We start from the raw sequence: 247519 nt of genomic DNA, 5'->3' as shown, positions 1-247519 counted from the left end.
GGTGGAGTCCCCACCTTTAAAGAGATAACACAGCAAAGAGCCACATGGAGATACAGCATAGAAGCAGTAGTTAAAACCTGATGTAGGGGCTCCTGGGTGTCAGTCACTTAAGTGTCCAACTTGTGGTTTCAGCTCAGGTCATGATCTCACAGTTCGTGGGTTTGAGCCGTGCACTGGGCTCTGTGCTGACAGTGCAGAGCCTGCTTGTGATTCTCTCTCTCTCTCTCTCTCTCTCTCCTCCCTCCCTCCCTCTCTGCCCCTCCTGCATCTCTCTCTCAAAATAAATATAATTTAAAAAACAAAACAAAACACTTGAGGTATACAGGAAGATTCATTTACTAATCACTGAGCATGTGGTGGAGGGGCAGGGATCTTTGGGAACTTTCCCCAAGAACAAAAGAACTAGTAGGTGCCATTTCCCTCCCCTGCCCCACAGCCTAAATACAAAAACACCTTCAGGAACCAGCACGGAGCCATCACTCTCCACCTAGCTTGCTAACAGCACCCCTTTGCACTTCTGCAGGTCTACTCCCTCCAACCTGGCCAGCCTCAGAGAAGTAGTCCCAAGCAGATGCAGGTCCCTTGTGGACCTTGCTGGCACAGTGCACCCTGCGTTCATGTGGTCCTACAGACCTTCCCCCTTCAATATGTCCTTGGCAAGAGACCATCCAAAGTGGTGTCACGGGTCTGGCAGTGTATAAGCAGTCCCAACAGGGGCCAGTACCACTCCAAAGTGACTCCTGTCCCAGAGAGAGGGGAAGATAACTACATATACCAGTCCAACTGCAGCCCCAGCAGTGTACTGGGGGTAGACCTCAGGTCTGACTGCAGGCCCTGCCCACCTAAAAAAGCTTCACAGGGGACAACACAGGGAAATCACCCTGAAGTTCCATGCTACTGCATCTAGGCAAATACCTAGTCTGACTCAACTCAAGCCCAAGATGGCCCCAGACTGGCCCAATGACAACACAGGAACCAAACCCTGCCCACAACAGGCACAGAGAACCAAGGCAGATGACTGGACTGAAGGCACAAGCAGCATGGCAATAACAGCAGGGCACGTGCAACACACATAGAAGACACCTCTGAAGCAGCAGATTCTGGTGAACAGGAGATACTGCACTGCAGAGCACTACAGGACCTCTTCTTCATAAACCCAGTATCTTCAAGAACAGGAGACATAGTTGGCTTTCCTGACACATATAAGCAGACACAGAGAATTAGACAAAATGAGAAGACAGAGGAACATGTCTCAAATGAAAGAACAGGACAAAATCACAGCAAGAGACCTAAATGAAACAGAGATGAGTAATATATCTGATGGAGACTTCAGTGAGACCATTAACAAAGAGAGAAAACATAAAACAAACCAATCAGAGATGAAGTACTCAATAAAGGAAATAAACAATAAACTAGATGGAATAAATAGACTAGAGGAAGCACAAGAACAGATCAGTAAACTGGAGGACAGAGTAATGAAAGCAATCAGGCTGAAAAGGAGAGAAGGGAAAATAATAATAATAATAATAATAATAATAATAATAATAATAAATGAAATGAGACTTAGGGAACTCAGTAACACCATCAAGCATACTAACATTCTCATTATAGGGATCCCAGAAGAAGAAAAGAGAAAAAGGGGTGGAAAATTTATTTGAAGAAATAATGGCTGAAAACTTCCCAAATGTGAGGGAGGAACCAGAAATCCAGATCCAGGAGGCACAAAGAACCCTGAACAAAATCAACCGAGAAGGCCCACACCAAAACATAGTAATGAAAATGGTTAAAAGTGGTTATAAAGAGAGAATTTTAAAAGCAGCAAGAGAAATGAAAACAGTTACATACAAGGAAAACAAAGGCAAAAATAAACTATTGGAACTACATCAAAATAAAAACCTTCTGCACAGCAAAGGAAATAATCAACAAAACTAAGACAACCTATTTAATAGGAGAAGATATTTGAAAATGACATGTCTGATATGTATACAAAATATATAAAGACTTACAAAACTCAATGCCAAAAAAAACCAAAACAATTCAAAGCAGGCAGAAGACATGAACAGACATTTCTACAAAGACATACAGATGACCAACAGACACATGAAAAGATGCTCAACAGTACTCATCATCAAGGAAATGCAAATCAAAACCACAATGAGCTATCAACGCCATACCTGTCAGAATGGATAAAATAAAATAAAAAACATCAGCAACACGTGTTGGCAAGGATGTGGGGGAAAAGGAATCCTCATGCACTGTAGGTGGGAATGCAAACTGGTGCAGCCACTATGGAAAACATTACAGAAGTTCCTGATCCAGTGATTTCACTACTGGGTATTTACCCAGAGAAAACAAAACACTAATTTGATTTGATCAATAGATGAATGGAAAAGATATGGTGTGTGTGTGTGTGTGTGTGTGTGTGTGTGTGTGTGTGTGTGTGACTATACACACACACAGTGGAATATTACTCAGCCATAAAAAAAGAAATCTTGCCATTTGCAGCAACATGGATGGATCTAGTAAAGGGTATAATGTAAATGAAATAAATCAGTCAGAGGAAAAACACCATATGAAAAATTGATGTCTACCAGAGGAGAGGTGGGTAGGGGGAGAATGAGTGAAATAGGTGAAGGGTATTTAGAGTACACTTATCATGATGAGCACTGAGTAATGTATAGTATATATAAAAAAAAGATAAATAGGTAAAACATAGATGAGTCTTTAATATTATTAAAAGTTTTTGCACACCAAGTCAAATGAGGTTTAAAGCACAGAACTAACTAAAAAAGGACTCATTCATTTCAACTTAGTGAAATAGGTGAAGGGTATTTAGAGTACACTTATCATGATGAGCACTGAGTAATGTATAGAATTGTTGAATCACTATATTGTACACCTGAAAGCAATATAACAGTATATATTAACTACACTGGATTTAAATTAAAAAAAAGATAAATAGGTAAAACATAGATGAGTCTTTAATATTATTAAAAGTTTTTGCACACCAAGTCAAATGAGTTTAAAAGCACAGAACTAACTAAAAAAGGACTCATTCATTTCAACTTATCCTCCTCCAGTCTGGATAGTTTATTCTCTAGGAGTTCTGTAAAGCTGTCCCCCTGGATCTCCCTTCATGTTCAACATGAGGATTCCTTCACTTCTTTCCTCATTAAACTCCCCATTAACTATGTCCCACATCTTCCTCTTTGTTTTATATTCTAGTTTTGGTGGAGTACTTCCTCCAAAGGGATCCATGAGAGGCACAATTTTTAAGAACTTGAAAGCCAGAAAACACCTTTATTCTACCCATGCACTTAGAAGATAGCTTAACTGAATATAACATTCTTGAATGGGAATAATTTTATTTCCAATTTTTGAATATGTTATTTCCAGTGTTGTTGTTAAGTCTGATGCTATTCTGATTCTTGTTTTTTTGTTTGTTTGTTTTTATTTTTGTAAGTAGTCTGAAGAATTTTAGGACTTTCTCTTTGTCCTTGATATTATAAAATAGTATGACCATGTACCTTACATGGGTATATTTTCATCCATTGTCCTACACATGTGGGAGGCCCTTTCAGTTTGGAAACTCATGTCCTTCCATGGTAGAAAATTTTCTTAGATTATTGATTCAATGATTTTGTCCTCCTCTATTTTCTCTGTTCTGTCTTTTTGAAACTCCTGTTATTAGATATGGGAACACTAATACCTTTTCCCTCAAATTAATCTCTTTGTCCTTTAGTTCTTGAGGAATTTCCTTAACTTTGTCTCCCAGTGCTTCCATTCAGCTTTGAATTTTCATTATTGCTATTTTATTTTTTATTTTGTACATTGAAATTTTTCTTAATAGTATTTTCTTCTTGTTCCTTGGATGCAGTATTTTCCTCATCTGAGGGTATAAATTATTTTTTTTACAGTTTCATACTCTGCACAGTGAGTTTCTCCCAATTTGCTTTTTTCTATTTGTTTTTGTGTCTATTTTTAGAGACTGAAATTAGAGGCATTCTTTGGCTTTTTTCTCATATTTTAGGGACTCAAATATTTTTTGGAAATTATATGCAAGTGAGTTGGGCTTGTTGATGGTAGTCTTCTTGGCAGAATAATCTGATTGGGCCCATTTTTTGTGAAACACCACTGTCAGCATCTTGAGGTCTTTTCATCTAATCTATTTAGATTCCTCATATAATAAAAATCTTCCTATCTCCTGCCTGGAAGAAATGACCTTGATACCAACATTCTAAGAGCAATTATGGTACATTATGGAAGAGGGTATCACTTTCTGTGTGTATGTATTCTCTTATCCTCCCGTTTTTAGCAAAATCCGCTTTCAGTTGCACCTATAGTCCCCCCGTCAAAGACTATCAGACTACCCTCTCCAGAGAAATAACCTCTGATTTGCTGAAGTCAGGGAGGAGGAGTCACCTGGCTATGAGTAGGGCATCTTGGATTCTGAATGCTTCTTAAACAGGCTTTCAAGGGGCGCCTGGGTGGCTCAGTCGGTTAAGCGTCCGACTTTGGCTCAGGTCATTATCTCACAACTCGTGAGTTAGAGCCCCGCGTCGGGCTCTGTGCTGACAGCTCAGAGCCTGGAGCCTGTTTCGGATTCTGTGTCTCCCTCTCTCTCTCTGACCCTCCCCCGTTCATGCTCTGTCTCTCTCTGTCTCAAAAGTAAATAAACGTTAAAAAAAAAAAAAAACAGGCTTTCAATAATTCTGCCTCTAAGTCACACCTCTGATACACCAGAAACTCTGAAACAAATTTCTAAGCCTCTGGGAGTTCTGAGTTGCTTTCTGACTCCCCCCACTGCTGAGTTAGGCTTTACCTTTCTTTGATTTATTAGGTTAATCTTGGATTTATTAGGTTAATTGTCACTCCTTCTTTTGCTTCCAGCTTCCAAAATTGTTTTATGACCTCTACCATTCTCTTTTTTATTTCATGGTGTATACTTTTTATTTTTCTTTAAATATCTTTTTTTTCTTTAAATATCTTCAACATCATTTATAAGATTAAATTTGTTAATTTTCTCATTTTGTTTTAGATTTTTATGTTTTCACCGTCCTTCTTTTGTGTCTTTTTTTCTACAAATCAGATTTCATTTGCTTTTCTCTAATGTTTAGAAAATTAGTATTCTAACTCCCCCATGCAGTTAACACTATTTTCCCTAAAACATTTTTTACCTTATATTTCTCCAGTCCACAAGAATCCAATGTGTAATGACATCTTTTGAGTTTCCCCTATTGGAAATGAGAAATTAGCACACCTCTCTCTCCACCACTTTCCTCTTACCTTATGTCCTTTGTTTACTCCTCTCTCTGATACTGTTTAGATGTTTTGAGTGTTTGGATCCAGATTATCATTCAGAATTTTTACATGATATGTCTTCCCTTTTAAGAGTAATTTTGACTTTTGTTTTAGCCCAGTTCTCCAGAAAATAGAACCTAAGGCAAAGCTTGTGGAACTCATGTTTTATCAGAGGGTTCAATCCTAGGGAAGCAACAGTGAGGAAGAAAGTAAAGTAAAAAGGGAAGGAGGGAAGCAAATACAAGGAGGCAAGCTATGCTCAGCTTCATGAGAAATAGTTGCTTGCTTGGTCACACAGGACACCTTTGGAGAGGCTAATGGTGCTTCTGAATCTTAGAACAATAAGGGGGAAGAAGGGTGAAAATTTATGTGCTTGCTCTTCCCTATTTTCTCTTCATTGCACCATAGGAGTTAATTCCTCCATACTTACAGACTGTGACCTGGGCACCTATTGGCAGCTACTGGAGAAGCCAGGGCCTCCCTCCATGGATCTCATTGGGCCAATACAGCTTCCACTGTAGCATATATGATGGAGCCCATGCCAAAAATAGCCTTCCTGCCTGGGAAAGCTGATCCAGCTGGTGGTGTCAGAAGACAAAATCCAGTTGGAGGAATCAGGAGTTATTATTGTAGGAATGGCAAGAGCCTTTGAATGGGCTGCTTGGGCTGGGAAGCTGAGCAAATACTGAAACCAGGGAAACAAAGGGTCAAAAGGATCTGAAGAGGTGCATAAATTAATGCATTACATCTGTGTTTAGCTTTTGTGACTATATTAATAAGTCTTTATATGTATGTCTTCATTTAACCCATTTGAGTGCTCATTGCCTGTCCTTACCTCTCAGTTAGTTGAAAATAGCTTGTAATAATTATCTCTTATAATTTAGTATGGCAGCACAGAAGTCTGAAGTGAACGTGGTTTTCTTGTGCTTTCTAGGAAACATCTTTTATTTCCTTCACAGATCTTTGTAGATTTTTTTTCTGGAGCCTTGTAATTTAAAAACATTCTCAGGCTTGTCTAGATGTAGGTCTTTGTCATTTATTTTTGCCAAAAACATGGCTATTTCTTTCTGTCTGCATCTATGGGCTTTTTATTCTCATCAGGAAAGTGTCCTTCCCATCATATATTTGATTTTCTTCCACTTGTTTTAGTCTCTTCTTCATGAATACCAATTGTCTTTTCTGTTTCCCTACTTTTATCTGTTCCACCTACCTCTTATCTTTATCTGTTCACCAGGAGTGTCTCAAGTAACCCTCATTATTTATTCAATATTCTTGCAGAGTCAAGTCTTTCTTCATTGCCAGTGGGGATTTTAATTCTGTGGTTGCGTTATTTTTGTATAATTCCCTGTCCTTTATTTTATTCATAACATTTTCTTGAGTTCCCATTTAATCCTGTTTATATCTTTCTTCTCACACTTTATGGATGCATGTTTTTAGAACACACATGGCTTTTTGTACTCTATTAAGGATGCAAATAGTCTCTGGAAGCTTTCTTTTGGATAATGCAGTAGATCATTTTTATGCTTTTCCTTTCAGTCTTTATGGTGCCATTTCCTTTCCCTTGTTCTGAAATATGTTTTCATAGGTTCCATGTTGATTTTTTCTCTTCTTTTACTCACTTTTCTGTAAGACTCCTCAGACTTAAGTGTTTATCAACAGATAGAATTGTATGTTTCTTTTGGTCCTGTTCCCTTTCCACTTGTATATGTGTCAGATCTTATTTCAATTTCTATGTCTACTAATCATTGACCTATTGAACTTTCCCTGTACTGGCTGTTCTTATACTATTGTCTAATTTTCTGTTAGAAGATTTTGAAATGACAGAGTACATAAAAAACTACAAAATTCTCAGTTTGCACTGCTCTTGGGTCGTCTCTCTGCTCCTCCCTACAATGCTATATATTGGGACAATACACTTCCCAACATGCAGCCTGCTCCCTCCTTCCTGCTCAACTGTTTCCTTCTAGCTCTCTATGGATGTAGTACAAGAGAGAGATAGTAGAGGTAAAGGGAAGAAGAAATAAAGAGGTAATTAATATAACTCTGGCTATTTCCTAAGGCAAGGGGAATAAAAGCAAAAATAAACAATTGGGATTACATTAAACTAAAAAAATTTGGTGCAGTGAAAGAAACTACCAACAAAACAAAAAGGGAACCTACTGAATGGGAGAAGGTATTCGCAAATGATATATCTGACAAGGGGTTAATATCCAAAATATACATTGGGTCACCTGGGTGGCTCAGTCGGTTAAGCGTCTGACTTCAGCTCAGGTCATGATCTTGCAGTCTGTTGAGTTAGAGCCCCACGTCGGGCTCTGTGCTGACAGCTCAGAGCCTGGAGCCTGCTTTGGATTCTGTGTCCCGCCTCTCTCTGCCCCTTTCCCACTCGTGCTCTGTCTCTCAAAAATAAATAAATGTTAAAAAAACATCCAAAATATATAAAGAACCTATACAACTTAACACCAAAAAAAAAAAAAAAAAAAAAAAAAACCCAAAAAAAACAAAAAAACCCTAATTAAAAAATGAGCAGAAGAGCCGAATAGTCATTTTTCCACAAAAGATGTACAGGCGGCTAACAGACACATGAAATGCTGTTCAGTAGCACTTGCCATCAGGGAAATGAAAATCAAAACCACAATGAGTTATTCCCTCACACCAGTCAGAATGGCTAGTATCAAAAAGACAAGAAATAGAAAATGTTGGCAAGGATGTGGAGAAAAGGAAACCCTTATCCCCTGTTGGTGGGAATGTAAATTGGTACAGACACAATGGGAAAAAGTATGGGGGGTTCCTCAAAAAGATTAAAATAACAATCACATGATTCAGTAATTCTAATGGTGGGTATTTACCAGAAGAAAATGAAAACGCTAATTCAAAAAGATACATGCACCCCTAAGTTTATTGCAGTATTATTTATAATAGCCAAGATATGGAAGCACCCTAATTGTCCATCAAGAGAGACAAATGTCCACCATATATATATATATATATATATATATATATATATATATATATGAATATTACTCAGCCATAAAAAGAGTGAAATCTTGCCATTCACAATAACATGGATGGACCTAGAATATATTATGCTAGGTGAAATAAGTCAGACAGAAATAGATAAATAGCATAAGATTTCACTTATATGTGGAATCTAAAAAACAAATGAACAAACAAAAAGCCAGACTCAGAAACTCATAAATACAGGGAACAAACTCAAAGTGGTGGTTACCAGAGGAGAGAGGGTTGTGGGGATGGGTGAAATAGGTGAAGAAGAGTAAGACGTACAGGCTCCTAGTTATAAAATAAGTAAGTCACAGGGATGGGAAGTACAGCAATAGGAAATATAGTCAGTAATATCATAATAGCTTTGTATGGTGACAGATGATAATTATACTTATTGTGGTGAGCATTTCATAATGTATATAATTGTCGAATCACTATGTTGTAAACCTGAAATTAATATAATATTGCATTGTCAACTATACCTCAATTTAAAAAAAAGAGCTCTGGCTGCCTCAAAAAGCAGTGCATACCTGGTAAAAGTGGTAACCACAAAATTTATAATTGGCACATACACTTGATCTGATGCAGGGACAGAGATAGATATTATGTATTTTTTAAATCCCTTTTTATATGATAAAACTTGATTATGCTTTGAAGGGTAGGAATTTCTTTATCCAGTTCAAAATGCCTTAAATTCAGGAATTTTTATGTTCTCAGACGTAGTTTTTGCTGCTGTGTTGAATTTTCCTCTAGGTTGCTTTTATATTACGACTGAGAACTGAAAGCAATTTCCCTTGCCTAAAAACAAGAATCTGTCGAAGTGTCTAAACTTTGAGGAATTAACCATTAAATTACAGCTACACTCAATAATCACATTAAACCAACAGTAGCTACAACACAAGGGATTATCACTGACAGTTGAGAGCTCAGGAGAGATTTAAATCAGAGGATGAATAGAACCAGTGTGGTAGGAGTGCAAAAATTCTTTCTTAATGTCTGAATAAAGAACTGAATATATTTTGCTTTATCTAAACCATATACATACATGCCCAAACCTATTTTTAAAAAGCTTTTAAAGCCAAACCACCAGCTACTTTTATTTAAAAATGTTTTTGTAATGTTTATTTATTTTTGAGAGAGAGAGAGACAGAGTGCAAGCAGGGGAAGAACAGAGAGAGGGAGACACAGAATCCGAAGCAGGCTTCAGGCAATAAACTGTTCACATCCAGTCATTTAAAAATAGGAATTTATATACATGGTGAGTTTTGAGAATATAGTACTGTATCAGTTCCTGTATCAACGACAATTGGGGAAAGGCTAGATGTGAAAACAGCCACTTTTCTTTCATCAGATTTCCTCTACGTTCCCTTAGTCTTTGTGTATGTGTGTGTTTCCTTTTGACAGTTTAGAACATCAAGGTCAGAATGTCAGGAATGAAGCAGATAACAAAAAGAACATCCAGTAGAGCCTCAAAAGAAAATGCTTGTTCAATATTTGCAACTGACTAAAAGGGGAAAATATTGAAGTACATTGACTATCATAGATCTATCAAAGCATTCAAGCCACTAAGTAGATTAGAAGGTTTGCTGCTGCTTATGAAACTATGACATCTCACAAAAAACATTAAGCTATTCTTTGCACTGTCTCATAACAGCTTGTCATTCTACAACTAATGTGGAAATATGGCATTGCAAGGTTTATGAAATATATATATTTTTATTGATTCTATGCTTTCAAGTTCAAGCTTACATTTTCCATTCAGGAATAAATAATTTACAGAATTAATTTTTCATTATAACTTTCTCACAGCTGCTGAATTAGGGATGTTCTGAAACTAAACATGAATGTAAATTGAACATATTTCTGTGTAGGAATTCTAGGGAGTAGTGAATCATAGAGTTGAGCTGTTATAGAACTGCCAAATATATCTGTGTAGTCAGTTTCAATATATTTGGACCTGAATTGTGTAGATGACCTTTAAAAGCACAACTCAAACAGGCTTATTTATTCTGTTAATAAATGAATCACAATAATACATAAGACTCCCAAATGAAAACTTGTTAGCAGGGTTAGCTGCTGAACATTTATTTCAAGTAAACACCTCTCAGACAAATTAGCCTGAACCAGAAGACCAAAGCTTGAAATAAATTAGTTCAAGCCTAACAGTAATGAGGCTAAGAATCTTAATAAAAATAGAAGACCCTTTGGTACTGTTCATATTATGGCTACTAACATTCAATGAAGTCTGATATGTTACCACTGGGACACAAACTAGAAGGTGCTTTATATGTCAGGGTGAATGATACTTCAACATTTAACTAGATTTATTAGTGCTCATTAGGTACCAGACATTGTTCTAGGTGCTAGGGATTTATCAGCAAACAGACAAAAGTCCATGCTCTTGTGGAGTTTACATTCTAGTGAGAAAAGAAAGGCTATAAACAAACAAACAAAAAAACATAATATGTAATATGTTAGAAGGTAGCAAATGACATGAAAAACAAACAAACAAACCCAGCAGGTTAAGAGAGATCAGGAGTGATTCTAATTTTAAATGAGGAAGTCAAGGTGGGCTTTATTGGGAAGACGACAGTTGAGCTAAGTAAGATTTGAAGGAGGGGAAACAGAGAGTGAACTATGAATATATCTGGTTCAAAAGCCCTGAAGCAGAACCATGCCTAGATATGAGGACAGGAAGGTCTGAAACAGAATGTATCTGGGACAGAAAAAATAAGTTAGAAAAATAGTAGTAGAAGGGGTTTAGATAGGTAATAGGGTAACTGGCTGACTTAGGCCATTGTCAGTCATCAGAAGGACTTAAGCTTTAATTCTGACTTCTATTTTAATAAGATTACCCTGGCTGCTATGTTGAAAAAGGACTGTAAGGGGCAAGGCATAAATAGGAAGATCTGTTAGGAGGTGATAGCAATAATCCAGGTGATTGGTGATGGTGGTTCAGACTAGGGAGGTGGTGAGGATATGGATATATTTTGAAGGTTCAGGCCACAAGATATCCTGATGGATGAGGTGAGGCATATAAGAAACAAGCAAGGTATTTATATTTAACAACATGAAAGTGTGAGTTATTAGCTGTGATGGGGAAGACTAGGGGTGGTATAGGTTTGCAGAGGGAAATTAGTTCAGCTTTAGAAGTGTGAAATTTAAGATGTCTTTTAGTGGAAATATTAAATAGGAAGCTCCTTATACCAGCTGGAGTCCAGGGGAAAGGCTAAAGCTGAAGATACAAATTTGGGATTTGTCAGCATATGGATTATATCTAAAGCCATGAATTGATGAGATCACCAAGGGAGTGAATATAGCCAGAGAAGAAAAGAGGTCTAAGGACTGTATTGGGGGTTCTCCTGCAAGGTTGGGTATTGAAGAAAAAAAAAGTGGCCAGTGAGGTACAGGAAAACCATGGTATGGGGTAAGAAGTATTTCCAAGAGGAGAAAGGGGTCAACTGTGACAAATGGTTAAGTAAAATTGGTATTGAAAATTGCTGAATTTAACAATGACCATGACAAGAGCAATTTCTTTGGCATGGTGGAAATGAAAAAGGCAGCCTCCTTGTAGTAAATGTAAGAAAGAATTAGAGAAGAGGTATTAGAAACAGAAATTATAGACAATCCTTTTGAGTTTTACAATAAAAGAGAGTAGAAGAATGGATGGTTAGCTAGAATGCAAAGAGGGAACAAAAGATTTTAAGATGGGAGAAATAATGACATATTTATTTCCTAATGGGAATGGTCCAGTACAGACTAGAAAACTGATGTTGTAAGAGAGACAGGAGAAAATTGTTGGAACTATGTTCTTGAGTAAACAAGAAGAGATGAGATCTAGTGTCCATCTGCAGGGTTGACCTTATTTAAGAGCATGCACAGTTAATCTACCAAGACTGGGAGGAAAACAAAATCTGTGGGTAGAGATGATGATTGATGGGTAGATGTGCTCATGAGCCTCAGTGGAAAGTTCACTTTTGGATGCTTTGATTTCTCTCATTTAAATAGTAAGGAAGACCTTCAGCTGAAAGTAGGGATGAGGAAAAGGTGCTAGAGAATTAAGGAAAGGAGAAGGTATGAAACAGTTATGCAGGAGAGTGGGAGAAGGAATGGACTGGGCAGATACTGTACAGCTGCCAGATGACATTAAAGGAACATTTGAGTAACGATAGCATGTTAAACATATTGAGTGCTTGTTTTAGGCACTGCTTTAGAAGGTTTACATATATTGATCTATGAACTAGCACAATTATTATTCTTAGTTTAAGATAAGAAAACCGAGAGGGGTGCCTGGGTGGTTCACTTGGTTAAGCATCCAACTTCGGCTCAGGTCATGATCTCTCAGTCCATGAGTTCGAGCCCCACATAGGGCTCTGTGCTGACAGCTTGGAGCCTGAAGGCTGCTTCAGATCCTGTGTCTCCCTCTTTCTCTGCCCCTCCCCTTCTCTCTCTGTCCCTCCCCCACTCACACTGTCTCTTTCTCTCAAAAATGAATACATGTTAAAAGACATTTAAAAAAGAGATTGGTAAGGAAAATTTAAAAAAAGAAAAAAAATAAGAAAACCAAGAAGCTGTCATTTATCTGTGTTCACATAGCTAAGTTAATGGTGGAGGCATGATAGGAAGCCAGGCTGTTTGACTCCAGACACTAGGCTATTTTTCTTCACAATCAAATATTTGTTGATTGAAAAGATGAAGGATAAATTAAAGGAAGGAAGGATGAACTATCAACGCTATCTCCACAGTCTGTGGCTTTTTGCTAACTCATTTTTATACTTATGTAACCTAAATGACGTTTTCCAGATCTTATAACTGGATCTTTGTGCAGAGAAGGAACTGTAGTAGTAGGGATGTGGCCCAGACATCTGATAGATTTAGGTTTGAATTTCAGCTCTTTTTTTACTAGCTATATCACTTTGGCCAACTAAATCACTCTGAGCCCTAGCTCCCTCATCTTTAAAATGAGAATAACGTATACTTTATAGCATTTATGGAGAAGATTAATAGAATCATGTATGCAAAGTATCTGGTATAGTACTTGGTACAATGCAGGTTTTCAGTAAGATTAGTTTGCTTTTCCCTCTCTGTTCTGGTCAGTTGCCCAGAACTTCAGTATCCTCCCAGAATGGACCCTTCTTTGCACTTGCCAGTTTCACTACCAGAACTAGAGTCTCTGCTCTCATTCCAGCTAAATCTCCTTGTGGTATTACATGTAGAAAGGGAAGGCTATCCTGCACTTTTACTTGTTGGGAGCCTCGGCAGTTTACTCTTGGATGTCTCTCCTACCCCTTTACAATCAGCCAGCTAGAAACATGAGGGCCTTCCAAGAAGGGTCCTCTGGCAAGCTAACCTTCCTGCCCCCACCAGCAGCTGAGTCAATTCCTTGAGTGCCCAAATCCACAGGTGTGGCTGGAGTCAGGTCTTGATTAATCTGACCTGCCCTGTCCTGGCTTTAACAAACTGTCCAACAGGGGCAGCAAAAGAGTGCCCCTAATTTTAATAATATCAGATATACAAGTCAAAATTTACAAAATAGTTACTGTAGGGAATAATGAATCCGTATTATAAGTGTGCTCCAAAGGATTTTTTCTGGAGCACTATTTTTCTTCCCAGCAATACATATTTTACTAAGGAAGACATAAATAGTTTTGCATCCTAACCATTAAGCTCTAGACAAGTGGTGGCTTTTTCTTTTTCAATTTTTACAATTGTGAACACCAGCGCATAATAATTTGCTGAGTTTCAGTTAGGTTGAAAACAATGGATTCCAAAAGAGCAAACACACAGGCTTCTATATGTTACAGTTACAGCTACTAATGAAAAAGTGAGTATTTTTTCATAATTTGGATATACCTGAGGTCACTGTGACCTTATGTTGTCAATAATAAGAGTAAAAGAATTGAGCCTAAATTTAAAAAATTGTGAAAAATTAACTCCAGGCAAGTAAGTCAAACGCAAAAAACAACTGAAAAACAAACAAACAAACAAACAAACAAACAAACAAACTTACTTTCTCCTAACCACTTCCTGGCTCCTTCAAATCTTGCCATTTAATGATCAGAAAAGGCGGGGCCAAAGTTAGCAAGGTCTGCGGCTGCGCGGAAGCGCAGCAAGTGAAGAGCAAGTCCTGCGGCTGGGGCGGCCACGAAGACGCCTGTGCTTCTCTGCTCTGCGGCCGTACTTCCGCTACTCTTGGAACGTTCTGGAAGTTGGGGAGGTGAAGTGGCACCACGGACTTGCTGGTCGGGTAGGTGTGTTTACAGCCACTGCGGACCACGCTCTTCACGTTTTTTTTCATTCTCCTGCCAGGGTGTTTTTTTTCCTCAGACTTGCCGGGTCCAATCTTTACCTCAGAGATTTGGAGACGTGAGAGAGAATCCTCCCCACCATCCTTTCTTTTTGAGAGTCATATGGAACGGGGTTTCCTGAGGTTTTTTCCTATAGGGTTATAGAACCTTCCTTTTCGGAACCCTTGTAGTCAAGTCTGCGGATTTATATTTACTTCAGGTATTGTTTGTATCCTGGTAGGAAGACTCTTAAGAATGGAAGCCGCCGTGAAGATAGTTGTGGTCCAACCTCTCACTTGTCAGTTAACGAGACTGAGCGGGAACGCGATTTACAGGAGATTTTTGTGCAGTGTTAAGTTGATTTGAATTTGAAAACTTGGGGAAAACAAACGAAATCCTAATAGCCCAGAATCCTAGGGACTTGGAACGGGTAGTGCCATAAGAGCGTGTGAGCTTTTTATTTTCAGACGAGGAAGCAGGCCAAGTGGAGGTGAAGGGATTTGCCCGGAGTTGCGGAGCTCTGGAGTGGATGAGCCCCCGCGTGGCTGCTCGCCCGGGGGCGTTTCCCCAGAGATACTGAAGGAGCCTTACTGCTGCAGCCCTAGTTGTCTGCCTCATTTCTATTCGTTAATTGTACCCTCGTGGGGATCTGCGGACCCCAGTTCCTTTCTCACTTATTAGAAGTGCACAAAATTAACAAACCTCTCATAGCTTTACTTAAATTGTTTATAAAACCTACAATAACGGTGTGAAGAATTAAATGGCTATATATTATGTGTGTATTATCAGGAGGATGATCATTAGCTACACAGTGAATTGTATGGGAGGGGTAATAGAAGTTGCAGTCTTTCCTTTAACCAGCTAACCATTTACTCATCCAAAAACAAGTATTTTTTGAGTGTCTACTTCTGCCAGGTGCTGGAGATAAAGTACTATTCGTACAATAAATGAGGAAATTATAGAACATTTGGCTTCAACCCAGCAGGAAGACCTTTCTAATTATTAGAGTCATTCAAAAGTAGAATGAAACTGCCTTAGGAGATAACTAACTCACCGTAAACTGAAAGTGACTTTCATCTGGATTAGTTGGTTTCTAAATTTTGCTTTGAACTAATTTTATATTAAGTAACATGAAAAAGTAGATAATATGTTTATAAATAATTTTGTTGGACAAAATGTGATAGGTGCTCAACCGAGGTATTCTAAGGTGGATTCTGAGGAAGGAGAGGTCTCATTTAAGTTTGATGGGCCCAGGGATAGTTTCTTGCAGGAGACAGCATTTCTAATGGGCTTTGAAAGAGAAGTAGGTTTTTTGTTTGTTTGTTTGTTTGTTTTAATAGACTTCATTTTTTTACAATAGTTTTAGATTTACAGAGAAATTGAGGCTAAAGCCACAGTATTCCCACATACTGTTTTAGTTTCCCCTATTACTAACGTTTTATATTAGTATGGTACATTTGTCACAATTAATGAACCAATATTATTACATTATTATTAACTAAAGTTTATTCTGATTTCTGTAGTTTTAACTTAATGTCCTTTTTTTTCTGTTCTAGGATTCCTGTCACTATACCAAATCACATTTAATTTTAATGTTTTCTTAGGTTCCTCTTGGAGGTGACAGTTTCTCAGACTTTCTTTGTTTTTGATAACCTTGTTGACTTTGAGGAGTGCTGGTCAGGTGTTTTGTAGGTTGCTCAATTATTGGAATTTGGTGTGTTTCTCACTTTAGGACTAAGATTATAGATTATTGAGAAGAAGGTTACATTGTATCATTGGTACATACTATCAGTGTGATTTATAACTATTGGTGTAGACTTTGACCACCTGGCTGAGGTAGTACCTGTCATGTTTTTCCAATGTCTTCTACCTGTCATGTTTCTCCAATGTGTCTTGAAGACATTGTCAGGAGATTTGTCGCCTCTCCCCCATTTATTAATTTTTTAATTCATTTTTATCAGTATGGATGTGTGACTTTTTGTTTTATAGTTTGAAATATGATAAATGTTATGACTTTTATTAATATAATTTAATATTATTTTATTATAATTTTACTTATTTTGCTACTCAGATTGTTCCAGCTTTAGCCATAGGAATCTTTTTCAGGTGATTCCTCTCCTCTTTTTGACATACTTCTCTCAGTGTTAGTTTTTTCTTTGTTTTTTTAAATTTATTTCTGAGAGAGAGAAAAAGTGCGCATGCACATGAGATAGGGAGGGGGACAAAGGAAGAGAGAGAGAGTGAGAGGGAAAGAATCTTAAGCAGGCTCCGTACTCACTATGGAGCCCAATGTAGGGCTCAATCCTGTGACCGTGGGATCATGACCTGAGCCAAAATCAAAAGTCAGACACTCAACTGACTGAACCACCCAGGTGACCCACTTTGTTTTTGTTTTTAATCACTTCCTTCCTTTCTGGCACTACAAAATACCCTAGGCTCAGTTTGTATATTTCTTGTCCCACTTCTTTTCACCATTTCTCCCAGGGATCTCCAGTTCTTTTTATTAGAGAAAAGTATTAGAAACCAAAGTCTGAGGCACCTGGGTGACTCAGTCAGTTAGGCACCCGACTTTGACTTAGGTCATGATCTCACAGTTCATGAGTTTGAGCCCTACATCAGGCTCTATGCTCACAGCTGGGAGCCTGGAGCCTGCTTTGGATTCTATGTCTCCCTCACTCTGCCCCACCCCTGCTCAAGTTCTAGCTGTCTCCCTTAAAAATAAATAAACATTAAAAAAAAAAATTCTGGCTGCTAGGTGTGATTGTTTCTGAGAAGGTATCATTTATTTTAGGCCCCTCTCAGATAACAAAGCAAAGAGATATATACACATGTATGTACTAGTCTATCTATGTCCACCTATCTGTAAGTCTTTTTATATATGTTCAGTTGTATCTCTATTAAGCTAATAGTGATTTCATAAGAATGTTGCCAACACTAATCCATTACCACATGGATCATTCTAGCCTTGAAAGATTAAAAAAGAAATTTAAGCAAAAGTATGAGGAATGAACTTTTAAAATGCTGTTATGAACATTCTTGTACAAATCTTTTAATACATGTTGCATGCATTTCTTTTCAGGATAAACTTACAAATGCAATTGCTAGGTGTGTATCTTCCCACTTTAGTAGGTAATGCCTATCAAGAACTCTGAAAAGTCTGAAATTTTATCCTACTTGTAAGCTAACAAGTTGACCTGGTATTGTTTAATTGATGCTGGCAGAATATACATACATGATGCCTGGACGAGGAACAGGCTTTAAAAATCATGGCAAAAGTAGTAGCCAAAGATTTAGGTTCCTCATGGTTTTCCTTGGCTCCCAAATCCCAAAGTGGGTAGATGTGTTGGAAAAACAGAAGTGGACCTAGATGGACACATGCAATTGGTTACATTAACAAAGAGAACACTTATTAATAAGCGGTGACAAGCTTGCTTACTGCATTTCTCAGTGTTGCTCATTGCAAATGAAAAATGACCTGGATAGAGTCAGGGCCTTCTGTTGTTGGCATTTCAGAAAAAAACCTTCAGGGACACTGGGGGCCCATTGAAGACTACCCCAGCAATCTCTAATTGTTGATAAAGTACAGCATTCATGATAAAAACCCTCAGCAAAGTAGGTTTAGAGGGAACATAACTCAACATAATAAAGGCCATATATGAAAAACTTATAGCTAACATCATTCTCAATGGGGAAAAACTGAGAGCTTTTCTCCTAAGGCCAGGAACAAGAAGAAAAAATGTCTACTCTCACCACTTATATACAACATGGTACTGGACGTTCTAGCCACAGCAAGCAGACAAGAAAAAGAAAAGACATGTAAGTTGGTAAGGAAGAAATAAAACTTTCACATTTGCAGAAGACATGATACTCTTTATAAAATCTTTATGAAAGATTCCGTCAAAACCTGCTAGAATTGATAACCAAATTCAGTAAAATCACAGGATACAAAATCCGTATACAGAAATCTTGCATTTCTATACACCAATAATGAAGTAGTAGAAAAAGAAATTAAGAAAACAATCCCATTTACAATTTCACTAAAATAATAAGATACCTAGAAATAAACCTAACCGAGGAAATGAAAGATGTATACTCTGAAAACTATAAAACACTGATGAAAGAAATTGAAGACAACACAAAGAAATGGAAAGACATTCCATGCTCATGGATTGGAAGAACAAATATTGTTAACTCTTTTTAATTTTTTTTAATATGAAATTTATTGTCAAACTGGTTTCCATACAACACCCAGTGCTCCTCCCAACAGGTGCCCTCCACAGTGCCCATCACCCACTCTCCCCTTTCTCCCACTCATCAACCCTCAGTTTATTCTCAGTTTTTAAGAGTCTCTTATGGTTTGGCTCTCTCCCTCTCTAGCTTTTTTTTTTTTCTCCTTCCCCTCCCCCATGGTCTTCTTTTAAGTTTCTCAGGATCCACATAAGAGTGGAAATATATGGTATCTGTCTTTCTCTATATGACTTATTTCACTTAGCATAACACTCTGCAGTTCCATCCACGTTGCTACAAAAGGCCATATTTCATTCTTTCTCATTGCCACATAGTATTCCTTTGTGTATATAAACCACAATTTCTTTATCCACTCATCAGTTGATGGACATTTAGGCTCTTTCCATAATTTGGCTATTGTTGAAAGTGCTGCTGTAAACATTGGGGTACGAGTGCCCCTATGCACCAGCACTCCGTGTCCCTTGGGTAAATTCCTAGTACTGCAATTGCTGGGTTGTAGGGTAGTTCTATTTTTAATTTTTTGAGGAACCTCCACACTGTTTTCCAGAGCAGTTGCACCAGTTTGCATTCCCACCAGCAATGCAAGAGAGAACCTATTTCTCCACATGCTCGCCAGCATCTGTTGTTGCCTGAGTTGTTAATGTTAGCCATTCTGGCAGGTGTAAAGTGGTATCTCATTGTGGTTTTGATTTGTATTTCCCTGATGATGAGTGATGTTGAGCATTTTTTCATGTGCCTGTTGGCCATCTGGATGTCTTCTTTGGAGAAGTGTCTATTCATGTCTTTTGCCTATTTCTTTACTGGATTCTTTGTTTTTTGGGTGTTGTGTTTGATAATTTCTTCATAGATTTTGGATACTACCCCTTTATCTGATATGCCATTTGCAAATATCTTCTCCCATTCTGTCGGTTGCCTTTTAGTTTTGCTGATTGTTTCTTTCGCTGTGCAGAAGATTTTTATTTTGATGAGGTCCCAGTAGTTCATGTTTGCTTTTGTTTCCCTTGCCTCCAGAGGTTTTTGTTTCCCTTGCCTCCAGGTGAAAGAGGTTTTTGCCTGCTTTCTCCAGGATTTTGATGGCTTCCTGTCTTGTCTTTTATCCATTTTGAGTTTATTTTTGTGTATGGTGTAAGAAAGTGGTCCAGGTTCATTGTTCTGCATGTCATTTTTCCCATCACCACTTGCTGAAGAGACTGTCTTTATTCCATTAGATATTCTTTCCTGCTTTGTCAAAGATTAGTTGGCCATACGTTTGTGGGTCCATATCTGCGTTCTCTATTCTGTTCCATTGATCTGAGTGTCTGTTCTTGTGCTAGTACCGTACTGTCTTGATGATTACAGCTTTGCAGTATAGCTTGAAGTCTGGGATTGTGATGCCTCCTGCTTTGGTTTTCTTTGTCAAGATTGCTTTGGCTATTATGGGTCTTTTCTGGTTCCACACAAATTTTAGGATTATTTGTTCTAGCTCTGTAAAGAATGCTGGTGTTATTTTGATAGGGATTGCTTTGAATATGTAGATTGCTTTGGGTAGTATCGACGTTTTAACAATATTTGTTCTTCCTATCCAGGAGCATGGAATCTTTTTCCATTTTTTTGTGTCTTCTTCAATGTCTTTCATAAGCTTTCTATAGTTTTCAGTGTATAGGTTTTTCACCTCTTTGGTTACATTTATTCCTAGGTATTTTATGGTTTTTGGTGCAACTGTAAATGGGATTGATTCCTTGATTTCTCTTTCTTTCGCTTCATTGTTGGTGTATAAGAATGCAACTGATTTCTGTGCATTGATTTTATATCCTGCCACTTTGCTGAATTCATGAACCAATTCTAGCAGTTTTTTTGGTGGAATATTTTGGGTTTTCCGTATAGACAATCATGTCATCTGCGAAGAGTGAAAGTATGAACTCCTCCTGGCCAGTTCGGATGCCTTTTATTTCTTTGTGTTGTCTGATTGCAGAGGCTAAGACTTCCAATACTATGTTGAATAACAGTGGTGAGAGTGGACATCCCTGTCTTGTTCCTGACTTTAGGGGGAAAGTTCTGTTTTTCTCCATTGAGGATGATATTAGCATTGGGTCGTTCATATATGGCTTTTATGATCTCGAGGTGTGCTCCTTCTTTCCTATTCTTGATGTTTTTTATCAAGAAAGGATGCTGTATTTTGTCAAATGCTTTCTCTGCATCTGTTGAGAGGATCATATGGTTCTTGTCCTTTCTTTTATTGATGTGATGAATCGTGGTAATTGTTTTGCGAATATTGAACCAGCCCTGCATCCCAGGTATAAATCCCACTTGGTCGTGGTGAATAATTTTTTTAATGTATTGTTGGATCCAGTTGGCTACTATCTTGTTGAGGATTTTTGCCTCCGTATTCATCAGGGAAATTGGTCTATAGTTCTCCTTTTTAGTGCGGTCTCTGTCTGGTTTTGGAATCAGGGTAATGCTGGTTTCATAGAAAGAGTTTGGAAGTTTTCCTTCCATTTCTATTTTTTGGAACAGCTTCAAGAGAATAGGTGTTAACTCTTCCTTAAATGTTTGGTAGAATTCCTCTGGAAAGCCATATGGCCCTGGACTCTTGTTTTTTGGGAGATTTTTGATTACCAATTCGAATTCCTTACTGGTTTTAGGTCTGTTCACATTTTCTATTTCTTCCTGTTTAGTTTTGGTAGTGTATATGTTTCTAGGAATTTGTCCATTTCTTCCAGATTGCCCATTTTATTGGCATATAATTACTCATAATATTCTCTTACTGTTTTTATTTCTGCTGTGTGGGTTGTGATCGCTCCTTTTTCATTCTTGATTTTATGTATTCTGGTCCTTTCCTCTTTCTTTTTGATCAAACTGGCTAGTGGTTTATCAATTTTGTTCATTCTTTCAAAGAACCAGATTCTGGTTTCATTGATCTGTTTCGATAGCATTAATTTCTGCTCTAATCTTTATTATTTCCTGTCTTCTGCTGGTTTTGGGTTTTATTTGCTATTCTTTTTTCAGCTCCTTAAGGCATAAGGTTAGGTTGTATATCTGAGATCTTTCTCCCTTCTTTAGGAAGGCCTGGATTGCTATACACTTTCCTCTTGTGGACTGCCTTTGCTGTGTCCCAGAGGTTTTGGGTTGTGGTGTTATCATTTTCATTGACTTCCATATACTTTTTAATTTCCTTTTAACTGCTTGGTTAGCCCATTCATTCTTTAGTAGGATGTTCTTCAGTCTCCAAGTATTTGTTACCTTTCCAAATTTTTTCTTGTGGTTGATTTCGAGTTTCGTAGCATTGTGGTCTGAAAATATGCACAGTATGATCTCAGTCTTTTTGTACTTAGGGCTTATTTGTGTCCCAGTATATGGTCTATTCTGGAGAACGTTCCATGTGCACTGGAGAAGAATGTATATGCTGCTGCTTTAGGATGAAATGTTCTGAATATATCTGTTAAGTCCATCTGGTCCAGTGTGTCATTCAAAGCCATTGTTTCCTTGTTGATTTTTTGATTAGATGATCTGTCCATTGCTGTGAGTAGGGTGTTGAAGTCTCCTATTATGATATTACTATCAATGAGTTTCTTTATGTTTGTGATTGATTTATATATTTGGGTGCTTTCACATTTGGTGCATAAATATTTACAATTGTTAGGTCTTCTTGGTGGATAGAGCCCTTGATTATAATATAATGCCCTTCTGCATCTCTTGATACAGCCTTTATTTTAAAGTCTAGGTTGTCTGATATAAATATGGCTACTCCGGCTTTCTTTTGTTGACCATTAGCATCATATATGGTTCTCCATCCTCTTATTTTCAATCTGAAGGTGTCTTTAGGTCTAAAGTGGGTCTCTTGTAAACAGCATATAGATGGATTTTGTTTTCTTATCCATTCTGTTACCCTATGTCTTTTGATTGGAGCATTGAGTCCATTGACGTTTAGAGTGAGTACTGAAAGATATGAATTTATTGCCATTATGATGTTTGTAGAGTTGGAGTTTCTGGTGGTGTTCTCTGGTCCTTTATAATCTTTGTTGCTTTCGGTATTTATTTATTTATATATATATATTTTTCATCTTTTTCCCCCTCAAAGAGTTCCCCTTAAAATTTCTTGCAGGGCTAGTTTAGTGGTCACAAACTCCTTTAATTTTTGTTTGTCTGGGAAGCTTTTTATCTCTCCTTCTATTTTGAATGACAGTCTTGCTGGATAAAGAATTCTTGGCTGCATATTTTTCTGATTCAGTACACTGAATATATCCTGCCACTCCTTTCTGGCCCGCCAAGTTTCTGTGGATAGGTCTGCTGCAAACCTGATCTGTCTTCCCTTGTATGTTAGGGACTTTTTTTCCCTTGCTGCTTTCATGATTCTCTCCTTGACTGACTATTTTGTGAATTTGACTATGATATGCCTTGTTGATGGTTAGTTTTTGTTGAATCTAATGGGGGTCCTATGTGCTTCCTGGGTTTTGATATCTGTGTCTTTCCCCAGGTTAGGAAAGTTTTGTGCTATGATTTGCTCACATAACCCTTCTACCCCTATTTCTCTCTCTTCCTCTTCTGGGACCCCTATGATTCTGATGTTGTTCTTTTTTAATGAGTCACTGATATCTCTAATTCTTAAATCATGATTTTTTGCCTTAAGCTCCCTCTTTTTTTTCTGCTTCATTATTCTCTATAAGTTTGTCCTCTATATCACTGATTCTCTGTTCTGCCTTATCCGTCCTTGCTACCACTGCATCCATCCATGATTGCAGCTCAGTTATAGCATTTTGAGTTTCATTCTGGCTATTTTTTACTTCTTTTATCTCTGCAGAAAGGGATTCTAATCTATTTTTGACTCCAGCTAGGATTCTTATTATTGTGATTCTAAATTCTGGTTCAGACATCTTGCTTGTATCTGTGTTGGTTAAATCCCTGGCTGTCGTTTCTTTGTGCTCTTTCTTTTGGGGTGAATTCCTTTGTTTTGTCATTTTGAAGGGAGAAAAGGAATTAATGAGGTAGAAAAATAAAAACAAAAAATATTAAAATTAAAAAAATACTAAAATTTAAAAATTAAACACACACACACAAAAATTGAATAAATGATGCTAGATCCTAGGTGTGTTTTGGTGGGTGTTGAAAGTGGTTTGACAGATTAGAGGAAAAAAAGAGGGGTGGGAAAGGAAATCGTTTGAGAATTTGAAAAAATGAATACATTGAAGTAGACTAAAATGAGACGATGGGAGTAAAATAGAATTTGAAAAAAATTACACAAAAGTAAATATACTAGAAAAAAATTTAAAATATTTTTAATAAAAATTAAAAATAAATTTTTCTCTTTCTGTATTCAAGAAAAAGAAAAGAAACAAAAAGAAAAAAAGAAAAAATCGTTTGAAAATTTGAACAAGTGCATACACTGTAGTAGACTAAAATAAAATGATGCAAGTAATATAGAATTTGAAAAAATTTACATAAAAGCAAAAACTATAGTAAAAAAATTAAAGAAAAATATTTTTAATAGAAATTGAACATAAAAATGAGGTTTTTCTCTTTCTGCATTCAAGGAAAAGAAAAACAAAAAAGAAAAAAGAAAAAGAAAAAGAAATCGTTTGAAAATTTGAAAAGGTGAATACATTGAAGTAGACTAAAAGAAAATGATGGAAGTAGGATAGAATTTGAAAAAATTTACACAACAATAAAAAATAGAGTAAAAAAATTAAAAACATTTTTAATAAAAATTGAAGATAAAAATGAATTTTTTCTCTTTCTGCTGAATTCTGTGGTTCAGGTTGTGCAGATTGTTGTGTTAATCCTCCAGTCAGTTTTCTAGGTGTGTAGGATGGTTTAGTGTTGGTCTGGCTGTATTTCATGGACGCGAGACACACAAAAAACTTCTATGCTGTTCTGCCATCTTGGTTCCTCCTAGACTTTAGATTTGTTGTTACCATTGGGTTCATATTATAACTTCTTATGTTATAGCAGTCTATATCAATGTGATGGTTGCTTAAGTTTGAACACATTCTAAAAGCACTAAATTTTTACTCCCTACTCCATATTTTAGGTATATGTTGTCATATGCTACATCTTTTTATTTTGTGTATCCTTTGACCAATTTTTATCAGTATAATTGATTTTACTACTGTTGTGTTTTAATGTTGACATTGGCTTTATAAATTATTAATCTGCCTTTATGTTTGATTTTATCTATGAATTTATTTCCTTTCATAATTTTTTCCACTTATGGCCTTTTCTTTCTTCTTAAAGAATTATCTTAAAATTTTGTGTAAAGCTAATTTAATGGTGATGAACATCTTTAACTTTTGTCAGAGGATCTTACAACCTCTCCTTCTGTTCTGAGTGATAAACTTGCTGAGTAGAGTATTCTTCACATAGGTTTTTTTCCTTTCAGCACTTTGAATGTGTCCTGCCTCTCCAGTCTGGTCTGCAAAGTTTCTTCCAAAAATCAACTGATAGCTTTCTGGCATTTTCCTTGTATATAACTGTTTTCTTTTTTCTTGCTCCTTTTAAAATTCTCTATCATTAGTTTTGCTGTTCTGAATATGTGTATTGGTGTGGACTAACTTGGGTTTACCTTTATATAGGCTGGCTGTACTTCCTGGACTTGGATGGCTGTTTTCTTTTCCAGAGTAGGGAACTTTTCATCTGTTATTTTTTTTAGGTAAGTTTTCTGCCCCTTACTCTTTATCTGTTCCTTCCAGGATCTCTGTAATGGGAGTGTTACTGTACTTGATGATATTGCTGAGTTCCTGTAACCTATTTTCATTTGTTGTTACTCTTTTTGCTATTAAACTTGGTTGCTTTCCATTACTCTGTCTTCCAGATCATTGATCCTTTCTTCTGTATCCTCTAATCTGTTTGTCGATTCTCTCTAGTGTATTTTTTTTTATTTCAGTTACTGAATTTTTAAGTTCTGACTAGTTCTTTTTTATATTTTATGTCTCTTTGTTGAGGTTGTTAACTGAGATTGCTGTCTTTTTTCAAGTTGTATTTTTATGATCATTACTTTGAATTCTTTATCTCTGTTTCATTTAGTTCATTTACTATGATTTTGTCTTGTTCTTTCATTTGAGACATATCTTGTGTCTCCTTTTTGTCTAATGATCAGTTTTTGTTTCTATGTATTAAGTAAGTCACTTATGTCTCGTGGTCTTGAAAGAAGTAGCCTCATGTAGAAGATGTCCTATGGTGCCCTGTAGTGCAATCCCTCTGGGTCTCCAGAACCAGGCTCTCCAATGGTCTTGCTTGTGTCTGCTGTACTAAATGATAAATGTCATGTTTGTTCTGACTGTTCTGCCAACCAGCCATTCCCCACCATTCTCCCTTGGGTTTCTCTATTCCCTGAGGCACAACAATATTGAAATTAGGCCAGTCAGTAACCCTACAGTGGACTCTGAGTGTTCATGTGAAAGGAAGAGTCCACATACCTCACCTTAAATTGAAGGCTAGCAATAACTAAGCTTAGTGAGGAAGGCATGTCAAAAGGCCAAGATGGGCTGAAAGTTAGGCCTCTTGCAGTTAACCAGTTAGCCAGGTTATGAATGCAAACAGTTTGTGAAGGAAATTAAGAGTGCTATTCCAATCAACACACAAATGATAAGAAAGCAAAATAGCCTTTTTTACTGATAAGGAAAAAGTTTTAATGAGCTGAATAGATCAAACCAACTACTATAGTCCCTTAAATTCCTAATCCAGAGCAAGGCCCTAACTCTTTTCAATTCTGTGAAGACTAAGAAAAGCCAGGAGGCTGCAGAAGTAAAAATTTGAAGCTAGCAGAAGTTGGTTCATGAGATTTAAGAAAAGACCTCTCCATAAAAGTACAAGGTGGGGGTGCCTGGGTGGCTTACTTGATTAAGTGTCCAACTTCAGCTCAGGTCATGATCTTGCAGTTTGCGAGTTTGAGCCCCACATTGGGCTCTGTGCTGACAGCTTGGAGCCTGGAGCCTGCTTCAGATTCTGTGTCTCCCTCTCTCTCTGAGCACCCCCCCCCCGTCTCTCTCTCTCTTTCAAAAATAAATAAACATTAACAATTTTTTTTTAAGTAGAAGGTGAAGGAGCAGATGCTGATGTAGAAGCTGCAGCAAGTTATCTAGAAGATATAGCTAAGATAATTCATGAAGGTGGCTACATAAACAACAGAATGTAGATGTAACTAACAGCCTTGTATTGGAAGGAGATGCCATCTAGGACTTTCTTAGCTAGAGAGAAGTCAGTGGAAGTCAATACCTGGCTTCAAAGTGCCAAAGGATAGATAGGCTGACTTTCTTGTTAGGGGCTAATGCAGCTAATGATTTGAAGTTGAAGCCAGTGGTCATTGCCATTCTGAAAATCTTAGGGCCTTTAAGAATTGTGCTAAATCTGTGCTTGTGCTGTATAAATGGAACAACAGATCTGAGTGATGGCTCATCTGTTTATAGCATGGTTTACTGAATATTTCAAACCTACTTTTGAGATGTACCACTCGGAAAAAAAGTTTTTTTTAAAATATTACTGCTCATTGGCATTGCACCTGATCACCCAAGGGTTTTGAGATGTACAGTGAGATTAATGTTGTTTTCTTGACTACTGACACATCTGTTGTACAACTCATAGATCAAGGAGTAATTTCGACTTTCAAATCTTACTATGAGAAATGTGTTTCATAAGGCTACAGTTGCTGTAAATAGTGATTCTTCTGATGGATCTGGGCAAAGTTGGTTGAAAAACTTCTGGAAAGGAGTCACCATTCTAGGTCCCATTAAGAACATTCATGATTCATGGGAAGAGGTCAAAATATCAACATGAACCAGAGTTTGCAAGATGCTGATTCTTACCCTCATAGATAGTGGAGGGGTTCAGGACTTCATTGGAGGAAATAATTGCAGATATGGTGGAAATAGCAAGAGAAGTAGAATGAGAAGTAGAGCCTGAATATGTGACTCAATGGCTGCAATCAATGACTGAAAGACTTTCACTGGGGAGTTGCTTCTTTTATTTTTTAAGTTTATTTATTTTGAAAGAGGGAGCATGCAATCCGGGGGAAGGGCAGAGAGAGAGAAGAGAGAGAATCCCAAGCAGGATCCACGTCATCAGTGCAGAGCCTGACATGGGCTTCGACTCCACGAACCATGAGAATAAGACCTGAGCCGAAGTCAAGAGTCAAATGCTTAACTGACTGAGCCACCCAGGTGTTCTTGAGAACGTACTTCTTAAGGATGGGCACAGAAAGTGGTTTCCTGAGATGGAATCTACTCCTGGCGAAGTTGCTGTGCAGGTGGTTGAAATGACAACAGAGGATTTAGAATATTACATAAACTTAGTTGATAAAGCAGCAGCAGGGTTTGAAAGGACTGACTCCAATTTTGAAAGAAGATCTACTGTCAATAAAATGTTATCAGACAGCATCATGTGCTATAGGTGAATGGATTCTGAACACAAGAGTCAATCAGTATGGCAGACTTCCTTGTTGTCTTATTTTAAGAAATTGTCACAGCCAGACAAACTTTCAGCAGCCACTATCCTGGTAAGTCAACAGCCATCAACATTGAGGCAAGACCCTTCTCCAGCAAAAAGGTGACATTCACTGAAAGCTCAAGATTACGGTTAGCATTTTTAGCAAAAAAGTATTTTGTTTTTCTAATGTTTACTTATTTTTGAGAGAGAGAGAGACAGAGACAGAGCATGAGCAGGGGAGGGGCAGAGAGAGGAGACAGAATCTGAAGCAGACTCCAGGCTCTGAGCTGTCAGCACAGAACCCAACATGGGGCTGGAACTCAGGAGCTATGAGATCATGACCTGAGCTGAAGTCAGATGCTTAACTGACTGAGCCACCCAGGCAAGCCAAGAAAGTATTTTTTAATTAAGATACGTACATTTTTTAAGACATAATGTTGGGGCGCCTGGGTGGTCAGTTGATTAAGTGTCCAACTTCGGCTCAGGTCATGATGTTGGGGTTTGCGAGTTCGAGCCCCACATTGGGCTCTGTGCTGACAGTTCAGAGCCTGGAGCCTGCTTCCAGTTCTGTGTCTCCCTCTGTCTCTGCCCCTACCCCACTTGTGCTCTGTCTCTATCAAAAATAAATAAATGTAAACAAAAATTTTTTAAAAAGACATAATGCTATTGCACACCCAGCAGACTATAGTATAGTAGACAGAACTCTCTTTTTAAAGTTTATTGATTTATTTTGAGAGAGACAGAGACAGCACAAGTGGGGGAGGGGTAGAGAGAAAGAAATTGAGACAATTTCTCAATTGGGTGGGATGCCTGAGTGGCTCAGTCATTAAGCATTTGACTTCAGGTAATGTCACAGTTCATGAGCATGAACTCTGCTTTGGGTGAGCACGAGCCCTGTGTCAGGTAAGCACAAGCCCTGCTTCCCGCAAAAACATGAGTTCCACTTCTGGTGAGCCCAGCTTCTCTCTCTCTCCCTCTCTCCCTCTTTCTCTGTCTCCCTCCGTCTTCCTCTGTCTCCCTCTCTCTCTCTGCCCCTCACTCACTTGCTCTCTCCCTCAGTCTCTCTCACACACACACACACAGAAAAAAAAAAAAAAAGAAGAAGAAAGAAAAAATCCTAAGCATGCAAGCAGCCTGTGAGCTGCTAGTGCAGAGCCCAACTCAGGTCTCCTACTCTTGAAACCATGAGATTATGACTGAGCCAAAACGAAGAGTCAGATGCTTACCCTACTGAGCCACCCAGACGCCCAGTATAATATACATAACTTTTTTACTTTATTTCTATTATTATTATTATTTTTTAAATAGGCTCCATGCCTAGTGTGGAGCCCAAAGCAGGCCTTGGAACTCATGACCCTGAGATCACAACCTGAACTCAAGATCAAGAGTCGGACCCTTAACTGACTGAGCCACCCAGGTGCCCCAAGCATATGTAACTTTTATATGCACCAGGAAACCAAAAAATTCATTTAACTTGCATTATTGTGATATTTGCTTTACTGGGGGGGATCTAGAACCTAATTCACAATTTCTCTGAGATATACCTGTATTTAGATTTCTCTTTTCTTATTTCCATATCTTCACTATTGGAATTTTTGTCTTATTAGAACAGTGTCCATTTCATATAGGCATCAAATTTGCTGATACAGAGTTGTTAAAATCTTTATATTTTTAACTTCTGAAAGTTTGGCAGTGATATTCCTTCTTACATTCCAGATTTGGTAGTTTATATCTCCTCCCTCCCCACTTCTTTTTTCTGTTAGTTTAGCTAAATGTCAATTTTTTTCATCTTTTCAAAGAGCCAACTTTCTCTTTCATTAATTTTCATTAATTTTCTCTGGTGTTTTTCTGTATTCTATTTTATGGAATTCTGTTTTAATCTTTGTTACTTCTTTTTAATTGTTTTGGCTTTAATTTGTTCTTCTGGGTTTTTTTGTTTTTTTTTTTTTTTTAATGGAGTAAGGTACTAACTTGAAATCTTCTTTTTAAATTTAGTCTTTTAAAGCTATAAATTTCCCTGGATACTACTTTAGCCATATCCTATGAATTTTGATACATTTATATTTCTTCTCACTCAGCTCAAAATAATGTCTAATTTCCATTGTGATTCCTTTTTTGATGCATGCATTTCTCATGTATGTTTAGCTTCTTTATTTGAAGAAATTTGGTTTTATTTGTATTGATTTCTGATTTAATTCTCTTATGGTTAGAGGGCATGCTTTGTATGACTTTGTTTCATGTGTTTTGGGTCTCTGTTAGATGGGTCTCTGTTAGATGTTACGTTTACAGTTGTTACATATCCCTGATATATTGACTCTTTTATCATTTTAAAGTATCTCTCTTGGTCTCTAGTGATGTTTCTTACCCTCAAGTCTATTTTGTTTTTTATTAATACAGCCACTCCAGCTCTCTTATACTGTTTGCATGGTGTATCTTTTTCTTATGACTTTCAGTCTGTTTATATTCTTGAATCTATGACAGCGTATAGTGGATTTTGCTTTGGAACATTTTTCTGTTCATATTTGATGTAATTATTCAATATGGCTGGATTTATGCCTATTATTTAAAATTTGTAAGAGATATAATCCACATAACACAAAAATAACTTTTAAAGTGAATTAAAATGAATTTTTAAAGTGACTTAAAGTGAATTTTAAATTCAATGATTTTTAGTATATTCACTTTGCTGTACAACCATCACCACCATTAGATCTGCCATTTTGTCATTTATTCTTTATAGGTCTTTTGTTGTTATTCTTCTGTTATTTTTTTTACTACCATTTTTGTGATGTATGAATATTTTTTTAGTTTACAACTTTAATTCCTCTTTATTTTTTTACTTTTTGTTTTTTAGTTACTTTCTAAGTGTTTTTAGACTGTAATATGCATCTCATTATTATTTCCGATTAATACTTGGTACTATAAAGTGGATTCTCCCACTGAGAGATGTTAGAAGTTAAATATATATTTATTACAATTAAAATAGTTTCTTTCATTGCTAGAAGCCTACTGTTAATATTACCAGTGTATCTCATCACTAATATTATAGGAACATAATTCATTGATCAACTACTTAGTAAACCCCACTATGCTAAGTGTTAAGGGAATATAATAAGGAAGTAAATTCATATCTCAAACAAGTAGAGGGAAATTCTTCAATGGTATTAATTAGGGAAAGATAATATGGGATAATATTTGAGGTTTTGTACATAGAGATATGAGATTTATATTTTCAGAGATAAGAGGGGCATTTCATTGAGAAACCTGAGAAAATTTTGGAAGTTTAGAATATGGATGATGTATGTAAGTGACGGCAATTAATCAAAATACCACAGACTTCATGCTTAAAATGGCAGATTGACCCCATTTGTTTATCTTCTCTTTTTCTCCAAAGACTTTTGAAATGACAGTAAATATTTCTTTAAAAAGTTAACAAACACAAAGATATGAGGAATAAAATAGCAAATGAGAGATTTAAATGAGTAGGAGGAAGCTAGAAGACAGGAATGGTAATTGATTTGGTTATAAAAGAAAATTATCTATGTGTCTACAGAGGGAGAAATTAATGAGAAAAGAGGAGTTTTGCTTCATGGACCTCCTGAGAGGCTGAGTACTGTACTTAGAAGCATCAGGTATTGGTGCCATCAAGAGCAGAATGTGGAAGAAGGAAAGATTGTTGAAAGTTTATATGCAAATCTATTAGAAGCTCCCTGGGTTCTCTTCTCCATTCTGAACGTCCAAGCAAATTCACTCTACAGTTCTCCTATGGAGGAGGCTGGAGGTTTGTTTTCTGGAGTAGTTCAGCTGGGAAGATGGATTTGGGAATACCAGGCAAATGTCTTACCTTATAAGAGATGTCTTCTCTGACCATCCCAACATAAAATAACAGCCTCCAGCACTTACTCCCCATATACCCTGATTTATTTTTCTCCATGGCACATATTACTACCTTCCATCACTCTCTCCTTATCACCCATATTTGTCTTTTGTTTTTTAATTGCTGGAATCATCCCCCTAGAATGGAAGCTTCATGAGGGTAGAGATTTGTCTGTTTTTTTCACTGTTGTGCCCCAGTCCCTATAATAGTATCAGATATGTACATAAATATTTTTTAATTAATAAATACATAAATAAGAACAATTAAGGATCACTAGACATTTGAGGAAAACTTCCAACACGAAAACTAGATAAAATAATCAGAAAAAAAGAGACCTATAGAAAACAGACCATATGGACAACAGAAGAAAACTTTTTGAAGATGTAATTAATTACCTCAGGGAAATTACAGATTTTTGAGTTCATAAAATAAAGAGATGCCATAAAGGAGAATGATCAGAGAGTAAGAAAGAACCTCTAATAACTATATATATCATATATATGATATATATAATCATATGATATATGTGATATATATCATACATGATATATATATATCATATATATGTATATGTATCATATGTATATATGATAGTTTAAATTTTAAAAAACAAAACTCTTGGCTTCTGGTTGCCAGTCCAGCATGTAAAGAGCATGGAGCTAGTAACTCCATCCTATTAATAAGTTAAAAGCTGAACAAACTGAAAAATCAACAACTCTTCTTAAATCTGCCAGGGAAGTGAGATTACATGGCAAACTTCTGCACCCAAAATTTTAGAGGCAGAGAGATTGATACAAAGAATCACCTAATTGGAGCAGAAACCTCTGCAGGAACCAGTACTGGGATAGGAAAATCTAAAGTGTAATTGAAGAATTCCTGAAAGCACTGTGTCAATAAGTGCAGAGATCAAATCATTAGGGGACCCTGTCTTAGTTTGACCTGCCATAGCCATTCCCATAGACTGGGTGGCTTAAACAGCAGAGATTTATTTTCTTAACAGTTCTGGAGGCCAGAAATCTGAGGTCAGGGTGCCATCTTAGTGCGGTTCTGGTAGGAACTTGCTTCCTAGCTTGCAGATAGCCTTCTTGCTGTGTCCTTATATAGCAGGGAGAGAGAGACTGCACTAGCAAGCTCTAGCATCTCTTCTTATAAGGGCGCTGATCCCATCATGAGGGGCCCACACTCTTGATCTCATCTAAACCTAATTATCTCCCACAGACACTATTTCCAAATACCATCACATTGAGGATTGGGGCCTCATTATATGATTTTGGTGGAACATAATTCAGTCCATAGCAGGCCTCTGCACTTTGTGAGTTCTACCTCCAGGAGCTCTACCAGGTTCTCACAGTGAATATTGAAGAAAACTTCCTTTGTGCTTCTGGTTGGGGGCTGGGGGTGGGGGGTATTTTGAAATATGCAAGCATCCTCTTCTTTTTTTTAATATGAAATTTATTGTCAAGTTGGTTTCCATACAACACCTAGTGCTCCTCCCAACAGGTGCCCTCCTCAATACCCGTCACCCACCCTCCTCTCCCTCCCACCCCCATCAACCCTCAGTTCTCAGTTTTTAAGAGTCTCCTATGGTTTGGCTCCCTCCCTCTCTTACTTTTTTTTTTTTTTCTCCTTGCCCTTCCCCATGATCTTCTGTTAAATTTCTCAGGATCCACATAAGAGTGAAAACATATGGTATCTGTCTTTCTCTGTATGACTTATTTCACTTAGCATAACACTCTCCAGTTCCATCCACATTGATACAAAAGGCCATATTTCATTCTTTCTCATTGCCAAGCAGTATTCCATTGTGTATATAAACCACAATTTCTTTATCCGTTTATCAGTTGATGGACATTTAGGCTCTTTCAATAATTTGGCTATTGTTGAAAGTGCTGCTATAAACATTGGGGTACAAGTGCCCCTATGCACCAGCACTCCTGCATCCCTTAGGTAAATTCCTAGCAGTGCTATTGCTGGGTCATAGGGTAGGTCTATTTTTAATTTTTTGAGGAACCTCCACACTGTTCCAGAGCAGCTGCACCAGTTTGCATTCCCACCAACAGTGCAAGAGGGTTCCCGTTTCTCCACATCCTCTCCAGCATCTATAGTCTCCTGATTTGTTCATTTTAGCCACTCTGACTGGCGTGAGGTGGTATCTCATTGTGGTTTTGATTTGTATTTCTCTGATGAGGAGCGACATTGAGCACATAGACCAATGGAATAGAATAGAGACTCCAGAATTGGACCCACAAAAATATGGCCAACTAATCTTTGACAAAGCAGGAAAGAATATCCAATGGAAAAAAGACAGTCTCTTTAACAAATGGTGCTGGAAGAACTGGACAGCAACATGCAGAAGAATGAAACTAGACCACTTTCTTACACCATTCACAAAAATAAACTCAAAATGGATAAAGGACATGCATGTGAGGCAGGAAACCATCAAAACCCTAGAGGAGAAAGGAAAAAAACCTCTCTGACCTCAGCCGCAGCAATTTCTTACTTGAGACATCTCCAAAGGCAAGGGAATTAAAAACAAATATGAACTATTGGGATCTCATGAAGATAAAAAGCTTCTATACTGCAAAGGAAACAATCAACAAAACTAAAAGGCAACTGAAGGAATGGGAAAAGATATTTGCATATTACATATTGGACAAAGGGCTAGTATCCAAAATCTATAAAGAACTCCCCAAACTCCTCACCCAAAAAACAAATAATCCAGTGAAGAAATGGGCAGAAAACATGAATAGACACTTCTCTAAAGAAGACATCCAGATGGCCAACAGGCACATGAAGAGATGCTCAATGTTGCTCCTCATCAGGGAAATGCAAGCATCCTGTTCTTAAAAATTCTGCCCTCAAGAGAAACTACCAGAGCCTAATCCTGTTGGGCTTTTATCATAGCCTAGTCAACGTGGGAGAAGGGAAATACCCAGCTTTAGTCCCCTCCAGGCATCCTGTCTCACCTAACCAGAGGAAATAATGGACAAACACAAGTGAAATTCTCAGCTAAGGGGTGCAGGCTCCCAAAAAGACTGAGACCTAATAATAAGACTATGGAATGCTTCTCCTCCCTGTACACCTTACCACTGTCACCAAAGGCCTGTGTACCAGAGTTTCTTTTACCAAGTACGTCATGTTAGGCTTTAAACAAAAAATGATAAGGCATGCTAAAAGGCAGAAAACATAATTTGAAGAGACCATAAACATCAGAACCAGACACATCTAGTTGCAGCAGGAATGTTGTAATTATTAGACTAGGAATTTAAAACAACTATAATTTATATGTGGAGGCTCTAATGGAAAAAGTAAACAATATACAAGAACAGATGGATAATGTAAGCAGAGAGGTGGAAATTGTAAGAATCCGAAAAGAAATGTTGGAGATAAAAGACAATGTAACAGGAAGAATGCATTTGATGGGCTTATTAGTATAATTGACACAGTTGAGGAAAGAATCTCCGAGCTTGAGAATATGCTAATAGAAACTTCCAAATCTGAAAAGCAAAGAGAAAAAAAGTCAAAACAATTGAGCAAAATGTCCACCAGCTGTGGGACAATTAGAAGTGTAATATACGTGTAATGTGAATATCAAAAACAGAAGAAAGAGAAAGGAAGAGAAGAAATACTTGAAGCAGTGACTAAGAATTTCCATTTCCCCAAATTAACGCCAGACACCAAACCACAGATTGAGATATCTCAGGGAACGCCAAACAATGATAAATGCCAAAAAACTACCTAGGCATATTAGACTACAGAATATCAAAGATAAAATATCAAAGAAACCACCTTATCAGAGGAGCAAAGATACAAATTACGTTACACCAGATCTTGCTGGTGCTGTCACTCTCTCTGTGCCATGTGAGGATGCAGCAAAAGGTGGCCAACTGTCTGCAAGCTAGAAAGAATGTTCTCACCAGAACCCATCTAGGATGGCACCCTGGTCTTGGATGTAATTGGATGTAAACCATGCAAGCAAGAGTGTGGAGTGAAATATTTAAATTATTGAGAGAATAAAACCACCCACCTGGAATTTTGTGTCCTGCTGTCTTCCTTCAAAAGTGAGGGAGAAATACTTTTTTTCTCACATAGGCAGAAATTGAGAGATTTTCCTGCCAGTTGATTTGTTTTTCAGGAAATGCTAAGAATTTCTTGAGAGAACACTTTATGTTAACTAACTGGAATTAAAATAAAAACTTTAAAAAATGAAAATAAAAACATCGTACAACTTAAAACAATAAAAAAATTTCTTGAGAGAAGGAAAATGATAGTGTCAGGAACTCAGATCTATATAAAGAAAGGCAGAGCAATAGAGAAGGAATACATGAAAGTAAAATAAAAACTAACTTACCCTTAATTCATTTAATAGATATGTTTTTTTTCCCAAATAATAGTAACAACAGTGTATTTGATGGTTATAGCTGATGTTAAAGTGAAAAAAAATGACAGCAGTGACATAAGGGATGGGAGGGCGGATTTAGGAATGTTTTTTATTATAAGGTACTTGTACTATTTATGAAGTGGTATACTGTTATTTGAAAATAAGCTTGGCTTGGGGCGCCTGGGTGGCTCAGTTGGTTGAGCATCCGACTCCGGCTCAGGTCATGATCTCACAGCCTGTGAGTTTGAGCCCCACGTCAGGCTCTGTGCTGACAGCTTGAAGCCTGGAGCCTGCTTTGGATTCTGTGTCTCCCTCTGTTTCTGCCCCTAACCCACTCATATTCTGTCTCCGTCTCTCTCAAAAATAAATAAACATGAAAGAAAATTTAAAAAAAAGAAAATAACCTTGGCTTGGTTATAAATGTATATTGCACACTCTAGAGCAACCGCTGAAACATAGTAAAACAACAAAACAAAAAAGCCTTTAAGGTTGGTTGGGGAATAACCTGGAAAATGACAAGAAAAAAAAAATGAAAACAGGAAAAGACTAAGATCAAGCTGTGAGATCTAATACCCAACTGATAACAGTTGAAAAAAACAAAATGAAATACAAAAGAATATTAGGAATATTAAATATTTGATTCTGGTTTTCTAGGATTGAGGAACATGAGTATCCAGATTAAAAGAGCTCACTGAGTACTCAGTACAATTCAGGTAAAAAGATCTACCCAAAAACACATTGTTGTGAAATTTCAAAAGATTAGAGGTTAAGAAAGACCCAAAACATGAAGGTACCATAAAAGCTTTTGGAGAAAACAAATGAAAAATAAGTCACTTATACAGAAATAGGAATCAACATGGTATGTCCACAGCTACATTGGTTGTCTAGATGACAGTAGAGTAATATTTATAAAGTTCTTAAAGAAAACATATCTAATAAGATATATATATATATGTATATGTATATATACATACACACACAAGCATGTATATAAGTACAAACACATGCATATATACATATAAGTATCAAATATGGAGATAGAATAAAGACTTTCAGACATGCAAGTGCTCAAAATACATCTATATATTATCTGTTTGTTTTGCATCTTTTTAAGAGAACTACTAAAGAATGCTTCATAAACCACAATGAGATACCACCACACACCTGTCAGAATGGCTAAAATAAACAACTCAGGCAATTACAGATGTTGGCAAGGATGTCGAGAAAGAGGAGCCCTTTTGTATTGCTCGTAGGAATGCAAGCTGGTGCAGCCACTCTGGAAAACAGTATGGAGGTACCTCAAAAAATTAAAAACAGGACTATCCTATGACCCAGCAATTGCACTACTAGGTATTTATGCAGAGGATACAGGTGTGCTGTTTCAAAGGGACACATGCACCCCAATGTTTACAGCAGCAGTATCAACAATAGCCAAAGTATGCAAAGAGCCCAAATGTCCATCAATGGGGAATGGATAAAGAATATGTGGTATATATATATACAGTGGAGTATTACTCGGCAATCAAAAAGAATGAAATCTTGCCATTTGCAACTATGTGGTATTATGCTAACTAGAGGGTATTATGCTAAGAGAAATAAGTCAGTCAGAGACAAATATATGACTTCACTTGTGGAATTTAAGATACAAAACAGATGAACATAAGGGAAGGGAAGCAAAAATAATATAAAAACAGGGAGAAGGACAAAACATAAGAGACTCTTAAATACAGAGAACAAACAGAGTTGCTGGAGGGATTGTAGGTCAGGGGGATGGGATAGATGGGCAAGGGGCATTAAAGAAGACGCTTGTTGGGATGACCACTGGATGTTACATGTAGGGGATGAATCACTGGATTCTACTCCTGAAGTCATTATTGCACTATATGCTAACTAACTTGGATGTAAATTTAAGAAAAAATATATATATATTTAAAGTATATATAATATATAATATATTATAATAATATATAATATATATATATTTAAAAAATCTTTCAGCAAAACAAAAAATATATATAATATATAATATATTATAATAACATATAATTATATATATATATATATATTTAAAAAATCCTTCAGCAAAACAAAAGAATACATCAGGGAAAGGGAAACATGGCTCTAACACAGGAGAGAGGTGAAGGGAAATCCCAGGATGACAGCTAATGAATCGGGCCCAGGTAAATATCCACTTTATATCTGCAGGAAAGGGAAGGGAACTAGGGAGAAAAGTGTAACTAAGGGATTATTTGTGTTGGTTTGAAAAAAGTGCTGAAGGTCTTATAAAAATGGTTTATTGTTAGGTTTTTGTTGAAAGGTTTGACTAAAGTAAATAATTATGGTAATAATATATTTGTATTTTACTATGTATTATGTCATTTTATTTTTTTAACCACTCTGAGGGATATCAGCAAGCCAATATTATTCATCTCATAGTATGTAATTATATATATGTTAAAAATAGGCTTAAAGGCATTGAGTGATTACAGTGTTAGAGGTAAGAATAGAACCCTGGTCTAACTCCTGTTGTGTTTTTCCTATTATACAATCGATCTTCTACCAAAAGGTTTGAATGTATACCTTATGTTTGATATATTCCACGTACACTACACATCCTCACTGCATCATAAAAGCCATAAGCACCCATTTTGTCTTTTGTTTTTTTTTTTTTATTTTATTTTTTAATATATGAAATTTACTGTCAAATTGGTTTCCATACAACACCCAGTGCTCATCCCAAAAGGTGCCCTCCTCAATACCCATCACCCACCCTGCCCTCCCTCCCACCCTGCCCTCCCTCCTTAGAGGAGAAAGCAGGAAAAGACCTCTCTGACCTCAGCCGTAGCAATCTCTTACTCGGCACATCCCCAAAGGCAAGGGAATTAAAAGCAAAAGTGAATTACTGGGACCTTATGAAGATAAAAAGCTTCTGCAGAGCAAAGGAAACAACCAACAAAACTAAAAGGCAACCAACGGAATGGGAAAAGATATTTGCAAATGACACATCGGACAAAGGGCTAGTATCCAAAATCTATAAAGAGCTCATCAAACTCCATTTTGTCTTTTGTATTCTCCCCTCCCCCATCTGCCCTCCCCACCAGTATTTTAACATTCTTTCTTGTTCCTAACAATTTTTTTTTTTTTTTTTTTTTTTTAGTTTTTTACCTTTCACTGGACACTAAGGTGACACAAACCTTCATTCTGCCTCTAGAATTTGTCTTTATATTTGATCCTCCTGGCTTTTGAATTGTACCTTTCCCTTTTGTTTTCTTTTTTCTTTCCTTTTCTTTTCTTTCTTTCTTTCTTTCTTTCTTTCTTTCTTTCTCCTTCTTTCTTTCTGACAGAAAGAGAGCTTGAGCAGGGGAGGGATAGAGAAGGAGGGAGAGAATCCCAAGCAGGCTCTGGGCTGTCAGCATGGAGCCCAATGCCTAGCTTGAACCCATAACTGTGAGATCATGACCTGAGCTGAAACCAAGAGTCGGACACTTAACCAACTGAGCAACCCATGGGCCCCTGGGGAGAGAGAATCTTGAGCAGGCTCCACACCCAGCATGGAGGCCCATGTGATCTCACTACTGTGAGATGACCTGAGCTGAAATCAAGAGTCAGATGCCCAAGAAACTGAGCCACCCAAGCACCCCTATTTTTTTGTTTTGTTCGTTCTTTCTTTCTTTCTTTCTTTCTTTCTTTCTTTCTTTCTTTCTTTTTTTAATTTTAGAGAGCATGCGAGCAGGAGAGAGGGACAGAGGAAGAGAGAGAGAGAATCTTAAGCAGGCTCCATTCTCAGTGCAGAGCTGAATGTGGAGCTTGATCCCATGAACCTGGGATCATAGCCTGAACCAAAATCAAGAGTTGGATATTCAACTGAAAGAGCCAGTTGCCCCTATTTTCTTTTTTTTTCTTTCTTAAAATATCTATCTCTCTTTCTATTTATGATTTATTTATTTTTGAAAGAAAGGAGAGAGAGTGCACAGGGGAGGAGCAGACAGAGAGGGAGAGAGAGAATCCCAAGCAGGCCCCACACTATCAGCATGGAGCCTGATATGGGACTTGAACTCATTAACTGAGATCATGACCTGAGCCAAAATCAAGAGTCAGATTCTTAACCAACTGAGCCACTCAGATGCCTGTATTTTGTTCTTTTAAACATATTTGGAAATGAACTTTTATACATTTAACTATGGATGCAGTTTTTTTTCTTTTTTAAATTTTAAATTTTTAGAAAAATGTTTATTTTTGAGAGTGAGAGACAGAGCATGAGTGGGGGAGGGGCAGAGAGAGAGGGAGACACAGAATCTGAAGCAGGCTCAGGCTCTGAGTTATCAGCACTGAGCCCAACATGGGGCTTAAACCCACAAACCACAAGACCATGACCTGAGCCAAAGTCTAACCGATTGAGCCACCCAGATGCCCCATATTTTTTATTTATTTAAATTCAAGTTAGTTAACATACAGTGCAGTATTGGTTTCACGAGTAAAATCCATTAACTCATCACTTACATACAATACCCAGTGCTCATCCCAGCTAGTGCCCTCCTTAATCCCCATCACCCATTTAGCCTATCCTCCCACCCACCTCCCCTGTAGCAACCCCCAGTTTGTTCTCTGTATTTAAGAGTCTCTTATGTGGCACAAAAACAGACACTCAGATCAATGAAACAGAACAGAGAACCCATAAATGGACCCACAAACGTATGGCCAACTCGTCTTTGACAAAGCAGGAAAGAATATCCAATGGAATAAAGACAGTCTCTTCAGCAAGTGGTGCTGGGAAAACTGGACAGCAACATGCAGAAAAATGAACCTGGACCACTTTCTTACACCATACACAAAAATAAACTCAAAATGGATGAAAGACCTAAACAAAAGACAGGAAGCCATCCAAATCCCCGAGGGGAAAGCAGGCAAAAACCTCTTTGACCTTGGCCACAGCAACTTCTTACTCAACATGTCTCTGGAGGCAAGGGAAACAAAAACAAAAATGAACTGTTGGGACCTCATCAAAAATAAAAAACCTGCACAGTGAAGGAAACAATCACCAAAACTAAAAGGCAACTGATAGGATGGGAGATTTTTGCAAATCACCTATCAGATAAAGGGTTAGTATCCAAAATCTATAAAGAACTTATCAAACTCAACACCCAAAAAACAAATAGTCCAGTGAAGAAATGGGCAAAAGACACGAATAGACACTTCTCCAAAGAAGACATCCGGATGGCCAACAGGCACATGAAAAAGTGCTCAACATCACTCATCATCAGGGAAATACAAATCAAAACCACACTGAGATACCACCTTACACCTGCCAGAATGGCTAACATTAACAACTCAGGCAACAACAGATATTGGCGAGGATGTGGAGAAATAGGATCTCTCTTGCATTGCTGGTGGGAATGCAAGCTGGTGCAGCCACTCTGGAAAACAGTGTGGAGGTTCCTCAATAAATTAAAAATAGAACTACCCTACAACCCAGCAATTGCACTACTAGGCATTTATCCAAGGGATACAGGTATGCTGTTTCGAAGAGACACATGCATGCCAATGTTTATAGCAGCACGATCAACAATAGCCAAAGTATGGAAAGAGCCGAAATGTCCATCGGTGGATGAATGGATAAAGAAAATGTGGTATATATATACAATGGAGTATTACTCGGCAATCAAAAAGAGTGAAATCTTGCCATTTGCAGCTATGTGGATGAAACCAGAGGGTATTATGCTAAGCAAAATTAATAAGAGAAAGACAAATATGACCTCACTCATATGAGAACTTTAAGATACAAAACAGATGAACATAAGGGAAGGGAAGCAAAAATAATATAAAGGAGGGGGACAAAACATAAGAGACTCTTAAAGATGGAGAACAAATGGAGGGTTACTGGAGGGGTTGTGGGAGGGGTGATGGGCTAAATGGGTAAGGGGCATTAAGGAATCTACTCCTGAAATCATTGTTACACACTATGGTAACTAATTTGGATGTAAATTAAAAAAATAAAATTATTTAAAAAAAGAATCTCTTATGGTTTGCCTCTGTCTCTGTTTTTATTTTTCCTTCCCTTTTCCTATGTTCATCTGTTGTATTTTTTCAATTCTACATATGAGACTGAAATCTCTTTTATTCTTTTTTTTTTTTTTATGTTTTATTTTATATTTGAGAGACAGAAAGAGAGAGAGAGAGCATGAGCAGGGAAGGGGCATAGAGAGGAAGACACAGAATTCAAAGCAGGCTCCAGGCTCCAAGCTATCAGCACAGAGCCCAATGCGGGGCTCGAACTCACAAGCAGTGAGATGATGACCTGAGCCAAAGTCGGGCGCTTAACTGACTGAGCCACCCAGGCACCCCAAAATCTCTTTTGTTCTTGACTAGACTCTGCTGCAACTCATGGAACTCAATGCCATATACCTCTTTTAGTTTAAAACAACTTTGCATCCAGTTGGCCTTATTTTAGGCAAGAATAAGCATTTGGAAAATATTTCAAATTCTTCAGGGATGATCCTTATATAATGGAATACCAGGTACCTACTTCCCGAATGGCTGTTTGCTTCTGCCATATCGCCATCGTATCGGGTCATCCTCTTCAAAATATTTCTTGATATCCAACAAGATGTTTTGTAAGCATGTAATTCTATTTGAATATTTATTATGATCTATGACATGGTGCCCAGGGAAAAGTCCCAGAAGGTCATTTAATTCCTTTCTGACTACATATCATTCCACTTACTAAACGGACTTTCATCAGCATGAGATTTTCGTAATGGGAAAAGCTCTCACCAAGAAAACAGCTTCTGTAGAACCTAAGCTTATTCATTTACTACTTAAGAATTTAGGAATTCTTGGGGCACCTTGGTGGCTGACTCAGTTAAGTGTCCGACTTTAGCCCAGGTCATGATCTCACGGTTCATCAGTTTGAGCCCTGTGTCGGGGCAGGAGCCTGGAGTCTGCTTTGGATTCTGTGTCTCCCTCTCTTTCTGCCCCTCCCCTGCTCTCACTCTATCTCTTTCTCAAAAATAAACATTAAAAAAAAGAGGAATTTAGGAATTCTTCTGTTTACACAGGTTACTTTACCATTTGTACACTAACTGCAGATCTGGGTTCATAGCATGGTTTTTTAAAATTAATGTATTTAAATTCACATTAGATAACATACAATGTAGTATTGGTTTCAGGAGTGGAACTGATTCATCACTTACATATGACACCCAGTGCTCCTCCCAACAAGTGCCCTTCTTAATCCCCATCACCCACTTAGCCCATTTCCCCACCCACCTCCCCTCTAGCAACCCTCAGTATGTTCTCTGTATTTAAGAGTCTTTGACAGCTTGCCTGCCTCTCTGCTTTGATCTTATTTTTACTTCCCTTCCCATATGTTCATCTGTTGTGTTTCTTAAATTTCACATACAAGTAAAATCACATAATATTTGTCTTTCTGACTGACTTATTTCACATAGCATACTCTAGCTCCATCCACATTGTTGCAAATGGGAAGATTTCATTCTTTTTGATCACTGAGTAGTATGAGCCATCGTATATGTATACCACATCTTCTTTATCCATTCATTATTTGATGGACATGATGTGCTCTTTCCATACTTTGGCTATTGTCAGTAGCGCTGCTATATAAACATTGGGGTGCATGTGCCCCTTTGAATCAGCATTTTTGAATCCTTTGGATAAATAACTAGTAATACAGTTGCTGGGTCGTAGGGTAGTTCTATTTTTAATTTTTTGAGGAACCTCCATACTGTTTTCCACAGTGGCTGCACCAGTTTGCAGTTCCAACGGCAGTGCAAAAGTGTTCTCCTTTCTCTGCATCCTCACCAGCATCTGTTGTTTCTTGAGTGGTTAATTTTAACCATTCTGACATATGTGAGGTGGTATCTCATTGTGGTTTTGATTTGTATTTCCCTGATGATGAGTGATGTTGAGCATCTTCTATGTGTCTGTTAGCCATCTGGATGTCTTTGGAGAAGTGTCTATTCGTGTCTTCTGCCCAATTCTTCACTGGATTGTTTGGTTTTTGGGTGTTGATTTTGAGAAGTTCTTTATAGATTTTGGATACTAACCCTTTATGTGATAGGTCGTTTGGAAATATCTTCTCCCATTCCATCGGTTGCCTTCTTGTTTTGTTATTTTCTTTGCTGTGCAGAAGCTTTTCATCTTGATGAGGCCTCAATATTTCATTTATGCTTTTGTTTGCCTTGTCTCCAGAGACATGTCTAGTAAGAAGTTGTTGTGACCGAGGGGTGCCTGGGTGGCTTAGTTGGTTAAGCATCTGACTTGGCTCAGGTCATGATCTCGTGGTCCGTGAGTTCGAGCCCCATGTCAGACTGTGCTGACAACTCAGAGCCTGGAGCCTACTTCAGATTCTGTGACTCCCTCTCTGTCTGCCCCTTCCCCACTCACACTCTGTCTCTCGTTCTCAAAAATAAATAAACATTAAAAACAAAAAACAAAACAAAAAAAATGAAGTTGCTGTGGCTGAGGTCAAAGAGGTTGTTGCCTGTGTTCTCCTATAGGATTTTGATGGTTTCCAGTCTCACATTTAGGGTTTCATCCATTTTGAATTTATTTTTGTGTGTGGTTTAAGAAAATGGTCCAGTTTTATTCTTCTGCATGTTGCTGTCTGGTTTTCCCAGCACCATTTGCTGAAGAGACTCTCTTTTTTCCATTGGGCAGTCTTTCCTGCTTTGTCGAAGATTATGTGGCCAGACATTTGTGCATCCATTTATGGGCTCTCTGTTCTGTTCCACTGATCCGTGTGTCTATTTTTGTGCCAGTACCATACTGTCTTGAGGATTATAGCTTTGTAATACAGCTTAAAGTCAGGAATTGTGATCCCTCCAGCTTTGCTTTGTTTTTTCAACATTACTTTGGCTTTTAGGGTCTTTGTAATTTTATACAAATTTTAGGATTGTTTGTTCTAGCTCTGTAAAGAATTCTTGATAGGGATTGCATTGAATATGTAGATTGCATTCGGTAGTATAGACATTTTAACAGTATTTTCTAATCCATGAGCATGGATTGTTTTTCCATTTTGTTGTGTATTCTTCAATTTCTTTCGTAAGCTTTCTATAGTTTTCGGCCTACAGATTTTTACCTCCTTGGTTAGGTTTATTCCTAGGTATATTAAGGTTTTTGTTGCTCTTGTAAATGGGATAGATTCCTTGATTTCTCTTTCTGCTGCTTAATTTTTGGTGTATAGAAATGCAACCAATTTCTGTACGTTGAATTTATATCCCGCAACTTTGCTGAATTCATGTATTGATTGTAGCCATTTTTTGGTGGAGTCTTTGGGTTTTCTATGTAGAGTGTCATGTCATCTGTGAAGAGTTAAACTTCAATTAAAAAAAATTGACTTCTTTTTACCAATATGCATGCCATTTATTTTTTTCTTGTCTGATTGTGAGTCTAGGACTTCCTTCCAGTACTATGTTGAACAACAGTGGTAAAAGTGATCATCCCTGTCATGTTCTTGACCTTAGGTGAAATGCTCTCACTTTTTCCCCATTGAGGATGATATTAGCTGTGAGCCTTTCATATATGGCTTTTATGATGTTGAGGTATGTTCCTTCCTTCTCCCCTGCTTTCTCAAGGGTTTTTATCAGGAAAGGATATTGTATTTTGTCAAATGCTTTTTCTGCACCTATTAAAAGGATCATATACTCCTTACTCTTTCTCTTAATAATGTGGCATATCACATTGATTGATTTGAGAATATTGAACCAGCCCTGCACCTCAGGAATAAATCCCACTTGATCATGGTGAATAATTCTTTTTTTTTTTTAATATGAAATTTATTGTCAAATTGGTTTCCATACAACACCCAGTACTCATCCCAATAGGTGCCCTCCTCAATGCCCATCACCCACTTTCCCCTCCCTCCCACCTCCCATCAACCCTTAGTTTATTCTAAGTTTTTAAGAGTCTCTCCTGGTTTGCCTCCTTCCCTGTCTGTAACTTTTTTTTTTCCTTCCCCTCCCTCATGGTCTTCTGTTAAGTTTCTCAGGATCCACATAAGAGTGAAAACATAGGTATCTGTCTTTCTCTCTATGACTTATTTCACTTAGCATAACACTATCCAGTTCCATCCATGTTGCTACAAAAGGCCATATTTCATTCTTTCTCATTGCCAAGTAGTATTCCATTGTATATATAAACCACAACTTCTTTATCCATTCATCAGTTGATGGACATTTAGGCTCTTTCCATAATTTGGCTATTGTTGAAAGTGCTGCTATAAACATTGGGGTACAGGTGCCCCTATGCATCAGCACTGCTGTATCCCTTGGGTAAATTCCTAGCAGTGCTATTGCTGGGTCATAGGGTAGATATATTTCTAATTTTTTGAGGAACCTCCACACTGTTTTCCAGAGTGCCTCCACCAGTTTGCATTCCCACCAACAGTGCCAGAGGGTTCCTGTTTCTCCACATCCTCTCCAGCATCTTTAGTCTCCTGATTTATTCATTTTAGCCACTCTGACTGGCGTGAGGTGGTATCTCAGTGTGGTTTTGATTTGTATTTCCTTGATGAGGAGTGACTTTGAGCATCTTTTCATGTGCCTGTTGGCCATCTGGATGTCTTCTTTAGAGAAGTGTCTATTCATGTCTTCTGCCCATTTCTTCACTGGATTATTTGTTTTTCGGGTGTGGAGTTTAGGGAGTTCTTTATAGATTTTGGATACTAGCCCTTTGTCCAATATGTAATTTGCAAGTATCTTTTCCCATTCTGTCGGTTGCCTTTTAGTTTTATTGATTGTTTCCTTTGCAGTATAGAAGCTTTTTATCTTCATGAGGTCCCAATAGTTCATTTTTGTTTTTAATTCCCTTGCCTTTGGAGATGTGTCGAGTAAGAAATTGCTGTGGCTGAGGTCAGAGAGGTTTTTTCCTGCTTTCTCCTCTAGGGTTTTGATGGTTTCCTGTCTCATATTCACGTCCTTCATCCATTTTGAGTTTATTTTTGTGAATGGTGTAAGAAAGTGGTCTAGTTTCATTCTTCTGCATGTTGCTGTCCAGTTCTCCCAGCACCATTTGTTAGAGACTGTCTTTTTTTCCATTGGATATTCTTTCCTGCTTTGTCAAAGATGAGTTGGCCATACTTTTGTGGGTCCAGTTCTAGAGTCTTTATTCTATTCCATTGGTCTATGTGTCTGTTTTTGTGCCAATAGCATGCTGTCTTGATGATTACAGCTTTGTAGTAGACGCTAAAGTCTGGGATTGTGATGCCTCCCGCTTTGGTTTTCTTCTTCAATATTACTTTGGCTATTTGGCATCTTTTGTGGTTCCATACAAATTTTAGGATTGCTTGTTGTAGCTTCGAGAAGAATGCTGGTGTAATTTTGATTGGGATTGCGTTGTGTGTGTAGATTGCTTTGGGTAGTATTGACATTTTAACAATATTTATTCTTCCAATCCATGAGCATGGAATGTTTTTGCATTTGTTTGTATCTTCTTCAATTTCCTTCATAAGCTTTCTATAGTTTTCAGCATACAGATCTTTTACATCTTTGGTTAGGCTTATTCCTAGGTATTTAATGATTCTTGGTGCAATTGTGAATGGATCAGTTCTTTATTTGTCTTTCTGTTGCTTCATTATTAGTATATAAGAATGCAACTGATTTCTTTAAATTAATTTTGTATCCTGTGAATTTGCTGAATTAGTGTATCAGTTCTAGCAGACTTTTAGTGTAGTCTGTTGGGGTTTCCATGTATAATATCATGTCATCTGCAAAAAGTGAAAGCTGGACTTCATCTTTGCCAATTTTGATGCCTTTGATTTCCTTTTGTTGTCTGATTGCTGATGCTAGAACTTCCAGCACTATGTTAAACAACAGTGGTGAGAGTGGACATCCCTGTCGTGTTCCTGATCTCAGGGGGGAAGTTCTCAGTTTTTCCCCATTGAGGATGATATTAGCTGTGGGATTTTCATAAATGGCTTTTATGATGTTTAAGTATTTTCCTTCTATCCCAACTTTCTCGAGGGTTTTTATTAAGAAAGGATGCTGAATTTTGTCAAATGCTTTTTCTGCATTGATTGACAGTATCATATGGTTCTTTTCTTTTCTTTTATTAATGTGATGTTTCACATTGCTTTGCGACTATTGAACCAGCCCTGCAGCCCAGGAATGAATCCCACTTGATCATGGTAAATAATTCTTTTTATATGCTGTTGAGTTCGATTTGCTAGTGTCTTTTGCAACCATATTCATCAGGGATATTGGCCTGTAGTTCTCTTTTTTTGCTGGGTCTCTGTCTGGTTTGGGAAACAAAGTAATGCCGGCTTCATAGAATGAGTCTGGAAGTTTTCCTTCCCTTTCTATTTTTTGGAACAGCTTGAGAAGGATAAGTATTAGCTCTGTTTTAAATGTCTGGTAGAATTCCCCAGAGAAGCCATCTGGTCTTGGACTCTTATTTGTTGGGAGGTTTTTGATAACTGATTCAGTTTCTTCGCTGGTTATGGGTCTGTTCAAATTTTCTATTTCTTCCTGTTTGAGATTTGGAAGAGTGTGGGTGCTTAGGAATTTGTCCATTTCTTCCAGGTTGTCCAGTTTGTTGGCATATAATTTTTCATAGTATTCCCTGATAATTGCTTGCATTTCTGAGGGATTGGTTGTAATAATTCCATTTTCATTCATGATTTTATCTATTTGGGTCCTCTCCCTTTTCTTTTTGAGAAGCCTGGCTAGAGGTTTATCAATTTTATTTTTTCAAAAACCAATTCTTAATTTCATTCATCTGCTCTACTGTTTTTTTTTAGATTCTATATTGTTTATTTCTGCTCTGATCTTTATTATTTCTCTTCTTCTGCTGGGTTTGGGGTGTCTTTGCTGTTCTGCTTCTAGTTCCTTTAGGTGTGCTGTTAGATTTTGTATTTGGGATTTTTCTTGTTTCTTCAGATAGGCCTGGATTGCAATGTATTTTCCTCTCAGGACTGCCTTCGCTGCATCCCAAAGCGTTTGGATTGTTGTATTTTCATTTTCATTTGTTTCCATGTATTTTTTAATTTTTTCTCTAATTGCCTGGTTGACCCAGGCATACTATGGGGGGTTGACCCTCCATGCTTTTGGAGGTTTTCCAGACTTTTTTTTGTGGTTGATTTCAAGTTTCATAGCATTGTGGTCTGAAAGTGTGCATGGTATGATCTCAATTCTTTTATACTTATGAAGGGCTGTTTTGTGACCCAGTATGTGATCTATCTTGGAGAATGTTCCATGTGCACTCGAGAAGAAAGTATATTCTGTTGCTTTGGGATGCAGAGTTCTAAATATATCTGTCAAGTCCATCTGATCCAATGTATCATTCAGGGTCCTTGTTTCTTTATTGATCCTGTGTCTAGATGATCTATCCATTGTTGTAAGTGGATTATTAAAGTCCCCTGCAATTACCACATTCTCATCAATAAGGTTGTTTATGTTTGTGATTAATTGTTTTATATATTTGGGGGCTCCGGTATTTGGCTCATAGACATTTATATTTGTTAGCTCTTCCTGATGGATAGACCCTGTGATTATTATATAATGCCCTTCTTCATCTCTTGTTACAGCCTTTAATTTAAAGTCTAGTTTGCCTGATATACGTATGGCTACTCCAGCTTTCTTTTGACTTCCAGTAGCATGATAGATTGTTCTCCACCCCTCACTTTCAGTCTGAAGGTGTCCTCAGGTCTAAAATGAGTCTCTTGTAGATAGCAAATAGATGGGTCTTGTTTTTTTATCCATTCTTATACCCTGTGTCTTTTGGTTGGAGCATTTAGTCCATTTACATTCAGTGTTATTTGAAAGATATGGGTTTAGGGTCATTGTGATATCTGTAGGTTTCATGCTTGTAGTGATGTCTCTGGTACTTGTGGTCCTTGCAACGTTTCAGTCACATAGTGCCCCTTAGGATCTCTTGTAGGGCTGGTTTAGTGGTGATGAATTCCTTCAGTTTTTGTTTGGGAAGACCTTTATCTCTCCTTCTATTCTGAATGACAGACTTGCTGGATAAAGGATTCTTGGCTGCATATTTTTTTCTGTTGATCATATTGAAGATTTCCTGCCATTCCTTTCTGGCTTGCTAAATATCAGTAGATAGGTCTGCCACTAGGCTTATGGGTCTCCCTTTATAAGTTAGAGCCTGTTTATCCCTAGCTGCTTTAAGAATTGTCTCTTTATCCTTGTATTTTGCCAGTGTCACTATGATATGTCATGCAGAAGATTGATTCAAGTTATGTCTGAAGGGAGTTCTCTGTGCCTCTTGGATTTCAATGCCTGTTTCCTTCCCCAGATCAAGGAAGTTATCATCTATGATTTGTTCAAGTACACCTTCAGCTTCTTTCTCTGTCTCTTCTTCTGGAATTCCTATGATACGGATATTGTTCCGTTTGATTGCATCACTTAGTTCTCTAAATCTCCCCTCATACTCCTGGATTGTTTAATCTTTGTCTCAGCTTCCTCTTTTTCCGTAATTTTATCTTCTAATTCACCTATTCTCTCTTCTGCCTCTTCAATCCATGATATGGCCGCCTCCATTTTATTTTGTGCCTAATTTATAGCATTTTAAAATTCTTCATGATTATTTTTTAGTCCCTTGATCTCTGTAGCAATACATTCTCTGCTGTCCTCTGTGCTTTTTTCAAGCTCAGTGATTAATTTTATGACTATTATTCTAAATTCTTGTTCCATTTTATTGTTTAAATCGGTTTTGATCAATTCGTTAGGTATTGCTACTTCCTGGAGTTTCTTTTGAGGAGAATTCTTTCGTTTCATCATTTTGGCTAGTCCCTGCGGTGGCTCCAAACTGCAGGGCACTTCCCCTTTGCTCTCCAGAGAAACTCGTGTTGGTGGGCGGGGCTGCAGTCAGACCCGATGTGTGCCCCTAGCCCACTGCTGGGGCCACAGTTGGACTGGTGTGTACCTTATCTTCCCCTTTCCCAGGGGCAGGACTCACTGTGGAGTGCTGTGGCCCCTGTCTGGGCTGTTTGCATACTGCCAGGCACAATTGCGGTGCTGCTTTCTTTGATGGGATCTGGCCAAGGGTGTATTAGTGGGGTGGGTCTGCAAGGTGCACAGGGGCAGGAGGGCCAGGCTTAGCTAGCTTTGCCATAGGTGGTCCCCTGCGGGAAGGGCCCTGCAGCACCGGGAGGGAGGCAGGACCATTGGGGGGATGGATCCACAGAAGCACAGTGATGGGTGTTTGCACAGTGCCAGCAAGTTCGGTGAGGGAAACTGGTTCCCTTTGGAATTTCGGCTGGGGGATGGGAGAGGGAAATTATGCTTGCCAGCACCTTTGTTCCCCTGTGGAGCTCTGTCCTTCTGGGGCTCAACAACTCTCCTTCCCAGCATCCTCTCACCCTCCTCGCTCTCCGAGAGCAGAGCTGTTGACTTCTAACATTCCAGATGTTAAGTCCTGCTTGCTGTCAGAACTCACACAGTCCGGCGCCTCCACTTTTGCAAGCCAGACTTCGGAGGCTCTGCCTTGCCTGGTGGGCTGACCCTCCACCACCCGGCTCCCTCCTGTCAGTCCGTGTAGCATGCACTGCCTCTCTGCACTTCCTACTCTCTTCTGTGGGCCTCTTGTCTACGCTTGGCTCCAGAGAGTCCATTGTGCTAGTCTTCTGGTGGTTTTCTGGATTATTTAGGCTGATGTGGGTGGAATCTAAGGGATCAGCAGGACTAGGTGAGCCAAGCGTCCTCCTACATCGCCATCTTTGGCTATTTGGTGAATAATTCATTTAAGGTACTCTTTGGTTTGATTTGCTAGTATCTTTTTGAGAATTTTTGGATCCGTGTTCATCAGGGATTTTGGCCTGTAATTCTCCTTTTTAGCAGGGTCTTTGGTTTTGGAACCATGGTAATACTGGCCTTATAGTAGAGTTTGAAAGCTTTCCTTCCATTTCTATTTTTTTTTTTTTTTTTTGGAACAGTTTGAGAAGAATAGGTATTAACTCTTCTTTAAGTGTCTGGTAGAATTCCCCTGGGAAGCCATCTGGCCCAGGACTCTTATTTGTTGGGAGATTTTTGACGACAGATTCAATTTCTTTGCTAGTTATGGGGCTGTCAAATTTTCTATTTCTTCCTCTTAAGATTTGGTAGTGTGTGAGTGTTCAGGAATTGTCCATTTCTTTCATATTGTTCACTTTGTTGGTGTATAATTTTTCATAGTATTCTCTTATAATTTTTTGTATTTCTGTGGTGTTGGTTGTGATCTCTCCTCTTTAATTCATGATTTTATCTATTTTGGGTCCTCTCTTCTTTTTGTTAAGTCTGGCTGGGGGTTTATCAATTTTGTTTATTCTTTCAAAAAAACACCACCTTTTAGTTTCTTTGATCTGTTCTGTTTTTTGTTTGTTTGTTTCTAAATCATTTAGTTCTCTCTGAGTTTTATTATTTCCTTTCCACTGCTTTGGGCTTTATTTGCTTCTCCTTTCCTAGCTCCTTTAGGTGTAAGGTTAGGTTGTGTATTTGGGACCTTTCTTGCTTCTTAAGATGGCCACAATTGCAATGTATTTTCCTCTTAGGACTGCCTTTGCTATATCCCAAAATGTTTGCACTGTATGTCTTCATTTTCATTTGCTTCCGTGTATTTTATTCTTTAATTTCCTGGTTAACCCATTCATTCTTTACTGGGATGTTCTTTAACCTTCATGTATTTGAGGGCTTTCCAAATTTTTTCTTTTGGGTGATTTCAAGTTTCATAGTGTTGTAATCTGAAAACATGCATGATATGATCTTGATCTTTTTGTACTTGTTCAGGGCTGGTTTGTGACCCAGTATGTGATCTGTTCTGGAGAATGTTCCATGTGCACTCAAGAAGAATGTGTATTATGGTGCTTTTTAGGGTGAAATGTTCTGAATATATCTGTTAAGTCCATCTGGTCCAATGTGTCATTCAAAGCCATTGTTTCCTTGCTGATTTTCTCCTAACTTCATCTGTCCATTGCTGTGAGTGGAGTATTAAAGTCTGCTCCTATAATGGTATTATTATCGATGAGTTTGTTTATGTTTGTGATTAATTGATGCACATATTTGGGTGCTTCCATGTTAGCATAAATATTTACAATTGTTAGATATTGTTGATGGATAACCCCATTAATTATGGTATAATTCCCTTCTTCATCTCTTGTAACAGTCTTTGTTTTAAAATCTAGTTTGTCTGGTATAAGTATTGCTACTCTGGCTTTCTTTTGACTTCCATTAGCATTATAGATGGCTCTCCATCCCCTCACTTTCACCCTGCATGTGTCCTTAGGTGTAAAATGGGTCTCTTGTAGACAGCACATAGATAGATCTTGTTTTTTTATCCATTCTGCTACCTTGTGTCTTTTCATTGGAGCATTTAGTCCATTTACTTTCAGAGTGATTATTGAAAGATATGAATTTATTATTATTATCTCTATTATCTGTAGATTTGGTGTTTCTGATGGTGTTCTCTGGTCTTTTGTAGTCTTTGCTGCTTTCCACTCACAGGGTCACCCTGAGGATCTCTTGTAGGGCTGGTTTAGTGGTCATTAACTCCTTTAATTTTCATTTGTCTTGGAAAGTATGTCTCTTTCTGTTCTGAATGACAGACTTGCTGTATAAAGGATTCTTGGCTGCATGTTTTTCCTATTTAGCACATTGAATATTTCCTGCCACTCCCTTCTGGCCTGCTAAGTTTCAGTGGACAGGTCTGCTACTAACCTTATGTGTCTACTCTTGTAGGTTAAGGACCTTTTCTCCCTAGCTGCTTTCAGAATTCTCCCTTTATCTTTGTATTTTGCAAGTTTCACTATCATATGTCATGGTTTTGAGCTGTTTTTGTTGATTTTGAAGGGAGTTCTCTGTGCCTCTTGGACTTGGATGCCTGTTTCCTTTTCCCAGGTTAGAGAAGTTCTCATCTATAACTTGTTCAAATAAACTTTCTGCCCCTTTTTCTCACTCTTCTTCTTCTGGGACCCCTATGATATGGATATTGCTTCATTTCATGGAATCAGTTAGTTCTCTATGCCTCCCATTATGATCTAGTAATTTCCTTTCCCTCTTTTTTCAGTTTCATGATTTTCCATAATTTTAACATCTATTTCATCTATTCTCTCCTCTGTTTCTTCCGTCTTGCTTCACTGTATCTAGCCCATTTTGCATCTCATTTATAGCCTTTTTCAATTCGTGCTGACTAGTTTTTAGGTCTTTGATCTTTGCAGCAAGGGTTTCTCTGGGGTCTTCTGTGCTTTTTCAAGGCCAGCTAGTAGTTTTAGGAATGTTGATCTAAATTCTTGTTGATCTAAATTCTCAGATATATTGCCTATATCTATTTTAAGCAAGCCCCTGGCTATGATTTCTTCTTGACCTTTCTTTTGGGGAGAATTCCTCTGTCTTGCAATTTTGACTAAGTTTCTGTCAGTGTTTTGCATGTTCTAAAAGCTTGTTATGTTTCCTGCACCTGAGAGTACCACTATATTAAAAAGGGGTGATACACTGTCCAGGGCCTGGCACTCCTGGCAGTGTTTCTGGTGTATGCTGTGTGCATTCTGCTGTTGCATTTTGGCTTCTCTTTCCCATTGTTCAGTCCTCTACAGAGCTCCTCATTACTTTCAGTGGTGAAGCGTCTGTACCTTTAATTAGGTTTGCTTTGCTTTGTTTGTTGAAGTAACCCTGAAAAAAAAGGAAAAGGGAGAAAACCCTGATGCCCTGTAATGGGAACCATTGTTTTTAGTAATTGTTAGTAGAGTTAAATAGCAAAAATTCGACTGAGTACATTTACCGTATGTATTCACTCATATGTGGATCTTGAGAAACTTAACAGAAGACCATGGGAGAGGGGAAGGGGAAAAAAAAGTTACAGAGAGGGAGGGAGATAAACCATAAGAGACTGTTAAATACTGAGAACAAACTGAGGGTTGATGGGGGGTGGGGGAGAGGGGAAGGTTGTTGATGGGCATTGAGGATAGCACTTGTTGGGATGAGCACTGGGTGTTGTATGGAAACTAGTTAGACAATCAATTATATTTTTAAAAAAACCAAATTGGCTTTATTCCATGAATCATGAATTGGGCAGTATCCCAATTAGCAAGGGAAAGGAACTCCACCAAGCTGTGGGAAAGGGAAGGTTTTTTTTTTTTTTTAAATTGTTTATTTAGTTTTGAGAGAATGAGTGGGGAAGGGGCAGAGAGAGCGGGGGACAGAGTGTCTGAAGAGGGTCTGCACTGACAGCAGAAAGACCGGTGTGGGACTGGAACTCATGAACCATGAGACATGACCTGAGCTGAAGTAGGATGCTCAATCAACTGAGCCACCCAAATGCCCCAAAAAGGGAAGTGTTTAAAGACAGGAGTTGGAAAAAAATTATTGGCAAAGAATGCATTTTTCAGGCAAGGTTACTTTCCTGAGGGGAAAGGAAGGGATTTACTGAGTGCATTATTTCACCAGTGCTGACCAAGTATTCAGTGTCAATTGGTTAAAGGTTACATTGCAGGGGGTGGGGGGGTGGTAAGTGAGGGATAGGGTGGTTGGGTGGTGAAACTGAAGTTAGGTTGGATATTAAGTCTTGGTTTACTGATGTGGGGTTTAGTGCAAGTGACTCCGTTTTGGGTCTACTATCTCCTTTTTAGCAATAGGAAGCGTGGTATTGATAAGCTTAATGTATAACAAGACATATTTTCAGTGTCAAATTTTAACTTTCAAATATTATTTAGAATGTCTCCATTAACCTTGTTTGTTTGTTTCTTTCTTTCTAGAAAGCACCAGTGGGGGAGGGAGAGAGAGAATCTTAAGCAGGCTCTACACCCTTGGTGGAGCCTGATGCAGGGCTCGATTTCATGACTATGAGATCATGACCTGAACTGAAATCTAGAGTTGGACTTTAACCAACTCAGCCATCCAGGTGCCCCCACATAGTTTCATTTCTGTCTTTAATTTACTCATTCATCAAACATTTCTACATGTCCTGTTTCCTCTTACCTTTTTTCAGATTGTGGCACCGTTAGAAGCTGGGTTGATCCAAAGACAGACAGATGGCTGAAAATGGCACAAAAGAAAAAATAAAATGGACAACCACCATTATTATTAGCTCATCTCTTAAGGTAAATAGACATTTGGGCCATTGATCTTTAATTTAAAAATTAAAAACCATAGAACAATATTTTAAAAGATCCTTAGCTTGATTATCAAAGTTATGTGGATCAGCAAGCACATAAACTAAATGTATTTTAAAGATAAATTATAAACTTTATTGTATCAATTTTCAACATCTTACATCTCTAAATATTTGAGGGTTGGAAATTTTTTAAAGTTCTTTTTTTTCTTTATAAGCCTGTTCTAATAGAGATGTTAAAGGATTGCAGAAACAGTAACACATATGCACATATATATTATTTAAGGTTTTTAAAGAAATAAACCACAGAAACTGATTTTTTTTAACTTAGTGGCATTAGGAGGAAGCTGTCTCCATAGTTTGGATGGGAGGGGATGGGAAGTTAAATGTCTGAAGGCACTTGGTCAGTCCATAGCTGTTTTTAACTCCTTAGTCAACAGGATTTCTCCATTGCCCTGGTATTTATCTGTGAACACTAGCTGATGTCTAGAGTGAAGGGGCAGGAGATGACTATTCCACAGTAAAGAGGAGAGAGGCAGTATAAGAGTTAAAATAAGATTTTTATCCACTCTGTCCTCTAACTGCTGCCTCAAGCTGCACTTTGCCCTATTAGCTTTAGCCATCTAACTCCATAACACATACCAGTTTAGGACAGCCTTAAGTCTCACTGATTTTTTTTCATGCTTCTTTTTGTTAGGTTTCTAGAATTCATGTTTCTCTCTTAATTATATAGCTTTTTTAGACTGATTTTGAGAAAGGAAGCCAGCAATCCATGCTAATGTGTGAAGAGCAACTACTTTATAATTCATTTATTATGTTTAATCATCTTGTTTTTTTCCTATTTGTCCCACCTTTTCTGTTTCTTTTTTCTCTCCTTTCTTGTTAGTTTTTGTATTGATTGGTCAGTCTCTCTCTCTCTCTCTACCTCTCCCCCTCCCCCCATCACCATCTCTCTCCCTCTTTTACTAGCTTTGGAAATGATATGCCCTATTTCTACTATTTTAGTGGTTGCCCTAGAAATTTTAACATGTATACTTAGTTCCACAAAATCACAGTGAATAATTACCTTTATCCTCATCTTAAATCACAAAAGAATCTTAGAACACTCTTAGAACAAGATTCTTGTTGTTATCATATTTAGTTTAATTCTGTTTTTTAACTCCACAAAGTCTTATTTTCTAAAGTTAGCATTTGTTTAGATTTACTCATGTCTTTGCTGTTGTTTTTGCTCTCCTTTTTTTCCTTTGGCTCAGACCTCTCTTTTTAAATCACTTTCTTTTTATCTGAAGAATATAATTTAGAATTTACCTGTATGAGGATTTTCTAGAAGTAAAAAACTTACTCTCATTTTTTGTTAATATCAAAATATTTCTGTTTTCCCCTTGATTTTGAAAGATGTTTTAAAAGTCAATTTAAGTATAACTTACATACAATAAAATGCACTCATTTTAAATGTGAAGTTTGATGAGTTTTACAATCAAAATATAGAACATATGCATCACTCTAGAAAGTTCCTTTATGTCCTTTTATAGTAATTTCTTTTCCAGCCCCCTGCCTCAAGTAAACCATTGATCTGATACTTATCACTATAATTGGTTTTGCCTATTGTAGAATTTCCTATAGATGGAATGACACAGTTGGTATTCTTTTGTGTCTTGCTTACATGTTGTTACATATTACAATAGTTTGTTTCCTTTTATTGTTGAATAGTAGTTTACTGTATGAGTATACCCCAGTTTATTTATCTATTCACCAGTAGATGGACATTTGGGTTGTTTCCAGTTTTGGGCCATTTTTAAGTAAGCTGCTGTAAACCTCATTATATGTCTGTCTGTTGATCTGTGTTTTCATTTCTCTAGTAAATACATAGTAATGGAATTGCTGGGTCAGATGGGTCAGATGTTTATTTTTATAAGAAACTGGAAAACTTTCTTCAGTTTTACTACAAATGAGCACTGAATCTATTTAACTGCGTGACTAATCTGTGTAACTAAAATAAAAATAATGTGGGAATTATGGTTTTATACTCTCATCAGCAATGTATGAGAATTCCATTTACTCCAAAGTGAAAGATATTTTCACTAAATTTATAGGTATTTTGTTTCAGCATATTGAGGAACTCATTTCACTGGATTCTGACTTCCATTGTTATTGTTGATAAGATAGCATCAGTTTGTCACTTCCTTGAAGATTACCTTTCTTCTCTGACTGCTTTTCAGATTTTGGCATTCTGTGGTTTTAAGGTATAGATTTCTTTTTATCTTTTGAGGCTTCATGAATCTTTAAATTGTTGTTATTACCAAGTTCTTATCCATCATCTCCTTTAATATTGCCTCTGTCCTATTTCCTTGCTCCTTCCTCTCTGAACTCCCATTAGATGTTTGTTTGATCTTATCAGAATATTCTCCATGCATTTTGACTTCCCTTTCACTTCTTCTGTCTTTAGGTTGCAATCTAGGTAATTTAATCTGTCCTTTGTTCCATGTCAATATTTTTCTCTATTCCTATTGAACTCACCCATTGAGGGTTTTGTTTTGTTTTGTTTGACTTTTTTCAGCTTATGAAATACACATAGAGAAAGGTAGAAAAGGACATAAAAGTATATATGAACGATTTAATGGAGTTATTATAAAGAGAATACCATGTAGCCAATCGGGTCAATAAGTAGAACATTATTCATTTCCTTTTCTCCTCAAGACTTTTATTAATTATATCAATCAAACACCAATTATATTAGGTGTTTATAACTTATTAGTTATATCAAATGTGCATAGCACTTATACTTTTTCTATAACCATAATTCCCGCATTTATTTTCATGTTGGTTACACAGTTAAATAGATTCAGTGTGTACTTGTAGTTTTCATGTAAAAGATATGTCTTTCCACTACTGGATTTTGTTAATGATTCATGAGACAAGCATTAGACACAGCTGAAATGTTCTTTCTCTAGAGGAGCCAAAATTGTCAGACATGGCTTTCAAAAATGTCCCTCAAAGTAGAAGTCTGTTCTTTTTTCATGTGTTTTGTTGGGAGTTACACATGTTTCCCACTTTCAACAAAGGAAAGTTTGCTATTGTTTCTCATTCTCCTTTGGTTTTTGTGTACTTTTCAAAGAAAGTAGGAGATACCACCATTTTTATTCTAGTATTTTCTATATTTTTATATTTTAAATGCTGAGTCTTCATTTACCTTACACATAAATCTTTTTGTTTTTTGCTAGTTTTTGCTTTAGAAAAATTCTTTGAAATAGAATAGTTGCATTAAAGAAAGAGACATGCACCATTTGAAGACTTTTGATATGTGTTGTCAAATTACCCTACAGGATGTTTTTATACACAGTGGCATCAGCAGTATATAGGAAGCTCAACTTATCCTCACCTATGACAGTTCCACATGTTATTTAAGAAAATCTTTGCTAGTTTGGTATTTTATATTTTATATTTCTTTGATTACAAAGGAGATTAAACATTTTTTCAGACACATTTTTATCTCTTCTGTAATTTTATCTTTCCTTTTTTTCTATTGGCATAAATAATAAATTTTTATTCTTTAAAATATTAAAAAATATAAAATTGTGTTATACTATTAAGATTTTTCTTAAGGTTTTTTTTTTGCCTTTCAATTTTATTTGGTATTTGTGAAATCATAAGTTGCATATTTTTATTTCTACTCTGTCTTTAGGAATTAAGGCAGCTGTTTTTATTATACAGTCAAATTTAACAGCTTCTTCCCTGAGATTTCTTAAATTGCTCTTATAAAATTTGTATATATCAGCCTTAAATATGTGTTATACATCTATACATATGCTCATATACAGATAATCATTATATAGTTTTGAATCTGATTCTGTTGTTTTCTCTTCAGTTGATGTATATATTAAATATTGAATCATTACCACACTTTTAAATTCATTGTAGTTGGGTGATATACCTTAAACTTAATAAGGCATGTTCCTTCCATACTGTTCATATGTTTTTAGAACATATTTTTTCTTCTTGATCAGGGAATCATAAAACTATGGTGTATGCCCTGGCCTACAGCATGTTATTGCCAAGCCAATGAGTTAAGCAGGGTTTTTACATTTTTAAAGGCTTATAAAAAAGAGAGAGAAAGAGAGAAGGAAGGAAGGAGACAGGAAGGAAGGAAAAGAAGAAGGAAAGAAGGAAGGAGGGAAAGAAGATGGGAAGGAAGGAGGGACAGTGAGAGAAAGAGAGGGAGACAGGGAAGAAGAAAGGAAGAAAAGAAAAAAAATGTGACAGAGATCATATGCAGCCTCACAAGCCTATAATATTTATTATCTGGCCTTCTGCTGAAATAGTTTGCCGAACTTTATTCTAGATGAACTTCAAAATCACTTTAAGTTAAAAAAATTTTCCATTCATTACACTTTTGATTTGAATTGAACTAATTTATTAAATGAGGGAAAAATTTATTCTTCCCATCCTTTGAACACATGAGATATATCGTTTTTTTTCAAGTCTTTATTTTCTCAGATAATTAAAAAATTTTTTCTTCATATTCTGTTCCTTTTTTTTCTTTTTAATATATGAAATTTACTGTCAAATTGGTTTCCATACAACACCCAGTGCTCATCCCAAAAGGTGCCCTCCTCAATACCCATCACCCACCCTACCCTCCCTCCCACCCCCCATCAACCCTCAGTTTGTTCTCAGTTTTTAACAGTCTCTTATGCTTTGGCTCTCTCCCACTCTAACCTCTTTTTTTTTTTTTTTTCCTTCCCCTCCCCCATGGGTTTCTGTTACGTTTCTCAGGATCCACATAAGAGTGAAACCATATGATATCTGTCTTTCTCTGTATGGCTTATTTCACTTAGCATCACACTCTCCAGTTCCATCCACGTTGCTACAAAAGGCCATATTTCATTTTTTCTCATTGCCACATAGTATTCCATTGTGTATATAAACCACAGTTTCTTTATCCATTCATCAGTTGATGGACATTTAGGCTCTTTCCATAATTTGGCTATTGTTGACAGTGCTGCTATAAACATTGGGGTACAAGTGCCCCTATGCATCAGTACTCCTGTATCCCTTGGGTAAATTCCTAGCAGTGCTGTTGCTGGGTCATAGGGTAGGTCTATTTTTAATTTTCTGAGGAACCTCCACACTGCTTTCCAGAGCGGCTGCACCAATTTGCATTCCCACCAACAGTGCAAGAGGGTTCCCGTTTCTCCACATCCTCTCCAGCATCTATAGTCTCCTGATTTGTTCATTTTGGCCACTCTGACTGGCGTGAGGTGATATCTGAGTGTGGTTTTGATTTGTATTTCCCTGATAAGGAGCGACGTTGAACATCTTTTCATGTGCCTGTTGGCCATCCAGATGTCTTCTTTAGAGAAGTGTCTATTCATGTTTTCTGCCCATTTCTTCACTGGGTTATTTGTTTTTCGGGTGTGGAGTTTGGTGAGCTCTTTATAGATTTTGGATACTAGCCCTTTGTCTGATATGTCATTTGCAAATATCTTTTCCCATTCCGTTGGTTGCCTTCTAGTTCTGTTGGTTGTTTCCTTTGCTGTGCAGAAGCTTTTTATCTTCATAAGGTCCCAGTAATTCACTTTTGCTTTTAATTCCCTTGCCTTTGGGGATGTGTCGAGTAAGAGATTGCTATGGCTGAGGTCAGAGAGGTCTTTTCCTGCTTTCTCCTCTAAGGTTTTGATGGTTTCCTGTCTCACATTCAGGTCCTTTATCCATTTTGAGTTTATTTTTGTGAATGGTGTGAGAAAGTGGTCTAGTTTCAACCTTCTGCATGTTGCTGTCCAGTTCTCCCAGCACCATTTGTTAAAGAGACTGTCTTTTTTCCATTGGATGTTCTTTCCTGCTTTGTCAAAGATGAGTTGGCCATACGTTTGTGGGTCTAGTTCTGGGGTTTCTATTCTATTCCATTGGTCTATGTGTCTGTTTTTATGCCAATACCATGCTGTCTTGATGATGACAGCTTTGTAGTAGAGGCTAAAGTCTGGGATTGTGATGCCTCCTGCTTTGGCCTTCTTCTTCAAAATTGCTTTGGCTATTTGGGGCCTTTTGTGGTTCCATATGAATTTTAGGATTGCTTGTTCTAGTTTCGAGAAGAATGCTGGTGCAATTTTGATTGGGATTGCACTGAATGTGTAGATAGCTTTGGGTAGTATTGACATTTTGACAATATTTATTCTTCCAATCCATGAGCAGGGAATGTCTTTCCATTTCTTTATCTCTTCTTCAATTACCTTCATAAGCTTTCTATAGTTTTCAGCATACAGATCTTTTACATCTTTGGTTAGATTTATTCCTAAGTATTTTATGCTTCTTGGTGCAATTGTGAATGGGATCAGTTTCTTTATTTGTCTTTCTGTTGCTTCATTGTTAGTTTATAAGAATGCAACTGATTTCTGTACATTGATTTTGTATCCTGCAACTTTGCTGAATTCATGTATCAGTTCTAGCAGACTTTTGGTGGAGTCTATCGGATTTTCCATGTATAATATCATGTCATCTGCAAAAAGTGAAAGCTTGACTTCATCTTTGCCAATTTTGATGCCTTTGATTTCCTTTTGTTGTCTGATTGCTGAAGCTAGAACTTCCAGCACTATGTTAAACAACAGCGGTGAGAGTGGGCATCCCTGTGGTGTTCCTGATCTCAGGGAAAAAGCTCTTATTTTTTCCCCATTGAGGATGATGTTAGCTGTGGGCTTTTCATAAATGGCTTTTATGATCTTTAAGTATGTTTCTTCTATCCCGACTTTCTCAAGGGTTTTTATTAAGAAAGGGTGCTGGATTTTGTCAAAGGCCTTTTCTGCATCGATTGACAGGATCATATGGTTCTTCTCTTTTTTTTTATTAATGTGATGTATCACGTTGATTGATTTGCGAATGTTGAACCAGCCCCGCATCCCAGGAATGAATCCCACTTGATCATGGTGAATGATTCTTTTTATATGCCGTTGAATTCGATTTGCTAGTATCTTATTGAGAATTTTTGCATCCATATTCATCAGGGATATTGGCCTGTAGTTCTCTTTTTTTACTGGGTCTCTGTCTGGTTTAGGAACCAAAGTAATACTGGCTTCATAGAATGAGTCTGGAAGTTTTCCTTCCCTTTCTATTTCTTGGAATAGCTTGAGAAGGATAGGTATTATCTCTGCTTTAAACGTCTGGTAGAACTCCCCTGGGAAGCCATCTGGTCCTGGACTCTTATTTGTTGGGAGATTTTTGATAACCAATTCAATTTATTCGCTGGTGCTGGTTATGAGTCTGTTCAAGCTTTCTATTTCCTCCTGATTGAGTTTTGGAAGAGTGTGGGTGTTTAGGAATTTGTCCATTTCTTCCAGGTTGTCCAATTTGTTGGCATATAATTTTTCATAGTATTCCCTGATAATTGTTTGTATCTCTGAGGGATTGGTTGTAATAATTCCATTTTCATTCATGATTTTATCTATTTGGGTCATCTCCCTTTTCTTTTTGAGAAGCCTGGCTAGAGGTTTGTCAATTTTGTTTATTTTTTCAAAAAACCAACTCTTGGTTTCGTTGATCTGCTCTACAGTTTTTTTAGATTCTATATTGTTTATTTCTGCTCTGATCTTTATTATTTCTCTTCTGCTGGGTGTGGGGTGTCTTTGCTGTTCTGCTTCCAGTTCCTTTAGGTGTGCTGTTAGATTTTGTATTTGGGATTTTTCTTGTTTCTTGAGATAGGCCTGGATTGCTATGTATTTTCCTCTCAGGACTGCCTTCGCTGTGTCCCAAAGCGTTTGGATTGTTGTATTTTCATTTTCGTTTGTTTCCATATATTTTTTAATTTCTTCTCTAATTGCCTGGTTGACCCACTCATTCGTTAGTAGGGTGTTCTTTAACCTCCATGCTTTTGGAGGTTTTCCAGACTTTTTTTTGTGGTTGATTTCAAGCTTCATAGCATTGTGGTCTGAAAGTATGCATGGTATAATTTCAATTCTTGTAAACTTATGAAGGGCTGTTTTGTGACCCAGTATATGATCTATCTTGGAGAATGTTCCATGTGCACTCGAGAAGAAAGTATATTCTGTTGCTTTGGGATGCAGAGTTCTAAATATATCTGTCAAGTCCATCTGATCCAGTGTATCATTCAGGGCCCTTGTTTCTTTATTGACTGTGTGTCTAGATGATCTATCCATTTCTGTAAGTGGGGTGTGAAAGTCCCCTGCAATTACCACATTCTTATCAATAAGGTTGCTTATATTTATGAGTAATTGTTTTATATATTTGGGGGCTCCGGTATTTGGCGCATAGACATTTATAAATGTTAGATCTTCCTGATGGATAGACCCTGTAATTATTATATAATGCCCTTCTTCATCTCTTGTTACAGCCTTTAATTTAAAGTCTAGTTTGTCTGATATAAGTATGGCCACTCCAGCTTTCTTTTGGCTTCCAGTAGCATGATAAATAGTTCTCCATCCCCTCACTCTCAATCTAAAGGTGTCCTCAGATCTAAAATGAGTCTCTTGTAGACAGCAAATAGATGGGTCTTGTTTTTTTATCCATTCTGATACCCTATGTCTTTTGGTTGGCGCATTTAATCCATTTACATTCAGTGTTATTATAGAAAGATATGGGTTTAGAGTCATTGTGATGTCTGTATGTTTTATGCTTGTAGTGATGTCTCTGGTACTTTGTCTCACAGGATCCCCCTTAGGATCTCTTGTAGGGCTGGTTTAGTGGTGACAAATTCCTTCAGTTTTTGTTTGTTTGGGAAGACCTTTATCTCTCCTTCTATTCTAAATGACAGACTTGCTGGATAAAGGATTCTCGGCTGCATATTTTTTCTGTTTAGCACACTGAAGATATCGTGCCAATCCTTTCTGGCCTGCCAAGTTTCAAAAGAGAGATCAGTCACGAGTCTTATAGGTCTCCCTTTATATGTGAGGGCACGTTTATCCCTTGCTGCTTTCAGAATTCTCTCTTTATCCTTGTATTTTGCCAGTTTGACTATGATATGTCGTGCAGAAGATCGATTCAAGTTACGTATGAAGGGAGTTCTCTGTGCCTCTTGGATTTCAATGCCTTTTTCCTTCCCCAGTTCAGGGAAGTTCTCAGCTATAATTTCTTCAAGTACCCCTTCAGCACCTTTCCCTCTCTCTTCCTCCTCTGGGATACCAATTATGCGTATATTATTTCTTTTTAGTGTATCACTTAGTTCTCTAATTTTTCCCTCATACTCCTGGATTTTTTTCTCTCTCTTTCTCTCAGCTTCCTCTTTCTCCATAACTTTATCTTCTAGTTCACCTATTCTCTCCTCTGCCTCTTCAATCCGAGCCGTCGTCGTTTCCATTTTGTTTTGCATTTCGTTTAAAGCGCTTTTCAGCTCCTCGTGACTGTTCCTTAGTCCCTTGATCTCTGTGGCAAGAGATTCTCTGCTGTCCTGTATACTGTTTTCAAGCCCAGCGATTAATTTTATGACTATTATTCTAAATTCACTTTCTGTTATATTATTTAAATCTTTTTGATCAGTTCATTAGCTGTTGTTATTTCCTGGAGATTCTTCTGAGGGGAATTCTTCCGTTTGGTCATTTTGGATAGTCCCTGGAGTGGTGAGGACCTGCAGGGCACTTCCCCTGTGCTGTGGTGTAGGGGGTTTCCTTTTTCATTCTTTTTTTTTTTATTCCTTTTGTCTATGTCTATGTAGTTATATAGCATGGAAATTTTAAGGTAAAAGGTGCTTTACTATTAAATTTTCTGTGCTGTTAATTTTTTTATGCAATGTAGAAAAATAGTGGTTTTGCTTAGTTAAGTTTTGCACTATGTTATGAGTCTATTTCATAAATTATATATTTTTTCAAAAATTTACTAAATTATAGAGATAAGTTTATTAAGTTGAAATTTATGAAATTGCCATTTCTGTAATTAAAATTTTCATATTGGCATTCGTTTAATTTTCTCATTAACTGTATCAGTTATTGAGTACCCTTTCTCATTTCTGTTTTTATTTATGGTTCCTTTCTAATGAGTGGATTTGGTAGACAGAATGTTAATTTTATAGAATATTGATAGGTGTTATATTTGTAGAAAGAAGTATTGGATTGTATTTGGAATTCTTGTATAAACAAATTTATACAATTTTTTTATTGCACTGTCTTAACAGCTGTTCATATGCTCAGATGCATTATAAATCCTCAAAAGGAGATAAAATAATATTCAGTGTTTCTAAGTATTAATTGAATAAGGAATACATTTCAATATCTCATGGGACTAATATTTCATAAAATATGCTTTGGAAAATCTGGTTTTAGCTCCTAGTTATTTGAAAAATTAACTGTTGAATTTGGCTATTTTTTTTTCTAATTCAGTACTTTTTATTTTTATTTTTATTATTTTCTTTTATTATTTTTATTATCATTCTTTTAGTTGGCACCCCAGATAGCATATGAATTTTTTAAGTTTATTATTATTTTTTATTGAAGTATAGTTGACACAGTGTTACCATATTTTCCAGGTGTATAGCATAGTGATTTGACAAATCTTGTACATTCTTCCATACTCACTAGAGGTGTAGCTACTAATAGAATATGATTAAAATTCATTAACATGGCATACATGCGTACTTAGGTTATGCACGCATTTATTCCTAACACCATCTTCAAGTTAACTGACTTGTGTATACCTTACATATTTATCATCTAAGGATTCTACTTTTGGTTCTGAATGCCTTTGCCTGTTACTTTTTCTGTCTGTGCTTTTCTCACATTTATCTTCTTCCTTCACTTGTCTGCTTAATAAACTCCTTTCTACTTTAAAGGTTTAACTCATATTTTATGAAGCTTTTCTGACTCACATCTGTTACATCCTTTTATAGTTTCTGGTTCTTAGCCAAAATTCTCAGTCTTGTCTTTCATCTCCTTAAACATAGTAAACATTGCTATTTTAAGGTATGGATCTGATATAACTTCACTTTATGTATCCCCTGTGAGTCTACTTCTATTGCCTATTGTTTCTCATAGTTCTCTTCCAAGTATTTCATCTCTTTGTATGTCTGATTATTTTTGTGTGTTGGAATTTGTATTTGAAAAATTGTAGAAATAATTTGAGGCCTAGAATAGTATTCTATTCCTCTAAGAAGCTTTAATTTTACAAGAGAATTAAACCCCTAAAACCTAAGCAGGGTTGCTACATACATTACAGGACATGCAGTTACAATATTTGGGTTTTAGGTAAGCAATTAATTTAGTATAAGTACATCCCAAATATTGCATGGGACATACTTATACTAAAAATTATGTTGTTTATCTGAAATTCAAATTCAACTGGGTGTTCTTTATTTTTATTTGCAAAATCTGTCAGTCCAAGCCCTAAAGCATCTATTGTATGTAATAAATGAATTACATCTAGAATGGTACTAGTTATGTGAGAATTGAAAGAATAGTCACTCAGATAATTTTCTTTGTAGTTCGAAAGAGGAAACCTGATTGAGAAAGGTTGCTCTAGGGAGTGGTTCTGCAAGATGGTTGTGAATACTAGTAATACAGTATCACCTAAAGACAATTTCTGGGATTGAAATGGTTTGAAGCTAGGCTATAGTCCCTGTGAGAGCTGTTCTACTTTTATCAGAAGCTGTGTTTAGCCTGTCAGCTCTTTTGGAATTGGCAGATGCCCTCAGGGAAAAGGTGGCCTAAATGCTGGTCTCATATCTTTGAATTTCTGTATGGATTTGGCCTTATAATTGTTCACTATCCTGCTAGCTCTCTGATGTATTCAAGAAGATTTTTTTAAATTGTCCAGCTTTTCTAGTTGCTTCAGCAGAAGGTTTGGCTTAAATTGCTTAGTCTGCCATTGCTGGAATCAATGTATAGTTTTAAAGCGGCAGAAATAAACTCATGGGAAGAGCCATAGTTGAACTCTGTGTCAGGATCTGTTTGGCACAAAATACTCTCTTTGGGACAGAAAGGAAGCATATATTTTGTACATAATTCCAGCCTGTGTACTTAAAATATACATGTTATAAAGCAAAATATAAAATTAATATACCTAAGGTATTTTTATCTACTTGGAGAATAATCAGCTTGAGCTGTAACCAATCAGGAAACCCTATTAACCACTTACATTTTAGTGGCTTGGATAAAATTATCTAAGTAATTACTTGTATAGAATAGAAAATGAGATGGTTTTTGAAACGGCATTCAAACAGAAGTCCTGTTGCTGTGTTCATACGTGTTTTCTGACTCATCTAAGGCTTGAAGCATCTTAAAATTATAATAAAAGTAACTGTACTATACACAAATAAATTGGAGAATTGGTTGTCTCCTTGTGGTATTTTGTACATCTGGCACTTCATGGTTCTTTGAACCATCTAAGAAACTCACCACAACCCACCTTCCAATTTATATTAATGTATGTCAGGATCCATCTCCAAGTTGTGTTTTTACAAGAACTTTGCATTTGCTCTGCTTCTTATAGTTTAGTTCTTTAATACTGTCCTTTGTTTCTGTCTCTAAATAACATAACTAGTACACAATTCATTTCCAAACACAGTGTGTTTCAGAACAAAATATTTTTGTTTTTACAAAAGTGTTTTCACCATAGAGAGCACATTTACTGTCTCCTTTGATGATCAGATATATAAGTGGTATAGTTATAAAAGAAGCTATTAAATTAATTTTTTCATTAGCTTTAACAAAAAATCATTGTAAGCATGTCTTAAGTTTATGTTTCTGAAAAAATTTTTTTTTAGAGTTGTGAAGTTGCAACTGCCCTAGATCGAAGCCACAAGATTCGGTATTCAGATTCAGTGGAAAATGGATCAATTATCTTTTCTCTTTCTGGTACAGTATATTTGCTGTCTTAAGTTTCTTATAAAATATAGGAGTATAAATTCTAATAGTGGTAGTTCAATAACCAGGTAATAAGCTTAAGGTACTATCTTTTCAGAGAGGTAAATGTATAAAACTATTACTGCTGCAAAAGTAGTGCGTGTGGCCGATTACAACATGCATTTCTTTTTAGATTACAATTGTTGAACTAAAGCCAAACCAGTGGAGTGTGGTAGAAGATATTAAAAACTACTTGTTTTGGAACTAAGATGAAAATAGAACAAAGCCACCTCTCCAACAGTCAGTACTTAAAATGTTACCAGTATTAATGAAGAGGCCAACGTCACATTGGTCAAAAGCCATATACAAAAACAATATAGGAGAATGTTTTTTCATGATTTTGTACATGATTTTGATGAATATAACATAAACAAATACTAAAAGAAAAGAACCAAATGGAGACAAATAGAAGTTCCGCAAATCATAAAACTGTACAACGGTCATGGGCAAAATAGAGGAAGGAATTAGATTAGGAGATGAGAAGCCTGGGACGATGGAGAGGGGGCAGCACAAAGCATAGTTTTGTGATAGGGAAATGAGTGAAGTGATAAAAGAGGTGGAGGTAAAGGATTTTATCAGGAGGGTTGCAGACAGACTGATACTTTAGCAGAGGTTTTGGAAGACAGGCAGCTTTCAAAAGCTACTAGAGGGGCGCCTGGGTGGCTCGGTCGGTTGAGCGTCCGACTTCAGCTCAGGTCACCATCTCACGGTCCGTGAGTTCGAGCCCCGCGTCGGGCTCTGGGCTGATGGCTCAGAGCCTGGAGCCTGCTTCCGATTCTGTGTCTCCCTCTCTCTCTGCCCCTCCCCCGTTCATGCTCTGTCTCTCTGTCTCAAAAATAAGTAAACATTAAAAAAATTTAAAAAAAAAAGCTACTAGATGGGGGGGTGGGAGGGAGGGGAGGGTGGGTATTGAGGAGGGCACCTTTTGGGATGAGCACTGGGTGTTGTATGGAAACCAATTTGACAATAAATTTCATATATTGGAAAAAAAAAAAGCAGAAATGGTCAGACTGGATGAGGACTATTCTCAATGAGATGCATTCTAAATATAAAAGTAGAATAATCTGTACTTGACATTCTCATAGATCGTTGGCACACTATATTAGGTAACTTAAGCCTTAAATCAGTCTGCAAATATTTACATACAAAAAAATATGGAGACTGAGATAGTTGGACTAAAGTTTGTTGTAATCATAAGAGTGCAGTCCTAAATCTTGAAGAAATAAAAGTGAAAATCTGAAAGGTAATTAAAAAAAAAAAAAAAAAAGCTACTAGAAATAAAACTCCAGGCTGAAAGTGGTCCAACTTCAAACTCATCCTTCCTGGTTGAATAAAGAGCCCACACTAGGGAGAAGTGAAATGTTCTTGAATACCTCCTATGTGCCTTGGCCACTTTATATACTGTATCTTATTGAATCCTCTCAACAAACCCATGAACAATTATTATTGCCATCTTACAGATGGGGGAACTTAGGTTCAAAGAGGTTTATATAAATTGCCCAACTTCACTCAATTAGTATATAATCACTTTCCTCAGATTGTCTACTCCTCATCATTTAAACTGCTATAATTAGATCAAATTTCCTTTCAGGACTATTCTTACAGGCCTGATACTTTTTCAAAAATCCTAGGTAACTGCTTATCGAGTATATTAATGTATGTAATAGTTAATATTCTCTACAAAGGTTTCTTCAAGAAACAATTGAAGGCTTATCTTCCTTTGATTTTCAGCTTTAAAAAAAATCATTATAACACACAAAAAAACTTTTCACTAAAATTAGGCATTACTATGTATACAGTGCCATCATCAGAAAATGATGACCAATACATTTTTCCTCTTATTTAGAATAAGCCATCCTTTTATATAGAGCACTTCAAAGAATTACCAAAATCATTTTGTAGTTTAAGAATTTTGTTATAGTAACTTCTGTTCCTTATGGGTTTAGGTCCTGTACACTTAACCAGCTATATGAATTTTTGTTGATTTTGTGGAGTTTACAAAATATTTTATTATTATGACAAAGTGATGTTTTATATTTTGTTCACCTTTCCTAGGAGTTGCATTTTTATTGATGGATGCTAAAGAATGCTTTACATCAGCTGAAGAAATATTTCTAGCCAAAATTGAGAAGTTTACTAATATTCACCAAAATAGCTTTTTGGTTCTGTCTGCTGCCTTCCATGGGCCTGAGGAATGGAAACTGATGTTCAGGATTCAGCAGAGGTATGGATGAATAGTACTATAGACTTTTCTTAAATTACAATATGCTCACTTTTGTTCTTAATCCTTTTAAACAGGTGAATTGTGTTTTGCCAAAAAATAAATGTTATAATATTAACTTGTCACAGTTAACAAAATGCAGGCCTAATGGGTATTCCAAGAATGAGGGTAACAAGTTTCAGAGTTCATGCTGATTTCTGAGATTCTCCTGCAAGACCAAAACAAAAGTGAACATTTCAGTCTGTTCAATCCTGGCTATAAAGTTTATCATATCCTCTGTGGAATAGGCAGGGCATAAATAAATGACAAGAGCTTTCTCTCTCCTTTCTGTTTACTTAACAGATGTCTATATAAGTTATATAATGTATTTAACTTATGAATTATTTTTCAGATTCCTGGGTAGTAACTTACGGATACTTCCAGTACACAACACAGTAGATGTTATTAATCTTATGTGCACTATAGCTAAGGTGAGTCACCTGAGGAAAATGACACATACATAAAAACTCATAGATTTTAAGGTTCTTGACTTCAAAATGCACACTCTCTTGAGCAGGATTGACAAATACTGTTTCTGTTCCCCTCAGAGAAGTTGCTCTTTCAGCATGCAACTCTTGGAAGCCTGAACTCAGCCTCTCAAGTCTTCTCAATTTACTTCTGGTAGTCATTACCACAATGACTAACTTTAGGCCAAAAGAGCATTTGGCATATATACATTGTGTTGGTCCTACTGGTTACTTAAATCTTCCTTTAAGTTCTAAAATATAATTATTGATCAGGTTGTAGTCAAGAACTGTCAAAGTGCATTCTTTTTTAAAGTTTACTTATTTATTTTGAGAGCACGTGTGCGCATGAGCAGGGGAGGGGCAGAGAGACAGAGAGAGAGAGAGGGAGAGAGAATCCCAAGGAGGGTCCACACTGTCAGCTCAGAGCCCCAGGGAGATCATGACCTGAGCTGAAATCAAGAGTTGGACACTTAACCAACTGAGCCACGCAGGTGCCTCAAGTACAAACATTTTATTTTATAGAATGATCTTCACTTCACAAGTTACCATTTTCTTTTCATGCTTGTCCTCTGTGAAGTGTGCCCTAGGCAGAGTTAGGTGTTTCTTACTCTTATACTTGGAACAGATCTTCATTAAAGCAATTCTTAAAGTATTCTTTTGACTTGTTTGAAATTCCTTAAAGACAGAGCTCAGGTATTTTTCTTTTACTGACTTAACTCACACATAGTATTTAGCACAGAAGGTGATTTGATATTTGTTGAATAAGTGAAAGTTTATATTTTTATATGACCCTGTAAAAATAATTTATTTCTGTAAATAATGTTGCATGTTTATAACTTCTTACAGATGGCCTCCAAACCATACATAGATAACATCTGCTATAGAATGGTAACAACTGAGGCTTACATCATTGAGCAAAGTCCTGTTTGGAAAACACTTCAAAAGTTAAAACTGAGTAGCGATTCATTTAACCCAAACTAGAGTATCAATTACAAATGTCCTTTTGGGAGAATATTAAAATAATTAGACCACTTAAATTATAATGTTAAAATATATATTTACTTTAAAGATTTTTAAAAATTTTAAATAAAATGGATATGACCAAAAATGATTTTATTTTCAGTTTTGTTGAGTAATTCCTTTAATAATGTTTAGAAAACACTGGTACATACATATATTTAAAAAGTCAGATGCAGTTTTTTAATGATACAAATTAAGTTGGATGGATAAGTATTTACTACAAAATAAAAACACAGCATTTTTTAACTAGCCCCTTAGACTAAAAGGAAAGTCACATACACTTTTTAGCTTTTCCACAAAGGCTGCCAGGATTTTCTAAAATTAATCTTTGCAGATGCTTTCATGTTGTAACTACTGCTAGAGAGGTGGTGATGGAACTCTGCCCCCTAAGACTCCTCCTGAGGCAAGGAAAGGAAGGGAAATTAAGAGAAGCAGCCAACTGGCCCAACTGAAAACTTCTGTGTACACTTTTAGAGTGGTGTGATATCTTATTTGACACTAGGAGTTCTATTTTTTTTTTTTTTATGTTTATTTATTTTTGAGAGAGAGAGACAGAGTGTGAGCTGGGGAAAGGGCAGAGATAGAGAGACACAGAATCCAAAGCAAGCTCCAGGCTCTGAGCTGTCAGCACAGAGCCCGACGCAGGGCTTGAACTCACAAGCTGTGAGATCATGACCTGAGCCGAAGTCAGACACTTAACCGACTGAGCCACCCAGGTGCCCCAACACTAGGAGTTCTAAAATGTGTCATAGCATCTAACTGGAACATAAAGTGTATCAATGTATTTATAAACTCACTACAACTGTATGAATGCATAAAGGCAATTCAACTACATTTTATGAAATTATAACATAAAATTATTAGTTTGTACTGGATTTTCAGTAGTAGGATTTAGAATACATATATGGGCATCATTACCATCTAGATAGATTATCTTTTTAAAACCAAAGAATACTACTGATCCATAATGTGTCATCACAGAAACCAATAACTGAGAAAGGTTACATTTATTTTTCTAGTATTTTACAGAAAAGTTTTTATAAAGATATTAAATAATCATAATGGAAAATACAGTATTTTACTTGTTTTTATTTTGGGAAATGGAGGTTCATTTTATCCCAATATTTTCTTCAGGGGTAGACTTTGTTTTTATTTCAATGAGTTCTTCTACTCGAGCCAGAACACTTTCAATCAAATCAAATGTGAAAAGAGCTGAATGTAGAACCTGCAATGCCAAGGAAAGTTAGTGTTATATTAATGTTGCTGTTAAAGCAAAAAAAGAAAGTAGAAAGTCCTCAGCTGGATGTAGCTTAGGAAAATTTCAGATATACCTTAAGCTGCATTTCAGGTGGCATATTAGGGATCTCTTCTCCACCTACAGTTACAGAACAAAGATCTTTAGATTTCTGGACATCTGTTAAGGGAAGAAAAAAATTTAACCATTAAAAATCTCTCAGATTTCAATAATCAATTTATAACCTACTTTCATTATTATATATCTGTTACACTGAAAAGAAATTTCTAGTAATGCCTTTAAGAAATATCCCCACAGATATATAGAAAAGAGAAGATCATTATAGTAGAATTGCCGACTTTAAAAAATAATTCTGAATCTGAGATTCTTTTTTGTAATTTATACAGATTTACTTGAGAGTGAGGTTGGCGGTGAGGACAGGTGGGGGGATGGACAGAGCCATACCAAAGTTAGTGAAATATACAAACAGAAATACTTGTAATACAGTTAGATTCTTAATCAGAATTTGATCTTAATCTGGTTTTAAACCAGAATATACTTCAATTTGTTTTAAATCTTTGTTAACCCAATTTCAATTTCAACTGGCTTTACAGATATGTTAAAAATCATTTTAATTATAAATGAAATGACTTAACTGTCATGGTTCCTTGTTTGTTATAAAATAAACAACTATGATATTAGAGAGTTCTTTATTTTGAATATACATAACAGTTCTAAAATTTGACTAATTTTTAGACCTAACTAAAAATGAAATACACATTACCAACCTTGGCTATTTTCTTGGCTATTTTTAATTTCTGCTTCATAATGTGCTTTTGACATATTAAGTCCTGTATGGAGTGGCTTTAAGAAATTATTCTCAATCTTTCCAAGTTCTGTCCATAATCCAGTCTGTTCAGAAGAATTAATGAAAGAATTAGTTATTTGGTTCAACATTTTTTGATCGCCCACTATTATTAAACACATGTTAAGAGCTCAAGAAACAAAAATAAAATCTGATCCTTGCCTTCCAAGATAGTTTACTATTTAATAACACATTCATGCATACATTTAGTTATTTTATGTGAATACCAATCAAAATAAAATACCAATCAAAACAAAAATGTACTTTGGATACTACACTCATTCCTACACCATCTGGACAGCTCCTGACTTTGAGATGTGTAACATACAAGTTTTATCCGTGAGAAAATTATTTGAGAATAATCCATATGATGAGACACTTCTTTTCCTGTAAAAACCATCCCTACAATGACTACCTTATATATTCCTTCAACTCATGATCTTTCAATTGATAGCCTTGTCACAGATCTAGTTCTAAAGGATTCTTTCCCTTCTCTATTAATGGAAACATTTCTAACACAAAGCTGTTAATGAACTTTCTGGTGATCCATGTAGATAGAAATTTTACCTGCCTAGGACAGCTTAGGGTTATTCTGTCATCCATATTAGAAGTTTTTATTCCAAGAGCATTTCCTCTTATATTACTCAAAGGAGGGGAGTCACAAAGTCTTAATTTTATTAGAAAGGAAGAAAGGGAAATGAGAGGGGAGGGGTGGGTCATGGGGAAGAGAAAGGAGACAGGAGAGAACAAGAGGAGGTAGAAGAAGAGAGAAAATTCATTAATTTTATTAAAAGTTTCCAGGGGCTCTTTACAAAGGAAAATAGGTGAAAAAGGGAAACTTAGGAACCCAATTATCCTTAACTAAAAGTGGATCACTTGAAAGCCTATTTTGTATTCAAGTTTTGGTTATTCAGTTCCAAATAGTATCTTTTATCATGTATACAAATATGTCATAAAATAGATTTTATTCATAGTTATATAGAAGTTCTTAAATGTCAATGTGCTAGTTAAAAATGTAGATTTCTGTGCTTTACTCGAAGACTTTGAGTAGATTTGGGGCTGAACCCAGGAATTTGCATTTATGCGCATAAAAGAATACCCAGATGATTTTGATTAGGACCATATGTTAAGATATAATGATCCGGGGTGCCTGGGTGCCTCAGTTGGCTAAGCGTCTGACTTCGGCTCATGTCATGATCTCGTGGTTCTTTAGTTTGAGCCTTGCATTGGGCTCTGTGTGGACAGCTCAGAGCCTGGAGCCTGCTTCAGATTCTGTCTCCCTCTCTTTGCCCCTCCCCCACTCATGCTCTCTCTCACTGTCTCTCTCTAAATCAATAAATAAACACACCAAAAAAAATTAAAAAAAAAAAGATACAATGATCCAAGGGGCACCTTCATAGCTCAGTCGCTTAGGCATCTTACTTGGGCTCAGGTCACAAATCTCTCAGGTTTGTGAGTTAGAGCCCCGCATTGAGCTCTGTGCTGACAGCTCAGAGCCTGGAGCCTGGTTTGGAATCTGTGACTCCCCTCTTCTCTCTGCCTCCCCCCCGTTCACGTTCTCTCTCTGTGTCTCTCTCAAAAAATAAATAAATGTTAAAAAAAAAAAAGATACAATGATCCCATCCAGGGGCACCTGGGTGACTTGGTTGACTGAGCATCTGACTCTTGATTTCAGCTCAGGGCATGATCCCAGGGTGGTGGGATTGAGCCCTGCATCAAGCTCTGCACTAAGCATGGAGCTTGCTTATGATTCTCTTTCCCTCTCTCTCTCCCCCACCCGGGTTCATGTCCTCTCTCTCTAAAAAAATAAAATAGCCCTATCCAATGCCAATGAGGGAGTAAATTTTTAATTGAAAATGTTTTTTAATCCTAATTTTAAATAGTCATATGTGGCTACTACCTACTATATTGGACAGTGAAAATCTAGGAGGTCTTTATTAAGACTTTAGTTGTTTTTAATGGCAATTTATTTTAACATACAACACGTTATCATAAAACTCGTAATAAGGCAATAAAAACATGTGGCAAAATTAGGCTACAGCAAATCTGTTGGGCATTCTGTCCAGCTAATTCTACAAATCTTTCATATGATGAAGTGTAATTTTAGAAGCATGTAGGAGTGAAGAAGTTGTGGAAATAAGAATATTCTCTCTCTTAAAATTAAGGTTACTAGGTCTTTAAAAAAAATACCACAAAGAAAATCATTTTAAGATTTCTTTTATCTTCAATGTCTAGAAAAAGTAACTTAAGAATTTTAAATAGTTACAATAAGGATAAAGATGTGATGTTCTCACAAATGCTTGCTTTTTTTCCTAAAATTTTTTTTAACATATATTCATTTTTGAGAGATACAGACAGCATGAGCAGGGGAGGGGGAAGAGAGAGGGAGACAGAATCTGAAGCAGGCTCCAGGCTCTGAGCTGTCAGTACAGAGCCCAGCGTGGGGCTCAAACTCACAAACCATGAGGTGATGACCTGAGCTGAAGTCGGACACTTAACAGACTGAACCACCCAGGCACCCAACAAATGCTTGTTTTTAATTTTTACCCAAGTAGACTCACTTAATGTAGTTAAATTCTTTCAGTTGTAAAGCTTACCTATATATTTCAAAATCCACTGGAGTCTATCTCACAAAAGGAAGACTAGGCAGTTCTGACACATAATGCAATTTATTGCCAGAACAGACAGGGACCTGTCAGGAATAATCAGCCATGACACTGAAGAAATAAAGGAAGGAAACAAATAACACCCAGTTTTCCCCTTTCTCCTTATTTGAATATGATTCTTATTTATGAAGTATTGTTTATTCTTAATTACAAAGCATACGATACTTATTTATGAAGTAGTATTGTAGAACTTCTACTGTTTCTAATATTAATACTGTAATAATAAGGAATGTGTGTCACCTGAAGTCCTCTTGCTCAGCAAATAATACACAAGGGATATGTTTCAATAAATGAAAACCCAAAATATGGATTACACAGGATTATATGTATGTGTATATATGCCAGATACAGTTATTTTCCTAAATGAAAAGCATATATGCCTATATTATACAATTCAATTTTTAAAAATTCCCAATTCTTGTAGCCTTTACAATCTCACATTGTTTCCTTTGACCTTGTTTTCATTGTACATATTATAAGCACAAATTATTTAGGACAAAGAATGGACAAGCAGGCAGATGGAAAAGGATATGAGTAGATAGGACAGACGGTGAGGGATAAAATTATTATGGACTGTGTATTAGAATAAATTATTGTAATTTAAAACAACTAACATTTAACATATCGTTAATAAAAACTAGGTTGGAGGTGCCTGGGTGGCTCAGTCAGGTAAGCATGTGACTCTTGATTTTGGCTCAGGTCATGATCTCATGGTCGTGAGATTAAGCCCCACATCAGACTCTGCGCTGACAGTGCGGGAGCTGCTTGGGATTCTCTCTCCCTCTCTCTCTGACCCTTCCCCACTTCCGCTTGTGCATTCTCTCTCTCTCTCAAAATCAATAAGCTGGTTTTGCCAGTTGAGATGGAGGTTCAACTTAAAAACTGAGAACAAACTGAGGGTTGATGGGGGGTGGGAGGGAGGGGAGGGTGGGTGATGGGTACTGAGGAGGGCACCTTTTGGGATGAGCACTGGGTGTTGTATGGAAACCAATTTGACAATAAATTTCATATATTGAAAAAAAATAAATACACTTAAAAAAAAAGAAGAGATGGAGGTTCAAGAAAAGTTTTGTTGAATCTGAAGTATGGGAGAAGGTGCCTAAAACTTACGAAGAGATAAAGAGAAATGAAATAGGGTGAAGAGGGGAATGACATATGAAAAGAATAAGTCAGCTGACAGCAATCCAGAAGAGCAGGAAAAGAAATGGATGATTATTCAATTATGAATCACTTTGTTTTGTATTTGAATGATCCTCTTAATATCCCTGTATACCTTTCTGACTGCTTTTCAGCTTTTCATCTGGCTAGTTACCCTCTCAGCATGCTTAACTGATCAAAAACAGGTACTGGTAGGAGTCTTTTTGAATAAAACTACCCATAATTCAGCCTCACTAGGGTATCATTTTGATTCTTCCTTAATCAAAACGTATAAAAACTCAGAAGCTGTCATTTTTTGATCAGCCATAGCACACAGATTTACCTGTCATGTATATACATGACCTATTATAACTGCACTTGGGAGAAATACTTCTATGATGAACAAACAGGCTCTTAACCTGCCTCAAAGATAACAGGTTGCCCATCTTGGACTGAGTTTTTTTGCTAATCTCTTTGGTATAATAATTCTTATGGTAACTTGCATGGCAATACTTTGGGATATTTGAATCCCAAGAAATTTTTTTAAACCAGTAAATAATAAAGCAATCTTGTAAACTGGTTGTATCCTTTTCTTCACCATTTAATGGTCAAGCCAAATAAAAGGCATTATCTATGGGCATAATAGCAGATATTGCACAATGCTAAACTGCTCTGTTTTCCCTCTCTAGGCAGAGGCCCATCTGCTGTCCCTGCAGTACAGTGTTCCATACCTAATAAATCTAACACTCGTAATCAAGAAGATATTATTTCTCCCTGACAGTCAAATTAGGTCATCTCTAGGTGTGGCCTTTCATGATCACTAAAAAAGTAAAAACTTATACCATACCCTAAGGACACCCTCCTGAAGCCTCAGGGCCTCCAATGCTGCTGAATATCACTTGTTAGCTTTTCTGTTTTTACCACAAGCTCCTTTAGGAATCAGGATATACTGTGATTCAAAGGTTCTGGCCATTGCCTGGGGTCATGGCTGTCTCTACCACTTACTAGGTATGGGCCCTTCTGCAAGTTAAAGATCCTTCCTAAGCCTATATTATCTTTGAAAAGCTATAAAAAAAAAAAAAAAAAAAAAGGCAGAAAAGGACACAGCAAACTTCTGATGACAAGTGTTTTACATTTGATAAAGATTTGGATAAGGGGTGCCTGGGTGGCTCGGTTGAGTGTCTCTTGATTTCAGCTCAGGTCATGATTCCAGGGTTGTGGGACTGAGCCCATCAGGTTCTGCAATGAGTATGAAGCCTGCTTAAGATTCTCTTGCTCTCCCTCTGCCCCTGTCCTCTGCTCTCGCTTTCTCTCTCAAATAAAAAAAAAATAAAAAAAAATTAAAAAAAGACTTGGATTAATCCTATCCGTTTGTTACAACTCAGAGATATTCGCTTAAAATTTGTGCATTTCATTTTATGTAAATGTTATCTCAAAGAAAAACTACAGACAGATATTTAACTCTATTGAAATATATGCTGAAATATGTACGGGCAAGTATGCTCTCTGCATACAGTTTACTATGAAGTGCATAAAAAATAGACTGGTGAATAGATGGTAGAGAGATGGAGACATGATAAAAGTAGAGTAAAATGTTAATGGTAGCATCTTGGTGGTAAGTCGGTGTGATATTGTAAAATTATATTTCACTTTGGTTGTATGTTTGGAAAACTTCACTGCAAGATGTAGGGGAAAAATAAGCACACTGTAGAGAATAAGCACAAGTCAATAATAGCAAGTAACTGTTTCTGGCTGAAGAGGGATAAACAGGTCAAAACCCTGCATCTACTAAATTCAGTCAAGAGGAAAGGAAATTGCTACTTACAAACTTCTCATTCCAAATCATGACTGACTTAAATTTTCTTTAAAACTCTCTTGCATCCTTACATAAAAACCAATTACTTTCATTTCTTTTATTACTTTCTTAAAAAAAACAAAACTAAAACCAGATTAACAACACATGTAATTTAGGTAGTTACAATTTAAATAGAGATGACACATTGTGGGAAAACAACTATTAGAATAGGTAGAAAGAGAGGGGAAGATAAAAAGCAAATCTAATTTTACTGTATGACAAATCTTCCTCAAATAGTTTTGTCTTCATTGAATACCTCTAATGATGCACTATTTAAAGAAAAAAAACAAAACAAAACACTTCCCACACATTATCCAAAAGGTGCTATTAACAGATTTTAGTGCTGAAAATGCTTCAATTAGAGGATATCAAATTATCAGATGATTTTATTTTAGACATCTTAGACTTACAATCATGAACTAGAGGTGGAGGCAACTGAACAAGACACCCAAATATATGCTGGGCTCCAAAAGTTTAGTTAACTTACGACTTGCAACTTACCTACCTGACAGGGCTAAGCAATGCTTACAGCAAGATGGCAAGGGTTAAAAAAGAGAAATTGAAAGGGAAGCTGGATGTGAAGTAGTAAGAGCTCCTAAGAATTCACTTCATGTTTCAGAATTCTTACTGACACGTCTCCCAGCCTTTGTAGCTGGGTAAGATATTAAATATTGGCTTGTGCATTTTGAATATACTCAGTTTAATTTTTAAAAATTTCACTTACTTGATTGTCTTTTTCATTATCTTTGATAACCAAATATCTCAATAAATTTAATGAAGCCATTATCCTGTTAATTAAAAACACATAACTTGTTATTTACAATACAGTATTATATAATCAGCAATTTCAATGAATAAAATAAGTTAAAACCTTGGGTATATTTTTACAATTATATTTGCCATTAGAAACTATTCCCTTTAACACATCTTTTGTAGTAGTAATTATCATTCTTGTTCTTCAAGTTCACAAAATACAACTGTGAAAATTATAAGGGAGCATTGTTATCTTTTAATACTTGAGAGTATCATCTCTTGCATCCTGAATTTTAAGATTCCTTTATAAATGCTTACAACCACTTATCATCCACTGTGTAGACTAAAAGTGAAATTACATGTTCTCTATATAAAAAAAATGATATCCTTGGGGCACCTGGGTGGCTCAGTCAGTTAAGCGTCCAACTTCGGTTCAGGTCATGATCTCACAGTTTGTGGGTTCGAGCCCCCCGTTGGGTTCTGTGCTGACAGCTCAGAGCCTGGAGCCTGCTTTAGATTCTGTGTCTCCCTCTCTCTGTCCCTTCCCCATTCACGCTCTATCTCTCAAAAATAAATAAACATTAAAAATATTGTTTTAATAAAAAAATGATGTCCTAGAAAACAAAACAATATAACCCAAACATGTAAGTCTTTTATGTAAGTTATACTGAAATTCTTAGTTTTCAGTCACCAATGCTTAGAGTTAGTTGCAAATCCTTATGAGCTGTACAATGGAATGCAGGGTACATCATAGGTATAAAATCATACTGTTGGTCATGCTTTTGGAAAGAGGAGTTTTTAATTTTGTTTTTACATAGCATCTAATTACTAAAATATGAAAATCTTTATGTAATTTTATGAATTAACCATAACTCATAACAGGAAAATACACCTTATTTGTTTAGGTTTGCTAAGCAGGGGTTTCACATTTTTTTTAATTTACTATGTGAACCTTAGTAATGGTCAACCTTACCTATCTGAATTTTGAAGTAAATCTGTTTCAGCACCCTCTGGGAGAAAGAGTACCAAATCTAGAAGTGAAATCAGCTGTGGTCCTGTAAACCATTTGTTGTCATGTGTTTTCTGAAAAGCAAAAGAAAAATTAGGAAAGATTTTAAGTAATAGTTGGTAAATTCACGTGTTTTTCTAGTACCCTCATACTACAAAAATAAACATTACACATTTAAAATATGTTTCTAAACTTAAATTTTCATTCATTCACACTATTTCTAGACAATGGGAACAAACTGCCAGTTTGAAAACATTGATGCACTCTTTGTTTTCAGTATGAAATTACTGACTATTCATAAACAGATTAGACTTAAGTTTCCATTGATATTTCAGAAGTACAGAGCAAAACAAAATCATATTCTTAGCTCAAAGAATGAATACAATTTAAATGTATAGTTAATAAAATTTCAAAATTCATGTTTTTAAAAAAGAAATAGTAGAAATGGTGAAAAAATATACCCTGATACTAGATTTACATTAGTGTATTCCACAAATGAATATATATATCTCACAAAGTAAAAAAGATAATCAACACCTGAGCTATGCTCTTACCTTTAATGACACATCAATTTGATTTTTGATATTTTGAATAATGAAAGCCTCCACACCTGAATGGTTACTTGTATTCAATAAGCACCTTGAAAGCAAAATTACAATACATTTGAATTTATCCTGGACTCTATTATACTTAAACAATGCTGAAAATTTTACAAATTCAAATGGACCATGTGTTATTTCTAAAAATACAAAAATCTGTGAAGACAATTAGCAAGGTGATCAACCAATTGCCAAATTACTTGTTGTGGTTATTGCTCTAACTGGCAAATTCTATTTTCACTGGATCTTTCCAACAAGAAATTTCTATTAAATCAAATATGAATCTTTTGTGAATATAGTTGCAGTGATTTGACATGGCAAAAATGGGCACTAATAACCTAAAATCTCCCAAAATTATTCCCTGTGAAGGTAGACTAGTTGTGTTAGACTAACTTAATTGCAAAAAAAGGAAACAGTATGACTAGCTTAAGAAAGGGGGATTTCTTGGTAGGGACATAGGTAAATCAGAACAGGAAAACTGGTATTAAGACATAAGCATCAAATTAAAATTTCATAAACCTGGTCTAAGTCTTATTGATAGAAGTAAAGATGGGATTAAGAATGCTAGTGTTGGCCAATTCCAAAAGAAGACTTACTAGCATTTTGACATTGCCCAAATCGGTGTTTAACTCATTTTTACTACCAGGCATGTCAACAGACTAAGGTCTGCAGGCCAAATCCAACCTGTTGCCTGTTTTGTTTTATTGGAATATATTCACCTCCACTACAAAGGCAAAGTTGAATAGTTGCAACAGAGACTGAGTGATGCATAAAGCCTGTATTTGCTATTTGGCCCTTTACAGCTGCTCTTTAACTCAGAGAGTTGCTAGAATCTTTTCCTTTTCAAACAGCACTATTAATAATCTCTACTTTTAACTTAAAAGTGAATAGCCTATCCAAGTTATAACTCCAGAGCAATTAATTTCAACAGTGAATAATGGAGATTACTGACATGTAAAGTTCCATCAGGAGACTTATCAATCTCTAATCTCTCTCTAGTCTATTTTAATTTTAGACTATTTCAATTAGTTGAGCTGAAATACTATTATTCATATGAGTCCATAATATTTAACTAACCCTTCTCTACCCATAGGGATAAGAGAATTTATTATAATATGGTTTCCAAGTACAGTAGATTACATGTAAAACATATTGAAATACTGTAGCCTGGAATAATTAAATGGTATTAATTTGGTTTTTAATCAACTACAACCATTCTTGACAACCGTTCTTGATACATACCTAAATAACGTATATTTGCCTTGTGAATCCAACTTGTTAATATACAGCTGAAGCATAGCTAAACTCTTTTTCCTCTAGAATCAAACAAATAATATTGTTACATAAACTGAATGAAGATTACAGTTGACTTTTCAACACAAGGAATTTGAAATGTGCAGGTCCACTTACAGTGGATTTTTTCTGGCATATAGTTCTGTAAATGTACTTTCCTTATGATTTTTTTTCCTATGAATTTTTAAATAACATTTTCTTTTCTCTAGCTTAGTTTATTGCACGCATATAGTATATAATGTAACATACAAACTATATGTTAATCAACTGTTTATGTTATCAGTAAGGCTTCTGGTCACTAGGAGGCATTATGGAGTCAAAAGTTATACCTGGCTTTTTGACTAACGCAGGGGGATGGCGCCACTAATCCCTGCATAGTTCAAGAGTCAGCTGTAAATTATTCAAGAAAATTTCTCATTGTAAAGGGGCACCTGGGTGGCTCAGTCAGCTGAGCATCCAACTCTTGATTTCAGCTCAGGTCATGATCCCCAGGGTTGTGGGACTGAACCCCACATTGAGCTCTGTGCTGAGCTTGGATCCTGTTTAAGATTCTCATTCATTCATATTCCCTCTCTCTCTCCCCCACCCCCCTCTGCCCCTCCTCCCTGCTCCAGCACACAGCCCAGCTCACTCTCTCTCCCTCTCAAAAAAAAAAAAAAAAAAAAAAAATCTTCACTCTAACTCATTATTTATTTCTAAAACATTTACATACCAATGTCTCAATGGGGCAAAGCGTCATTACTTTGACTAGGCCCTGGAAATAAAAACAAAACAAACAAAAACCACCATTCAGATGATAATAGATTATATTGACAATAAACAACTATATTATCAATGGATACTAAAATTTCAGAGAAGGGAAGGTAGGAGATTTAAAAATTAAGTAAATTTTTCTCTGAGCCTTTCGTTCCACTGTTACATATGAGGAAGCAAAGTACAATCTGTTTTGTAAGTAATGTTGAATGGGGATGTTACAAAGCATAAATTTAGAAGTGTAATTTACAATTATGTCTAGGGTGGCAAAAAATGAAACCAGACATGGAAAATATAATCCATTCATTAAAAACAATCACTGTTAATATACTAATATCCATGTTTTCCTATTTAAATAGTAGAAAAACAGGTTTCTTCGTTAACATCTAAAGACCCACCTGGCTATGATAACTAACAGATAGTCCTAAGCAAAATAAATCATAGGAGAGAAAAAATGTCTTTCTAGTAATGAGTCAATGCATGCCTTGATGGAGTCCTTAGGACTTGAGTTATGAGAAAAGTAAAGGAGCTTCATTTTTAAGGTCCCTACAGAAACAAAGTGTTTAAGAAGAAAATTACGTTTTTCCACCAGATGCTACACTATCAACTATGGTAGCCACTGGTCACATATAGCTATTTACGTTTAAATTAATTTAAATTAAATAAAATTTAAAATTCGGTTCCTTAACTCTAGCTACATTTCAAGTGTTCAATGTGGCTACTGGCTTTAATACTGTATCATACATAGCTAGAACACTTCCACCATCAGAGCAAGTTTTATTGGACACATGGCACTAGAGTTTTCAAAGGATATGGAGAAGGAAGTAGGAGAGGAGTCTGAAAAGACCTTTACTTAATTTTAGAATAGGAAAGGGGCTATTTCAGGATCAGAATACACATTTAACTGACCTGAGGTACAGTAAGAAAGCTCTTGATTTCTAAGTACTGGTGAAGTAAACTGTTGTCCTCTATTCTCAATAAACCATTCTCCAACAGATCCTATGGAGATACATATATACCAAAGTCAACAGCTGTATTTGTGCAACGACTGTGTGTAAATTACAATGGGTGCAAACAAATCTTACCACTCCTTTGGAGAAAACAGACTCTTCTGTTCTGGAAGAGAATATTAAAATTTATCAACATGACTTTCTAAACTGTTTTAGAATGATTCTTCATTTTAGGAAAAATAAAGCAAAAATTGAAATTAAAAGACTTTCAAAATATATATCATTAAGGAAAAATTCTATTGAAGAACTTAGTCAAAATTCTTAATCCACGTATGATCGGTCTTTTGACTTGGCTATTGACATCCAAATCCAACCCAAATCCACCCACTCAGGGCTTACTTCCTAGTATAACAAATCAACGGATCTTCGACAGTAAGTGCTAAGAAACCAATTATACATAATATGATATTATGTATTCCAGTTGATTAATCTGTAAAATCTTTTCAATTCTTTTTATACAAAAATAATAATTAAATGCTTTCCATTTGTGATCATATTTTTTTCAAGGTATATAATCTTTGTTAATTAAGTATTTAAGCTCTGTGGCAAAAAATATTATTTAAGGCCCAGGTTTTTATTCTAACCATGCAAGGAGTTAAAAGTGTTGTTTTTGTTTAATGACTAAATAGTCTGGAAATCTTAAGAATACAGAACGTAAGATTTAAATCAATACATATTCTCATTATATGAATAAAATAGAGACTAAAAAGAATGTAAAACCATTAAGACATACATAATACAGTAAATTTACAGAGTTAAAAACTGCTTGTGCCAGGAGACCCTTGGAAATTCCTGCCTTGTAGGCCGAGGCTTTGGACATTTGCCATGTTACAAATCTTCCTTCACCTGGGAAGAGATGGGATTGATAAACTGTCACTAATGTTCCTATAGGATACTACTGAAAGGTCCTGACTGATCGCAAGAGATAATTTAAACATGTTACAAGGAAAGAACACAAAGCATATAGAGTTTTGCAAAATGCTTAAATATGTCTGAAAAAATTACACATATTTGTTACTCTGTAATTTTTTTCAAAGAGAAAGACCTACATTCTTAATGCCTCAAGTAGAAGTTGTTGAATACAATCACTGTTAATAATCTGAGATATAAAAAGGTGGGGTCAAGACACCTCCTTCCTTTTAATGCAGTTCACATTGTGTCTATGAAGCAAAAACATGGATGAATTTCTTTTATTAACCACCTCGCTTAGATGGAGAAGGCTGCAGTGGGACAGAGGTGTTTTAACTTACCAACTTTTGAAATAAGGGGAGAAACATCAGAAGCAGATGACTGGAAACTCCCTTAGAAGCTAATATTTTAATATTTAAAAGAGATTTCTGTTGCAAAACCTCTTTGACTCATTTTTGTTTCATATTTACATCACTGTTTTATAAAATAACCAATTAATTAATTAGGGTCTGGCAAAGAGAAGGTAGTCTCCCCCACTTTTAACAAGAGCTACTTTAACACTATTTAATTCTGAGATGCCATCTAAATGATCTTACCTTTGCAAAAAGACTTCAATGTGCCCCATATTAAATTGCAATAGGTACGATGGGCTAAAACAGACAACATATATATGTATGTATATATCACCCACACATTTTTTAGAAATTTTGTATACATCAATACTGTTAAAGGTTAAATTGTGCCCCCCTCAAAAAAGAAATGTTAGAATCCTAACCTCCAGAACTTCAGCATATGACTTTATTTGGAGACAGGGCCTTGTTTTTTCTTTTTAATTGGGATGGGCAAGGGCGACAACAGGAACCACCCCCCCACACCTGTGAGGTCATTCCTGTGAACCCGAATCCAGTACAATAGGTGTTCTTATAATAAAGGGAAATGTGGACAGAGACATACACAGAGAGGATGCTATATGAACATAAAGCCAGATTGGAGTGACACATCTACAAGCCAAGGAACATCAAGGATTGCCAGCAAACCACCGTCACCAAGTGGAGAGGCATGGAACAGATTCTCCCTCACAGCCCTCTGAAGGGACCAATACTGCCCATACCTTGACTTGGATTTCCATCCTACAGAACTATGACAAAATACATTTCTGTTATTTTAAAGCTATCCAGTTTGTGGTGTTTTATTATGACAGCCTTCACAAACTAATATACATACCTAAGTCATTATGATGGTAGTGTGATTAAGAGTATAGGCTCTAGGGACGCCTGGGTGGCTCAGTCGGTTAAGCATCCGACTCTTGATTTTGGCTCAAGTCAGTCATGATTGCATAGTGGTGAGATCAAGCTCCACATCAGCTCTGTGATGGGGATGGAGCCTGCTTAAGATTCTCTCTCCCTTTCCCTCTGCCCCTCTCCTGGGGCTTTCTTTCTGTCTCTCTCTCAAGTAAGTATAGGCTCTGGGGGAAGACAAAACTGTTTGAATCCACCTATTCCACTAATTAGTTGTATGATATTAAGTGGTATCTTAACTTGTCTAAGCCTGTTATTTTCATTTGTAAAATGAGAATACTCTATTTCATAGTATTATAAAGATTTGATAATGCATATAAAGCTATTGGCATGTTTAATACATGATGAACATGCAAGTGGTAGCCATTATTGCAGTATTTACACAGAAATATATCCCCAGGTACATTCATAAGTAAATATATAAATGTACACAAAGAAATACAACTATCATCTGCAAGACAAATACATAATCATTATTATGGATATTAAAGTCCAAGAGGTGTTATGTTATAAAATTATGTATCTTAAAAATAATTTGATAAACTTTATGGGAAAAGGAGGGCAAGGTCAAGATAATTACAACAGGAAGATGTGACTGAAATTGGGTGATTAGTGAAGGCTTTCCTCATAAAGCGACATTTAAGGTTAAAGATGTTTGTTCTAAGCATATACAAAGGCCCTATAGCAGAAAGGTTTGTGACACATTTGAATAAAAAAACAAAAAAAGGTCTATGTTATTGGAGCATAGTAAACAAGAGAAAAAGTGGTAGAAGGTGAATCAGGGCAATCAAGCAGAGATCAGATAATGTATAAGCTTGTCTTATGTAAAGACTTTTAGACTTTAGAACAATAAAAAGCCAGTGAAGGGTTTACATTAAGGGACTACTCTTAAAGCTTCACTTTCTGTGTTGAAAATGAGTTGGATTAAAAGGGATTGAGGTTGGATATATAAATAACCACTCAGGACTACAAGAGTAATCCAGTTAAAAGATGATGGCATTTTAGATACCCACCCTTCCACCATGGGTAAATGAGCAGTTCCCTCTCTTACAGTACAGGGCGATCCCCAAAGCTTCAAAACCAAGCCCAGTTTCACACTCTTAAAAAAATTTTTATTTAAGTAATCTGTACACCCAACATGGAGCTCTTGAACTCACAACCCCAAGATCAAGAGTCAGATGCTCTTCCAATTGAGCCAGCCAGGCACTCCCAGTTTCACACTTTGACTCTTGTCCCCACCATTATGTCTATTTCAATTCTCACCCCCCGCCACCACCTTTCACTATTGGAGTACTGTTGGCTTAAACAGATTATAGACTATATAATAATAGAAATAGTTCTTGTTTAGGGGCACCTTGGTGGCTCAGTTGGCTAAGTGTCTGACTCCTGATTTCAGCTCAGGTCATGCATGATCTTACTGTTCATGGAATCAAGCCCCACATCAGGCTCTGTGCTGACAGTGTGGAGCCTGTTTGGGATTTTCACTCTCCCCCACCCATCCATCTCTGCCCCTCCGCCACTCACACTTTCTCAGAATAAATATTCAAAAAAATAGCGTTTGTTTATACTTCATTTAAAGTATTAGTATAATAATAAGTATGCTGGAAATTAGATATATGAGTTTGATACTCCTTTTACAATTACACGAATAAATCAAACACTAACTCCTACCTTAAGACCATTGGAAGCTGATCGATACTGATGCCCTGTACAAATACTAGATAGGCCAGAGAAGCCATAGAGTCTGCTAACTGTTTGTCTTCTTCTTCCTCAAATTCAAGATAATCCCATGTCTTCTTTTTCCTTCCATGATTAAAAATCATTTTGGGGAAAGGATGTCCAATTGCTGATAAGAAACCCTGTTGAAATGGATAAAAAAAAGTAAGCTACAGCAGACAGACTCTAGTATGCTCTTCTCACCCTCCCGTGCCATATTCACATCCTGTATAATCCTCACCCCTTGAGTGTGAGTGAGACCTGTTGGACTTGCTTCAACCTAACAGAATATGGCAAGATACCACCCCATGATTAGATTTTGTTATGACAAGAAGTGAAAGGATTTTTTGCAGATGTACCTAAGGTTCCAAATCAGTTGATTCGGGGTTATTAGAAAGGTGACTATCTCTGGTGGGCCTGAATTAATCAGGTAGAAGTCTTTAAAAAAGGGTCCAGTCCAGTCTGGGGCACCTGGGTGGCTCAGTTGGTTAAGTGTCTGACTCTTGGTTTCAGCTCAGGTCATGGTCTCCCAGCTTCATGGGTTCGAGCCCCACATCAGGCTCTGCACTGGCAATGAGGAGACTGCTTGGGGATTCTCTCTTTCTCCTCTCTCTCTGTGCCCACCCCGCCAACTTGCACTGTCTCTTGTCTCTCTCAAAATAAATAAACTTTATTTAAAAAAAATAAAAAAATAAAAAAGGGTCCAGTCCCTCCTTGAGAGTCAGAAACTCACCGCTGGAGGCATTAAAGAACTAAGCTTCCATGTTATGAGAGGGTCTGTGGAGAGGGCTGTCTGTAGGAACAACCTCTAGGAACTGAAAGTGGTTCCTGACCAAATAGCCAACAGGAAAATGGGGACCTCAATCTATAGCTTCAAGGAGATAAATTTGCCAACAACCTAAGGGAAATGAGTGGGAAGATGAGAAAGTTCTGGAGACAGATGGTGGTAATGGTTGCATGACAACGTGAATGTATTTAATGCCACTGAAATGCACTCTTAAAAATGATTTTTAAAATAGTAAATTTTATGTTATGTATATTTTATCACAATTTTTTTTTAAAGTGCCTAAGGTATTTGAAAGCAATCTAAAAAATGTGAGACATACAAATACCATGAAATGATAGTAAACTAACTACTTAGAAGAAGATTACTCTAGGAACAGTGCTCCAGTGACCACTTTGAGGCTTTGGAAACTGGTGATATCTCATATCACAAGGGTTCTTGTGTCATAAGAGAAAGAGGACCATGAGTGGACAGGACTACAGTTTTACCTTTTTTTTTAAGGAGGTAAGAATAGAGAAAAAAAAGACACTCAGGAAACATAAAGCTACTCCTATGCCTCTTATATTATTCCTAACTACAGTATACTAGAAAGCATCTGACCTTCAGAATCCAATGGAATTACCACCTATTAGCTATCAGATACTGGACAAGTTACGTAACTTCTCTAAAGCCTCAGTTTCTTTACCTAGAAACTGATATAATTCCTGTGTCAAATATCTATTGAGAACATCTACAAAAAAAATATGAGGAGAGCCTGAGTGGCTCAGTCAGTTAAGCATCCGACTCTCAATTTCAGCTCAGGTCATGATCTCTTGGTTCGTGAGATCAAGCCCTGTGCTGGGCTCCGCACTGGGCTCCACGCTGGGCTCCACGCTGGGCATGGAGCCTGCTTGGGATTCTCTCTCCCTCCTTCTCCCTCTGCCCCTCCCCTGCATAAGCTCGCACGCTCTCCCTTTCAAAAAGTATAAAAAAGTCATAACATACTATATAAGTCAAAAGGGAATGTCAAGAACAGCTAAATCAGAATACTGACTTTCCACATATTCACTCATTTATTTAATAAATATTTGAGTATCAGGCACTGGGCCTGACATTGTAGGGAATAATAAAGTCAAATAAGACTTTTCCAGCCTTCAAGGAAGTAAAATCTGCTGATCCCAGATGGCTCCATTAGTCATTTCAGAACACAAAAAAGAACCAGGGGAAATCATCCACAGTCACAAGAGACTGCTATTCAGCTACCAGATGCTAAATATATATACTGTTGTACTGATTTTCAAAGCCATGCAGTCTTGTTATAGCTGTAAGAAAAAAAGTTTACTGTACTTGGATTCCAAATGTCCTCTTAACCATGAAGCTCCATTTCTTCATTCAGCCAATATTAGATGTACTTTTTCCCAGAGTAAGGTTAGCCTTTTAAAAACCCATTATACATAACCAGATTCTACAGTGCTACTTTGGGATTATCTGGGGTCCACCTGTGTCCAAATTAGGGCCTTCACAATCTACCCACACACCAGCAGTCTTGCTCAGACCCAGGATGTACCTGCCACTCTACAATTTCTCATGGCAGACTTGGCCCTTTTTTTAAAGCATGTTTCTATGCTGAAACCCTTGGGACATTCAAGCAGTTCTCTATCAAAAAACTTCTGCCAGGGCACCTGGGTGGCTCAGTCAGTTAAGTGTCTCTTAATTTCAGCTCAGGTCATGATCTCATGGTTCCTGGGTTTGAGACCTGCATCAGGTACTGTGCTGACAGCGCAGAGCCTGCTTGGGATTCTCTCTCCCTCTTTCTCTCTCTGCACCTCCCCAGCTCATGCTCTCTCTCCCCCAAAATAAATAAACTTTAAAAAAAAAAAAAAAGGCAAAACTTCTGCCAATGGTGGGACAGCTCAAGCTATCAATCTCAAGTGTTCCCACTTATCTGGACTTCTCCAGCATAGAAATGAAGGCACCTCCTCACTTTATCTCCTACCCTGATTTTACCTCTGCTTGATTGCTTTGTGCTTCCTCACTTCTATAAGATCTTAAACTTTCTTCCCTATACCCTCAACCTTTTCATAGAATACTTGCTCTATCTTACTGCTCTAATTAAACCTGACTGATTTCTGGTGGAGGCTCCTCATCCTCTCACACCTCTTACATAGCACAGCCAGGGAGGCAAGAGTGGGGAAGGGTGGTATAGGTAGAGGCTGGGTATTACCTTGGTTCTTCCTGTACTCTCAAGCAAAAGCACATTTTCCTTTGAGGTAGATACTGACCTTTTATTGTTCTTATCTCTGCCATATGCTGACTTCCTGGTCATTTCCCCACATTCACTGAAGACTTTGGTACCTGCTCACAATCTTCTCTATCCAACTGCTACGATGTGGGAAAGTTCAGTGTTCACATAGGTAACTCCTCTAACAGTCCAGCCTCATGGTTCTTGATTTCTAAATTCCAGTGACCCTAACTTCTAATTCATTTCAGCACGTAATCCCATCCTGAACCTCTGTCAGCATTTGGAGCTATTCCATATTAGATACTAAACTCCAGCATTTCACTTTCTGACCATAACTTCTTATCCTGTCTCTCCTACCAACCTGCTTTTGTACCTCTGACCTTTCTAGTTCTGTGATCCCTTCATCTAACCTACCTATCTGTCCCCTCCTAACTTCCCTTCTTTCCCTGTCCAACCAAGACATTTCTGGTCATTTGAACTACTTACACACTGTATTTCCTTTAGCTCCATCTACCCAATAAAATGCCAGCTTTGGAAAAAAAACTACCATCCACCTTCTCTACTTCCACACCCAGTCAATTGACTACTGTTGAAGAAAAAAATCATACACAAATACAGACTGTTACCACTATAGTTGTGGTCTTCAATCACAGCTGAGTGCTCAGACTAGTGACTAATGCTTTCATAGTCTTCTACCATCTCTTTTCTTTTCCCTTCAGTATTCCAAACCTTTACCAGTTCCTTGAAGCCCCCATTTCTACCTCCTCATTCTTAAGAGATCTCCTTCACCTAGAAATCCGAGGCCAGTGGGTTTGATTCCTTTCAATTGTAATATTCCATTCCTGCTATAAATTTCGCTGCATACATACCCATTCTTACCTCCTCCAGGTGTCCTTGCTCCTGTGGCCAGCTGTGTGCTCTCGAGCCACATTATTTCATTTATCCCATTATACTTCTCTTTTCCCCCTCTAATGGTTCCTATCCCTTCGAGTCTATAAATACACATGCTCAAGCCTCCCTATCTCCCCTATTACCTTCCTACCCCAAGTTCATGTCTTCTAGCTACTGCTTCTTCTTTCTTATCCTTCCTCTTTTGAAGAACACCTTATACTAGCTCCCCCCTATTTCTCATTTTTCATGCACCCCTTTATCCACTCTACTGTTTTTTGTCTCCAACACTCCACTTAAACTGTTCTTGCTAAAATTATCAATGCCATCTTCCTAAATCCAATGGATGCCCTTCAGCTGTTACTTTACAGGCTCTCTCTGCTGCATTTAACACTACCAATCACTTCTTTCTTCCTGAAACTCTACTACCCCAGTTTCTGTGATACTTGTACAACCTCTGTGACCCTTCTTCCTTGGTCTCTTTGGTGGACTTATCTTAAGTGTTGGTACTCTGTAGGGTTCAGTCCTAAACCCTTTTCTTTTCTCACAATGACCTACCTCTTTAGGTGATCTCATCAAAGTTTGATCATTATTCAAAATTTATTCCTTAAAAACCTGCTCTCTGGGAACTGGCTATATATTAAGAAATTTACTGCTAATCTTGCTAGATGTCATAATGGATTGTGGTTGTGTTTTTATAAGTCCTCAGTAGTTAAAGAAGCATAGTTAAGAGACTTATGGAAGAAATGATAGATCTACGACTTGCTATAAAATACCATAGTAGGGAAAACAAAGGAGGGTAGATAAAACAAGATTGGCAAAATGTCAAAAATTGTTAAAGCTGGGTAATGGGTATACCAGGGGTACATTATATTGTTCTTTCCACTTTTCTGAATGTTTTTAAATTACCTTAATAAAAAAATTTTTTTTAAGCACAAAACACCTTGTTCTTTGTTCTGTATTCTCTATCTCAGCTACTGGCACTTTCATCTGCCCAGTTCCCCAAGCACAAAACTTATGAATCAACGTTTTAACCGTTTTTCTAAATCCAATTAATGACCAAATTTTGTCAATTTTACCTACTATGAAGTTTTTTTATTTTGCCCTCTCCCCTTCATCTCTACCATTTCTATAATCAGGATCCCACTATTTCTCACCTAATTCCCAAAACACACCTAAGGATCTCCCTATTTTCAATCTTATTTCTGTTAAATTCAACCTCCACTGAAGTGATGAATCCAAAACAAATACATCACTCCCAGGCTTAAAATCCTATAACAGCCACCAACTTTCATAGCTATTTTCTCAAAATAGGGTACATATATCATATATGGTAATTTTTATACAATATCCACTGGATTATACTGTACTCTAATATTGCCAACAGTGAAGAGGCCCTGTTATGGTCGGCTATGTACTCCTTGGAAAACTCCTCCCTTTCTCTCCTTCTATGTCACTCTTAGCCTCTTCCCTACTATCTTGACCATCAGCATTAATTCCATTAACTACATAACCCTATTCATATCATCTCTCCTCAGAATCTAGTTCCCCTACATTTCTGACATCTCCTCTTCGAAACCCTTCTCCTACCTCTTCTCAGATTTCAGATACCCTTCAGGTATGGCCTGTGGAACTTACAGTTATCAGCAAAATTCATTCTTCTTGAAATGGTCTCTTACCTCTTTTGCTCTAAAGGTAACCTGACTCCTCTGACAACAACTACTTTGTCTGAAAACCTCTCACAGGTTGTTATTTTTTCACCCATATCCACTATATCAAGCCTGGAAGTAAAATACCTGTTCTCCTTGCTATTTCTAGGCCATTCTCCCCCTTCCTCTCTAAAACCCCTCTCTTCAACCCCTTTGAAACTTATTTCATATGACTGTATTAGATCTACCCCAAGGTCACACCATTAATTGGGTTTCTGACATTATTCTTAATCATAATTCTGTGTAACTTAAATGTACAACCAAAGATCTTCTAATATCCTGGAATCTCAGGTACTTCACTTTGGTCCAATGATTTCAGCCTCTACTTCTCCTAAGAACACTCACTCCATGGTCATACCCCAGACATTATTAATAACTAACTTTTCCACAGTGTAACTGCAAGCATCCTGTTCTTTAACCTCCAATCTTTTCAGGTCATTCCCTTTAGTAACCTAGCTCTGACAACTTGTCAGTCACACCAGGACCTACAATCCAGTGATCCCATCATCTATTCACTGTCTCTCACATTTAGTATATCCTAACTTCCCTCTTTACTCAGCTTAAATTCTACTGTGCGTCACAGTCACTTCCCTGCATACATGCTCAATGCCATTTCCTCTCTCTTGCTTTGTAGAACTCCCACAGTTCTCAAAACCTGACCTATTTAAATCCACTTTCTTCCTATGTTGCACCTACCATCATACAGCTGAACATAGCTGAAGAAAACCCACAACCACAGTGGCTGCTCTAACCTGAAATTCATGACTACCAATCTCAAGTACATATTTTTCCATATTTCACATTAGTTCCCTAATAAAGAATCTCAGCACACTTAAAAATACTGGATACATTAAGCCAAATTACTTTTCAAATGAAATTTACTTATTTCTGGAGGTATTTTGAAAATATTTATCATGACCCTTAAAACTGAGGATATCCTTTGGCACAGAAATTCTACTTCTAGGAATTGACTTTAAGAAAACAACTAAAGAAATATATAAAGATTTGGTTAAAAGGATACTTACCACAGACTTAACAGTTAACAAAAGAAAACTGGAATTGTTCTATAATAATGAAAAACTGGAGAAAACCTAAGTGTTGAGCTAGATGGCCCAGGTCAAAGATATTATGCAAGGTCCATACCATGGAATACTATGGACAATGGAAAGACAATGGAAAAATATTCATAATATGCTAAGAGAAATAAAGTACATTCCAAAAGGGTATGTAGATAGACTCTTCTAAAAAATTATTTACACATATGTATAAATTTACTTATAAAAGCAAAGTCTAGAAGGTGTTAATTTCATTACCTAAATAATATTATTGATGTTTATCTTCCATCTTTTTATCTGTGTTCTACAAAAAATACATATTGCCTAATTAATAACATATCAACTTACATGACCACATGCAGTACATGAGAATATAGCAGGACAACATTTTAAATTATAGCAGATTTTATGGCAGATTAAATTAGCTGTACTTACTATTATTTCAGATGCAAAACATCTTAAAGGATCATTTCCAGCTTCTTTAGATTGCTCAAAGAATTGTGCTGTCAGCAAAGGGCATTTCAAGCTTTTGAAACAACTAAGGTGTAAGAAATGGGTTACTGTGAACACAGCATTTCCTAAGTATAAAATACCTAATTTTATAAACATATCCAAGTTAATTTTACATGAAAAATAACATAAGCACCAATAACTCAATGGCTTATAAAACTGGTGATGTAACATCTTTCTTACCAGTATTGGGGAAAGCATGAGAACTCCTTGCTAGACTCAATGTGGTAAGACTGACTTCCATGTCTGGACTGTATCAATGATTACTGAATGTTTGTTTGAGGATCAGTGCTATTCTCCATGACGTAGATTTCATCAGGTCAAAGAAAAATTGGGACAATGTAATTTTTTTCATAAAGCTGTATTTGTTTTACTTACAAAACCAAATTTTATTCTATGATTAAGCCCCTCCTACTTCTTTAGTTTAAATATCTTTAGTTTCATGAGATAATGCATTTTATAAATGGTAAAAAAAAAATTTTTAATGTCCTAACCTGAAAAAATAGAAAGCTAACAGTTTTAGTCTACAAAATTTAAAAGATAAAATTATTGGTCCATGTAATTAAATAGTCCAACACTGTCCAACAGAAATACAATACAAGCTCCATATATGATTTAAAATCTTCCAGTAGTCACATTAAAAAAAAAACGGGGGGTGGGGGGGGGCAGCGTCTGGGTGGCTCAGTTGGTGAAGCGTCCGACTTCGGCTCAGGTCATGATCTCATGGTTTATGAGTTCGAGCCCCACATCGGGCTCTGTGCTGACAGCTAGACCCTGGAGCCTGCTTCAGGTTATGTATCTCCCTCTCCCTCTCTGCCCCTGCCCCACTTGTGCTCTGTCTCTCTGTCTCTATTAAAAATAAATAAAATGTAAAAAAAAAAACAAGGGAAATTTTAATTTATCTTATTAACTCAATGTATCTGAAATACTACTATGTGAATATGTTAATATAAAAATTATTGAGGTATTTTGGCATTTTTTTATAATAAGTCTTCAAAATCCAGGGAGCATTTTATATTTAGAGCACATCTTAATTTGGAATAGCCATATGTCAAGTGCTTGATAGCCATATTGAACAGTGCATGTTTAGTCCCCCCTAATTGAATGCTATTGGGTACTCTTACCGTTTTTGTGGTCAAGTTGGATGTTTAACTGTCTGGTGCTGCTTCTGTTGCTTTCAAAGGGAGAGCAAAAACATAATTCCCCCACAGAAAGACCAGATTCTTTAGCTACACCTATTTCCCCCGCTTTTATTATTCACTTGCTATGATGAGTAAAGCCAAGTCAAAGAAGAATATCAAGTAAATTAAACAAATGGATTTGGGTTTTTAATTTTTAAAAATGTAGAACATGGCATTTAATGAGGCATGGACCACTGAACCCCATAATCTTCTAAAATTCAAAATCTGAAATTAGACATCTACATCCAAGGCAAAAAAATAAAACAAAGAAACATAAATTAACTGAGCTATAATTACTTAATTCCATTGTGAAATGTTACCAAAAATTATACTTACAATTTCAGTAATTCATCCTTTAACTTTTCATTTTCACTTTCCACTGAGTTTTCTTTGTCATTAATGACTTCTTCCACAAAAGGCTTAGTGAATTCTATTAAGGCCTTGCAACACTGACAAAGGCCATAGTCATCTGTTTGTATTTGTTCTTTTGAATATGGAACAGGAAGGAGAGATAGCTGACTCCAAAGAGTGGACAGCGCTAATCCAACTGAATATGCCTTGTTGTTACGAAGTTTCTGAATCACTAAAACAGAGACCAAGTTGTGACTTGAGGTAGCTCCATTAAGTATGCTAAACATGGGACAAGTCCAGTAAACACAGAATTATAACACACTTTATTAAAGAAAATATTGTAACGATGATCACTGGGTTCTTCTCCTGAAACCAATACTACACTGTATGTTAACCAACTTGAATTTAAATAAATTTAAATAATAAAACAAATATATTGTAACAACTCTGAAATCAGGATAACATAGCTTAATTGGTAGTTTTTTTTTTTCCTTCTTAGTGGTATATGAAATATTGGAGCATCTTACCATCATGGCACCTTACAATAGATGCCATGTTTAAGTATGTTTCTAAGAGTTTACATGGTTAAGGCAGAAACACTTCGTTCCACATTTTTTGGTCATTCTAAGTATCAAATAAGAGAAAGAAATACAAAGAAATATATTTACAAAATATAAAGCACTGTAAAAATGACAGGTAGTATTATTAGATTTTCCTTTCTAGGAGATTTTGAGTATTTCAAGTGGTACACAGCTGCTTTATTCTCATTTAAAATGGATTTACTCTAACTTCTGACTCTGGGTCCTTCTATCAGATTCTGAGCTATATGTAAGTCATAAAATGAAGAAGTGGTCTCAGCTCATGGATACTGTCTGCTCTGGATGCTAAGGTCCATTGCTTAACAATAATGTTACTGCACTCAACCATAAAGACTTTTCTTCACTTGTTTCATTCACCAGCACCTTTGCTATTCCCAGCCTCAACTTCCCAAGACAGAGGATGAGCAATGCCCCGCGTGATACGGTTTTTAACCAAGATACACAACCTATCACAATGCTAACAGAATGAGTACTGCAGACATCATAGAGGCAATCCTTTAAATATGTTTACAGGGAAATTTCTAGATACAAGTTGCAGATAGGAAGATTAGGCAAAAAGCTACAGATTACAACACAGTCCCTGAAAATAGCATGACATTCAACAAAATCTATTCTGGGTACCGTCTGTGCCGGTATTGTCCTCTTTCTATAGGCAGCAGGATTCAAACGGGCACTGCTATTGCTAGTTTAAGCAGAGTACTCAATAATGAGTCATAAATTTTACTTTGATATAGTACTGACATTTTACAGTAGTATCAAGAACTTAACACAGATAAAACAAGAAACTCTTAGATATCAAAATACTCATTACCTGTTTGTAATGGCTGAAGTAAAAGAAGAATTATCTGAGATATCTGTTTTCCAGAGGGCTCTTCAATCAGTTCAAGCAAACCCAACAATAATTCCTTTGGATTACATAACTATAAAAATATTCACAATTGAACCTGTTTAATACAAGTTGTATTTAAAGCCACATGATTACTAGTTTTAAAAGGCAGCATATACTGAGAAAATACCATTATTTTTGCTTAACAGTACAACACCTCATATAACTTAAAAAAATACACGAGCAAAACATAGAATCTGACTGTCAAATCAATATAAAACTAAAAAGAAGCAAGAATGAGTCTCTTAATAGACAACTACCTTTTGGAGACTTAAATTCCTCGCTAAAGGAGAAGTCAGAAAAACAGGGAGAAGGAAGAACTTGATTACCAGACTTCAGTTTCTTTTGAGCTTTGCCCGTCTACTCTGAAGGATACTATAGTAGTTTCTCAGGCTTCCAGCAAGTGGGGCCTTTCTATCTCACCCTGCCAGGGTATTTCTGAGTGCAGTCTTTTTTGTCCTTCCTGAACAGATGAAACTTTGCATTGTCTTCTGACTAGCCATAATCACCTCACTTGCCTTTTTTTTTTTTAAAGTCCTCATTGTTAATAACTACTATCTAGATGGGGTTTCCTCTTTCCAAGTACTGTATATATTTTTATTTGCAGTGATCTCTAAGTAGACTCTTACAACGTCCTTTTCCTTAGAATTTATCTTTCTTTACCATCATTTTTTACTTTTAACTCTAATAACCTTTCCCCAAGGGTCTCTAAGGTTGTTGGTCACAACTAATCTGCATCCTATTACCATGTCCACCGTTATCACTTGCATTCTAGGTTTTTTATATCCTTTTAGAGAACATACCACAGAGAAAAGAGCATTGGCATTTGCTAGTTGCAATGTTGCTAAAAGAACAGTGTAGCCTTGAATTGCCTCTCTAAACCTTGAATTCCATATCTATACAATAAGCTACTTATTAAAAATAGAATTTTTAGGTATCTTCTTCGAGATTCTGAATCAGTGGGTCTGAGATGAGGTTAGATAATTCTACCCAGAAATTTGGAAAAACGGAAATGGATTTGCTCATCCAATCAATAAGACTGGGCCTTTTCTCCAAAGAGTCCCCTCCTATATTTTCATTAAAAGCTTTGTCACCCCAAATAAGCATTAAACATTAAAGGGAATTACAAAATACTGCTGGCTATTGTGACAAAGAGAACCTAATTTTGTTAACTTACCTTTACCAATAAATCAAGCATCAGAAAATAATGTTTTCTTTTCTCATCTTCCTTATTCCACAAAAGACATCGAACAACAGGACCAACAAGATTCCAGCCCATATTATTGATGATGACCTGTAAAAACATTTTCAGAGTAAAGCAAATACTGCCATCTATAGGACTCTTACACTGAGCTTTCTGATCTTGAAGGAGCTGAGAATTCCCTCTGAAGAGCTAAGATGAGACAAATGAAGTCTACAGTATTTCACCAGGGACTTCTTAGGGTTCGCTGCTAGCAAATACAACATTTTAAAATAGTTTTTTTTAATACTTTCACTGAGGAAATGTGAATGGGCATTTACTTTAAATCAGGCAAGTTCATGATTGAAATAGGTCTTCTATTTCTAAAAAGAGAGTTAATTTATTTAATATAAGCAAATACTTAATTTTCACGGAGAATTTTGCTCTCCTAATTCATAAAGAAATCCACCCAATGCTCATGAACCTTTTAAATAAAGTTCCTTGGAAAATATGCAAACATGTTATAATTATGTAACTTATGTAAAAGAAGGGGATGCCACCTCAGTTAATTTTTCTCCTACATAAAAGTTGCTTCTATTTTCTTTCTTTCTTTTTTAAATTTTTTAATGTTCATTTGTGAGAAAGAGAGAGAGAGAGAGACAGAGTGTGAGCGGGGGAGGGGCAGAGAGAGAGTGAGACACAGAATCTGAAGCAGGCTCCAGGCTCTGAGCTGTCAGCACAGAGCCTGACATGGGGCTCGAACTCACGAACCGTGAGATCATGACCTGAGCCAAAGTCAGACACTTAACCGACTGAGCCACCCAGGCGCCCCACAAGTTGCTTTCAAAGCAAGTTGCTTTTTCTTTTCAAGATATTCCAGAGTGCTTATCATATAAATAAATGTTTATCTTTTTAATTAGTGATTCACATTCACTATCACAACTACTATTTTCAGAACTATCAACAATGTACTCCACTTCTCTGGCTTGATTTTACTTCAACTCATCAGTATTTTATCAAGAATATACTACTATATGTCAAGTCCCTAAAATATTCTGGTGCTAGAAATAAAACAAGAACGTATTAGATAAGATCTCTACCATCACAGAATTACATTCTAGGTTCACTCAAAAATAAAACAAACCCACACATTTGGGAGGAAGACAATTAAGTACAATACCTCCTCCATGACCCCACTCTCTTAAGATAAAGGTAGAGGATAAGGTATAGCAAGAGAAGAGTCCTTTCCATCTAGGGAAGGCCTCTTCCCAGAAGAGGCAATGGCTAAGTTAAGGCTTATTAGGTAAGTCTGTCAGGCATAGGTAGCTGGGGAACACATTCAAGGCTCTGAAACAGCAATGTGTAAAGGTACCTAAGACTTAACATGTCCTAGAGAACTAGCAACAGAATATGTTAGGGTACGTGAACAAATAGCTTACAAAAGAGGAAATATTTTTTACCTTTTTGCTCATTTATCAATTGGACATTTCAGTGTTTGTCTTTATCAGTCTTCATGAGCTTCCTACATGTTAATATTCCCTTCTTATATTTACGAAAAATAATTATTTGGTTTTTTGACTGTCCTTATTTTTTATATAGCAAAATATACTTTTTGCCTCGGTCTTTTAGGTCTAAAATGGATTTCCTCCTTTAGAGATTCATAAACATTCATTTAAAATTAAATATATATACATTCCCCCTTTCTTTTTATTCAATAAGATTTATGCTAAAAACGTGGCATAAAATGAAGACTTAAATTGATTTTTTTTAAACAAACAGCAAAACAATCATCCTTTTTACTGAACAGGAAAGATTTCAGCTGATCTCTCAGAATATTCTTTTCATACTAGTTACTCCTGGCTGGCACACTCTTCTCACAGATAGCTCCATATTTTATATCCCTCCTTCCTTCAAATCTCTGTAATTTCACCTAGCATGGTCCATTCCCCAGTCATGCTTTACTTTTTTCTATAGTATTTATCAGTTTCTAACACACTATATAATTTATAGTGTAGATACCTGTCTTCATTAGAATTTAACATCTATACGGGCACTGATTTTTGTTTACTGCTATCTATTCCTAGCATCTAGACAAGGGCCTGTTACAAAATAGGTGTTCCATTAATACAGGCGAGTGATATCTATTACCTTTTGGTGTAACAAATTATCCTCCCTCCAAAGATTTGATATTCTGTTTTCTTCCATTTTTTTGTTGTGGCTAAACTTAATATTCAGGTCTTGAATCAGAAACATATTATAAACCTATTTTTTCCCAAGTTACTAAATACTTATTCCACCATTACTTACCATGACTATACTCGCTTTTTAAAACTTAACTGGTTCCTGTGAGACTTCTACTTTTCCAACTATGTACTTCTTTCCCTTTCCATTGGTCTACCTCTACCCTGTAAGTGATTCTCTGGGAATAATTATCAAGGAAATTTCAGTTTTGAGTAAGATGTTACATATCTGAACTGAAAAAAAATAATTTTGATAAAATGTTTTATAAACATCATCTCAGCTGCAAGGTATCTAGTTCCTATATAAATAGTGAATGGTTATGAGGAAGGAAAATAAATACTATCCATAAACTACACCTTTTTTAATTTAATACTAACTACCTACAGAATAAGATTATTATCCCCAAATGACAGATAAGAATGCCAAAGTTTAGAGATTACTGCCATGCCCAATATCTAACATCTAAATTGTGGCAAACCAAGATGTGCATATGTCTGTCTGTCCAGGTCCAAAGCCCATGTGTTTCCCACTATACCACTGGTTTTCAATGGGGGCTATTTTGTTTCATATCTGCCAGGGACATTTGGCAATATCTAGAGACATTTTTGATTGTCATTATGGAATGGGGGGGGAAGGGGAGAGAGTGGGAGGGTGCTACAAATATCTACAGTATAAATGTTGAGAAGCCCTGTACTATAGGACAAAGTATTCATATACTTTTTTTTTAAACATTTACACAAAGCAGATTAATAGTCAATTTTGATCAATCCTAATTGCATCACCTGGCAAGAAAATTAAGTTGCAGTCAGTTTGAAACCCTGTCTTACTGGGGCACCTGGGTGGCTCAGTCAGTTAAGCATGCGACTCTTAATTTCAGCTCAGGTCATAATCTCACTGTTTTAAGATCAAACCCCACAGCATCTCCCAGCTGGGCATGGAGGCTGCTTAAGATTCTTTCTCCCCCTCTGTCCTTTCCCCAACTTTTCTCTCTCAATAAAACAAAACAGAACAAAACAAGAAACACTTGTCTTATCAATGTCTGAACCCTTGGATTTAGCAGACCACACATTACAAAGGTGATTTTCAAGCTATTAAGACTATTAAAGGGTACCTGGGTGGCTCAGTGAGTTAATCGCCTGATTCTTCTTGCTTTCGGCTCAGGTCATGATCTCATTGTGAGTTTGGGCCCTGAGATCAGCTTTGCACTGACAGTGAGGAGCCTGCTTGGGATTCTCTCTCTCTCTGCCCCTCCCCCCAACATGCACATGTGTGCTCTCTCTCTCTCTCTCTAAAAATGGGTGGGCGAATTAAAAAAAAATTAATGTTTATTTTTGAGAGAGAGACAACACGAGCAAAGGAGGGGCAGAGAAAGAGGGAGACACCAAATCTGAAGGAGGCTCTAGGCTATGAGCTGTCAGCGCAGAGCCCGATGCAGGGCTCAAACCCATGAACCACGAGATCATGACCTGAGCTGAAGTCAGACACTTAACTGACTGAGCCACCAGGAGCTCTCCCTCCCTCAAAATAGTGAGTCTTAATAGTCTTAAAAAAATTTTTTTTGTGGGGGAGCCTGGGTGGCTCAGTCAGTTAAGCATCTGACTCTTGGTTTTGGCTCAGGTCATGATCTCACAGTTTCCTGAATTCGAGCCCTGCACCAGTCTCCGTGCTGACAGTGCAGAGCCTGCCTGGAATTCTCAGTGTTCCTCTTTCTCTACCCCTCTCCCACTTGTGCTGTCCCTGTCTCTCTCAAAATAAATAAACTTTAAAAAAAAATTTAAGAAAAAGACTATGCTCAAAAATATTACAAATAATTTCTAATAGTGATGCACAAATCAGGATTTTAATCTCCTGTTTCTTGACTGAGCTCCAAACATTACTTTTCAACTGCCTGCTACATCTTAAACTTAACATTTCCAAAATAAATTTACTTGCACCCCTTCAAGAAATTCTCTCCTCTTCTTAAGTTGCCCTTTTCTATTCAGGATATAATATGTTATCCTCCCAGAGGCTAGAAATCCAGTCATTTTTGTTACCTTTCTCAATCCCACAATCAATTAGCCCTCTGTATCCCCTAAAACTTCCTTACAAGTGCTACGCAGTGCTAAGTGGAGAATGGTTAAGAGCTCTGAAACCAAGCTACACAGGTCTGAACACTGGATGTCACATGTTTCCTTATCTACAAACTGAATTTAATAGTACCCTATGGGATTCTGGGAGGCTAAATGAGTTAACAGATGTCAAGCATTTTAGACAGCACCTGGCACATGGTAAATGCTTAATAAATATTAACTATTATTAATTTTATTATTATTAGCTCTAAGTAAAATACTCTCAAAGATTATCCTCGAAAACACAATTGGGAAACATCAAGGAGTTAAAGAAAATATTACATTTACTCTATTTGGGGCTACAAAGGTACTATAAACACATATCCAAAAAAATGTATTAAATTAAATGTCCTAATTTTTTAAAAAAAGAATTTTTTATATAAAAAAGGAATAAGCCCTTTGAACTACTATGCATGATTTAAAAGTTTTAGTAATGTCCTAAACACCATCAAGGTGCCCTGGTTATAATCAGAGACCAGCATAACTAGTTTGTGATATCAACAAAAAAAACTTCCACATAAATAAACAGTACTGTAAATGAAGAAAGAGTGTGTTCCTGGAAAGAAGATGGTCTTTTCTTGCATAACAGGGCAAGTACAAAGATACAAAATTTAGCAGTGTTTTCAATACTGTGTCCCAGGAAAAAGTTGTTCCTGATCCCAAAAAGATCCTTTTCCTATGTTGAGAATGATTTCTCAGATAATTATAGCTGGATGATAACGGCCAGTAAAGCCATTTAAGTCTCCCCCTATTCTGATTCTATGCACCCAAATACTATTATCTTACTTAATATTTGGTTTTCCATATACATCTGGCTGAAAGAAAAGAATGTGCTGATCACCAAAAATGAGTATCTTAGGCTGCCTGATACTTATAATACAAAATATAAATTAATAATCCAAATGCCACTTTTGATCTCTAAGCAATCCCTGTTTTTTTAAAGCACTTTACTCATACTTCAACTATAGCACTTATTTCATTTATTCTGCCTTCTTACTGCTAGTTGTTTACCTGTTTATCTCTTCTACCAGACTATTATAAACACTGTCAAGAATATAAATAGACCTAATTCTTTTTTGTTTTCCACATTCCTATTGTAGAAGTTGATTCTTAAATGTTTAATGAGTAAATGGGTGGAAGAATAATAACATCATGTGGCTATTATCATTCTAATAAATACTAAAAAGTACTCATAAAGATTGTACTTACCTTATTCTTCTCATTTTGAATAATTTCTACTAGCTGCTCTATATGCCCTTCATCTATGCATCTTTGGCCTGCTAACTGAAATAGACCAAAATCTTCTTCTTTAAAGTCTTGTTCTTCTAGGATTTGCTGACAAAAACAAAATGAAGACAAAACAAACATGTTTAGGTGAATAAAAATTCAGTAACTCCTTGCTTTATCCTCTCTGGAGAAAAAGAGAAAATCTGTTTAAGTTCTAGGTAAGTTGCACACAAGCATATGTATGAAAATTAGGACAAGACTAATGAGTACCATAATGAATGATCTTGAAATCCACTCTGCCAAATAATTCTACAATAAAGATCAGTATTAAAAATTTAAAAGGTTACTTAGACAAGTAGGTCACTTGGAGAATCATCTAATCTGCCTTCTGGCCCTCCTGCTATTTATTCACAGGTCAGACAAAGCAAGGATTAAAGAAGATAAGCGATTTGAATGACCCTAAATGTAACTAAAAATAATCTGTGTCTTGCCCACATTTTAAAAGGTATTTAACTTTACACACACACACACACACACACACACACACACACGCGCGCGCACACACACACAATACTTACACATCTCTTTATTATGGATTTAAGTTCTTCCACAGCCATTCCTCTTTATTTTTCCTACTTTTGATGCTGAAATATAAAAGTTATCAGTGATATTAAAGCGTTAATAAGTTGTATTTCATTCTGGTGAATTTCTAGTAAATACAATAAGGAAAATGTCAAGTTTTAAAGCTGAAATGTTTTTATTGAAAGGATCTTAGCCTAAGGGGGTAAAACTGTTGCATCTATTAAGAGCACAGTTTTGAAAGATACACTTGAAAAAAATTTTTTTCTCTAGGGTACGCCCACCCAACAGGAGCGCAAATTTGGACTACGTAAATGGCTTAAAAAGGCACAGTATTTCTTTTCTGAAAAAATTTCCAGAAGGTGTTCCTGAAGTCAGTTCTAATCCTTAGGGAATTAAACAAAAAATTGTTTAATGTCCCACTTCACAAAACTTGTAGTCAACACAACTCACCCAGAGTGGGTGAAAGTTCAGATGCCCCCTGATCCGAGTGTGACCAGGGAGTTTCTCTAAGAGATGCAGTCCCCCAAATAATCCAGTTAATGTAATCAGTACACCGCACGAAGGCGAGGCAACCTGCAGCTCTCAGGAGAGCACCGTTTCGTTCTCCCAGGCCATCGTTCCTCCCGGAGAGAAGGACAGGCCCGCAATGGGGGCAAGGGTCAGCGGGGCTTCACGGCCGCGCGATCCAGGGCAGATAAAGCCCCAGCGCGCGTGCGGGCGGCATCCAAGGGAAGCCATTTCTCCCGATTCCTCCACGCCTAGGCGTTCGGGCCCCAGGACCTCGCGGGGCCTTGCGGGCCGTGGAGCCGGGTCCTCCGCCGCTCACAGCTCGCCGCGAGCCCGGGCATTCCCAGACTTCCAGGTGCGTCCACTTACCGGCTGGGCCTCTGGCCACTCTCATCACCCTCCTTCACTTCCTCCGGCCGCCCAGGCCTCTCTGCCGGCCCCGCCCCGCCCCGGCCGGCCCCGCCCAGCGCTACGCGAGGGGAGGCGGAGCTTCGGGAGACGCCAGCTCCCGGTGTGACCCTCTGACGACGCTACCCATGGCTGACTCGGCTGGGCCGCGCTCCGCCCGCCTCAAGGCCCGGACTCCCCGCGCTTCTCGAAACGCCACAGGTAGGAAGAAGGGCCTTATCCCACGATTGGACCCTGGGAGTTGAACGCCTACAGGGTTCCAGACTAAAACCCGCGGGGCACACCCCAAAGGCTGCTCCAGGGAAGGAGGTCTTCAGGGCAGAGAAGGCCGAGAGCGTCCCTTCGCTGTCCTCGAGTCTTCTACAAAAGACCTCCGGCCAGACCCCCACCTCTTTACACTAGTGTCCCAAGAATTTTCCCCAGAATGGGCTGTCTCTGAAGGAGAGGGAGTAGAGGTGCTGGAGCCTAGAGCCAGGTCGCCAGAATGGGTAAGTGACCAGGGCAACGTAGGCAGGCCTTGTGCAGCTGGCTTTGAATCTCGCTCGCGCCAGCCCACCTTCGAGATATACTGCTGCTTAGGTCCTTGGATGATCCTCTGAGGTGTCAGACCCCACGGTCTTTTCCTGCGAGCGAACATTCGGGGGATGGAGAGAGGTTGCCTCTAAAAGTACCCATATCTCAGATTTTCAGGAGCCCGTAACCGTGTCACTGTGATACATAAGAAAATTCAATCCCAAAAGAGATACACTCCAAGAAAAATTGGGAAATAATTAACGGAAGTAAACTGGATTCCCTGCCCATTTCATTTGTTTTACACACAGGATTAGAAAGTAATGTGTGGGAAAAGAAGAAAAGGTTGTCTGCGGTTTATTTGAGCAAGAATCTGCCCTGTAAACTAGTGTGTTTGAGTAGACATGACCTACTGTTTTTGTTTTTGTTTTTTTTAATTATAGGTGCTAAACAGACAAATGCCTTAAAACAAGAAGATACTTCTAAAAGGTATGAGAACTACTTGGACAACTGCATTCTCTTATCTGTTGATCTCATATTGAACTATTTTTAAAAACAATAACGGCTGATACCATAGAGAAAATTATTATGAGAGAGAAGGGGAAGATCTGAGAATAACTATAAATTCTCCCATAGACTCTTTGTATCGCTCTACTCCAGGCTTTAAGAAAACCAAATCAAGACACTGCTAGTGTAGGTGTAAGTATCTGCAGAAAGATTTGTAAGGGAATAAGCATTCCTAAATTAACCAGGTACTCCTTTTATACCTCTTCAGATACACTTTCTTTTTATTTCTTTATATGCTAAAGACTTCCAAGAAACCTTTTCTATTCTTGTTTACATCATGTCCATATCTTCAGCAAAAAGTCTTATTCTGTGTCTTGGCATTTCTTGAAAGGCTAGGTTTATCTCCTGTCACAAAAAAGTTTTTAGAACAGGAGTAGTCTATGAAGATGATTAGAATATTTATGTCTGTGATGGATCTTTTTTATCAAGTATTGGCTTTCATTTACTCATTCTTTCAAAATTATTTACCGAGTATGAGATATGCCAGACCTGTGTTAGGCCCTGAGGATATGGTTTTGAGCAGAATAGACACAGTTCCTTTCTAGTGGAACAGAGAAATACCAATTAAATTATCACAACTGAATGCATAATTACAAGTTGTGATAAGTGCTGTAAGGGAAAAAACTCTCTGCCCCTCCCCTACTCATGCTCTGTCTCTCTCAAAAATAAATATTTTTTAAAAAGTGAGTGTGGCTGTTACTGAAGGTTTAGATAATTAACAGCTTGAGTCAGCAATTCCTCAGTGTAGGTTGTAGACTGATCCTAGTACAATGCATTGCTCTTACTGGTAGGCAACAATATGAGAAAAATAAAATGCTTTTCATAAAGCTAAATACATTTAATATAGAAAACTTTCTTTTAGTCTATATTCATGTCTTTTATACTTTTTGGATGTAAGAATGGTCTTTATGAAATGGTGGGAGAACAGTTCTTAGTTGCAAATTTCTTTACAAGAAAAAAGTTTTTTTAACATTTATTCATTTTAGACAGAGCACGAAGGGGGGAGAGGCAGAGAGAGAGGGAGGAGACACAGAATCCCAAGCAGGCTCCAGGCTCCAGGCTCCGAGCTGTCAGCACAGAGCCGGACGCAGGGCTGAGCCGAAGTTGGTCGCTTAACTGCTTAACATCCCAGGTGCCCCTGTTGTAAATTTCTTCTTATTTTAATGCCCTTATTTGGCAAAAGAAATAGTTGATCCTGTGTCATCTTCCTTTTTTGTGGAATGTTATTGTTTTTGTAGAATATTTTTGCTCCAGGCAAGGAATTAGAGTCTAAAGTCTTGGGGGCGCCTGGGTGGCGCAGTCGGTTAAGCGTCCGACTTCAGCCAGGTCACCATCTCGCGGTCCGTGAGTTCGAGCCCCGCGTCAGGCTCTGGGCTGATGGCTCGGAGCCTGGAGCCTGTTTCCGATTCTGTGTCTCCCTCTCTCTCTGCCCCTCCCCCGTTCATGCTCTGTCTCTCTCTGTCCCAAAAATAAATAAAAAACGTTGAAAAAAAAAATTAAAGTCTTGGGGGTCACTGAAAATAGGGAGAAAAAATGAATACATTCTAGATCAAGGCCCAGGAGACCAGCAAAGGTAGTTCTGGTAGGAAAGGAGAAAACAGTACAGGAAAGGAGCAAATAAGTTACCAAGATGGTTGGGTATCTCTGTTCCTATGGAAGGATTCTCAACCCTTTTGCACATTAGGATTATCTGGAGCACTTTTTTTTTTTTAATTTTTTTTTTTTAACGTTTATTTATTTTTGAGACAGAGAGAGACAGAGCATGAACAGGGGAGAGGCAGAGAGAGAGAGGGAGACACAGAATCAGAAGCAGGCTCCAGGCTCTGAGCCATCAGCCCAGAGCCCGACACAGGGCTCGAACTCACAGACCGTGAGATCGTGACCTGAGCTGAAGTCGGACGCTTAACCGACTGAGCCACCCAGGTGCCCCTGGAGCACTTTTAAGAAAACACCAATAACTAGGCCCCATCCTCAGAGATTCTGATTGAATTAACCTGCAGTGGAACGCAGGCATAGACATCTTTTAAAGAAATCTTCTCAGATGATCCTCATGTGCAAGTAGAGTTGAGAACCACTGTCCTAGAGCCGTTGTTTGATCAAGTGGTCTCTGCTTTTATGTTCCATGATGTGTAGAGGCCAGCAAAGGCTGACAGTTCCACTGGTGCCAAGACAAGGAGCAGCTCTCTTGGGAAGATTGTGTTCCTCAACTACACAGTCACGTCAATATAGTTATTTAATAAGATTTTACAGCAAAATAAGTAAACACTTCTTTGCAGATAGGACTCTATCTTGTCAAACTGAGCTATCAGTTAACTTTTGAGACTTGACACACGTTTTTACTTGTAAGAACAGCTGAAGTTGTCGGTTTCCTCTCATATCTCTCCTGATTTCTAAGGATTTCAGAGGAAAAGCCTGTCTTCTTAGATACCCACAGGAATGATTGAGACAATATAAACGCTAACTGGCAAAAAGATATCACCTATTTTCTTCCTTGTGCTTTGATGCTTGGAAATCAAATAGTCCTGTTACTGTGGCAGACTTCTGTGTGTTAATATTTTGAGACATATTCATCACAGGTAGCAGCGTTAAAAAATATAAATTTAAGTAGCAAAATAGCACATTATGTTTGTGCTGTATTATAAAACAAAATTGGCTGTGATAAAACTTGTAAGTAGAATAACTTAAGTTTAAGTTTAATTTTATTTAATTTTAGGAAAGCAGAACTAGAAGCAGCTGTGAGAAAGAAGATTGAATTTGAGAGAAAAGCTCTACATATTGTTGAACAGCTTTTAGAAGAGGATATTACAGAAGAATTCCTAAGGGAGTGTGTATGTGTTAAATTGGGAAATTATTACTTTTGTAGTTTTCGATCTTTAAATCTGTGCAATATCAAGCTTCCTTGTATTGTCAAAATCTTTGACTCTCCTCTCAGTCACTAGATGCAGGTAGCGTGCTATATAACTCATACACTTTAAAATAATCAACTATTATGCATTCCTTGTTGTATAATGAATTTAAAATGCACTAATGAAAAACAACATGCATATTTTACCCCTTAATAGTAGTTCTTTAAACAAGTCTGCTAATCTCACTTGATTTTTATCACTTTGCACTAATCATCCCAACGTTATTTTCCATATTCTGTGTGTTTCCTATGTTAGTAACAGAAGGTTGTTATTTTTGTTAATGTAATTCTATTAGGTTTGATATTTTAAAAACTTGGAATATAGATCATTTATGATTTAACGTATAACAGGATTGCAGTCTGCATTAAAAGTTTTTTCTTTAACAACTTTCTTGCACTAAAATTTTGAATGGAAATTTCTCTTATATCCTCATAATCCTTAGAAAAATTAAAAAGAAAATTAAAACTCTGAACTCCCATTGCAAAAATAATTATTAATGTGGCTCAGAGATTTTTCTAAATAAGAGGAATATAAATATGAAGATATATATACTTTTTAAATTCTGGTGCTTTACTATAGTCTTTGTTTTTTATTGTTGCTTTTGGTTTGTTTCAAGTTGTTATTTAAATTCTATTTAGTTAATACGTAATATTGATTTCAGGAGTAGAATTTAGTGATTCATCACTTATATATAAACCCAGTGCTGATTATAACAAGTGCCCTCCTTAATATCCATTACCCATTTAGCCCATCCCCTTCCCACCTTCCCTCCATTGACACTGTTTGTTCTCTGTAGTTAAGAGTCTCCTATGGTTTGCCTCCTTCTCTTTTTTTTATTCCCTTCCCCTATGTTCATTTGTTTTGTTTCTTAAATTTTACGTGTGAGTTAAATCATGGTATTTGTCTTTCTCTTCTGACATTTCACTTAACATAACACACTCTAGCTCTGTCTGCTTCGTTGCAAATGTCAAGATACAATTCTCTTTGATGGCTGAGTAATATTCTTTTGTACATGTATACACATATATGTGTATATATACTTATGTATATATGTATATATGTGTATATACATACACACACACCACATCTTCTTTACCCATTTATCAGTTGGTGGTCATTTGGACTTTTTCCATAATTTGGCTATTGTTGATAATGCTGCTATAAACATTGGGGTACTTGTGCTTTTTTTTTTTCACTTTTATGTATTTATTTACCAAAACTTGCATAAACCTGACCTCATTCACCAACACAAAACATACAACCAGGGGAGACACACACACACACACACACACACACACACACACACACACTCAAAGGCCGTGGAAGAGGCTATCAAGTACTTTGAAGGACAGGAAGGAATGAACACAGCTGGGGGGACTTTTGATTTCAGTTGCAGTTGGGAAGGGCTCTGGTCCCACACACTGGGAAGGTAGAAGGATGAGAAAGATAATAAATAGAATCCTGGGCCCATCTTGCTTTGGTACATTACAGGTATAGTCCTGTGCATGGCCCGGGCAGCACCCAGCCCTTAGCCAGCAGCAGGAGCCAAGGAGGCAGAGCCTGAGCAGCTGGTGCAGGCAGGTCAGACATGCAGCCAGAGGTCCCCTCCAAACAGCCCCCCGTGCTCCACAAGGCAAGAGGTAAGACTGAGCCAGGCTCTGAAGACCCTCGCTGTTCATGTCTGAGGAAATGGTCTTTTTCCTTTTCTGAATCTTCAGTGAGTGCGAAGTGCCCTCCCACACGGGTGGCTTCCTCTTGACCACACGCAGGTTCTGGCTGCAGCTCAGAGGCTTCTCTCGGGGTCAGGCAGGTGGCTGAGAGACTGCCTCTGTACCTGACCAACACTCATCCTAAGTGTCACTGTCCTGCAGGCCCCCTGCTCTATAACTGATGGGCGGCCTGAGGTGAGGTACCTGGTCCTCCAGGTAGAGAGGATGCTGGTAGGCAGGGGGCAGGGGCATCAGGGATGGAGTGCAGGTCCTGCATGGAGAAGCTCCGCAGCCTTCCAGCCAGTGCACCCTGACTCTTGGTGGTAGGCTGTACAGCAGTCGAAGCAGCAATGTTGAGACCCCCGTTTCCCAAAGCTGAGCATCGTCTCATAACTGCGTTCCTTGCTGTGCACAATGCAGGTATTTTGTTTTTTTGTGAAGTATTTTTGTTTCCTTTGGGTAAATACCTAGTAGTGCAATTGCTGGATCATAGTACTTCTGTTTTTACCTTTTTCGAGGAACCTCCATATTGTTTTCCAGAGTGGCTGTACCAGTTTATGTTCCCACCAACAGTACAAGAGGGTTTCCCTTTCTCTTCATCCTCACCAACATCTGTTGATTCTTGGCTTATTAATTTAAACCATTCCGACAGGTATGAGGTGGTATCTCATCGTAGTTTTGATTTGTATTTCGCTAATGATGAGTGATGTTGTGCATCTTTGCATGTGTCTGTTAGCCATTTGGATGTCTTCTTTGGAAAAATGTCTGTTCATGTCTTCTACCCATTTCTTCGCTAGATGATTTGTTTTTTGGGTGTTGAGTTTGAGAAGATCTTTATAGATTTTGATTACTATTTATCAAATAGGTCATTTGCAGATATCTTCTCCCATTCTGCAGGCTGCCTTTTAGTTTTGTTTCCTTCGCTTTACAGAAGCTTTTTTATCTGGATAAAGTCCCACTAGTTCATGTTTCCTTTTGTTTCTCTTGCCTCTGGAGATGTGTCTAGTAAGAAGTGGCTACAGCCGAGGTCAAAAAGGTTGCTGTCTGTGTTCTCCTCTAGGATTTTGATGGTTTCCTGTCTCACATTTTAGGTGTTTCATCCATTTTGAGTTTATTTGTGTGTGTGGTATAAGGAAGTGGTTGAGTTTCATTCTTCTGAATGTTGCTGTCCAATTTTCCCAACACCATTTGTCAAAGAGACTGTCCTTTTTCCATTGGATTAGTTGCAAAGATTAGTTGACCATATAGTTATGGGTCCATTTCTGGTTTTCTGTTCTGTTCCTTTGATCTATATGTCTGTTTTTGTGCTAGTATCATACTGTCTTGATGACTATAGCTTTGTAATGTGGCTTAAAGTCTGGAATTGTGACGCCTCCAGCTTTGCTTTTTGTTTTCAAGATTGCCTTAGCTGTTTGGGGTCTTTTGTGGTTCCATGCAAATTTTAGGATTGTTCGAACTCTAAAAAATCTTGGTGGTATTTTGATAGGGATTGCATTAAATGTGTAGATTGCTTTGAGTAGTATAAACATTTTAACAATATTTGTGCTTCCAATCCATGAGCATGGAATCTTTTTCCATTTCTTTTTGTCCTCTTCAATTTCGTTCATAAGTTTTCTATAGTTTTTAGAGTATAAATCTTTTACCTCTTTGGTTAGGCTTATTTCTAGGTATCTTATGATATTTTGTGCATTTGTAAGTGGGATCGATTCCTTAATTCCTCTTTCTACTGCTTCATTTTTGGTGTATAGAAATGCAGTCAATTTTGGGGGACACCTAGGTGGCTCAGTCAGTTGAGCCTCTGACCTTGGCTCAGGTCCTGATCTCACAGTTTGTGAGTTTGAGCTCTGCATCGGGCTCACTACTGTCAGTGTAGAGCTGGCTTCAGATCCTCTGAACCCCTCTCTCTCTGGCCCTCCCCCACTCATACTCTCTCAAAAATAAACAAACATTAAAAAAAATAAAAAGAAATGCAACATTTCTGTACATTGATTTTATATCCCGTGAGTTTCCTGAATTCATGTATCAGTTCTTGCTTTTTTTTGGTGGAGTCTTAGGTTTTCTACATAGAGTATCAGGTCATCTGCAAATAATGAAATTTTGACTTCTTTACTGCTTGTGATGCCTTTTATTTCTTTTTGTTGTCTGATTACTGAGGCTAGGACTTCTAGTATTATATTAAATAATAGCATTGAGAGTGGACATCCTTTTTCCTGACCATAGAGGAAAAGCTCTGTTTTTACCCATTGAGGAATATTAGCTGTGTGCCTTTTGAACCACCCTGCAGCACAGGAATAAATCCCACTTAATTGTGGTAAATAATTCTTTTAACGTTATGTTGAATTCGATTTCATAGTGTCTTGTTGAGAATTTTTGCATCCATGTTCATCAGGGCTGTTGGCCTGTAATTCTCCTTTTTAGTGGGGTCTTTGTCTGGTTTTGGAATCAAGGTATTGCTGGCCTCGTAGAATGATTTTGGAAGTTTTCCTTCCATTTCCTAACATTTCCTTCCATTTCTGTTCCAAATTGTTTTGGAACAATTTGAGAAGAATAGGCATTAACTCGTCTTTAAATGTCTGGTAGAATTCCCCTAGGAAGCCATCTGGCCCTGGACTTCTGTGTGTGGGAGATTTTTCATTATTGATTGCTTTTTTTTTTTTTGCTGGCTGTGAGCCTGTTCAATTTTGTTTCTTCTTATTTCAGTTTTGGTAGTTTTTGTGTTTTAGGAATTTGTCCATTTCTTCCAGGCTGCCCAATTTGTTCGCAAATAATTTTTCATAATCTCTTATGATTATTTGTGTTTCTATGATGTTGGTTGTGATCTCTTTCATTTGTGATTTATTTGGGTCCTTTCTTTTTTTGATAAGTCTGACTAGGGGTATATCAGTTTTATTAGTTCATTCAAAGAACCATCTTCCTACTTTCATTTATCTGCTCTACTGGGTTTTTTTGTTTTGTTTTGTTTCTGTATCATTTATTTCTGCCCCAATCTTTATTATTTCGCTTCTGCTGGCTTTTGGCTTTATTTGCTGTTCCTCTTCTAGCTCCTTTAGGTGTAAGGTTAGATTGTGTATTTGAGATTTTTCTTGTTTCTTGAGGTAGGCCTACATGGCGATATACTCCTCTTATGGCCGCTTTTGCTGCATCCCAAAGGTATTAGACTGTTATGTTTTCATTTTCATTTGCTTCCATGTTTTTTTAAGGTTTATTTTTATTTATTTTGAGAGAGAGATAGCAAATGTGGGAGGGTTAGAGAAAGAGGGAGACAGCAGGGTCCATGCTGTCATCGCAGAGCCTGATGTGGGTCTCAAACTCACTAACCCTGAGATCATGACCTGTGCTGAAGTCAAGAATTGAACGCTCAACTGACTGAGCCACCCAGGCGCCCTGAGCTTCCATGTATTTTTTTATTCTTTCTTTCATTCCTGGTTATTCAATTTATTGTTTAGTAGGTTGTGCTTTAACCTCTGTGTATTTGTGGTCCTTCCAAATTTTTTTCTTTTGGTCACTTTCAAGTTTCCTAGCATTGTGGTCTGCAAATAATGCATGGAGTGATCTCGATCTCTTTTTACTTGTTGAGAGCTGATTTGTGACCCAGTATGTGATATATTCTGAAGATTTTTTATGTGCACCCAAATGAAAGTGTATTCTGCTGCTTTAGGATGAAATGTTGTGAATGCGTCTGTTAAGTCCACCTGGTCCAATGTGTCATTCAAAGCCATTGTTTCCTTGTTGATTTTCTACTTAGATGATCTGTCCATTGATATAAATGGGGGGTTAAAGTTCCCTACTCTTATTGTATTGTTACCAATGAGTTTCTTTATGTTTGTTATTATTTGGTTAATATATTTGGGTGCTTTAAGTTGGGGACATAATTATTTACAATTATTAGATCTTGTTGGGTAGACCCTTTTATTATGATACAGTGCCTTTCTTCATCTCTTGTTACTGTCTTTGGTTTAAAATCTAGTTTATCTAAGTATGGCTGCTCCAGCTTTCTTTTGACATCCATTAGCATGTCATGATAAATGGTTCTTCGTCCCCTTTCAATCTGCAAGTGTCTTTAAGCCTAAAATGGGTATCTTGTAGCTAGCATATAGATAGGTTTTGTTTTTTATCCATTCTAATACTGTCTTTTGATTGGAACATTTAGTCCATTTATATTCAAAGAGATTATTGATAGATTTGATTTAGTGCCATTGTATTATTTGTAAAGCTATATTTCTGGTGATGTTCTCTGTTCCTTTCTAATCTTTGTTGCTTTTCGTATTTCTTTCCCACTCAAAAAAGTCCCATTTAATATATCTTGCAGGCTTGTTTAGTTGTCATGAACTCCTTTAGTTTTTGTGTGTCTAGGAAACTCTTTATCTCTCCTTTTCTGGTTGACAGCCTTGCTGGATAAAGTATTCTTGGCTGCTCTTTTCCCATTCAGCATGTTGAATATATCATGTCACTCCCTTCTGGCCTGCCAAGGTTCTGTGGAGAGATCTGCTGCTAACCTTATTTGCCTTCCCCCTAGGTTAGGAATTTCTTTTCCTTGCTTTCAGGATTCTTTGCTTATGTCTGTACTTTGCCAATTTTACTACAGTAGTCTTAGTGTTGGCCTGCTTTTGTTGATTTCGATGGGAGTTCTCTATAGCTCCTGGTCCTGGATGTCTGTTTCCTTCCCCAGATTAGCGAAGTTTTCAGCTGTAATTTGGTCAAATAAACTTTCTTTTCCTTTTTCTCCTCTCTTCTTTTGGGACTTCTGTGATACTAATGTTACTATGCTTTATGCGGTCACTGAATTCACTAAGTCTACATTCCTGATCCAGTATTTTCCTTTCCCTCTTCCTTTCAGCCTCATTATTTTCCATAATTTTATCTTCTATATCACTTATTTGTTCCTCTGATTCTTCCATCCTTGTGTTCATTATACCAGTCAGTTTTGCATCTCAGTTATAGCATTTCTTATTTCGGACTAATTTTTAGCTCTTTTATCTCTGCGGTAGGGACTCCCTGGTGTCTTCTATGCTGCCTCAAGCCCAGCTAGTATTCTTATGATTATTGTTTTAAATTCTGGTTCAGGTATATTACTTATATCTGTTTTGATTAGATCCCTGGCCATGACCTCTTCTTGTTCTTTCTTCTGGGATGAATTTTTCCATCTTGGCATTTTGTCTAGGTCTCTGTCTTCTCTGTGTTAGGAAAGCCTGTTATGTGTCCTGCTTCTAACAGTAATAGGTGTGTGTATTAAGAAGAGGTCATATACTGTCCAGGGCCTAGCACTTCAGGAAGTGTTTCTGGTGTATGCTGTGTGCACTCTGCCATTGTGTTTTGGGTGCTCTTTCTGTCCTCTGCAGAATTTCTCCTTGTCTGTAATGGGAAGTGTTTGTACCTTGTCCTCTGTGTGATTAGTTTTAAGTATTTGTGTTTTGGTCAGCTTATTAAGAGTATAGATCCTGTTTCCCCTAGAGCTGACACTTTGCAGCATTCTGTGGTTAGTAGACTTGGTGGGTGTGGAGGACCGTTGTGCTGGTCTTCTGGGAGGGTGGCCTGCTGCTGCTCTCTCAGACATAATGACCCTAGTTCAGAAGCACCTGAAGAGCTCAGGGAGGACAGGACTTGGTGTAAGCAGCTCAAGCCTCTACTGTGGGCTCTTTACTGCTCACTGAAGTCCATCCATGCTAAATGGCATCAGCTGGCTCTCTAGTCCCCAGAGAGGGGAGTTTGTACCCACCACTGTTCAGGAAGTGCTCACAGAAGAGCAAACAATCTCCCGTCATTTGTCCCAAGCATTCCTCAGATCTCTTCCTTCACCCTGTCTGTGTCCGACTCATCTGCCCATCTGGTGGTGCAGTGCTACTATGGTTTATCTCAGGTGCGATGGCTAGGTTTCAAAATTCCATATTTTATGCACCCAGTGTGGCATGGACCTGCTCTGATCCTCTGGGGAAGGGTCTCACAACACTGGGGCGGGTGCCGGTTTGTCCCAGAAGGGCGGTGGCACAAATTCACTAGGCTTGAAGTTTATGGTAAAACACAGCAAAAAGCCACAGTCCAGGTTAGCTGCCCTCCACAGCTGTCTCTGTTCCTATCCTAATGAATGGGACAGCTCAGTGGTACCTGCCAGCCCTCTTGTCCCTGGAGAGGCAGTGCTACCTCTCCCAAATGCACTCCAAGAAGGGAAACTGTCTCTGCCAGTACAACCCAGGGCATCCTCAGACCATGCTCTCTGCTCCCTGGCCTCTGCCCTCCTTCTCCACAGGAGCACCATTGTGCCCTACAGCCTCCACCCCAGTGATGGGTCAGACTTCTAAAACCAGACTTTGAGCTCCACTGCTTGTAAAAACTTGGGATAATCAGCCCCTCTCTTTTTCCCCATCAGGGGTTTTGGCAAAATGTTTTCCTTGTGCAATGCCCTGCATCCTGCTCATTCCCTCTCTTTCTCTCCTTTCTCCTAATTAGGGCCCTCTCCTTTCTACAGCACCACTGATTATTTTCTCTCCCAAATCACATCTTCGCCCTTCCTGCCTTCCACAATATGTCCTCTTTTCTCCCCCTAGCTGTGCATCTTATTGTCTCAGTCCTAAGATCGATTTCCTGGGTGTTAAGAATGATTTGATATTTATCTAGCTGTGTTCCAGGGATGTGGTAAGCATAGGATCCCCCTCCTGCTCAGCCATCTTGACTCCTCCCCTCTAATGTGACAGTATTTAAATTGATACATGTAACTACATCAGAATCTGCATGCAGGATGCCACTAAAAACAAAGACAAACCAGAAATGCTTCATTTGAAACAAATACCTTATATCACTCTCAATAAAAAGTTGTTCAGTCCCTGGGAAAACAGAAAAACTTGTTCAAAAGTGATCTCAAAGTTATGAAACGAGTTGAGATTTGAACATGAAGATATCAAAGAAAGTATTTGGTGTTAGCTTATAAGTACCATCTCACCAGTCTCCTATACACATTTTTCAGAAACTGGAAAATTTTGCACAAAAATTTGTCAGGAATCACAATGACACGTTTGATACACACTGTTTTTTAAGACTCTGCTTCAAAAATAGGTAAATTATATTTTATTTTCCATGGTTTATTTTTTAATATTTTTTTAAATAAAATAAACTTTTCAGTGTTTTGCTTTGGTATAGCAATGACTATAGCACCAATTCTTTTTCCTGCCTCAGAATTACTTCATGAAGTACTTACCTACAACGATTCATAGTCTCCTGAGACAGATGTTTTTTTGGGCTATTTTTGTTTGTTTTTTTAATAATAGCTAACATTTTTGAGTGCTTACTATTTGTCAAATGTTTTTCTACGTTTATTACCTTTATTTTCTCCTCTTATTCAAACATCATATTTATAAGATAGACTGTTATTATCCCTGAATTTTCAGATGAGCTCTGTGAGGCTTAGAGAGCTGATAAATGAACTTTTCTAATAATCTAGTGGGGGAACGCCCCTCTCATTTCATTATAGGGGAAGTTCATCACACCTGCTCACTACAGCGATGTCGTGGATGAGCGTTCTATTATCAAGCTCTGCGGTTATCCTTTATGTCAGAAAAAACTAGGAATTGTAAGTAATTTTTTTAAATAGAAGCTTTAGGGGCACTTGGGTGGCTCAATTGGTTGGGTGGGTTGTGGGATTAAGTCCCTCATCAGGCTCCCCTGTTCACATGCTCTCTCTGTCTGAAATAAAAAAAATAAAGTATAATAAAGTAAAATAGAAGCTTTAATTTTTTATATTTAACAAAGTACTTTGTAGATAGTACAAGAAATGGAACTGAGGTCATGAACTAATTACCTGAATTAACCAAAGATTTGTAGATGATTTAATCTTACAAGAAAGTTTATGTTTATTACTTGAATTCTTCTTAAGCTGTACTTTCTTTTCTTTAGGTACCAAAACAGAAGTATAAGATTTCTACCAAAACCAATAAAGTCTATGATATTACTGAAAGAAAGGTAAGCTTAAAGGCTTTTTTCAATGTGGCAGTTAATTTTTAATACACTAAATGGAATTCTAAAAATAATTGTTTAGAAGTTTGCCTTTTAGATGGTCGTCATGTTAAAAGTTTATTTGTGAATATTGCCTTCAAGGTGTTAGAAAAAACTGCTTATGCTTTAATTAATATTTGGACATTTAAAAATTAAAAGTGTATACTGGCACAAATTCAGGCAAGTAAGTCATGGAATAGAATAGAGAGCCAGAAACAGATTAACCACATATGAGGACACTTTATATGTGACAACAGGAGTATTGTAGATCAGTAGAGAAAGGATGAATTTTTTTAAGAAATAGTACTGACACAAGTAGTTATCCATATGGAAAAAAAATGGAAATTGATCCTTATTTCAGTGTACATAAAAAAAATCAATTTTAGGTAGGCTACAGACTTAAATTTAAAAGATAAACATCTTTTTGAAGAGAATATGGGAAAGTATCTTTATAAACTCAGAGAATTTCTTAAATAAGATAGAAATATTACAAACCATAGAGGAAAAATTGATGTTTTCTACATTAAAATTAAAAACATTTGCTTATTGGAAGTTTCCACAAAAGAGTGAAAAGATGAGATAAATTAGAAGGAAATGTATTTCTCACATATAACTGACTAAAGATTCATAACCAGGAAAAGACAGAAAACCTTGTAGAAATTTTATAGAAGGAACTTGATAATGAAATATGAAAAGATGCTCAGCCTTATTAATCAGGGGAAAAGCAAATAAAAACATTGATTTACAGTCCCCAAATTAGCAAAATTATAAAAATTTGACAATATTAGAAACTCTTTAACTGCTGGTTAAATAAAATTGGTGCAACTTTTTTGAGAACTTCTTTGGTATTATCTAGTAAAGTCAAGTTCACACATTTTTTATGACCAGGCTTTTCTATTCTTGGTATATATTTTAAAGAATTTCTTGCCCATTTCTTCCTAGTTGGGTTAACAAAATATATGATATACTATCATTCAACCTTTTTAAGGAAGGAAATACTGACACATGCTACAACATGGATAAACATTGAAGACATGATGCTAAGTGAAATAAGCCTGCGCAAAAGGACAAATATTAAATGATCCCACTTACATGAGGTAACTAGAGTAGTCAGATACATAGTTATGAATGTAGAATGGTAATTATAAGAGGAGGCAGAAATGAGTTATTGTCTAATGGGTGTACAGTTTCAGTTTTGCAAGATAAAAAGAGCTCTAGAGATGGACCATGGTAATGGTTGTACTACGGTGAGAGGGTGTTTAAGGCCGCTGAACTGTAACACTTAAAAACAATTTAGGTGGTAAATTTTGGTGTATTTGACCACAATTTTTTTTAATTTTAAAAATTCTTAAAGGGCTTACAGTCACATTGTAGAGATAGCAGAAAAGTTAGAAACAACTCAATTATTCATAATAAATAAATGGTAATATACTTACACAATTGAATGTAATGTATATATAAGCCACAACTACAAAAATCTGAAAACTATAACTTGGAACAAAAAACTCAGAGAACATAACAATATGATGACATTCAGACAAAGTTTAAAATTGGTTAAAACTAAATGGTATCTTTTGTAGGGATGTTTTTATAGATAGCAAAACTAAAGGAAAGCAAGGGAATAAGGAACACAGAATATGATAGTGGTTACCTCTGGGGAATGTCGAAAGTGATGCTATCCAGGATGGACACATAATAGAGCTTCGAAGGTACTATACCTTATTCTTACCTTGGTTGGTAGATTCATGGGTTTTCATTATTTTCTTTGAACTACATGTTTATGTTTTATACTCTCTTCTGTACATAAGTTAGTTGTGTTTCACAGTAAGAAAAAGTAATTTTCTGATTTTAAAATGTTTTTCAGTGTTTTTGCAGCAATTTTTGTTACAAAGCATCTAAGTTTTTTGAAGCACAAATTCCTAAAACTCCAGTATGGGTTCGAGAAGAGGAAAGGTAATTTAAATCATTACATATACATTTGTTCATATATTCCAATAATTTCTTTCTACTTTTTGGGATGTATAGAGAGTAGTTGTAGTTTCCTAAGAATGTTACCATCGTACACATTTTCATTGTGGAGAAATGGTTATATTTTTAGCTTAGTTATTAAGGATTTTACACTTAAAATCAGAAAGTAAATATAAAAGTTGTTTCTTTGTTGTTTTAATCACAACATCTGAACTTTGCTTTCTGCTATGCAAGTTATTTCTATTAACCCTATTAATATTATAATTCTAGAGTAAGAATGTTAAAGTTTTTCAGGATACTAAAACTGAGGATCCACTGAACTTGTTTTGTTGTTAGAAAACTATGTACTAAGGTTAAAAAGTTCAGGTAACTAATTCATTCAATCTTTATTAAAAATCAGTACAGTATTTTATAAATTTAAAGAAATCCAATTTAATTTTTAGCAAAATGTTTATCAATATTCCTGGGGTTTGCCGCTTGGGAAATGTTTAAACATTTACAACATTTTAGTAGTTGCTGAATTTGAGAAAAAATTTATTATTGAGGGACAAATGCCATAATACAGTAAAGGTAACAAAAATTGTTATGTAATCAGACTATTTTCTAAATTCAGACAGGCTTAAATGAGGTAAGGTCTCAACTCATACTTCATAAAGAATATTATAACACAAGGCAGTGTTATTTGTGGTAAAATAGTATCAGTGCTAAATAAACTTAGTGACATAAATGTAATGTGATGCAAGGTAACTAAAGATATTTGCCTTAAAAAAAAAAAAAACACCTCTTATTAAAGTCTTATCTGATGCACAAGGTAGTATGAAACCACTGTAGTTTGAACTAGCATCATTTGTACTGGTGACAGTCCCTTTGTTGGCTGACACCTTTGCCTGCAGATCCAATGCTGTGTCGTTTAGAATATGTAAAACATACCACCCTATAGCCTTTGTTAATTGAATTACACATAGTGAAAACTAAATTGTTCACTATTTCTCCACTAGCCTGTCTTTCTTATTTGAAGAATAAAGGTTGTAGCATTGTCCAAGGTGAATGGGGAGCTACGAGCACTTTCTTAACTATCACTTTTTGTCTCTTTTACTTTCCTTTAGAGAAAGAGAGAGCAAGTGGGGAGAGGGGCAGAGAGAGAGAGGGAGAGAAAGAATATGAAGCACACTTCACTGATGAGTGTGGAGCCTGACATGTGGCTTGATCTCATGACCTTGAGATCATGACCTGAGCTGAAATCAGGAGTCAGACACTCAACTGACTGAGCCACCCGGGCATCCCTTTTTTCTCCTTTCCTAGCATTTCTTTGGCTAGATCTGCTCATCGCCTTTTCAACCTTATGACAGCAACACATATTGCTGTATTCTATTCCCCAGCTGTTAAGACCACTGTTTCCTTAAGTTATTCCTAACTTTGTTTCCAGTGATATCTTCTCTACTTGCTACTTTAGCTCATCTTCATCCCTGCTTCAAAACCATTTACCAAACTACCCTTCCTGTCATCTTTATATTCTTCAGATGTAGTTATTGGTATTTGCTTTAGCTAATTGAAAATAGTTCTTCTCTCTAACCTTTTTCTAAAATCTTATTCTAATATGTTCATAACACCCACCTTTCCTAGAACATGAAGGTCTGTCACTTTATTTGTAGTTCTTGAAATTCTACCTTATCTATATGCCCTTCCCTACCTCACCAAAAAAGAAAAATGAAAATGGCTTTGGTTTCCCTCAAAAAACCATTTTAATTTACATGCAATGTTTGTAGTAAGTGCTTAGTACTGGCAGGCTGTCCATACCTGTACGAGCACACACACACACTTAATGAAACTCAACCTGTGAGTTTAAATTGAAATTTTAATTGGATGGCATAATAAATATACAAGTGAAACAAATTTTTACTTATTCTAACGGGGACAAGTATTGGGAGCCATCAAACACTTTTGAACAGAATTTGATCTGACATTGATGTACAAGATAAGTTAAAGAAGAAAGGATCATAATTAAAGAGCTGAAAGGTCCTTAGAGACAATTTAATCCAACATCTTTATCAAACAATCTCAGAAAGATTAAATATATTTCTTAAGCTTGTGATAGGTTCTGAACGTTGCTAGGATTCTATTATATTTCTCTTTGATTGGAAGTAACCAATAATCTATAAATAAACATTTGTCACAATGTGCATAGTATTAACTGTAGCCCTTATTTATGTATAATACTTGTCAGTATATAATCATATTAGTATCTTTTATATTTGGTTGCGCGTTACTTTATAAATTCTTATGGGCATGAATTATGTAGGTTTATTTCATGAATCCACTAGAGGTCACTGTGTCTTCAGAGGATGTTTATTATATTTTATGTGTTCTAATGATCAGAATTCTAGAATTCAGTATTATTTTAAAGAGCTTTTCTAGCTGTTGCACATATAAGCTCTACAGAAATGTGACTTTTTTTTTAATTTTCTTTTTTTAACGTTTATTTATTTTTGAGACAGAGAGAGACAGAGCATGAACGGGAGAGGGTCAGAGAGAGGGAGACACAGAATCCGAAACAGGCTCCAGGCTCTGAGCAGTCAGCACAGAGCCCGACACAGGGCTCGAACTCACGGGCCGTGAGATCATGACCTGAGCTGAAGTCGGCCGCTCAACCGACTGAGCCACCCAGGCGCCCCCAGAAATATGACTTTTAAAGAAAGTCTCTTCACATATAGTATGGGGTATAACACTTCAAAACCTATCTCCTTTAAAGGGGAAAAATGGTTTCTTTTAAATGGCAGCATTTAGTATTGCAGAGATGTTTTTAATGAGCTTAAAGTAAGCCATCATCATAATAACTTGCATCACCTTCATAATTAAATCATAATCATAATTGTTTTATTGTTGATTTTATTTTATTGATAATAATTATTAAACAATTTTAAATTTTAAAAATAAGAGCAAAATTTTAAATCCACTCAAAGAATTGAGTATTTTATTGCAATGATTTCCAAAATTTTTGACCACTATAAGTATATTTTATGTTATGATTCAATACACATGTAACTGAAACAAAGTTTTATAAAATGATATTTATCCTCATTACTTGAACATCCTGATACTTTCTACTCTATTGCTTTTTTCCTTTTAATGTTTATTTATTTATTTTGCGAGAAAGAGAGCAAGCAGGGGAGGGGTAGAAAGAAAGGGAGAAAGAGAATCCCAAGCAGGCTGTGCTGTCAGAGCAGAAGCAAATGCGGTCTCCATTCCATGACCTCGGAATCATGACCTGCGCTGAAGTCAAGAGGCAGAAGCCCAGTTGCATGAGCCATTCAGGTGCTCCTACTCTGTTCCTTTTTTTGTTTTTTTTTTTAAATGCTGATAGCAATCCACTTAATTGGTTGGTCAATTCTAATATGCAGTTTTAAAATTCTAATATGCAGTTTTAAAAGTACTCTTGGAGCGCCTGGGTGGCTCAGTCGGTTAAGCATTTGACTTTGGCTCAGGTCATGATCTAGCGGTCAGTGAGTTCGAGCCCCACGTTGGGCTCTATGCTGACAGCTCAGAGCCTAGAGTCTGCTTTGGATTCTGTCTCCCTCTCTTTCAGCCCCCCTCCAGCTCATGCTTTATTCTGTCTCTCAAAAATGAATAAACATTAAAAAAAAATTTTTTTTAAGTACTGTTTTGTTGTATCCAGCTTAGGTTTTTAGTTGTTTCACTATAGGAAAGTCTCTTATCAACACGAAGTCTCAGTTTCCTCATTGGTAAAGTAGAAAGTTGCAATTAAACTCTTAGTTCCCTTTAGTTCTAATGTTTTGCAGTTCTGAGTCAGTCAACTGCTACTGTAGTGAAAGTTTCCTAGATAGGAAATGTCTTATTTATAAAAAGTGGTGAAAATTAAAATTGTAAGCATAAGACTGGGAAAATTTTGTAGGGAAGTCTGTCTCATTTAAGAATTTAGAATAAATGTTACTGACTTGAATAATTTGAACTCTTCAGTCTATAAAGATAAAGGCTGATGAAAGATTGGAACAGAGTTCTTAAATTATGAAGAAACCCAGGAATATATTATAGCATGTTCAGAACAACTTGAAGTTGGCATCTTCAGGGACACTATGATCTTCCATACTGTTTGGAAACAGAATGTTGAATTTGACTCAATTTAGTCTTATATTGTTATGAAAGCTAATATAAATTTTTTCACCAGACTCCAAAATACTAAAATCTTTAGTGTCCCTTAACACTGCTAAGATATTATTTTGTACCATAGAAGGCTGTGTATCTCATTGCTTAAAATGTGTAAGTAACTTTAAGAAGGATGTAGAGAAATTCATGAATTCTAGCTCCATACTTCTATTGAGGCTTTGGAGTCAGAAGGTGCCTTAGAGGTTTTCAAGTCCCTCATTTTTATCATTAAGATATGAAAAAATATGTGGAGTGTATCTTCAATGTCATGAATAACAGCAGTGCTTCTCCCAAAATGTCTCCTGATGCCGTGTCAGAGACAGAACATTGACCTAGATGGACTGGGTCATGACGCAGTATGATGCATCTCATGTTGTGAGTTAGAAATTTTTCACCCACTTGGTGGCCAGACACAGACCACATATTTGTTCCTCTTAGACAGTACCCTCATTTAGATAGTCATATAGTTGCATTTATAAATCCTGTTTTGTTCACTACAGGCTCTGACAAATCTTTGAAGGAAAGCGGTTTCTTTGTAACTTAAAAAATCAGGAGTTAAAACTAAGAAGGAAAGACAAATGTTGAGAATTAAATTATAGTTTAAAAGATCAAAATGGGGTGAATGGCTAATGCTGACAGAGCTAAAAGCGCCATCATGTGGCCCAGAGTAGGGGATTTTCATACATGCTTCTTGGCAATAAACAGTATAATCTCAGAGGTGCGGAAGCCAAAAACCTCTGCAGAACAACTTCTCTAACCTCTTCCTGAACAGCCACTTCTGTTGCTGGGTGTACAGAATAAAAACTTGTCTTAAAGAGGTTTTAACATGTCTCATATTATATTTGAAAAATTTCCACCACAGGGGGGAATTGTAGCCTGCTGCTTTTGTTGGTTTATGTATAGTACACATATTCTGAGTGATACAAACACATATACGTGCATATATACACACAAGGTTATTTGGCACAAGTTATTTCTAGTTTTAGATTTATATTGCTAAAGTTGCAATTAATCATCTAATTTATACTTCGGTTAAAATAACATTAAAATGTTTATGAAGAAGCAGTTTGAAGGTATTCTTTAACTAACATGATTATTTTTGTTTTTTAAGTTGAGGTCCTATCAGATTGAGAATAATCCGGGGCAATGTAAACTTTGAGGGGAATGGAAGATACATAGAACAAAGAGAAATGGCACTTTTGCAGTGTCTGGGTGGCTCAGTCGGTTAAGGATCCGACTCTTGGTTTTGGCTCAGGTCATGATTTCACAGTTCGTGAGTTCAAGCCCTGCGCTGAGCTCTGTGCTGACAGTGTGGCGCCTGCCCTGGGTTCTCTCTCCCGCGCTCTCTCTCTCTCTCTCTCTCCCTCCCTCCCTCCCTCCCTCCCTCTCCCCCATGTGCTCTCTCTCCCTCCAAATAAATAAATAAACTTAAAAAAAAAAAAAAAGAGGGGCACCTAGGTGGCTCAGTGGGTTAAGTGTCTGACTTCGGCTCAGGTCATGATTTCATAGTTCACAGGTTTAAGCTTTGCATTGGGCTCTCAGCTGACAGCTCAGAGCCTGGAGCCTGCTTTCAGATTCTGTGTCTCCCTCTCTGTCCTTCCACCACTTGTACAATCTCTCTCTCTCTCTCTCTCTCTCTCTCTCTCTCTCTCTCGCCCTCTCTCTCTCCCAAAAATAAACATTAAAAAGTTTTGAAAAGAGACATGGCACTTTTATTTATTTATTTATTTTTATTATTATTTTTTTTAATATATGAAATTTACTGTCAAATTGGTTTCCATACAACACCCAGTGCTCATCCCGAGACATGGCACTTTTAACAAAAAGCTTTTGAATTTCATCTAAGGATAGAAAAGAATGCAATATAACTTAGTGCCTCATTCTTTCTAAACAGCTATAGCAAAACAATAAAACTGAATTTTTATATTGAACCTTTCATTTAATAACCTTATTAAGTGCCAATCTAATTTATTTTAGTGTCACATATTATTCTCCATTTTGCAGACTGGGTATCAGGGAGACTGTTAAGATTACTCATCAAATATCTAGAAACAATGTTCAATATAGTTTTCTTTACCTGAAGTAAGAAAAATGAAACAAAGGAGGGGAAAATAGTCACTTGTAAAGTATATTGAGTTCCTATGAGAAAGATTAAACAAAGGTAGTACCCTCACAACTTTTTAAAGTCTTTTTTCTGATTTTACAGGCAGCATGTTGTAGAAAGAGCTTGAACTTTGAAAGATCCAAATTCGAATCCTAGATTTACTAGTTAATTGCTTAACCTCTCAAAACTTCAGATTCCTCATCTGTAAAGAAAAAAAAGGCCATAAGTTATATGAGGATTAAGCGAAGTTGTATAAAAAACAGCTAGGACAAAGTGTGGGTAGATGAAAATATTCTGGAAATGGATGATGGTGATAGTTGTACAAAAATACAAATGTACTTAATGCCACTGAACTATAATTAAAAATGGTTTAAATGGTAAATTTTATGTAATGTATATTACACCACAAAAAAAAAAAAAAAAAAAAGAAAAGAAAGCCAAGCCCACCTACCATATGGTAGGCACTTTGTATATTCTGGCTTTCCCCTTACCTTTAGAAATTGAGGGTTTGTTTTTTTTCTGAATTCTTAAGTGTTTTTCCTTAAATGTTGTTATGTAGCTGGGTATGTCTCATAAAATTATCTTAAACTGCATTCATGATTCAGAATAGTGTTTACATTTTGATTATCTCTTAATTTAGCCATACATAGACTTACTCTTATATGGGCTATTCTACCTCCAAGATCTTGAAATAAGAGCTTCCCGTTGTGACCACAACCTCTATCTCATCTACAGCTATCACTCTTGAGTATGCTTTGTAACCTCATTTTGACCTCCTGTCTCTACCTTAGCTCTATTCTTCTAAGTTGGACAGACTTTCATTAAATTTGTTTTCTTGAGCTCCACAGTCAGCAGTTACAGTATTGTCCATTCAAACAATCCCAGATTCTTTCTCCCTTAACCTTCTACCATGTCTACCTTCCCAGGTGACAGTCATCTTTTTTTTTTTTCTTTTAAAATGTTTATTTAAATTCTAGTTAGTTAACATAGAGTGCAATATTGGTTTCAGGAATAGAATTCAGTGATTTATCATTTACATATAACACCCAATGCTCATTATAACAAGTGCCCCTAATACCCATCACCCATCTAATCCACGTCCCCACCATCAACCCTTAGTTTGTTCTCTATTGTTAAGAGTCTCTTATGGTTTGCTTCATTCTCTCCCTCCCCCCCCCCCATGTTAATCTGTTTTGTTTCTTAAATTCCATTTATGAGTGAAATCATATGGTATTTGTCTTTCTCTAATTTCGCTTAGTGTAACATGCTCTAGCTCTATCCACTTGTTGCCAATGGCAAAATACTCTTTTGATAACTGAGTAATATTCCTTTGTATATATACGTATACCAGCTCTCCTTTATCCATTCATCAGTCTTCGGTAGTCATTTGGGCTCTTTCCATAGTTTGGCTATTGTTGATAATGCTACTGTAAACATCAGGGTGCATATACCCCTTCAAGTCAGTATTTTTGTATCCTTTGGATAAATGCTTAGTAATGTGATTGCTGGATTATAGGGTAGTTCTGTTTTTGCCTTTTTGAGGAACCTCCATACTGTTTTCCAGGGTGGCTGTACGAGATTGCATTCCCAACAGTACAAGACGGTTTCCCTTTCTCTGCAGCCTTGCCACTACCTGTTATTTCTTGTTATTAATTTTAGCCATTCTGACAGGTGTGAAGTGGTATCTCATTGTGGTTTTGATTTGCTGCTGATGAGTGATGTTGTGCATCTTTTCATGTGTCTGTCAACCATTTGGATGTCTTTTTTGAAAAAATGTCTGTTCACGTCTTCTGCCCATTTCTTCACTAGATGATTTGTTTTTTGGGTGTTGAGTTGGAGAAGCTCTTTAGGTCAAATAGGTCTCCCATTCTGTAGGCTGCCTTTTAGTTTTGTTGTTTTCTTCGCTTTACAGAAGCTTTTCTATCTGGATAAAGTCCCACTAGTTCATGTTTACTTTTGTTTCTCTTGCCTCTGAAGATGTGTCTAGTAAGAAGTGGCTCCGGCCGAGGTCAAAGAGGTTGCTGTCTGTGTTCTCCTCTATCCTGTCTCACATTTTAGGTGTTTCATCCATTTTGAATTTATATTTGTGTGTGGTGTAAAACTAGTCTAGTTTTATTCTTCTGCATGTTGCTGTCCAACTTTCCCAACACCATTTGTTGAAGAGATTGTCCTTTTTCCATTGAATATTCTTTCCTGCTTTGTTGAAGATTAGTTGACCATGTAGTTGCAGGTTCTTTTCTGGGTTTTCTATTCTGTTCTCTTAATCTATATGTCTGGTTTTGTGCCAGTACTATACTGCCTTGATGACTACAGCTTTGTAATGTAGCTTAAAATCTGGAATTGTGATGCCTCCAGCTTTGCTTTTTGTTTTCAAGATTGCTTTGGCTATTTGGAGTCTTTGTGGTTCCATGCAAATTTTAGGATTGTTTGTTCTAGCTCTATGAAAAATCCTGGTGGAATTTTGATAAAGATTAAATGTGTAGATTGCATTAGGCAATATAGACATTTTAACAATGTTTGATTCTTCCAGTCCATGAGCATGGAATGTTTTTCCATTTTTTCGTGTCCTCTTTAGCTTCCCTCATAAGTTTTCTATAGTTTTCAAAGTACAGACCTTTTACCTCTTTGGTTAGGTTTAAATTTTTTTTTTTTTTATGTTTATTTTTGAGAGAGAGAGAGAGAGGGAGAGGGAGAGAGAGATGGAGTGTGAGCAGAGGAGAGGCAGAGAAAGAAGGGGAACACAGAATTTGAAGCAGGCTCCAGGCTCCACACTGTCAACACAGAGCCTGACGCAGAGCTTGAACCCACAATCTGTGAGATCATGACCTGAGCTGAAATCGGACACTTAACCGACTGAGCCACCCAGGTGCCCCTCTTTGGTTAGGTTTATTGCCAGGTATCTTATAGGTTTTGGTGCAATTGTAAATGGGATAGATTCCTTGATTCCTCCTTCTGCTGCTTCATTATTGGTATATGGAATAATGCAACAGATTTCTGTACATTGATTTTTATATCCCATGACTGTGCTGAATTCACGTATCAGTTTAGCAATTTTTTGGTGTAGTCTTTCAGGTTCTACATAGAATATGATGTCATCTACAAATAGTGAAACTTTGATTCTTCCTTGCTGATTGTGATGCCTTTCTTGTTGATGTTTTTCTTGTTGTCTGATTGCTAAGGCTAAGATTTCCAGTACTTTGTTAAGTAGTAATGGTGAGAGTGGACATCCCTGTCTTATTCCTGACCACAGAGGAAAAGTTCTCAGTTTTTCCCCATTGAGGATGATATAAGCTGTGGGTCTTTTGTATATGACCTTTCTGATTTTAAGTTACGTTCCCACTATTCCTACTTTGTTGAAGGTTTTTATAAAGAATGATGCTGTATTTTGTCAAATGCTTTTTCTGCATCTGTTGAGAGGATAATATGGTTCTTATCCTTTTTTTTTTTTTTAAGTTTATTTACTTTTGAGAGAGAGCGTGCAAGTGGGATAGGATCAGAGATAGAGAGAATCCCAAGTACACTCTGCACTGTCAGCATAGAGCCCGACATGAGGCTCTATCCCACGAACTGTGAGATCATGACCTGAGCTGAAGTCATGCTTAACGGACTGAGCCACCCAGGTGCCCCAGTTCTTATCCTTTATTTTATTAACATCGTGTATCACATTGAGTAATTTGCAAATATTGAACCATCTCTGCAGCCCAGGAATAAATCACACTTGATCATGGTGAATAATTCTTTTAATGTACTCTTGGGTTTGATTTGCTAGTATCTTTCTGAGAATTTTTGCATACGTGTTCATCAAGGATATTGGCCTGTAATTCTCCTTTTCAGTGGGCTCTTTGTCTGGTTTTGGAATCAAGGTGTATTGCTGGCCTCGTAGAATGAGTTTGGAAGTTTTCCTTTCATTTCTATTTTTTGGAACAATTTGAGAAGAATAGGTGTTAATTCTTCTTTAAATGTCTGGTAGAATTCCCCTAGGAAGTCATCTGGCCCTGGACTTTTGTGTGTTGATTTTTCATTACTGATTACGTTTCTTTGCTGTTATGGGCCTGTTCAAATTTTCTATTTCTTCCTGTTTCGGTTTTGGTAGTTTCTATGTTTCTAGGAATTTGTCCATTTCTTCTAGGTTTTGCCCAATTTGTTGGCATATAATTTTTCATAATCTCTTATGATTATTTATTTTTCTGTGGTTTTGGTTATGATTTTTCCTGTTTCATTCATGATTTTATTTATTTGGGTCCTTTCTCTTTTTGATAAGTCTGGCTTTGATAAGAACAAGCTCCTAGTTTCATTTATCTGTTCTACTTTTTGTTTTTATATCATTTATTTCTGCTCTAATCTTTATTATTTCCCTTCTGCTGGCTTTTGGCTTTATTTGCTTTTCCTTTTCTAGCACCTTTAGGTATGTGGTTAGGTCTGTTTTGAGACTTTTCTTATTTCTTGAGGTAGTCCTGTATGGCAGTATACTTCCCTCTTATGACCACTTTTGCTGCATCCCAATGGTTTTGGACTGTTATGTTTTCATTTTCATTTGCTTCCATGTATTTCTTTATTTCTTCTTTAATTTCCTGGTTATCTCATTCATTGTTTAATAGGATGTTCTTTAACCTCCATGTATTTTGTGGTACTTCCAAATTTTTTCTTGTGGTTGATCTCATGTTTCATTGTGTTGAGGTCTACAAATATGCATGGAATGATCTTGATCTCTTTGTACTTGTTAAGGGCTGATTTGGACTCAGTATGTGATCTGTTCTGGAGAATATTCCATGTGCACTCAAAAAGAAGGTATATTCTGTTGCTTTAGGATAAAATGTTCCGAATGTCTGTTAAGTGCATTGGGGTGCATTCAAAGCCGTTGTTTCTTTGTTAAATTTCTGTGTAGAATGATATGTCCGGTGATGTAAGGGGGGGGGGGGGTCAAAGTCCCCTACTACTATTGTATTGTTATTGATGAGTTTCTTTATGCTTGTTATTAATTGATTTATAAATTTGTTATTGATATATATTTATATATGCTTGTTACTAATTGATTTATATATTTCTATATTAATTGACTTATATATATATTTATTAATTGATTTATATATATTGAATTGTGTGTGTATATATATATATATATATATATATATATATATAATTGCCTCCCAAGTTGGAGGAATAAATAATCTAGTTTTTTTGATATAAGTATGGCTACTCCAGCTTTCTTTTGATGTCCATTAGCATGATAAATATTCCCCATCCCCTAATTTTTAATTTGCAGGTGTCTTCAGATCTAAAATGAGGCTCTTGTAGGCAGCATATAGGTGGGTCTTGTTCTGTTTTTTGTTTTTTAGCTTTTTCAATGTTTGTTCTTGAGAGAGAGAGAGAGCACAAGTGGGGAAGGATAGAGAGAGACAGACAGACAGACAGAATCTGAAACAGGCTCCAGGCTCCAAGCTTTCAGCACAGAGCCTGATGCAGGGCTCAAACTCGGGAACGGTGACATCATGACCTAGGCTGAAGTCAGACACTTAACCGAATGAGCCACTCAGGCACCCCCCTGGTGGATCTTGTTTTTTTTTTTTTTATCCATTCTGATACCCTATATCTTTTGATTGGAACATTTGGTCCACTTACATTCAGGGTGAATATTGAAAAATATGAATTTAGCCATTGTGTTACCTGTAAATCTGGTGTTTCTGGTGATATTCTCGGTTCCTTTCTAGTCTTTGTTGCTTTTGGTCTTTTTTCCCCCAAAGAGTCCCCTTTAATATGTCTTCTAGGGCTGGTTTACTGGTCACAAACGTTAGTTTTTGTTTTTCTGGGAAACTCTTTATCTCTCCTTCCATTCTGAATGATGGCCTGCTGGATAAAGTATTCTTGGCTGCACATTTTTCCCATTTAGCATGTTCAATATATCCTGCCATCCCTTCTGTCCTGCCAAGTTTCTGTGAATGAGTCTACTGCGAACCTGATCTGTATTCCTTTGTAGGTTAAGGACTTTTTTTTCCCTTGCTGCTTTCGAGATTCTTTCCTTCTCTGGGTATTTTGTGAATTTGACTATGATATACCTTGGCAGTTGCCAGCTTTTGTTGAATTTCATTAGAGTTCTCTGTGCTTCTTGGATTTCATTGTCTGTGTCCTTTCCCGGATTAGGGAAGTTTTCAGCTATAATTTGCTCAAATAAACCTTCTGCCCCTTTTTTCCATCTCTTCATCTTCTGAGTCTCCTATGATATGAATGTTATTACGTTTTCAGACGTCGCTGAGTTCCCTAAGTCTACCTTCGTGATCCAGTACCTGTTTTTCCCTCTTCTTTTCAGCTTCGTTATTTTTTGTGATTTTATCTTTTATATCACTGATTCATTCTTCTGCTTTGTTCATCCTTGGTATTATGGCATCCATTCAGGTTTGCATCCTGGTTATAGCATTTTTAATTTTGTCCTCATTGGATTTTAGTTCTTTTATGTCTGCAGTAAATGATTCTGTAGTGTCTTCTGTGCTTTTTTCAAACCCAGTTAGTGCCCTTATAATTGTTTTAAATTCTAGTTCAGACATCTTCTATCTGTATTGATTAAATCCCTGGCTGTTACTTCTACTCCTGCTCTTTCTTTTGGGGTGTATTCCTACATCTTGTCATTTTGTCCAGACAAAATATGATTTGATCTGCTTGTTAAAAGAAGCTAGATCTAAAAATAAAAGCAATATTTACATTTATATAGTTATATATATATTTATATTTTATAATGTATGTTTATATATATTATATATATAACTAATTTATATATTATAAATATATATATATATATATATATATATATATATATATATATAAAACTAAAAAGTTGAAAAAATAAAAAGGAAAAAATAAAAAGGAATCTAGACCCTATTTCCCCTAGAGCTGAAGCTTTGCAGCATTCTATGATCAGTGGAGTTGGGAGTGTATGAGGGGTTTGTGCTGGTCTTCTGGGGCCAGCTTCTGTGCTGCTTCTCAGGCCAACTTGCCCTCATTGAGATACACCTGCAGGGCACAGCAGGGTGCAGCATGGCTGGGGCTTGGCGTAAGCAGCTCAGGTCTTTACTTGGTGGTGCTGGTTAGCTCACTGAGGTCAGTCAGTGCTGGTGGACGGGGGAGCAAAATGGGGTTGCTCAGCTCTCTTATCCACAGAGCAGAGAGCTTGCACCCACCACTCTTCAGGAATCCCTCACAGAAGAGAACACAATTATCTCCCTTATGTCCCAGGCTGCCTTCACCCTGTTTATTTCCAAGTTGTTTTGTCTCAGGCCCATGGCTGAGTTTCTAAACTCCAAATTTTAGGGACTCGGTTGGCATGGCTCCAAGCTGTTCCTCTGGAAGAGGGTCTTGCCATGCTTTTGCCATTTGCCAGCTTGTCTAAGACAGCAATCACACGACCACACAGTGGTTCAGATCTTAGGCAAAGCAGAACAGAAAGCCTGCATCAAGATTCACTGCCCTCTTCCTCAAAACACTAAAAACAGAACTACCCTACGACCCACCAATTGCACTACTAGGCATTTATCCACAGGATACAGGTGTGCTGTCTCGAAAGGACACATGCACCCCCATGTTTATAGCAGCACTATCAACAATAGCCAAAGTATGGATAGAGCCCAAATGTCCATCGATGGATGAATGGATAAAGAAGATGTGGTGTAAAGAAGATGTGGTGTACATATATATATATGTGTATATATGTATATATACACAATGGAGTATTGCTCAGCAATCAAAAAGAATGAAATCTTGCCATTTGCAACTACATGGATGGAACTGGAGGATATTATGCTAAGTGAAATTAGAGAAAGACAAAAATAATATGACTTCACTCATAATAGGACTTTAAGAGACAAAACAGATGAACATAAGGGAAGGGAAACAAAAATAATATAAAAACAAGAAGGGGGACAAAACAGAAGAGACTCATAAATGTGGAGAACAAACAGAAGGTTGCTGGAGGGGTTGTGGGAGGGGGGATGGGCTAAATAGGTAAGGGGCACTAAGGAATCTACTCCTGAAATCATTGTTGCACTATATGCTAACTAATTTGGATGTAAATGTTAAAAAATATAAAATAAATTTAAAAAATACAAAATAAAATTTAAAAAAATAAATAATTAAAAAAAAAAAAAAAAGATTCACTGCCCTCAGCCAGTGTTTCCACTGCTGTGCCTGGCAACAGTACAGCACATTGGTGCCATCCATTCTTCTGGCCCTGGAGAGGCCTTGCAGCCACTCCCAAATGTACTTCAAGGAGGGGAACTGTTTCTCCTCATGTGACCCAGGGGAATCCTCAGTCCATGCTGTCCACTCTCCGTTCTCCACTCTCCTTCACCGTAGGAGCACCACTAAGCCGGGCTGGACCCCTGTAGTGGGCAGACTTCTACAACTTCAGATTTTGGGCTCCACTGCTTCTAATACCTTGTGGTACTCTATATAAGCAGGGCTCCTTCCCCTCCACAGCACCCGCAGTTCTTACCTCCCCCAAATCAAGTCTCCGCAGCTCCTACCTTCTACAATTCTACTTGTAGACTTGCAGTTTTGTTCTCTCAGTCCTCAGATTGATTTCTTGGGTGTTCAGAATGATTTGATTTTTATCTAGCTGTGTTTGAGGGACTAAGCAAGCTTAGGGTCCCCCTATTCCTCTACCATCTTAACTCCTCCCTCACCCTTTTTTTCTGTGCTTGGGTTCCTGATCTTTATTGAGTAAAGTTCTCAAGCGCTTTAGATAAGCTGTCTCATTTAGAACATTAGTGCTTTAAATAAGCTGTCTCAGTCCTTACAAGACCCCTTGGAAGTGTTATTACTCATTTTATGGGTGGTGGAACTGAAGCTCACAGAGGTTTAGTGACTAACCCAGAACACTAGGCTCATTTATATAGATCTGGAATTTAAACCCAGATCTGACACCAAAGCCTCATGCACTCTTTCCATTCCTTTGGCCCTGTTCCATTTTATTCTGTGTAATCTCACTCATGTGTTCACATGTTTTTTTCTTTGTTTCTTATTGACTCTCTGATAAGTTCACACATTTTCTTCTCTCCTTAAACTTTGAACCCAATCCCCAACTCATTATAGATAATTTAACCTACCACTTAACTAAATGATTGAGTGCATCCAGCAGAATTTCCTTCAATGTTATTTTCTTATCCTCTCTCGTTTCTCTGCCTCATTGCTTATACTTTCTATGTTCCTGATTCTTTTCTTCTGTCACCAAGGCTTGCTTCATGATTTATTCCTATTTTCTCTTTCAAGCTCTCCTCTCAAGTTGATTATTTTTCTTCTACTTTAAAAGGTTGGTAGGGACAGAACCCTGAAAAATATCCATTAAGTTTAGCATTTCTATGGTGATTGGTAATATTAGCAAGGGACATCTCAGTAGAGTAATGCATACAGATTCCAGGAGGCAGAGGGGTGATGATTGAATAGGAGATGTGGAATTGAAAACCAGTGCAGACTTCTATAAAGAAAGGTTACAATGAAAAAGGGAGTGGGGGGAGCTGTATGATTGAAGGACAGGGTTTGTTGGTTTCTGTGTTTATTTTCTCAAGATAGATTTAAGTATGATAATATCCTAAAAGGCAAGAGGAAAAAGGGAGAGGTTTACGGAGTAAAACCTCAGATCCATAGAGTTAGCCTTAAAGGCTTTTATATATAAACTATATGAATCTTTATAGACCCAACTGAATCTAAAGCTTTTCTTCATTGGCTCAACAAGCAATTTTTATTTCTTCTGTAATTTGTTGTAGCAGTTCATGTATCTCTCATGATACTTAACATATATTCTCTGAAATTATATGATGCAAAATGTAGTTAAGAGCCCTGCTGTCTTGATTTGATTTCTAGCTTTACCACTTACCAGTTGTGTGGCATTCCACTACTTATTCTTTTAGTACTCAAATTTTTTTATCTGTAACATGGGGATAATAGTTGTAGCTACTCATTCTTGTGAGGATTAACCTTTGTGAAGCTCTTAGAACAGGCGTTTTTCTCCTACTAAATTGTAACGTCCTTAAGAATAAGAACCTGTTCTTTATATTACTTAATATGCCCAGCATAATTCATACATATAATAGTTCAGAATTTTATTTTTGAAGGAATAATGGAATATATACCCTGCATTTGTAGGTTAGCTGTTGAGTGTAAGAGTCCAATTGAGAATCACTGTCTATACATATTTTCTTACCTATAGAGATACTCAGACCCTATAGGACTAAATGCCAGGCAGCTGCAAGGCACTGAACCTTGACAATTTTAGCCAGGAAGACTTGGATGGGGATGTGGGATAGGAAGAATGAAAGAACTACAGGTACCTGTGAGAGGCAATACAATCCTCTGTTGTAAAAGTTAGCATATTATTTAGGCCAAAAAAGCTCTTAATAAGAGTTATAAATATCCCCTGGGGCAATCAAGGCTAGTCACCATCCATGTAGTGTCCTTTGCTTTGAGGAACACCAACCCAAGGTAGCTTCTATAACTAGAGTTTTAGTGAGTAGAAGAAGTAGTGTAAACAGGGTAATATTGGGTGATTGGGAAAGGATATGCCTCAATTGGCTGAGGGACTAAGGAAAAAAACAAAAATAGATTAAAATTTTACTCTCAGGCAGCTCATTGCCCATTGTCTTATTTTGCCTTTCCTTCTAAATTTTTTATTATTGGTCTTGGAGAATTCCTGAACTACAGGGGAATCTCTAAAGCAGGGATGGCAAATATTGGTTTCATCCCATATGTCTCCTGATGGGTGGTGCTGAGAAGGAATATAACGGGAAAGAATGCCTTGATTAGTTAGTGGTGCCTTCCATAACTTAAGGAGAGGATTGGTAGGAGAGTCCATTCATAGCAGTGCCTCTTCTGCTTAAGACTGAACACAAGATAAATGGATTATCTAGGCAGTATTATGTGGTCAACTCTGATGCTTAATTATATAGAAAAATATCTTTAACTGACATTTTTTTGATTAGCAGCCTTTCAATGTCATAACTCGAATAACCTGTGGTTCCATCTATCCATTTGGCTTAACTTTTTTTAATTGAAATGCTTTTTTGCAATATCATGGCCTTCATTGCAACCCTATTTTGTCCTTTAAATGGGATTAATATTCAATGCCTTAGCTTCTCTTTCATGTATGTCTAGTTTCTTATATTTACTTTTTTTTCTATTAATAGACTTTATTCCTTAGAGCAATATTAGCTTCATACCAAAATGGTGAGTAAGGTACAGAGATTTCCCATATACCCTCCTTACCCCTACCCTTGTATAGCCTCCCTCATTATCAGCATCCCCCAACAAAATTGCTCATTTGTTACAATTGATGGGCCTGTATTGGCATATCATTATCACCCAAAGCCTATAGTTTACATTAGAGTTCACTCTTAGCTTTGTACATTCTATGGGTTTGGACAAATATATAATGACTTGAATCCAACATTAATTACATTATTATACAGAGTAATTTTATAGTCATAAAAATCCTATGTGCTCCACTTATTCATCTCCCACCTGTCATAAACCCTGATCTTTTTACTATCTCCATAGTTTTACCTTTCCCAGAATATTAGGTAGTAAAATTATACAGAATATGTTCTTTTCAGGCTGGCTTATTTCACTTAGTAATATGCATTTAAGTTTCTCCCATGTCTTTTTCTAGGTTGATGGTGGCTAATTTCTTTTTCATGCTTAATAATAATCTGTTGTCTGAATTTGCTACAGTTTATTTAACCATTCACCAACTGAAAGATATCTTAATTGCTTCTAAGTTTTGGCAAAATGGATAGAGCTGCTGTAAACATCCGTGTGCAGGCTTTTGTGTAGACGTAAATTTTCTTATTTGTTTATTTTTAATTTACATCCAAGTTAGTTAGCATATAGTGCAACAATGATTTCAAGAGTAGATTCCTTAATGCCCCTTACCCATTTAGCCCATCCCCCCTCCTACAACCCCTCCACCAACCCTCTGTTTGTTCTCTATATTTAAGAGTGTTTTCTATTTTGTCTCCCCCTGCCCGTTGTTATATTATTTTTGCTTTCCTTCCCTATGTTCATCTATTTTGTATCTTAAATTCTTCATATGAGTGAAGTCATGTGATATTTGTCTTTCTCTGACTAATTTCACTTAGTATAATACCCTCTAGTTCTATCCACATAGGTGCAAATGGTATGTAGATGTAAATTTTCAACTCCTTTGGGTAAATACCGAGGAGTAAGAGTTCTGGATTGTATGGTAAGAGTATGTTTAGTTTTAAAAGAAATCACCAAACTGTATTTCAAAGTGGCTGTACCATTTTGCATTTTCACCAGGAATGAATGAGAGTTCTCTTGCTCCAAACATTCACCAGCATGTGATGTTGTCAGTGTTCTGTATTTTAGCTATACTAACAAGTGTAGTGGTATCTTACTGTTCTTTTAATTTGCAGTTTGCTGATGACATATAATGTAGAGCATCTTTTCATATGCTTACTTGCCATCTTTATATCTTGTTTGGTGAGGTGTCTTTTAATGTCTCTGACCCATTTTTATTGAGGTGTTTTCTTATTGACTTTTAAGAGTTATTTGATATTTTGGATAATAGTCTTTTATCAAGTATGTCTTTTGCAAATATTTTCTCCTAATCTGGTTTTTCTTTTTATTCTCTTGACAATATCTTTCACAAAGCAGAATTTTTTTAATTTAATGAAGCCTGGCTTACCAGTTTTTTCAGTCATAGATTGTGTGTTTGGTGTCCTATCTAAAAAGTCATCTAGGGGCGCCTGGGTGGCTCAGTCAGTTGAGTGTCCGACTTCGGCTCAGGTCATGATCTCACGGTCCGTGAGTTCGAGCCCTGCGTCGGGCTCTGTGCTGACAGCTCAGAGCCTGGAGCCTGTTTCAGATTCTGTGTCTCCCTCTCTCTCTGCCCCTCCCCTGTTCATGCTCTGTCTCTCTCTGTCTCAAAAATAAATAAACGTTAAAAAAAAAAATTTTTTTTAAAGTCATCTAGTTTTCTCCTATATTATCTTTTTGGAGTTTTGTATAGTTTTGTGTTTTATATTTAGTTCTATGATCCATTTTGAGTTAGTTTTATGAATGGTATAAGTCTTTGTCTTGATTCACTTGTTTGTTTGTATGTGTTTGTTTGTTTGTTTGTTTTAGAGAGAGAGAGACAGAGACAAAGTCCAAGCAGTGGAGAGGGACAGAGGGAGAGAAAGAGAATCTCAGGTGGACTCCGCAGTCAGTGCGGAGCCCAACACAGGGCTCAATCCCACAACCCTGGGATTGTGACCTGAGCTGAAATCAACAGAGAGGCCCAACACACTGAGCCACCCAGGTGCCCCTTGACTCACTTCTTTACATGTGAATACTCAGTATTCCAGTACCATTTGTTAAAAAAATGATCTTTTCTCCCTCGTATTGCTTTTGTTGCTTTGTCAAAGATCAGTTGAATATATTTGTGTGCATCTATTTCTGGGTTCTCTATTCTGTTCCAGTGATTTATTTATCTGTTCTTTGACCACTACCACACTGTTTTCATTACTATAGCGTTATAGTCTCGAAGTCAGGTAATGTCAGTTCTCCAACTTTGTTCTTCATTATTGTGTTAGCTATTCTGGGTCTTTTGCCTCCTCCCAAACTTTACACTCAATTTGTGATATCCACAAATAACTTGCTGGGATTTTGATTGGGATTACATTGAATCTGTAGATCAAGTTGAGAATGACATCTTGACAGTATTGAGTCTCCCTATTGATAAACATGGATTTTCACTCCATTTTTGTGTATTCTTCTTTGTATATTTTTATTTTTTTAATTTTTAATGTTTATTTTGAGAGAAAGAGAGAGAGAGAATGGGGGGGGGGGGGCGCGCAGAGAGAGAGGGAGACAGAGGGTCCAAAGTGGGCTCTGCACTGAGAGTGGAGAGCCCGATGCGGGGCTTGAACTCACAAGCTTTGAGATCATGACCTGAGCTGAAGTTGCTTAACCAACTGAGCCACCCAGGTGTCCCTGTATATTCACTTTTATTTAATCCATTTTTGTAATCTTTAGAAGTCACTTTTCCTGAGTCACTTCAGAAATATTTTATAGAGTTTTCCTGTCCTCTTGGAATCACTTGCTATTTGTTCCTTTTTGTATTGGCTTTCTAAGAGCTTTTCTCTCTGTCTTTTAAATATCCATGATGCCCAGCCAAATGGAATTTCTGGTATTGCATAGAAAAATTGTTCCTAGAATTGAATTCAATCACCTGATCTACATAGTTCATACTACGATACAATGCTTTCTCAGAAATTAGAGCAAAAATTCTTATTGACTATATAAAGGAAATAGAGGAGAATTGTGGTACATAATTCCTGCCCTCAAGAAGCTTGTAGTTTGGTAAGAAACCACACTTAAATGTATGAAAAGTAAGACTTTTAGATAATAATTCTAGTATTAAGCCATAGAGGAGTACCTGATTAACATATATTAATTGACTACATAATACTGACTCTGGAACTCATAGGAGAGAGTGATTTACTTTAGTCAGGTTAGTCAGGGAAAACTTTATTACACTCATGGAAATTGAACTTAGTCCTAAAATATGAACAAATTTTGGATAACAGATTAATCCATATTTCTTATGGATGAGTTTCACAATTACTTTGTTCTTCAATTTTTTCTTTAAAACTTTAAATGAACTGTTTCCTTTTAATTATATTTTCTATCCAATATAGTTATAACAAACACTTGAAAATGTTTGACATACCAGTTGCCTTCAATTTTTTATTCCTATGTTTTGTCACAGGGATCCTGATTTTCAACTGCTACAGGAAGGACAAAGGTATGGTTGAATCAGTATTACTTACCTTCTATATATTTATGTTAATAGAAACATTAAGAGTAAACCAGGTGATACGAGCTCTTGGACTTCCTGTGTTGATGCATGAGGTAAGTGCCCATTTTAGCCCACACAAAGAAATATTTGCCTTGTACAGCTTTTTCTTTTGTGATAGTAAGATGATGTGTTTGATCTGTGTGATTTATTGTACAGCTGTTCCTACAATGAAGTCTAATTGAACCTGTTGAAATATGACACAAACATAGCTTCCATGTGAGATACTGTGCTTCTTTGTCAACTAGATTATGCCAATTACATTTGTTGAAAGGTTTTTCTAGTCTTATTTTATAGGATTTCAAAGCTTAATATGCCAATTATGTATTATTTGGAAGAGTGTCTAAAACATTAATAGAAAAATTCCAAGTTGTGATATTTTTCTTAACTGTTCTTGAGGTGTTGCTTGCCCAATCGTGACTATTTCTCAAAACACATTCTTATATCTTTTATCAGCATAAATTTTCCTGGTTTTTAGCCACTATTTTAGTACATGGAATTGAACACAAGTAAGAGATATTTATTTATTGATATATATTTTAAATTTATAGCTTCAAAGTAATATAGAAAAATATAATTACTTTAAAATTCCAAGAGAAAGTATGAAACCTATGAAAGTCAAATTGTTCTAATTTTTTTTAACATTATGCTTACTTCAGGTACAAGAGACAGTCTCGTGGCTATATAGGTTAGATTCTAACTAAAAAATGGTATCTAATACTGAATGAACTTGTTATCTTTTCTTTATTCCCATCCACAACCTTACTGTTTTTTTTTTTTTTTTATGTTTTATTTATTTTTGAAAGAGAGAGAGGAAAGCGCAAGCAAGGGAGGGGCAGAGAGAGAGGGAGACACAGAATCCTTAGGCTCTGGGCTCTGAGCTAGCTGTCAGCACAGAACCTGACACAGGGTTCGAACGCACCAACCGTGAGATCATGACCTGAGCCTAAGTTGGACAGTTAACTGACTAAGCCACCCAGGCGCCCCCACAACCTTACTTTCAACTCTGTTTTTCTTTTTCTTTCTTTATACTTCCACCAAGCATGCTTTTTTTTTTTAATGTTCCATTATTTTATTTTAGTCTATTTTTTTAATCATTTAAAAAATGAATATCCTTTTGGGGGAGCAGTTTTAAGTGTATAGAAAAATTGCTTGAAAAGCAGAAAGTTCCTACATACCCTCACAATTCCCTGCCCCCACTCACACAGAATTATTATCCTAAAAGAGTTCTTTTAAAGTTCTGATATGTGCATTTGCTGGAGAGTTTCTCACCTAACATTTCCTATCTCAGGTTTGTATAGACAAAGCTACTCTTTTCCTTCACCTTTTCATAATTCTTAATCTTTTTAAAACCCAGTTGAAAATTGAAGCAGGGCGCCTAGGTTGCTCAGTTGATTAAGTGTGTGATTCTTGGTTTCAGCTCAGGTAATGATCTCATGGTTTGTGGGATCGAGCCCCACGTTTGTGCTGACAGTGTGGAGCCTGCTTGGGATTCTCTCTCTCCTTGTTCTTAGTCCCTCCTCCCTCTCTCCCTCTCTCTGTCTCTCTCAAAATAAGTAAACATTAAAAATTTTTTTTAATTAAAAAAAATGAAAATTGAAGGAACATAGTCAAAGGGAAAACTACTGTCTTTTATTTTTAGCATTCTATAATAACTCTGGGTTTTCAAATACAATATCTTTCATTGGCAAATATTAATTTTCTTTATTAATTTTATTTTTTGCTAAGACTTTCTTGTGATTTTTATCTATGGAATTTTCTGTATAACTATCAACCATAATTGGGAAAGGTTTAAACATGTCTTTTTATCATGTTATCTTTCAAAACCTAAACAGAGTTTCTGTAATACATTTTTTTGAGAAAGCAGGAATGAGGTTTTCAAAAGAAAACCTTTTTTTAAAAAGTATATATAAAATAGTCACAGAACAGTAACAGGCAGAGGCACCTGAGTGGTTCATTCGGTTAAGTGTCCGACTCTTGATCTCCACTCAGGTCTTGATCATCAGGTCATGAGTTAAAAAAAAAAAAAAAGAAAGAAAGAAAGAAAGAAAGAAAGAAAAAGAAATGTAACAAGCAAAACTCAAAATAATTCAGTAGGATGGAATTATCAAGGTTTTTTTTTCTTTTTGCTGTACTCCTTTAACACTTTAAAAAACGGGAAAAAAGAAGATGGTAGAATTATATCAAATAAATAAGATGCAGAGAAATCATAGATTATATAGCATTCTTTGAAAACGTGTATATGTGTATATGTGTGTATCTACGGAAATATATATATATATATATATAGATAGGTATATATATATAATCTATAGGCAATGCTTGAAAGTTACAAAATATAAATAACTGTGGGACGTTTTGCTTTTTCATTATAGTTATTTTGTTTCTTTCCTTCTACAGTGGCCATTCTGGAAAGGAAGTACAGCTATGCACTAAGGCCATTAAAACATCAGATATTGACAATCCTGGACATTTTGAGAAGCATTATGAATCTAGTTCTTCTAGCACTCATAGTGACAGTAACAGTGACAATGAGCAAGACTTTGTTTCCTCCATTCTACCAGGAAACAGACTGGTAGATACAATGGGTGTAAGTCCAAAGCTGCACAAAAAAAGCATAATGAAAAAGAAAGCTGGCCATAAAGCTAACTCCAAGCATGAAGACAAAGAACAGACAGTAATAGATGTCTCTGAGCAGCTAGGCAATTGCACATTAGATAGTCAGGAGAAAGCTGCTGCTTGTGAACTTCCTTCACAGAAAGTAAGTACTCAGATTTCTCCAAATAGTCCTTTGCAAGAAAAAGTAGAAGTTTCAGAAAATTCTGAAAATAAATACAGTAGTTCAAAAGTAACTCTAGTAGGTATAAGTAAGAAAAGTGCTGAGCATTTTAAGAGAAAGTTTGCCAAATCAAACCAGGTTTCTAGATCAGCATCTAATTCAGTGCAGATGTGCCCTGAAGTTGCAAAGGCAAACTTACTTAAAGTCCTGAAGGAGACTTTGATTGAGTGGAAGACAGAAGAAACTTTGAGGTTTTTGTATGGCCAGAATTATGCTTCTTTGTGTCTGAAACTCTCTTCAGCCCCTCTGGTTAAAGAAGAAGAACTTGATGAAGATGACATAGACTGTGACCTAGACAGACATTCTCCTTCCCTGCAGGGATCTCAGAATAGCTTGGATGAGTCTTTACCTTTTAGGACTTCAGATACAGCCAGTAAACCACTACCAAGTTATGAGAATTTGAAAAAAGAAACTGAAACCTTAAATCTAAGGATAAGGGAGTTTTATAGAGGACGATATGTTTTGAATGAAGAAACTACCAAATCACAAGACTCAGAAGAGGTATGTCTTAATGATGATGGGTTTTGGGGGCACCTGGGTGGTTCATTCAGTTAAGCATTAGACTCTTGATTTCAGTTTAGGTCATGATCTCACAGTTTGTGAGATCGAGCCCAGCGTCAGGCTCTGGGATAACAGCCTGGAGCTTGTATGGGATTCTCTCTTTCCTCTCTCTCTGTCTGCCCCTCCCCCCACTCATGCTTTTTTTTTCTCTCTCTCAAGATAAATAGACTTAAAAAAAAAAAAAGATAATGAGTTTTCTATGCTGCTAGCATATGAAACACTCACCATAGCAAACCTTGGAACAGGAGTAATACTGAAGAAATAATTGTTAAATTTTCAAGTTTGTTTAGTTCAGTTTTTTGTTTTCAAATGCCATCCCTAGGGACTCCTTGGTGGCTCAGTCAGTTGAGGGTCTGACTCTTGGTTTTGGCTGTGGTAATGATTACATAGTTTCATAGGTTTGAGCCCCGCATCTGCCAGTGCAGAGCCTGCTTGGGATTCTCTGTCTCTCCCTCTCTCTGCCCCTCCCCTGCTCGTGCTATCTCTCTCTCTCTCAAAATAAATTAATTTTATTTATTTATTTTAATGTTTATTTTTGCGACAGAGAGAGACAAAGCCTGAGCAAGGGAAGGCCAGAGAGAGAGAGATACAGAATCCGAAGCAGGATTCAGGTTCTGAGCTGACAGCACAGAGCCCAACGTGGGGCTCGAACCCACGAACCATGAGATCATGACCCGAGCTGAAGTCAGAGGCTCAACCAGCTGAGCCACCCAGGCGCCCCTAAATAATTTTAAAAAAATTTTTAAATGCCATCTCCAGTAGTGGCATAATTGTTTTCCAAATAAGTTGAAATTCGCTCCCAGAAAATTTCACAAATGTGTAATATTTTTCTCCAGTATAGAAATAGCCTAGAATTGGGGGACAGAGTTTTCTTTAAAACCTAGTTCTTCATATAATATGTAGACTCTCTGAAGAGGTTTATTTATTTATTTTTGTACCAACAAATATTCTTTGTATTTCAAATTTCTGCATGGGGTATATATCTTTGTATTTTATTTCCAATAGAACTGTATACAGTGGAGTAGACTTACTCGCTGAATGGTAAAGTATTTGGGTATTATTTAGCAAGCAGGCCAATTTAAAATAATATTAATGAAAATAATAAAGGAGACTTATTGAGAAATAATGGACATAAGAGAAAATAGAGCATACCAGGTAAACCTAGGTTTTAGTATTAGCTATGTCATTTATTACTGTATGAAAAGTTGGTCTCTTGAGTCTGATAGCTTTCCTTGCTCACTTGTTAAGAATTTAAAAAATAATGTATGTAAAGCATTTATCACAGTGCCTTAGATAAAATTGATGCTCAGTAAATAGTAATTCTCTGTAGAGACTAAATGTCTCTTAGGCGGGGTTCTCACAGTATTTCTCTTACCTGTTTTTGGTTTGATGTGTAGCTTGGGAAATGAAGTTATTTGGCATGAAGAGGAGTACGTGATAACCTTATTTTTATGACAAAATTTTGTTACTAAAGATTTGTGAGTAAATGTGGCTCTAAATTTAAGAACACATTTGGAGATTTAGAAAGAGGATGAAAGTGGAAATAGAGTAAAAGTTTAGAAATTTCTTATATAGAATGCTACCTAGCCTAGTACTATATTTTGAATCACTTCAACTGTATTATTAGATAGTATTCATAACTTTTGTAATAAGCTTGAAGAAACCTGATCTCTGTCACTCAGCTGCATAAACTACCTTAATATAACATTCATTTTATCATTTTTGTGTTTATAAGCTTTAAACAGGAAAAATAACTAAGAAAGAAAATGAAAATTGACTATTCCTTTGTTGCATAACATTAAAACTTTTTCGTTCATGTAAAATACAGATAGTAAGTGTACAACTCGTTGAATTATCACAAAAGAACACAGCCTTGTAATCATTACCCAGGCCAAGAAATTTGAGTAAAACAGAGGCCCAACTATGTCTCCTCCTGATTATATCCTCTTTCCAAATTGAATAACTATTATAATAACATACATTAGTTTTGTCAGTTTTGAACTGTATTAAATGAATTCACATAGTATATATTCTTTGGTTTTCAATTTATTTCATGCAACATTATGTTTGTGAGTTATTTATGTTGTTCCATGCGGCTATACTTCATTCTTTCATTGCTGCATAGCATTCCCTTATAGAAATATATCCCAATTTATTCATATTAATGGGCATTTAAGGTTTTCCATTGTGGGGCTGTGGTGTCTGAGCTTTCTTGTTTATATCTCTCTTCTAAGGTATAGGTATTTATGTTGGGTATGTATATCATTTTGGGGTCATAATATATGTGTATATGCAACTATACTGGATAATGCCAAACAGTTTTCCAAAATGTTTTTGCAGGTTTATATTCCATTGCCACTATATGAGAGTTTCCATGACTCCACATTCTTTACCAGTACTTGATATTGTTACTTTTCATATTTCTGGTGGTATTACTTTTTGGTTATAATACATTTCTCTGATGATTAATGAGTTGTGCACTGTTTCATTTGCTTTTTGACCTTTTGGAATGTCTCTTTTGTTAAGTATCTTTTCAAGTGTTTTTCTCATTTATCTGTAGAAATATCCAGGTATTTTTTTCTTACTGATTTTGTAGGAATTCCTTATTCAGGATTCAAACCCATTTTTAATTGAGTGTATTACAAATATTGTCTTCTACTCTGAGACTTGCCTTTTCACTCTCATTAATGATATCTTGAGTTCAGTTTATTAATTGTAGCCTTTAATGACTTTTCTAAGAAAATAATCTTTGTTTAGCCCGGGTTATTTCATCTTCTAGAAGCTTTGTTTTTCCTTTCATATTTAGATCTGCAATTCACTTGGAATTGATTTTTGTTTATGATGAGAATGGGTCAGATTTCATTGTTTTCCTTTGAGAAAATGTGTTTACATTAAAGTTTGAGAAGCACTATTGATTTTTGCAGGGTGGGGGGTGTTGTTCATTAGTTACTGAGAAAGATGGGAGAGATGGGTCAGAAATCTGTCACCATAATTATGGTTTGATTATTTTTCCTTTTAGTTTAGTGAATTTTACTGTTAGTATTTTGAGACCATATTATATGGTGTTAAAAAAAAAAAAAGATTGTCATGTCTTCCTGGTAAATCAAACCTCAGTATTATGGAGTGACTTTTCTCTACATCGATGATTTTTTTCTCTTTTACTCTACTTTGCTGGCATTAGCATTCTTCATTAGTATTTTCAAGGACTATCTGCTTTTACTTAGGTTGGTAATCTTTATTATGTGGAGAATTTAGCCTATTTACATTCAGTATCCTAAGTGATATGTTTGGGCTTAAATCTCATCCCACTCATTGCTTTCTGCTTGTCCCACCTGTTCTGTGTTCTTTCTCTCCTTTCTTTCTTTGAATTAAATATCATTATTTCATTGTTTACCCTCTGTTAGCTTGTTTGAAATGTTATTTTACTAATCATTAAGTGGTTACTGTAAAGAGTAAAACTTGAATTAACTGAATTATTATAAAAGTCTAATATAAGTTAATTTTTTTTGCTTCCTTAACAGTCCCTTAGAAACTTCAATTCTATTTACCCTCTCTTTCCTTATGTGCTCTTGTTGTCTATTTTTATTCTCTCTGTATTTTTTTTAATATATTTTTTTTTTATGTTTATTTACCTTTGAGAGAGAGAGAGAGCACAAGTAGGGGAGGGGGAGAGAGAGAGCGAGACAAAGAATCCATAGCAGGCTCCAGGCTCTGAGCTGTCAGCACAGAGCCCGATGCAGGACTTGAACCCATGAACCATGAGATCATGACCTGCGCCGAAGTTGGACACTTAACCAACCGAGCCACCCAGGCGCCCTTTGTCTCAGTATTTTAAATCATGTAAGATTATTTATAGTCAATATTCAGTTGGAGTTACCCAATTAATTACTCTTCTATTGTTTTTCCTTCCTGCATCTCTATTCTTCCATTACAGATTATTTGTCTTGGGCCTGAAGAATATCCTGTATTTTGATTAGTGCAGTTTGCTAATGATAAATTTTCTTAGTTTTTGTCAGAAAATTCTTTATTTTACTTTCATTTTTGAAGGACATTTTTCTGGGTATTGAATTCTAGATTAGCATTTTTTTCAGGCAGCTGAAAATATTTCTTTGTCCTTTGGCTTTCATTTATTTGTCTTATTGCTACTTCTTTGAAAATACTGTTTTTCTTCTGTTAGCTACTTTTAAGATTTTTTTGTCTTTGGTTACTGTCAATTTTAGAATGCTTGGCCTACATGTGATTATTATTGCATTTATTCTTTTGGCACTTGTAATACTTGAATCTTAATTTGGTTTCTTTATCAGTTTTGGAAGAGTCTCAATTATTATCTCTATAGATACTTCTTCTGTCTCATTCTTCCTTTCCTCTCTGTCTGGTACTCCAATTACAGACACGTTAATCTTTTCCACTGTATCTTCTGTGTCTCATATTCTTTTGTGCTTTGTATTATGTATGTATGTGGGAGGGGGTGTTAGGTGTGACTGTGCTTTATTCTGAATAATTTCTAAATCACTATTCTCTCTTCAGTCTTTTTTACTATATTATTAAATATATTCATTAAGTTCTCACTTTAGAATACTGTATTTTTCAGGGTGCCTAGGTAGCTTAGTCAGTTAAACATTGATTTCATTTGGTTCAGGTCATGATCTTGGTTTGTGAGTTCAAACTCCACGTCAGGCTCTGTGCTGACAGCACAGCACAGAGCCTGCTTGAGATTTTCTCTCCCTCTCTCTGCCCCTCCCCTGATCACATGTGCATGCATGCTCTCTCTCAAAATAAGTAAATTTAAAAAAAAAAAATACTGTATTTTTCAGTTTGAGAATTTTCCTTTGGTTCTTTTATATAGTTTTCAGTTCTCTACAGAAATTTTCAGTCTTGTCATTTTTCTCTAAATACATCAACATAGTTATTTTGAATAAAGCTGATAACTTCATCGTCTGGATTCCCTGGGGGTTGTTTTCCATGGGCTAAAGTTTCACATTTTGACCATGTTGTCTTGTTTTCTTATTGCTTTATTATATGGCAAACATTGTATATTAAAAATTACAGATAATTTGAGACTGAAGTTAAAACAGATTTATGTTGGCTTCTAGCAGATGATTTGTAGTTGTCCCACATCTTGCTTAATCCAGTCATGGATTAAAATGATTTAAAGCTGGGCTTCAGTCTCTGTAAGAGCCAGTCTGTTTCCTATTCATTCTTAGTCTTAGTAGTCCTTCTAAGTCAGGCTTTGGGGGAGAGAGTTGTCAGTACAGTCTCGGCATTCCCCAAGCTCTAATGCTTATTAGAAGATGCTCAAGTTCTCAGTATCTGAATTGCTTCTTTTGGAATTAGTCACTGCCTGTCTGGAATTACCTTCTCTAGAATCTCTGGCCATAATTATTTACTGCCTTGTTAGTTCTGTGATGTTTTCAAACAAATATGGGTATTTTCCCAGTGTTTTTTCAGTTCTCAGCAGGAGAAATGGTTTGAATTACCTTGTCTGCCATTTCTAGAAGTGGAATTCCCCATAATATATTTATACTATTTGCTAATTTTAAAACTTTAATCTCCAACATTTGTAGAGCATTTATCAGTTTACACATTTCTTTCATGTACATTTTCTCATTTAATAAAGAAGGTATTAGCATCCCTTTATACAGATGAGAAAACACTCTAAAAAGTAGGCATATAACTTAAGTTTACATCAACCTAATGACTGAAGCAATACTCAAATTTAAATCTTCTAATTCTCAAGTCTAGTTTTTATTCTGCCATTCCCTAGGTGTAAACTTTTGTTTTAATGTTTATTGTTCTTATCAGAGAAAGAATGTACGTTTATGATTTTGCTTTGTTTTGTTTAAAAATGTGATTCAGCAAGATCCCACCTTTCCGCTGATAGATTCAAGTTCTCAGAACCAGATTAGAAAACGCATCGTACTTGAAAAGTTGAGTAAAATGTAAGTATGTAATTGTCATTCCACTTTTACAATATTTTGAATTAATTTGGTATTTGTAGGTTCATAATTTAGATTAATTTTTATCCTTCAATTTTGAACAGTTTGAAAAATGTGAAAAGTTTACATGGATGTCTTTGCCTGAGAAATTGGAATTTTTAAGATATATTGCCAAGGAAATATTGAAATTAAGTTTTGTGCAGAAGACACAGAAGCACATAATAGAAGTTGAGAATATGGGAGTAGAAAACCAAACTATGTCACCTCCACTTAATAATCCAGTGAAGTCAGGGAAAAAATATCAAAGCTAGACCATTTAAATACTGATTTGTGGTATATGTGTTATATCAGTTTCACATGTGAATGAAACTTTATGAAGTTTTAACGGTCTGTTAACTCACTCTGCATACATATTTATTTATAGAACCATTTCACACTCAGCAACTTAAGAGTTTTTGTTCAAGTCAACTTTGCACTTTAGTTTTAAGCTTCCCGTTGTGGAAATTATTTTTCTTGTAATTGCCCAGTGATGAATGACATTTAAAAAATTGTAATCTTGATTTGTCTTTCAAAGGAAGTTTGAAAAATCTTTTTTCCAGAGGTGTAAGAGCTGTCTTGAACTTTTAAATCTCCACTTTCTTTCTTGAGGAGAAAAACGTAAGGGTGTTTTCAGTCATTGTTTAAGGTGTGCATATGGATTAGGGGCACCTGGCTGACTCAGTCGGTACAGCATGTGACTCTTGATCTCAGGATTATGAATTCAAGCTCCATTTGGGTGTAGAGATTACTTAAAAATAAAATCTAAAAAGTGTGCATATAGATTAGTCTTAATTTTGTAGTAGTTCAAAACTAAGAAAAACATAATCTTCTGGAAGCCTTGGTATTTTGAGCAGCTTGCTTCTCTAAGTTTTACATTTTAAATAATTATTTAAATTAATATTTGTTGAGTGCCTATTATGTTAAGCTTCTCATAGACAGTAAAGCTGTTTTTAGTTTTGCCTTTTATATGGTCCTATACTTAGACATTGTTTCTGTGTAATATTAGGTTAGAAAACAGTAAAAGTCACCATCTGTCTGATTCATAGGACAAGAAGATATCAATCCTTGACTGTAGTTATATAGATTTTAAACGTTAGTATGGATTATTGATACTGGTATGTAATCAGTAGATAAGGATTTATCAGAAAATAATTTTCTAGACATTTCAGCTAATGAAAGGACCCAGTTTTAAATTTAAGACCACATAGCTATGCCATTGAAGGAATTCTATTCCTCCTGGGTTTTGGCTGCAATAGAAGATGACAAAAGGAGCCCTGCCAGAAGACCAAATTATTGATAATAGCTCAAGAACTAAATGTGAGAAGAGGTGGAATAACTTTAAAGAGAAAGAAACACAAAGAACACTAAAAACAAAATAATTATTGACACAGAGGTTTTTTTGGTTGTTTATGCAAGTAGTTGAGGTTTTCTTTGTTATAAAATGAAGATATTTTTTAAAATAATAAAAAAATAAAAATAAGACCTTTTGGTTTTTGATTAGAACAAACCAATTGTAAACAGACTTTTTTTTTTTGTTTTTGGATAACTGTAGAAAATGAAATATGTACTGGGTATTAGGTGATATTAAGGAAGTGTTAATTTGGTTAGGTATGATCATTTTATTATGATTTTGTAAGAACATGCTGTTGTATTTTTTAAAAAAGAAAGAAAATGCTGTTGTATTTAGAGATAAATAAGGAAATATTTAGGGATCAAATTACATGTCAAGGATTTACTTTTTTTAAATTTTTTTTTAATGTTTATTTATTTTTGATAGAGAGAGAGAGAGAGAGAGAGGGAGGGAGGGAGGTACAGAGAGAGAGGGAGATACAGAATCCAAAGCAGGCTCAGGCTCCAGGGGTCAGCACAGAGACCCATGTGGGGCTGGAACTCACAGACTGCAAGATTATGACCTAAGCCAAAATTGGTACCTCAACTGACTGAGCCACCCAGGTGCTTAGGAATTCACTTTAAAATGGTACTGGCAAGGAGAGGAAAGAAGGAAGAAAAAATGCAGTAAATATAACAAAATATTGGGAGGTTGAATTTGGAAATAGATATAGAGTTGCTGTTGCTGTTTCCTCTGTTTTGAAATATATCTGAAACTTGCATAATTAAAAAAGTCATACATACTTATTGCAGCAGATTGAGGCAGTGCAAAATTGTATAAGAAGGAAGATAACCTATAATCCCTAGTAATGTTTTGATGTTTATCTTTGATGTATACATGATGTATGGTGTGTGTATATTCATTCCCTTTGGTTCTCTCTGTTATAGTATAAACCTGGAAGGAATGAAACGTGTTTGAAATACACAGTATGTCAGATACAGTATCATTATATATAAGTTTTTATAAAAATGGGACAATACTCCATAGGCATTTTTCACTTAATATACCATATTTTTCCACATTATAAATACGTAGATTTATATTAAAGGTTTTATTATATTCCATTATATGGAATATTTGTATATCATAATTATATGTGTATATCATTATTTATGATCATCTGTTGATGGACATTTGTTTCCATTTTTCACTACTAAAAATATTTCTGCGTAAGCAACTTTTTTATGTTATCTGATTATTTCTTTAGGATAAATTTTTTCCTAGTAAAACTCTTGGGTCAAAGACTAGCTGCATTTAAAACGTTAACATATATTGTCAAGTTGCTCACTAAAAAAGTACTAATTTTTACTCCGACCATAAGAATTTAATAAGGAGAAATAGGCCACACTCCTAACTTAGTCTAATATTCAAAAGTAAAGGTAAGAAAAACCCAAGACCAGAATACAGATAGTAGCCAAAACAATGTTTCTCAGTGTCTCGTACTGTAGCATAGACTGTGACTTGGAGTGTGGGGTTATTATGAATTATATCCTTATGACTTCTCAGCAGTCAGATCCTAGCTTAACTGCCTCTACCTAAGTGCCATTCTTACGTATGGAAAATCCAGACTTAGGCAAACCTCAAAGAGTATGTGTGTATAATTAAATTATATTTTAAAAGAAACGTAATTTTTTTTTATTTTCAGAGTGCCTGGACTTTTGGGGCCTCTTCAGATCACATTAGGAGATATTTATGCACAGCTTAAAAATCTCGTTCGAACTTTCAGGTTGGTGTTAATATTACAGTTTTCCTTCTTAGTTATTTTGACTTCATGCAGCTGTCTTGCAGAATCCATAGGTAGACTGTGTTACCCACTGATATATCACAGCCGCTAACTCAGGAAATAAATGGGTAAGCCCTGGCATGCTGCCATGGCCAACTGCTCCATCCTAGGAAATCCTGTGGGGGCTAGACTAATAAAAAGCATAGCTCCTGGCTGGGTTTGCCCACAGTGTTATTGAACAAACTTGGATAAACTCATCCTAAAAGGAGCCAATAACCGAAAAGCATTTGGAAAAGAGAAAGGAAGAGATTTATTTTGGGTGCCAGCAGCCAGGGGAGGTGGCAGGCTTAAGCCTTAACAACAAGCCTCTCCACCAACAAGCACACCTAGAAATTTATAAGGAGAGGTTTTGAGGGATACATGCAAGAAAGCAGGCAGGGAGCATATAATAATGGGTCAGGGTTGGTATGTGTTCAGCCCATGATCGTGGGCAGGGAAGGAAGGGGTCATGTGGGGTGTGGTCTTCTAGCATTCCTTTGCTATCAGGCTTTTCTGGTTGGGCAGTTTGTATGCTCTGGGCCTTTGCAAAACACCTTCATCAATGTCTCAAGAAAGTGCAATATGAAAAAAATACAGTAAATTTTAATTAAAGCATGTTTTAACTGTTGGGGTCTGTAGATGAGCAAGAGGGCTTTCTAACAAAGGCATGAATAAAGTAAATGCTTACCTTCAGTGTCTTAGATCTAAGAATAGTGCTCTGTTTTCTTCTCCACTAAACATGACTTTTATCTTTTATTAAATTCAATACCTTATTTGTTCAGACTTTGAATATAGTTAGTTTTGGATAGTTTATTTATAGAATAGACTAAAATTAAGAAGGAAAATAAGGTCTCACACAAAGGTGGTTAGCCAGGAATATACTGGATCTTATTCAGTAAATATATATCTGATGACCAGCACTGTGGTAGGCACTATGAGCAATACAAAAGAAACATTATGCCCACCTCAAGGAAGAACTCTCCTGTTAGAGGATAACTTGAGCACTGTGAACAGTACAAAACCATGGGTAATTTAATATTGAATTGTGTGGAACAGATTTGAAGTGATAAAAAGTATTAAGAAAGAAAGAATAGGGAATATCAATTGTGAAGTAGAGTTGGGATTTTTCTAAAACTATCAAGGTAAAAATATTCCCAGGCTATATCTGTATTCTCTACCAAGAAGCATAAGGATAAACCTCTAAATATGCTATTGGTAGAGGTGCACCAAATACACATTTCAGCCAAATGCCAGTGACCAAATATGAAAAGTAGTATTTGCCAGTAGCTAAAACCAGATAGCACCAACATAGACCAAACTTCTAGAGTAGGAGAATCATTTCATCCAATAAATAAATTATCACTATGGTTTATTGTTATCAGAAGTAGCAATATTTTAGAAGTTTAAAATTAAGGTACAGAAATAATTTCTTGGCATTGTCAGCTATTAGATTTCTCTTGTAGTCACTGTACCCTATACCAGTAATACCAAATATCCATTCACTTTCAACTAATGCGTGTAAAAACAACACTGACCTTTTTGTGTGCCAGAAAGGGATTCAGAAAACTGTTTTTCAATAAGGTGTGTACTAGCAGGATCTAAGATTCATAGTTTAGACAAATCTCAAAAAACTTTATCTTCCACCTCTAAAAAGGATCATTTATACCACTTCATGTTTAAATACTTAGCTTTGTAGACTCAAGACTACAGGAGGGTTTTTTTCTTTCTTTTTTTTTTTTTTCTTTTTTAATATTTATCTATTTTGAGAGAGGGAGAGCACGAGCAGGGTAGGGACAGAGAGAAAGAGGGAGAGAGAGAATCCCAAGTTAACTCCTCACTGTCAGCACAGAGCCTGATGCGAGGCTAGATCTCACAAACCATGAGATCATGACCTGAGCCAAACTCAAGAGGTGGACACTGAACTGACTGAGCTACCTAGGTGCCTGAAGAGTTGTTTTAAAACATTCTTGTGGAGTCTTTTCCTGTGAAGCCTGACTAAACAGAATGTGTGTGGGGTGCCTCAATTTATTCAACATTTCTGTCTTAACATTTTTATTATCTTAATTAGAGATTACAATGAGATTATTTCATATCTGTTTACATAATTTAGGTATTTTTCAACTCAAGATATTTTAAAGTGACATTTTTTAAATTCATCATCACAAGATGCCAAGAATTGCCCAATAGGAAATCTTGAAAGATTTGTAACTTAAGTGGAAATAAAATTTAAATGTAGCTCTTAAAGCTATTAAAGAACAACCAAGTCAGTTTTTAAAGATCTAATTGGCATTAAACAGTGATTAATGAATTAGGTAGCATTCCATCTAACAAAGAGAAAGATGATCCAAGGGAGTATACAAATTAGAAGGCTTTTATAGGCAGAAATGGGGCAGGATAAGGAAGTTATTAGAAAAGAAAGGATTGTTTCAGGCAAGGTCACCTTCCCTTAGAGGGAAAGGCAAGGGGTCTTACCATGCATGTTACCTCATTAGTGGTGATCAGAAAATTCTAGACTGATTGGTTTAAAACTCTATTCCTGGGAGAGTCTGAAACTACAATTGGTGTTAAGTCTTGGTGGGCTGAACATAAGGAACTCCATTTGGGACCTTTTGTTCCTTTTTAACAATGGTTCTTTTCCTTTATATATACATAATACAGTTCTGCAAAGATTGAATTATGATGACAGGTAATCTCTATTATTCTGTCTTAACCTTATTTGAATTTATATAAACATTTTTTCCAGGGCACCTGGGTAGCTCAGTTGAGCGTTCAACTCTTGATTTCAGCTTAGGTCATGATCTCACAGTTCATGGGTTCAAGCCCCATGTCGGGCTCTGCACTGACAATGAGGAGTCTGCTTGGAATTCTCTGTCTCCCTCTCTCTCTGCCCCTTCCCTGCTAGCTCAGTCTCTCTCTCTCTCAAAAATAAACATTAAAAAAAATTTTTTTTTAATTTTTTTTCCAAGATAACAGCATTCTCCAGAAAGCAATCTATTTAATGTATTTACTCTTTGAATTAACTGTTAATCTATTTAGCTAAATAATTAAAAATTTTTACTAATTGTTTTATACATAAACCTAATGGTTTTCACAGGCATCATTAATTACTGCGACATTTTATTTTTCTGACTGACAAAAACACATAAGGACTTTTTTACTTCATCTAGAATGTTTAGATTTGAAAGTGAATGTTCAGTTAATAACAGTAAATGTGAATGCCATGATTGTTCTTATTACTGAGATTGTTAACACTTATTAGATATCATGGAAACTATGCAATCACAAGATCATTGATCACACACAAATGTAAGAATGCCAGAAGTGATGATCAGATTGGCCTCAGCCTTTGGAAGACTGACTAAATATTTTGCCAAATACCAAGACCAAAGTCAAACTTCTCTGCATCGGTCTTAGTGATGAAGAGAGAGAGGTTTGTTTTCTATCACAGAACCATGCACCCAAAAGAAAAACAAAAGTGTTTTTCAGCTGTCTACACTGATGATAATGTTTGAATAGATGTATACAATGTGAAGTACAACTTTAGGATTTTTTCAGGATTTATCAGGAAGTAAGTATTGTATTAACAAAAAGGATAGCTGAAGGAAGATGAAGACTCTCACTGATTTTTAAAGAAGTTGTTATGCAGTTTCTTGCAAACAGTGTTTATTTAATCACCATTCTAAGGAAACTAGAAAAGTCACTAAGACATATCATAAGAGATATTAGAATGAGACTTTTGATCTTTAACTACAAATACTAATTTTGTGCTTAAGTTTTACTCTGCTCATTTAGAATACATTAACAATTTAATTTACTCTGACTATATTTTCTAGTGCTGTTTTTATATAAATCTAATTGGATATCTTCTTTTTTAAAAAAAAACTATTCATAGGGGCGCCTGGGTGGCTCAGTCCGTTGAGCGTCCAACTTCGGCTCAGGTCATGACCTCACAGTTTGTGAGTTCGAGCCCCGCGTCAGGCTCTGTGCTGACAGCTCAGGGCCTGGAGTCTGCTTTGGATTCTGTGTCTCGCTCTCTCTCTGCCCCTCCCCCGTTCATGCTGTGTCTCTCTCTGTCAAAAATAAACATTAAAAAAAAAATTAAAAAAAACTATTCATAGGTTCTCTGAACTTACTAGAAACCCTTGGAAATATTAGGCTACAAATGCAATAGCTTCTCGGCCTTTTGGCTAAGATCAAGTGTACAAATGCAAGATTGCCCATTAATACTCTCATATGCCCTAGGGATTTAGGAATTTCAGATTGGAAACCACAGTCCAGGCCATTATTTTTGGCCTTCCAAAGCAGCCCCAGTAATAATGTTTGGTCCATGTCAGTACGTGTAGTCAGTATGGTACTCTATGTGCCAGGTACTTGGCATTTACATGTTACTTAATTTCCAAAAATAGTGACATTATCCTCATTTTACAGATAAGAGATGAGAGGTTAAATAATCTCAAATCACACAACTAGTATAGGCATACCTCCTTTTATTACCCTTTGCTTTATTGCTTCACAGATACTGCTTTTTACAAATGGAGGGTTTGAGGCAACCTTCCATTGAGCCAATCTATCCATGCTTTTTTTCTAACAGCATTTGCTCACTTTATCTCTGTATCATATTTTGGTAATTCTCATATTTTAAACTTTTTAATTGTTATATTTGTTATGGTACTCTATGATCAGTGATTATAGCTCACTGAAAGCTCAGATGATGGTTAACATTTTTTAACAATAAAGTATTTTTAATTAAGGTATGCACGTTGTTACATTAGGCATAATGCCACTGTGTATTTAATAGACTATAGCATAGTGCAAACATAGCTTTTATATGCACTGGGAAACCAGAAAATTCATTTGCCTTGCTTTTTTACAGTATTCACTTTGTTACAATGTTCTGAAACTGAACCTGCAATATCTTTGAGGTACACCTCTGGCTGAGTATCCTCTAAAATCAAGAGGATAGATCTTTAGTGTTATCACCACAAAAAAAAAACAAGGGGGGGTGTGAAAATGGTAACTGTATGTGAGGGGATGATAGGTTGATTGTGGTGATCATTTCACGGTGTATGCATAGATCAAAACAAGTTGTACAGCTTAAATATATACAATTACTATGTCGATTATTCCTCAGTAAAGCTGAAAAAAAGTTTTTTTAATATGCCATTGTGTCCCTCAGTAGTCATTAGTATCAAAGATATATAAAAAATAAGTCATTTCATTAATAATTTCTCTGAGATCCCAAGTAAGAACTGTATTTGAGAGGGTTCTGTTACCTATGAAACTAAGTCTTCTGTGTCATCTAAGCTAGCTGAGATGCAGTGTTCATCAGTCCTATAAGAGGTAGCTAACAGACTGCACATAGGGGACTTTCAAATGTCGTTTTCTACTTACAATTTATAAACTATTTTATCACCTTTTTCTGTTATTCCTATTGTGTAAGCCTAGGTCCTTTCCAGTTACTTTCTGCATTATTTACATTAAAATAAAACCTATGTGAAACAATATGATATCTGAGATTTGCTTCCGAAGTATTTACACTAGGGTGATGTTGAATATGGGGTTGTGTAGATGAAACATGATCGTCCAGGAGTTGATCATTGTCAAAGTTGTGATGAGTATATGGAAGTTTTATATATGTGTGAAATTTAATAAAATGGTAAAATCAGCCAAAAAATTATGCATTGTTTTAGTGTTAGGGGATGTTTTAAAAACCTTGATGTTAATTAAGCTAAAAATTAATTAGCTTAATTAAAAATATTTACTCTTTAGTACCTACAGGTCAGTATTTATAGCTTTAATAAAAATTGCTCAAATTGGCTTTGCTGCTTTTTAGGAAATGTCAATTACTTAGAGTACAGAATTACCTCTAATAAGATCACTCATGGGGTCTTCAGATTCTGGTAGGACAACTTCAGCAGGTATATGACTATTTGTAGGCTCAGGCTTCTATGTGAAGTCTCCAAAAAAAATTGCCATATTGACGACAATGATTAATGTTAAGAGATCTTTTCAGTCAATACTGGCAATGGAAAAGAGTTGGCAGAAATAACTATACCTTTCTCTTTGAAATGATAATCAATAATAGGAACTTGTAAAACAGTGATTCTCAAGCTAGTTGTGCATCAGAATTACCTGGGGAGCTTTTAACAGCTGTACATGCCTGGCTCCACCCCTAGGGATTGAGTTTCATTTGTTCAGGTTGGGCCCAGACATCAGTATTCTTTAAAAGTCCCCCAGACGATTCTAATGTACAGCCAGAGTTGAGAGCCTGCTAGAACTTACACATAAAATAGCTTTTTCAGCTCTTTGAAGAATCTTCCCCTATGAATAGAGCTGTCCTTTCTGTTGAATTGCATCACAGTCATTTATCTGGAATGCTACTTTGATTTACCTACCATAGTGGTTTCATCAGAAGTTGCTTGGTAAAGATTCACTGTCATCAGTGTTGGCTCAAGAAACTTTTTCTAAATCAGATTTGAATTAAAATTATATTTTGATACAAAAAGACCTTATCATATTTTCCCCAGTGCCTGAAACAGTGGTATAGAGCAGGCTCTCAATACATTTTTTGCTGGAAGAGTAAATGAATTCATGCAATGTTACATTTGCCTTAACTTAGGGAGATTTGAATACAGTAGAAAAGCAATTTCTGTTTAACTGTTTTTGCCATGTTTCGATTTACATGCTTATCCTTTGACCTTTTTTGGTCATATGCTAGCTTCTGTTTTAGTTGCTACGGACAAAGCAGTGAACAAAACAGACAAAAATTCCTTCTCTCATGGAACTATTCTAATAGAAAGATATGTAAACATTTTAAAACAATATGTGTATTATTATATGGTGATATGCTCTTTCCCCATTTCTCAGTTCATTCTCTTCCTTTTCTCCCCAGAAGCGGAAGAGGGGATGATACTGAGGAGGGAGATAGTTGTGATTTTAGATAGGCTGGTCAGGGAAGACCTCATGGAGAAGATGCCATTTGTAGAAAGATCTAAAAGTTGGTGAGAGAACAAGCCATGTTCCTATCTCTAAAAATATATTAGGTGCAGCAGGCCTGGCTTATTCACAAAATATTAAGGATGTTAGTGAGACTGGAGAAATGAGCAGAAGCAAGAGTAAAAAGAGATATGGTCAGAGAAGTACAGGGCGGGGAGTGGGTGTGGTATAGATTATATAGGCCTCGTAGTTATGGTCATTCTTTCACTTTTCCTCCAAGTAAGATGGAGAGCAGTTGGTTGATTCTGGACAGAAGAATAACATGATATGACATACATTTTTAACAGCAACATTCTGGCTGCTGATTTGAGAATTGCAATAACAATAGATGGGCAGAGGCAGAAAGTCTGTTTAGGATGCTGTCTTGGTAATCTAGGCAAGAAATGATGTGGACCAAGATGAAAGGAGTGGAGATAATAAAAAGTAATCAAATTCTTTTTTGAAGATAGTATCATTGGGATTTGGACATGGGACATCAAGAGAGCCAAGGTTAACCACGGGATTTGTGGCCTGAGCAACTGGATTCTGGAAGGGTTCCATAGCCATCCTATAGAGGTGGATCTGTCTGCAAGAAGACTTGGTTTTGGGGGAAGAAGAGGAGCTCAATTTTATCTATGCTAAGTTTGGAGATGCCTATTAGATAATCAAGTGGAAATGTCAAGGAGATCATTACATACAGAAGTCTGGAATTCAAGGAAAAGATCCAGGCTAGAGATCATAAATTTGAGAATTGTCAGCACGTAGTTATCTAATATTTAAAGCTATGAAATTGGATAATATCACTAAGGGAATGATTATATATAGAGAGAGATGAGAGACCCAAGGGCAGACACCGTGGAGTAATCCAAAATCAGAACTTCTGAAAGAGTGCAGAGTTCCTCCTCTGTAAATTGCCTGCTTATATATTTTGACTGTTTGTTTATTGGCTGGGGATTTTTTTTAAGACTATTTTTTTAAGAGCAGTTTTAAGTTCATAGCAAAATTGAGAAAAGGGTACAGAGATTCCCTATAACACCCCTTGCCTCCACACATGTATAGCCTCCCACATTAGCAACACCCCCAACCAGAGTTACATACTTGCTTCAGTTGATGAGCTTACATTGACAACATCATTATCACCCAGAGTCCATAGTTTACATTAGAGTTCACTCTTGGTGTCAGATAATCTATGGGTTTGGATAAGTGTATAATGACATGTATCCACCATTTATTAACATAGGGTATTTTCACTGCCCTAAAATTCCTCTGTGCTTCACCTATTTGTCACTCCCCCCCACGCAACCCACCCCATTCCACACACCCCTGGCAACCAGTGATCTTTCTACTGTCTCCATAGTTTTACCTTTTCCAGAATGTCATGTAGTTGGTATGTAGCTTTTTCAGACTGGCTTCTTTTCACTTTAGTAATATGCATATAGAGTACCAACACATCTTTTGGGAGTTTGATAGCACAAATCTTTTTAGGGCTGAATAATACTACTAGATGTACCAAACTTATTTTTCCATTTGCCTACTGAAAGACGTTTTGGTTGCTTCCAAGTTTTGGAAGTTGTAAATAGAGCTGCTATACACATCTCTGTGCGGGTTTTTAAAGTCATAAGTTGTTGACTCCTTTGGGTAAATACCAAGGAACATGATTAGTTTTGTAAGAAAGCACCAAGCTCATCCAAAGTTCCTGTACCATTTTGCATTCCCATCAGCAATGAATGAGAGTTCCTATTGCTCCACATCCTTATAACAGAGCCGTACATTTGACTAATTATATCATGATGTCAATGTGGATTTATCAGTTGTAGTAAATGTATGACCTTGGTGAAGTGACTTTGATTTAGCATTTGGTTTTGTCAGTGTTCAGGATTTGGGCCATTGTAATTAGTGTATAGTATCTTGTTTTAAATTGCATTCCCCTTGAGATGTGATGTGTCTTTTTATGTGCTTATCTGTCATTTGTTTATCTTTGATAAGTCTGTTAAGGTATTTGGACTATTTTGTAACTGGGCTATTTATTTTCCTACTGTTAATTTTTAAGAGTTCTTTGTATATTTTGGGTAACCATCCTTTATCAGATGTTACTGGCTGGTTTTTTTTTCTTTACTGATTTATATCACTTTTTTATTTGGAGTAATTTTTCCAAATGCTTTATGAGAAACTAAATTACTACAATGTATATTGTTGTCATCAATTGCTGAGTGATAGAGTTAGATACTGATTTTAAAAACTTTTTTTTGACAAAGATCTAGTCTTCGGGTGTGGAGTTTGGTGAGCTCTTTATAGATTTTGGATACTAGCCCTTTGTCCAATACATCATTTGCAAATATCTTTTCCCATTCCGTTGGTTGCCTTTTAGTTTTGTTGGTTGTTTCCTTTGCTGTGCAGAAGCTTTTTATCTTCATAAGGTCCCAGTAGTTCATTTTTGCTTTTAATTCCCTTGCCTTTGGGGATGTGTCAAGTAAGAAATTGCTAACCCAGTAAAGAAATGGGCAGAAAACATGAATAGACACTTCTGTAAAGAAGACATCCGGATGGCCAACAGGCACATGAAAAGATGCTCAACGTCGCTCCTCATCAGGGAAATACAAATCAAAACCACACTCAGATATCACCTCACGCCTGTCAGAGTGGCCAAAATGAACAAATCAGGAGACTATAGATGCTGGAGAGGATGTGGAGAAACGGGAACCCTCTTGCACTGTTGGTGGGAATGCAAATTGGTGCAGCCACACTGGAAAACAGTGTGGAGGTTCCTCAGAAAATTAAAAATAGACCTACCCTATGACCCAGCAATAGCACTGCTAGGAATTTACCCAAGGGATACAGCAGTGCTGATGCATAGGGGCACTTGTACCCCAATGTTTATAGCAGCACTCTCAACAATAGCCAAATTATGGAAAGAGCCTAAATGTCCATCAATTGATGAATGCATAAAGAAATTGTGGTTTATATACACAATGGAGTACTACGTGGCAATGAGAAAGAATGAAATATGGCCTTGTGTAGTAACGTGGATGGAACTGGAGAGTGTGATGCTAAGTGAAATAAGCCATACAGAGAAAGACAGATACCATATGGTTTCACTCTTATGTGGATCCTGAGAAACTTAACAGAAACCCATGGGGGAGGGGAAGGAAAAAAAAAAAGAGGTTAGAGTGGAAGGGAGCCAAAGCATAAGAGACTGTTAAAAACTGAGAACAAACTGAGGGTTGATGGGGGGTGGGAGGGTGGGGAGGGTGGGTGATGGGTATTGAGGAGGGCACCTTTTGGGATGAGCACTGGGTGTTGTATGGAAACCAATTGGACAGTAAGCTTCATATATTGAAAAAAAAATATCTAGTCTTATAATTTATTGTCAACTCATTTCTATAAATTATGGATTATAACATTTCTTCATTGCCTCCTGCCAGCCTACCACAAGGTAGAAAGATACTAAAGATGAATTAAAATCAGAAATTGCTTATTACCTTGTTAGCTTATTTAATGAAATGTTGATTAGGGGAAAATACAGAAGATATGTTTATAGGGAAGTGGGTGTATATTTTAATAAATCATGCAATTTAGTTTCCCATGTTGGTCCTATACTCCCATCTTGTCTAACAGTAATATTATTATAAATATATAAAAGTAAGACTGGAGCACTTTCTTTTGAGATGGTCATTATCCACTACTGAAGATTAAGCCACAATATGCTATTGACTCTATCAAACATAAAAAGAATAGAAAATAGTGCTCTTTGGACACATGATGTTATAAATCTGATTTTATCTAAAAATAGAAGGTTCTTATATTTAAATGTAACAATCCTTTGGTAAACTTTATCTTCCTGTCTTACAGGTTAACAAATAGAAATATTATACACAAACCTGCAGAGTGGACCTTAATTGCTGTGGTGTTGTTGTCATTGTAAGTACTATTTCAGATTTTAACTCTAAATACTAATTAGAATTTTGATTGGGGAAAAACAAAGTTGTTCATTGATTTTATAAGCATCATGAGAAAAGATACCTCTATTTTGTGCCTTATTTTCCTTTCCTATATGATAAAATAACTAGTGTAAAGTGATATGCCAGTATTTTCACAAGATTTAATTATTCTCTGTATATTTTTTACCATATTTTCTTCCAAAGGCCTTTATCTTTGCAAATATGATTTGTTATATTTTGAAAGAGAACAACTCCATGTGGAATATATATGGAATAGCCCTTTAATTTCATTTTTAACAATGCATTTTTATTAACATTGAATGGGCCTCGTTTTATAACTGTAATTTTACCAACATATCCAATGCTATTTCATTTGTCTCAGCATTTTATGATTAATCGCTTTGGGAAAGTTTTATTTTCCAAACTAATGTACATCTTTAAAATCAAACAGATTAAAGGAACTAAAGTAGATAGTACAGAAGCATATATAAAACATTTAATACTCATTCACCTTTTAAGAAATCACTGGTGGTTTCTAAAGCTGTCTCTCGGTAGGGTTAAAACCTTCTAGTAAGTGTAGTGTTTTTCAGCTTGAATTGCAAGTCTTCTTTTGAGGACCATTCATTACTGCATTACTGTTGCTACTTGGAGCTTGTTAAGTCATCGAAGCCCATAGGACAGTGAATACTTTACTGGACACTCATAGGTCAAGAAGTGTTATGAGCCAACCTCATAGCATCTCCAGCCCTGCTCTCTCTTTCTTGATATTTCTTCAGTCTGACATGTTACTCTGGCTTCACTGTCCCAAGGAAGGCTGTGCTGGGAGGCATTAGAGTAGGCTTCAGTGAGCCAACATCTGTGTCACCCAACCAAATACAACTCACAGGATTCATTAAATCAGAACACAGAAAATAACTTTACTTGAATGCCTTGATAATAAATTTTTTATCAGCCGTAAGAACAAATCTTTTGTCATTTCTACTATTCAGTGTCCCAGTTGAATTGGTTATTTGTGAAACAGATCTTATTAATATTTTAGAAAGTTCTTTCCATTTTATGAAATTTGTAAATATTTTGGTCACTGGCAAAAAAAAAATATATCAGTAACTCTGCTCACCCACCATATCCTATGCCTGCCAATAAACCCTCATAGATAACTGTTTAACTGTACTTCTGCAATTCATTATACTAAAGAGGAAGTAACTTTTTTGGTTGACAAGTCACAGGCCTGGGCCAAGCAGTAATCTCAGAATCTTGCTTTCTAAGCCAGTAACTGGAAGTATTATCTTAATGAGCAGCTGCTTACTGAAGACACACATTATTAGGTCCTACTTTTTTTTTTTTTTTGTATCAAACTCTTGACACATATTGTCCAAAATGTATAGCAATGAACAAAAAAATTATATAAAATGAAATAATAAAGACTGCTGTTAAAATTTCAAATTATTCCCTACAAAAATAAACCTCTAGTGTTTGATTTCAATGTGGCACAAAATATTGAAAGCTTTGCTAGTTGTTTTATGCACTGACTTCCCTAACTTTGGATCTAGTATAGGGAACCTCTTATTTCAAGGGTCAGTGACCCATAAAAATAGTAACTTAGTTGAATTCAAGAAAGAGACTGCACATCTTAGTTGCATTACATGTTGCACGTTACACAATCAGTCTTGGGATAGCAGTAAACCCTGTTTCCTTTTCTCATTCACCTTAAATTCTTACCTTTCATTATGTGTTAACCACTATGTAGATCACCTTTCTTTCTCCTAATTCTTTGTCCTTTTGATACCTGGACCTGTAAAATCCTGCCCAGTTAGGGCTCTTTCAGCTTCTTTTAAAATCCTTGGTCACTGTAGATGCCAAGTCAGCTGCTTCTCTCTTGGGTTTTGCCCTTCAAATATTATTTTCTCATAATTCTAACTTTTGCCATTATCCCTTCTTGCAGGCTATTTCTGATCCCTTCCATTTTGCTTTTGCACCTTCTTTATCTTCACTAGCTGAGTCTCCTTATTTTTTGGTCATCAGCTTCTAAGACTTTTGTCTCCTGTCCCAGTATTATTTTGTTTATTTCCTCTTTTCTAAGGAAGTCCCCTTTAGCTTTTCTATTTCTTCCCCCAAGAGAATCTCTGGCTCAATTTATAGCCCCTTTCATTCTTAGCCTATTAAAATATTACTCCCATTTACTTCTATAAAGTATAATTATACTTTAGATTTGCACCTCTTTCTGCCCACTTAACAGTTCACCATTTTGGGAAAGGCGTTTTGTCATTGGGGGAAGAAAAAGCAGGCTTGAGGACCAGCATTGGATAAAGAATCTTAAACACAGCGAAAAATTTGGAGACTTTAGTACCCAAAGAGACATGCACATAAACAGGTAAAGGAAGTAACATACTCACACATCTGTGGACCAGTAACCCCACCACTCAGCCTTTTAATTTATTGTTGCTAAAATTGATAATAGGCATACATGGGATTATCTTTTTTTTTTTAAGTCTATGATTTGGAAAACCTTTGCATCTATTCTCAAATTTCCAATGGAACTTGTTTAGTCGTTGCTTGCAGATATTTCTGGAATTCATGTTAAAAGTGAACTCCTTACAAATCCTTATAGCTAGGAAAAAGATTCTGAATGGCAGTTGTAGTCACTGAAGATGAGTGTAATAAGATAGTGTGTTAATTATTATAACAATAGTACTATTCTTTGTATACTAACATTGCAAGGTTTTGTTACTCAATAGCACTTGTTTAATGAATGAAAGCTGCTTCAAAATTTTTCTTGAAAACCACTTTAAAAAGTATACATTTTATTAGTATGTTGCTGTGCTGGCTCCAGTCTAACTCTTGCAGAGGGGGAAAAATCAATATTTTAGGCAAAACATGATAGTCCAGAAGAAAGAAAGAAGGCTGGTTCTTGAATTTTTACATCTGTATGCTTAAAAGTAAATGAGATGTTTTTGTGTCAAATCATATTTTCCTGGTAACTTCCCTTGCACTTTCACAGGTGTATTAACATTTTAAAAATTTGAGGGGCACCTGGTGACTCAGTTGGCTAAGCATCCAACTCTTGATTTCAGCTCAAGTCATGGTTTAGTGAGTTCGAGCCACACATCGGGCTCTTGCTGACACCTTGGTGCCTGCTTGGGATTCTCTCATAACAAATAAACTTAAAAAAAATTGGAACCACAACATGCAATTTGTCAGTGTATACTGATGGGAATTTTATACCAATATAATCTCAGGAAGAAATTGATCAAATTGAGTTGTACACTTCATCTTTGCACACTTAGTGAAATACACCTATCTATAAAAATAAATCATGACCTATTGCCATTTCATTTAGATTTTTCACAAATTCCATACGACTTGAATAGCCACTGTGACTGCAACATTTATGGATATATATATTTTGTACTCAGACCTTAAGTAGTTACCAAGAGCACACAGAAAGACTTTTTAAATCAGAGCTTAAACAGAATACACTTACTTAACAGTGAAGAAATTAATTTCCCTTTAGTCCTTTCTTATTTCTTTAATAAATGTTATAATTAACAAAGATTCTCAAGAACTCCTTACATAAAACATCTGTAATACTGAAAATTGACCCAGTTCTTTTTTTGTTGTTGTTTGTTTTTAATAACTCATTAGAAATATGGTAAAGTAACCTGGTAATTGGTGTTATGCTTAAGCACTTACAGTAATTTTTTATCTTAGCTGAACTTTATCAGACTTTACTCTTATATACTGTATATTGAAACAATACAAAGTTGAATCTGCTTTTGCCACAAAAATAATGCTGTAACATTAGACTTTTTCCACAGTCTCAGTGCATGATTTTTCATAAAGATGTGTATAAATAGATAAATAGATAGTCTGCTATAAATATTTTAGTGCCTATATACAGTGTAAAGCTAGTTAATGAATTTATATAATTTGATGTGTTTGCCAAATTAGCAAGCATAAAAATTAATGACATTAAAGTGCATTTTGTGATGCCTCCTCATAATGATATCATATTTGTTTTTATATTCCTCATAATTCTCATCCTACTCTTAATACAGGAAAAAACAGAAACTGTAGGATCGCTTTGCATCATGGTCTCAGTACTCAGGATATTCTCCTTGAGAATATTTTGACTGGTATTTTGTGAGAAGATTTTATAGCCATAGGACACCCCCATCAGCTTGATCCCTTCTCTCCTTTTTCTCTTCCTTTTGCTCTTAGTCTTCCCAAGTCATCTTTGACTTCTCATTATACTTCAGCCTGTAACACAAGAGGGGACTGTGCAAATGTTGACTTAAAGCTGAGAAATAGAGAGAAAGGTCCAGACTAGCAGCCAAAGAGAAGCCAGATAGAAGTCTATGGAGAAGCAAATTAACTGGCCTGACTTACTTTATGTACAGCCCACATGTGAGAAATGAGAATCAGTTTCCTCAGTGTCCTTTTGTATTTAAAATACTACTTTTCCACCCAAGTTAACCTTTGTAAGTAGCCACTACTTTGCATTATGATAATCTGAGGTTAATTGTAGCATAGGAGTCAGGTGTCTTTTAGTGCGTAGCCAGTTAGGGGGTATATGTTATGGTCCATGGGAATGATTTGGTAATCTAATGAAGGAGATGAATACTTTTTATTACCTAGAAAGAAGAGAAGGTAGAGAGTGACTTCTGGTAATCTAACATGGATACATGCTCTTCCTAGTTTTATGCCCTTGATGTTCTCTAATGGAAAGCTTTCAAGATCATCTCCAAAAATGTCTGCTTTCATTTTATTTATCTGAACTGTCTGTTTCCAGTGAACTATGGCCCACTTCCTAGGCAGAGACCATGCAATAGTATATTCCTCCTAAAAGCTTTCAGTATTCCTATCGTTAAGGGAGTAGCATGTAAGTCCTGAGAAATGGTATTTAAACAAGCTCAACTTGACCATGATCACTAAACAAAAGCCTTCGCTGGATATGGGCAGCCACTTTAGGTAATCATCATACACATAGACACTCAGGAGAGTCACTTCCCTAGGGTACCAGGCATGAATAGAAAGATGTGACTAAGGCTTTTTGCCTCAGCAGATTTTTTTTTTTTTTTTTTTAGCCTACCCATCACTAATTTCCTTAGAGAAGTTTGTGAGCATACCATGAAAAATGAAGACATAGTTCCTTAGAAACTTTTTGGTTCTCAGAAGTATTCTAAGGCCTTTCTTCTAACATTTGGTTCTAAGTAGTTAAGACCATATAGTGGAAGATCATTGAAATAACTTTTTTTTCCATATAATTATGGAATTTTTTATATTTAACTGAATTTTTATCAAGATATAATTCATATAACATAAAACTCACTATTTTATAGTGTACCATTCTCTGGGTTTTAGTATATTTGTTATATTATGCAGCTGTCACCACTGTCTAATTTCAGAGCATTTCCATCATTCCAAAAAGAACCCTCATACCTGTTAGCTTAGTCCCAATTTCCTCTTCCCTCATCCCCTGGTAACCACTAATCTGTTTTCTGTCACTATGGATTCTGAACATTTCATACAGGTGGAATGATATAGTATGTGGCCTTTTGTGTGTGGTTTCTTTCACTTAACACAGTGTTGTCAAAGTTAATTAACACTGTAGCATGTAACAGTACTTTGTTCCTTTTTATGTCTGAGTAATATTCCATTTTATGGATATACTACATTTTATTTATCCATTAATCAGCTGATGGACATTTAGGTTGTTTGTACCTTCTGGCTGTTATAAACATTTGTGTATAAGTTTTGGTGTGAACATGTTTTAGTTCTCTTGTGTATACACCTAAAAATAGAGTTACCATCATATGCTAATTCTATTTAATCTCTGAGGAACTGCTAGCCTGTGGAACAGTGGCTTCAGTGTTTTACATTTCCACTGGCAATGTATGAGGGCTCCATAGATTGAACTATAAAGGTCTTCTCTTCTTGCCTCAAAGCCAGTAGTCATTTTAGAGGCTTACATTAACAGTTTTTCCAAAACTTAAATATGCACATTTTGATTGATTTTAGACCTTCATGGACTTGTAATATCTGTTTCTTATGTTCTGGGAATTTCTACTTAATATGCAAAATGACTACCTACGACCGCCCCCTGCTTCCAGAATGACCATAGTGTTGAATATGAGACCATATAAATTGAATGTCTGAATCGTAACAGGTGGCATATTTTTGGATTCTTCAGTATCCATAAAATTCTTTTTTTGTTTTTTTTTCCCTTGTGTAAATCTTGGATTTGTTTATCTTATGATGTCTACTATCACAGTACCATTGTCATTGTGAAGTTTGTTTGTTTACTGATGATTAAACAATAATTAGATTATTTCTAACCCCCCCCCCCCGCATATTTATTGCTGAGAGTTTACATAAGAAAAATATATTTTTAAATTGAAGTAACTTTAGGAATCCAGATCTTTTCTAAAGAAAAAATAGTTGTTTAAATTTTTAACCAAAGCCTACTTTCCTCAGTGATTTTTCCCCTCAGAATTCCTTGTAATTTTGGCAACTTTATAATGGTTAGTGTTTTTATCCACAAGTAGCTGAGAGTGCCCAACCTCAGGCCACAGTTCACTAAGGATCCATAGCAAAAGGGTGTTCTGTCTAGCTTCCTCATCCCAAGCAGCAGCAGTGGCAACATTGGTGACAGCAAGTATCAGGCAGTACCTGGCCCTTGCCAGTCACAACCTTGACTTGCAGAGTCAGTCTCCACATCTGTCAGTGACATTTTGACATCCTGACTGAGCTCACTGAGAGGACAGGCCAGGAGAGGCTAGGAGTCAAGAGGCTTTAGGACACTGTTACCCCAGCCTCAGGGTTGGGCACTGTAAGAGTGAGATCATGGTTGCATATGGACACCACTGGTTGGTTCCATTTCAGTTCTAGAGCATTGAAAAAAAAAGTTAAAGCCACTATTCTGAAAGAATTGTTGCATAACAACAATTATGAAGAAAAACTTTTCCAACCCTCATCTACAAAGCTGCTCTATAGGTTTGTCACAAACAGGATTTAGATATAAAGTTTAAAGTCACTATAACCCAGCCCTTTAAACAAACCTGTATGTAATATATCACTACAAAGTGCGTTACAAAGAACTTGTTTGCTTTGAATTAGAAATATCAATGGAAAGCATCCCTGCTTCCTTATTAATAGGTAATCCTAAAGCATTAAATACAAACATTATCAGGACATAAACCATCTGTTATAAGAAAAACATTTTATTTTATTTGGCTGGCATAGTCTTTTATAATCAAAGTTTTTATCTCAGTTTCCTAGATAATAGTTATGAAGTAGAAAGCCCATAATGACATACTTCTTCAGGGTATGTTCTTCTTTTCTACCTATTTTATTTTTCTTAGAATTCCTTAATAGCCTCATCTGCCTCTTGATTTTGGGACTTTAACTTTGTGCCTAGGATAAAAGTAAATGCAATTTAAATGTATGTAAATAATTTTTATTAATCATTTTTAATAAATGTAGTTCTGTTACCATACAGACTACCTTTAGCTACACAAGGGCCTCTTAAAACCCTAAATTCAGTCTCATTCTGGATTATATCCTGGTTTTTTTTTTTTCTTGTTAGCAAAATGAGAGGTTAGATTATATCTGGGTTAAATGAACTTAGCAGTGTGAGTTCAACTATGAGATATTATATGTAAGAAATTATTCTAACGCAATAGGCCAAAGGTTACTGAAGGAGACAGTGAGGATGAGTATATTTAGTGTAGGAAGCAATTTAATTTTGCTGATAGAGCCATAGTAACACTGCCTCAGTATTATTACTTAATGATCTTAGTCATTAAACTTGCCAAAGAAATGCATTGAGTGATATGGCTAGTCACTCTGTGGAAAGATTACAGAGCACTCATTTAAGTCACTGGGAGGAACACACCCCCCCATCCCCCACCCCCAGGATTCCTTTACTGTCTTTCTACCTCAGAGTGACATTATATTAGCTGACATTATATTGCTTTCTTCATCAAAGCTAAGGAAACTGCCCTGTACAAAAGGAAACAATGGAGTGGTTTAGTACCTCAGCATTATACTTACAGTAGTGAAAAGCAAAATAAAATGCGTAAGCTGATCATTTTAATGTAAAAATACGTTTTAAAACATTATGCTTACAGAATCATCACTACAATCTATGGACCTCTTTTCCCTCTTCTACATTATTATCCTTTACACTTTATTGTGGGAATAAGTGCTGTCAGTGAATAGGGATGTCTAGAAAGAACTTTGATGTGAGAATTTCGAATTCTTTGTTCAGATCACATTTAAGGAAATGTTTAAAGTGGTTCTAGAGTGATGTTTTCCTTTTTTACTTCCTACTTTTTTTTTTATTCATTGATGAAAAGATCTCAAGTGTTCATTGATAAATCTTCTTTGAACTAGATATTGTAGGGCGACCCGAGTTTCTTCTCTGAGATAGTATCATCTTATTATTAGCTAAAGAATTGATAAGCACCTGCCTTGTACCTCTGCTTTTTCGTCTAAAGAGTTGGTTTAGTCTTTTTTTTAAATGTCTTTAATACCATGCCATGAAAATCAACGTAAGTAGAACCCATATATACCAGAGAAGGAAATGAGACCCACACTTTGTTGTAGCATTATAACTATAAATTAGTGTAGAAGCTGGCATCTACACAATAATTGAAAAGGTTCCAAATAGTTAGAAATCTGAATTTAAAAATAGACAATGTTTATTGAGCAGCTGCTTCTGGTAAGACTGTCTCTTAGGCTCTGTGGGGGATACAAAGGTTAAACAAAGCCTCTGCACTGAAAGACTTTACAGCCTACTGGATTTTGAGGAAAAGGGGATATGAATGTGTACAATAAAAAGTTAAATGTATCATATGGGCAAAAAGGAAGCATAGACTTGGGAGTTCCAAAGAGACTAAAGATCTGGACTAGAAAGATTTAATTAAAAAAAAGAAAGTTTCATAGCAGCGGGCTTTGTGTTGACCCTCCAAAATAGAAAGGGTGTCAAGAAATAGAAAGGATGAGGGCATTCTGGAGGTACTTCTAGCATGAAGAAAAAAAAAAAAAAAAAAAGCAAAAGGATTTCTTGAAGAGTACAAAATAACTGGAAAGAGTGATTGGAAAGTTGGGTCTATTACACAGATAGATCTTTTCATGGCAGATAAACTTACTTCAGTGGAGAGTGAAAGTCATTTTTTTTTTAACATTTATTTATTTTTAAGAGAAAGAGAGTGTGAGAGGGAGAGGGGCAGTGAGAGAGGGAGACATAGAATTGGAAGCAGGCTCCAGGCTCTGAGTTGTCAGCACAGAGCCTGATGTGGGGCTCAAACTCACGAGTGGTGAGATCATGACCTGAGCTGGAGTTGGACGCTCAACCGACTGAGCCACCCAGGTGCCCCGAAAGTCATGTTTTAAGTTTTGAGCAGAGTACTGTCATGAAGCCCATGCTTTAGGAAGATCAGTCTTGCAGAGATCTAGAGTCACATCTGATTGTGTCTTCTACCCTACACCAGTATTTCATCCACTTCCAATTGCTCTTAAAGAAAAACTTATTACTGTGGCCTGTGTGGCCCTCTGCAGTACAGCCCCTTCTTCTTCAGCCTCCCCTCACACCACCCTACCTTGTTCTTCTCCTTCCCAGCACACTGACCCTCTTTCAGCCCTTCTCATCACACTCTCTCACCATAGGACCCAGGTTGTTTTCTATGTCCAGGACCTTCTTCCCTCCCCTCTTCGTTTGGTTAATTCCCCTTCATCTTTTAGAACTTGAGGAAGTGTTTCTTCCTCAAGAAATCTTTCTTGACTTCCCTGACTAGAGCAGATATCTTTACAAATAGGGTTGTTGTTGTTTTGTTTTTTGTTTTGTTTTGTTTTGTTTTTATAACACCATGCACTTATCTTTCCTACACTGTTCTGTTTTCAATTTTATTTTTAATTGCCTGACTACTTGATTAAAATCTGCCTCCCTCATTCAACTTGAAGATTTTAGGGGCTGATTCTTTGTCTGATTTTATTCACCATTATACACTTAGCTTTGTGTTTAATTATAGATTCACAACAAATATCTGGCAGTGAATGAGTGAATGTATGAATGAGGTTAATTAGGAAACTATCCTTCCTTGCTCTTTGTTGACCCCTTCCCTCCTGCCTACAACTGCTTACTCCTCTTCAAAGCTTAAAAAAACAAAACAGAAGAAACAATTTTATCCTTTGTTCTTAACCTCACTGACCCCCTCAGACTATCATCCATTCACTTGACAAACTTCTTTAAGAACTAGTGTGCTGTCAGTGATTCCAGTGCTTTTCCTTAATCTCGTGCATTCTTACTCTTGCCCACATCATTTATGAAATTGATTTTCTCCGACTCCACTAGTAACAGCCTAGTTAACCAAAGAGCAATGAGGCAGTGAACTAAAATGATTACAGTGAGAATTAAATGGGAGAGACCTGTAGATGATAAGAGACATTACAACTCGAGAATCGACAAGTTTTAGCAATGTGGGAGGTGGATAAAAAACAATGTCAAAATATAGGCACACTTCATTTTATCAGGCTTCACATTATTGCACTTTGCAGGTAATTGCATTTTTTACAGATTGAAGGTTTGTGGCAACCCTGCACTGAGCAGGTCTATCAGCACCATTTTCCAACAGCTCGCCATCTGCTCACTTCGTGTCTTTATGTCATATTTTGGTGATTCTCGTAGTATTTCAAACTTATTATTATTTACTATGGTGACCTATGATCAGTAATCATGACTCACTGAAAGCTCAGGTTATGGCATTTTTAAATTATTTTTTAATTAAGGTGTATATGTTTTTAGATATAATACTGTTTCACATAATAGACTACAATACAGTGTAAACATAACTTTTATATGCAGTAGAAAACCAAACAATTTATTTGACTTTATTGTGATACTCACTTTCCTGCAGTGGTCTAGAACCAAACCCTCAGTATCTCCTCAGTATGCCCATATTAAGACAGATGACTTGGAAAATACTGGCGCCTTTAGGGGAATGGGTAGGGGGAACTAATTTTAAGAGATGGTGCATTTGGGGCACCTGGGTGTCTCACTCGGTTGAATGTCCAGCTTCAGCTCAGGTCATGATCTCACGGTTCATGAGTTCGAACTCCACATCGGGCTCTGTGCTAACAGCTCAGAGCCTGGAAGCTGCTTCAGATTCTGTGTCTCCCTCTCTCTCTGCCCCTCCCCAACTCACACTGTCTCTCTCTCAAAAGTAAACATTTAAAAAAATTTTAGAGAGAGATGGTTCATGTGATTCAATACCTGCTCTTCTAGCACTGAGACTATTCTTGTTCAGTTTAGGGTTCAGGCAGATTATTTAGTTGGGTGGTTCCCCAGTTAGGTAGTTGAAAATGTGGAATTGGATCTAAAGAATGATAAGGAGTTCACCCATGTCCAATGCCCAGGCTCAGTGGCCACTCTGCCCAGAGTTGGACCAGCACCCTAGCGTGGACCCTGAGCACTGTGGGAAAGGCATTAGCACCCAGGGGCCACAACACAGCTTGCTGGAAGGAAACTTGGGTACATCTGTAAGGAGAGGAATAGGATGGACCTGAGGAGAAGCAGTACAGGAGGGCATTGTGGATCCTTTGGAACCAAGGACTGGAATGGACATGTAAGACCTCTACCAACTGAGGGTTTCACGAGCACACTCCTTTGCCAAAATCTTGGTGAATAGCCTTTCACTGTACAATTGTGTCTTAGACATTGTGTTACTTGTTGTCATGATAGTGCTTGGCTGGATGCTTTTTGTCTCACTTACATGTTACATGGGCACATTTCCGGAGTTCAGGCCTCCAGCTCTGAAGTGGAAAGAGAAGTGGCCTATTCAGTAAATCAAGGCATGACTGAGGAGCTGGACTTTGGATGAAGAACCATAACTAATAAGGGTTCAGGATACTTATATCCCCCAGGAGGGACCCTGGTGGAAATAAGCAAAGTTGATCCTAAAGTAATGCAGCTCTGAAGCTCACCTGACCAGCTGTACAGTTCCCATTGTTGCAAATCATTTTGTCACATTTTATGTAAAAAGTTAACGAACATTAAAAAAAAAAGTGGTAAGGAAAATCAGATACCTAGATTTTGGAGTCAGCACTGAAATGGTGACTTGGCAGAGATAGAGGGTGTTAAATGTGGAGTCAAGATGAGATAGAACCTGTGGAACAGCTGCATCCATGCCAAGGATGCCTAAGCACTACAGAGATAGCAGAAAGAGAAGGAAAATGGGCATTTTTTAACATCAGCTGTGTGCAGCACCATACTAGGTTCTTTACATACGTTATTTTATTTGATCTTCACAATCCAGTGAGGGCAATAGTGGTGTCCCACTTCCCAGAGGAAGAAACAGACTCTTGGAAAACAAGTACTTTGTCCAAGGTCACACCTGGGACTCAAAGTCAGACCTGTCTGACTTGAAAATGCGTGCGTTTTCCTTCAGAAAGGTATGTATCCAACCAGAACACTGTCAAGGAATCCAAAGCAGGTGTGAGGTTTAAGAAAGAAGTGGTAACTACGTTTCTGAGAACCAGGTATTTATCTTCTGTTGAAAAAAAGGCTATGGCTTTGGCAACTAGGTAGGTGACCTTCAAGAAAGCAGTTTTTGGTTTTTTTTTTTAATTTTTTTTAACGTTTATTTATTTTTGAGACAGAGAGAGACAGAGCATGAACGGGGGAGGGGCAGAGAGAGAGGGAGACACAGAATCGGAAACAGGCTCCAGGCTCTGAGCCATCAGCCCAGAGCCCGACGCGGGGCTCGAACTCATGGACCGCGAGATCGTGACCTGAGCCGAAGTCGGACGCTTAACCGACTGAGCCACCCAGGTGCCCCGAAAGCAGTTTTTTTAGAAGGATAGGCATTGAGACCAGATCGCAAGGGTTGCTGTAGTAGACAGTTGTAGCATATGTTGACCATTCTTTTCATATGGTAGCCAGAAGAGGAAAGGGAAGCAACTATAACCTGATATGACATGGTAAATCTTCAGAAGACTTCTCAGGATAGTAGAGGCTTGGGCATGTTGGTGGCAGGGGGCAAGGAGATGTTAGACAGGCAGAATTGGGAATACTAAAAAGATACAGGGTAATTGACAGGATACAACCCATGAAGAAACTGGGAATGTCATCAAAGGCAAATTTGCCTATTAATTTTTCTTCTCTAAACCCTGTCACCCACCTCTCTTTCCCACTTTTTCCTCCACATGTTTCTCTCTCCTTGCCTTGAATGTGAGTAATATTTGCTAACATTCTGCTTCTGTACAAAAGTGAATGAACCAAACCTTATATATTTCTTCTTCCAAAACCCATATGGGTATTATTGCTCCATTACTTGCTCTGATTGTTATCCCCTTCCACCACAGGTCAGTGATCTTCCCTAGGAGAATTAATTTAAGGCAGCTTTTCTAAGCTTGACCTAAATACAGCCACTATCTTTAATTCTGGTGACTAACTTTTTTTTCATATTCATGATTTTTACCTTCCCTTTCTTCTCATCTTTCATGATCCACAAATCATTCCTGGGGACTTATACATGTACTTCATTCATACACACACACACACACACACACACACACACACACACACACAGACATGTTTCCAAATGAAAATAAGAGGCTTTCCCTTCATCCAGACATTTTTGTTTGGACAATGTGTAAGCAGTAGTAAACCTGGAAAGGTGCCTACAGTAAGTGAGATGAATTTGAAACTGTTTTCTTACCAAAACATAATCTCCTTCAGCCAAGGACAGTGTCTAGATGACTTTTGTCTCCTTAGTGCCAAGCACGCGACATCTCAATCTGGCACTTATTAAGTACTCAGTGAGTATTTGTAGAATAAAGCAAATGAATGGAGGGATAGGAAAGACTTGGATAAATTATTATTGATGTTATGTACTTAAACACAGAATTGGTAGCACTGGTAAAATTGCATTGCACAGGAAAAACAAAATAGTTGCTTACGATTATGGGTGAAAGGAAGGACAGTGACCCTGTGTCTCTGTAATGATTCATATTTTCCAGGGTGGGTAGTCTGATAAGGCTGTGACTATTTAGCCTAAAAATAATTGCTACTTTTAACCAAATCTAGCACTGCTTTTTTGCAAATAGATTTTTATAAAATCTTGAATAAAATTAATGAAAAACAAAGCTAGATATAAACATGAGATTGTTTTTTAACTCCTATAATTATAAAATTAGTGAACATTTAAACTTGTTAAATGTTTCTTTGATTTAAAAACTTGATTGATTCCAAATACTGCTTTTCTCTTACCTTCCATGAACTTACTCTTTTATCTTCTGTGGACTGATAAATGATAAAATAGAAGAATCAGTTATAGAGCAGTTAATCATCAAGTATAGCATGGCACTAAATCCTTTATTTATCTGGTGCATCACAGACACAATTCTGGAGAATTCTTTAAATGTTTTACATGTTGGTATTTGTTCGTTGAATTGGAAGAATTTATCAAATATTAATGGGTCCTAATGGAAAATTTTACTCTAGAGGCAAACTCTTTCTTTAACTAGCTTTATGAATGTATTTTATTAACTAATCTTGCAAACTTGAATGAAAGTTTTAAGGAGAAAAAAATGATTATTCCGAGGTGTATCAAGTGTTTGTTAAATTCAAGATCCTAATTGCCTAGTGTGTTTTTCCTCTGTTGTCTTTCAATACTTCCGTGTCGATTGTTTATTATAGAGACTTAACACCTTTTTAATATTCTTCCTGCCTCTGACTTTTCTCATTCTGATAGTTCTAGTTAAGTAACATAGTTCTTGGAGGCAAAATTCAAATGTTTCCATTTTACTCCGTGTGTAAGTATTTTTATAAAGCTTTAGAGAAGATTTTTAAGGCCAAAGGGTAAAACGAGTCTTGATATTATATTACTACTGCTTGTGTTGATCCATTACCCATTTTGAATGAGGAGTTTGAGAGTTAGCTTTCTTTCATTTTAGTACAACTAGAAAAGGTATACTCTGTCTTAAAACATGGACATATCAAAATAGACAAGTCTTAATACTGAATATTGCAGTGGAGCAGAAGTACCTGGAAAACTACTACAAACTGCTTGGTGAACACCTACGATTTCTGTGGAAGTGAAACCATGTTCTAGTAACTAAATTGCCTGTATTATTTCTGAGTTCTATTTATTTACTGATTTTTTTTTTCCGTTGAGTTTTTCGGGCCCCACATTATGATGTTGTTTATCACATGAAGGTTTTTAATTATAGTGAGTGGCAAATCAGCTACACCGCAAAAAATGTTTTGTAAGAATAAAGCAATCACCAGGTTATAACTAGTATTCTTACGATTTCATTGCAGAGAAAAATGTTGCTCATCTGACAAGAGATTTACAGAACTTTCACATACTCCCAGTTCCCAAAACTATAAAATTAAATGCCACTAACAAATTCTCTGCAGCTAAGGTTATACATTACGATATATGGTTTACCCTTGAACAACATGGGGTCTAGGGCACTGACCCCTGCCCCCTCTAGTCAAAAACCCACATAAAACTTTTGACTCCCCCCCCAAACTTTCCTAATAGTCTGCTGTTGACCAGAAGCCTTACCAGTAACATAAGCAGTTGATTAACACATGTTTTATATGTTTTATGTGTTATGTACTGTCTTGTTAAAATGAGAGAAAAATTATTAAGAAAATCATCAGGAAGAAAAAATACATTTACAGTACTATATACCTTATATTAAAAAAATATGTGTATAAGTAGACCATGTAGTAGTACAAACCCATGTTGTTCAGGGGTCAACTGTACATTAAAAGTAGGAATAGATATGTATTCTTTACCCAAGGAGAAAAAATGTACATTTGGAAAAAAAAAAAACTCTTTACATAATTGGAAGAAATACATAATCCTTTATATCTGAGACTAAGATGAGGAAGTAGAGTCAGCAAATGTTGATTTCTCTTTTGAGAAACTTTATGATAAGGGTAGGAGGGAGATTGAACAATTTGTTTTGAAAGGACACTAAAGCATGTTTAATAGGGTGTGGAGAAGGAGCCAGGAAAGAAAAATAATCTGAAATTGAGAATGAGATGGAGGGGTAGATATATACCATGGAATAGGGTCACAGAGGAGGCACAAAGAAATGGGATCATGGTCACAGGCAGATGGAATAGCTTAAATAGATGGAAGAAAATAAGTGAAGAATAATGTGGCTGTAGATAAGTTTGTAAGTAGCAGGGAAAGACTGTTAATCATGCCTGACAACTTCATTTTTCATGAACTAAGATATGAGGTTGTGTTCTCAGAGTCAAGAGATGATGGTTGAGTAGAGTGAAAATAGTGGTACCAAAGTAGTCATTAAGAGGATCTGGAACAGGACCTATCCCAGGGCCAGAGAAAATCGACAAGTGACACTGAGTGCTCAGAAGTGGCCAGAGATCATGGATTTGTAGTATTACCAGTCTCCTTCCTGCCACTTCCTACCCCCAGTTGTTGGTAGTCAGCCATGCTGCTGTAGGTGTGGAGAAAGCCAGCTGTAGCATTGATCTCAGCTTATAGTTACCATGAATAGGAGAATTAAGGATGCAAGAGATTCAGAGGAGTGCCGGTGAAAGGTTCGAGAAATCACAAATATAATTGGTAAAGGATAATGGAGTTATCTTAGGAAGAAAATTGTTCATCCCAGTCAAACATTACTTGTATCTCTTCCCCCAAAGTTGTATCTTCAGCTCTGACATTTCTCTTAGGTTGCAGACAAAACTTTATTTTTTGCTGGACATCTGCATTTGGATATCCCTCAGGCAATTCACAGTGTCAAATCTGAGATTTGAGTTCATCTTTGAAAAGTCCCCTATTTCTTTTGGTGACATTTCCATCTTTGTAATTATCCAGAATTGAAAGCTGACTAGTTGGTGCTTCTCTTGCCCTTATTTCCCATCTGCTCAGTTGCTCAGTCGCTCAGTCCTGCCTTTGTAACTTCTCTTACCCAGTTGTTTTTCTCCTTTCCCAGTACTGCTGACTTACATCAGGCTTTCATTACTTGCCTAGACTCCTGCAATGAGAGCCTTCCCAAACAGGTTTCCTTGCGATGTGTCTCTACTTTTGACTAGTCCATCGTTTCTCCACCTTTAAGAATCATTTCACGATTAGGGCAGGCCTTTGTTCAGAAACCTAGTGATGCCCCAATTCCTACCATGTAATTTTGCTTGAAATTCGAGGCTCTCTTAAAGTGGTCCCAAACTGCCTCTACAACTTATTCTTCTGTGTTCTTAAATTGCATCCACTGTTTCCCCCCTACAAACATCTTTGTTAGCACTCTGAACTGTGTTAAAAATGCCTTTCCTCTTGAGATCTGTCTGTCCTAGCCTCCAAGGCCCGGTTTAGATGTCACTGCCTCCTTAGAAGCCTTCCTTAACGTCCCAGAGGTAGAAACATCTTCCTTGTATAAATTCCTATAGATGAGACCATCCTTTGTGTCTGTATTAGCTTCAACTTTGTTATATAGCTGTTTATGCAAAGATCTCATTTCCCTTGCTATTTAGTTTCTTCCAACTGTGTAAGTAACAAGTATAACACATAATCAGAATTGCACAAATTTATACAGTTGAGAAATTTACAGTGGTTCTCAATATTAGTTGTACATTGGAATCACATTGGAAGCTCTTTAAAAATATCAATACCTGATTCAAAGATTTTAATTCATTGGTCTGGGATGGGGACTCGGCATATGTATTTTTTAAGTTACCCAAGTGATTGTAATTTGTACAGACATAATTGAGAACCGCTATAGTTAATTATAGGGCAATTATTAGTGTGCTAGGGCTAGGCTGAATCAGTTGATTGAGCTATGTCTGCTAGGATTTGCTTGCTTCAAGGCACTTCTTAACTTTCTTCTGAAGTTTTCAATTAGTTAATGGTGTTGGAAGGTACTTTTTGGCTGTCATAGAGAAAAGATGAATTAGAAACAATAGACTTGTCAGTTTTCATCAGCACATTTTATTTTGTAATGACAGATTTCAGAAATTATTTGAAGAGCATATACCAACTGGGCCTTTGAAATAATAAGGTATACTCAGTTCTTAAAATGAATCAGACATGTGAGTTTGTGTGGTATAGTGGTTAGAAGTGTGGACTAGTGGGAGTTCTTCTGGGTTATTTGCTCATCTCTTACTGACTGTGTGACCTTAAGAAAGTCACTTGGGCCTCACCTTAGAGTTAACACTTGCTGCAACTTCACAGAAAGGTTAAAGACCAACCAGTTAGTTTCATAAAGAAAAAAAAATCCTTTTACAAACTTGGAAATCACTGATGTTTCATATGTTTGATTCAGGAGTTGAGATCTTGCCACAAAGGGAATAAGTGGGGAAAAGAACTGGCATTTCTTCAAGGGAAATGAATTCATTTGCTCTACTTTAGAAACCTACCCACCACCCATTTTAAAGTATCTGAATTCCTTTTCAGTTGTAAAGCCACGTTTCCTGTCTACATAAAAACATCACCAGCAGTTTAGGAAAGTGCCATGAAGTAGTACCTCTGCCCAAGACCCAGTCCATTTTGATATATGGGAAAAGAAAAGCTGTTCCTCAGGGATGGCTTTTTGGTTCTTTCCCTGTGCCTAAGTGTGTTTTGTTAACTTCAGGGAGGAAGCCAGGGGCCACAGATTACAGAAATGTTTTTACAGAGTCATTGACAGAGTTGAATATTCTTCTTCATTCTCCCTAATAAGAAATAAGCAAGGTGGAAAAAGAGTTATGTTAAATAAGAAATCCTAATTACTTACATGCTAAGGAGCCCTGAATTATACAGATAAAATTCCTTTTCAAAGTTTATACCAGAAATTTCTTTTTAAAATCTGAGAGGTGCATTCTGCAAAATGCCTTGGGTTTGGGTGAACCCTCAAATTTCTGAAAATAGATGACATTTTGACCCACTGTGTTACATACTGGTCACAGCTTTCTTTTGTTTCAGTTTTGAGTGTATGTGTGAACAGACAGAGGTATTCTGGTTTAATCCTTATCATTTAGCACTTGTTCATGTAGAAAAGGAGGGAAAAATCCCAACTCATTTTTTAGTAGAAGATAAAATGTGGATGAAATAACAACTGTTACTCAGGAAGAAAGGAATTACGAGACTTGACTGGTAAGCAAGATGCCTTTGTGATAAAGGTGTCCAATTTTAGCACTATTCTTAACCAGTATGACCCTGGATAAGCCCCTTTCCCTGTCCAAAGCCTCAGGTACTTCAGCTGTCAAAAGAAAACTTGGTGGATAGGTTGAGACTAAATCACACTTGAGGAAATTAAGTGAGTGGTATAGGCTTATAAAATAAGACTATGCAGTTAAACTTCATCTTTTAGAGTCTACACTTACCCAGGCCATTATTAATAAAGATACCTCATCTGTTCCAGAAGAGGTATGTTTATTTATGTTTATAAAAACATCCAGAAGATGTTTTTATTTTATTCTAAGCCCCCCAAGGGTCAAGTATTGTAGTTATCTGTTCTCTTGTAACTGGCAAAGTGACAAGCCAAGTACCTGTGCATGCTGCTTGCCTTCTGCTTCCCAGCATTAACTTCTGAAGGATAACAGTGAGAGTTTAAACATTTCTTTTAAGCCCAGCATTATCTTTTAGCAGTCTCTGCATGTTCATCACCTCTATGCGTGGTAATCAGCAGAACAGGTTTCCCTACTGCAACAGAACTCTGTGTGAACCCAGTAATTTCTCAAATCTGATAGGTATAGAAAAGTATGTGGCTTTTCACTTCCTGTCCCTTCCTCCAACCCCAAACCATGCTTTCTGGTGACATTTATTCACATAGACATTCTCAAAGCTTTTTCTTAAGACTGTTGACTTTGAGGAGTGTTGTTCAGGGTCATTTTATAGCCTACCAGTTTTGATTCTGTGAGTTTGGAAATCAATGATAAAGACTCAGTGAGAAACTCTAAGACTTGTTGATTCTCTCCTAGTTTTGAGGGCGAGGTTAAAGGATGTTTGTGCTATATTACTTCAGGCAAGTGCCTATGTGATTTTCACACACTTCACCCAGATTATTCAGGAGAGGATAATCCAGACTGTATCGTGATTTCCAGTGTTCCAGACCTGCATTATGTGTTCTCCAGTGTGAGTAAGTGCAATGAGTAAAGCAGTAGGTACCACGATGGGGAAGGCCATTTAAAAATTCAGGTTCATTACTGACTTTTATTGCACTGCACGAGATGGATAACAGAGTTCCCTCAGTTGTTTAGCTCTACTGTTCACTAAACCACAGCTTTAACTCTTTATATAGCTTTCACTGTTGAGAGGATACATACCAGTGACACACAATTAGAGGGGACTTCTCAGGCATAATCAAGCATTTGTACACTTCTTTGGGTGCCTGACTGTCTCAATCAGTGGAGCATGTGACTCTTGATCTTGGGGTTGTAAGTTAGAGCCCCACGTTGGGTGTAAAGACTACTTAAAAATAAAACCTTAAAAAAAGTTTGTACAGCTCTAAATCCTTGGATATAAGAGTTTTTCTTAAATGCCACTTTTTAATTAAAAATATCTCTCTTGTTTCAGTTGTCAGACTTTAAGAGTCCTCTCGCTACTGTGTATAATTCTTTTAACCAGATGTTTGATAGCTCAGTAATAACAAGTGGAAGGTACTTGTTCTAACCTGACTTGCATTCTTTCTCTGAGGTGTAGCATATGTGGAGCTGTCAGCTAAATAAAGGTCCTTTCAATAAGATGCAGTTTGCCACTTGGCTTTTTGCTTTTGTTGTTGTACCATTTACCATATGGTAAAGAACTATCTATATAAGGCTGCCTGTCTTTTCAGAATAGAGATTTGAATCAGTGAAGTTTTAAAGAGAAGCTTCCTTCCTTGTTTGTGATTTGTACATTGCAAAGTATTATGTCGTTTTTTTTCTAATTATATTCTCCAGCATAGAGACTGTGGTAAGCCATACTTTTAGTGTCACTTTTAGAGGTTTTTATTCCTACTTAAAAGCACTTGAAGGAAATAAATTGAAACATAAAAATGTTTTGTTTTTACTTATGACCAATCACCTTTTCTGTTGATTATTTTAAAGGTATTTCCTACATTGGGGCACCCGGGTGGCTCAGTCAGTTAAGTGGCCAACTCTTGATTTAGGCTCAGGTCATGATCTTGCATTTGGTGAGTTCAAGCCCCACGGCAGGCTCTGTACTGACAGCGCTGAGCCTGCTTGGGATTCTCTCTCTGTCTCTTTCTCTCTGCCCCTCCCCTACTCTTGTGCCCTCTCTCCCTCAAAATAAATAAACATCTAAAAAAAAGGTATTTCCTACATAAAACACATAGGCACCAACTGGAGTGTATTACTTTTTTTTTTTAAGTAGAAGTAGTCATTTGGGCTTTATTTTGTTTATTGTGGTGTTCTTTAATATTCACTACTATGCATTTCAGGACTAGAACAGAGGCATGAGTCCCTTTCAATGTGTAATAGGGATTAGAGTTCTTTAGTGAAAAAGTTAGATAAGTGATTAGCATGTAATGATTAATAGTGCACAGATAAGGAGTTAAGAGGAAAGGAGGAGTCTGGGGAGTCAGTTAAATAAAAAAAGGGGGGAGGGGTATTTGATAAGATTCTGAGATGGTACTTCAAAGATAACATAGACACGAAAGATTTTATTTTGTGGTATCTTTCTGTGAGGTGGCAAGTATGTTGTTGTTTTGAAGTAATGAATTTGGACAGTATATATATTCTGGGGCAGTACATTTTAGGAAAATGAGAAGCTAGAAGGGGGTTTAGGGAAAAATACCAATCTGAATAAGGAGCAGTCAGATGGCATTCATGAGGAAGGATTAAAAGGACTTGGAATTAATTGAGAACTGTTTTCAAGAATATGAAGAAATGACTTTTAAGAGCTTGCCCCCAAAAAAGTTCCATGAAGGAGAAAACAAAATTCTGCAAGAGACATTTAGTTTATATATGAGGAACAGTGTCTAGAACTTAAAGTTTGTTATCCATTGCAACATGCTGCACCCAGAGGTGTAGAATCCCCCTCCTTGAAGATCATGGAGATAATTTATTTACAGTCTCATGTAAAGGGATCAAATCACTATGTTAAGGAAGGATCAAATGTGTTTTCTTAGATCATTTAACTTTTTTTCTTTTCATTTATTTTTTTATTGAAGTATAGTTGACAGGCAGTGTTAAATCAGTTTCAGTTGTACAACACAGTGATTCAAAAACTCATACATTACACTATCCTCACCACAATATGGCTATTATCTGTCACCACACAACACTACTATGATACCATGGACTCTAACATACCTATGTTGTACCTTTTTTTTTTTTTTTTTTTAAGTTTATTTATCTTGAGGGAGAGAAAGAGAAAGAAAGAGTATGAGCCGGGGAGGAGCTCATTCTGTCTGGATGATCTATCCATTGATGTAAGTGGAATCCTTACATCAATGGTAAGTAATTGAAGTCCTCTAACATTATTGTATTCTGTTATTTTGTCCCTTTATGTCTGTTAATATTTGCTTTATGTATTTAGGTGTTCCTGGATTTACAATTTATAGTTGTCATATCCACTTGTTGGATCGATCCCTTTATCACTATGTAATGCCCTTCTTTGTCTCTTGTTACAGTCTTTGTTTTAAAGTATATTGCTACCCTCATTTTTTTTTCCACTTTCATTTGCATGGTTATATGTTTTTCCATCCCTTTACTTTCAATCTGTGTCTTTAGATAAGATGTGAGTCTCTTATAAGCAGCATAATAGATGGGTTTGGTTTTTTATCCAGTCACCCTATGTCTTTTGATGGGAGCATTTAGGACATACACATTTAAAGTAATCATTGGTAGGTATGGCCTTATTGCTATTTTGTTATTTGTTTTCTGGGGTTTTTAATAGTTCTTCTCTGTCCATTTCTTCCTTTGCTCTCTTCCCATGTGATTGATGGCTTTCTTTAGTGTTAGGCTTGGATTCCTTTCTTTTTGTTTTTCTTGTGTACCTGTTAAAGGATTTGGGTTTGTGGTTACCATGAGGTTCATGTGTAACATCCTAATTCTATAGCAGTCTGTGTTAACTTGATGGTTAAGTTAAAACACATTCTGAAAGCACATTTTTCCTCTTCCTCTTCATGTTTTACATATTAATGTCATATTTTATGTGTTTTTATTTTATTAGTCCCTTTACTAATTTTTAGATATAATCGGTTTTACTACTTTTTAAAAAAATTTTAATTCCAGTGTAGTTAATACACAGTGTTATATTAGTTTCAGGTATATAATAATAGTGATTCGACAATTCCACACATTACTCAGTGCTCATCACTGTAAATGTACTGTTAACCCCCGCTCACCTATCACCTGTCTCTCCCCCCACCAACCTGCCCTCTGGTAACTCTCTCTTAGTTGTCTGTAGTTAAGAGTCTGTTTTTTGGTTGGTCTCTTTTCTTTTTCCCCCACTTATTCATTTGTTTTCTTAAATTCCACATATGAATGAGATCATATGGTATTTGTCTTTTTGTGACTGGCATATTTTGCTTAGTATTATACTCTCTAGCTCCATCCATGTTGTTACAAATAGCAAGATTTCATTCTTATGAGCGAATAATACTCTGGTGTGTGTGTGTACTTCTTTATCCATTCATCTATTGCTAGATACATGGGCTGCTTCCATAATTTGGCTATTGTAAGTAATGCTGCAATAAACATTGGGGTACACATATCTCTTCAAATTAGTGTTTTCTTATTCTTTGGGTAAATACCCAGTAGTACATTACTGAGTTGCAGGGTAGTTCTATTTTTACCTTTTTGAGGAACCTCCATACTATTTTCCACAGTGGCAGCACCGGTTTGCAAAGCCACCAACAACACAAGGTTTCTTTTTCTCCATATCCTTGCCAACACTTGTTTCTTGAGTTTTTTTATTTTAGCCATTCGGACAAGTGTGAGATGATACCTCATTGGGGCTATTTGCATTTCCCTGGTGATGAATGCTATTGAGCATCTTTGCATTCATCTGTTGGCCATCTGGATGTTGTCTTTGGAGAAATGTCTGATGATTTTACTACTGTGGTTTTTTTGTTTGTTTGTTTCTTGTTTTTTGTTTTTTGTTTTTTTTAATGTCAGGCTTGAACCCATGACCCTGAGATCAATACCTGAGCTGAGATCAAGAGTCAGATGCTCAACCGAGTGACACACACAGTGGCCCCACCACTTTTGTCTTTCAGTGTTCACACTAGTTTTATTAATGATTGATCTGCTACCTTTACTGTATGTTTGCTTTACTCAAGAAGTTTTTTCTTTTCATAAGTTTCTAATTATGATTTTTCTTTTTAGCTTAAAAAGTCCTTTTAACATTTCTTGTAAGGCTGGCTTAGTGGTGATGAACTTTAACTTTTGTCTGCCTGGGAGACTCTCTCCTATTCTGAATAACCTTGCTGGGTAGAATATTCTCAGTTGTAGGTTTTCCCTTTCAGCGCTTTGACTATATCCTACCACTTACTTTTGGCCTGCAAAATTTCAGCTCATAGCTTAATGGGGTTTTCCTTATATGTAACTATTGCTTTCTCTTGCATTTTTTTTTTTAAGATTCTTTCATCTTTGACATTTTAATTGTAGTTTGTCTTGGTGTAGATACCCTTGGGTTCATCCTACTAGGGGCTTTCTCTGCTTCCTGGACCTAGATGTCTCTCTCCTTTTTCTGGGACCCCCTATAATGTGAATGTTAGTACACTTGATGGTGTGCTAGAAGTCCCTTAACCTATCCTCATTTTAAAAATTCTTTTATTATTTTGTTGTTCAGCTTGGATGCTTTTCATTACCCTATCTTCCTGATTGGTGAGCTTTTCTTCTGCATCCTCTAATCTACTGTTGATTCATTCCATTATATTTTTCATTTGCTGCTGCATTCTTCAACTTTGATTGGTTCTTTATACTTTCTGTATCTTTGTTGAAGTTCTGAGTTTATCCACTCAAGTCCAGTGAGCATCTTTATGACTGTTCCTTTGAACTCTTTATCATGTAGACTGCTGGTGTTGGTTTCATTTATTTCTTTTTCTGAAATTTTGCTTTGTTCTTTCTTTTGGAACATATTCCTCTGCCTCCTTTTGTTTGACTTTCTGTTTCTGTGAATTAGGCAGAACAGCTGTTTCTCCTAGACTTGAAATAATGGCATTGTATAGGAATATCTCTGGTGTAGACTGTCTGTGACTTTAGCTGGTTGGCTAATGCTGTAACCAGTGTAGGCTCAGAGCTCTGGGCATTCCAGGCATGTAGCACTCTGGCAGGGTAGATGAAGTCAAAATGGGCAGCAGGGGTTGGAGGGTGGATGGGAGGGAGACCCACAGTGCTCTGTGCATAGGGCACCCTAGCAAGGTGGCTGAAACTGAATGGGCACAGGGTTCCTGGTGGGATGGCAGGAGCTGAAGCAGGCGTGAACAAGGTAGTCCTAAGGCACCCCACACAGGGGGCACGCTGCCAGGACAGCAGGAACCAAAGTGGCCTTGGAGTCACAGGGTGCTCCTTGATGGGACAGCAGGAGCTAAATCAGGTATAGGCCAGGGGTCCCAAGGCACTCCATGTGAGGAACATGCTGCCAGGATGGCTGGAGCTAAGACACACCAGCCAGGTCTCAGAGCTGTCTGCACTTGAGGGGCCCTGGCAGGACAGCTGCTGCAGGCTAGGAGGTCTCAGGGGCAATCTGTGCAGTAGTTGCCCTGGTGAATCATCTAGAGTTGAAACAGGTACAGGATGATTTGGGCCCTGTTGCCTTGACAAGACAGCTGGAGCTGTAGTGGGTGCTGTCTAGGGGTGGTTCAGTGTGCACTGCACTGTGGCTACCTTGGGGAGACCACTAGAGCTGGTGTGCGTTAGGTTGCCCAGACCCTGATTTGGTACATGCTATGAAGGGGCAGTGGGGACATAAACAATGACATGCACTAGTACCTTTGACGCCACAGCATTCCAGCAGCTCCCTGGCCCTTTGGCAGACTCCCTGGGGCTCATTCCTTTATATACTAGTTGTCCTTGTTGTCTACAGCCTTTTTTCCTTGTAGCAGGGCAGGTGGGGCTAGTGTGGTCTAGGGGACTGGGGCTCAGTGAAGCAGCAGACCAACTCTGGTGCCTGTACCCTGCTCCTGTCTATGCCATCAAGGTAGAGAGGGAACATAAACAATGATACTGGCCAGTACCTCTGACCCACGGAGCATAGTCTAGCAGCTCCCTGCCCTTTATCTGATGCTCTAGAGAGCTGGTTCCTTTATATTCTAGATGCCCTTTTAAAGTGTGGCTTTTTTTTTCTGTGCTGTAAGGGCTGAGATCTACTCCTGGTCCCTCAGTACTATCCTTCTCCACTGCAGTTTGCAACATCAGGGCAAGATTCCTGTTGTTTATGTCTCCATTGCTCCTTTCTCTAGGTGGTCCCTCAATCCTTGGTTGGGCAGGAGCTGTTCAGTCAACCCTCAGTTCTTTAAGAGGAATTGGTCTACATGTAGGTGTGGATTCAGTGTGTCATACAGGAGAGGATCTGAGGGTCTTTTCTATATCGCTGTCTTCCCACATTTTTTTTCTAAACAAAACATTTAGGTGTATTTGAACACATAATGAAGTTATTATAATTTAAGCCCTGCAAGTTTGCTAGAGAAGTATCAGAAATATTCCTAAAATATTTTATAATCCTGGCACTTGATAGAACAATTCTCCTAGAAGCTGCTTCTTGATCTTTTCATTTCCTGTTCTCATATTGGCACATAGGTTGAGAAATCTAGTCACCATTTACATCTAAGCTGAGGGGTAAGTTTTAAAACATACGAATGGCACTTTGAGAAGTAATTGAGATTTTCTTTTCATATATGAACCAAATACTAGTCTCTTTGAAAGCCAGAGGAATTGTTTTGGACATGCCATGTAAGTACCGTTCTTAAATATACACAAAAGCTAGGTTTGTATGGAGTTGACATATCCGAGCTACCTCCTCTGACTTCTTGGTTTTATTTTAGCTAACATTATCCAATCCCCAGTAACTTTGGTCTTATTGCAGGGTAGGAGAAACTTGATACACGTGAGAAAAGCCAGAGTTAACTTCTGGTTTCCACCTTCACTGCAGGAAGATGCCTCAGGAATACCTGGCCACAAATGCCAGTTTGCCCAAGTGCCTGCTTGGGCTTGACATTGAAAGCTTGGGTTGTCCTGTTTCCTACCTTTGGGGAATACCTGTAGACAAAGCTCGTAAAATGTGAAAACCTGGTACTGCATTCTCTAGCTGTAAAGAAATATAGGAAAGGTGGGGAAGGAATACACTAAAGTGGTTTCCCCATGTAGAACTCTGGATTTCACTGGAAGAGTCATCTAGTCTCCACTTCTTTATACCTTGAGGAATATAGAGATTTTACCACCTTCTCAAAGTGCCAGCCATCTTTAGATAGTAGTAACAAATATTTCCTTTTACTTGTGCTTTCTGTATGAGATGGCTAAGCAAGGAAGGAATCTGTCTCTCAGAAAATAACATTTTGCCTTCCACACTCACTACTGTGGAATTGCTCCACGCCGATTCCTTGAGCCTTATTGATTTAAATCAGAAGGTTATTTTATTTATATTTGATGTGCCTGGTGGCAGTGCCCAGTGTTAAAGCATCTGGAAGACCTTTGTGGTAAGTGTAAGACTGTTTAAAGATAAAAGAATTTTCTCCCCAAAAGCTCTCCAGAAATATAACTTACAAAGGCTGATGCTTTAGTATATAATTGTTTGTATAAGTATATAATCTCGAGAACATGCATAAGTATATAATTACATATCATTATTATATATATTTTACATATATATATATGAAAAGTAATGGTTTTAATCTTTGATTGGTAAGCATGATTTTTAAAAAGTGAGTATTTAATGACATTTCATTGAAAATTACTTTTGAGAATAATCTGTCTTCAGGAGTATTTGCTGGAAATGCCTTGAGAAAAAAGCAGTGTTCCTTAAAAAGCTTGTATTAAATGCCATATAAGATGTAGTTCATCTGTTTAGTGTTCTAAAAATAAAAATGTTAAGGTTTCATCCAAAATACAATCCTATTTGTCTTTATCTTTTTTATTTTTCAGGTGATATAAACATTCAGTTTAGTTTAAAAGCAATTCCCCACCTCCAAGCTTCTTTCAACAGCCTCCTTTCCCCAAGTGGAAATACTTCATTTTCATTTCTGAGAAGAACTTGGTGGCTTTTTCTGGGGTAATGAAGAACATGTTATAGATTCAGGCTTTTAGGTTTATTTCCATACTTAACAATATGCTTGATCTTTCAGTCTTTTCCTGAGGTTTCTCCTCTGCTTTTATTAGTAAAGCCTTCTGTCTCAGGGGGTTTTGTCATAGCAGATAGATGAAGTCTCTCCAATTTAACAAAATTCCCTCTGCCATGTAGAAGGCAGGAGCCCCCTTAGTCCTTCTTATTTCATGGATATGCATTTAAATTTTTGTTTTTTTCAGACTGACCCCGATTCTTGGCATTCAGAAGCATTCTCAGGAAAACATGGTGTTCACACAGTTTATAGAGACTCTGCTTAAAGAATTGCATTTAAAGAATGAAGACCTTGAAAGTTTAACTCTCATATTTAAAACCAGCTGTTAACCAGAGTGGTGAGTTGGATTGTATTTTACTTTGGTTTGTTTTTTTCATTTGTTGCCCATTTGGAATCTTTTTTCCTATTAGAAATATTAAAAACTAAGGATAGACCTCAAGATATCCTCAGTTTGTTAAGGAAAAACATGGTATCCCTTTTTTCCCAGCTGCCCCATTCACTTACTCCCCACTCCTGTTACTTTCTGCCCCATCCTTGTTGTTATTCCTCCTTAGAGGCGATTGCAGCTAGTTCTTCATACTCAAACCTAGATCATCCCTTATGTCCCATCTTACTCGTTAAAGTACATTGCTATTTCCTGGGAAGAAACCTAACCACTGTAGCCATCCACTGAGAACTTCCTTCTTCCCTCTTCAAACCATTCCCAACACAGCCAATAGCTTAGTCATCTCCTTTGCAGGTAAGCCGGTGAATGTACAAGTCCTGCTCTGTTGAATCCGGACCTTGCTCCCTGGCACATAGCCGTCCTCTACTCTCCCAGGTTCTTGCCTTTTTCACAACTATCAGAGTGTCCCCTCTTTCATCCTGCCTTAATCATACCTCTCCCTTTCCTCCTTTTACTTCTCACTTCATTCTCTCAGGTGCTCAGATAAGTAGTGATTTAATGTTAAGATTGAAGAAATTTAGCCAAAACTACAAATGAGACCTTCTCGGGGAGCTTATTTTTCTTTTTAACTTTCAATTTCTTGAATTATACAAGCTTACTGTAAAAATTAATACAGAATTGCAAATGTAATTTTAAAAAGGAAAATTCCCCTCTCTGCCTCCAATCCTATCTACTTCACAGAAGCACATTTGATATATGTCATTTTATTTTTTATAAAAACGAAAACAAAAAGCTCTTCAAGCACATCTTTTATGAGAAGGAGAGGAATTTTGGCAGAGAAGAAGGAACAGCATCCCTTTATTGAACCTGCTTGATAATTGAACATAAGGAGTCAGCACAGTCACTACTGCCCAATTTATTCCCAGTGGCTTTCAAATGACCCTGCTCCCCTGAGGACCTTGTAAAACAAAGGCTTTTACATAGGGAATGAGCTCAGGTTGACCTGTGTAAACATCAATTCAGAGCCCCTTCTAAAAATATAGTGAAGTTGGAGTTTGTTTCATTGAGCTTCAGGTAAAGAAAATAACAAAGAATGCCTTACCCAGAAGTCCTCCCTATTTAATGAATAATACAATCAAGAATCATTTTTAATTAACATATTTAAAACTTGTATGTAAACAGATGGCGTTAAAGTATTTTTGAGGACTTTTGACAATAGATGTTTTAAGTGGACTTAACACTTCCTTTGTAATCATTGTTTACTTACACAAATAATGTAAATAATCAAAGGTAAACCTTTACCCAGACTCTGTCAGTATTAGAAGGGATTCTGAATGAATGGGCCCTCATTACATCATTTTCCCTATGAGAGACAGGGAGTTAAGATGGCAGAGAAGTAAAGGGACCCTGGATTTTCCTCCTCCCTCAAAAACAGCTGTATTGAGGTCAGATTACTTGGAACACACAGGAAATAGATCTGTGGAGTGGCAGAAGGATCTAGCAGATGCAAGGTGTGTCTGTGTGAATTGAGGAAGATAAAATAGCAGAGCCAGGGAGGGGAGGGAACCTTTTTCTGTGGAGAGACAAAAGAAGAGAAAGAGAGGGGTTGTGAGAGTGCAGCATCGTGTTTGCACAAGAGGAAAACGTCTCTGGACCATGGACTGGGGAGTGAGAAGTACTGAGTGTACCAGTTCTTCTTCTGTCAAAAGCTTTTGGACCCGAAACTGTGAGGTTTCAGAAGTGTGTTACTTTCTCAGGAGCAGAGCCATGGTGCATGCTCTTGGGGAGGAGGACCCTGGCCCCCAAGGGCATAGCATGGTGTAGCAATCTCTGATCCCTTGGGCCCACTGGTAGAGAACAGTCCCCTTCCTGGAATACTTTTGGAAGAGGGTTTATTGCCACCCCAAGGACAAAAGTCCCTGCAGGTGCCAGCTTAAGGTCTTTAATCAGAAGCGGGGAGAGGCTTTACTCCAGGATTGGGGAGCAAATCTGCCTTGTGCTGGGTGCTTTAAGACTTTGGGTTTTGAATCCCAGCTGTTCACCAAGGAAAAATACAAGAGAGTTTTGGCTCAGGGCAAGCTGACTTCCCTCGCTAATCCATGAGGGCTGCCTGAGAAGCAGGGGTTGAAATCCCCAGTCCTGGTACAAAGATTGGGGTGGCATCATTTTATGCCCCCCCCAAACCCAACATGGTGGGACTTCAGAGAGCAACACAGTGGCCCCCAGTGGAAGCGAGAGCCACTTATACCACACCCTACCCCTCTGTGCCAGCAACTGCTTATTTACTGGGGCAAAAGTGATACTAAAATGCTTCTCCTCCAGACTAGCACAGCACCCAGGCACCAACAGAAGTTTTTTGTTTTTGTTTTTTTAACCTCTTCCTTTTTTCCTTTGGAATCAGGCTCATAGTTTGATTTTTTTTTCCCCCTTTCTTTTTCTTTCTTATAGTTTCTGATTTTTTAGGTTTTTTTTGTTGTTGTTCCTGTTCCTTTTCTCTTTTTATAGGATTAGTTCCCCCCACCCTTTTTTTCTAGGGTTATGTCAACCAACAAATCAAAGCTTACCTAGAGGTCCAAACACTTCACCACTGCAAACAAGGAAGAGTTCTGTAGAGGACTGACAAGTGGGAAAGAGCAGCCAAAACAACAGCAGAATGCACATATCATACACCAGAGTATGCTCCTAGAGTGTCAGGCCCTGGACAGTGTATGACTCCTCTTTAATATAGTAGTACTCTCAGATACAGGAAACATAACAGGTTTTTAAAACATGTAAAAGACAGAAACTTAGCCAAAGTGACAAGATGGAGGAATTCTCCCCAAAAGGAAGATCAAGAAGAAATCATAGCCAGGGGCTTGCTCAACACAGATATAAACAATATATCTGAACAAGAATTTAGAATAGTCACAGGACTACTAGCTGGGCTTGAAAAAAGCATAGAAGACCCCAGAGAAACCACTGCTGCAGAGATCAAAGACCTCAGAACTAGTCAGGATGAACTTAAAACTGCTTTAACTGAGATGCATAACAAACTGGATATAGTGACATTGAGGATGGAAGAAGCAGAGAAGAGAATAGGTGAAATAGAAGATAAGATTATGGAAAATAATGAAGCTGAAAAAAGAGGGAAAGGAGGTTACTAGATCACAACGGGGACTTAGAGAACTAAGTGATTCCATGAAACTACATAACATCTGTATCATAGGAGTCCCAGAAGATGAAGAGCGAGAAAAAGAAGGTTTATGTGAACAAATTATGGCTGAGAACTTCCCTAACCAGGGGAAGGAAACAGGCATCCAAGTCCAAGAGACTGAGAAGCCCATTCAAAAATCAACAAAAAACAGGTCAACACCATGACATATCATAGTAAAACTTGCAAAATACACAGAGAATTCTGAAAGCAGATAGGGACAAAAGATTCTTAACCTACAAGGGCAGACACAGAAGGTTAGTGGCAGACCTGTGCACTGAAACTTAGCAGGCCAGAAAGGAGTGGCAGGAAATATTCAATGTGCTGAATAGGAAAAATATGCAGCCAAGAATCCTTTATACAGCAAGGCTGTCGTACAGAATAGAAAGAGAGTTTCCCAAACAGAAACTGAAAGAGTTTGTGACCACTAAGCCAGCACTGCAAGAAATTTTAAGGGTACTCTCTGAGTGGAGGGGGAAAAAAAAGGAACCAAAGTAGCAAAAACTACAAAGAACCAGAGAACATGACCAGAAACACCAACTCTACAGATAACACAGTGGCACTAAATTCATATCTTTCTATAATCACTGTGAATGTAAATGGACCAAAAGCTCCAATCCAAAGACATAGTGTAGCAGATTGGATTAAAAAAAAAATATCCGGGGCACCTGGGTGGCTCAGTCAGTTAAGCATCCGACTTCAGCTCAGGTCATGATCTCACAGTCCTTGAGTTCGAGCCCCAAGTCAGGCTTTGTGCTGACAGCTCAGAGCCTGGAGCCTGCTTTGGATTCTGTGTCTCCCTCTCTCTCTGCTCCTCCCCTGTTCATGCTCTGTCTCTATCTCTCTCAAAAATAAATACATTAAAAAAAATTTTTTTTAAATCTATATGCTGCTTATAAGAGACTCATTTTGGACCTAAGGACCCTTGCAGATAGATGGTTCTCCATCCCTTCACTTTCTATCATGCTAATGGAGGTCAAAAGAAAGACGGAGTAGCCATACTTAGACAAACCAGATTTCAAAACAAAGACTGTAACAACAGGTGAAGAAAGGCATTATGCCATAATAAATGGGTCTGTCCTCCAAGATCTAACAATTGTAAATATTTATGCCACCAGTGTGAGAGCACACAAATATACAAATTAATCACAAAGAAACTCCTAGATAGTAATACAATAATAGTAGGAGACTTTAATACCTCACTTACAGCAGCAGACAAATCATCTAAGCAGAAAATCAACAAGGAAACAATGCTTTGAATGACACACTAGACTGGATGGACTCAACAGATATATTCAGAACATTTCATCCTAAAGCAGAATAACATACATTCTTTTCAAGTGCATATGTAACAATGTCCAGAATAGATCACTACTGGGTCACAAAACCAGCCCTCAATAGGTACAAAAAGACCAAGGTCATACCATGCCTATTTTCAGATCACAATGCTATGAAACATGAAATCAACCACAAGAAAAAATTTGAAAGCCCTCAAATACATGGAGGTTAAAGAACATCCTACCAAAGAATTAATGGGTCAGCCAGGTAATTAAAGAAGAAATGAAAAAATAACTATGAGGAAACAAAAAATGAAAACATGACAGTCCAAACCCTTTGAGATATAGCAAAGGCAGTCCTAAGAGGAAAATACATTGCAAAACAGTCCTACGTCAAGAAGAAAGGGGGTCGCCTGGGTGATTCATTTGGTTAAGTGTCTGACTCTTGATTTTAGCTCAGGTCATGGTCTCACAGCTTGTGAGTTGGAGCCCTGCATCAGGCTCTGCACTGACAGTGTGAAGCCTGCTTGGGATTCTCTCTGTCTCCCCGCCGCCCCACCCCCCCCCCCCCACCGCCGTCCCTCCCCTGCTCAAGCATGTGTTCTCATTGTCTCAAAAATAAGCATTTTTAGAAAATTAAAAATTAAAGAGGGAGGAAAAGTCCCAAATACACAACCTAACCTCACACCTAAAGGAGCTAGAAAAGGAGCAGCAAATAAAGCCCAAAGCCAGCAGAAAGGAAATAAGATTAGAGCAGAAATAAATGATATAGAAACAAAAAACCAGTAGAACAGATAAATGAAACTAAAAGCAGGTTTTTTGAAAGAATCAATAAAATTGGTAAACCCCTAGCCAGACTTAAGAAGAGAGGACCCAAATAGATAAAATCATGAATTAAAGAGGAGAAATCACAACCAACACCACAGAAATACAAACAATTATACTGTGAAAAATTATATGCCAACAAACTGAACAAAATTCCTAGACATTCACACACCACCACAACTCAAACAGGAAGGAATAGAAAATTTGAACAGGCCCATAACCAGCAAAGAAATTAAATCAGTTCCCAAAAATATCCCAACAAATTAGAGTCCTGGGCCAGACTGCTTCCCAGGGGAATTCTACTAGACATTTAAGTAAGAGTCAATACCTATTCTTCTCCAACTGTTCCAAAAAATAGAAATGGAAAAAGAGCTTCCAAACTCAATTCTGTGAAGTCAGCTTCATCTGGGTTCCAAAACCAAAGATCCCACTAAAAAGGAGAATACAGGTCAATATCCTTGATGAACCTGGATGCAAAAATTCTCAACAAGATATTAGCAAATCAAATTCAACAGTGCATGAAAAGAATTTTTCACCATGATCAAGTGGGATTTATTCCTAGGCTGCAGGGTTGGTTCAATATTCACATATCAATCAATGTGATATATTATACCACAATCAAGGAGAAGAACCATATGATCCTTTCAATAGATGCAGAAAAAGCATTTGACAAAATACAGCATCCTTTTTTGATAAAAACCCTCAAGAAAGTAGGGATAGAAGGAACGTACCTCAACATCATAAAAGCCATATAGGGAAGACCCACAGCTAATATCCTCAGTGGGGAAAAACAGAGAGATTTCCCCCTAAGGGGAGGAACACAACAGGGATGTCCACCATAGCACTCGAAGTCCTAGCCTCGGCAATCAGACAATAAAAAAAAAAAATTAAAGACATCCAAATTGGCAAAGAAGTCAAACTTTCACTCTTCACAGATGGTATGATCTACACATAGAAAATCTACATAGAAAACCCAAAAGCTTCCACCAAAAAACTGCTAAAACTTAATATGTGAATTCAGCAAAGTTGCAGGAAGTAAATTCAACATATAAAAATCGTTTGTTTTTCTGTATGTCAATAATGAAGTATAAAAAAGGAAAATCAAAGAACCGATTCCATTTACAATTATACCAAAAACCATAAGCTGTCTAGGAATAAATCTAACCAAAGAGGTAAAAGGTCTATATACTGAAAACTTTAAAAAGCTTATGAAAGAAATTGAAGAAGACTCAAAGAAATGGAAAAGTATTTAATACTCATGGATTTGAAGAACAAATATTGTTAAAATGTCTATACTACCCAAAGCAATCTACACATTCAATGTAATCCCTATCAAAATAACACCAGCCTTCTTCACAGAGCTAGAGCAAACAATCGTAAAATTTGTATGGAACCACAAAAGACCCCAAATAGTCAAAGTAATATTGAAAAAGAAAACCTAAGCAGAGGCATCACAATCCCAGTCTTTAGCCTCTGCCACAAAGCTGTAATCATCAAGACCGTATGGTACTGGCACAAAAACAGACACACAGATCAGTGGAACAAAACAGAGAACACAGAAATGGACCAACAAATGTATGGCCAACTAATCTTTGACAAAGCAGGAAAGAGTATCCAATGGAAAAAAGTCTCTTTAGCAAATGGTGCTGGGAAAACTGGACAGCAACATTCAGAAGAATGAAACTGGACCACTTTCTTATACCACACACAAAAATAAACTCAAAATGGATGAAAGGCCTAAATGTGAAACAGGAAGCCATCAAAAATCTTAGAGGAGGGGCACCTGGGTGGCTCAGTCTGTTAAGCATCTGACTTTGGCCCAGGTCATAATCTCATGGTCCGTGAGTTCGAACCCCGCTGTCAGTGACCCTGAGCCTGGAGCCTGCTTCAGATTCTGTGTCTCCCTCTCTCTCTGCCCCTCCCCTGCTTGTGCTCTCTCTCTCAAAAATAAATAAACGTTAAAAAAAAAAAAATTTTTTTTTAAATCTTAGAGGAGAACACAGGCAACAACGTCTTTCACCTCAGCCGCAGCAACTTCTTACTAGGCGTGTCTCAGGAGGTAAGGGAAACAAAAGCAAAAAATAAACTATGGGACTTAATCAAGATGAAGAGCTTCTGCACAGCAAAGGAAACAACCAACAGAATGGGAGAAGATATCTGCAAATGGCATATTAAATGGTTAGTATCCAAAATCTATAAAGAATTTATCACAATACCCAAAAAACAAATAATCCAGTGAAGAAATGGGCAGAAGATATGCATAGACACTTTTGCAAAGAAGACATCCAGATGGCCAACAGACACATGAAAAGATGCTCAACGTCACTCATCATCAGAGAAATACAAATCAAAACCACAATGAGATACCACCTCACACCTGCCAAAATGTCTATAATTAACAAAGAACCCTTTTGCACTGCTGTTGGGAATGCAAACTGGTGGCAGCCACTCCAGAAAACAGTATGGAGTTTCCTCAGAGGATTCAAAAAAGCTGCTTCAAATGAGCACATGCACCCCTGATGCTATAGCAACACTATCAGCAATAGCCAAAGTATGGAAAGAGCCCAAATGTTCATCAGCTGATGAATGGATAATGAAGACGTAGTGTGTGTGTGTATGTTGTGTGTGTGTGTGTGTGTGTGTGTGTGTGTGTGTAAGTACTCCACACAATGGAATACTAACTCAGCAATGAAAAAGAATGAAATCTTACCATTTGCAACAACGTGGGTGGAACTAGAATGTATTGCTAAGCGAAATAGGCGGAAAAAGGCAAGTATCATATGATTTCACTACTGTGGAACGTAGCAAACAGAACCGATGAACACAGGGAAAGGGAAGGAAAACTAAAAACAGAGGGAGGCAAACCATAGGAGACTCTTAAATACAAAGAACAAACTAGCAGTTACTAGAGGGGAGGTGGGTGCAGAATGGGCTAAATGGGTGATGGGTTATTAAGTAGAACACTTGTTGGGTGAGCACTGGGTGTTATATTTAAGTGATGAATCACCGGGTTCTACTCCTAAGACCAATACTACACTGTATGTTAAGTAACTTGAATTTAAATAAATTTTTTTTTAAAGGCTAAAAAATAGAGAGCTTTGAGTAGGTAGTTGAATTTTTTCTCTTTGCATGATTTCTATAAATCAAATTCACTTGTGTATAAAGACTAATGTCTAATAACCTTTTCATTATTAAATTACTATTAGCAAGTATGTGTTAATGCTTTTAATTGCAAATTTACAAAAATCTAGCTTTTCTTATGATAGAATGTTAATTATCTTCTGCTGCTTAACAAATTACTCCGAAGACTTTAAGCCACTACCATTTTTTATCTGACACTTTCTATGAGTCCAGAATATGGAAACAGTTTAGCTTAAGGACTCTGGCTCACAGTTTCTCATGAGTGTGCAGTTAAGCTGTTAGGGCTACAATGTCATCTGAAGGTGCAACTAGAGTAATATTCCCTTCCTAAGGTCACTCTTGTGGTCGTTGCTAGGATTTAGTTCCTCACAGGCCGGTGAACTCAGGGCCTCAGTTTTTCATTGACTGTTGTCTGGAGACCTCTACATAGTATACCTCACTACTTCTCATGTGCCTTATCCTTACAGTGAGCAAGATGGAAGCTACAGCTTTTTTGTAACTAATCTCAGAAAGTGGCATCCTATCACTTTTGCTGTATTCCATAATTAGTTAAAAACTAATCACTTGGTCCACCCCATATTCAAGGTTGAGAAGATTGCATAGTGGCATGAATACTTTATGCCATCTTAGAAGTTGTCTGAGTGGCAAAATTGTTTACTAGTTCCCAGCTTCACATACAGTATAGTCCACTGTCTTGGTAAGAGTCTTGAACTTCACACTAACCAATCCTGAACCAATCCATATGCCCATGGGATTGCTATAAACTAACCCCATCATTCTGGCAAGGGATGGGGGTGAGAGAAGAGGAATTTCTTACTGATCTAGACCCATCACAGCCTTCCCTCAACTGAATATGAGTTGGGTCTATTCCACATAAACCACTACTGCTATGTAATGAGGAAAAATGGAATATATTGGGAAGACAACACAGTGTTCCCAAAAGCTACCAAAATATTTTAGGTGTTTTCTTCAAACTGTCCTTTTTTTGCTTCACAGGTATAATCCATGAAGACCAAATAGAAGATGAACTTCTATTCATCATTTCTGGAATTCTAGCTACATAGTGATCTGGTGGTGACTGATAACTAGCTTTGTTCCAAGAAAGACCTTTATCTTCTTAGATTTCAGCCCCCTGCTTCCCAGTTCCTAACTGTACAGTGACTTCCCCCACATAGAGGAGAACCATTATTCCAACAAGGATAACTAAGTACTTGTATCCCTAACTATAAGACACAGTATTTTTATTTATTTGAAAATGAAAAATGAGGTTTTAAGTTGAAACTTTAATAAATCTAAGTGACCTTATTTTTTTCTGGATGATTCTAGCCATTGTATCAGTTCACAAAACAATTGAGAAAATTCTCATTTTGGCCTCCTGGTCTAAACTCTAGATTTTAAGAATAATAAAGAGGTCAATAAATGCAATCTAAGATGAAGCCCTTTGGAAGTCTTGTCATTATGTTTATTTATTTATTTTTAAATGTTTATTTTTGACAGAGTAAGCAGGAGAGGGATAGACAAGAAGACAGAGAATCCCAAGCAGACTCTGTGCTGACAGTGGGGCTTAATCCCCAAACCATGAGATCATGACTTGAGCTGGTATCTCAAGGGCCAGATGCTTAACCACCTGAGTCACCGAGGTATCCCTAGTCATTATTCTTTTAAAGAAACTGTGCTATAAAATGGTCCTGAGCAATTTAGTTAACCCTACAAGTCCAAAACAGGAGTATCTCAGAATTTTTTGGACTCCCAAAGAAATAAAAAATTAAAAGGAAATTGTAATTTATTTTCAAGAGACAATCTCTGGAATTTATACCGCTTTTTTCAAAATGTCTATCAAGCATGCAAGTTAGCAAGGCCTTCAGACCAGTTAAGGGGGGCTCAGTTTGGGAAGCTTTACTGGAGGGCCAAGAAACAAAATAAGATCTATTCCCTTGGACACTAGAGGAAATGAAAGCTAATAGTCCAACCATGGAAAGGGTCCAAAAAGCAGCCTCATAGGGTGGGGAACATAGTGGATGAGAATCTACAGTAATCAATATAGTGTGGTATTGATAGGCACAAAGATCAGTGAAGCAGAGGGTCAGGTGGGAAGATGGCTGAGTAGGAGGACCTTAAGCTTGCCTTGCCCAAATATACAACTAGATCGTACTCACATCAGTGTAAATAACCCAGAAAATGACCCACAGACTGACAGAATAAATTCCATAATTACATAAATGGTAGAGAAGAGGCCAAATCAAAGAAGGTAGGATGGTCTGGGAGTGAAATGAACCAGGCCTTTCACACTGGGGAGTCCATGAATGTGGAGGACAAATCCCCATATATGCATTTGAAAGTGAGAGGGTCCAAATGTCTTGAGTTCTTAAAACCATTGAGACTTAAAGCCTGGAATTTTAAAAATCAGCAAGCTCAAGTCTGGGAGAGACTAGATGGCTTTAGGAAGCAGAGTCCCTGCCCTTAGCACAACAGGGGTGCCTGGGTGGCTCAGTCAGTTGAGCATCCAACTCGATTTCAGCTCAGGTCATGATCTTGCAGTTGTGTGGTTGAGCCCTGTGTTAGGTTCTGCACTGAGCATAGAGCCTGCTTGGGATTCCTTTCTGCCCCTCTCTTTCTCAAATAAATAAAAATAAACATTGAAAATAATTTTTCAAGACAGCACAACAAACAGCCTATACAGATACAGCACAAAACCAGCAGTTTGAAAAATGCCAGGGGTAGACAGATGGAGAGTGATTTGTTCATCTCAGAGCATGGCCTGGAGAGACAGGAATCACCGGCAGACCCCCTTCCAGGACAAAAGAGCTGGCAGGTGCCATTCCCCTCCCCACCCCCAGCATAAACAACAGCTACCTGCAGGAACTAGTGTAGTGTGGACACTCGTTACCTAACTTAATTACACCAAGCCCCACCCTTCACATTTCGGATCCACCTTTCCAGTCATGGCCACCTTAGTTCAGTCACTGCGAGGCCCCTCCCCCAGAAGACCAGTGGAAATTCTGCCAACACTGTATCTCCTGACTGGCACCTTGTGCAGAACTCTGTTCTCACAGGTGCAGGTCTCATTTCACAAGCAGACCACCACACACCTTTTTAGATACTGCCCACAGTACACAAAAAGCCTCTGTAGACAAGTGGACTGAAGGAAAAAGAGGCCAACACTCAACAGCAGAGCATACACAATACTCCCAGGAAACACTCTCTGAAGCACCAGGCCCTGGGAAACAGGCACTACAGGACCTCTTCTTTATAAGGCTATTATCTTTAAGAGCAAGAGAAGCAGCTGACTTGCCTAACACAAAGAAACAGACTCAGGAAGTCAGACAAAATGAGATAGAGAAATAGTTCTCAAATGAAATAATAGGACCAAACCACAGCAAAAGATCAAAGTGAAACAGACAAAAGTGATATGCCTGATAGAGAATATAATGATTTTAACAATACACACTGGACTTCAGACGAGTGGAGGGCATCAGTGAGACCCTTAACACAGAAATAAAAAGCAGCTAATCAGGGATCGAGACCACAATAAATGAAATGAAAAATACACTTGATTGGGTGGCTCAGTCGATAATTTCAGCTCAGGTCATTACCTCACAATTTGTGGGTTTGAGCCCCACATTGACCTCTCTGTTATCAGCACAGAGCCTGCACAATAAGTATTTCTGTAGGGAAAAAAAAATCAGTCAAGGGATTCACAAAATGAAATAATGTGAAATATGATACCATATACCTAAAACATGGAGGGGAGAGGACTAAAGAATGGGTTTGAACTTAAGTGACCATCAACTGCTATATGCAGAAGATATTATATATAAACCTAGTGTTAACTACAGATCAAAAACTAGCAATAGATATGCAAAGAATAATGGGAAAGGAACTCAAGTATATCACTGAAGAAAGCCAACAAAGTAGCCACAGCAATTAGACAACATAAAGAAACCAAAGACATCCAGATTGGTAAGGAAGAAAGAAAAGTTTCACTATTTGCAAATGTCATGATGGTATATATAGAAAATCCTGGACTCCACCAAGAAACTACTAAAATTAATGTATGAATTCAATAAAGTCACAAGATGCAAAATCAATGTACAGAAATCTGTTGCATTCACATACACTAATAATGAAGCAGCAGAAAGAGAAATTAAAAAAACAATCCCATTTACAATTTCCCCATAATAATAAAAAAATATCTAGGAATAAACTTTACCAAAAAGGTGAAAGACCTGTACTCTGAAAACTATAAAATATGGATGAAAGAAATTGAAGATGACACAAAGAAATGGAAAGACACGCCATGCTCATGGGTTGGAAGAACAAGTATTGGTAAAATGTCTATCCTACCCAAAGCAATCTACACATTTTATGCAATCCCCATCAAAATACCTATAGCGTTTTTCACAGAACTAGAACAAACAATCCTGAAATACGTTATGAACCACAGATGACCTTGAATAGCCAAAGTGTTCTTGAAAAAGAAAAAAACTGAAGGTTTCACAATTCCAGATTTTGTTATATTGCAAAGCGGCAGTAATTAAAGGAGTATAGTACTGGCATAAAAACTGACACATGATCAATGGAATAGAAGAGAAAACACAACTATATAGTTAATTAATCTTCAACAACAGAGGAATGAATATGCAATGGGAAAAAGACAATCTCTTAAAGGGTATTGGGACAAAGCATATTGGGTATTTTTCACAGTCACATGCAAAAGAAAGTAACTGGACCACTTTCTTACACCACACCCAAAAATAAAATGGATTAAAGACCTAAATTTGAGACCTAAAACCATAAAAATCCTAGATGAGAGCACAGACAGTAATCTCTCTGACAATGCTCATAGCTACATTTTTCTAGATATGTCTCCTGAGGCAAGGGAAATAAAAACAAAAATAAACTATTGGGATTACATAAACCTAAAAAGTTTCTGCACAGCAAAGGAAATAGTTAAGAAAACTAAATGACAACCTACTGAGCCAGAGAAGATATCTGCAAATGGCATTTCTCATAAAGGGTTAGTATCCAAAATACATAAAGAACTGATGCAACTCAATACCCACAAAACAATACAATGAAAAAATGATAAGACATGAACAGACATTTCTCTAAAGACATCCAGATGGCCAAGAAACACACGAAAAGACACTCAACAGCACTCATCATCAGCTAAGTGCAAATCAAAACCACAAGGAGGTATCACCTCATATCTGTCAGAATGGCTAACATCAAAAACACAGGAAACAACAAGTGTTGGCAAGGATGTGGAGAAAAAGGAACCCTCTTGCACTGCTGGTGGGAATGCAAATTGGTGCAGCCACTGTGGAAAACAGTATGGACGTTCCTCAAAATATTAAAATTGTAATCCAGTACTTGCACTACTGGGTATTTACCCAAAGAATACAAAAACACTCATTCAAAGGGATATATACACCCCTATATTTATTGCAGCATTATTTGCAATAGCCAAACTATGGAAGCAGCCCGTGTGTCCATCAATAGATGAATAGATAAAGAAGATGTGGTATATGTATGCAATGGTATATATTATTCAGCCATTAAAAAAAGAATGAAATCTTGCCATTTGCCATGACATGGATAGGGCTAGAGCATATAATGCTAAGTGAAGTAAATCAAAGAAAGACAAATACCCTATGATCTCACTCCTCTGTGGAAGAAACAAAAGAAGCAAAGAAGGAAGAAAAAGAAAAGGAGAGGCAAACCAACAGATTCTTAACTATAGAGAAGAAACTGATAGTAACAAGAGGGGAGATGGGTGAGCAGATGGGTGAAATAGGAGATGAGGATTAAAGAGTACACTTATCATGGTGAAATAAAAGATCCATGGAACAGAATTGAGAGTCTAGGAATAAACCCTCATATTTATGGTCAATTAATTTGCAATGGAGAAAGGGTGGTCTTTTCAACAAACAGTGCTGGGTTGTCTGATATCAGATGCAAAAAAGATTAATTTAAACCCTTGCCTACCACTATATGTAAAAATAAATTGGAAATGGATCAGAGACCTAAATATCAGAGCTGGTAGTATAAAACTTTTAGAGCAAACAGGAGAAAACTTACATGACATTAGTTTACAATGAGAGGTGTTAAATACAATGTCAAACATACAATCCATACAGAAAACTTTAAATTAGACTTTATCAAATGTAAGAGGAAGGAAAACTTTCAAACTCCTTCTATGAGGCCAGCATTACCCTGATAACAAAACTGAAGACACTACAAAAAAAACAAACAAACTACAAGCCAGTGTCAATGATGAAATACATGTAAAAACCCTCAACAAAATATTAGCAAACCAAATTCAACAATACATGTAAAAAGTCATTCACCACAACCAAGTAGGATTTATGCCAGGGATGAGAAGGTGGTTGAATATTTGCAAATAAACCTTACACATCACATTAATAAGAAAAAGGATAAAAACCATAGAATCATTCCAATAGATGCAAGAAAAACATTTCACAAAGTACAACATCCATTCATGAGAAAGATTCTCAACAAAGTAGGTTTAGAGGGAACATATCTTAACATAACAGAAGCCATATGTGAAAAACCCACAGCTAACATCATACTTAATGGTGAAAAACAGCTTTTCCTCTGAGGTCAGGTCAAGACAAGGATGTCTACTCCCACCACTGTTATTCAATATAATACTGAAAGTCCTAGCTGAAGCAATCCAACAACATAAGTAAATAAAAGACATCCAGATCAGCACAGAAGAGGTCAAATTTTCACTCTTTGCAGATGACATAATACTATATCTAGAAAATCCCAAAGACTCCACCCCCCCCCAAAAAAAAAAAACTATTAGAACTCATAAACCAATTCAGTAAAGCTGTAGGGTACAAAACTTATAGAAATCTCTACACTAATAATGAAGTAGAAGAAAGAGAAATTAAGGTAATAATCCCATTTAAATGGCACCAAAAAGAATAAAATAATAGTAGGTCTTTCACCTCCTCCTTGGTTAACAAGGTGAAAGACCTGTACTCCGAAAATTATAAAACATTGATGAAAGAAATTGAAGGCCACAAAAATGGAGAGATATTCCATGCTCATGGTTTGTTAGAATTTGTACTGTTTAAATGTCCATACTACCCAAAGCAATCTACAGATTCAATGAAATCCCTATGAAAATACCAACATTTTTCACAGAACTATAACAAATAATTTTAAAATTTGTATTGAACCACAAAGGCCATAAATAGCCAATGCAACATTGATAAAGAAGAACAAAGCTGGAGGTATCCTAATTCCAGATTCAAGATATACTGCAAAGCTATAGTAATCGAAAGAGTGTATCAGTACTGGCACAAAAACAGACAAATAGATCAATGGAACAAAATAGGCCAGAAATAAACCTATGCTTATATAGCCAATTAATCTACAACAAAGGAGGCAAAAATATACAATGGAGAAAAGACAGTCTTTTCGATAATGGTGCTGAGACAACTGGACAGCTACATGCAACAGAGTGAAACTAGACCCATACTCACGCATACACAAATTAGACTCAAAATGGTTTAAAGACCTAAATGTGAGCCCTGAAAACTCCTAGAAGAAATCATAAAGAACCATAAAGAAACCATAAAACTCCTAGAAGAAAATACAGGCAGTAATCTCTCTGACATCACCTTCAGCATCTTTTTCTAGCAGTGTCTCCTCAGGCAAAAGAAAAAAAGCAAAAATAAACTACTGGGACTACACCAAAATGAAAAGGCAACCTACTGAAGGGAAGAAGATATTTGCAAATGATATATCCAATAAGGGGTTAATACCCAAAATATATGAAGAACTTGTCCAACTCAGCACCAAAAACTCAAAACAAAACAAAACAAATTCCAATTAAAAATGGCCAAGAGGGATGGTTGGGTGGCTCAGATTAAGCATTTGACTTGGGCTCAGGTCATGATCTCACAGTTTTTGAGTTTGAGCCCCATGTCAGGCTCTGTGCTGACAGCTCAGAACCTGGAGCCTGATTCAGATTCTGTGTGTGTGTGTGTGTGTGTCTCTCTCTCTACCCATCCCTGCTCTCTCTCTCTCTCTCTCTCAAAACTAAAGGTTAAAAAAAACTAATAAAATAAAATGTTTAAAAAATGTTTTAATGTTTATTTTTGACAGAGAGTGACAGAGCATGAGTGGGGGAGGGGCAGAGAGAGAGGGAGACACAGAATCCAAGGCAGGCTCCAGGCTCCAAGCTGTCAGCACAGAGCCCGACGTGGGGGTCGAACACATGGACCATAAGATCATGACCTGAGCCGAAGCTGGACGCTCAACAAACTGAGCCACCCAGGCGCCCCATAAAATAAGGTATTTTTTATTTATTTATTTATTTTTGGGACAGAGAGAGACAGAGCATGAACGGGGGAGGGGCAGAGAGAGAGGGAGACACAGAATCGGAAACAGGCTCCAGGCTCCGAGCCATCAGCCCAGAGCCTGACGCGGGGCTCGAACTCACGGACCGCGAGATCGTGACCTGGCTGAAGTCGGACGCTTAACCGACTGCGCCACCCAGGCGCCCCAGGTATTTTTTAAAAATGGGCAGAAGAGGGGTGCCTGGGTGGCTCAGTCCTTTAAGCACCCAACTCTTGGCTTTGGCTGAGGTCATGATTTTGCAGTTCGTGGCTTCAAGCCCCGCATTAGGCTCTACACTGATGGCACAGAGCCTGCTTGGGATTCTCTTTCCCTTGCTCTCTGCTACTGTCCACTTGTGCTCGCGCTCTCTCTCTCTGTCTCTCCCAGTAAATAAACATTTTTTTTAAATGGGCAGAAGAAAAGCATACCAAAAAATCATAATCCAGTTAAAGATGGGCAGAAGACATGAACAGACTTTTCTCCAAAGAAGACATCCAGATAGCCAACAGACAGATGAAAAGAGGCTCAACATCACTCATCATCAGGGAAATGCAAATCAAAACCATAGTGAGATATTACCTCACACCTGTCAGAATGGCTAAAATCAAAAACACAAGAAACATCAAGTGTTGGCAAAGATGTGGAGAAAAAGGAACCTTCTTGCAGTGTTGGTGGGAATGTAAACTGGTACAGCCACTATGGAAACTAGTATAGACGTTTCTCAAAAAATTAAAAATAGAACTACCATATGATCCAGTAATTGCACTACTGCATATTTACCCAAAGAATATGAAAACACTAATTCAAAAAGATATGTATACCGCCATGTTTACTGCAACATTATTTACAATAGCCAAGTTATGGAAGTAACACAAGTGCCCACTGATGGATGAATGGGTAAAAAAAGAGGTGTGTATATATATATACACACACACATATATATATACACACACATATATATATACACACACATATATATGCATATGTGTGTGTATATATATATATATGTATACACACACACACACACACACACACACACACAATGAAATATTAATCAGCCATAAAAAATGAAATCTTGCAATTTGCAACAACATGGATGGATCTAGAGCACATAATGCTATGTGAAATACATCAGAGAAAGACAAATACTGTATGATTTCACTAATAGGTGGAATTTAAGAAACAAATGAACAAAAACCCAAAAAACATACTCTTAACTATAGAGAGCAAACAGAGGGTTACCAGAGGGGAGGTGGGTGGTAGATGGGTGAAATAGGTGAAGGGTATTGAGTACGCTTACAATGAGCACTGAGTAATGTATAAAATTGTTGAATCACTATATTGCACACCTGAAACTAATACAAGACTATATGTTAATTATACTAGAATTAAATTTTTTTAAGAAATGGACAGAGGACCTGAATAGACATTTTTTCAAAGATGACAGATGGCCAACAGACACTTGAAAAGATGCTCAACGGTACCAATCATCAAGGAAAAGCAAATCAAAACCATAATGAGGTATTACCTCAAACCAGTACAGTTGACCAGAATCAAAAAGAGAAGAGTAACAAGTGTTGACAAGGATGTGGAGAGGAAAGCCCTTGTGCTCTCTTGGGAATGTAAATTGGTACAGCCACTGTGGAAAACAGTATGGTGCTTCCTCAAAAAATTAAAAATATAAATACCATATGATCCAGTAAACCCACTGCTGGGTATTTAGCCAAAGAAAACAAAAATACTTAAAAACTGAGAACAAACTGAGGGTTGATGGGGGGTGGGAGGGAGGGGAAAGTGGGTGATGGGCATTGAGGAGGGCACCTGTTGGGATGAGCACTGGGTGTTGTATGGAAACCAATTTGACAATAAATTTCATATTTAACAACAACAACAAAAAAAAAAACCCAAAAATATAATTCAAAAAGATATATGCACTCTTATGTTTATTGCAGTATTATTTACAATAACCAAGATATGGAAGCAACCTAATGTTCATCAAAAGATGGATAAAGAAGATGTGGTATATATAGACAACGGATTACTACTCAGCGGATTACTACTCAGCAATAAATAGAATGAAATCTTGCCATTTGTGACAACATGGATGGACGCAGAGGGTATTATTCTAAGTAAATAAAGTCAGAGAAAGACAAATACCAAATGATTTCACTTATATGTGGAATCTAAAAAACAAAACAAATAAAAAAGAATTTTAAATATTGTGATCAAACTGGTGGTTGCCAGAGGGAAGTTGGGTGGGAGCATGGGTGAAATAGATAAAAGGGACTAAGAGGTACAAATTTTCAGTTATAAAATAAATAAGTCATGGAGATGAAAAATAACAACATACGGAATATAGTCAGTAATATTGTGGTAATACTGTATGGTGACAGATGGTGACTACACTTATGATGAACACTGACTAATGTATAAAATTATTGAATTAATACATTGTGCAACAGAAACTATTAACATTGTATGTTAGCTATACTTAATGAAAAAAAAAAAAAAAAAAAAAAGACCAGAAACAACAAGTGTTGTCCAGGATGGGAGAAAAGAGAACCCTCAAGAACTGTCAGTGGGAATGTAAATTGGTGAAGCCACTGTGGAAAACAGTATGGAAGTTCCTCAAAAAATTAAAGTAGAAGTAGCATATGACCCAGTAAATTCCACTTCTGGAATTTATCCAAAGGAAACAAAAACATTAATTCTAAAAGATACATGCACCCCTATGTTCACTACAGCACTATTAAACTGATAAAAACAGATACTACACTTGATCTTAGCCAAAAGGCCGAGAAGCGATTCAGCAGCACTATTTACTGTAGCCAAGATATGGGAACCACCAGAGTGTCCACCGACAAATGAATGGATAAAGAAAATGTGGCATATATAGTCAACGGAATATTACTCAGCCATAAAAAGGAAGGAAATCTTGCTACTTGCAACAATATGGATGGGCCTTTAGGGCATTATACTAAGTGAAATAAGTCAGATGGAAGAATACAAATATCATATGATCTTACTTGTATGTGTAATCTACAAATAAAAATTTTAAAATATTTAAAAACCAAGCTCAAAGATACACAGAACAGATTGGTGGTTTCAAGACTGGTGGGGCATGGGGAGGGTTGGTGGTGAAATGGGTCAAAGGAGACAAAAGGCACCAACTTCTAGTTATAAAGTAATTAAGTCCTGGGAATATAATGTACAGCATGGGGACTATAGTTAATAATACTGTATTGCCCATTTGAAGTTTGCTGAGAGTAGATCTTAAAAGTGCTCATCACAAGAAAAAAACACGTAAATCCGGGCCAGGTGTGGTGACAGATGTCAACTAGACTTACTGTGGTGATCATTTCACAACATACGCAAATATCAAATGATGTGGTACACCTGAAATTCATAAAGTGGTACAGGTCAATTATACCTCAAAAAATGTTAAACAAAATTGTTAAAAATCACAGATAAAGAAGGGCCCCTCCATCTGTCCTACTAATGACCAGGGTATAGAGGGGAAGAAGCTGCTGTATCCCACTGCTCCCCACTCTGGGCCCAGAGACACCTCTTTAGTTTTCTCTCACACCCTGCAGGGGTAGGGCCCTCAAGTAAGGACACAGGAGCTCACTACTCACTCATTAGGAAGCAAAATAGACTAATGCCCAAATGGACCACAACCACCTCTGTCACCCGGTCACCACACAGCTCTGGGGCTATTGCATGTGCCTCTCACACACTCCTGCCAGGTTTAAGTTAGTTCAGGAGGACCAGAGCAGATTTCAGTTCAGCTCAAAGAACTGTGCTACATCTTTGTTTCTAAATGTCATTTTCCAATAAAAGGATACAAGCCTCCTTGGGAAATTGGCCGGTTCTAAGGCTGGGGTAGGAAAAATACAAGACAAGTCTGGAGCATCTTGTAGTACTGGAAAGCAAACAAGTGCTTACTACTGAAGAAAGGCATGCATGGTCCTCCACAGCAGGCTGGTCTGCAGCTCCCACTGCTCAGGCCACTGAGTAGGAAAAACCCTGGGTGATTTTAAGCTGTTTGTCCACAGGCTTTTAAACAGAAAATGGAAATAAGGTCAGAAAATAATTATCAGTTTTAAAATAAATCAATGAATAATACTGTTTGTAGATAGTACTCCTTATAGGACGTGGAGTTAGTCCACCCTTTGAGAGTGGTTTAAACTTAGTGACCTGCTTCCACAGAATAGGGAAAGGAAACACAACACCTTAACCAAGTGATGAAGTTCATATCCCCAGTGCCATCATGTGCCCCCTGATATGTGTGATGAGAAAGGACTTCACTTCTACGGTATTCTTCCCCAAAACCATAACCTGGGTCTAATTACACAAAAACAGACAAATCCAGTTTGGTCACATTTCTTCATGAAATTTGGATAGTACCTCTCATGGCACAAAGTCATGAAAACAAGGAAAGACTGACCCGGGGAGACATGTAAACTAAACACAGTATGGTATTCTAGTCTGGATCAGAATAGGAAGAGGACATTAATAGAAAAACTGGTCTGGACGTTAGTTAATAATAATAAACCAATACAGTTCCTTAGTTTTAATAAATGTACCATGGAAGTGCAAAATGTAAATAATGGGGGAAACTGGGTAAGGGGTATGCAGGAACTCTGTAATTCTCCACAGCTTTATATAACTCTGTAATTATTTCAAAATAAAAAGTTTATTTTATATATAAAAAAAAGTACTGGCTGGACATGAGAAGGGATGCAAAGACAAGGCAGTCATCGCCCTCAGAATCGTCAACCTTCCTATGGGAAGGAGACATGACAAGGGTAAATGCGTTGAAGAGGAACATCCATCCTGGTTTGCTTGGGATAGTCCCTACTTTATTATCTCAGCATCATTGGTTACAAGCATCCCTTTTACTTCCAAAAGTATTCCGATTTGGACATTAGATTTTTTGGTCACACCACTTAAAAGTACAGGGTACGGTGAGGTGGTCAGAAATAAGTGGAACATCTGTGATGGCATGGAAGGATGGATGGGGGTAAGAAGTGGAAATAGGGGGATAGGAAGGCAAAGGTATGACCCAGGCAGGGGCAGCCTCAAGAGGAAAGCTCCAGAGGCAGGTAAGACCCACCATGTATTCTTTTTTAAGACACAGAAGTCTGAAATTGGAGAAAATAGAAAAACAGCAAGCATGATTAAGAAGATGGGGTCAACCAGGGTCTGGACTAGAACTCTACTGGGACAGTAAAGTATTTTCAAGCAGATGGGAGGGAAAGGGACCTTGCCACCCTACAAATGAAAAACCTACAAAATCAATTTTCTTGAGAAAGATTCTTTCCCACCCCCTTTACATACCTAGTCTTCCCAACTCTTCCTATACTTTCTCGAGGCCCTTGATATATATACTGAGCTCCAGCTCACCCAAGCTAACTCTCAACAGTATCGTGAGACCCCTCTGACACAGATATCACCATTTGCTCAGCTCTCGGTGTACACAGGACTGAGCAGCTGCTTCCCTGGCCTTGGGTGTCTGACCCAAACTGCGGTTCAGTCATATGCTCTGCTGACTCAGGGGGTACACGTCTCCTCTCCAGAACACCACTCCTTGATTTCCATGTGGCATTCTTCATTGTTGAAGTAAAGTGTTACCTTCAAAAAGCATAACCCCCAGGTCTTCTTGTGAACTCCTAATTTCAGAGAACAGGAAGAAATGTTTTACAAAAACCCTGTTGCTCTTTCAGGGAAGAGGACTTGCATTCTAAATAGCTTTACTATGAAAAATAAACTGTGATTCAGTTTCACTTTCTATTTAAATGCTTCAGGAACTAATTCATATGCTATTATTTTCAGAGAATGATGACTTTATGTGTTTTTTAAATTTTGTCCTTTGAATCATTTCATTCCCATGAGATTCTCAAACACTTAAAAACCCCACCAAACTTAATGTACTTAGTGGAATCTCTGTATGGTATTATTTAGCATCTTTTGCTTATAGTCATGATAAAAAAAACTAGCTGGTCTTCCTACTCCTTAGCAGAGAGGAGTGATGCGCTGAAGATTTACCGAGACCAAGGTAAGTGATATTATTCTAAAATATGAAAATCTTTAATAACTGCGTATTTTATGCGCTGGTAGAAAAAAGAAGAATAAGGATGTCTAGAAGCTCACCTCTACTGGGATGTGGGTAGAGTGGGGGAACAGGGGTGACTTTCCTCTGCAATGTGCCCAAGAGGCTTGAGTGAGGTTGGGCCTAGCTTCTGGGGCGTCTGCTGCCCAGGCCTTCCTCTCATGGCGGCTAAGAGGTGTGGGGCAGTGACTGCATCAGGATGCCCCATGTAGCTGGTGATAAAATTCTCTGATGAAATTTGTTCTTTCTCAATGAAGCTCTCTTTCTCTGGGAATTCCTAGATCCTTTTCCAATTTAAACTAGCAGAATAGGAACTTTCATAAATCTGGGCCATCCAGCTCTCTGCTCTCTAAATTTTCAAGCCTTTGCATGCCCTTCCCTCTGCAAAAATATTTTTGGTTTGGAAAACTGCCAATGAAGTAACTGAGAGGTGGAATTGGACCAAACACCTTTAGATGAGAGCAGGGACACCTTACCCTCTAAGGGAACAGACCTCACCTCAGGGGCCTGTGGAGAGAAGCCCGCTCCAAGGTGCCAGTTTTCATTTGGCTTCCCAGCACCTCTGCAGTCATAACCAAAGCGAAGGAGAATATTGCATGACTTCAGAAGAAAGCCGGCCACCTTGCAACATCTTCAGGAAATTCTGCACTCCCCTAGGGCTTGCAAAACTCCCTATGTCTTGCAGACCAAAGGCAAGATCTCAGTCATCTAGCTCTAGTTTGCATAATTAAAAAAGTGGAAGCTGGTTATTTTCTGAGTGACCCTTGGCCCAACCAAGCTCTCAGGGCCTGTGACAGAAATAAGATAGCAATGAAATGAACTGTTTTAACAGTGAAAACTCATACTATTTACATGAGTAGGAAAAGCCAGGCCTGTGAATGTCCATCTCCTCTTACCTACAAGGTTCACACAGCCAAAACAGCGTCCACTGATGGTGCTATAACGTTATTCTTTTGAAGATGGCACATATACAACTTAATGTAATTTCATGCCATGATCTGTAAGGCTTTTCAGAGAAACAATTTACTAACATCTTCTATAATACCTTTTATCTTCCTTTTCGATGTGGAAAAGCATAGCCTGTGATCTGTTAATTTGGTCCCTTTCACATCTTAACGTCTTTCTGGTCCTTCTCCCCCTGTCCTATTAATATGTTATCCAACTTAGGGGGAAAAAATTAAAACACAGAAGTTTAGAGCTACATCTAGTATGGCCACACAGAGGAAGAGAAAGTCCACCTTCAAAGTAAACAGAGCAGCTCTGCCTCTTCATATCGGGCAAGCAGACAGATTTCCTTTGTACAAAGAGTCTTGCTATTAGGGGGAAAACTTTGAAAATCACTCAGCAACTCTAAATCCCTCACCGTAAAGAAGCACAAATCAAGACACAGGGAGGTTTTCCTGGCACAAGGTCACTTTTAGCAGAGCCACTGCTTGGAAACAAGGTTTCAAACTCCTAGTTCATGACAACAGGCCCCCCCCCCCCCCCACACTACCTTAGGAGGGACAGAGGAAGCTCCACATGGGCCTCTTTCAATCAAAAGCCACCTGGGATGAGGGCAGCCACTCTGTCTGCGGGAGCTAAACTGAGGTCCCTCAACCTCCACCCCCACTTCCGTTGCAGAACAAGGGTCACTGCCACAGGGGGAGCTGAACCTGTGGACAGGTTCTGGTTTCAGTCAGAGTACAATTTGGTTTTAAGGCCCAGAAATTTTTTATTTGGATCCTCCAGGCTTGGTTAGAGGTTGAGAGACCATGGGGCCACCCAGCAGCCCTTGGCTTTTCCAAGTTTGGGAAAACAACTCCATCACAATAGGAGTTTCTTGGAGAAAGCTGCTACCACAGGGAAGGAATATTTACTAAGTGGGACAGGAAGCGACTGCTGAAGACCTTTTTAACCCACTTCTGTAAGGTTCACTTCGATAAAACCAGCCAGTCAACATGCCTATCACAACTTTGTTCTGTTATTAAAGCCTTGAGTTTTTTGTACAAGGTGACACACACACACACACAAGAAAGCTAGCTTGCTCATGTTGGTCAAACTGAAGATATCTACAGAAGTAGGGTTCTGGGCCACTTTGGAGGTGGGAGTAATAAATGTCACATTAATATAAAGGTCTGTCAAAGTTTCTGGATTCTTTTTTTTTTTTTTTGAATACATGAAATTTACTGGCTGGATAAAGTCAGTCTTCATCTTGTTCAGCTCCAGGCCCTGTGAAGAGGGCTGGGCTGGTGGGGTAAGTACAGGATGGGCAGACCTGACCCTGCAGCCTAAGTTATTTTAGCATCTAGGCAGCCTGGAGTTTAGGCACAATGGAGTTTTAAGAAACTGTCCTCTCCCCCCACACACAACCAGCATTCCTGGGGAGCGTCCTAACATCTGCCCGGGGCTTCAAAACCATGCACATTCATTCATTCATTCATTCAACCAAAATTTACTGAGCACTCAATTCAGGCCAGGTCTTTCCTTCCGGAACTACTCACTGAGTGCCTTCCATGGTGTTCTGTCAGTTTCTCGAGGAGATATGGAGGACTGCATCCTGCTTACTCCCACTCCGCATAGGAGCTTATGGTTAGCCTGGGCTATAAAACAGCAGAATGGGAAAAGGCTGGGATTTGTGGCCAGACGGACCCAATTGAGATCCTAACATTGGGGCAATTGGCAATAACTAGTTGCTTGATCTTGAGCAGGTGGTTAAAGTTCTCTGAGTCTCAGCTTCTTTAGATGAAAACGGCAGATAATACAATTTATTTCTTATGAAGTTATTTGTTTAATGGGATATAAAGACATGTTAGGTAAATACATATGGACCACCAATATTAGGTAAAAACCTTTTTTAAGATTCAGTACAATTTTTATTTTAATAATGCTTGTACATAATTACAACAGTAACACCTACAAAGCTCTCACTTTGAACCAGGCACTATTCCAGATATTTTACATAGATTAAACTAGTTCACCCTAACAATAACTTTCTGAGGTAAGCACAACAATTACGTAGTTTTCAACAAATGATGTAACTGAGGAACAGAGAGGTTGAGTGATTTGCCCAAGGTCACACAATCAGCAAGTGCCAGTACCTGGCTTCAAGTCATGTCCATATACATACAGTTCAGTGATTCAGAAAATTCTGGAAGACTTATTATGAGAAGCAGCCACTCTGCATTTCTTGCCTTGTTGTTCCCCCTCTTTCTATGTAACTAGTGCTTATAAAGATGAGGATTTAAGTCTCTTTCACCATTCCTGGAAACCACCACACACCACTCACACACCACACTTCTCCTCTTCCACCCTTTCAATATCAATTTTTAGTTGGATTAATATTCAATGCTTATATCCCTATCACCTGTAACACTACTACAGGCAAGCTCTGCAGTCTTCCATCATTCTCCTTCCTCCTTACACAACTAGTAACTAAATACTTGTCTTATTATTTTGCTTAGTTTCTATGCACCTTCCACTAACCCATCTCCAAACTTTCCACTGTGTTAATCTCCTCTTCATCTATTCAAACACATTGTAAGTCCCTGGATCCCTTGAACACACCTTTCCCAGAGCCTTTCTGCTCCAATCTAGACTGGATGCTTCTAGTCCTGCTGTATAGCCATATCCCAGGAGCCCCTTTCATCATCCTTAGAATTCCTTTAACTTCTTTCTTGGGCTAGTTCCACCCGGGTTTTTTACCTTTTCATGAAGTTGAATTTCTCAATTTTTCTTTTTTCTTTTTTTAAGGATAGCTTTTCTTTTTTTTTTTTTAATGTTTATTTATTTTTGACAGAGAGAGAGAGAGACAGAGCATGAGCAGCAGAGGGGCAGAGAGAGAGGGAGACACAGAATCCGAAGCAGGCTCCAGGCTCTGAGCTGTCAGCACAGAGCCTGACGTGGGGCTCAAACTCACAGACTGTGAGATCATGACCTAAGCTGAAGTCGGATGCTCAACCGAATGAGCCACCCAGGTGCCCCTCTTTTTTTGTTTGTTTGTTTGTGGCTTTTGTATCCTATTTAAGAAATCCTTGCCTACTGTGAAGTGGTGATATTTTTCTACAATTTCTTCTAGAAGTTTTATAATTTTAACTTTTATGTTTAGGTCTGGGATCCATTTTTAGCTGCTTTTGTGTATGGTGTGAAGTAAGGGTTGAGGCTCTTTATCCCAATATAGATATCCACTTGATCCAGCATCATTTCTTTTAAAAACTCTCCTCCCCATCGAAATACATTGGTCTTTTTTTAAAAACTCAATGGACTATTTATGTGTGGGCCTATATCTAAACTCTCTATCATCTTCTATTAACCGTTATATCTATCCCTATGCTAGTACCAGAATGTCTTGATAACTGCAACTTTATAGGGAGTCTTCAAATTAAGTAGTGTAAGACTTCCAACTTTGTTCCATTCAAAATTGTTCTGGCCATTCTAGGTTCTTTGTGTTACCCTGTAAATTTTAGAATCAGCTTGATTGTGATTGCACTGAATCTACAGGTCAATTTGGAAAAACTGACATCTTAACAACATTAAGTCTTCTTGTCCACAAACATGGTATATCTCTCCATTCATGTAGGTCTACTCTAACGCAGTAATGTTTGGTAGTTTTTAGTGTACAAATCTCAAACAAATCTTGTAAAATGTGTCTTTGAATATTTCATGTGTTTTTGTTTGTTTGTTTCTTAAAAAATAGACTTCAGTTTTTAGAGCAGTTTTAGGCTCACAACAAAATCCAAGTACAGAGAGTTTCTATGTAACCCATATTTCCCCTCACATACAATCTCCCCAAGCTAGGGTGTTTCATATGCTATTGTAAATGGTATTTTTATTTTTACTTTTAAAACAGTTTAAGTATTTTTTTTAATTTTATTTATTTAAGTAATCTCTACACCCAACATTGGACTTAAACTCATAACCCCATAATCAAGAGTTGCATGCTCTTCTGACTGAGCCAGCCAACACCCCTATAAGTGATATTTTAAAAACTCCATTTCAAAATTATTCATTGCTAGTATACAAGGGAAAAATTAAACATTAACTTGTATCCTGTGAACTTATCAACATACTTATTAGTTCCAGTAGTTTTTCTGTAGAATCCTTAGGATTTTCTACATACCCCAATCATGTCATCTGCAAATAAATACTATTTTACTTCTTCTTTGCCAATCTGTATGTCTCCCTTTACTGCTATAGCTAGGACCTTCAGAAAGATATTACATATAAGTGGTAAAAGCAGACATCCATCTTAGAGGGAAAATATTTAGTCTTTTACCATTAAGTATAGCATCAGTTGTAGGTTTTCATGAGAGGTCCTTCACCAGATTGATGAAGTTCCCAGGTATTCATACTTTACTGAGAGGTTTGTGCCTTTTTTTTTTTTTTAGTTTATTTATTTATTTTGAGAGAAAGAAAGAAAGAGAGAGAGAGCACGTACGCATGAGTCGGGGGGAGGGGCAGAGAGAGAGGGAGAGGGAGAGAATCCCAAGCAAGCTCCACACTGTCAGTGCTAAGCCCGACATGAAGCTCGAACCCATGAACCATGAGATCATGACCTGAGCCAAAATCAAAAGTCAGGTGTTTAACCAGCTGAGCCACCCAGGCACCCTGAGGTTTATGTCTTTTTAAATCATAAATAAGTGTTGAATCTTGCCAAAGGCTTTTGATGCATCTATAGAGATGATATTTTTTCCCTTCGTTTCTGCTAATGTTGTAAGTTACAATTGTTTGATATATAAATATTAAATAGCCTTGCATTCCTGGGATAAACCCCACTGAATCATAATGTATTTTCCTTTTAGTATTCATTTTGCTAATAGTTTGTTAAGGATTTTACCTATGTCCGTAATGGATATTGGTTTGTAATTTTTTTCTTGTAATGTCTCTCTCTGGTTTTGAAATCAAACTGATATTGGCCTCATAAAATGAGCTGAAAAGTTCACTATCTAATTTTACTTTCTGAAAGTTAAGTATTATTTCTTCCTTAAATGTTTGATAGAATTCACCAGTAGCACCATCAAGAATTTCTGGGAGAATTTAATATAATTTTAATTACTTTCATTATTATATTGATATTCAGGAATATTTCTCCCTGAGTCAGTGTTAAAAATTTGTGTCTTCCAAGGAATTATCCCATTTCATCCAAGTTTTCAAGCGTATTCACATAGTTATTCATAATATCCTTTTCTTATCTCCTTAGTTAATGTAGGATTTTAGAAATGTTTTCTCTTTTCCCAGATCCTGATAATTTGTGTCTTCTTTTTCTTGATTATTCTATTTAGATGTTATCAATTATATTGATTTTTAAAAATCAAATATTTAGTTTCACTGATTTTCTCTTTTTTCTATTTTTTGATTCATTGTTTGCTGATCTTTATTATATCCTTTCTTCTACTTCCTTTGGGTTCAAATTGCTCCTCTGCTCCTAGCTTCTTAAGGTGGAAGTCTAGATCATGCGTGTGAGACCTGTCTTCATTTCTAAGATAAGCTATAAATTTTCTTCTAAGGACTGTCTAAGCTGCATCCCATAAGTTTGAAAACTTTCATCTTCATTTATATATTTTAAAATTTCCTTGTGATTTCTAACTTTACCTTTACATTATTTAGAAGTGTGTTGTTTTTTCTGAATATATATTATTAATTTTTAACTTAATTCCACTCTTATTAGAGAACGTACATACTCTGTATGATTTAATTGTTTTACATTAATTGAGATTGGGGTTTTTTTTAATGTTTTTTTTTTTGAGAAAGAGAGCAAGAGCAGCAGAAGGATGAAAAGAGAAGGGGGCAGAGAATCTGAAACGGACTCTGTGCTGACAGCAGCAAGTCCAATAAGGGGCTCAAACTCATAAAAAGCGATATCATGACCTGAGCTGAAGTCAGATACTCAACTGACTGAGCCACCCAGGGACCCCTGTTTTATGGCTCGTAATATGGCCTACTTTGGTGAATCTTTCATATGCACTTGAAAGGAATGTGTATTCTGCTGTTTTTGGTAATGTATTCTGTAAATGTCAACTAGGTTGAGTTGGCTGATAGTATTGTTTTTTATCTTCTATATCTCTACTAATTTTTTCAGTTTGTTTGAAGGAAGAATATTGAAATATCTAACAATAATCCTGAGTTTGTTCATTTCTCTATCAATTTTTGCTGCATTTATTTTGAAGCTCTGTTATTGGGTGTACACACATTTAGAATTGTTATGTCCTCTTGACCAACTGTACTCTCAATTATTATGAAATGACCCTATTTATTCCATGTGACATTTCTTGTTCTAAGGTATACTTTGATATTAACATAGTCATTCTAGTTTTGTTATGATTGGTGCTTACATGGTATAAGTTATCCATCCTTTTAATCTATGTGTATGTTTGTATTTAAAATGGGTTTCCTCCATCAAAACCTTAGAGGAGAAAGCAGGAAAAGACCTCTCTGACCTCAGCTGTAGCAATCTCTTACTCGACACATCCCCAAAGGCAAGGGAATTAAAAGCAAAAGTGAATAACTGGGACCTTATGAAGATAAAAAGCTTCTGCACAGCAAAGGAAACAACCAACAAAACTAAAAGGCAACCAACGGAATGGGAAAAGATATTTGCAAATGACTTATCGGACAAAGGGCTAGTATCCAAAATCTATAAAGAGCTCACCAAACTCCACACCCGAAAAACAAATAACCCAGTGAAGAAATGGGCAGAAAACATGAATAGACACTTCTCTAAAGAAGACATCCGGATGGCCAACAGGCACATGAAAAGATGTTCAACGTCGCTCCTTATCAGGGAAATACAAATCAAAACCACACTCAGATATCACCTCACGCCAGTCAGAGTGGCCAAAATGAACAAATCAGGAGACTATAGATGCTGGAGAGGATGTGGAGAAACGGGAACCCTCTTGCACTGTTGGTGGGAATGCAAATTGGTGCAGCTGCTCTGGAAAGCAGTGTGGAGGTTCCTCAGAAAATTAAAAATAGACCTACCCTATGACCCAGCAATAGCACTGCTAGGAATTTACCCAAGGGATACAGGAGTACTGATGCATAGGGGCACTTGTACCCCAATGTTTATAGCAGCACTCTCAACAATAGCCAAATTATGGAAAGAGCCTAAATGTCCATCAACTGATGAATGCATAAAGAAATTGTGGTTTAGGGGCGCCTGGGTGGCGCAGTCGGTTAAGCCTCCGACTTCAGCCAGGTCACGATCTCGCGGTCCGTGAGTTCGAGCCCCGCGTCAGGCTCTGGGCCGATGGCTCGGAGCCTGGAGCCTGTTTCCGATTCTGTGTCTCCCTCTCTCTCTGCCCCTCCCCCGTTCATGCTCTGTCTCTCTCTGTCCCAAAAAAAATAAATAAAAAACGTTGAAAAAAAAAATAAATAAAATAAATAAAAAAAAAAAAAAAAGAAATTGTGGTTTATATACACAATGGAATACTACATGGCAATGAGAAAGAATGAAATATGGCCTTTTGTAGCAACGTGGATGGAACTGGAGAGTGTGATGCTAAGTGAAATAAGCCATACAGAGAAAGACAGATACCATATGGTTTCACTCTTATGTGGATCCTGAGAAACTTAACAGAAACCCATGGGGGAGGGGAAGGAAAAAAAAAAAAAAGAGGTTAGAGTGGGAGAGAGCCAAAGCATAAGAGACTGTTAAAAACTGAGAACAAACTGAGGGTTGATGGGGGGTGGGAGGGAGGGGAGGGTGGGTGAAAGGGTGGGTGATGGGTATTGAGGAGGGCACCTTTTGGGATGAGCACTGGGTGTTGTATAGAAACCAATTTGACAATAAATTTCATATATTAAAAAATAAATTAATAAATAAATTAATTAATTAAATAAAATGGGTTTCCTCTGGATAGTGCACAGTTGGGTCTTGCTTTTTTTTTTCTTTTTTTATTATCTTTAATTCTAGTTAGTTGACATACAGTGTTATATTAGTAAAAATATGGAACGCTTCACGAATTTGCGTGTCATCCTTGCACAGCAGCCACGCTAATCTTCTCTGTATCATTCCAATTTTAGTATATGTGCTGCCGAAGCGAGTACAGGGGTCTTGCTTTTTTAATCCAGTTGGTCTGACCATCTCTGCCTTATAAGTGGGGTGTTTGGATTCTTTATAATAAATATAATTATTAAGATGGTTGGGCTTAATTCTACCATCTTCCTATTTGTTTATTTGGTCCTATCTGTTCATTGTTCTTTTTTTCCTTTGCTCCTGACTTAAAAAAAAAAATTTTTTTAACGTTTATTTGAGAGAGAGAGAGAGAGAGAGAGAGGGAGAGAGAACACATGTGTGCAAGTTGGAAAGGGGCAGAGAGATAGGAGAGACAGTGCAGAGCCTGACATGGGTTCAATCTCGCCAACTGTAAGATCACATAACCTAAGCCAAAATCAAGACTCAGACACTTAACCAACTGAACCACCCAGGCGCCCCTATTCCTGACTTCTTTTGTAATAATTGAATATTTTTAGCCCTCCATTTAATCTACAAGATTAGTTTATTAGCTATACCTCTTTGTTTTAGAAGTTTTTTTTTTTAGTAGTTACTCTAGGATTTGAAACATGTATATTTTACTTATTTATTATTTACATTTTCATTTTACACTTATTTCAAATAATGTTTATTATATCACTTCTGGCATAATGTAAAAATGTCATAACAAAAATATACTATCATTTCATTTCTCCCATCCTTCGTGCTACTATTGTCACACATTTCACTTCTACAGATGGTCTAAATCCTACCATGCATGTAATTTTTGCTTTAACTTATAAACTATAAATACATTTTAAAATGAAGGAGAAGAAAGTGTTTTATATTTACTCATATATATACCATTTCAAGCACTCTTCATTTCTTTGTGTAAATCCATATTCCCACCTGATATTTTCTTTCTGCCTGAATAATCTTTCACATAGTGCAAGTTTCTGGACAACAAATTCTTTCGACTTTTGTTTGTATGAAAAGCCTCTTTCTTTCTTTTTGTTTTTTTGTGGGTTTTTTTGTATTTTTTTTTTGTTTGTTTGTTTGTTTTTTGCCTTCACGTTTGAAAAATAGTTTCACTTATGTCCAAATTGTCTTATTTTTTTCTTTTGGCACTTTAAAGAAGCCATTCCATTGTCTCTTGGCTTGCATAGCTTTAGACATGAAGTCTGTAGTAACTCTTTTCTTTTAATTTTTTTAACGTTTTTATTATTGAGAGACAGAGAGACACAGAGCATGAGCAGGGGAGGGGTAGAGAGAGAGGGAGACACAGAATCTGAAATAAGCTCCAGGCTCTGACCTGTCAGCACAGAGCCCGACGAGGGACTCGAACTCACAAACCATAAGATCATGACCTGAGCTGAAGCTGGTCGCCCAACCAACTGAGCCACCCAGGCACCCCTGTAGTAATTCTTATCTTTGTTTTTCTGTACATACTGATTTTTATCTTTAGCTCTTTAATATTAGTTTTTAACAACTTGATTATGATATGGTTTGATATGAGTTTCTGTGTATGTAAGTTTATTCTATTTAGCATCTTGTATCTTTGTCTTAGCATTTTTATCTAATTTAGAAAATTTTTCATCATTTTTTCTTATTACTTCTTAGTATTTATGGTGCACCTGGGTGGCTCAGTCGCTTGAGCATCTTACTCTTGATTGCAGCTCAAGTCATGATCCCAGGGTCGTGGGATCAAGCCTCACATTGGGGTCGTGCCGAGCATGGAATCTGCTTAAGATTCTCTCTCTCTTTTCCTCTGACCCTCCCCCACTCACACACACACTCTCTCTCTCAAAAATAAATAAATAAATTAATTAATTAATAACTTAAAAAGAGATTTCTGGAGAACTTTTCTGTATAACTCCCTTTTGTATGCAATTCTTCCTTACAACTTTCAGTTGCCTCAGTTTCCCTGAACTCCAATCTCTCTCTTCAACTAAGTGTGACCACCATGCCATACTTGGGATTCCCCTCCCAGCTTCGTGATCTGGAATGTGCTTCCAGGTAGAAACCTAAGTGATAATAGAACTTGCCTCATTTTCCTCTCTTCTCTCAGGAATCACAATCTGTGATACCTCTAGTCCAATATCAGAAAACAGGTGTTTCATACTCTTTATAAGAGTTTCCAGTTATTTCTGTGGCAGGATAAAAGTGGCCCCTATTAGTTCATCATGGATTAAAACAGAAGTCCACTTTATGCTTTACTAAAAATCCATTTACTGACAACTTTTGGAAGGGAGTGGGGAGTAAACATGTGTTCAATCCAGCATGTTTAGCCACCCACCTTAATTTTAAAATCTGTAAATAAAACAATAATATTATTTAAATTAATAATTACTTCAAACAGTGAGAGAGACTAACTGCTTTCAACTTTTTACCAAGATGTCTACAGTCAGCTCAATGAGGATTGGCTTGAATCAGGTTCCACACCTACTTGCTTTCTTTACTTACTTTCAACAGGATCTTTTGATAAAATAATTGTGCCAAAAGTTTGTTCTGCTTTTTCTCTAAACCCAATATTTATTATTTTCTTAGGCTGGTTATTCAAAGATCTTCACAATTATATGACTTATATGTAATTTTGCATCAAGAAGTACAATTTTGAATAACAGTCTTATCATTTTGGTCTCTTCTTTACATTTACTGACAAAATTAGCTTCCTACACTCACTCTAGGAAATATTACTTGATTTACCAGAGAGGTAATCATATTTTGTTTAAAAATTGTGTCCAAATTTGGTGGCGTTTTGCCACTATAGGGCAAAGTGTTACAAGAAACAGTGTCTTTGGGGACCATTGTCCATTGCATTGGACAATGCAATAAAGTCCAATTTTCAAACATTCAGCAATGTATTTCCTAACTGAACATCTCTTTTCTAGATAATATACTAACTCAAAACTCTCATAGATTATTTTGTCCTAGCTCATACAGATTCATGCTGTATATTCATACTGTAACCATATTCAATAATTATACTTACAGAATTATTCTGTATTATACTATTGATAATATTATCTTCATCATTAACTGTACCCTTCAATTACTTTAGATTCATAAGATTTAATACAATACGAAAGTAACTTTAAAAACATAAATGTTTATAACTAAGAATTTTAACACTAACAAGATGTGAAACACATTATACAAAATAATCTATAATTGATCACTCAAATTAGCTATGATTAACTGACCAAAATACAGTTGCAGTGAATATCATAAAACAATTATTAATAAGGTAATAGAATTTCTATAGAAATCTTAATTACTCTTACATTTAAAATTAGTGAAGTGTCAATGGAGTACTACATGGCAATGAGAAAGAATGAAATATGGCCCTTTGTAGCAATGTGGATGGAACTGGAGAGTGTTATGCTAAGTGAAATAAGCCATACAGAGAAAGACAGATACCATATGGTTTCACTCTTATGTGGATCCTGAGAAACTTAACAGAAACCCATGGGGGAGGGGAAGGAAAAAAAAAAAGAGGTTAGAATGGGAGAGAGCCAAAACATAAAAGACTCTTAAAAACTGAGAACAAACTGAGGGTTGAGGGGGGGTGGGAGGGCGGGGAGGGTGGGTGATGGGTATTGAGGAGGGCACCTTTTGGGATGAGCACTGGGTGTTGTATAGAAACCAATTTGACAATAAATTTCATATACTGAAAAAATAAAAATAAATAAAAAATAAAAATAAAAAAATAAAATAAAATTAGTGAAGTGTATGTGAACAAAATTGTTTGATCATTTTTTTTCTCTAAATTCATCACACCAGTTGCAAACTCCTTGGCAAACCACCAGAGTTTCATAGACCATCTCTGTGAAACCCTGTTTCAAGGATAGGCATTTGTATTTCTAATTAGTGGTAGTATTTACTGATTTTCAGTGATTCATACATAGAAGACACCTAATATCCATGTAATAAGTTATTAAGCAACATATTTTGGTTTCATACATGTTAAGTACTATTCTAAACTCTGAGGATATAGCAGTGAACAAGACAGATATTGTTTCTATTCTGGAGGTACTTCCTATCTAGTGAAAAGAAGGAGACAGTACAAAGAAAGCAGATAAGTTCAGAACATGTTAATAATATAAAGGAAATAGTGTAATGAGATAAAGTGTGACTTAAGGAGTTACTTTGAATTGGGTATTCAGGAAAGACGTCACTGAGGAGGTTACTGTTGAACAGAATGCTGAGTGATGAGAAGGAAGTAGGCATTGAGGAGCTGAGACCATTCTAGGCAGAAGGCTTAGCAAGTGGAAAGGCCTTGAGGCAGTGGTAATGGTTTGGCCTTTTTGGGAAATGGAGAGAAGGCTGAGGTGTCTGAAGCAGAATGAACAAAAGGAATATGGGATACGAAGAGGCTGGGAAGGCACCCATGTACCAGAAAAGCAGAACCTTGTGACCTGTGGAGATGAGTTTGTGAAGCTACTGGAAGACTGTAAACAGGGGAGTGACTGAACTAATTTGCCTTTATAAAATATCACTAAATATTCCACAGAGTACAGAGGAGTTGGAGAGAGGCAGAGTGAGAGCAGGAAGACCAGTTACAAGGGTATTTAATAATCCAAGCTAGAGGTAACTAGGGTGGGAAGCAGTACAGATGGAGAGAAGTAGATGGATTTGGGAAGTATTTTTCATATAGAGCAAGTAAGACTTGTCAATGCATTGAATGAATTAATGCATGAGATAATTAATGCATAGTCACTAAAATGGGGAGATCTGAAAGGAGAAAGGTCAACATGTGCTACAGAAGTTAAGGAAAGCTTTCTGGAGAAGGCAGAATGGGAGCTGGGCTTGCAAGATGAGCTAGCTATGGCTGAGAAGTTCAACAGTAGGAATCCAGTTGCAAACAAAACCAATGAGGTGTGAGTGAGCTTCAATGTGTCTGGGGACTCATGAGGAACTGCCTGCTAGCTAGATGTTGAGGAATGAGCAGGATAGTGGGGTAGAGTGGAATGGGAAGGGGCTGGATCATGGAAGATCTGAAAAGCCCAGAAGGGTGAACTCTGTCTATCCCTATCCAACCCCCAGAACAGCTGTACCTTGGACTTGTACCAGGGAGACTGACAATGAGCCTTTTCTCCAAGTTCCATGCCTGAGCCTAGGTACCCATCTCACTGCTTTCCAGGAGAGGCCCCAAGTGCTCACTGATCTGCCCAACATCAAGGTGACCTGGGTGAGCTGGGAGCTAGAGCAAGTCCCTGCTATATTTACCATCCCTGGCAGATATGGCAACACCTAACACTGTAGAAATGCTTCAGATAACAAGTAAATTATCCCATAAACTCTGAGCTAGAGGCATCAGTCTGTCTCTGACAAAAGTGATGGGTTTTCCCCAGCACCAGATGGGAAGCACCCCCAGGACTGCCTTGGAGACCACCCACACCCAGGGCTCTGCCTCCTCCTTCTCTCAGCAGTCCATAAGCCTAGCCTTTGCTGTCTCCACAAAGGAAGGAGTGTATCTCACAACTCCATAACAAGACCCCTGTTACACCCAGAGAGAAGGCCTGGATTTTAAAATGCCAGACTCTCTAAGAGACCTCATTGGGCCAGTCAAGCTTAGATTCATAGATCCTGCTCCCTCTGTGACTGTACCAGATACTTCCCTACCACATGTGGTTCCAGCTCAACTGTGAGCTGTACAGGAAGAAGGATGCTGCCTCTCTCATACATACTCTTCCCCAGAAGCTGACAGAGCATTTAGAACACATTTTCTAAAAAATAAAATAAATAAAATAAATAAATAAAATAAAATAAAATAAAATAAAATAAAATAAAATAAAATAAAATAAAATAAATAATAAATGATTGGCTGTGATGTGGACATAAGGGACGGGACACAAAAACTACTCAATGCTTAAATAGCTCCCCTGGAAGTCTGCCCACCTCCTTGATGGAAACAACAGCTGCCTTTTACTTGGTTGTGTATAATGTATGACAAAGGTGCTAGGCTTTTGCTTATTTCCCACATTATCTCATTTAATATTCACATCTACCCTTTAAGGTGTGCATTCCTATCCACATTTTACTGATGAGTACATTGAAAGGCAGATGAGGTCACATACTAGCAAGAGGCAGAGCCAGGTCTCCTACCCCAGACTAACCAACCCCAAAGCCCTCATCCTTTCAGATCATAGTCCTAAAGCAATTCTGTGGGTGAAAGCACAGGAGTCTCCCACCTGCCACTCTGGAGGGCAATTCAGCAGCCCTGTAGCTCCCCCTCCCACCTCAGCAGGAAGCCGTTTATCAGATTAACAACCCACCTGCTCCCACAGCAGAAAGCAGGGCTCTGAGGAAACAGAACTGGGCTTAGTTGGGCTCTCTGTGGGGACCAAGGACCCAGGAACATCTTGGGCCTTACAGCAGGGAAGCCACTTTGTGCTTTTTCCCTTCCAAGGAGGAGACTAGAATGTGTTCTATGACCTCATTGTTAGCATGAAGTAATAGGAAGAACACAGGATTTGAAGCCAGACAGATGTGGGCTTGAGTCCTGATAAGCTTTATGATCTTGGACAAGCCACTTTGACTCTCCGTGTTTCAGTTCTTTCAGCTGAAGAAGAGCTTAATGCCACTTCCCTCATGGGATTGTCTTGGGCATTAAATGAGATGGCAGATCTAAGGAGCCCACAGCACAGCTGGCACCCAACAGTGCTGTCAAGCAAGAGCTCTCCTTTCCTCTCAACTGGATAGGGCAACCGTTAAGGGGCCCACTTGTCAGATGAGCAAACTGAGGTGCCAAGAGATTGAGTAGCCGACAGCTAGGAGCAGAAATCATCTCCTAACTCACAAAATGACACTTTTTTCAATGTTTGTTTGTTTGTTTCTTTCTTTCTTTCTTTCTTTCTTTCTTTCTTTCTTTCTCTTCTTCCTTCCTTCCTTCCTTCTTTTCTTTCTTTCTTTCTCTTTCCTTCTTCCTTCCTTCCTTCCTTCCTCCCTTTCTTTCTTTCTTTCTTTCTTTCTTTCTTTCTTTCCTTCTGGCTTCTCAAAAGCAAAAACAGGTAATTCTCCCCAAATCTGTTTTGCCTTGAATATGTAGCTGTCTGGGTGCTCCTCCTCTTCTCCTTGCTTCCCTTCCCCAAATTCTTATCTCACCAGTCTCTTTACACACAAATCAGACTGATCATCATAAAGTAATAGAGAAGCTCACAGGCAGAAGGAGAGGTGAATACAATTCTCTCCACAAGCAAGACAAACCCTCTCTGTTGATGCAAAATCATGACTCACTCGAAACCTTTTATGATGGCCAGATGCTGAGCACATCTAAATTGCTTCAAATTGCTTCTACAGTGTATATTAGTGGTGGGGAGGGGAACAACCAACATCTATATATATTTATACATTTACCAGGAAATGTGTTTATATTGTTTTCCAATCAGGATTTACCACAAGCTAGGAGTTCCACCCCTAATGAACAGGCTAAACCCAGCCCATTGTCAACAGAGAAAAGTTCACCTCAAACATAAAAGATTTTAAATCAAATTAGATGTTAGAAGAGCATGATTCTCAGCATTATTGGGCAGCCAGAGTTATCTGGCAGGGTGAGTGATGGTTGTTTCTGGGCTCAAACTTTATCCCAGAAGCCTTGGAAGCTAGGCAAGGGAGACTTCCAAGGAAGGAATGGATCTCTTTTTGACCTGCAACTGTTCCACATTTAGGTTGTTGGAAATTCCTGTGTGGTCTGTAACCACTCAGAGCCCATCCTTGGGCTGACCCACAGCCAGGAGCCTTGTACTAGCCCAAATCACTCTGGAGCCACAGCTCGGAACTTCTCCAAGACAACTTGGCCCCAGAGATCTGTGTGGACTCCCCATGCCCAAATGTTACATCCTTTAGACTTTACGTCACTGTCCAAACTGTAAACCTTCTCATTTGTTCTCACATTCTCAACCCCATACTGTCCTATGTATCTTCTCCCAAACACTAGCTGCTCCTCTTTCCTGCAAATCCTCTATGCCCACTAGAATCCTTTATCCCAGGGCAAATCAATCCCCTTCATCCTACACCTCATCACATAAGGTTCTCTTCTCTTCTTGGACCCCCCTGAGACCTATTTATCCCTGACCACAAGCACCTTCTACGGCCATCCTGAGGGATGATTTCTTGTTCTCTCATGTCTACATATCTACCTGGTTCAGCAGATGAAGCCAGGAGGTGGGATCAGAGTCCTCACATTCCTATGTGTTTCAAAACCAATACTCTCCTCCTGTGTAATTCCTTTGGGGTTCAAGCTATCTAACTACACCAACTTCCCTGAATTTCTCTGTCTCCCTACTCCTGCCATCCTCCTGGAGCAGGTCAGTGTGCAGGGGGAGAACCCTCCAATGCCAAATGTTACCTTCCTTGCATTAAATGATCCTCATCACCCTTCCACATCAATCACTCACTGCTACACCCACACTGTTCATCCCATCACTGCCAAACATGCCATTTTCAGACACTGCCTCCCAGCCATCTAGCTGTCCATCTATGTTTCAGCCTAAGACCACGAATCCCTTGATCCCTCTTATTTCTCCCAGTCTATCGTCCTCTATGCAACCTTCTTTCCTTTCCAACCAGACTTAAACTGTTCTCTCTCCCACACCCTCCATGCCTGGCACTCCTATTCTTCTGCAGCCCCTCAATCCCCTGCACCATATTCCATTCAACTGCTCCTTCTCCTTTCTGCACTAGCAGCTGAGAGCTACAAAAGAAAACACATGCCCTCACCTCCTTACAAACATACCTGCATCAGAGACCACTGGTTGCTAATCCCAATATGTCTATTATCACCATTTTAGAATCCTGACTTGGAATAAAATCCTTATAATCTTTAGAATTTTGATCTTAAATAAAAATATTTCCCAGCATCCCTTGGAACTAGACATAACCATATAATTCAGTTCTGGCCAACAGAGTGAGTAGAATTGGTGTGTGGCAGCTTCTAGGAAATTTATGATATACCTTCAATGTGTCCTTTGTCTCTTCTTCCCCTTTCTCCATCATCCTACTTGGCAGATGGATGTGATGCCTGGAGTTCATTTAAGACCATAATGATGAGGACCACATCTGAAGGATAGCAGAATATAAAGATAGAAGTAGATTGGGTTCCTGAGGACTATAGAGCCCAAATTGCCTACAATAGACTTCTTAATGTAAGAGAGAAATAAACATTATTCTATGTAATCCACTGTTTTTTAGGTTTCTGTTATTCACAGCTGCTCATAGTGGAACAAACTCCCACTAACACAATGCCGTGAAGACACAACCAATTTTTCTTCTTATGTTTGGTCTGCTTCCTTTCCTAATATCCTCAGGCTCCAGGCCAACCCAGCCCTGTGCCCACAGACCCCAACACATTCAATTCCCACCCACTCCCCAATCTTACCATGTAACCTTACATTTTTTGGTAAGATGGCTGAATATAAGATGAACATAAAAAATTATTTAAACTTTAAATTATTTAAACTTTATTTTATTGGCAAATATTAGCAAAGGAAATGAGGAAAGTATTACATTTAAGCAACCAAAATTATAACACATTTAGAGATCTATTTAGTAAGAAAGAAATGTATTGGAATGAAATAAATGTATTCCATTTATGCTACATTCTTGGGGAAGAAGACCTACTAGTTTCAAAAGTAGGTCTTTGAGTTCCTCAAATTGATATGTATATTGAATTCTAACTAGAATCCAAACAATACTTGCAATGAAATTTCATAAAATTATCTTCAAATTCATATGAAAAATAAATGATTAAAAATAGAGAAGAAAGTCATAAAAAGAAGAACAGTTAAAGAGTGTTGCCTTACAGAACATAGCATAAAGCCAAACAGAAATGGAAAATTGGCAAGTAAAACAAAATATAAAATCCATATTCAAGTCATATTTATGAAAAGTGAACACACGATACATGTGGAAGTTCAATTTGGTGGGAAGAAAATGGACTATTGAATAAATGATATTGGCACAACTGGTTATACATATGGGAGAAAGTACAATGGACTCTAATCTTACATATTGCATACAAAAAAATCCAAATGGATAAAAATGTAGAGAGCAAAACAGTGAAAAATAATATTGCAAGAAAACTTTGGAGACTATACTATAGACTGAGGATGGGGAGACTTTCCTAACAAAGACTGGAAACTTGGAGGCTCTAAAAAAGATCAAAGATTTATTTCACTATAAACTTTACAACTTTTGTACCAAAAACAAAGGCCACAAAGAAAATACGTGGGAAAATATTTGCAACACAAATCTTAAAAGTGGACTTTTATTAAAAACTAGGTGAATATGGGAGCACCTGGGTAGCTCAGTTGGTTAAGAGTCTGATTCTTGATTTCAGCTCACATCATGATCTCACAGTTTGTGGGATGGAACCCCACATTGGGCTTCATGCTGACAGCACAGAGCCTGCTTGGGATTCTCTCACCCTCTCTCTCTGTCCCTCCTCCATTTGCACCCTCTGTCTCTCTCTCAAAATAAATAAATAAATTTTTACAAGTAGGTGAATATGATCCAAAGAGTATATTAAAATGACCCCGGGGAGCCTGGGTGGCTCAGTTGGTTAAGCATCCGACTTTGGCTCAGGTCATGATCTCGCGGTCTGTGAGTTTGAGCTCCGCATTGGGCTTTGTTCTGACAGCTCAGAGCCTGAATTCTGCTTTAGATTCTGTGTCTCCTTCTCTCTCTGCCTCTCTCTCTCTCTCTCTCTCTCTCTCTCTCAAAAATAAACAAACATTAAAAAAAAATTTTTAATAACCCCAAGAGCATGTGTTTATGTGTGGATGGGTGTGTATGCAAAGACTGTGCTGGAGCTCCAAAGGGTCCTCCATGAATAGCACCCCTCTTTCTTGTCCAAAATCCTGATGAAGTGGAAAGTAAATAAAGAGTAAATATGGGAGCCAAAACGTTCTATTTTTAATGATAGAGGCTAAGTTCCCTAGCCTGTATTCCCACAAGGCTGTCACCCCTTAAACCTTTCCTCTATTAAATTCTAGGTTGCTCACAGTGAAGCTGCATACCTCTATCCTTCTTCATTCAGTCTCTAGAAAAGAAGGTGGCTCTTCTGGTAACTCTTAATGCCTCTGGTTTCTCCTTGGTTCATTGTTTCTGAGTCTATGCCCATACCTGAACCAATCACAGTTAACAAGTAGAATGAGACATGAGAATTAATTGGCTTAAACAACCAGACTTTTGTCTGGAGCTGGAAGAAAGGGTATCAGTCATACTAACTAGGAGACTAACTATGAGATGAATGAATTTCCCAAATGGGGAGTCCAACAACTTCCTGCAAGAAAATAGGGAAAACAGAAGTGTAGAGTTAACCAGCAAATGCACCCCCTACCCAACCTTGGAGTGTGAGATCCCCAGTCTTGAAGAGTCAGGTAACAGGCAAGCTGAGACTGAAGGAACAAAAAGGAGTTAGCAGTGAAAAGAAGAGGTAGAAGGCATTCTAGTCAGCAAATAGCATGTATAAAGCTCTGGAGGTAAGAGATACAGGACACAGACAAGAACCTCTAGTATTTCAGTATGCCTAAAGGACAAACCTGGCATCCCTTCCCTCAAAAACCAAACAATACTGAGGTCGCATTAGTAAACATTTGTGGACTGCAGGACTAGCATCCCCTGTGATTCAGCCTCACCCCTGGACACAGCTCCTTACTCCAATAGTATCTTAGCCCCCCACCCCTGTTCTGCAGTGCCCTCCTCAATCTCAAGGAACCCACAACAGCCAAGAAGGACCTGGGCCCCAGGCTGCTAAGCCTCCAGAGATGATATGCCCCATAGGTGTACTCTGGCTACCAGATCCCAAAACGACACAGCAACTAGGGCTGATGAAGGGCTAGGATAAGACTAAGGATAGTTACAGTTGCCTGAGGGAAATTTGCAGGAAGTTCAGCTGAGTAAGACTTTCCAAAGCCTTGGCTGGCGTCCTTCAGAACCCTGAAAGACTCAATTCCTCCAACATAAACTCTGAAGCCATGGCCTCCCTTTCAAGGCATATGGAAGTGAAAAGACCCACAGTGTCTAAAAATCTACATGCTGGGTTTGTCACTATCTCCCTAGAAGCTAAAGGCCTCTGTTCAGAGGCTCCAAGACACAGACCTTTTCCAAGTACCCATGAAGGGTCTAGGGAAATGGCTGGTGTTAACCATACCGTACCCACCAGGTCACCAATGTGCACAGTGTGTAAGAACTTGGACTTTGCACTCACACAGAATTGGATTTGAATTGGCTCGCTACTTGGCTCTACTACTCACTCGGTGACTTTGGGCAAGGTGCTTTACATCTTGATCCTCAATTTTCTCATTTGTAAAGTGGAGATGGTAGTGTTGATATGAGCATATATGAGATGCTAACTGTGAATATTTTTCATAAATATCAGTTCCTTTCCTTCCCTTGATGCCACCAGGCTCCTTTCCCCACTTTTGGATACTTTCTCTTTTTCTTCAGACTCTATTTTGTCTCCCATTCTTGCTGCAAACAGACGGTCAGGAAGCTTCATAGTCCTGTCTGCTTGAAACAACTGCCTCCCAACCCAAGGCACTTGCACTTCAGGAGACACAGGCAGTAATAAGAGTCACAATCATTCAGTCATGTGAACTGAACACTGCCCGGTTTTATGTCAAGTGTGGGGGAATGCCATGGAGAATAAGGCATAGACTATTCCTCAAGAAACTCTATCCCAGTGGGAGAAAGCAACACAGAAGAGTTTATAATAATGCAGCACAATAACTTAGGTAAAAGGGGACATACCTACTGAGTCTGGGAGCATAAAGGAAGAGATGATACATGAGATAAATCTTAAAGTATCAGTAAGTGTCAGCTGAAAGAGGGAAGATGAGGAAAGAGCAGAAGAGAAAACATGAGAAAATTAAGGAAAGGACATAGAGCCTGGAATGTGCAAGGAAATGGGAACTTCTGGATTTCTGGAAAATAAAGTGGCATACAGCCTACAGTAGGTGCCTAGTTATGTCTGGATAAGCGTAGAAAAAAGTCTGATGGGAAATACTCCAAACTGTTTACCCACAATGAGGTTGGAAATATGGGAGACGGGAGTCTTTCAGTTTTTACTTTATATCCCACTAACTACACTGTCTCAAATTGTCACAAGTGTGTGTCAGTTTTATGATTTAAAAATACACCTTTTTGAAAATGCAAAAACAGTTAATTTTGGTTACAATACATAGAACAACTTAGAGTGGGGCAAGTCTAAAGCAGAACAACCAGTTACAAGGCTACTATAGGTGATGAAGTTCTAAACCAGAGAAGTTGCTATGGGAATGGGGAGAAGAGAAGTCAAGGGTGTCAAGCCTGTAGAGTTTTGTAGGTAGTGGTACTTTTACTGAGACAGAGACTATGAGGGAAACAGATCTGGATTAGGAGAGCATATGAAGTAGGGGCAGTGAGAGCAGTTTTGTCCATGTGACCACTGAGGTACCCAGGGAATATCCAAGTGGTACTGCCCAGCTGGTAACTTGAATGTATGGTCTGACATTTGGAGAGAGAGCTAGGAGATATGAATTTGAAAAGTACCAGCATGTAAATCACAAAAATCCATGAGGATAGATTATATCTGTCTATCCCCAGGAAGAGTATGGCAAGGGAGAAAAAGAGAGGGTCCAGGAACACACCAGCCTTAAAATCAGGTGGAAAAAGAACTCATGAAGGTGTCATGGAAGAAACAGCCAGGGGGCACCTGGATGGCTCAGTCAGTTATGAGTCTGGCACAGGTCATGATCTCATGGTTTATGATTTCGAGCCCCACGTCTGGCTCTGTGCTCAGCAAGGGGCCTGCTTGGGCCTCTGCCCCTCCCCTGCTCGTGCTCACTCACTCTTTCCTTCAAAATAAATAAATAAACTTAAGAAAAAGAATAAGAGGAAGGAATAGCTAGAGGAGTAGGAAGAAAACCAAGAGGTCAAAGTGCCTTGGAGGAAAAAGTTTTGAAGAGGGAATGGATAACTGTGTCAAATGCTTCTGAGAGGTCAAGGAATTAAGGATTCAGAAGTGACCTTGACATGCCCATCAAGATGTCTGGGTTTCCTGCAAGGTGATCTTAGGTGGGAGAGGTAGGCAATGGAGCCTCCACCCTGCTTATGGCTGTGTCTGAGCCAACATTTACCCTTTGCTTTCTAGTCTCAATGATGCAGGACCCAAATCTTGTCACTATACTCTCATCCAGGCCGGGTACATTCTGAGTTCTAGAAAGTCTCTTCAGAAAGAAAGGGCTACAAACCACCAGTGCAACAAACATACTACACTCTCTCTTTGGCCCTGAACAAGCCACACTTCTTCAGAGGGCCTCAGTTTTCCCATCAATAATTTAGAGGGTCAGAAGGAATCATTTTTAAGGGCCCCTTTCAACCTTCATATTCCATGATCCAATAAACCAGATGAAGAGACAGATTCCTATCTAGCCTTTTCTGAGCAGGGGACACCTTAAAATCTGATGCAAAAAGCTTGCTCAGAGGTCATAGGCTCTGTGTTGATTAGCCATAGGTAAGAAAGCATAAGGCCTGCTTGAGAGACTCCCTCAGTCTGCATTCAGGTGCAGGACCTATAGTTAACTAGATTTCAAACACAGTGAAGAAAGGATATCACACTGAATAGATGTTTGACTTCAGAGAAAGCCCTGCTCTTTAAGCCCCTCTTTGGTGCCACTGTACAATGAGAGACAGCATAAGACTGGTGACTAAGCCCAGCTTCAGATCCCCACTTATGAGCTGTGTGACCTCAGGCAAGTTATCTAGCCTTTCTGTGTATTGGTTTTCTCTGCCACTAAATGGGGATAATAATAGTACCTACTTCATAAAATTGATATGATGATTAAATGAGTCAATATTTATAAAGCACATAGAACAGCCCATGACACATAACACATGTGATTGTTAAGTAAAATAATAACAGTACACACATACATACATATGCTGATTGACTCTACGTCTCTGCTTTGTCTTCCAGGATAGCCGCTTCATCTTCCATACACAGCCCTCAGACAGTTCCAGGCACCCCTTCACACTAGCAAAATGGATAAAAAATTCTACCTTAGGTCTTTACACTTTATCATGAAGAGGAATAGAAGCGTGTCTCTTCCAATAGGTGTCACAGAACCTAAAGTTTTTTCTTAAAAAAAAAAAAAAAGATTTCCTGTTTGCTGTAATTGGGTAATGTGGCCAGTTTAGACCTACCCCTTCAGGTAGGATTAGGTCAGTCCCACTCAAACCCATGGTTCAAGACTAAGGCAGTGGACAGGTCCCCAGAGGAAGATCAGAGTATGATTTGACCATGGGATGAAGATTTTTTTTTAATGTTTATTTATTTTGAGAGAGAGTGTGTGTGTAAGCACATAAGCAGGGGAGGGGAAGAGAGAGAGGGAGAGAGAGAATCCCAAGGAGGCTCCACACCCAGCACAGAGCTTGATGATGGGCTCAGTGTCATGGCTGTGAGATCATGACCTGAGCCAAAATCAAGAGTTAGATGCTTAACCAACTGAGCCACCCTAAGGGATGCAGATATTCACTATAGTTTCTACTAGATGACAAGCACCAGGCTACACATTGGGAATATAATCCTCAAAGTCACAATTCCTGCCCTCCAGGAGCTTACAGCCTAGAAAAAAACCATTATAACACAGCACAAGGAGAGAAGCACAAACATGACAGCATAGAGGAAGGTTACCCTAGTTGGCCAGGCCAGGGGGCAAAGAGGTATAAAAGAGTGGGAGTGGAAGCTGTCATGGAGCTTCCTGAAGGAGGTGAATCTTGAAAGAGAAGTAAAGCTTTATCAAGTGAGGAAGGGGGAAATGAATTTCCAAGCACAGAGCATCACATGATCAGAGGCATAGAAAATGCAAGCAATTCAGAATGACTGGAACATAAAGTACATGTAGGGTTGGGGAGAGGGGGCAGCAGTTAGGGAAGAGTGGGGTGATGTGAGATGGAGAGGCCAGCAGACCCCAACTCAGGTCAGATTTGTGTTGAGATCTATGTAGCAATGGCATGAATGCAATAGTTGAAAATCTGAGGTAAGTAGAGAATAAGAAAAATATCATGCAGAACAAAAGGAACCAGGAAAGAGTCTGAAAATGAGTTACCAGGGAGGTAGAAGCACTCAAGTAAAATAGAAAGAAAAAACATTTTTAAAAGGAAAAGACTGAAAGTGGCAGCTGTTGCAAAGAGATGAGGCAGGACAGGACCTGAAAAGACTTGTGATTAGTAATTGATGTTGAACTTGCCCTCTGACAGGGCAGCTTTAGTGATGGTGGACAAGCCAGGATTGCTTAGAATTCAGTAAACAGGAGTTAAAAGTGGAAGAGATGATAGTTGGCTTCTCTATCAAACACTTATATTTTATGATAAAATATGTATTCAAATACTTAAAATACGCATTCAGGAAGTCCCCTTCATAAATTTGTACTAAAAAAAATAATCAGGACTATGTGCAAAGATTTATTTACAAAGGCTGTACTGTTATGTTAATTATAGCAAATAATTGTAAATAATCCTATGATTATGACTTAAAATGGCTAAATAAATTACCAAGCATCCATACAATGGAAATTTTAATGCAATGATTAAAAATCATGGTTAGAAAAACACTGACACAGGAAAAATATCAAGTTACAAAAGAGAACATCCAGAATGCCCTCAAAGTGTAAGTAAGTCTCAAAGTCTTAGAAATAAGATTGGAAGGATATAAACCAAAATGTTTACATTGGTGGTTACTTCTAGAAGTGTGACTATGGGTGTCTGAAACATGTTTGATTATTTGTACTTCCCAATTTTCTACTACTATGTTACTTTTGTGATGAGAAAAAAAAATTAAGGGCTTGCCAGTAATGAAAAAAGAATGGGATTAACTTCAAGAGAAATACGGTTGGGTTTCTTATAGGTTGAGGAAGACTGGAGTCTGTTTATGTGTGAAGGGAAAAGAAGAGGAAAAATGGAAGCTAGGAGAGAGGGAGTAAATGCAAAAGTCAGGCTCTGACAAAGCATAAGAGACTCTTAAAAACTGAGAACAGACTGAGGGTTGATGGGGGGTGGGAGGGAGGGGAGGGTGGGTGATGGGTATTGAGGAGGGCACCTTTTGGGATGAGCACTGGGTGTTGTATGGAAACCAATTTGACAATAAATTTCATATATTGAAAAAAAAAAAAAGTCAGGCTCTGAGAGATAAAGGGGAACCTGGGGATGAGGGCTCCAGGGAGACAGGTGAAGATGGCAGAGGACAGAAAGGCAGTGGGAAAGAGACCTGATCACAGATGCACAATCACCTGCCTCTCGGTGTGGAGAGTAGGGAGATTAAAGCGATGGAGGAAAGTGGAAAAGGCTTACAACAGCTGCTGTGGGGAATTAGGAAGTCAATTAGCAATAAGTGAAGGGATTGTAGAGAGGCTCCAAGGGAGGGCCCAGCTGCCACTGAGGAGCAGGACTTGATCCCACTGCCAGTTAATATATTAGCTGCAGCCAAAGAGAAAATGTGTGGTCTGAATCCAACCAATGTCCAATGAATATCCAGAAAATGTGACCCAGAATAACTGCCACACTAAGGACTATATTAATGTATTAACTAATTTAAGCCCTGCCTCTTCCAGTTTGATCTCAGGCAGTTGTATATCTTCACTGTAACCATTATTTTAAAAAATAAAAAAAGGAGGTGGGCAAAGGTAGTAAAATGAAAAGGGATTTAGGGAAATTATACTTTATCAGGCAAAATGATGAAGTGTTAATGATTTCTTAGATAGGACACCAAAAGCACAAACAACAAAAGAAAAAATAGATAAAATAGACTTCTTCAAAATTAAAACTTTTGTGCATCAAAGGACACTATCCATAGAAAGAAAAGGCACATTTCTCTCCAAAATGGAAAAAATATTTGCAAATCATATCTCTGATAAGGAATTGATAACATATAAAACCTCTTACAACTCAACAAAAATAACCCAGTCACAAAGTGGGCAAATGACTTGAATAGCTATTTCTCCAAAGAATATATACTAATAGCCAGTAGGCCCAAGAAAAGGTGCTCAATATCACTAATCACTAGGAAAATGTAAATCAAAACCACAATGAGATACCACTTCACACTCATTAGGATAAAGATTATTTCTGGAGCGCCTGAGTGGTTCAGTTGGTTAAGTGTCTGACTTCGGCTCAGGTCATGATCTGGCAGTTCCTGAGTTTAAGCCCT

The 247519-nt window shown here is 37.3% G+C and overlaps 3 protein-coding genes, 1 long non-coding RNA gene, 1 other non-coding gene and 2 pseudogenes across 12 annotated transcripts; 2 read left to right on the top strand and 5 right to left on the bottom strand.

Moving 5' to 3' along the window:
• The first annotated feature begins 14443 nt into the window (after window positions 1–14443).
• CC1H1orf146 (chromosome C1 C1orf146 homolog) lies at window positions 14444–73703 on the top strand. Its single transcript, XM_078451674.1, has 6 exons — window positions 14444–14551; window positions 56414–56525; window positions 69231–69321; window positions 71425–71593; window positions 71982–72060; window positions 72943–73703. Exons 2-6 carry the CDS (start codon window positions 56457–56459, stop codon window positions 73075–73077), a joined length of 543 nt encoding a protein of 180 aa, XP_078307800.1. The 5' UTR covers window positions 14444–14551; window positions 56414–56456; the 3' UTR covers window positions 73078–73703.
• Window positions 73704–74104: 401 nt separating this feature from the next.
• Window positions 74105–108710, bottom strand: GLMN (glomulin, FKBP associated protein). 2 transcript variants are annotated; one of them, XM_060625407.2, is made up of 19 exons: window positions 108612–108710; window positions 107732–107797; window positions 107136–107261; window positions 101575–101691; window positions 100323–100431; window positions 98898–99144; window positions 97306–97408; window positions 90169–90356; window positions 87796–87849; window positions 86366–86396; window positions 86190–86279; window positions 85240–85281; window positions 84477–84550; window positions 83190–83274; window positions 82600–82709; window positions 81598–81661; window positions 75139–75262; window positions 74448–74530; window positions 74105–74341 (listed from the first exon to the last, which is right to left on the bottom strand). In XM_060625407.2, exons 2-19 carry the CDS (start codon window positions 107768–107770, stop codon window positions 74225–74227), a joined length of 1803 nt encoding a protein of 600 aa, XP_060481390.2. In that variant the 5' UTR covers window positions 107771–107797; window positions 108612–108710; the 3' UTR covers window positions 74105–74224. The 2 variants fall into 2 exon arrangements, with proteins under 2 accessions (XP_060481390.2, XP_060481391.2); XM_060625408.2 differs by lacking the exon at window positions 87796–87849.
• On the top strand, window positions 108609–207327 carry RPAP2 (RNA polymerase II associated protein 2). 7 transcript variants are annotated; one of them, XM_060625405.2, is made up of 13 exons: window positions 108613–108851; window positions 109604–109649; window positions 112441–112555; window positions 121805–121903; window positions 122227–122292; window positions 124190–124278; window positions 145311–145346; window positions 147798–148737; window positions 154654–154736; window positions 157808–157888; window positions 168749–168817; window positions 197261–197410; window positions 206359–206881. In XM_060625405.2, the coding sequence occupies exons 1-12, from the start codon at window positions 108779–108781 to the stop codon at window positions 197400–197402; spliced, it is 1839 nt and encodes a 612-aa protein (XP_060481388.1). In that variant the 5' UTR covers window positions 108613–108778; the 3' UTR covers window positions 197403–197410; window positions 206359–206881. The 7 variants fall into 7 exon arrangements, with proteins under 7 accessions (XP_060481389.1, XP_078307799.1, XP_060481388.1 ...); XM_060625404.2 differs by lacking the exon at window positions 206359–206881 and adding an exon at window positions 204742–206352; XM_060625403.2 differs by lacking the exon at window positions 206359–206881 and adding an exon at window positions 199993–204689.
• Window positions 113944–120537, bottom strand: LOC132673047 (uncharacterized; annotated as a pseudogene).
• A 9616-nt stretch (window positions 207328–216943) lies between the features above and the next one.
• LOC132674143 (U2 spliceosomal RNA) lies at window positions 216944–217073 on the bottom strand (annotated as a pseudogene).
• A 417-nt stretch (window positions 217074–217490) lies between these two features.
• LOC132673009 (uncharacterized) lies at window positions 217491–236202 on the bottom strand. Its single transcript, XR_009607827.3, has 4 exons — window positions 235611–236202; window positions 222863–222961; window positions 218213–218323; window positions 217491–217663 (listed from the first exon to the last, which is right to left on the bottom strand). It is a non-coding gene; the product is annotated as an uncharacterized LOC132673009 (long non-coding RNA).
• LOC132673969 (U6 spliceosomal RNA) lies at window positions 229300–229406 on the bottom strand. Its single transcript, XR_009608300.1, has one exon. It is a non-coding gene; the product is annotated as a U6 spliceosomal RNA (small nuclear RNA).
• Window positions 236203–247519: the final 11317 nt, after the last annotated feature.

This window comes from Panthera onca, chromosome C1 (genome assembly GCF_046562875.1).
Source record: "Panthera onca isolate mPanOnc1 chromosome C1, mPanOnc1 haplotype 2, whole genome shotgun sequence".
Classification (NCBI taxonomy): domain Eukaryota; kingdom Metazoa; phylum Chordata; class Mammalia; order Carnivora; family Felidae; genus Panthera; species Panthera onca.
Note: the sequence above shows the minus strand (reverse complement) of the source record. Positions and strands in the feature narration are given on the sequence as shown.

What these genes read in the sequence shown, in the direction of transcription:
- CC1H1orf146 (XM_078451674.1), top strand. Translation starts at nt 56,457, where the DNA reads ATGGCTGAAAATGGCACAAAAGAAAAAATAAAATGGACAACCACCATT. An exon ending in TTATTAGCTCATCTCTTAAG is followed by an intron (nt 56,526 to 69,230) that starts GTAAATAGACAT and finishes ATTTTTTTTTAG; the next exon opens with AGTTGTGAAGTTGCAACTGC. An exon ending in AATTATCTTTTCTCTTTCTG is followed by an intron (nt 69,322 to 71,424) that starts GTACAGTATATT and finishes CACCTTTCCTAG; the next exon opens with GAGTTGCATTTTTATTGATG.
- GLMN (XM_060625407.2), bottom strand. Translation starts at nt 107,770, where the DNA reads ATGGCTGTGGAAGAACTTAAATCCATAATAAAGAGATGT. An exon ending in TTTGCCCCATTGAGACATTG is followed by an intron (nt 84,551 to 85,239) that starts GTATGTAAATGT and finishes GTTTGATTCTAG; the next exon opens with AGGAAAAAGAGTTTAGCTAT. An exon ending in GGCAAATATACGTTATTTAG is followed by an intron (nt 83,275 to 84,476) that starts GTATGTATCAAG and finishes TTTGCTTTCAAG; the next exon opens with GTGCTTATTGAATACAAGTA.
- RPAP2 (XM_060625401.2), top strand. Translation starts at nt 108,779, where the DNA reads ATGGCTGACTCGGCTGGGCCGCGCTCCGCCCGCCTCAAGGCCCGGACT. An exon ending in CGCTTCTCGAAACGCCACAG is followed by an intron (nt 108,852 to 109,603) that starts GTAGGAAGAAGG and finishes TTTTAATTATAG; the next exon opens with GTGCTAAACAGACAAATGCC. An exon ending in AATCTCGTTCGAACTTTCAG is followed by an intron (nt 157,889 to 168,748) that starts GTTGGTGTTAAT and finishes CCTGTCTTACAG; the next exon opens with GTTAACAAATAGAAATATTA.